Genomic DNA, 288,358 nt, shown 5'->3' with positions numbered 1-288,358 from the left:
CTCTTTTCTGAGACAAGTTTTCCTATGTGCTTATGAGAAAGATGGATAATGCATAGGATAACCTACACCTGCCATATCCAATACCAAGGTCAGAGTGCTGAGGAATTATCTCACAGCAGGAAATACTGCTCCGAGTTTTATTTACTGGAACATCTTAGATGCTGTTTTGGTTGCAGCTTGCTATACTTATTTACTATGCACTCTTTATATTGCTTTATTTAATCTTCTGCATATTGATAGGCCTTTCCATAGGTGTTAAATGTCAATATTAATTTTAAAAGTACTATTGAATAAAACCAGTGGAGTGAAATAAGAAAAACATGTTATCTGTCATCTTCAAAGCCCTGGATCTCAAACTGTTGGAAATAAACATGATTTCTTTTTCCCCCACTAAACCAGCATCTTCAGGTATACTACAGATAGCTATAGAAATCCTTATTTGTGTTGGGTTCTTTTGTTTTCTGTTGCAGCACTGACAAAACCATGGAAGAGCTTAATAATGAGAAATTCAAATTAGTGAAAATAACTCTTGCTTTTTCTCTCACACACACCTCTTTCGAAATGAGTCTGTACAGTACCATTTGCATTATCTCTCTCTCTCAGCAGCATTATACAGTTCTCTGAATACCCTGCCTTCCAGGAAGTCATTCATTTTCCTGAGCTGGCCTAAAGTGGTTGCTAAACCAACCCACCACACAATAAGCAGAAGAGGGAAAATGAAGCTGACCTAAAAAAATAAAATGGATCATAACTTTTGTATAAAGAAGACTAATTCATGACCCAAAACAATTAAAAGACAGGTTTCAATGCTGTATATATACACACATACATATACATACATACATATATCATATACATACATATATATATATCATATACATATACACACACACACACACATATATATATGGTTTGTTGGACTTTTTTCCCCCCTAAAACAGTGTCTTTAAATAACTTCTGGCATAGACTGGCAGAAGCCAAATCAATTACTACTGAGACAAGAGTCTATCTTTGGAGAAGTATGAGAAACAAATGTGGAACAACTGTGCAAGTGATGGGCAGAGAGCCAATCTGTCCTTCAAATTGCTTAATTTTGTTGCTTGGGGTTTTTTTTACAGCTAGAGATGAATGAAAATAGTCTTTGTTCGTAGATTCACTGTGAACACCATCTGGCTACTCAGATTTTTATATATAATTATCATTTAGCACCTTAGATCCATAATGTACATGTCCAGGTGAGATGCTACATTTCTAAAGGATCACAGCCAGAATTACTGAGGAAAAGGGATATTCATCCCTTTGTATTAAGTATTTCTTTTTATTTCCCAGCACAGATGCTGCTAACCAAGTAAAATGTGCTAGTCATAGTTGAAAAAATGGCTTCAGACATGAAGCCACAGACTTGAAAAATATATAGGAAATAAAACAGATTCAGGAATGCTTCATCCTTTTATCTGCATGTAAACTCTTTAGTTCCATTATCCAATATGAATAAAATATACCTCCTCTCACACTAACTAATCAATAACTAAATGACATCTAAAATTAATACTAATTTTTCAGCATACTACTGTGCAGCAGTCTGCACAGGTCATTTCCTGCACCACAACAGGTTAGCTGTGCCTTCACCTTAGGATTTCTCTCTATGACTGTGGCATCTGCCTTGTGAGAATGCAATTAAGGAAAAAAGGAAATGAACAACAATTTAGGACTATGAGCAGGGATTTCCAAAAGTGGTTAGTGCCTTTGAGGCATTTTAAAAGGAGGTCAATCTGCTGGTCGTAAGGCCTCAGAATTTTTTTGAGGCCAGATCACACTGACACATCTCAGCTGGAACACCCAAAAGTCTACACGCCACATTCAGCATAGCCACATACTGCAGAAAGTCCTGATACATCACTTGTCCAGGCTAAAACAGCCTTTGATTGACATCAGTGGGAGTAAGATCAAGCCCATTACAAAAGCAGTGAGTAAAAAATTGCATTTCTATATACAACTAAAAATCCCTGAGCTGTCAATCCAGTCTTTTCCTCAGTATTTAATTTACCAACAATTAAAAATTAAAGGAAGGAGTTGAAATTCAAAAGTAAAAAACTACTGATTTATTTCTCCCAGACACTATGATGAGGAAGTATCTAATGAAGCAGATAATATTATACAAAAAGTTTAGGGCAATAAGCTTGCTGCACTGCCAGGCACACAACATCAACTTTGCGTTGAGACACTGGTGTCCACAGAACAATTCTTCCTGAAGACAGCACATAGCCTCACCGACACGCAGACATCCCTAGGCTTTTTAGTCTCCTGGGACGCAATGCCTTGGCCTTGTGCTGACAGGTTATTATCATTAATGGCAGAGTAGGAAAAAAAAGTCCATCCTATATCAATCCTGGACTCTCTCTTTTAGGCACTTACTATAGTCCTAAGAAATTCATAACAGGACACAGGGAGACTGAAAAGTGCCTTGTTCATGAAAATGTGACAGAAATTATAGTGTCTCCACAGCAAATCTGTCAGTTCCCCACACCTGTGACAGCACATCCACATTCACAGGCATCACGCAAGACGGTAAGCTTTCTAATCCAAAATGTATCATGGGCTGTGGTAGTTTAGATAGATCAGGGTCACCAAAATCATGGGCAGAGCCCAAAAAGGAACCCTACATGAGTTCTGCCAGAAACTTGTTGGAGTTTCAGAGCAGTGAGATATTCCCCGTTCCTCAGGGAGATTTGTATTTCTTACCAGCGTTCCAGAATCTCAGGGACCACTTGGTCTACTGCAGCTAAAGCTAGCGCCCTGCTTTTCACTGACGGTGCCTTGATAAGAAAACCTGAGTGGATCTCAATAAAATCAGTTCAGTAGCTGTGGACTGCAAAAGGCAGCCGTGACTCTGCTTTGCTGGTGTCCTGAAGAGGTGCTTATAACCTTTGCTGGAGCTCCTGCTGACCTCCCTGGGATCTGGCTGACTGGAAGTGTACAGAGCCTCTCTGCGAGTGCAGCCCTGCCTTCATTACTGTCTACATCAGTGCTGCTCAAGATGCTTCTTCCAGGAGCCTCGAATGGCTGGTCTGGCTCATGAAGCCAAGGCATCCCAGCCTTGCCCCATGGAAAGGAGCAGTGGGGCTGTGGCCGCACCATCCCTCCTGTTGTTTTGCGTGCCACAGATTTGCCCAGCTTTCAAAGGGGGCACTTTGCTGAAATCTCCAGCCCCTTCATGATCTTCTGGTTCATAAGTGCATAACATACAAAATATAAAGTATAGGCAGGGAGCAATTGAGAATTCATACCTACATATTGGCTCCAGCTTGAACACCAATTTATTCATACTGCTGAGGTAGCATAGGTTAGTGCTCCTAATAGGACTATCACCAGTACAGTAAAATCCAGCCCCAAATTAGTCCTTCCTCCTAACACTTGCACAACAAAGACCTGTCATTCTTTGATCCAAATAATTCAATTTAATTTTCTCACCTGGAAAAATGCAGAAACTACCAATTCCCACACTTAGATCCTCTGGGAACTACGTCCTTCCACCATGTACCTAAAATGCAGCCCAGTGTATTTAGCAACATCATCTGAGAAATGTTAAGCTGGTTCTGGCAGGAACATCCCCCTTTCCACCTCTCCCAGTATAAACAGGTGCCAAAGAGAGGCAAATCAGAAGAAGACTGGGTGAGGAAAAGTGAAACAAAGCCTCTGTCAACAACAGCTGAGAACTTGCAAAAGCTCAGTTTGACTTTTTAGTTCTTCTTTCTTCATTCCCTAGAGATTTTCTAATATCTGTCTTTCCATTTCATGAGAGAGGGAGAGGTACTAATCTCTGTGGTATATTAACAACCACCTTCATGCTAGGCTTATTACAAATGTTTGTAAATCTTATCTGGCTTTCATGATATATATTTTTATAAAAATAAATATAATGAGCAGGCAAATTTTGTAGTAATTGGTTTGAAGATCCTAACATTTTGTTTTGGTTCTTTGCTATAAGGAGGAACATACAGCACTAAGAAAATAAACACGCCATTAAAAGCATCCTATGCATAAAAAAGCAGTGATTTTAACTCATTCTGACAATTTAAAATCCTATTAAAGCATATATAGCCAAAATGCCCATTTCAAACATTTAGTTGTTCCAAAAGTAAATAAAGCAAATCTCATTCTCCTCTCACAGGCATTTACGCAGACATAATTCTCTTTACTTAAATTAAGTCACTTCTGATTTATATTGATGTGAGTGAGTGAGGATTTGGATTCGTTATTCTTTTAACACAGATTTCGTGACTGGGTGACACTCTACTGTTCCTGCTCACGCTGGCTACAGTCTATCAGTAACCCTGTTGACTTCAGTATGATTGACTCATATTTCAAAATTAAGATTCAAGCTTTTGAATTCCAAGAACAGCAACTGAATCCTGGAACAGAAATGCTGTAATAGATGCAATACGTTTATATATTTTGTAAATACATATATGTATGTATGTATGTAAAAAAATTAATTACATGCTAAGGGACCAACAGACAGCTCTCCAAAATATTCTCCTGTGTTCTCTGCAACTCTCATATAACTTATTGTTGGCTCTGAGAAAGAGCCTCTGCATTTCCAAGTCACTGGAGACCTCTCCTGAACACAGGCGTTGACATTAACAGGACTGGAATCAAAAGTAGAAACAGAGCTACCAAACTGACCTCCCTTCACAGGTCCTGCCACCACAGGGGATTATCACAGAAAAACAGAAGACTACCTTTTTTTTTTTTTTTTTTTTTAAGGTTTATGATCGTCTACAAGAGTTTCTTTTTGAAAAAGCACATTTCCCAGTGCAGAACGGAAAGTTCTCTAAACCATGTTTTTGTTTGTTCTCTGAAGAAAAAATTAGCAAAACAAAAAGCTGATTACGCTTCTGTCATCTGCAATCAAGTAAGCAGGTCCTCTGTGTAAGAGATACCAGCTGCTTTAGATGTCTTGAACAAGAATTTCCTGAGAAGCAAAGAGGAAATAAGATAGGCACTGGCTGTGAAGGGTAATACAGGGCTCTTAGTCACAGTCTCTACTCCTAAGAGGCACAAATATTTCTGTCCATGATGCCAAGTATGAAAAAGTTGAAAAAAAATGCAAAGTCCCAAGACATCCCATTTAAGCAGTTTAAATAAATATTTGTATTAGTTTTAGATTTATCTTTTGGAATTTCAATTGCTTTTAGTTTAAGATCCTCCAAAAATTCACCTCAGGGGTCAAGAAGCTCCCAGTACGCAGGTAATGTGCATCTTACTGCTCTTCACCAGAGGAGCTGCTGCTTTAGCTCAGTTTGCAGAGATTTCTGCTGTCTGATGAGTCCAGAGCTCTAGAAACAGCCAAGACAAACAAGACCACTCCATACAAGTAATTATGAAACAGGTAGGAGCACAATATTTGGGAAACAGCTGGCTGGAGCATTATTCCATTACTCTCCCTCTTCTGGAATATTTCTATTAAGAAAGCCTCATACTGCTTTTGTGCATATGATCTTTTGTAGGCAGAAAACTGTGGACACAATTACATGCAGGTGAAAAATATACTCAGATGTATCATGCCTGATTTGTTGATGCTGTCAAGGAGTTAAATACCTGTGGTTTGCATCTGATTTTTTTGCCAAAAAATGAAGGGGCACAATTCTTTTAAAATAACTGTATTTTGCAGGAGACTGGTATGATTTTATTTTCTAAAAAAAAAACCACATTGTCACTGTAGCTATGTCTGCCTGTATTATTATGGAATTAGTAAGGATTAAAATTCTTCTATCATGCAGCCAGTGTCCCGTGAAGTCGTCAAGGGCAGAATTGTGCTCCAAGTACAGGTTGCGGTACTCCAAAAGTTCTAACTTAGAGGCTTCTGCATTTCCTTTTGTTTCTTAATCTTTAGAGGGGAGAAAAAAAAAAGAAAACTACCACAAAAGGCTGGTTGACTCACACGAGCAGAGGACTCACATGAATAACCTTAAGGTTTCTAAAGCCCCTTTTTTTTTTATTCTTCTGTAGATGAATGTGAGGTGCATTATACTTTTCCTGGCTTGTCTCCTGTCAGTAAATACATCAGTCTGGTCCCCACCAATACTCTGGCAACAGCAAAATTTCTCTTTTCACATAATCAGCTTTCATTTTCATCCCAGTCAGCCATAAAGCCTGCAACATTGTACCTTATCTCTCAAAACTACCAGGAGCTGACTCCCTGCTCCCTCTACTTGATGTGCCTGCAGCCCTTTGGAAGGGCCCTGCACAGCATAGCACTGACGTGGCTGTGATACTGTTTTCAGTGATAGCCTGAGCACTAATACATGTGTACGTGTCTTTCCCTGTAATTCATGATACACTCAGCCTAGATTTAAAAGTGTATTTCTAGTTGTAGAACAAACAGTTAGTGTACTAGCGTTTCTGTGCTTCTGAAATAAACGCATTTTGGCTGTGACCCCCCAACCTGACATTTGTTCATATCACAGAAACAGTACATATCTGTCAAGATGGGCACCAGGCTGGATTTTGATAGATACCAAGGCAGTCGATGGGCTCAGCCAAAAATATCGATCTCTGGCAGCTAGTTTCGCCTGTGTCCAATTTGTAAAAACATCAGTTAGATTTTACAAATAAATTTCAAACTTTGATAACATATTTTGGAAGCCGAAATACCAGATTTTGGTATTAGCGTATAAGCAGTTTTCTGGATTGTAAAGCAGGCACAGAGTTGCTGAACTGGAATGACCAGATGGCACTGTGATTGTTTTAATTGATGAGGTTCTCTCAGGTTGGCTATTTTTCTGTGTTGGGTTTAATGCAGGTTATCTTAAGGTATTTCCTTAACTTAATGCGTTTAACTTAAACAATAATCCAGTAAATGGATTCCAGAAGTACATAATAATGGGCTAAGATTATTGTCAAATTTTCAAAAAGAAAAATTAGACAAGAGGAAGCAGAGGTTATTGTTATAACTGGTTCTTAAAATCTTCTGCAGAGGACCAGCAAAGGTGGGAAGCTTCTGGTTAGAACTTCCGGAGTAAAGCAAAAAGTGACACAGTGCAACTTTGAGCTAAAGCTCTTTTCCTCATTAAATCACTCCAGTGATGGAAAAATAGTGATTCTTCCTGTAATTTGTTACCTTGTTCATATGACAATGGTAACCTCTTTGTCCTTATTAAATTGTATGCCAAAGGTTTACCATGACCCATCAGTTATGAAAGTGATCAATTAAAGCAAAACAAAACAAGAAAACCTTGGTTTACATTTGCATTTTGCCTTCATTCAATCTCTGTCACAGTCTGCATTATACTCCTTTATTTCCCAATGTCTTGATTGTAGAAAGAATTATACTGCGGTATTGGGGAAAAAAATCTTTCAGAAATTTAAGGAGAAAAATAATTAAAACCAAAGAGCTTGATTAAAATGGATATTCTTTCATTATTTATGATGACTAGAGATTGCATATACTCTTTCTGGATGGGATTTTAAGTGATTTAGGAGGAGAAGGCAATGTCATTTGGAAGCTAATTTTCCAAAGTGACACAAATAATGCTCCTCTTTTGTAATAGCTTTCTTGGCCTAGGAAATCCTGCATGTTTTTACACCAAAATAAAATGAAAGGAAGACTTGAAGTAATTTTATATTTCCTCCAAGTACCTGTCAGAAAGTTCAAATGGAGGCTAAAGACTTCAGGGATCCAGGAACACAGATCTACATATTTAGGAAGCTCAGTAACAGTGCACCTTTTGCAGAATGACTGAAAAAAGGATACATATAAAGTGGGGTTTATTTAAGTAGGGAGCAACAGTATGAAGCTAACCCACAGTAAGCACACCTCCCCAGTATTTCTGCAGTATCAGTTACTCTAACAAACCCATTTTGTCCACACCAGAGGACACTGACCTGTGCCTTTTGAACTGTTTGTGCCCATTAACAGCTCAAGGGCAGCTCCTATGCCAGAGCTACACCACATCATGATGGGCATCAAGGCTGGACTGATAGAGTGGCAACTGCATAATATATATTCTCAACTGGGAAGAAAATAACCCACAGGGACTTACATTACCAGGATATCTTAAGAATCAGCTTTCGTATCCTTACAACCAACCTAGCCTCATACAGAACAGCTGGAGGCCTGAGCAGCTGCCACCTTTTCCCGCCTGTAAGTGGGAAGTGGGAAGTATAAGTGACCCCTCTGTTTCTCCTTCTGCTTGCCAAGAGTTGAATATGCAAAACACAGAGATTTTGCTGTGCACTTTATAAAAGCGACCATACCCCTTTCACACCACATACCCCCTTAGCAAAGCGGCAATGCAGAAACAAAAACACCAACCGGTGCTGACTCATAACATCCAATACAAACAGAAAAAAGCCAACAAGGCAAAGCTGTATAACCCCATGTCAGCCTAGTGCTGGTAAGGCAGATAAAGCTCTTTGATTCAGTATCTCTAATTCAAGCCAGTGAATACAGATGTCGTCCACCACGTCAGTGAATGAGAATTTGCAGTTCCTTCTCCAGGAAGCTGACACATGGCACCCCAGGGAAGAGTCTAAAAGAAGTGACTGTAAACTTTAATACACTGCCACATTAAATGGCATCTGTGCTCCCTGGCTGGGCTTGTTTACTTATTTATTACACTATTCTAAAGTTTGCAGTATTATGTGTTAAAGGAAATTATTTTCTTTTAATCTAATGGAACTGAAATATCACAGCTGAAGTTGAAATTGGCAAAATTTGAGTGATTTCAACAGTAAAGCTGCCATTTGTCTGTTTTCCTATGCCCTGGTTTTCTGCCACATGTTTATCTCAGGAAATTCAGCACTCACTTTTCCCAGGATCATTTTATTTGAAGTGTCTGGCTTTGGTTGTTTTCTGTCATGGATGTAGTACAGTTTAAAACAGGATTTCAAAAGCTTTCAGCTCTCTGGAGTCAAGGATAATGGATGACACTGTAATTTAGCAGAACAGTTAGAACCACACCTACAACTTCTGGGGGGGGAAAAAAAAGTCTGACATTTTTCAGCTCTAAATGATGTATCTTTAAAGCAGAATATGTTTGCAGGCCTTTAAAGACAGCATTCAAAGAAGGAGTTTTTTAGCCAAGGCATCCTTGGGGGTACAACTGTGCAAAGTGCAATATATCTTGTAGTGTCCCATTGATCATTGTGCCTCTCTAATGGAATTTCTGAGACCAGGGATCTGCATGGAGATCGTAGCAGTGTTGCAAGGTTTTTTTTTGTTTTTTTCTTGCCAGGCAACATCTCAGATCCATTACTCTACAGTCTCTGTAAGCTGCACAGTATTTAATTAATTCTTTGTCACTTGCTATTAAACATCTTTGTGCCAGCAGTGACTTCAGTAGTACTTCAAAACTCCAGATTCAGACGCACAAGCACAAAATGGTTCTGTTTGTCTTGCCACATACTGTAAAGACCTTTGTTCAGGAAAGACATGAAGTGACTTCACTCCTTGAACTACTACTTCATGGAACGACAACTGCTCTAAATGATATCACAGCATCAATTATTTCTATAGCAGCAATATTATTTTTGTGTTTAAATTGTGTTGTGCCTTGCTTCACTAGCGCACCAAAATAGCACCTACATGCTTTCATTTTACAGAAGGGAACTTAACCTCTAAGATGCATCAAAATGCTGCAAATTAAATATAATTATTTAGACATTTGTTTTCATTATAAAACAAAACAAAAGATCATAACTTCTTGTTCAAATTTTTTAAATCGTTTCCAATCAACCAAATAATCCAAAAATCCATATGGTAAAATAAGAATATTTCATTCTGGCTTTTACGCGCTACATTTGTTTGCTCTGAAAAAACATATCTTCTAAACAGAAAGTTATGATATACCAAAAATATCATGATGAAACATTTCAACTTTATGTGAGCCTTAGAGGTATTCTTCATCTATAATTTCTAATAGGATGTTATCATTAATCCTTCTGGTTCAAAAAAGATTGCAAAAGCTTTTCAACCAGCTGTCATCAACTGGCTGTCATCAAACATATTAGTTTATTCACTGAATGTGGTAAGCATAAGCTCATCTTTAGCGGTTCAAGGCATCATGCATAAGTTTCAATCTTATGCCTTCAAAAATCATGCAAAAAATAATATGTGAAAAACTTGTCACTAAATTTGTACAACTGTTTCTGTATATTATCACATCTTAATTATTTAGTGCCAAAAGAAAAAAAATCAGTGGAATGACTCATAGTGATGTCATGAATTTTTGGATCAAGACTAGTAAAACTGCAAAACAATTAGGAAGAGGAAAAACATTCTTATTGTTCAATGTGTGTTTTTCAAAGGCACACTTCAGATAAATTCAACAGGCAATTAATTAATGAAGAAGCCATATACATGCCAGTGCTCCGGCAATCCTAGTAGTCAGCAGAACGTTGTGATTTTTTCCTTTCTCTGTCTTTTAGTTTAGTACAGCCTAGGTTGTGGTTCTACAGAGTGCTGCCTCTTGTAGCTATATTAGCTTAAGATACTGTCAGATTTCTTCTTGCCTTATGCTTATTTCTGCTCCCTTAGTGAAACTTGCTGAGCTTGTTGTGGAGCTGTAGTGTGAATAGGACGGGGACATTGATCCAACTGAAAAACATGGTAAAAAAATAAGGGTGTGTGTGTGGGGAGGTTGTTTTGTTTTGTTTTAAGAAAAGAAGGAGATTATTTCTTGGTTACCTCTCAGTCAGACCATGGACCAACAATAAGGACAAAAATGAGCTCATATTGCAATGAGGAGGAGGCAAGGAAAGAACACTTCCACTGTCACCAAGACGACTTGCATCAGAGTCTCATCCAGTTAGCCAAAGGTAGTTTTGCACCAAATTTCTTTCCTAAATAAGGTGTCTTCTTGAACTGGAGCAATATTTCAAGTACAACAGAGATGCATGAAAGAAGAGTTTTCATATCAATAGTGTCAAAAGACAGGCAAAGTCTGGGTTTACATGGGGTTTAGCTTTTTTAAAATACTTATGAAACAGTCAGTAGCTGACAATTTTTGGCTGAAAAAGCCTTAAAGATAAATCATATAATATTTTCTGCAAATGAGGAACTGACATATTGGGGAGATTGAATGATTTATCTAAGGTCATGTAAAGGAAACTTTGGCAGAGGAAAGTGACCTTTGATGTCATTTCAATGCCAAAAGGCCATTCTTACATGTTGGGCCCAGGTAGCCTTTTCCTGAACAGGTAACATTAGGAATGGAGAAATAGAGAATACTTAATACACTGCAAGAGTTAGCATTGGCTCCTGAAATCATTTTACATAAACATTAACTATATAGCTGAACATATTTCTAAGCTCACGCTAATGAAACCAGCAATATCATTCATAATTTGAGCTGTGCAAAATACCCAAAAAGTAAAAACTTTGAGAAAATTGACCTTCAGTTAATGTTGGCTTGCATGTTTCATAACAGAGACCAAAGTCTTTTTCTTTAATGGAAAAAGGCACTTCAAGTTGAGCAATGTTGCTTAGAATTTTTTTTTTTAATATTAAAGAGCAGAGAGGTTTGCAGAGTAAACTCTGTAAGTGGTTGTCAAACTAATACACAACACAAATGAATAGCTAGTACCATGGGTTTAGATTCCTGGTGTTTTCTCACTTTAGATGTGTATGTTGTAAATTATTCAACACTTCTTCAGAAATGTGTTATTCAAAGAAAAAATGGCCCTGAAATTAAGTTAGAATACTAGCCATTGCAAGCAATTAATATAAACTCTATATGACCGTGTACAAAACTGTCTGCTGTTTTCTTGTGCTCAGCGTGGTGAGTGGTTCTTTGATATGGTAATGCAGACAGCAACAAAAGCAAGCGTCAAAAACAATCTGCTTGTTGAAACTTTTCCAGGAAATCTGAAATAAAAGGTACTTTCCAACTATACGATATAAAGCAAGTTTTCTAGAATACTTTTATTACCATAGAAATGAGAGATTCTATAACCACAGTTAGTTCATCACCTTCCAGTGGGACAAATAACTAACCAAATAACTAGCACCTGCTGTCATCTTTCTCCAGGGGAAGTAACGTGCGCAACAGAGGGGTCTTTTGGATTTTTTTGTTACTGCCCACTCAAACATACTTGCACACAGACACAAATATAGAGCCACTGCTGTATGATTATCTAAACAAAGACCAGTCAAAGAGATACAATACAGTTCTGACAGTGTTTAGTTCAGATCTTCTGCAATACTCACCTCCCAAGAAGGTTCTTCTCCTCCTCAGATGGGGATGCCTGGGAAGTGAAGTGTAATCTTTAGTCCAGAATTCCTGTGGGTTTTGAAAATGAGGACAAGTGAGTATAAAAGGTAAAAAGCAGATAACTACTAAATCAATAATTACCACATGAACAGACTATTCGTTGAGACATATGCCTCGTGAAGGGGGAAATAGGAAATCTGGTGACAGAAGACATACACAATTTGAAATGTTCCTAGAAGAAAAATAAAATTGTCATTAATCCTGCCCAGTGAAATCCCACCTCCTGCACTGCACTAAGTTAGGCAAATGGCAAACAATCAGGGATGGATTTACACTGCTTAATTTAATGCACATACCAGTAAGTGTTAAAGCTAAGGAACTAGCCTCCCTAGGCTTCTCATGGAGGGAGAATGAGTGATTAAAAATGGTATGCTGACTTAGAATTCTACACCTAGGTGGTGCAATTTCAGAGCTCCTTTCCCTTTGATTGCAAAAATTTTACCTGCCAGGTGATTTCACATTCACTTTTTCACCACTTCTGTAAACCAACAGTATGCCTCAGTCTGGATGCAGACGCCTGGCTCACTAAGGAAGTTGTGTCGGCCCCTTGCTATGAACCCAGTTGTTCATTTCACCAAATCCCATAGAGGTCTCAGAGTGCTGATTTTCTACAAAGACTGTCAAAGTACATCACTAGATAGAGGAGAGAGATCCTATTAAGCTCCCATGCTGCAGCACAAGCACCAGCTTTCTTCAGCCATTAGGACATCCCTCTGGAAGGTCCACCTCCGAAACAAACCTGTAAGACATCAGCAGTCGTTTTTCACCATTTAGGAACTCCATGTAAGCAATAGAGATAGACTTTTCTTCCACAAAGACAAATTAAATCTCAAATGAAATCTGTGGAATTTGTCTGGTTTTGTCTTATACTCTCCTTTTTCTTATAAATCATGAATTTTGACTTTTAATTATCCTGGGATCATTTCTTTCAAGCGGTACTGCCTATTTCCATATTAAAATAGCAAAGTCCAATGAGAACTTCAATGCCTATTTCCAAAGAACTTCAATCTTAGTGAACATAGTCTTATATGACAATAAAATGTCTCACAGCTAACCTTAGAATTTGGAACTAGAGCTGACTAAGCAGTGGTTTATTTTATTTGTCAGTTCAACTGAAAAAGGGGGGGGGGGGAAGATTAGCTATAGGTTGAAAAGAAATCAACATTTTCCAAATTATTCAGCTAAGAAAAGGAAAAATGTTATTTGGGGCGAAAGGAAAACCATTTGTTTGACTCAGAATGAAGTGTTTCTGTTCATGTCTGCACACATACATGCGCATGTAGATGAGAGATGGGACAGAAAGTTTACAAACTTTGTTTTCATTACTTTCTCCATATTTTAATGAAAGATGCCATTTCAAAAGTGAAAGTCAAAAATGAGCTTAAAAAATATAAAAAGAAAGATATTCTTCCAGAAGGAAGATATTAGTATTCAACATTCTTGAAATGAAACATTTAAGTGACATTTGGGAAGGGGAAAAAAAACTCATTTTCATTCACCTGACACTAGTCACAGATTCACCACAAATTCACAAATAATTGTATTTAGTCCAAAACTCTACAAATAGCTAATTTTCCTCTTCATCAGTAAAGTTTTATCCAACTCAGTTTGGAACAAAACCCTCTCCTCTCTCTATCAGACTACAGAACAAGCCAACATTGTAGTAATGTAGCTGAACAAATTGAAGAAATTTTCTTGGGAGATTCAATTTTCAGTTAATATCTCTCTTCTTTGTCCAGTGTATACTCAATAAGCAGTGGAGGCCAAAAAATATAATGGCTGTGTTTAGCTTCTTTTGCCTTTGCCTTAAGCTTCATTTCACTTGCTCCCTTGGCAGTATATCTGCCTGCTTCTTTCATGAAGATATCACCTTTCTGAAAGGACACAGAAACGCCATTTGTAATCCCAGAGGGGCCTATATCTAGCACTGTTCTCTCACTGCTATTAGATCCTAGATTAAATGCAAGTTATCAGCTGCCATGGATGATTTTTTTCTTCTCAGTCAGTAAAAGGATTGTGTCTTCCCGGAGCACTGTGAAAGGACAGGACTCTTTCTGCAGCCCGTCACTCTGAGAAGCTGCAAGAGGAATTGACATCAGGATGCTCAGAGCCCTTTATGGTTGGAGGCTTCTTCAGCTCTGTAAAGCTGTAAGTGTTTTTACCCCCAGATTTCTACAGCAGCTCTTGCTCTGTTCATTCCTGTCAGTATTGCTCATTTTGTTCCTGTCTGGGGATGGGTGAGAGCAAAAGTTTTCTATTACTTTTCAAAGTTTTCCTCTTGGGTGAAAGCAGATTCCCCTGTCTTCCTTTGACATTTCAATAGCTTGAGTTGAATCTGAAAGCTTCTGAAAAATCAGTTCATTTCAACTAATGGCCCAAAAGATTGGAAACTTTAATGCTTTAGCTTTTTCTCCTCAGTCCTTGAGATATGCTCTCACTAAAAAACTCTGTTCCCCCTTCCACCTCATCTGTTTTCTTTCATCTGTGCTCTGCACCTCCAGCTTCCTTCATACTCAGGTTTCATATTCATTTCCAGAAGGAACATGGATACTCTGATGTATGTATCCAACACAACTTCACATGTTCTGCCTTGGAGTGAAATGATACTGGTAAAACCTCAAAGCTGGCTTGTTTCCATTCTTCAGTCACCACCACAAAAGCCTGGCCAAAACAGTTATCAGCCACAATAATACAAGTCACAGAAACTGAGTTAAGCATTCAGCCAAAGCTGGGCTAGCTCAGCAGAACCAGTCTTGAAAAGAACCTTGAAAAAGAGACGGGGAAAAGAGTGTCTCTTCCTCTGTCATCTGGAAACCTCCTGGGTAGGACTGGTGTCAGCAGGCACCCAGATTAACATACCTGGCCAGGAGAGTAGCAGGGTTAGCCAGGTCCTAACCCATAAGGGAGTAAATAGTGTTTTAGGCTGCATTTAACTCTATCAGGAGGCGAAGCATTTTGTGCTGCAGATGTGACAGAGACATGCAAGACTGCTAAGAAGAATCCTGTCTGCAGATGGACCTGATCAGAGCAGAGATGGGTTCAAGATCTGATTTGTGTGAACTTTCCTGTTCAGCAGGGTCCCCTCTCAACCATATCCTCTCAGATGCTCACAGCACCACAGAAAGACCTTGCTCACCATCACTGGAGGCTGAATAAAGCTAATGTTGCATGGCAGAACTTGCCCATTTCCTCTGCCTAAGGAAATGTCCACTGAAAGGCAAAACTCCTGAATGATTGCTGATAATTTTTCATTGAAAGAATCAGAGGGAAGTCTGTATTACTGTGCCCTTTAATCCATCATGAAGAATGATTATCTTCTTACATTCCAAACAGTTGGAGGCCTAATTAAATTAGCATTTCCCTTACCTGACATTCAGTGTAGAGCCCTAAAAGGGCTGGTAAAGAAAATACCTTGTCACCCTGCAAAGGTCATGCTGCTCAGCAGGGTTGTTATATGTTTTTAATCAGGAGTGGTGTCTGTTATGTCCCTTTTTATAAGAGAGTCAATGCATTAGACTGCCTGTGATTTGTGTTTTAAATGGTCTTGCCACTGCAGGATGCCAGAGGTGGCCACATATGGTGCATGTATTCAGGCAAGAACAAGAAGGGAAACAGAGAGAAAATAGATTAAATATTAAGGGACTAACATCCACCACAGTTTCTGCCTCCCTCACCTCAGAAGGGTTGTACACAGCACAGGACAGGATTAGGCCTATGGAATTAACCGTGCTAAATATCATCACTCTACTTTTTAAAAAGAAGGATGATTAGGAGTTATACAGATTAAACTAAAAAGTTTTCCATTCTATTTCATGGGCATGTGATGTAGTAGAATCTGTATTTTGCAAGAGGGCATTTCCTTTCTCCTTCCTGATCATTACGCATTTACATTAGGGGACAAAACCCTCACTGTAATAACAGAGCTACTGAACTGGTAAAATGAGTATTTCCACCAATATTCCCAAGAAGCTGGGCTGGACTGGGACACATGAACTCCACAAAAAAAGCTAAGGCTTTAAAAACCTTCAACGTTTTCTACTTGAAAGGAAGGAAGCTAGAGAGACAAAGAGTAGGATCTGGAGACAATATTCAGGGCAGGGATTTGAATAAGGCTCCCCCATATCTCCATTTGAATATCCTGGGCTCTAAGCTAGCAGCTGTTTTGCAATCCTCCTCCTATCAGCTGATACATTTCCATGCAAAGTTTTCATTTTGATGAATCTGCCAAGGGGAGAGTTCTGCTGAAAATGTCCTGACAGGGTTGTATTCAGCTCCATGGTATGTCACATGCTTCTAGTTTTCATGCTGGCATTTTTTGCGTGTCCATCACTAGTACTCAGCACTACAAAAGTGATGCCATCTGATCCGGAAATTGTGACACTCCTGAGCTACCATCTGTGCTTCAAAGGCACACTCAGAGGTTTTCTCCAGCTGAAGTCACTGTGAGGTGGTTTGGTGAAAAGCTGGAAGTCCGGTTTATGAACTACCGCTACTTTTGAGTGGATTGCTTTGAGACAGGTGCTGTGATGTGCTTTGCTTCCAGCATCTTCCTACCAAAACATTCTGTGAAGAAAAATCTGACATGTCTAGAAATTGGCAAATGCCAATGAGTAGATTGAGTAAACTGAATTATGAATCATGGAAGGAGAAATAATAGTAGCCAAAACTGTCCAGTTTTCCATCTGCTACGAGGGCCCAGACAGAAAGTTATATTGTACAAGCTGCTTGCCATTCTACAGTGAGCAAACAGCAGCTGAAGACATCATCTAAGCCAATTACGTAAGTTCAAACAGAAAAGAGCTGTCAGAAATTAGGAAGGATAATACCACTCTCTGAACAGTTATCACATTGAAAGGAAAAGAAGGGATGAGGTCCAAGAGTGACAAATATCAAAAGACAAAATATTACCAGCTAAAGGGAAGGCAATTAAAGTCCACCTCAGTTTCAGCTGACCCAGCTGCTTCACTGAGGTAGTAACAACCCTGTTTTTCCCTGTCTCTCTCCTGTGGACAATGCCTTGAGGATGTTTGCTCTTTTCTATGCCCAGGGACACAACTAAACTTCAAAGCTGCACCCAATGCAGTACATCTACCTATTACATACCTGTGCACCTCCTCTGTCAAAGAATTGAGTTCAGCTGTCGTGAGGAGCCCTCTCTTCTCCACAATTTCTGCTGCTATTCAGGGCTGAACAAACACTAATTAGGAGCTCCAGGAGCCAGACAAAGCAAATATGTCAAAGCTAAAAAGCTTTCAAATGCAATGAGAAAGTGCTAGAAAGAGTCCAGAAAAACTGTCAACTGAACAGAGCAAAGGACACTGTCCTGTCACTTCAGCTTTGCATGTTGATTCAGAAGTTCCTGGAGCCCCTCTCAGGTAAATTACACATTGTATCCAAAATTGTAATCGGAAGCTTTACCAATGGATATTAATCAACATGTCAGCTGCTAATATTGAAGTGCTGACTTCAAATAAGAAAAAGTGCTGTGCTCAGCGCTTCCAAAGCATGTTTCCTAGAGTATTAGATAGAGATAAAAAAAGATGGACTAGGTTTAACAGTAATTGTATTTTCACTACATGCCTGGAGAAGCAATGACTATGCTGAGAAACTAAACTGAAAATTATGGTGATACACTAGGAAATTAAAATAATAAAAGCCAAGAAAAATAAAAACCAGGGGAAAAGTTACCCATCTGAGAGTTCTGTCAAAATAAACTGCAAAGCTCCAAAATTCCATTAGGAAATATCCTTGCAACTAGCATAAGAAAATTATGTATCTGCATGTGAAAATTGACTTAATAGACTGAGAGAGCAAGAGATCTGTCTCTCTGGGCTTTATACCAGACTGGACAAAGATTAGAAATAAGTAGCAAGTAGCTGCATTTTTTGCTTTTAACAATCCTCTCTTCCTCCCTCCCTCCAAGCATTCCTTTTCTAAACAAAAAGCTCCAGATAACTTTGACTAGCAGATCACAGCAAGTCAATAGAAGGATTGCTTTCCTTCGTTATCTTTCCTTCTACAAAATGTAGTGCTAGGATGCTAAATTGGGTTATAAAAATAAATACACCATTCTTTAATGTGTGACTAAAGTATGAAGAAGTTTAATACCAGGCAACAGCAAAATATACAGTGAGGGTTTAGTCATGCATCTTGATACACATGAATCAAGAAGGCTTCTTCTACAGGCAATTATAACAAGCTATGCTGTTACAAGTTGTCAAGAGTTAAAACACAGAATCAAGCCCCCAAAACTAAGCAGACACAGAGAGGGTAGAAATGGAGAGTAAAGAGAAGATGCAAGATATTTGTAGTAGGATCAGACAGAAAGAGAAGTTGCACTGTGTTAGAAGGTGCTCCTGTTTCAAAAGCAATATGAAACAATACTGAAAGGAACACGAAAAGAAAGGTCTGGCTTTTCTCCAGATTCATTTTATTACAAAAGTGCCACTGATGCATGATTCAGAGAAAAGCGTAATTGGAGAAGCTTTCTAATTTTCCAGTATCCGAGTGTGAATATGGTGACAGATCTCAAGACACGTATTATAGACTAGAGAAGTACCACTCTACTGTGGAAGACAGCTGACTATTTTGAACTCTCTAGATGAAAACTGTTGAACGATTAATTCTTTTGATTTTTTTTTAACTCTTTAAATATCTGAGTATGGGTGTGCATGCTGTTCAGTACCACACTCAAGATGTTCACTTGCCTTTTAATCTCTTTTTACTATATCTGTACTTCTCCAACAAATAACACAAAGGTTTGGCATGACAGACTTGCAGGTTCATAGCTGAATCATAGCCACAATGTCATATTTTCCCCCTGCTGTCAGCTGTTTTGGGGGGATTTGCAAACAATGAATTTGAATAAAAGTCTCATGGCACTTCTCTTCAGAGAAGTCCATGCAGTGCTCAGACTTTATGTCACATGGTAGCACAATCTCCTTAGCTGATGAATTGCCATCTTTCTGGAGCCTTGGAGCAGGGGGGTTGTAAGGGTTCTTCAAGGGAACAACTCTAAAGGATACCTCTGTATACTACCAAATCCTAACTAAGGCATTCTCAAGTCCCTGAGTGTTGGTCTCTGCATGTGGACCAACAGAAAATCGAATTATGTTCCCGTAACCTGCCATGCCATGCAAAAGAACAGTTATGACTTCATGAACCTATACTTTTTTTTGAGGGGGGAGGGCAGGGGGAGAGGCTTATTCTCCTTATATTTCTGTCAGTCAGTCCTTCACACAACTTGGAAAGGTGCACCTCAAAAATTAGGAAATAATATGGGGAGATAAAAATAAAGAAAGTTCTGCATTCCAATGACAGTAGTTATTCCAGAGTGAGAGGTATCAGAAATTTCCTGAGACATTAGCCCTGCTGTTCATGTTAGATGCCTGTTTCTGCAAATTCAGACCCGTTCTAGAGATGTCAGTGAAATTGTTCCTGATTCTAAGCCTTCCAAATTTTTTGAATGAACACATAGCTTTTCTTCATTACATTGTGGTCCAGGACTCAAGTGCATTTTAAAAGACACTAATCAGATTCAAATAATCATAACATTGTTGTTCTCTAAAACAAATGTCCAAACTTTTCTGATGTTCTTTCTGGCTAAGGCCAACACTAGAAGTAAGACTACTTTGAGCAAGACGAGACAACACAACAGTACCATATCCTTGCAAAGCTAATGAGCAATAGAAATCTACAAGCTGGAACTCTATTGGTTTTAACTCTGAGAAATGTATCTGGGGGATACAGGCTGCTAAGTTAAATAAAGGAAATGGCATTCCCTTGCTGTAGATAACACTATGATGATGACTACATGCAGCATTTCTTATTTAAATTATATACAACTTGCATCTGTAAGGGATTTTGAAAGTAGGCCAGTAACAAACGTTAAAGCATTAGGCTCAGTCATTATACCTGATAACTGAACTGTCAGTAAACAGTACAGATGATTTAAAGGCATAGAGATTACAGGGACATTAGGGAGATACTGAGATTACTCTTTAATTTTATTAAAACTGTGTGAACACCAGCTTTATCAAGGCGACCAATTTTGTGCATTTCTTTTAGCATATGTCTGGACCAACTAAGGGGACAAATGTCATAATCAAAGCAAGTACAATCCAGGCTTTGTGGGAACATCTGAATTGTAATTTTCCAAAGCCATTGTATTTCATTCAGCATTAGAGTTAAGAATCACAACAGCCGCAAACAAAACACAGTGCAAAATTACTTTTCATGAGTGTAGAAGCATAAATCCCTGGGTTATTATTGCCGTGTCTGAAATCCATGATCAGTCTGATACAGTCATGATACCTCAGCTAGCAGTTACTGACCACAGCAACATACAGATATGCGCCATCACCGAGCGAGACCCACTGAGAGCCCAGTGATTTCACATATGTTGTGACCCTCCCTTTCCCTTCTTCCCCTGCGAGCAGTCCTCAAGTCAGGATTTTCACAAAACAGACATGGCAGAAATGAACAGTGCCAAGAAATCAGTGTTTCCGTCACTCCCAATGTAAGTCCTGAAAGTACTTGGTCTTTTAAATGACAGAGAGAAACAGATGGCAATCCCCATTCCCAGCATGAAAAGAAAGATGCAGGTGTCAGAATAGCTACCTGACCTGTGGGACAGCAAATGCTCTTCTGTTCATAAGCACCAACATCCCTCCATGGCCACCTGCAAGACACACAGATAAGCAAATAAAAATAAATCATTAATTAAATTAAGACACGCAGTTCAGCTGGTCAGTATGGGAAATGAAAACACAGTCGTAATTTGGTGAATTAGAAGTTTGCAGCAGTAAGTCCTTTTTAAAGATGTGTAACTGTTTCACCATCCTTAACAACAACATGCTTTTCATTTCTACATGCCGGTCTGGTGAAGGGCCCAAAGTAAAAATGCAACATTCAGGGCTACAGAAGGATATTTTGGTGTCTGAGAGGGATATTAATTTAGCATCCCCATTACTCCGATTTACCCTGCTAAATTTATCTGTGAGAAGATGTGTTCAAAGGAAGATTGCACAGGGAACTCTCCCTTGTCCCACTAAGGTAATAAAATTAGGATTATGGTTCCATGACCATATTTATTCCATTCAAAATCCTCCAGCTGTAGTGGCAAAATAATGTGACATCTTTTCTAAAAAAAAATAGCAATGATGAGAAATTAAATGACATGCTCAAAACCCCATAAAGCACCAAATATCAGAAGCCAATAAAGAATGCATAATACCTACTTCATAGTCCCACGCACTGCCTATCCCCCTTATCCTGCACTTCTCACTTCAAAGAAGCTTAAAATACCTCCCTGACTGAAAATAATTTCCAGACTTTGCACAGAGATTATTTCACCCATCAGTAAAAGACAGTCATTTCTGAAGTAGCATTTAACAGCACAGCAGCCTGGAACAAAAGGTGAAGAATAACTTATTTAAATGAACTGTGGGAGGAAATCTAGAAAGGCAGAACTTTCCTTGCAAAATTAGCTCAGGATATTGGGTTAAAAATTATCTGCACGTTGTGAAAATTTCAACAAGCCTTTGAAAGAAGAAGATCTCAGATGTTTCACTAGTTGATCAGTCCATCCCCCACACACCGTACTGACATAGTAACTGCACATTAGCTTGACTACTGAAGCGCTTTAGCTAGAAAGCCACCAACTGCAGCTCAAAAGCATTCCTTGGTGACCTCTCATCCAAAACTGACTGGACTGATCCAAATAAACGAGGAAATCAGACAAAAAGCAATGCAAAGAATAACAACAATAACTATGTATTTTTTATGGGAGTTCTTTCTACCAGGACATTAAAGGATCATCTAACAGATTTCTCCACCCAATCATAAGAATGCTGACTTGAAGCAAAACCCTATGCTTTCTTTTGGGAACACAGAAGTTATTTTTCACGTTGACGTGTGCCCTGGATTCATCCTGAGATGTCCCTGTCAGCCTAAGTGTGGGAACACACTAGGGACAGCTGTCTGAACTGGGAATCTTCCCTTAATAAACTCGCTTAATGCACATGAACAGTGATTCAGCAGCCAAAAGTCATTCCCATCTGTCTGGACAGCATTGTGCACCTGCACCCCTCTTAAGAGATTTTCACTAAGGGATACAGCTCCCAGGCCATTGAGGGGCTTTGCTAGTCATCCTCATTGAGAGGCTTTGCTAGTCATCCTGTTGACCGCAGAACACGATGTTTCTGTTAATGGCAGTCTCCCTGTGCCGGCAGTCCGGGGTTGGCATCACATCCTCTGAGACCTTCTCACACCTGCTATCTAACACAAAAAGCACTACAACCCAGCAGAGAAGGGGAAGGTACAGAGTTCATAACCACCGCAGGCTGCCAACAAGACAGCTTGCATTGTCTCACGTGACTAGAAAAGCCTTGAAGGCCAAGTCATCTGCCTGCCTGAAGACCAATGACAGGAAAGAATACAGTATAACAGGCTCAGATATAAAATTTCCTCACATATCATAAAGAAATTGAGCCCAAAAGAAACACAGCTATGAGCATTAGAGATAACTGTGCAGATCTGTTCCCACACAAGAAGCAAATGAAAGCTGCAACAAATAGATCAATCACATAACATGAAAATAATAAATAATTTTTTCCTTACAAATTCTCTGCATTCTCAGTTTTTGAACAGTAAAGCCAAAGAAGGCAAAGCTCTTCCCTGCCATGGTAGTTACTATGGTACCCAGGCAATTGTCCACACTGTTATTTTAGGAATTCTCTGTTGCATTTCTGCTACATTAAGATTTTGTGGAGCATTCCAAGTCCTGGGGAGTCACAGGATACAGCCTCCGGTAGGAGCTGTTTGACAGTTCACGGGATTCACCCTCCGAGCAGGAACAGCTGCTAGAAGTTGACCTGTTAATGCTGGCTCCTGGCTATCCGCTTGCACAGCTTCCATGCAGCCCTCAGCTACAGAGCAGGAAGGGGGTTGTTTGGGATTTAGAAGACACGTAGTCTAAAAATGTGTGATAACAGGAACCTCAGAAGAATAGATTAAAACAAGAAACAAGGCCTTGTCTAACAGCACCTCTGTCATTAAAAACCTGCTGCCCTGTCTCACTTTAGCATGCTTCTGCCATGTTACTTCTGTCCCAGGAATGCCAGAGCTGCTTCAGGAGTAATTCTAGGGCAGAGTGAAAACTGAAGTTATCAGTCTGTATTAACAGCAATAGGTGTCTTCTTAAAGAAGTTCACAGATATCTAATGCTGGAAAACATGTTTATATGAAAAAAGAAACAAAAACAATAATGGTGTGCTCACTCAAAAATTCTTTGCTTATCCTGGATATTCTCAGAGATAATTATCCTTGGAAAAAGTCATTTTTTTGAGCTTATCCCCTCCCAACTAATTTATCCTGCCTGTTCTTGCAATGAAATTAAAATTCTTTCCCTGTTTAGGCTTTAAAATAATCTATTTCCTGAAACTAACCATCAGAAATCCACATCATAGTTTTTCTTGGAGAATAAAGAGGACAAGATGGAGAGAAATAAATCCCTTCTTTGAGATACAATTATCTTTCATAACTAAAAAAAAAAAACCCAATGGTCTAAGAAATCACATATTATAAATGATTAAATATTGTAGCATTAATATCAGCATATAACAAAAATCCTCTTCAGAGAATTTTCCTGAATACCAGTATCATCACTTTCTCACATGATCCAAATTCAAGATTTGCATATCCCTCTGCATTAGGCATTAATTAGCCTAAGAAAAGCTGATACTGTTTCTGTCTTAAAGTGATGACAGGTAGATCACTCCACTGGCAGCCTGAGAAAGGAAATACATGTCTTAGTTATGATGTCCTACATTAATTTCATGACTTTCATGGCTGGAACGTAAGAATATTTTTTTCTAATTATCGATACTGTTTGCTTTCTTTAAAACCTGGGCTCTTTTCCCACAAAAATAACAAGGAGGAATGTTGTTTAAAAGATTTACTATCAGAAAAAAAATCAATTCTAGCTGTCAAAATATCATAAACCACTAACATAGCCAAAATAATTCTAATATATTTAACTGAACTGAGGAGGAAAAAAGTAAATCACAGTTTATTTTCATAAAATCCTCATCTGTGTTAGAAACCAGCTCTTCTACCTAGTCTTCCCTGACATTGTCTTTGCCTACATAAATTTCCTGGCCTCTAACAGAGCTTCTTTTTACTTAATTTAAGCTTGCCGTTAGAAGCCTCAAAATATAGACACAAAACAGTGATTTACATGATTAGATTTACTATAGGCATATATTCAATTAGATATTATTCCACAGCTTCACATAAGATAACTTCAACAGTTATGATATCAATAGGTTACTTACCACTTCAGAATCATAGAAAAATTTAAGTTTGAAGGAACCTTTAGAGGTCTCTAGTCCAGTCTCCCGAACAAAGCATCTATCAGACTGGGATGGGAAAAATCCCCTGTATCTTAAGAGTTCACCAAATATGGCTTTGGCCAACTGGGAAGGAGGAATGCCCTGTGACCTGAATTCCACCACATTTGGCTCTTTCTAACATCTAATGGATATGCCTGAAGATCTGCATCACTGTGCTATTTGTATATAACTTCAAAAAACAAGTAGCAATGAGCTTGTGTCTTTGTCTCAACAAGCTGCACAGACCCCTTAGCATTTTCACTTGATTTTCTTTCCGCTTCATATCTGGCCCTCAGCCCGTTCCATATCCAATCCTCCAATCACCCAACAGCCCTGTCGCTTCTTTCATCTTCTTGGGGCTTTGCTCAAAGGCCTATGCAAAAAGTGGCCAGTGTTTCAAAGTTACATGAACCAGAGGGAACCTCTTGTTAAGTTCATGCTAGTGTCACGCATGATTCAACTCATAGTCCAGTGATTACGTTGTCTCCTGCTTCAGACTGGAGATATGCAGGCATCTTATAAAACATTTGGGCTGCTTCCCTAGAGGGTCTCCCTCAGGAAAACTGAGGATCCAGCACGTACATAGATACAGATTGCCTCTTAGTGTTCAGTACAATGATGCAAATTTATACTAGCAAACGAACTGGTCCATCACTTCAATCAGGTCACCTGATTCAATCAGGTTCTGATTCAATCAGGACACCTCTGCTTAAAACACAGAAGCAAACTTAATAACAAATTAACTCTCTGTAACTCCCAAAGCCTTCAGCCCCTTCCAGCCATTATTCTCGTCTTTGCAACGGCACTTACTACTATTGCTTCTTAGCACTGAGGAATATTATTTGAAGATTCAAAATAATTTTGAAAAACATTTTGAAAAGGCAGCATCACTTCAAGGAAGCATTTCTTTTCTCTTTGTAAAACTGCTACTAAATATAAGCAACACTGTCTTTGAAAATGTGCAGAGAGCTAGGAAATGAGACAGGATTCCTTAAATATAGCTGCCTATTTCTGAAGCATACCTTCACCTAATACGTCCATAATGGCTAGAAAAGAATAGGACTGTGTAGGCACTTGAGCAATGCTAGAAATGGGGAGGAGGAGGTGTTGCTTGCCTAGATTATTTCTAATAATGAAAAGGTTTCCATGCAGCCTTTAACCTACTAGAAATTGTATAATATGTATTAACTCTTCTTTTTTTCAGATCTTCATAATCCATCCAATGAAAGTTATTATTCGGCTTCCATTGGAGAGTTAATGATGAATTTTATTAAATATTATGTAGTGGATGTTTTTCTAAAGATTATCCCTCATAAAGATGATCATTACTTCTTAACACTAAGAAGGAAGACTGCATTTTCACTATCCAAATCGAACACCATTTATGTTAGTTCCTTCTTTAATTTGCAAGTTCTCCCAGAAGCAGAGTTTGGTTCTGCTGACTGTGCCCCACTGCTAAGCTTTACTATCTCAGAAGTGCATGTCATGGGGCTTAGACACCAGTTCAAACCTGAAAGATTCTGATAGAAAAAGCAGTTTCAGAAGAAGGAATTTTTCATGACTAAAGCCTTTTTTGGATTTTTTTTCAAGTTTCCTGCTACAAAATATTTTACTAACAGATTCCTAAATACAATATTGCACTGTAGGTCAATTAAATTGTACTTTGTTATCATGCTACATTGCTCAGTCATTCATCTATGAGATTTGATATGCTTGCAGAATTATACTTACCATGCGCACTTCAATCTGAGCAAATTACATAGTATGGCATAACCATCAGACTGCTGAGGGTACATCAGGGGAGGGAATTTCAAGCTAGCTGACTTCTGTATAGAAGGGCAATGCCATCTCCCGCATAGAGCTCTCATGAAGCAGTTTAACACTGCAGTTAATGCTGAACTGACTTCAAAGAGAATATTTCATCATTTTTACAGCAAATTTCTTTGTGTTTCCACTCTATGAAAATAAAATAATAAATATTCTGCTTTTTAGCTCCTGTTTAGAATGAAAGCAAAGATTTAACTATTGAAATATACTGTGAGGCTGAAATTCTGATTTTCTTACCCACCCCAGTTCTTCGTACAAGCAAATGTCAGTGGAACCTCCTTGTACTTCAGTCAAGAACTAATTGACAGGTTCTCTCCTACCCGTCTCAGGGATAATTTGTCTTGGAAGGTGACCCTTGGCTGCTTCCCTCAGTGAAGATACCTTTTCTTGTGGAAGTCACAAAGGGCTCAGTAACAGAACAGGTCCTTGGTACTTGCTAGTCTGATTTGGGGGTCTGGGTTAAAAAAAAAAATACTGCAAATTCATGCTTCATTCTTAGTTCTTAATGCTGAATCAGAATAATTTTTGCTGATTTTATTTTTCTGTCAACAGGTTCAGTATCAGGATATTGGGACACTGGAAGTTTTAAAATGGTCACTATTAGCTGAATAAAAGTTCTGGCTATAAATTAGAAGCAGGTATGTTTTCTAAAGAATGCTTCTGTCTCAACAAGGTTGCATTTTGAACAGATGGGAAAGAGAAAGGAATTGAAGGGTTAAGTCCAGAGATACTGGAGACATTTTTCACCCATTTACAATGTTATGTATTTGCTTCCTGAGGATGGGGCTCATTTACCTCCAAAATTGTCAGAGAGTGGTTATTGCCAAGGAGAACTTACTGATTATGATGGGCACATTGTCAAATCTTATGTCTCAAGCCAGGCTTCAACTTCTTGTTAAATGCTGTTACCTTCACGAATGTCCAATTCATCACCAATATCTACAGTGGTTCACAGCAGACAGGATTCACCAGTAAGCTTCTCTAGGCTGCGGAGTTCATTTGCAGGCAGAGCACAACCTGTAGCCTTTGTTTCGGCTAGCCTGTGTCAGCACACTTCCACAGCAGGGAGGATGAAGGGGCAAGGTGATGATGTGGGGAACTGCTCTGAGAGCACAAAACTTCACTTAAAAAGTAGTTGCTAGGTCCAGAAAGCCAAGCATTTCATTGTTCACATCCAAATGACTTCATCAAAAGTATTTGAAATTCTAATTTGTATTCTGTCATGACCCATTTTAAACACACGGAAGTATATATTCCAAATCAGATGTGTATTCAGCATCCTAATATAAAATAAGAACTAAAAATGAGAAACTACATGGTACTTATAAAATAAATATATTGGCTGCACTCCAATGACTGAGGTGTAAAAATAGCAGTCCTGATGTGAGTTAAAGAGTTCATAATTAATAGTCTAATCAAAGTTTATAATAAAGAGATGAAGAGCTAGTAGCCCTGTTCAGTTTCTTCTTTAAGTGTAGAGGTGAGTTAAGTGCAGGAGAGCAAAATGGCAAACATATATTAATATGAGTATACAGAGTCACTTGCTGCTCTTTCTAGCAATGCCCAATCTACTATTTTAATATTTCCAAGTGATGGGGACAATTAATTTTTTTTTTTTTCTGTATGGAAATCATAGAGTTACACTGCAAAAGAAAGTGGGTGGCTCTTTTTTAATCCATTGATTAATGGACAGGGAAGGGAAAACAGAATGGGAATTTCCAACTTCAGCCCAATTTGTCAGACTCTCAAGTTCACAGACACATGTGAACATCTTTCCCCATGAAATGTGGGCACATTTGCTCTAACTGGAATCATCACTGCTGAAGGGAAGCAGGTATCATAGAGAAGAGAAGGGAAGAAGCAAAGGGAAGGAAAGAGAAAGGAAAGGGAAAAAAGATTCTAGGGAGTGGGCATATACCAGACATGCTCCATCAGGGCTTCTGTCAGTGGAGATACAATGCACTAGCACAGAACGGGAATTTGCTGTTCTTGAAACAAACCATTATAATGCTGTGCTGCTCTGACCATGCCTGTTAAATTGCTATCTCTTTGCATCATTAGTTCCAGGAATCACACAGGTAAAAATCTGATATGACCACAGTCTACAAGTATCAGGGAAGACAAAAAGAGGGAGAAGTAACATTTCTGATCATGGAGCTAACAAATATAACCAATACAAAACTAATAACCAATATAAAACAAGATTCAATGTTTGGAAGTCAAAACAGGGGAGAAGACTCGAGGTGGGAGACATACTATCAGCTATTTACTGACTAATATAGAAGATGGCCCATTTCTTGAAATTCCTCCACTCAAGGCTGAATATCTTTCTTGAAGAGACATTAATTTCAGCAAGAATTTCTGGGTGGAATTCAACAGCATGTGGGTGCAGATTGTCTGGGACGATCACAATGGTGCCTTCTGTCATTCAGACCTGTGACTCATGATGTCTTTATCAGTCTCTCTGATTTGTAATAAACCGCCTGTACCCTGAAGACAACTTTATTCATCAAATCCAAAGTCACCTCTCAGCCCCTGCACTCATCTCTTTATTCAAAAGGGCTTGGTGGATTTGAGGATTTTCCCCAAGCACAGAAGATTCCTTCCTCTCTCTCTCTCTCTCTCTCTCTCTCTCAGTTTCTCTCTCTTTCTCTCTCTCACTGTCTCCTCCTCTGACCTTAACCTGGCTACTTTCAGCACAGTGATATTTGCTTGAATTGCTGTCATATCCTACTGTTTATCCTTTCTTCCTCCTTTTTTTTTCAGCTTCCCTCACTCAGCTCTTCTCCAGAGAACAGATAAGAGAACAGGACAAGTACCACCTCATACCTTACGTACAGCATATTCACAGAAAAATGATAGACTGCAGCAAGCAGAGACTTTTTCTTTGCCTGAAGGTTCTAGGAATGCAAAGTTTGACTGCAGTCTGAATTTCAGAACTATGTGTGTATTTCAGAACTATGCTATAGCTTTTTCTCTCCTGCCTGAGTCAAACATCAAAGACCTTTGAAACATATTGTCAATTATGAAATTGCTTACCAATGTCATAATAATGTAATTTGGAGTACAATCCAAGTAATGCTTCTAGTAAATTATATAAAAGCTAGCTATAATTTTCTTGTTAGCTATACAGGTAAATTCACTTGCTGTTCCCTGTTCAGCAATGCAATTCATAGTGATAAGCAAAGAAAGACTGCCAAGTTGAACTAAGATGTGTCTCATTGCCATGGAGACAACGTGGTGGATGCTATTAGAATCTCCATTTCTACTTATAGCCAATGACTTCTGTGAAAGGAACAAAATGATGAGAAATTAAACAGCCCCTCCCCAGTCTACTGAGAAACAGTTACCAACAAGAACCAGGTGAAAAATTTAAGTAGGATTCTTCTTTTAATCAGTAAAAGACCCCAAATGGGAGCTTGCTGCCTTGCTCTGTGATGTTTTGTCACAGATGCAATCTGTTTGGATAGTGGGTACTCAGTCCAGCTGATGGTTTCTGCTCAGAGGAGTCTTGCTATACTCACAGACTTCCCATTTTAGGATTGAACTTCTATCTGGGAAGTGTTTGAATGTGGCTTTTTACACACCCCCTTTCCCAGAGTCAGGGGCTGTGCCCCACCTGGCTAGAAGACCTCGGACTCTGGGATGTCTACATGTAGCACATACTGAATGTGTCTTCTGCCATATGAATGGGGATTTTTTTCCTCAATTGACTGAGTCCAAGAATGAGAAGTCTCTAAGGAAACTTGGAACTGAATGTCCACTTTAGACCCAAAGGAAAGCTGAGCAAGGGAGAAAACATGAATCAACACTCCTAGACTTAAACAGGACTTCCTGAAGTCCCTTTCAGCCAGAATTACCCTATGATTCTCTAATGATTTCTAAATGTAAAAATCCAGGGTACAAACAGTCTTCATTATTGATTCCAATTATCACACAATGGTTGTCTTGCCGATTATACTTTTTGATGCTCATGCTTTTTAGTGATAATTCATGAACTAAAAATCAGGAAAATAATTTTCTCTTTCTTCACCACAAACTCCACCTAGCTTTCTAAACTACAGACACTGATTCATGTCTGTTTATAGGTGTCTCTGTGTTATTCCTCTGCACCTTCCAATGTGCAAAGTACAGGAGGAAAGAAAATACTAGGAGCAGAAGTGTTTAGTATTTGTTTCTCAGTACAACCTTTCCTCAAGGAAGGAGTAAGACCTTAGGCTAAAGTCTGTCATAGCTTTCCTCAGGACTGGCTTTAGTTAGAGGTGTTGTCACAATAACGTCGGATCACTGGGTTTGCACTGCATGACATGGAACTTTCTAGAATTCAGTTACTTCATTATCAAACAGCTAGTTTTCCCAATCAGCTATCCTTCATTTCAAGACTCACTTAATTTTAACCCAAGATTAACCCGTATTCCAGAATGACTTGCTATTTCTATTGCTGTACATGCTTTACAGCAATAAATTCCCAATAGGGAAGCATGGAAGGGTTGAAAGACTTGTTTCCGCCAAATAAAAACAACCCAATCCCATAAAGTACATGCACCCCTCAAAAGTAATTCTTTTTGTATCTTCTATTTAGTGCTTGTAAGACATAGATTTCCTTTTTGTAGACCTTGCCACAAAGAAGATGCCGAACTGCCTGACAGCTGCATGGTTCTCTGTCAGCACTAATCACATAACCTGCTTTAAAGACTTAAGAGGCAGTATGTCATCTTCAAACTGCAGCACCACTGTGTTACTGCTTGTGTTGCAACTGTGAGGCAGTCCCTACATTTCACACAGGAATAATCTTCCTCTTCTCTTTCACTCACTACACCTTTCCCCTTGTCCCGCTGTGACGGTGTGCCCCTTTCCCCCCCACTGATGTGCTCTTTCCCCCTCAACCTGACCTCCCTGTAAACAGCACGTATGTAGGGGCTAGTTGAGCACGCGCCAACTAAGGCCCATCTAGTATGCAAATACGACTATGAGTCAATCATCTCCCCCCCATAAATAGGGGGCAGCCCAGAGCCCATGGAGCTCTCCTGCACGGCAGCGGGCTGCACTGCAGAACCTCCTCTTGAGCAGGGACACCTCTCAAGGTTACTCCTCGAGGGTGAGAGATTCCTTACCCGCGACAGATCCTCGGTAAGTGATTAATAGCATGCTGAACTTTTGCAAACTTCGTGAAACTTTGCTGAGTTATATCTCTGGATAATTGCGCACATAATCCCTTAGACATAAACCGTTGACCAAGCCTGGAACTAGGACTGGATCCAGCTGCACCTAGGCTCCTCTCCAAAGGAGTTTAGAAAGCAAGGGGGTCCAGTTTGAACCTCGTGACTCAACGGGAGGGTCTCCGTTGCACACATATCTGACCCTGTCCTTCATGCAGTAAATAACTGAGTGAACCTTGCCAATCGAACCTCATTAAATCATTCTTATTTATGACTGAACTTTGTTAAGTTGCTGTCTTACTGCAATAAACGTAGTGCTGCTTCCCTCTTACAAGTGAAGTGCATCACTCCTTTCGCGACACCCGCTTCCCCCGCAAAGGGCCAAGCAACCTCCCTGGTCCCAGCCTTTTTCGTTCTTCACCACCACCATGGGAGGTGTCCAATGAAGCATGACATCACTTTGCCCTGCAGCAAGAGCTCAGCTGCAAAACATGACAATTCCTGAAGTCCAACGGGTCTCAGAGAGGGAAATGCCACAGTGCTAACTTGTGCGCTTCAAATCAGAATGATGAGTAACAGGTTTCTCTCTGCCACACAATAAACTAAGTCAGTCAAATCCAGACATGAGACAGGGTAAAAGTGTCAATATGTCCCCCTGAAGCATCTCTGACCTCATAGGGTAGGGCAGGATGGCACCAAGGCAGCGCTGAAGTGTGCATGGCTTGCACAGCTCTGGGGCACCCTGGGGGACACGCAGCCCCTCAGGGTACTCGCAGCCCCTGGGGATGGCGTGGGAATGACACTAGTCTCCTGGACTGCTTTTGGGTTGTTTTCCAGAGTTCCTGCATGATGGCAGTTTCATCATACATATACCATAATACAAAGCTTTTTAAGTCTCTCTGTTCTGCTCTGACCCTCTCATAATATGAACTACATGAGTACATCAAGCACACACTAAAAAGCTCCCTCCACTTAATAGGAATATTTTGAACTATTCAGTAGAGTACCCTGGGACAAAATTCTACTCAGCCTGTCTGATAAATTGTCTAGCAGGGAAAAAAATTCTTCTCACTGCTTCTCACTACTTTATTTATTTTTGTGTTTTCTGCCTTTCTTTATGTATTTTCTTTTATTTATAGGTTCTTCTTGGTGAAATATGAGTTGAAAATACATTTTCCCATTTTATGTCATAAATATTTTAGTAATATGAGTGTATATATCAGCAACATTGGTATATAATAGAAGCTGTCTTTGATGTATTTATTAACAATAACCAATGCTTTAAGAATCCATATTCAGAACATGATGAAAGGTGGATTGTTTTCCTCATCATCTGCAGTGAGATTGACTCTATATCCAACTTAAGTCTTATTTCCACTTGCATCACAGCATGATTTATTTATGATGTGTCCATTTACAGACACAGGAGAGAACTACATGCTCAATTCAAGCAAAATGCCCAGAAAACCAAAAAAATTGTTGTACTGAAAATGACAACATAAAAACTGTGCAGAAAATCACAAGACAAATAATTAATATGAAGAAAAAAGAAAAAAATACAGGTAAGCAGCAGAAGGGCTGACCAAAATACTGTATACAAATTTTGCATCAGTCACCTTGGAAAGAAGGCTTTTAGATGAACTGGCTCCATAGAAGGCTGCCATGAGCTGAGAAGACTCTTGACACATCCAAATTCAGATGGACTCCTGAGATGAAGATTAAGAATTGCCACAACCTCAGTTCCAATGAGGGTTCAAGATGATAAACGATTTGTCAATAATCTTCATTTTACAAGCAATTTCTAAAACCTAGATGAATATGCATGTTTAGATGGATTTTTCAAACTATTCAATTTAGTATTTTCAGAATCTGAAAGTGGAACCAGCTGATACTTTAATTTGCTTATGCAATTAAAATAGTATTCAGAGATATTCCATTGGCTAGATGCACATGGATATGGATATTTCAGAAGCTGAAACTGGAACTTAACTACCTCTATACAGACCTTTGGGTGGTCTTGATCAAAAGTCATTTGAAACCAGTAGGAATTAGAGATTTTAGTGTCTCCACGGAACTGTGTCTTGGCTGCTCTGTGGCTCAATTCTTCATATGTTTAAGCAAAAATAACTCCCCTAATTATAGAGTCACTGTGTGGCTAAATTTGTTAAAACTGTGATTAGCTAAAATGTTGTGATGATAATTACTAGATCTAGATTAGTTGTGTATATGCTTCTGAATGGAATGCGAGAATTCTGAATAGAAATCTGACCTTCAGCCCTTTTCCTTCACTTAATTTTAAGGTTCACAAGCCAAATTCTTTCTCACTTACTCTAAGGTGCATATGGAGCAAATCCAGAAATATTCTTTTAGTACCTGAAATGTTCTTGTACCAAGCATAGACAACCATATCCAGGAGGACCTTAGAGTGCCTATCACTGTTAAAGGAAAAACACTAAATGTTTATGACATGAAACCCCCAAAAGTTCCAAAACTGAAGCCAAGCTAAGTTTTATAGAGTCTTTCAGAAACGTTGACTCTGAAATGATAACTCTAACATTAGATGCAGGAATCTATAAAAGTTACACCAGGTTTTCTTCGATAGAGTTCATAATAAGAAAAATCTGATGAGAATGAGTCAATCCCCATTTAAAGACAACTTCTACAACCAACATAGGCTTTAAAATTCACCTGTGAAAAATGTTTCATCTGTGCCACCCTTACTCTTGAACTCAAAATCCCACCATCCCACAATTATGACATTCCCCAGATTGTTGTAGCAAGATTTTCTCTAAACACTAAGAGAGCATTGACCACATGGGCTGGCACTTCTTTTTTCTTGTCAGAGTACTTCAGGTTTGATTCTGAGCATATGCATTCAGCACAATTGAATCACAAGAATCTGCCAGCAAAGGATAACTGATGACATCTAGAAAAGGACAGATCAACACTATTTCCACATATAAGAAACTATTTCTCTCTTGTCTTTAGAGAAATGATGTCCAGCATTATTTATTATGACACATTAATTAACATTTTTCAATTTCATTACTGAGATTTTCAAATTAAAAGGCCATTTTTGGGAATGCATTTGATAATTGCTGATCTCAGATTAGAAAGAAAAGGCTCAGAACCTCTCAAGAGATATACCCTATGATTCAAACCCATAAAAGTTGATGCAAATCTCCGCTGAGTCCATCAGAGAGTGAATAGTCAGCCTAGAACTACATGAACATGATTTATCCCTGTTCCGCTCAGTCACAAACACTTCTTTCAACAGGATCCATCTGTTTTCTTAGTCTTATAAAATAATGAATCAGTTAGGATAAATCAGAAAACAATACTCTTCTAAAAATGTGTTCTAAAAATGTGTCCATAGTGCTAGATACCCTACAAATGCTCACTTACTGGGAGTGAAAAAACACTGCCCCTTTTAATCTCAGTCTCAATTCATAATATGGCTCAATACCCAAGTAGTACCAGTAAATGCCTCTTTAGTTTATGCTAGAGAGGGTGGCTACAAGTTTTGCATACTGTGTCAGCAACAAGATGTATGTTTTTGTAAACAATACATAACCACTGCATTTACATAAATATGTATCAGCTGTTTTTCTTTGCTTATTAGGAAGTCCAGTTTAAGGTCTTACATACCTGTGGTACATCCCAAATAGTTCCCTTGCTCAAACTAATAAATACTCATTAGGTAGAACTCGTAAAGTTGTCAAATGTTCTCCTTAGTACTGTTTTCAGGTTTCACACACCCCTATTGAAATGAGGAACAGTTTTTTATTTTATTTTTACGTTTCTAAAGTCAACTGCATTTTAAAATAAACTCACAGGATCAGGTTCATTTGATCTTGACATCTTTTGGGATTCTAATATTATCAATTTTAGTTTCCTAAAAAAAAAAAGAGAGAGAGAGAGAGAGAGAGAGAATACCCTGCCAATACCTATAGCAAAAAATAAAAGCAAAAAAGATCAAGAAGAAATCTGGTAGCATTGTCTGGTAAGCATAATGCCTTAATCCCCTATTGCTTATCAACAGTCTGGCTCCCTTCCCACTTAAGCATTTTCTTGTTCCACATAATCACCTGAATTATTTGATCTTGGATATTTCTGGACATCAACAAACTATGGAAGTGTATTCTGGGAACCCTGAGATGCAATAATTACTCTTTCTTTGCTAAAGGGTCCTCTCTTACCGATTACTTCAGCACATTAATACCTACTGTTTGCACTCTGCTGACATAGCAGCAAGATCAGGGTGCCATCTCACATACAGGTTGGTAGTTCAACAAAACTGAGCATTTCTTTTTTTCCAGTCCTTTCATCAATAGAAATCTCTAATTGCTAACTAACCAGCCAGCTCAGCCTAACACAACTCAACCCACTCTTGCAGTCATTTTCTCACAGCAGCTTTTATGTGCTCAAATGCAGATTTTAGCTGCTGTTCTTCTGGCAGCCATGGGGAGCTTTTCAATATTCAGCCATTGCTTGTTCTCGCTATGGATTTTTCCTTTTAAGAGCAGAATATATGTCTGTCTCATTCCTGAATATATGCTGCCACAGGCATTGCCAGTCCTCTGACCCATGACACTCTTCCCACCGAAAATTTCCATGTCTGTTGTGCATTCAATCTGTCTGTCCATTCATCTTCATGGCACTTGTTCAGTGCTCAAGGGAAAAGTGATTTTTATTTTTCACTTGATTGATGTTGCAATGTTCAGGATGACAGGACATGTTTTGAACCAATTATACACTGGACAAGGATCCTTTTTCAGTTCCTTATTTCCTCAATACAAAGGAATAGCAACATTGATATGCCTTAAAAGTGAGCTATGTCTGCACCATCCTCCACTGAAATCCACTCAGCATAATATAGGACATGTAGCACCTCAAAAATGTCTACGGTGGTATAATTTGCAAAGGCACTCTCACTTTTCAAAATGTTTAACATTGCTTGTGTGAAGAATCAGTCAGAATCTGAAGACAGATGATGAAAAGAAACCTCATCACCAGCAATCTTGAATGTGAATAATTTAGTTTGAAAAACTACATTTTTTTGAAATTTGAAAACCAGTTTTTAATTTGAAAAACTACTGATTTCAATAGTGTAAGAATTCCCCCTGACACTCCAGGAATTAAAGGTCATCTGGCCTGAAACCATTCTCTCCTCTCTTGCCTTCACAGCACAGGCAAGACTGAGCCTCACACACTTCTGTTATTACTCTGTGTTGTATTGGCTCTTCATGGACTCTGAAGATACTACACCATTTTTCTGTAAAGAAAGGGAATTGCCTTGCTATCAGGCAGTACTTTACTGACTGCAGTGGAGTACTCTGCTAGTTTGAGCTCATCACCTCAGCTACACATCCTTTTTGGGAACATACGCTTAATATACAATATCAATATATCAAATTCTTTTTACCTAGTTCATAATATCCATGTAAAGAATTGTTTTTCAAAGCTGAGACCAAACTGAAAAATTGAAGCAAAAAAACTGACTGGAGTTAACCAATGTTCTCCAATCAGTACCTCCAAACAATCCTCAGCAATTCCAAATATGTCTATCTTGACCAAAGTGATACATTCCCTCTTATATGCACTCAAAGTGAGATGGGAAAGACAGAAATGAATATTTAGCTTTCCTGATTTTTCTTTCATATGATGATCTCACAGCAGTTTGCAATAGAGAATGAACAGCACTCCCCCTTTGCAGACTCAGACAGAGAACGCCAAACTGACAGCGCTCATGGTCCCATAATGGTCAGTGATGGAGCTGAGACATCACAATTCTATTGCTTACAGCAGTCTATTTCCAGATCCAGGATTGTCTACTTGGATTCTATAGGACCAATGTTCATAAGCTAGCCAAACTCAAAAAATATATATGCAAATATTTAATATACATTAAAAATATGAACATCTTGAACAAAAAAAAAAGAGAGAGAGAGAGTCAGAGAACTTCTAAAATGCTTTTCATAAATAACTTCCCTGTAATATGGTATTTTAGGCTTAAACTCAAAAGACACAACAGATCTGAAATGGAAGTCTCACTGTACAATTCCCTTTCCTTCTTGTGTGGTGGTTGCTGCCATATTAGCATGCTCTGCCCACCCCATTCTGGACTCCACACATTTCCTGTGAAAGGTCAGTGATCATCCACTAGAGAAAAAACTACACGTCTAATCCCAGGAAGAGATTTAACACATCCAGAGACAAGATGGACTCTTTAATGGCCCTTTGAATGGCTCTTCCATCACAGAAACTCTAACCTTAATGAAGCTGGGAACATATAAATGGAGAAGCTAGTAAGAGAAGCCCAATTGCACGGTTCCCGCAGAGCTACAGCCCCTGGAAAATAGGTAAGAACAGTGATCATGAAGAGAGCACCGGATACACAGCTTTTAGGTTTTGGAAATACTATTGAACAATCCTTTGGTGTTCAAATGAAACTTCAGGTCTTTCCAGAGAGCAGCAGGGAAGGCAGACACAGACGTACATCATATCTGCTGGAACACCTACAGACAATTCTGTTCGGGAGACTTCTGAACATTTCTGCAGGGGAGGATGACTCAAGGAATTTTATCGCCCAAATAGTCTTTCATCTTCTTAGCAGGCTGTTACTGCACACAGCAATATCAGCCAGCAGCTGTGATTATATTGCTTAACGCATGTGTCCATAACCAAGCAGATCTCAGCACTTACTATTCACACGTTTTAATGTAGGACTCTAATTCACAGAAAGATACCAGCTTTTAACATGTGATAATGCCCCCCCCCCCCAGGCTGCGAATGGAACATAAGACTCAGGTTAGTTGCATTCTCAGAGTCATCCCATGTTTTTCTCCTGTACTCAAAAATTATTGCAACATCAGAAATATTGGGCCCCCAGGCTAGCACCACAAAAGTGTGATTGTTTAGTTTCAGCTTCCGGTAACAGTAACTGCCTCTGTACCATACATTTCCAGTAGACCAGCAACCCGTGAGAATTTATGACCCCTTAAGATTCTGCCTATGAGGTCATGACTTGCCTGGAAAGGCTTTTCAGTTTGCCTTTCATTATATAAATATGCTCAGCCTAGTTAAGGGACTATTTCTTCAGAAACTTGTAATATCTCTTCGCTTTTAAAATAAGTCAAGAGGTTAAAGATACTTTTAAAAAATAGGTCTGCCCAAGGAAACAAGTTAGGTATTAGCCACTCTGTCTTTTAAATTTTCTCTTAAATTCTTACAGATTTTTGTAACCTAAAACAGCATTTTATGGAGGAATCAGTAAGCTTGGAGCCAGTCCAAGTTGCACCTTTTTAACTGAAAGCTCAACTTTTTCATTGTTCTGACAGATGTAATCATGAATTTATTATCACTATTACATCACTTCTTAGAAATACTATCTATAATGGGGTTGCCAAACAGCTCACTTCATCCACCACAAAGCAAAGAATCCTCAGATCGCCAAAAGCAGAGTTATATAAATCCAACAAACCCAGAAACTGATAGTGCAGGAGGCCAAAGATGGGTCTCGTGTTTCCTAGCCTGCCCTTATATTTATCTAGGGGATAGCACAATATTATAGATAGTCTAGTCATTAAAATATCTCCCACATTTAATACTTATGCTTTTCCTCAATGTGTTAGCTAAGTACTTCCCAAAGACAACTTTTCATAGAGTATGCCTGGGAAATTGTAAAGCCCTGCTGTTCCTACAGAGATGAAAACCAGAAATGCACAGAGATGAATCCACTGCTCCAGGATTTCAAAAGCAGCATGCAGCAGAATTAAACTGCAGCCTGAGACTTCTGAGCGCTTAACGCCAACACCTTCAAACTAGCCTGCCTCCCTGCAAGTCCAAAAATTGACGTCATATCTTCAACTGTCTCAGCCCTCAAAGGAACATCTCCCACATCTCCCAGCTGAGAGGAATAAAGAGAATGTGCTTTTTGTTTAATGTGCTGTACTGTATTTAATTTTATCAGCTTTATGTCAAGTAAACAGATGACAAAAACTATTCAGGATTTTAATATAGGCAAATATAAGCATATCGTGTCAAGCCAGAGAGACAGGAACTGAAAGGGATCAAAGATGGAAATAAAGCAGATATGAGCTTAGTTTGTCTTTCTCCTTTCTCCAATGCTTTTCATGTCCAAGCAGTTGTTAAAATAGTTCATGGCCCTGTCAGCTGGGAGGCATAATCTCTTTCTCATTTTCTTAGGCCAATGGGAGACATGAGTAGTTACCTGTTTTCTACCCCACAGGAGCCTTTGCTGCTTTAGATACTCTCCAAGAGTGTGATTTGGATCCAGAGCAACACACCTGTGCACATACTGGCACCATGTCAGCAGAGATGCAAAGAATGAGGCAGGAAAACGAGAAAATAAAAAAGCAGCAACCAAGCAAATGAACTGATTAAAGTTGAGATTACTTTCTTACACTACTCTGTCTACTGGAATAAAAGTCAGATAGGAATCTATAAAGTAGAAATTCAAGTGTTCTTTTCCTTTTTGAAGAACACTATTTATAGCAACAAGAACAAGAAATGATTTTGTGCTTAAGACAAAGATTTGGCCTTGGAATTTGGTTCAGTTCCCAGTTCTGCCATAAACTTCCTCTGCGTGACATAAGCAAGTTATCTGATGGCACCTTGCCTCATTTACCCACTTATAAATGGGGTTGATATTGCAGTCACATCCACGCAAACTCTTTGAGAAACATCTTGTTCTTAGTGTGGGCTTATATAGATCAAGTACAATTGGACTTGAAAAAATATTTCAAATTACATTTAATTTCAGAAGGATATAGTGTTACATCAGCTGTAATAGGAAATTGGGGCCTCTATTACTCTGCAAAGGCAATTATTTTTCAGAGAAAATCACCCAGTTTTTTTTATTAATAAATGATATACTGCTGAACAGAAACAATTCTTGGAACATGATTTCCTCAATTCAGTTAAGGCCGACCTATAGTCAGAGAAAACTCTAAAGCTTACTCCACCCTAGTTTATAATACAAATGCAATGCTTCTTCCTGTTTTAGGGGGAGAGCTAATTTGTAAAACTGGTAAAACTAGTAACTGGTATGCTGAGGGCATATCAGGAGAGTAGTGCACCACTAGATTTTTTCAGAAGCTCTTAGCAAGCATCCACATTTGGGGCCAAATTTTCAAAAGTTTTTCACTCCTTTACATACTTAAAGTAACTAATTTTAAAGCCAGAAGAGATCAGTATCATCACCTAGTCTGATCTCTAACAAGGAACAAGCTATAAAACTTCAACTAGCAATCTTTGCAAAAGACCTATAATTTTCCTTTCAGTCACCTTATAGTCCTAATTTACATGCAGCATGTGAGAAAGAACTCACTTCCATCCTTAAATGGATCATTTAAATGGTGAATTCCCCTCCCTGTTAAATATGAAAAGATTTTCTAAAGTGTTCGGCCTTTAGTAGCAATATTTGAATACTTACCCTGTGTTTGATCATGTATGAAAAACAATCTTGAGTAGGCAAGCAACATTAAAAATAACCATGTTGACCTAGGAACACAGCACTGTAATTCACATTTGAATTCCAAGGTCTTACATAGAGTTTTACTTAATTCCAGTCACAAATTTATCAAAAAAAAAGAACTTTTCCTTTATACCTTCTGTTTTTTGGTGTTGTCATCACTAAATACTGTTATAAAAATACTTTGGTTTATATTGACAGAAATAATATTTCTATAGTAATTAAACATGTAGCATAATTAAGTTGTGAAACTCCTAGAACAATGTAGAGAAGAAAAGTATAACCGAGTCGAAAAAGGGACTAAATACCTCCACAGGGCAGCACACTATTAAACATAGTGAGTAGTCGGCATAGTGCAAACTAGCTCAGGAATTCCCTAAGCAACTCTCTGCTGGAAGCTGGGAATGGGACGTGCTGCACATGTGCTTTCTTACAAACGAGCGTCTGCTACTGCTCATTCTTGGAGACTGCCTCCAGTGCTGGATGGACATTTGGTCTGCGGCCACATTGTACGGAGAGACAAGTCACCAAGGTTTGAACTAATGCAGTGACTTCAGTGGACTTTGACTCAGATCATTGCACTGTAACCTAATAAGAAATGGTTCTTTCTTTATAACATGTTAATACAATTCATACTATCAACATTAATAAAAATTGTTATTATTAACAACGTATCTCAATACTATAATGTGTGGGCTCCCAGCTCAAAAGATCAGCTGAATAAAAGGCAACTTAATAGTACTCATAATCATTAGACAGATGCAGCTATTTAAGCAAAACCATCTGCAGCAATCTGCTCCAATGGGTTCCTCTGCTTATTAAAATACTTTTGAAAGCACTTCCACAGAGATAAGGAAAAACAAAGGCCAGATAGCATTAATGATCTGTCTCTCATTTCCAAAACGTTTGTTCATTATAAGCAGAAGCTCATCATGCAGCTTAATATGCAAAGACAGACAACAATTCAAGAGGTGCCAAGCCCACTCCTTACCAGGCTGAACAATGTTAACTCATCTGCCCTCTACTCCCTTCCCTGCCTGTTTTCTCTCCGCTTCTTCAGAGATTACAGTCTCCTGGAGGCATAGCCAGTCCTTTCATTCTGTGCTTGTATAGCACCTAGCACAACAGGGTATCTAATCTCTTCTTGGGAGGACAACCCAGGGGTGCAAAGAGACTTTGCTGAAGTAAAAATAACAAACAATAAGCCTACGCTATATATACCTACGCTAGGTAGGTATACGCTATATATACCTACGCTAGGTATATTTCCGATTCAGCATTGCAGATGAATGCCAAACTTCTTTCTATGTGAACAGATCTGCTGTGCTTAAACATACTGAAAAACTCTAAAATGTTTACTGCCTAACAATTGCAGGTAGCACAGCTGAAGTATCACTTTCAATGCTGTTTTTAGAGATGGTGAAACCACATAGTATTTTCTCACATGTTGAGCTAAGTTATCCACATTCCCCCTATTGATTCAGTCTGTCATAATGATTGGTTTCCTTCTGTTTTGCAGAATACCTGGATAGACTTCTGCTTGAAGATTAATAGCACCATGGCAATGAGGAATGGTCCAGACCTGAATTTACATCCCTGAAGAACTCGTCCCAAGTTGCTCACATGGATAACTCTGACCTCCACATCCCTGTCGCAGTAATTAAGGCAGAAGATGAATGCAGGACTCAACAGATTAACAGCTTGACACTTAAAGATAACGTGCATTTTTTACTAAACTCTGTGGGACTTGGGAGTGTGCATTCATCCCTATGAAATACTGCATACTTCTCTCAGTCTAGCCCTAATTTACCACTGGCAAAGTGAACACAGGTCTTTCATATGTCACCAAACTGTTTGCAGTAGGAAACCAATTTCATTTGCAAGGAAGTGAAATAAGAGCAGAGGCTGGCACTAGTACAGAATTCTCAGAATTCACTGAAGACATGTTATTTAATTTTATTCAGACGGGTTTCTAACTATCAAGACCTCAAGCACTATTCTGTTGGGAGAAGAAACATCTCCAACAGCCTCATTTTTTATCTCATTTCTAATACTTGTTTTCTGGTCCATGGTTATACTTTGCTGCACTTCTCTTTTCTCCATCTCTGAAACAGGAATGATACTCATTCCCATGAAGAGTTTTTGCAGTAATTTCTTCAGAGCATCCGGAAAAAAAAAAAAAGCACTGTTGTGATCATATTAGTTCAATTTCCCAGCGTTGGTAGATAACTTGAAATGTACTCACGAGTGGAGTTTTTCCTTTAATACTGTGTTCTTTTCTGTCAAATAAAAAGCCCAAGTCCATTCCAGATGATGGAAAGAGCCCTATCAAAATCAATGCAAGAATTTGTGTACACAGTGCCATGTTTTACAATTGCTTTATTTCAGCAAGGCATAGACATATTGATAGAAGATCCAGACATCCAAATTTACGTTTAGAAGAATAGTTTGATACTTTCTGAGATCTGCTATTCCAGTGGAGTATCTGCAACTGGAGTTGAAAAATGTGTTGAGTTTACATATCAAGGCCATTCCTCACTGCCAAGCTGATGATTATCTTTTGTCGGAAACTTCTCTAAGGTATTACACATCCACTCTATATTAGCCTATGTGATGAAAAAGCTAAATCAGTTGAGACACTTTTCAGCTAAAATCTATAAACAGTTATCTTAGTTAAAAAGGAAATGATCAAAACAAAAAGATAGGTATTTTAGAAGCATGTAGCTTATTCTCTTAACATTCCTCTCTTTCTTCTTTTGTCCAGATTTGTCCCTGAAAAAGCTCTGAACATCGACTTGAAGCCTAACTTTTTGTTTATCTCCATGAAAGTTAGGATTATTCTTCACTTCTTTTTCATGAGTCAGCTTGTGCAAGTTTTTTATTATTATTATTTTTCATTTTTTAGATAGGAGCATTCTGATACTATGCTGAGACCATACTGCTGCCATAAGAAAGCTTGCAAAAGAAAAATGAGAGTCATAAATTGATTCAAAAGGATTTAGCCAATGTTTCTAGGAAAAAAAAAACCCAAAACACTGATTTCCTATAACAATGAAATATTGTTAGGTATTTATGTTATGCAAGTTCAGTTTCATACTGGTGTAAGTGAACCACACACAAACAGAACAACCTAGTTATAAAAGCCCATTTCTGCCTCTGTAATTGGGTCCTTCTTAAGGGCTTCTGTTGGCAGAATGACACAACATCACACCTCTGAATAATACCACTTGCCAGCAGAAAGCTGCTGCATATGTATGGCCTTATTCAAACCTTTGCTTTACTTAAACACTAAATGAAGAGGCAGTAATTATTTTCAGTTGATCCAGGCATCCAGTCACATGATCTGAACAGAAAACACTCAGATAAGAGTGGCTTAGCAAATAGTACTTGTAAAATCTATCAAGTGAAATTGATTTGCCATCAAATAAGTATGATTAATGAATATGCTAAAGTTTATCAGGCAGTTCAGGTGCAGAGTCAGAAACATTTTCTATGGCAAATAGTGTGACCCAATCTCCCCTCCAGAAATTGTGTCTCATCCTGGTGGTAGTAGAAATTAAACAGCTACTGAGATTTGTCACAAGAATTAGCTTCTGTAGCTATCCTAAAACAGAGAGGTCAAATTTCCCTTGAAGTCAAAGTTTTAGAAACAAATTGGAGTTTTTGTCCAACAAACAGTAGCCAATTAACATCCAATGCTTCTATTTTTCACTGGCTGTCAGAGGTATAACTCTAGAATGTTTCCTGCTTGTTAATATTACGAATTAGAATATTTTTTTTAGGGAGTAGGAAGTAAAAACAGTGCTAGCTGAGAAGCAAACATCAACAGGAAAGGGAGAAAGGGCTAGAATAACACACTGAAGATTTTCTACAGGTCCAGTACTGGTGTAGGACATTTAAGGCCGTGCTGATGTAGTACAAGGTAAAGACCTAGTTTTGCAGAAAGAAAGCTCAGCTGCTTGTTGGCAATGCTAAAGAGCTGATCCAGTCTTCATGACAAAGCAGATGCACCCAATAGATATGGGTTATAGCATGATCCAGCTGCTCTTTCAGCATCCTATCAGACAGCAGCCAGGGACAGTGAAAACAGTACATGCAACACCTGCAAATTTTGATTGCATAGATATTTTGAGCATACAAAATGAGCAGCCACATCAGATTACACAAACCACAAAATAACAAGCCAAACTAAGCTCTGGTAGAACTGTGGATTTCAAGGGATTGGTGCTAAATCTGAAACACAGATACAGAGCTGGGTGATAAGGGAACTACCAGGTAAGATCTTTAGAATAGACAGCATGTTCACATTTCTTATATGCAAAGTAGAAGACACCCAGTTACACATCTGATGAACTTCTTTCCCTGAATTCTGTACCCAAGCTCTAGATCTCCTGTGACCACCAAATAGCCAGTTTAGGTACTCCTCACAGTCTGGTATTCCACACACTTCAAGTGAAGAGTGCTCATCTAAAAATCATTTATGTATGACGCACTCTGACACAGTAATCCATTACTGGTAATACAATTTCAGTGACACAGACAAATAACCCACATACAGTCATTTTTGCAATGGTGCAGGAAATTTTCACAAGCTCAATTTATCAAAAGAGATCACAAAAAATGCATACAAGTGTCACTGGGCATGATGGACACCTCATGAATACACTCCCGTGCATTAATGGCCACATGCTATCTCATTACTTCTTTTCAGAAGCAGTTTTGTTTTTTCTACAGAGAAACATTATTTTCTCAGTAGGAGAAGTAAAAATAAAGGTTTTACTAAGAACAAGTGTGCTGCAGTGGCTAGCTGAGAAAATCCTGTTCTGCATGACTGACTACCCATTATTAATTGTATCTTACATGCATACTAAATTCTGGTGACCTTAAAAAATGAGACCAGAACTTGACTGTTATCCCAGTGATTATGCTTCTTTCCTCATTAGAGACCTCTTTGTACACACTCACAGGATGGCACAACAGCCACAATGGCAAAGAATGAAACTGAGAGAGATTTCATGAGACATCTCAGAATAGCCCTTCAGAGATTTGCAGCTACATCAGGCTAACTCCTCTAGCCAAACCTGTTGTCTGTGTCACTGACTCCCCTTCCTGGAGAAACCCTGGAAGAGCTCACACTGTGAGGATTCCTAAAGTGTACGATAATGAAGTATTTTATTCAGCCACAGAAAATCATCAACTTTCTTTGATACCAGTATTTCTTAAAGGGTTCTTACTCCTCTTGGCATTTATTTGGCTTAAAAAAAAAAAAAAAGTTGGGAGGGCAAGAGTTCAGTAGAAGTCACTCAAGAGGGAACATTAAGAAAATAAGAATTGTTAAAGAGATTATTTTGCTAATGAGCTTCATCTTTGCCATGCTGTGTGAGTTCTTCCCACACATTCTCATTATAAGAAGTTTTGCATTAGCCTTTCCACATCTTCTGAAGTGACAGTGGAACATCTCTGGTGCCTGGAGAAGGTGGCAGGGCCTAGGAGGTGCCTCCCCCACAACTCCTACATGGAATCAGGTTACAACCAGGGAGCTGGGACACAGCTCATTAGTATAAGTGATTTGTTGTTATTCAAACCTAGATCATCCTTTGAACCCAGATTAAACTTAAGGACACAAGCCATGTACACATTGCTGTAGGGAGGGAAATTCTGCCTCTGCCATCAGAAGCCAGAGCTTACCATAGACCTTCTGCAAGTATTACTGCAGTAAACTGGAAATAACTAGACTTCAATATGAAGTTTCTCAAATGTTTTGCTATTGGTGGTTTGGTGTTTCTCACCCAGGGCTACAGAAGGATGCCTTGTAGAAATGCTGAGATACTTTTAAGAAGCAGCTTTGCATCTACAGCTCCATCTGTATATTCCCATCACAGCACTGCAGAGGAGAGCTCCATAATGTGCAGGAGACATGAGGCATACACACCTTGCTTCCACTTTGACCTGGTGCCACAAAACCCATGTTGACACTGTCTTGCAAAGAGAGGTATGGGTGCACAGACCAACCAAGCCCTCTCACGCATGTAACCATTACGCAAAAAAGCTTTGCACTTCTGCTGGCGTTTACCAAGTACCAGTACTGCTGACATGTCAAGAACTTCAATAACGCCCAGCAAATGAGATATAGTGCTGTTCTGTTTAACTACCTTAGCATGCAGAATCTCTTATCTGGAGAATTCCTTGATTGTTCAAAGAGTCAAATCAGGTTTCTCACCTTTTGGGGTTGGAGATATTGTAGGTTGGAGAAATCTCATGCAAATGGTTTGAAACAAAAAGCTTTGGTGGGAAAAATCAATAAACTAAGGAGTTTTCCCTTCCACAGACAAAACTAAATATATCAGAGACAACATGAAATAACTGAGAATAAAAAAATTCTTCTGAAGATATAATGAACAAAATATTTTATCCCAAAGCCAAGGTTCATCAGTTCTCAATTCAATTTATTTATGCAGCAGCACTTTGTGATATGGTAAAATTACAGAGCAACAGTCTTCTGAAATTTGACAAATTTGTCATGTTAACAGGTGGATTGTAAGAACAGAAGTGCTGATCAGTGACTAAGGTTGATTTGGTCTTGAATGATTCCATCTAACCACTAGTTACAGCTAAAACAGCTAGATATAAACTTAGATTGCTATCCATCTATTAAAAATCATTCTGTCCGTGAGGTGGCAATGTTCAGAAATGCTACATAAATCTCTCTTTGTAAACTTTCCCCCATGTTCTGATTCTTTGAAAAAATTATGCTGGACATCAGGTAGAAGAATTAATATTGGCTGACCAGAAAAATAGATTCCTCCCTACCTTGACATTTCAGCCATCATGTTGAGTTATGTTGCTTAAATCTAATCATAGCGTACTACCTTGTACCATGCTGTTATGTCTGTACCATGCTGTTATATGTGATGCAAAAAAATCATTAAATCCTGTTAGAATCAATTTATACCCAGCTGCAGTACTGCTACTGTACCCCGGGGTTTGTGTTGTGTTTAAGAGATCCAGCAGCAAACTCAGGCTGCAGCAGACTGCTACATGTCAGGAGTGCTAGCATGGTATTTAATTCAGGGACATGGATTCAGGTGATCAAGACTTCACTTTTTATTTATTTATTTATATTTTTAGGAACTAAGGTCCTTGATCACTCTAGGAAAAGTATGAAGTACTTAGGTGGACTGGGTGACCTGAGGACCCTCTCTGTCTCTCTTGTTTATGAAATTTATAGTAGATTTGACTTAAAGCTATACTTAGCCAAAGATTGTCTTCATCTACAGTCATGTAACCAAATACCCACCCCGGTCTTAGAAAATCACTCTTTGCTGCTGCTTCAACAAGCTCATAGCTACTGGTAGACAAATGCATGACGAAAGTTTCCCATATGCCACATCATTAACCTATATTTCTAGCTCCTACATCCAGATAAATACAAGTTTCCTGTACCAGTGTGAAACACACTTGTGCTTATGTAACATTTCATTGACCATTTCCCAGTTTGTCTTTCCAGAGTGTTTTTATTAGAAAGAAAATGGCCATATGTATGTGTGCATGTGCAAATGTCACTTCAAGCCTACAAATCTTCAAGTACTAAAATGATCTAGAAAAGAAAGGAATTACTTCATAGCAAGCCTAACCAATAATCATATATAACTTTGGACTGAAGCATTAAGAAATAATTCTGCTAGTCTATGGCCAAAGCTCCCATAAATAAACCTCCAAAAACAGACAAGGTAATAAAATCATCATACCAGGCATTGGGGATTAGTATTAAAAAAAAATGACTCAAATGCTAATCTGTTACAGTACTTCATTAATTAGATCTTCAACTTGTAAAGCACAATTTGCAGGAAATGCTGTGCAGTTATGTATAGTAATTTACCCAAAGACAGTCTGTCATAATCCATTTGTTTGGTTCACAATTTTTTCTCTGCTCTGTCTTCTTCACCCATTAACTGCTGCAATAATTACCAAGCATGAATCTACTGTAGCTTTCACATAGTATTTACACACCTTGAGGTACATAGACACTGCCAACTGTAGGGTCAATGCAAACCCAGTTTATCAGATGTCAAAGCAAGGGAATAAAACCTAATTCCAGTCATTTTGAGGTCTGCTATTGAGAATCTTTCTATTTATTTTAAAGACAAAAACAACAACAACAAAAACACAGCACAATAAATCCTGTTCATCTGTGAGACAAAAGTCAGATCCTTAGCTTTGGCTTACATAAAACTTAGTGGTCTAGCTGCTGAAAGGAGATAGGACAATTCACACTACCAAATGTTGACAGCATTTCCCAGAATCTCCTTCCTAGAAGTGACTTGCCAGTGTTCCTCTGGTTTTTCATTTGTTGGTTGGTTGGTTTGTAATTCCATTAATAGCAATAAACACGATAGACTGTTCCACCACCAAACTAGCATACTCCTTTCTCTGAAGAGCCATAAGCTCCATTCCTGGTCCTGCTCATGCATCATGAGACAGCGCCATCAGTCAAACAAGAATTACATATTCCTCCATCCTCCAAAGCTTGTCCCCCGCAAAGAGGATGACAGTCACTGACAACCACACCTATGGACTCTGGTTATTTAGCTCAAGTTGTAAGGAAATAAGGCTTCCTGCTCTGGCAGTTGCCAGTTGTGACCAGTATGATAACTCTCATGCTAGTGAATGTTTTGGGGTATATGCAACACTGCTGTGACTTTTTGGCAGAATTAGGAACTTATTTCAGACACTTTTCAGAAACTTTTGTTGAATAAAAAAATTCAATGAGCATGTAGTTTTCAGAGGTTTTTGTTACAGGTCTAGTAATAAAATCTAAAACACATTTTAAAGCACAGGTGAGCCTATTGATAACTGCCTGAATTTCACCAGAAGAATGCCCTTGTGGTTTGCAAAATGTTTTGCTTTACTGCCTCCTTTACCCTTTTGAAGAGTGACTTAACTGCAGATGGGAACAGACTTTTGGTTCACATTTAGGCTTGCCTAATTCTAAATCCTCCAGGGAAAAGAACAGAGTGGTGTGATCCAAATGCTATTTTCCTCTAAAGCACAGGTCCAGCCAAGATAATCAAAACATTCCTTTGACACATTTACACAAAACACACAGCAGCTTACAAACAGTCACACGTAAAGTGAGGATTCTGCATTGCATGCAACTGTTTCTCTCTGCTAAGATGTTTTCTTAGTCATATGTGGGTTTTTTAGTACTGCATAAATGACCTATTACTTCTGTAGCTGTGTGAATTTTCAAATACTACCATCTGCTTCTGTCTCCTCAGTCTAAGCAAACCTATAGCAAGTTTGCAATTAAAATAATTCACAGTAAAAATTTCTGTTTTATTATTATTACAGTACTGTGAAATTGTTCAGTTGGTTAAAATTCTATGGGCTTAAATCAAACGACTTTGCTTCTCTCAGCACTGCAGTGTGCTCATATAAACCTGAACAAGGTCTATACATACTTGGAACAAAATGCTGGGTGTGGGATGAGACACAGTTCAACTGATTTGCTGTGCCAGATTTGGCCACTGAGCCATCCAGCATGGGATTCATCTTCCCTCAATGGCCAGCACCATATGTTTCAGAGAAGACAGAAAAAAAAAAACATAGCTGTAGGGGTAAGAGGATAAACCATACATAGGCGACTAGTGTATACTGTTAAGCATGAGATTCAATTAGCTTTATCATGCTTGAGCTTACAGAGCTAAAGTTTTCATTAGCAAAAGCAATGCTTCTGCCTGGCATTGACCATCTGCCAAAGGCTGGGTTCAATTTCTAGGGGTCATTACTGGCTACACACCTAGCTTGAAACCTGGAAAACTTAAATCACACTGCCTGACTGTTCAACAGGCTGTAATTCCTCATTTACAAACAATCAATCAAACAGCTTCCCAGAACAGTGCATCACTGACAGGAGAGAACAAGAAGAGGAGGGATGGGAAACGGGGTGGCATACAGTAGCAGCTACCCCTATTCTAAAGTACGACAGCAATAATTTAAATTCACCCTCTCTGACCTCCTGAGACAACCTGACTGAACTGCCAGAGCAGCTCTATCATTCTCCTCTGCTAATGATCTCCTTAGATCCCATGACGTCTTGGGGATGTATCGTGTACTCAAACTCAGACTGGGCAACGCAACCTTATCCAAGGCACCCTATAGCCTGAAATGCCTGTGTCATTCCCCTAAAGATCTGCCTAACCACCCTCCTGGCCTAGCCATTCTTTGCTACTTGTGGGCTGACTGTCTCGCTAGCCACCAGTGTCTGAACACGAAGGTATATGATGTGTGATACCTCTGACAGGGTATTTTGTTTCCTAGTAAGACTACTACAGTACCCAGGATCCCACAAAGCCCTAGCTAACCCAAGCAGAGCTGTTTCAACATTCCCTTTTCCAGAATGTCTGCTCCCAAAGGCTGCAGATTATCTCAACAGAGCTGGGTTACTGTCATTATAGACACACATAGGAATAACTTTCCTGGGCTTTCAGATATTATTTTGAATTTTTAATTTCCTCGGCTTTATGATGCTTCTGTTTTGTTACCAGAAATGTCCTAAACAATGATAAAATCAAAAATAACAGGTCTCAATCCTGCCCATTGGGTTCCTTCAAACAAGCCCCCTTTTCTCCCCAAACCCTGCCAGAGCAGCAATTACTTCCTGGGTGCCCCCTCCAGGGCTCTCCGGAGAAACAGTCCTTTCCCATCAGGCCACAGGTCATTAGGCTTAAGCAAAGATAAAAATCTTCAACAGTCACAGATTGATCCATAACACTCATCTTGATGCAATCCTCTGTAAATGAACCTCAGAGAGGGATAAAGAGTGAAGAACAGTAAAATTTAACTTGAGGAAAGTTGCTTTCACAAGACTAGATGAAAGGAGGGCTGGGTTTTTGATGCGTTCTGGAGTGGAATGGAGAGAGTGATTGTCTTAAAAAACTATTTGATCAGCTTTGGATACTCTATCCTCAAATAGCATATTTCAGGTCCTAATTCTTGACACAAGCAAGTAAAGGTAGGTTCAACATTACTCCACTCATTAACAAGGAGATTTGTTTGAATGTAGCTAATGGAGCCACCAACAGAAGCATTAGAAACAGAAAATACTTTAAAAATGTTTTCTGTAAGACGAGTGAAAATAAAAGCTATTTCTATCCCTTATTGATCAAGCTCAGCTAGATACTGTATCTACTTTTCTAAATATTAATTGGAATGATTCAAGCTGCAGAAGTTTAGCACACCTATAGATCAGCATCATTGCAAGGACATATTTTCCTTCTTTGTCTACACATGCCACTTTTCCAACTCATAATGTTATCATCAGTGCAATGTCATTGACATCTGTAATTCTTATTTTAACTGCACAGAACCCCAAAACTGCATTAAATGTGTCACTGGAAAGAGTTGAGAGAATTTCCAATTAAACCTGAAGTTTGACAAAGACGTATATACTGCTCATTACAAAAATACATTAGTCATCTAAATCTGTTGTGGAATGATTCATGAGCAATTCATTTGTAAGCTATGCAAAGACTGTCCCTATTCAGAGTTCCTTTCTAAATTTAGATTCCACAGCAGTTCACTTTAAAAGAAATATTAAATCAGTGATGCGATATGGAACATTACTCTTTTAGATAAAAATAAGAGGTTGTCTAGGTTTTCTAATTAGTTCAGTAATCTATGAATGAGTATAGTCAACTTTAAACACTAAGAATAATTTTGGAGTCTCTGTTCCACTAGTTAATACCTGTAGTAGTAGACTAATTGAAGAGTTCTGTTAAGTGTAATAAGGCTAAGCTAGTTTTGATGACAACTGAGACTAGATAAACACATTAGAATCATTTTTCTGCCTTGGAAATGGTAAAGATTTGGCTTCACAGTCTTGCCTCAAGCAATGCTTTACATAACTGTGTGTGGAAGAATGGTTAAGTGAAAAGGGGCATGATCTCTTAGAAGTGAGCAATCCTGTCTTCACAATAGAGGGAGGATCCCACGGCTATGTGAACTGTCCTTGAGCATTCCTAGACCATTACAGAAGGGGAAGACAAGTAGTGGTAAACAAGTAAAGGAGGGGGCTGACAAGCCCCTCCACGGGAACAGCAACTTTGCACCAATCGTGTATTCGCTTTAGGCGCGTGAACAGACTGTAAACCAATCATACAGCTATTGCTAGTGCATGCTTATTGCTTGTCTATATATACTCTGTGTAAGCTCTAATAAAGGGAGAACGACCATACTCATATTGAGACTCATCGTTACTCCGGGTCCGTCTCCCACTCCGACAACTGTGTTTTATGAAATGTCATCAGCTCTTTCAGTGTCTGAGGACCTACTGTGAGGGAAAGACATGGCTCTTTACGTCACACATATTCTGACTACTTACCAAAATAATAGGAACATCATTAATTTGATTGACTGCACATGGCTCAAGAAGGGTTAAAATGTTCTTTTCACAACTTGACCTCAACAAAAAAGTTCAGAGAATAACTTCAAAATTAGATTCAAATTTCCAAAAAGACTTCAGTTTTGCCTTTGGACATGTGCTCCAGATTTTGCATAAACTTTTATTTGCTATTGAATATCAAAGAATTTGACTGTCCCTTAAAAATCAATGTATGGAGAAACATTACTGTTTACTTGTGCATACATGGACCCCAATTAAATACTCCTGTTCAACAAGGACACTGTTTAAGTTCAGCCAGCTGTGTTTGCAATAAAAGAAAATCTTAAATTACACTTTACTCTCTAGGCACTTGTAATTCTCCAAATTGGTAAGATTTCTAAGAACGAACCTGATACCATTGTGTTTTATGGGACAGATGGTCAGAAATGATGGGCTGATGATCAGAAAATCCCTTATGACACTCAATCCCACAGAGCAGCTCTAGCTTGAGACTGCAGACATTCAGCACAAAATTGTTTCTGCCCTAAGCTTCCAGGTTTCCAATTGTACATCAGGAACCTTGGCAGCACTGGAATACCCAGCTCAAAACAGAGTCTCACTACTTTCCCTTTTTTCTGTTAAGGTTAGTTTGAAAGCCCATGCTGTGTGCACGATATAGCACATTCCAAAACATCTTACTCACTCCTTCTAAAACAGCTATCAATCTGAAGAAAAAGATATTACTTTGCACATTTGGAAACCAATTTTAATAGAACATTCTGCAAATTTAAACATGAGTGCAAATCAGAGCAGAGTTTTAATTAGAAATAGGTATTTGGGGAAAATACGTATTATGATTAACTAACAAATGCACTCTGATAACACAGCGAAGAAAGCCATGTAGGTACACAGAGATATTAGGATTCCATATTGCCAGAGGAGTGCAAAGGAAGAAAAGAAAACAGGAAAATTATATCTGAGAAGGGAGCCAGAAAAGCATATTTAAGTGGCCTTTCATCTCTGGCAGAAAACATATGTGATTTGGGAATTCACCTTAGCACTCTTATCGTTAGCTCACAGCTTACCTAAAACACATAACAGACTGTGAAAAAAATGATGCATACAGCTTGCAGATAAAAACATCTTGTTTCACTAAGATCTATGTACTGCCAAAGGACAGTGACATAAAAAACAGGAAGATGGCCAACAGCAGCCCCTATAGCAAGGTTATAGTAAGAGCTTGAAAGTGTGTGAGTAGCAGAGAAATTCAGCAAGTAGCATCTGTTTCTTTGGTTTTATATTGGGCATTTCCAGTAAAAATCCAAATGAATGAGAAAGTCAATGCAAATCATATCAATCCCTTGTTTTTTTCTCTTGGAAAAAAACCCTGTACCAGATCTGATATTTCAAACAATTGAGAATAAAATTAAGAACTATGTCAGAGAAAGAAAAAATAACTTCCCTGATCCTGAATAATCCTTTCCAAATGCAGTTCTTAGAGCACAGTGGATAAAGCACATCTGCAGTCCTCTATCCAAACTGCTTTCCAAGGCAAGATGCCTCATCAGCCCAACAAGAAAATGTGCTCAGAGAGCTGTTTATTCTCACTTTACATTTTTTTCTTGCCTTTTACATGAAATAGTCAGAAATAGGCACACTGGTAGGCTGTGGAACTCAGATTGTTGCTTTTTTAAAACATTTTATTTGTGAAGCTATATAGTTCACAAAAATAAAATGTCCCAAATGGTTGACTTCTACATTTTTCCTCTGTAACTGTACTTCCTTTTTTTTTAAGCTGTATTAAGCTGTAGCTGCATAGTGCTACCACCACTCAGGAGTCAGAACTAACAGTCATCTTTTACCTGTAGGTCAAATTCTCTCCTGTTTCATGCCTCAGAGAGGCATTCAAAAATTGTGCATGAGAAAAATCTCTAAATCATTTCTTTCTTACTCAGCATCACCCCCCCACAACTAAAGATCACACAACACCCAAGACATTGGAAAATCATGTCTTGGTGATTTAGGAGTCATATATTGTAAGCTATTCGTAAGGCCTCAAACAGGAACAGCTAGTGAATATCCTGTTACTGTGCCTTTCCCCAGGGCTGAAAGGAGGACAGTAGAGGACACTTGGTCAAAAGTATCAGTGGTGGAAACTGCCTGGCATTACAGGGCAAAGAAGTCTGCACAACAGCCAAAAGGCCTTCGGCCACTCAGCTTGGACAGCCACTCTTGCTAGTCCTGCTTGGTTTCAAAACTCTAAAAAGAAATGCACACAACAACATGAAAATAAACGGAGGGACAGGGAATAAACAGCTCAAGATTATGGCCTACATATATTGCCAGAGTCCTATGTCTTTAAGCTGCAGCAAATAATATTAAAAAAAGAAATAAATAAACTGAGAGCTAAATGAACTAAAATTAGTGCCATGCCAGAGGAGAATATCTCTATTGCCAAAGGCAAAGAAAGAGTTGATGAATGATGCAATTACAGCAGCCAAAAGATAAATCTCTATTTCCCACTCTAAATCCTGCTCAACAAATAAATTAGTCATGTCATCAAAAAAAAAGAGGTACCTGCACTTCCATATTGGCTGATTTACACAGGGGTGAGAATGGATGATGTTAAATTTGACTGAGCAGGACTCCAATTGTTCATTTTGTATGGAGTCATCAGGAAGCTGAAGTGTTGCCGTTATTTCTGTACCCACTGCTTTTGCTGCTGTAACTTATAGGGTTCATTGTTGCCTATTGACTCCCTTTGCAATGAGTCCTGAGCTATTTTTACCCCTCCATTATGTTCACAATTTCCTCCTTTTCTTTTAATTCTCTATTTTGTTGCCTTAAGGGTCACAAGACAGAAGCAAAACCTCTTCATATTGGTCTCTTTTCTAGGTCCTATGAACCAAACACAGACATGAAACAATTAAACAACTGCTACATGAAACAATAAGCTGCTGCTTTCAATTCCAGTCTCTCATGGGAACAATATGCTCCTCAAAGCAAGTTAATCAGCTTTTAAGGAGCAGCCTTTTTCGTGTAAAAGAGGCAGACATAAGTTTACACTACAGCACTGGAGTTCAGTTCTTGATGCCGGTGGATCTGCAACCCTTGGTATAAGTGAAACCTGAGGGCTTAATCCTGAATAAATAGAAAGTTGGTGGCAAAAATTCCATTAATTTAAATGATACAGGCCTCCAGCTGATTTGCTCAATCCCTCCATCAATGCTCACCTTACTCTCTAATTTGTATGCTTGTAGGAGGAACCTAGTAGATTGGTTACTCTGTCAATCTTGGTATCGTAGTGCAAGGTGTAATACAGCCCGTCTTATCCAGAAGGAAGATTTGCTTAATCTGAAATTTATTCCTCAGCACATTATCCAAAGGAAAGATTATTGTAGCCATTGAAAAAAGTAAAAGAGAACATAGATGTGTTTCTAGAGGCTCCTATATCCACTGGAAGACAAAATGTTGTATATGAGTGGGCTATAGCTTCCAGGCTCTATTTACCTAATATGCTACTGGAGGTAATTCTGCATTCTCTGAATTGTTTTGCAGAAGTACAAATTTCAGTTTTCATAAAAATTCACTCTGATTGCTAAAGCCATTCAAATTGCCTATGATACCAATGCTACTAATAGCATTTCCCCTGTATGCCCCTCCTTTTTTCCCCTCTAAAATCCAGACATGCTTCTACCTCTATATTAAATGAACTTGCTGGCTGCCCAGAAGCCTAATTAAATATTTTTTATACTCAGTACTCACATAATAGGGAGAAATAAGAATAAACAAGAGCCATTAATTAAATCTCTCAGGGAAGCATATTGCTGCAAATGAAAAAGAAAACGTATTTTTCCATAACTACTATTTTATGCTAAATGCATCATAATTGCTATTCAAAACCAGATCAAGGGTTTGTTTTTCCAACATTCATTTTCTTTCTATTTGTGATCAGACTGTAAACTAAGTCTGACTCTCTCCATTCAGTCCTAAACTTTTGGGGTCATAGGTATGTCTGTAGCATAAGCGTGTTGCAGAGATTCCAGGAGTGCAGAGAGCCCAGCAGCAAGCCTGAGCAGTGCAGTGCAGTGTGAACCCACCAGCTCAGGTCTGAAGTCAAACACCTGTGTTGGTGCCATCCTGTGCTCTTAATAATAAGCTCTCCTGGTTTTGTCTCATGTCCTCCTTCCCATCCAGTCAAAATTACCAAGGGTAAAGCCAGTCTGGGTCAGCAATCTGCAGCTGCAGTGCAGATGCATCCTGTGCTTTATCTGCCTTTGGGCACATGGCTTCATAAACAGAGTCCAGCCCAATAGCTTTGCAAAAAAAAAAGTCTTTTCTAGATCGGGCCATAGAAAGACTATTTCCTTACTAATAGGCTTTCGAGTTTAAACATGGTTTTAATTCACCTAATGGCAAGGTTTCCCCATTCCTAAGAAGTTTTGGAGGTGAATTTTGTTGAAATATCAAAAATGTCAATTTTGTTTTGTCTTCATTTGAGTATCTGTCATGCACATGCATACACACACATACACACTTTCCCTTCCCCAGAGTTGCTCAGAGAGAATATTCCAAATGTTGAAATCCCACCTGTGTATAAAATAGCATTTTTTAATGAAGAAATATATCCATAAAATATTCCAAGCTTGTCTTCTTCCCTTATTTTGTTACATTACACATATATGAAAACCCTTCTGAAGCTTACAAGACTTATGACTAATGAGTTACAGCAGACCATATAAAACTGAATATAAGACATCCTGAAAAGCACTAGGAACACAAATTCTGAAGTTATAGCCTGTATTTAGAGCTAAATGGATGTTTCTCAGCACACTTTGGGGCAGTGGAACCCCTCCAGCTCCCCCTGCCAGTGGACGTTTTATAATCATTCCCCCCTCAAAGGCTTGGCATCACCGTGATCCCTCCATTCATCGGATGGGAAGTACAGCTGTGCAACCTGCACCTCCCAGCTCTGCATCACTCAGGGATTACTAACACACAGCACTTGAAAACAATCTTTCCCCCAAGGGCATGCTAAGCTCTTTTAATACTCCTAATCCCTGAAAGCTGCAAGTCAAGCTCAAATCAAATAAGAAAGGATCTTTATTAAAGGGAGGATCTGAGAGCTCCATTCTCAAATTGGAGTGGAGAAAACCAGCAGCGGCAATGCAATCCTTACACGCTTGTAATCACAGAAACAGTCTGGCAGTGCATGTGAATGTCCCAACAGCTGCACAGATGTTATTTCTAAATTGTACCTCATATCTGAGTACGTAGTTAAACAGCAGGATCCTATCCCCCAGAGCAAACAAGGTTCAAAGCCAAATTCTAACAAAACACAGCCCATATATGGCAAAGAAACATCTTGCACTGAATACACAGCAGAAAAAGACCTCAGAGTTTTACAGTGTCAATAACTGACAGGTATAAAACAGCTTGTAGCCTCTGGAAAATAATAGGCAGAAATACGTGACTAACAAAGCAAAAATATTAAATACGTGTGTTTGCCCCCAGCTATACCTATCTAAAGACAGAGAGCTCTCTTTCTGTATACATGCACAGAAAAAATAGAAAATCTTATCAGGCAGTCTAACACTGCGTGTATATGTTTGCACATACATATATGAATACTATACCTAATCTAATCCTAAGGGTTTTCCCATATCTCTATTTCTCTGTTTCTGTCCTCTCAACAAGCACAGAGCAATTCTCTTCCTGCTTCTTACTGCTTTAGGACTTTTCAGGCAGAGTTTGCTTCTAAAACTCTTATTCAACAGCCACCGATACACTTAACCCCCACCACAAACTTGTCTAATCCACTGAAAATCCATATATATTTGTCTTCACAGCACCTTCCAGTGAGTGGTTCCACAATTTATAATTTTCTTTACACGAAAAAAATACTTCCTTTTCTTTGCTTTACACCTTGTGCCTTCTTGTTCTCAAGTTCTTGTCACCACCCATGGTTTTACAGGTCACTATGATTTACACACACACACACACACACGTATACACACAGTCTTTTCAAAGCCTATTTACTCTGTCCTGAATACATTTATTTTATCCACACATGGAAGGTACTCCATATCTCTGATCCTAGATACCCTTCTCCTTCTCTTTTCTACTTCTGTCTCATGAGGTGATGAGAACCAGAATACTGTACTATATTTGGCATGTGAATGCACCATAGATTCATAAAGAGACAGAATGATGTGTTTTGTGCTTGTCTTTTCCTAATAATTTCTAAGGCTGTATTTAGTTTTTGACAACCAAGAAACTCAGGACTGATGTTTTCAAAGAATTCCAATAATTCAAGATCTTTCTTACTATTTAGTAATAACAAAATTATACCTCATCTTTATGTGGATATTGATGCACTCTTATTTTTCTACTGTGCATTCAGTCTCCATTTAACCCTATGTTTTATAACCCAGCTACTCAGAATTTTGAGATTTGCCTTATAATTAGAAAACGTGTATTCCAGTGGATGCCAAAAGGCCATTGATTGTATTAAATAGCTTTTTCCTTCTCAGAGTCCCTCTGGAATAAGGAAAGGTTAGATCAGTGAAACAGAAATGGTGTACAAGGATATAAAGCCTTCTATACCCATATTCTCTGTAGGTCCATATAGTCCTTTAAAGGACTCTGTAGGTCCTTTAAACTATGGTAAAATCATCATTTTACACAACAACAAGAATTCTGTCAGTACTTAACTGCCCAAAAATAAAATTTCATTCAAACATGGCTTGGAAAAATACAATACTATATTCCCTGAGCTCCCTTGTGACAAAATGATACCAATAATCTTTACCGAATATGCTCAAGTCTTAAAGTGCTGTATAATTTAATAAAAAATGGCAATGCCAAATAACTATGTAGAATAGTTTTTAAAAAGCATGCAGAAATATTATTCTCTATTAAATTAAATTCTAAGTAATTCCTAATAACTTACTGGTTTCAAGGTAATTTCTATTGAATCCTATTGGTTTTATCCTTAGTAATGTGATTCCAAGGGACTTTTCATCATGGGAAGCTATCTCCTTTTTTTACACCAATTCTCTCACAAATAACGATGCACACAAAAAAATTGCATTTATTAGACAGTAATCAATACTTTTTCAAACATCACTAAAAGATCACAGAAAATGCTATTGCAATACATTCAAATCTTCACAGTGAAATTGCCTTTTAAGCAGTAGTTTTATTTTCACTTCCCTTATAAAGCAGGAGAGCACACTGCAGTGCAGCTCTTTAATTGGTAGCCGTGTACTGGATTGTGCATGCTGTCATAGGAGCCAAAGATGGGCTTTTCAAGAGTTCATCACTGACCTAACCCGAAAGCAGTTTTACTATCAATTCGAATGGAAGTAGCATTAGGCCAAGAGTATCTGACACAAACTTGAGAGATATGAGCTAGCTCTAACTGAGCACATGTGAGTTCTGAAAACAGTGTGGATGAAGAAACATAGAGTCTAATTAAAGTCTAAAGTACTTCAAGTCTAACTTATTTTCCTAGAATTATTTCATTCTCATAAAAATACTCTGTATTTCTTTTATTCTTCTCATATTAAATTACATATTAAATTACTTTTTCCACACCAAGAAAACTGCCACTTGCATGTTGGAAATGTTGAAAGGAGATGTTCTCAGCAGTTGAAATCTGTTTCCTAAAACTTTTTCCACACAAAAAATCGATCCAATCCCACACAATTCTGGTTTTGACAAATTGGCATTTCTAGATGCAGTATGCTCATCTAAAACATCCTGTTCAGCTCTATTTAAATACATAACAAATGTGAGCAGTGAAACTATGTGATGCAACATATTTTGTCTGGGACCCAGATCATCATATTGAATAAGGTTCCTGTATCCATGTTCAATAACCACTCTAACACAACAGTACAGACCAAATTGTTTTTTGGAGCTGTGAAAGGAGATCAGTCAGAAAAAGTAATTGTGTTGCACCCAAAATCTTTTTCATGTCATTACATCTCTTGCAGAGGTGTTCAGAATACCCAACTGCTATGTCAAGTAAGGCGAGGAAAAATAGCGTGTTTTTAAATTGGTAGTATGAAGCTCCCTGCAGCCCGAACATAGTCAATTTAGGATGGTGTTACTTGCACACAGCCAGGACAGTATAAACAATTATATTCACTTTTTACAGATAATTAAGATCTTATTATATGTTACACAAAATAACATTCGCTATTAGCATAGGATTCACATCCAAAATTTAAGGTACAATAACCAGTCCTTTCTCTAGCAACCAGTACTGCAAACTGCCAAAAGCTAACCATATCCATGAGACTTTACAAGACTAATCAATGAACACTTCATAGGCTAAGTTTTTAATTTTCAAGCATTCCTATTCTTTCCAAATACACATAATAGAGAACATAATTCAGTTTTATAGATCTTCACTAATTTGCTACTCTCCATTTAGTTTAATAATCATTTTATGAATGATTTCATATGTTTTACAAATCTATTTAATTTTGTGCTTATCACAAAATGATATGATCAAAAATTGTAACAGGCATTTTTACATTGACAAAAAGAAAAATAAGCATATCAAGGAGACAACATGGAATGAAAAGATTAAAAAGTAAAATTAAAACATTAATTTAAATTGTCAACACTGGGTGACTAATTATGGGTCTAAAATGGTGGGAGAGAGACTGAAACATTGGGGACAACTTACTATCAAGTAACCGTATGATTCTGAACTGACTGCATCTCAGAGAACAGGCAATAGGCAGCCTTCAATATAGTCATTACAGTAATCAATATTAAAGAAAGTCCTGGTAAAATCTAAAACTGTAGCAATAGTTGACAATAGTTTGCACCAGTTTGAGACAGGTAATAAAATTTCTTAAACACAGTGTTTGAAGTTGAAAGGAAAAAACAATCAAAAGAAATATGCAAGCAACATACTGCAGCTGAGATAATATGATAATAGTCAAGGAGCTGAAATCAAGGAATAGACATCCAAATACAGAAGACATGACCCTTTTTCAAATTAATATTAAATAACAAACTTCAGTTCACCCTCCCTCTATGCAAATTGCTAAACTTCTGTACAACTATCAGGTGCCAAATCAATGCATGTTCAAACCCAAGGTATGTGAACAGCTAAGATGAACCCAGAAGCTGCATCTTCTATTTCTAGAACTTGGATTTGCCAGAATGAAAGAAACGTAGGAAGAGTCAACAGTGTAAACAGTTCTCTGAGAACGGAAAGGACAGATGGGCAAAGAAATAGTTTGGAAAAATCATAAAACCTTATTGCAACAAAACTGAAAAACTCAACTTTGCTTGTTAGTCACTTCTAGACTGCCTTTTGGGTCAGCTGATCTGCCCTGATCTCTCTCACATTAATGTTTCCCCAATTTTCTCAGAGTTTAGATAATAGGAGAAATCCCAGACACATGGAGAACAACTATTACATGTCTGAAAAATGCTACAGAAGCAATGGATTAAGGATTTGTTGTAAAAGCCACAGCAATGCTTAAATTGAGATGATGAGCAATGATATGCTGTATTGGCCCCCTGTTCAGAGGAGGAACTCACAGAAAGGGTCAGAGAGAAACAGATGACTAACATTAAGAAAAACTGGATAATCTAGTCTACTTGGGCCACTAGCAAAGATAAGAGGGTAAGAATGCTACTGTCTGTGGAGAGCAAGATAGGAATGGTCATTTGACAATTTTTTTCCCCTCTCCAAACTCACAAAATGTTTTGGGATCCATAATGACCCTGAGATTTTCCCAGAGAATCAACCAGTAAATGACGTGAACCAAGACACACAACTGGCATCAGCTGCCTTCCCTTTGGTGCCTTTTCAGGGTAGTTGTCTACAGGTCTCCCAAGACTAAGTTTGGGGCAGATGGCTCCCTGGTTATGCCAAGGTTATGCTTCCAGGACCTCCAGCTCAGGCAGGCTTTTGGCTAATGGCACAGTAATGGAAAGTACAGCATTTTTAACAGTGAAACAGCCCAGTGGAGCAACTCACTGATAAAAATAGACTAGACCAAAGATCGCCTGAAACAGTATCACATAAAACATGAAATAAACCCACTGCTGACTGACAGGTAGAAAGATTTGGAAGACAATGTTTTAAACAACTGTTAAGTGATTGGACAAGTGTATTGCAAGCAAGGCCTAAAGAACTGGTGCTTGGTACCATCAATTACTTGGGGGACTGTAAGTCAGTCACTTATTTGCCATTTGCTTCATTACCACTTTAAAAAAACAGATATAAAGTACGCAGCTAAGGCCTTATGGAACTCAGTAACACCAACAGAGTGCTGATACGCATGGGTCTATACACCACCATTTAAAGCAAAACAGCATGCTACAATAAGGGCAACTCAGACTGACAAAAATTTCGGAGTTCTCAGCAGAGTCACTGTCGTCATGGCTCTTTAGGCCCTTTTACAGTACAAATCCTTCATGCTCTGACATTCTTTAAGTTATTAGTAGAACTGGCCCACATAGCTTGAACTCACTGCTGCTGCGGAAACTGTCCACATCACAGCAATTTATAAAGTTTGGCTGCTCGCAAGGTAGCCTGCAATACAGAGGCAGGTCAGCCAAGTGGTGAGACCGGACACCCAGCCTCAGAGCAGCCCTTCTGCGCAGCTGAGCAGAAGCACCCATGCCGCCGCCAACCGCCCCATCCCGGCGGATCGTGAGGCAGGTCCTGCTGCGATTAACAAACTAATGTGGGTGTCCTTGATGTGGTAGTAAATAGCCCCTACAAGTGTATGCGTTCTCTATATATCAGCGGACAAATATATAGCTTTTGTACCTCATGCAAAGCACGATCTGAGAGAATAATGAAGCCGGCATGGATAGTGCCTGTGCTAAGCGGAGTGCCAGGAAGCAGACTGCACCGTCCTCTAACCTGATACAAAACCCATGACACGCAGTTTCAGCGTGTGCTGCTCTTTGCACTTTTTCTACTGTTAATTATAAATAGTACAAATGATATCAACTTCCTCGCGCAATGTTGTCTGATTGTGTGGTTGGTAAGATAAGTTGCATGGCATCATTTCAGTTCACTTATTGCAGTACTGAACACTTTTTCCTGCCGCATGTGTGACTGGGATTCAGATGTAATCACTGCTTAGGAATGGTAATGCATGCAACATTGAAATTCATATATAAATTATTTATACCACAACTGATTGGGAAATTCATCAGATAAACTATTCATGATTATTATTCCATAGGCTCCAAATATTTTGTAAATTATGCACCTTTGAGAACAGATTGCTTGTAGTTGGGAGAGAGATCACTGAACTGGCATAATCTTTACTTGGCATGTAAAGATTTTGCAAGAGGTTTACGCCACTTCTCGTATGACCTAGAAGTGTATATCTAAACGAGGGCCTGGGCTCAAAATTACCATTAATAAATGCTTTGTAAAATGCTTATGGGCCAGGATGAACAAAGGCACATTGTGGTCTCTTTTTCATAGAGTCGGAAGTTGGGAAACAGGCTATAAAATAAAGCAATGAAAACAATGATATTCCTGAAAGGAAATGTGTATCTGAATGTGCAATTTAGTGCTTTTATTAGTTTCCATATACCTGTAAAATAAGTTTGACCTTGTTCTAGCCCTCACATTATAGTGGCTAGTGTTTGATCAATCATCCTTTTTATATGAATAATTTAGTTCCAGTAATAGCACATTACTCTGAAAAATATAACTGTAGGGACATCACTCTGTTCTTAAGTGCTGTAATAACTAAGGTTTTAAAAGCAAGCTTATTTTCACCTGGTAATGTTTTCAGAATTATCCACAAAAACTAATAACAATATATCTAAATTCAGGTTTTTTTAATCCAAAATATTTTTTCCGTAAGGAAAAAAAAATCTGAGGTTTGAGCAATCTTTTTTAAAAGACTTACATATATAAATATTCCTGAAGATCTTGGTGAATCAGAGATTTTCCAGTTTGCTGAACAACTAGAAAACAATAAAACACAAAAACAAATTGTTTTAGATCAACCAGATTCAAACAGCATTTGACCCACAATAAAGCACTGTAAGTTGCTTCCCATCAATTTTCTTCAAAATTAAATTAAGGAAGGAGAAAAAATTACATACAAAACTCTAAGAATCAAAATATTTACAAGACTTTTTACAACTGAAAGAAAAAATCAATATGGCATGGGATGCAACAAATGGAGCTTTCTCTTAAGATTCTCCAAAAAACAACACATTTCAGTTTGCTTATTTTTCCCCCACCCTTTCAGGAACGGTGCCAAAAATCAGCAAAACAGTAAGACATTTCATCTGCCCATTGCATTAATTTCCTTTCCGTTCAACGGCTCGGTCTCCCTTTTAAAGGAACCACCTCATCGATTCTTTCAGGAACGCTGCACTGTCATTTAGCAGAGTACTTTGGCCCTGCTCCAGCTTTTGCTGCTACAGTTTCCAAAGGTGCCTAAGGGATGCGGTTCCTGTTCCTACGAATGGAGCGTCCCACGCTTTGCAGCCGGGAGCTAACGGCATCCAGGACTGCTCGCACCACGCCGAACAGCGACGGAGAGAAGAGGCGTCTACACTGCAGTCGCACAAACATTAGCGCAGTTCAAAGTCAGCTCAGGTTTCTTAGCACGCTGGAAGCAGAGGTTAAAAATCATCTGTCGAGCCTGGACTGCAACAGCAGACAGCAAGGTGGAGAGAAAATGAGCGCTTCGAATTCAGAAGGAAATAGGGAACGAAACAAAAAGTATCACAGTACACGTACAAAAACCTGCAGTACTTCTAGTGTCTGCAGAAAAACAAGGGAGTCTTTAAACGTGCTGTTGTGTCTAACCGACGCAGCCCGCAGACGCTGGGGGAAAAGCAGTGCTAAATATACTCACAGCTGGAAAAAGTAAAAGATCCTGTCAAACAAAATGTTTGTGCACAGGTTTATTTTTCAGGAACGAATGCCCAGTGTTTCTAATATTGCGTTACGAGCTGCGACACACGAAACCGGAGGAACCGCATTCGCCTGCGGCGCCGGACACCCACGTACCGAGCTGCTGGGGGCTGCACCGGCAGGTCGCTTTGCTGGCGGCTGGCAAAGGTGCTCTTCCTCCCTCTCTTCAGGCGGGCGACAACCCGCCTCGGCCTCCTCTCCAGCCTCGCAGCCCAGGCGAGGCCACCGCGGCCGCCGCAGCCCCTCGTGGGCTGGAGCCGGGGCCGCCCCGGGACCCGGGGACACAAACTGCCGCCGCTCCGGCGCCCTGGGGGCTCACGGCCGAGTGCCAGCTGAACGGGTGAGGCAGCCCAGAGCGGGGGTTTCCCCCAGGCAGCTTATCACAGCCCCGGCAAAGCCCCCTGGGCCTGCGAAGGGTCCCCACAACGCGGCCGGAGGCGACAGGCGCAGTGGTTTGTGTCTGCCATCATCCGCGTCATGGCTGCCGACACTCTGCTGAGTGCGCTTATCCCGGCCTTGGTCGCCCACAGGCCGCAGTCCCTCGGGGCGTCCCTGCCCCGCTGTGGGTCAGCCGCAGTCCCTCAGGGCGTCCCTGCCCCACTGTGGGTCACCCGCAGGCCACGGTCCCTGGGGGCGTCCCTGCCCCGCTGTGGGTCACCCACGGTCCCTGGGGGCGTCCCTGCCCCACTGTGGGTCACCCGCAGGCCGCGGTCCCTCAGGGCGTCCCTGCCCCACTGTGGGTCACCCGCAGGCCGCAGTCCCTGGGGGCGTCCCTGCCCCGCTGTGGGTCACCCACGGTCCCTGGGGGCGTCCCCGCCCCACTGTGGATCACCCGCAGGCCGCAGTCCCTCAGGGCGTCCCTGCCCCACTGTGGGTCACCCGCAGGCCGCAGTCCCTCAGGGCGTCCCCGCCCCACTGTGGATCACCCGCAGGCCGCGGTCCCTCAGGGCGTCCCTGCCCCGCTGTGGGTCAGCTGCGGTCCCTCAGGGCGTCCCTGCCCCTTTGGGCACGCAGCCCCCCCCCACACACACAACCCCGTCCGCAGCCCTGAGCAGCTGCCATTTTCTTTACTAAACACTTTTTTTCCAGAGGCGCCACACTCTTCCCTGACCAGCTAAAACACAAGCACGCAGTGGTCAGGTTTCGGGTGCGACAGCGCAGCGCGTCCGCGGTGGGCACAGCGGCCCCAGCAGCCTGTGGCAGCCTCCGCTGTGGGGCTCGCCCTGCACCGCGGCTGGGCCGGGGCTGCCTGAGGGGTTCATCCCAAGCTGCTCCCGCCAGCCGTACGTCGGGTCCGGAGGCTTTTCATCAACACAAATCCTCCTCTAAGGTCGTTTGTCTGGATCAAACGTTGCCACATCAATTTGTAAACTTAATTAACTGCGGACCCAATAAGAGCCAAGATTAGGAACATAATGATTAACTAGATCCATTTCGGTAATGCAATGGTTGAATTAGCTGAATAATAATAGTGGAGAAGCCGGCAAGGCAAGGATTGATGCAGGTTTACCCTATAAAGCAAAGCTAAGAAAGCATTGCGCATTAGCACAGTACAAATAACTACAACATTAACCATTGGAAGTATTTAAGGTATACACAGCTTCTTTTTATATAAAGCCATGCTAATGATACCTTGCACTAGGAAAAAAAAAAAGAGGCTTCAGCCTTTCAATATGATGTCAAAATCTAAAAACGATCTTAAATCTTAGCAAAGGAATCAAGGACTAGTCCTATTCACCTCTATTTCTAAGATAAGATATAACTTGGATGAAGATAATTCACAACATGTTGCTGGTATGGATGTGGTAGTAATAGGACTTTAATTGTAATACTTAAGCAATATCCCACTTACATCAATACTGATTATTGTTGGAATGTTTTAAAGCTATTTTGAGATTTTTGAGGTTTTTTTCTGAATCCTGGATCATTTTTTGCTTAAATATATATATTTGTACATGTATTTATATACATAGTTATATACAAGCACACACACACAAAACAGCAATTCAAAAACATTCTGGTCACTGGAGAGGGCCCTGGAAGTACAGTAGACACTGACCATTGCAGCAGAAACCCCACTGGGTCCTTCCTTCCAAAAGCTAAGAATTGCACCAATACAGATTTCTGTGAAGTGATATTTGGCTTGCCAGTTTCTCCCATTTTCCTTTTTAAGTTGTCCTGCATCTTTTATAAATTTCACGTTAATAAAATTTGACCATATCATCTGCTTTATTGGTAAGTTGAATGGAGAACATTCCTTTAGGTCTGCAAGTAATTGGGAGCAACCAAATGGATTTAGCACTGGTCCAGCAGTTCATTCTAGTTCTGCGAAGGCCTTCACACATCACTTTTCATTTGTCCCTGTTTTTCCTTCCACCCTCTCTTTTCTCAACTTAGTTAGCTGGGACTAAAAACTTGTTTGATACAGATAAAATCAAACTGAGTGTTTGACTAAGGTTTCAGCCTATCTTAAGTTTTCTGGATAATGAGTACAATACAAATCAGAAGATGACAATGACTGATTATCCTCTTCGTGCAGGTAAGGTGAGTTTAAGCTCCTGCAATATTTCCCTATTTTGCCCAACAGTCCTTTAAACTAAAAAGATTTGAAGGATGAGTATGTTCTCATGAGGTGGATTCAAGTCGGTAACTTCCTTACCTTTTGAAAAAAGTCATAGTGCTCACTTTTGTTCCAGCTCAACAACAGCATCATGTGAGTTACACCCAGATGAATTTGGTTGCGGATGCTGGGGTTGCTCATTGGTACAGATCACAGAATCACAGAATGGCCGAGGTTGGAAGGGACCTCTGGAGATCATCTAGTCCAACCCCCCTGCTCAAGCAGGGTCACCTAGAGCATGTGGCACAGGATTGTGTCCAGGCGGGTTTTGAATATCTCCAGAGAAGGAGACTCCACAACCTCTCTGGGCAACCTGTTCCAGTGCTCGGTCACCCTCACAGTGAAGAAGTTTTTTCTCATGTTCAGATGGAACTTCCTGATGTTGGTCTTGTTACTAGCCAGTAATGACAGTTACTATTGCCATTATTGTTGCAGCATAACTACACCAAGGAAGCTTTGCGCTTGTTTCCCACATAGATTTAAATCTGCAGCAGTAATAATAATTGTAAGAGACACGTGCTTTCAGAGATAACAACAAATAAATTGTGAGGCTGAATTTTGTAGGTAAATTCTAAAATTATTGGGGTCAAAATCTTTGAAATGGATAGAAAGACCAGAGAATCACAAACCTGAAAACATACAAAATTATGGAGATTTTTAGAAAAAAAAGGTAAAACTGTATATGCTGCCTTTTTTTATTCTCGCTACAAAAACAGAACTGCAACTGAGGAGCTGACAAACTCTATCATTTGCAATGAGTCACAATTAAATGGAGACTGCCAGACTCAATTAACGTATCAGTTTAGCGCAGATATTGTTCTGTCAAAGTGAAAGAACTGTTTTTTCAAGTCGCAGCAGTTTATTGCCTCTTGTTTGTGAAGAAATATACTTCATCGAGCGTTTCCAGCTCCTGTTGCCACTGTCTGACAGTATAGAAACAAAAGCCTAAGAAATGTATCCTATTAAGACTCCATATGTTAAAAAATATGTTGACCAAAATCCAGCACAAAAAAACACTTGAGTGTCTGTCCAAAATAAGTGATCTCAATGCATTTTCAAGTCACTGGTTGTTATAGTTTCAATTCAATTAGAGGATTTCTTTGGAGGGGCGGGCAGGGAGAGTGAGCTTTTTTTTTTTTTTTTTTAAGCAACTATAGTAAACAATGTAAGGTTTACTTGAGGTACAAGAGTAGCTCTTACAGGTGAGGCCCTGGGTGAATTTTCTTATGTCTAAGAAGTATTGAACTGTAAGAGTGAAATACACTGCAGGCATCCATAGGGTTTTCCTCCTCTACCCGGCCACCAGTTTTCACAGAACTTTGTAATCTCTCCTGACTTTGCTTCAGATTGGCTAGCGTATTCCAAAATTGCACTGAGAGGAGGGGATAGTTGTCAGGCAGGACACTATCCTATAATCCTTGTTTCCCTAAGAAACCAAGCTACAAAATAACAAGGGGGGGTAAGGGGAGACATGACTATTTAAGTGTGAGGCAACAGGAGTCAGAAGATGTCAAGCTGGTGGGTGTTACAAGCTTTCTTCCATTTAAAGGCTTGCCACGAGACTGTTTTCTACCCTGTGACCAGTTTTCAGACCTGTCCGTCTGGGCGAGACCAGTCAGCCACCCTGCTCTTTCCAAAGCAAAGGAGCCCACTGCTCCAGAAGGCTGAAAACCACGTGCTGTCCTCAGCTACAAAACACCCTATTTCCATCTTCATAAACCACTTTCACATCTGCAGTCAGTCTGAGTGTACTTATTCTCCTTAAACAGGGGAGAAAAAAATCACTTTCTTAGCCTCTCATTTTATTAGAAAAGTTTTATAGAACTAAAAGAATACTGCATAAAGAGAGGGAGAATTGCAAAACCATCAAATCCTAGCCCATTAAGAAGAGGAGCTTGCGCTCATAACTCACCCAGTCAGGCATTTGGTTCCATGCTCAGTCAGTTTTGCATCAAGGATGGTGGAAAAAATGAAGAAGGAAACATTATTTTCTCTCCTAGGAAAGGCTAAGGCAAGACTCTAAACCAGCAGCAAACACAGCTGCAGCCAGTATACATATATATATATTTTTAAACAGAGACTGAACTCCCTTTAAGGCAGCCACACACCTGCAATAGCTGATAATTCAGTCACTTAGCCACTCAATTTCAGTAAACCTGTCATAATCCCTACTCCTGAAATGCAACAACAAATAACGCAAACTTCAGGAGAAAGCTTCCTTACCAGATAACTATATATTTATATATATACACATTTATTTATTTATTTGTTTTAATGGAGAAAGAATAAGTGCTGTAGCTGATGGAGTTTTTCTGTTTGGCAAAGAAGATGCTAGCATTTCAGTGCCTCTTTACCCTGTTGCTTTTCATTCCCATTTCTCCCAGCCACGCAGGCTCCCACTGCTTTCTGCTTGCCTTGTAAATAAGTATTGTGATTCTCTGTAAATAAGTATTGTGTCTCCCAGCTAATGGTCACACTCCAAAGCTGACAGTCAGTTAACCATCTTTTGGCTGCTCTTTGAGTGTGTGCCTTCTGCCAACATCTGAACCCAATCCACGACTATCAGCTCCGGCTAAGCACAGATGTTTTCCTGATTGCTGTCTGCAAACGCAAGAGGACAATGAACCCAGTTGCCTGTGTGCAAGTACATTTCCCAAATACGCACTTGCCTCTCTACATGAACATGAACTTCATAAACAAGCAAGACCTGAATTGCAGAACTGCAGTGCTTTTGCAATCGTTACCCAAAGAAAATCCAGAAAGAAAAAAAAAAAAGGAAAAAATGTGAAAACCATTAAAATCATCCTATATTGCTATTTTATATTTTATTAAATATTAAAAACTTTCAGGACATGGACATCAAGCACATTAGCCCTGGGGAATCTCTTAATACCTATTATTACTCCTTGTTTATCATTGAGAGACAGATAAAAAATCCAGAACATTTTGATATTATCCTGCCACAGCTGGGAGAAGATTTTTACATTAACTATTTATAGTTACTGCACTGTCTGCAGTACTTTCTGCATTGCTGTAATAACAAAATTAAAGGACAAAGGAAAAATGTTTCTCTCCAACAGAGCTGAATTCAGGACCTAACTTTGAGGCTCAATGTTGCACATTCATGAAAGGATAATAAAAATTCTTAATAACTCCATGGAAATATGCCCCAAAGGAATGAAACTTAGAAGACCTGAATAGGTCATCTAAGGGAATTTCTTCGTGTTTCAAACAAGATAAATGTTGACAGCTGTAAAGGACTAGTGGCCTTGCACATTACCCAATGATGTATTCACACGAAATACAGAGACAACCCCGGGAACTGGGACTGAAAGTTGGGACTAAGCATCCTCGGGAAGCACCTTCTCATTTTCTAACTCTCTCTCTCCTAGCCAGTTACTCTTGCGCTCTTAGCTGTATGGCCTCAAAGGTACCCTCATCTCACTGCCCTTGCGTCTGCAGTCAGCAGACTCCTTTTGAAAAGCAGGAAGTCTACTGTTGGGCTTTAGCAATCCTACCTAAATCATGCCTAAGTTGCATGTTATGTACATAAATATCTTTTTTGCATCTGGCTCAGATAATACTGGAACACCAATGTACATTCACATGTACTTTTCATGTTCATTTTCTTTTCTCTCTTCTGAGAGCAGAAACAAATAGTATCACTGTTTTTACTTCTTATTTAAAATACATATGTATATAAAATGAGAACTCAGAAACTCTTTTCTTGTTAAAATGTCTTAACACTAACTAATACTAATACTTTACTAATAGTAAAGGATGGCAAGAAGACCCTGCCCATACTACCCGCATGCAATATCTGCGCATAGATTCACACATCCATGAGCACTATAAGCACAACTGGAAACTCTCCTGCTGTGGCTAGTCATAAGTGGTGATCCCATGCTGCGTTTTCCCATAACAGCTATAACCAAAATCAATGAGCTGTCCACTTTTTCTCCTGATCTCCTGTAACCACAGTATAACCACAAGGCAACACCACCACTAACCAAATGCCAATCTCTTCACACACGCTAAAGCCCTTTTCTGGTTTACAGAAATATAACAAAAAGCTCCATCTGAGAAGACTAACTGATGAACAGCAAGTGATCGAAGCAAGCTACGTAGTCAAAACCTAAGAGGAATATAAGAATATGGCACTCGTTCAGACCAGGGACCGCTTCGCGCAGGCTCCCGTCTCCAGCGGCGGCCGCAAGCAGACCTCGAAGCATTACAGCTTCAAGTGCTTCATTCACAGAGCCTGGCATTTACTGTAATAAAGCCATAACACACTAGACAGTTTATAAGAACTCAGTCTATTTCCTGGACCTTACCACAATGTGGGGCATGCTTTATAAAACACGAATGTGTTGCAGTTGGCAGGGGATCCGTCACCTTCAGACATACTCAATCTCTCTTAGGCTTTGGCTTGCATACAAGAGCCACAGCGCAAACAACTTGCATGCAGCTCAGGTGCGGGGCAGGACACTCCTGCTGTTATTGCAGGCCTCAGCAGTCACAAGTGCTGCTGCCAAGGAAACCCACTCCATTTAATTTAATTTGCCAGAAACAAGTGCTATTTATGAGAAGTTTCTCTTCCTAGAATAAAGTTAATTTATTACAGGAATGGAGGCCAAATCCTACAAGACCTTGCTATCCAGATCTTCCATCATGGTTGAAGGTACCATAGAGTAATCAGAAGCATTTCCATTTTGCAGGATTTTATGTAGGAATTGGGGGGGGGGGGGAGTTCTTGCCAGACAGTGAATAAACAAGATATCAGTCTGGGAACTTACTCAAAGTTTAAACTTTAAACAGTATCTATTATATCACTGAGATATTTATTTGGGAGCCCTGACAGGTATAAGTAATGCTGGGTACACTGTGAATTCAAAATTAAGTTTATAGTTTATTTTTTTCCTGGCAATTATTGGTATCAGAGTTTCCAAGAGCTTGCTAGTTAAAATTAAATTGAATGTTGCTCATATTTAAATGCTAGCACTACTGGTTTTGAATGCACATATTGACAGATGTCACTGAATGACCGACTACTGCAGAGAAATTAATACTGCAACATTCAGAACAGGCGCTCTGGTTCAGTTTGTCTATAATGGTTTTCACAGAGTAAAAAGCAGAAGCTTCAAGTAAAAAGAAAAGGCACATTTTGAAATGCAGATCACTATTACATGTCAGATTCATAAGGGAACCAAATGAACAGATACAGTTCATTGAATCAATAGAGTTCATTAGTGAAATTGTCAGAATATATTCTCAAATACCATTAAAAGGCATTTGCAAGTGCATCCAACAGCACAAACAGTTATTTGCCTTTTCACTAATTTTTCAGATTTGTCCCGCTACATTTGGCAAACAACGAAATTCAAACAGGGGCCTGTCTTCCCATTTCGCATTCCTTTACATTAGCATTTGCCTGGGATGCCGTGAAGACCTGGTTATGTTGTTTCTCAGACATGCACCTAAGCATTTAGAATGATCAACATTTTATCATGGTATTTTTCACTTTTAATTTGAAATCAGTTCTATTTTTCATTGACAAACTCTTGACACTTTTGTGTTCAAATAGAAGCGCTTTGAGTTTATTTCTTATGAAGTGCACAAGCACGGCATATAACCACACATATATTCTTAGTAAATACATAGTCAGAGGGCTCCTTGGAGGTGTAAGGCATGTCAAGTTCAATAGTTTGGGACACTTACAGACATAAAGTCCAAATGAACAAAGACTATAGATGTTTCCTTTATTTCACACTGTAACATTCAAAAATTCTTTAATATTTCTGAAAGAAGCAAATCTTATTTGGGGTACAACATCAGGTGTTGTTTACCTATAGTAATAATAAAACATATATTCCCCTTGAAGACAACACTCTGTCTCTCTCTGTTTCCTCCCAAGATCTAGATAGCCAAATATCAAAAAATCAAGTTTGAAAGCAAAGACAGAGAAAAGCCTGGTAAAGTGATTTAGCACAGCCAATCTATCTGTATTACTATGCCCGGGTTAGTATTCTGTTATCAGAAATAGTCACTTTTCCCCTAATCTTCACTGATTCCTAAGGCTTTTCTACTTGGCCACATCAAAGAGACTATGAACACTTAAAGACATTTCTATGATCATATTAATTCACACACAATTCACACCATCTTTTGATCAGGATTACTTTGATTAGTCTGGACAAGATAGGTTATATTAAATTTTTCACACCCTCAACATCGCATTGTGTAATTATTTGCTCCCCTAATTGCCATGAAAAATCACATCAGCTGGAAATAGCACTGGCACGAATACCTTAAATCTGATTTTTTTTAAATCTCTCTTCCTAAAAAATATGACTGAAAGTAGATAGACCAAGATAAACCAAGTACATTCATAAATAATTCCACTAATAACACAAAATGCTGTGGACTTTTCCTGGCCTGTGCCAAGCTGTTAGATTACAGTGAATGGTCTGTAGACACTACAACCTCATAAAACACTATTCTTACAAACTAGAACTTCACCATTTCTTTGGTATATCACTGAAGCATATGTTTTGTATGCCAGTGGAGCAGTGTAGCCTACTGAACACAGCATAGCACTGGGACTTAGAATTACAGATCTCATTCTGCTCTTTTGTGCACTTGATGAGTGACCTTAAGAAAAATCTTTTCAGTCACTTTGCAACATGGAGACAGTAATAATACCTCTTTTATAAATGACTTTGAGATCCATGGGGCTTGGAGATACCATGCTGTCTAAGGTACAGCGCAACAAATTGTGAACTTCTGACTGGAGGCAGACTGGGAACAGAGAGGCTCCAGCTGTCCCTTCTCTTGCCGTAGGGTATAGCATAAAGCTTTGACAACTCTCTGCCAAGGGGTCCGGGACAAAAGCTGGAGACTGCGGCTTTTAATGCTTTCCTCGGGCAAGCCCTGCCCTGTAAGGGGAGGTGCAAAGGGCAGGTGGCCAAGCACAGTGTGTGGGATCTGTAACTGTGCTTACAGGACCTCCTCAGACAAGCTAATCAGAAATAAGGTGCACATCCAATTAAACAGGTCATTCTCCATCTCTGCACACTCATGTTCTCATAATCTGGGAGCACAGGGAAATAAACGGCCTGAACAAATGCTTTTGGGTGTTGATTTTACTGCGATGCAGCTCTCAGGTTCCTGGATTTGGAAGGCTCATGCTCCAGACCAGGCTTCTGGCCAGTGCTGGTTGTGGACATCACTGCCCATAGCTACATCTGTAAAAGACTGTCTGTCCACAGACTAACCATCCGAGAGGGGAGATTCCTCTCCCCGAACGCCACAGCCAGGTGGCATCTCAGCAGGCCACCTCCTTGTCCTTTGAGAGGAGGAAGGCCAGAGGTACTGCGGGTTAGTCTTGCACGCCACTGCCCTTAGCAAAATCCTGGTGAACCTAACCTCTGCAGTACAACTCATCCTCAGAGATTTCAGGCCTAACCTCAATAGCAGGCGTACAGGCATATGCTTATATGTAAAATCACAGAGCCACTTTCACATGCCAACATCAAAAGCAGCAGTAGCTCCCAGCAGCTTCACTGGGTGCAGCGTGCCAATGAGCAGAAAACAGCCAGCAGACGATCCACCTCAAGGCCTTTCTCTGAATCAGAGCTAGCACATCGCCAAGAGCTGCCTTCACTTGGATCGGCAAGCACACAGCTCCATTATGGAGCAACCCAAACTACTGTACAAGTGCCAAGAAGAAATCCCACGGGAGCAGATGGAGCAATGCTCATGCACAAGTCTCAAAGGTTATGGAAAGACCTGGGGCACGTAGCATCCCATGGAAAGGGGAACACCCTTCCTATCCCTTCCCAGCATCACGTGCGGACAGTTACCCAACTCTGGAGTCTGACACGATCTGTGAGAGTTCTCTGGAGGCAGCATGGATGCACCGTTGTTATTAAACAAATTAAGTAACAGACATATTTAAGACTCTCCTTTAATTTTTCCTCTTAAAATCCAAAATAAACTCACAAAAAATTAAGATTAGGTGATTAGCACCTGAATAATAACAAGTAATTATTTTTGAGCCAAACAAGGATACAGTATCCTGGGTAATTTATACTGGGTAATTAAGGTAATGAATACTTGAGACTCTATCAATTAAATAGTCCCTAAAAGTGTCGTTTTAATAGGGGCATGATTATAGGCAGCACTAAAGAGGATTGAAACAGGTACAACGTACCTGTTTCAGACACCTAGAAAAAAAGGCATAAATCTCATCACTTTAGCCTTAGTCTAAATGCATCATTGAATATGGCCCTCTCCTCTAAGCTTGTTTACATGGGCAAATCTCCCTTCAAATTAACTGGTACAATTATACCAATACCACTGTCTGTGTGAACACACTTATTTTAGAATAAAAATGCTTTTTTTGTTCAGTCTAGCTCGTACCAATTGGTAAGTGATGTAATTGGACCAAGAATAGACCCCTGAACAGCTTCCACCTCTAGACAAGCGAGCAGAGCAGGGAGTCCAGCACAACAGTCTGTCTGGGTTGCAGTCCCCACCGGGAAGCTAAAACACTATTCTACCTTTCCATACGGTGAACCTAAAAGAGAGCAAGCATGGCCTACATCTTTAATTGGTGTGTTTCCAACACCACACCTCAGCAGGATAATAAAACCGGTAAAGACTATTACAAAACATGTTTCCTGCCACAGAGCTGTTGTGTACTGAACCTAGCACTGAATCAGCCCAGTTGCATTTCCTATGTCCTCCAGATCAGTAGAAGTTGCTTAGGCAGCACTTCTCTAATGCTCTAACAGACATTATGGGTTTTGAGTCATATTTCTGAACCCATCTAGGTGCCTTGGCCAAAGAACCGGGCTGTGGTAGAGGAGCTCTGGTGCTGAGCAGCCCAGCACACCAGAGCACCACAGTGTTTCACAGCTCTCCTTGGCCACATTATGACCACCTTGGAGCAATGCCTTGAAAACAGAGTCCATCCACCTCACCACAAAATGGGGGGTCTCAGAGTACAGCTATGGAGTAGCAAGGAGCCAACTTACATGGCCAGGAGCCTTGCACCAGGGCAAGGACTGATGCGTCCCCTAGCTGCTGTGGTCCGGGAACAGAACGAATCACAGCATCTGCCGCAGGGAAACAGCCATCATCAGTCCACTGGGCTTTACAAAGATGCCATGTGTTCCTTGTGGTAGGTCTCTATTTATAGCTTTGAAGTAGATTATATTTTAGAGGTGACAGGATGGTGGATTTAATGCTTTCCTCCTGGCAAACTACGTTATAAAGTTGAAAGGACAGACTATATTGAAATTTCCTTAAGGAAAAGCTAACTGTTCATAATATGCTTCACCACAAGATTCTTATGTACTAATTAATGAGAAATTGTAGTTGGCTTTCACAGGTAAGGCGAACATTTAATATATAATAAAAAATCTAACGAACATTAGAAGAAAAGTCTAAGGATGGAAAGAATCTCTTCTTGAACATTTGAATGCTAGTGTATCTCTAGTTAGCCAGTTTGGATAGGTTGCCCCATGCTAGCAACAGGCTTACGGATAGCGGGGGGTGATTGTTGGGTTTTTACATGTTTTAGAATCTCTTTTTTGGATTAACAATAGTTTTATGCAGTTTTGTTTCATTTCTTCCTTCATCTTTGTGCCTCAGTTTTATATGAGCTCTTGGTATGATGTCCAACTTGGAGGTTGGCTTTGACTGAATGGTTTGGAAGGTTTTGTACTTGTACTTCCATCTGTGCTTTAAGAAAATGCTGAGTTTGATGGAAAGCAAATTCACTAAGCCTCTTCCATCTTTCCTCAAAGACAACATAATTATCTTCTGTACTGCAGTTTGTTGATTGACCAGTAAATTGGTGCTCTCCAGAAAATTTCTCGCTGTACGTTGCATATTTTGCTGATTTGAAGGGCTTGGTTCAACTCCCTGCATGCCTGTTTGAAAGCATAATGAAGTAGAAGATTACCTATTTTCTTCCAGGTTTGAAGAGTTGATGAATTCTGACTATTACTTTCCATAGAAATACAGGAGAAAATAATTCTACAGCTTAGAAAATACCATATTTTTTCTTCTATAGCACCATCTGTAACACTTAAAATAAGTTATTTCTGTGAAAAAAAGCATATGCTAGGAAAATAATTTAATAAGTTAAACAATTCTTCACTACAACAACCTCACCAATATTCTCTCCTAACTGGTAATGAATATATTGCTGAACATTTTCCCATTTGTCTGCAGCAACAGTCCCCCAGGCTCTGCTATTTGCAGTCAACAGCAGCACTATCCTACAAGTGTTAATCTCACCGTGATCAGGGGAAATGCGCTGCTGCTTCTCTTCATCTCCTCTCTGGGCACAGCGCTGTGCAGCACTTGCCATGCCACTTGCTGGGAGCTGGACTCCCCGCACTGTCTGGTCAGGCGCTAAAATCCTCAGGTCAAGCCACAGGTGAAGCTGGCAAACATACATCATCCTAAGAAAAAAAAAAAGGAAGATGGTATTTTATTTTTTTCTTTAAAGGAAAGTATAAAGTAGTTTAAAAGAAGGAAATATTCCTATAATTTGTTGTTACGCTTTATGTAAAAAGTAACTGTAGCTTTGGCAAAATGATAAAATAAAATGAACTATACCTAAAAGCCCCTCTTAGGTTAAATGGCTCTAATCCACTATGAGCAAGCAGAAACTGGCAGTTTTCTTTTGGAAAAGAAAGCACAAGAGCTCATCTGATAGTGGTATTCCAACAACTTCATCATGAATTGTTCCAGTGCTAAATATTAGCCCTTTTCACAGCAAAATGTGGAAAGTGTTCCTTAGTTAAACGGCAGACTTTTTGTTTCTTAGTTTAACAACAAATAAATTAGAAAGAAGCTTTTGTTTTTCATCAGCTTGACAATTTTATCAATGTTTTGCTGGAAATTAGAGCAGTTGGCATTTTCTTCATGCCAGCATTTGCATGTGTGAGTTGAATCGTCTCTGAACAACATGCAATAACAAGATGCTCCTTCTGCCAGAAAGCAATTAATTATTGCACTGCAGCCAGGTTAATTTAGCGGGTAGAGCCCCTATCGCAGAGATGTATGGCGCCGCCAGCCTCTGGACACAGCAAATTAGTTTCCCAGGTGAACTGCTTAATCACCTTCAGGAGTAGGGATGCTCTCTCTTGGCAATACACCATGCAATTTTAATGAAAAGAGCCATCTTTCTAAAAAGTTTTACAGTCTTTTCCACTGTATGGAAAAATGTTGAAATAAAGGGTGCAATCAGAAGACTGTAAGCAGAGGATCTGATTTTCCTAACATTTAAAAGGATTTAAGGGCTAAGGCAACCTTCCACTCTCATACAGATGACTTTTTGGCAGCTTTTTCTGTCTGCTAGAGACTCCAACATCCACTGTCCATTGGGACTTACATGACAGACACAAAACAAACTTTTCCTAGAAGGGCAAAACCTACCGAGGTATCAGAAAAAAACTTTTCAGAGACTTTAAATGACTAGGTAGGAAACTCCCAGATCTGGCTCCTGCAGAAAAATTGCTCTGAGTATACAGTCTGCTTAGCCAGGTGGGGGGTGTTCAGTGGGACCCTAAAAGAAAGCTTCCACTAACAGAGTATCAAAGGCTGATAAACTGTCCAATTAACTACAAGTGTGACAGCTTTTTTTTTGAAGCCTGCTAGCAAAAAAGCCCTCCATAAATGCACCAGAATGTACAACTATCATCTCCTGCTGCCTCCCTAGCAATATAACCCTGATTACATAAACATGCAATGCACACTGGATTTCACATCACTGATTCTACTTGAAATATGCCGTAACATTTCCCAGCCAAATTTATGTACCACTCCAACTAATATACATATATCTCCAGTATGCTGCTAATGAGATGCAATTATTCACAGCTGATAACACTCTTGTCCTAAAACCCTCTACATGAAAGCAAGAAAATTTTGAGTTGCAGAGAGACTTTTCCCTTTCATCAATTCTGTCAATTATAATTCCAACATTACGTAAGAAACAGGAGAAATTGTCTCTGATCTGGCTAAAGGTTAATAAATGCAGTGGTTCAGGGAAATGGAGCAGAAGAATACTAATGGCTCCTGCACCTGGAATGCAGCTTTCCTCCTTATTTTAATGAGCTTCTCCCACATCACTGCATTTACAATACATTTGTACCAAATACATTTATGAAATAATTCAGGTCTTTGGCTTCAGCAAGTCAAGTTCAAGTCAAAGAGAAGAAAGAGGGGGTTAACAAAAGACCGATCCTGTTATCCCTACTTAGATAATATAAAATAATATTTGAAAGCTCCTCTGCTCCCCAGTCCCCAATTTAAAAATAAATAGTCTTTGTGCCTGGATTGTATTTATTTCTTCTTACTGTGTTTATTTTCCTATGTTAATATTTTTAGTTTTCTCTGTAAATGCTCTAATTCTTCTCATCCATTGACTGGTGATAAAGTTTTGCAGTGACGCTGCAAAAAGCTGCATCTGTTGTGGAATCATATTCACATCAGAACAGGCAAAAAATGAAACTCAATCAAAATGCTACTGCAAGAGATTTCCCAGCATTGCAGTGGTTGAGACTGCACACAAAACATTAAGTTAACGTCCGAGGACAAGTCAAGGGAGAGACCAGAGGAGCACTGAGTCGCTTATCCCTCACTGTGCCACCAGCAAGTGCAACAAGATGAACGTCTTGCAGGCGCAGCATGGACAGGATGAGCCACAGCTTCGTCTCCCCATCAACGCATCCTCCCTGGAGGTGACCCTAGGTGACGGTCCCGTGGCACCGCCAAGTCGACCGGGTCCTCACACCCATTGCAGTCACGGGCTGAACTACCTTTCCCAGGCGCTGGTCCTTAGCCAACCACTGCTTTTGGTCAAGTTGGAAGCACTTGAGACAGAGGCGAGGTAGACTGGTCAGGGGTATGCAGACCACGTTTTAGCCATGAAATGTCCCACATCATTTCTAAGTTTTTGTGCCGAGACACTAGCTCTATAAACAACCATCCCCTGGAGCGGGCAGCCAAGCCTACTCCTCCTGGCTGACCACCAGCCACCGGAGACACGGCCCCCTGGCCTGCCGAATATTTTGTTATTCCTGTGAACGGGAACATGTTCAATGAGAGGGACGCTACTGATATAATCAGAAGTAGTTAAGGTTACAGATGACATATTAACTAGGTATCAAAGGGGAAGTTGGGGGAGAGAGTTTGGGTTTAGTAAACTGCTTACCTGCAGCTCTGTCCATATGCACGAGATGGTACCCGTCACCCCAGGTAATCCTGGGAGGTGGGACACCTTCCCTGCCGCCTCGCGAGAGCCCATGCCCTGATCACGGCAGAGCTGCCAGCTCCATCCAGTCCTCCACACCCCACACAGAAATGCCTTCAATATAGGTAGGACTGTTATTTTCTTGATCCACTTTCTTTTTTCAGGGTGGGGAATTCATTCATTCAGCAGCAGTCACTGAAGCCAAGGCAGGGAGTCTGCAGCAGGGTATTAAATAGGATCACTGCTGAGGGAAACGCAGACCTCCAGCCAACTGCCAAAGGTGGGCTTGAGTCTGCTGAGCAAACACACAGTTACCTGTGCTGTAATTGCTTACCTGTTGCAGCTGTAACCAATATGCGAGTGTGCACCCCAGGGCAGGGGCGGGTCTGGGAGGAGGGTGCGAGTGCCTCGAGCTCAGCAGAGGCACCTGCGCCCTGAAGCTGGACCTGCTACAGCTCTGGAAGGGCCAGTTTTGGCAAGGCCTAAGAAGCAAAGCCAAAGCTTTAGCTCTAGGCACCTGGTGTGCCTGAGGCAGGTGGCCAAGGGCTTCCGGAGGGGTTGCACGCTTGCGGCCGGTGGCACATATAACAAAGTTTTATCCGTGACTGAGCCCCCAGTCTGAACCAATGACAAACCATCGATAGCATCCAGCTGTGTTTTGGACATGCACTAAAACACATATTCCTCTTCCTCTTGACTGAAACAGAGAACCATCTCTTGCGTGTATTGACCCGGTGGTGTGGCCAGCTGAGCCGCACGCTGCCAGGCCGCTGGCGCCTGCCGCCTCCGAAGCGGGGGGTCCCCGGGCCGCGGTGCCTCCTCCCGGGCGCTGGGTAAGGTGCAGTCCCACACCAACGCTCACCCTCGCTACAGCCATCAGTGCTGTCCTTGACACAGTCGTTCCTGGGCTGCAGTGTTTCTATACCAAGAAAAGATTAATTAAAGCTTGTGGAACTGCAGCCCAGGTAGCTCATTAGGGATCTGGTGTGCTGCTTTTTATTTAAATTTTCATCCATTCACATTAAGTTACATTACAGGTTGTAGTCGCTCTGCCCTTCTTGGACTCAGCAAACCAGCTTGGATGCTTCTGGGGCTGTAAATGATGCGAGGAAATTATCCCAAATACCTCTCCCTCCCTCCAGGAGTGACATCTCCTCCTGCCAAGGGAAACCCGGCAGCACTGGGAGCTCCAAGGAGGAAGGCTAAGCTGTGAAATTCCCCTCGGGGTCTCGTATCCACACAATACAGTCAATGCAAAAGGCAGCCCTTTGCGTGAGAAATCCCACCTTTTCCACTGGGATAGATAGTGAAATCACGATTTAAACGCCACCCACTGCACCCCAGCGCTCCCAGTTGGTCAGTCACACGTGCTTGTGCAGCCGAGCACTGACCTGCGTGAACACAACAGGCTGGGCTGAGAAATAGCCCAGGAAAAAGTTAATGTAAGGAAGTACTTTTTTCTTTTAGCCTGAGTACTGCCTGATCTGGCTCCTACCAGAGCACATGGAGAGGTTAGACAAAAAAAGACCTGGAAATCCTCGCAGCCAGCACACTGCAGAAAGACAACCATTGCTATTAGGAATAGTCATCAACGTGGCAGATTTTAGTTATATTATTCTTACAAACTTGATGGCAATTCCCCAAATGCCTCCTGCTGTTTCCACAACTTGAAGTCTCAGTGGCAGATGCTTTTCCCATCCGGTGGCCCAGCCGACAGACCGTGGTCCCAGACATGCCCTTTGCATAAACAGGCCTCCACCTTGTAAGTGCGGCATGAACCAGCGCAGGGGGAAAGCTCCCTCAAAGAAACAAGCATTTTTATTTAGTTTTGGGGTTCTTACTGAACCCAATCAGCTGCATATCTAGTTCTCTGTTCACCTGCATGAACATTTGTGCCAGCAGAGCAGGAGGCAAACCTCCCTGGTTCCTGGGAGGGCCTTTACTAATGCTGCTCTTGCTCCTCAGGGTCACCTGAAGCAACGCTGCATTTCCCCACAGGCTGACCAGCATCATCTGTGGTAGTTTCCCCACTTTCTCCAAGTGCTCTCCTCCCAGATTACCCCATGGCTCCTGTTTCGGACACGACAACAGTGCTTACCACTGCGCCAACTGCACAACTGCAAAAGGTGCATCCTAAGCCCCAGCTGTGCCCAGAAGGATTTTGTCTGAACAGGCCTGTCGGTGGGGCAAGTGTTGGAGACGATGATCAAAATGAGCGCTTTGATTAAGCAGCAGGAATTTCTATTAAGTTGCAATTGGTTCGATGGGTTTATGATGTCTAAAATAACTGAGCAGACAATTTTCAATATGAGATATCCATCAAAACTACCTTATGAAAAAACAGGGAGTGCAGATGAATGAGAACAAAAACATTATTTAGAAAAGCAAAAACAAAGTCCATAATGCCACAGAGCAAAGGAGGAATGTGTTTTCAGGACAGAATGTTAATGGAAAGTTGCTATGAACATGATTAAAAGCTGGTGGAAAATACAGGCTATGCAAAACTGATGTTATCAGGTTCAATTTCATTTTAGTCATTCAAAGTACTGAATCAGAGTTATTACAACAACTAGTCAATGCTCTCACAAAAGTTTTGCCTGTCTGCATGTTTATTATCAAGTTTTTCAGACTAAGGCAAGAATAGCAAGCAGCTCCTGTTAAAATACAAGGTTATGAGCACATTCTTCACAGGTTATAAAAACTCTATTTGCCAAGCGTCAAGTTGGCGCATGGTAGGGGAAGGAAATTAGAGAATGTAAAGCCTTTTGCAGCTGCACTTTATTCAAACCTAATCATGTGGGGAAATACAAGGATTTTAAAACACTGACTATATGGTGTGCTCAACAGACAAGACGGCCACACTGGGAAAAAACAGTGTTTCAAAGCTTTTCTGTCTGACATGAAGTCAAGGGAGTCAACACCCTTGCCCCACACCTGCCTGTGAAAGACATCCGCTCAACACAGCATACCCGACGACAACGTTGCCAGCATCCATTGCATATATAAGGCCCCTAATAACTTACAGCACTACTGTGTCTGTTTGCCAAGATACATCACAGGGCATATTCCCAAGAGCAGGTAACATATCACAGGAGAAAGGGTACATGTGAAAATGAAGAAAAGAAGAACCAAGAAAAAAATTAGTTTTTCTTTCTTCTAAAAGCTTGGTTGCTCAAAAGAAAAATATTTAATTTTGCTGAGGACTGATCAAGAAATCTGTCATATGTGTCTTTTCCTCTCCCTCTATACATCTAAGTGGAGTAGAGTGCCATGTGTCAAAATAACTACTGCAGACCTTACTGTATTTTACTTTAAATTACCTTTTATGGAGCTGGAAAGCTTGAGGAGAATCTCCAAAGTCAGTTAGGCTGCACTAAACAAGCTGCATTAATGTAATAAAACTTCAAAGTAGAGAATTTATTCCATCTCCAGCAATCAAAATGTAAATAAATACAAGAATTCAAATAAGCGCTCTAAATATTTGGGGGTATTATATCACTTTGGGGAAGTGTAACACTTACACTGACACACAGGGGAACAGAAAACTGGCTCACTCGCACTCGGGAGATTTAGCTCAGAGAGCAACATTATTGAATTAGATGGTGCGTACCGGAACGCGTCTCGTCCTACTGCACTACACCTCACAGCAGTTAGACCCTAAATCAATATTGCTCTTATACAACATGTTGTGTAACATCTCTTATTCATAATACACTATTTTTACTCTGCAGTTTGAAAAACTTACCCGTATAAGGAGGGCCTTCTTCTGCGACCTATATGGCCTGAATACGGACTGTTTTACTGATTGAACTGAGAAATTTGAGTGAAGGGCTGCCAGGTTAGCTGCTATAGTAGCAGCAGCAACCAGTGTGTAGCTGTCCCATCTCATCCCCGACACTGTCACACTCCCAACACTCCTCTTTATGGACCAGGAAACAAGTTGCAGCAGCAAATGTAACTCCTGACTTATCTCTTCTCCTTGCCACTTCAGTATTCTGGATCAGAGCTTCTGTTTGGGGATTTCCTTTTTTTACTATGAAACATCCATTAAATACTTTATTTTGTGCCAAGAAATGGACAGCTCATGTCAAACTATTCAGTTACCTAGTGACACTCTTTCCTCCTGCTCCTCCATCTCACCTGCTAGTTCAAGTAAGGGCTCTATGAAAAACATGCATTTGGGGTGGGTTTTTTTGGCACAGCAGTGCACTGAAGGCAATTAAAAGACATCACAGTGTTGAAATAGGACTGATGCCATTGTGCTCCTATAGAGAGATCTTTAGTTTGCTTGGGTGACCATTAAAATGCAGGCCCTTAATGAAGATGTAACTCGAGCACAAAGATCATTTTTGAAATATGAAGCTACTCTTTTAATTAAATCTCTGAAACCATTATTACAAGGCTTTTCTTTTTATAACCCATCTCATTAAAAAAAATATTTGGATCCTTCGTGTTATAGTTAACTCGAATTCTCTCATTAAGTCCTCTTTTATGATCATTTTTCTCATGCTGAAGCTCTTCAGGGGAAACAAAGCTGTTTCCTCCAAAGGGCTTTGCCTTTGTGCCTACTGTAAGGAGGACAGCGCGATAACATTCAGTACAGCTGCTGTGCGCTATATACAATCAACCAGCCAGCAAAACCAACGAAAAACGAAGCCAAAAAAGGAAACTCTTTCATATTCATGGGCCCCTGAGGACACTTCGGCAAGTTCACCAGCCTCTAATGCATATTAAATACCGCAAGCATGAGCCATTGAAAAAAACATGCGGAAAAGTCTTTAAATAAAAATGATCTAGCAACGTAACTTACGCATGGTTTAAAGAAAATTAAGTTTCTGTGCAATGTCTGGCAAAGCATACAGTCCAACAAAAGGTAAAATGTCTGTTGTTCTCCATGCTTTGTTGTTAGTTTAAAGTCCGCAGTTTTAAAAAAGGTAGTTCCTCCATGTACTCACGCTGCAAACAGACCCTGTCAGTACGAAGAATAACAGGACGTCCCTCCTGTCCAGGCTTTGCGGTTGGTCCTGCAGTCATTGTGGAACAACACCGATTCAGAGGTGTATCTCCACTGTCGCATCTCCTCCCAGGTGCTGGTGCTCCAGAGGTGGGCTCAGTTCAGGTGCACCTCTCTGTGCATTAGGGGTCTGCTGGCAGATACTGTGAAGTTATCCCAATAGCCTTCAGGGTAGAAGAAAAGTGAGCATTTGACTATTTGAGTATTTCTTACAGTTTTATCACTGCAAAGCCAATGGGCCTCTGCAAAGACTGGGAACTCCTTACTTTAGTCTCTTCTCCATGTAGGAAAGTGGCAAGAGACATTTCCTCCAGCAAAGACCTTGCATTCAAACTCATCAGGAGTTGGAAGGAAGCAGAAGGGACCTTCGCAAGACGGCCCAGCACTGGGGCTCTGAATTGTTTTTTTCCCACCGAGAATAAAGCGAGACTCTTGTAAAAATACTACTTTCGGAATAGCACAAGATTTTATAACATCTTCATCCAACTGTCAGGCCATACTGGCACCAGACGGGCTGGCTAACCATCTGTGGCACCTGACGCTGAGGTCTGTTGGACACCCAGGTGCAACGTGCCTCTGCCCTTACTGGCCACTGAGCCGTCAGGTCCCCACAAGCCCCTCACGGGGCTGCGGCTAAAGTCAGCAAACAGGCGTCCGGTCCTGGGGCGGCACGCACCGCGCAGCCCGCGGGAACGCTCTGCAGGCCGGAGGAGCTGAGCGCGCCCAGGTGGCCGCGGGTTCGCACGTGTCCCTGCAGCCCTCGGTGCCAAGGCGCCAAGCCGGAGCAACGCTACACCCCCCCAGGGCAGCAGGCTGCCGCTCAGTCCGAGTTAATTTGGACTTAACCCATGGTGGGTTGCCCGTGTGTAAATAACTGCATCTTGCCATCTTATCTCAAATCACGGGATTTTGTTTTTACAGCAGTGAAGCAGATACGGTTCAGGATTGTAACGTGAGCCAGCGGCCCGCAGGAGGGTGGGCTGTCACCCCGGGGACCTCCCGTCCCGCGCGCCCTCGCAGCCGCCGCTTAAATGCCTGTTTCCCGCTGCCCCAGGAGCAGGCAGGAGCAGGCAGGAGCAGCCGGGGACTGCACGGATGCGAGCAGTGAGCTGCCAGCTCGGGTCCGTATCCCCCCCAGTCTGCCCACACGCTGTGCTGAGCCCTGAAAAACGCGCGAAAACGCTGTGACCACGTTGGGCCGGTTTCCCCATTGGCTCAATTTCTCCCTAAAAGCCTGATTCTCCTCGCTGTGCACAGCTTCCTCCAGAACTAAACCTGCACTTGTTTTCAACCACGGTGGGAAAGAAGTAAAGACAAGTGTGCCATTTCCTCAAGACATCAATATTTAATACTTTTCTTGATAATCTGAACTGCGGATTTCTCATTCTCTTACTTCAAAGCATTTAGTGGTCTAGCCTGGTACGTCATGTTACATAATCGAGCTTCTTTTGGTGCTGAACATTAACTCAGAAAGTCCTCAGTACATGCAGTGTAATACCAAAACACATAAGCATTCAGGTCATAAATGCATATAAATCCATCCAGCGTGCCTTAACACAGGGAACAACTAGTCCTTGCCTATAGATGACCTAACATTTCTTTGCTATTCCAAGCTAGATTACTTTGAAAGAGATCTAAATTGACCTATCAAACTCCAATATTAAGAAACACAAATGTTAGCATTTAGAAATGCCCGAAAATAAAAATACACAAGGAGAAATAATCTGAGCTATCCAGATGTTTTGAGCACAAAAATAACACCTGGGGGAAAAAAAAAAAAGGTGATGGATGTCATTATGCTCTGAATACTGAAATCATCTGCTCATTGCAGAGTGGCAGTGCAGAAACAAACAAAATGTTAGTTTTTATTGAGACAAATAGAAAGGAACAATTTTTATAATTACAATTTTTTTTTAACTAATACATGGAAATGTGCTCACCCTGCAGGCCTGGTTCAAGGTGCAGCTTACACCCCCAACGTTCGAGCAGGACAGAAACGGAGAAAACTATTAGGAGTAGAGAGAGAGAAGGGGAAACAGGAAAGAAAGTGATGAGAGCAGGGCTGCTTAGTCCAGAGAAGAGATATCCAGAGCAAACTAAGTACACTGCGTACTGGCGTGACTGCCAGTACGCTGCCGTCTTTGAAAAGCTTCAATAGTCTCACCAGATGAAAAAACACCTAACGAGCAGGCTGAAATCCACTCTCTTAAGAAAAGAGAAAGAAAACAAGAAACCTTGTGCTTCTGCAACACAAATATTTTAAGGGTCCTGGATTATAGCTGTTAAATTATACCTGGAACTGCATGGAGATCACTGGAAAAATGTCTTTCACCTTGAAGTCACCCTGTATAAATGACATTAATCATGATTTCCTTCCACATTCCTGTCCCCTGTTTCCTATTGCAATGCTAAGAAACTTCAGTTCATTGTAATTGTTATTAACGTAGTTCAGGATTTATCATCACTTACATTATAAACACAGATTACTTTTAATAAGTAACATTTGTGCATACTGATTTGAGGAGAACATAGTCAACTTCTGTAAAGATCATCCTCTGTAAGCTAACTGGAGGAAAATAAATAAATAATCAGGAAATTACCCCCACGTAAAACCTTTTGGGGAACTTCCTGGAAAGGAAAAATGGAAAACAATTCAAAGACCGCCGCTGCATGGAGGTTTCCTTCTCTCTTTAGTGAAAAGAAATAGGCACTCGCAAGCTGTGCTGTGAGCGGGGAGGCGCCTGCTGAACCGGGCTGCCCAGGGGAGAACCACCACAGTGGGGCAGGATCACGCAGCCGGTCTGATTCAGTCCGTGGACTCCAGGATTTGCTTTTGCACCACCACAAGTCTGCAAGAGGGAGCTAATGCTGCTCCTAAACCCTTGAGAGAAGCAGGGAGACAAGTGGCTAGTGTGATCAACAGGAAAAAATCAGGGCCACAGGTAGGGTGGTTGGTATTTCTATGTAAAGAGAAAAGCAAACTTTATCAAATGACCTTAAAACAGGTGGTTTTGTGTCCAAATCACAGTAACACACTTGTGTTCATACCAAGTTAATTACTCAGTTTGCTATGAACACTGCTGGCAGTACAATATGTCAGATTAAAAAAGCTTCAGTTTCCTAGTTGCCACTTAAAAAAATTTTTTTTTAAATAAGCAAAGTCTTAGAGGACTGACAGTTGCCATAGACACATCAGCAAAGGATTCAAAAGAACGATCTGGGGGAACATGAATACGTTTGAACCAGATCCCAAACGGAATCAAAGCTACAGTGTAGGTGACTCATAAAGGCACAGCTAGAAATAAAACATGGTGACGGCGAGAGATTGGAGGAGTAGTCTGCATACAAAACCCAGCCTAGGTCTTCAGCCAGAACTAAGACTGGAGTCAAAACTGTTTTTCCAAATCAGAATCATGTAGGCTGTCTCCTACAGGCGCCAGTTCCTGTATAAACGCCTGTTGTTTCTAAATGATTGAAGGGACTTCAGTTGGGCCTTTGGTAGACAACGCTGCAGGGGAACCAAAGCTGTTCAGATCTCCATATGCTATTCTGCAAAATGGAATAGTTTATCCATGGGATAGGAAATGCTCGGATAAAGATTCAGTAGCCTGGGCACAGTTCATCTGATCTCATGAAATGGGTATGTTTAGATACAAATAGAGTGGAGTCCCTTTAAAACTGCTCCAGAGCAGAGGAGAGCAAGCCCAGCAGTCTTTACTCATTAAAAACCTCATTAAGGACAGAATTCCAGTTTTATATCTTTCATAATATCTGTGCAGTCATGTTTACCTTGGGAACAAATAAATGGGACAGTTCTGTTGTGTGATATCTGTGAGCAAGCTTCACCTCCTGTCTGCTACTTTTATATTCAAGATGAAGCACATGTATCAAAACCATGCTTTGAATTTATATAATAGCTTTCATCCCACTGCACAAAGATCATTATTCAAATTGCCAAAGCATGGTTTCTGCCCATTTTATGGATTAAAGGAAGATTTTCATTAGCTGATGATACATTCTGGAAAACTGAGTTATTATTTAGGAGCACTGAGGAGCACCACGTGAGCCTTGCTGCTTCTTTCAGTAGAGCCAGCACGTACTCTTGGAGGAACCGGAAGCTGTGCAGGCCCCATCTGTGGTGGATTCAGGAGCTGTGTGGGCCCCATTTGTGGTTTCCACCACTCCTCACTTTATAATTGGCCTTTGATTACTACCACCAGTGTCACAGCTTTAATGGCCAACCTTACACCCTCAGTCATTGTCACTGACTTTCCAGCTGATAGCTTCTCTAGGATATTTTGCAATTTGTTCAAGCCCAATTTGAAAATCTCTTTCCTGTCAGTCATGCATGCTCACCCCGTTCTCCATCACTGATTCCACAAAGCAAGCACTTCCAACAAACTACCACTTTTTGACACCATCTTTTGGCCTGCTCATTGAAACGGTCTCCAAATTTTTTCATTCCCTCCTGAAAAACATCTCTAACATTCTCTATCCCAACAGCTAACTCCAATATTTGGCTACCACCTAATCTCCCACTCCCTCCATCCCTGCAAATGTTTTCTCCCAGACCATCATCCTGCCTCATAACCTCCAGCTCCCTCAAGCACCTCTCATCTTTTCATAGTTGTTTCTTTAAGCTCATGTTCCAGGTGCTACACAGCCTGCACAACTGAATGGCAAGTACAGAATATTGTCCCTGAGCCCACTCACCCACTAGCTTGTTCTGGGTTTGCCCTGCGTCACAGCCCTTCATTCATATTCACCCTTTACACCATTTCCATCAAATATCCCCACTTTGAGACTTTTCTGTCACAGAGAAAACTGCAGGACTGAGCCCTCTGGAACAAGGAGTCCCTGTAACTCCCAGCCCCCAGTGAAACCATTGCCTTCTCTCAGCTGCACATGAAACTGCCAGATCCCCTTTCCAGTCTTATGCACTTCCATATGAGTTCAAGAGGTGCAGCTGAAGGCTGCAAAACTCTTCACATGCTTTCTTCCAAACAGACTTACTATCCGTCCAGCCAAAGAGCCACCGCAAAGAGCAAGCAACAGGTTCGAGCCACACAAAGCCTCCATACCTGAAACCTGTTTCCTTTCTCAAAACGTAAACAAGTTCAGGTGTCTCAAAGCCACCTTGCTCAATTCCCCTCTATAACTGTGGGGCAGAGTCTCATATCCAAGCCTGTTCCTCGGTCCTCAGCTTTCCTCTGATTTCCTTCCATGACACAATTTTTAAATTGGTATTCCTTAGTCTTCATCTCTGCTGTCGTCCCTTGAGACTTAGGCCTATCTCCCATCTTTTAACAGTGCCTACTGAAGGAACCTTGAGAGTAATGTATTCTTGGTATCTTTTCTCTGCCGTTGTTTCATTGCTTGATTGCTCCACCAAAACCTCTATTTTGATTTAACTCTTGAATATCCAGAACATTAAAAAAGTTTGCTGCATCAAATATCAAAATCACATAACACATCTGTCCATTTTCTCAGTCCCCTGATCTGCTCTCTCCCATCCTCCCTCAACTGATCTCCAAGAGCGCTGGCAGGGAAGGAGAGCTCCACACCTCCTGGCCTCCAGGATCTTCTCAGGATTAGTGTCTTTCTGGGCAGACACCACTTTCTCCCTGGTCTGGCCACCAGCTCCACATTGCCCAAAGAGCCTCTGCATTTCTGCAGCTGAGATCACCTCTTCTGTGCGGACAGACCCACCGTATTTTGTATGCCTGACATACTTCAGAATATATGAAAATGGGGCCACATGCAATGGGGCATCCTTAACGTAGTTCCTGATGCTCCCTCTACTGAGGAACATCATTCAAGCTAGACTTCTCACACTGAATTAATTTTTCATAAGTTAATTGTCTCTGTCCTTTTCATGCATTAAATTAAAATGGGAACATCAAGTATATACTGTCAGCATTAGCTTCAGGCTTCTTCACCTTTTGATAATTTCTAACAGCAAAGGATGACTCAAAACATGAGGCTGTTAACACCTTTCAGATCAAATCAGCTACTAACAAAAAAAACAAAGATAAGCTTTATTCATAGATGACACTTCATCTTGTACCATTTAACAAGGAACACAGACACGAATTATTCCATCATTCATTTTCATATCAATTGGCAGAAATTATCTTTATTAGAAAAATGAATTTTTCATATATTTACATTTTTTACATCGTTATACTTGGCACATGTGTTTTCTCCAAATAGTTATATACACTTCGTTACACAGACATTCAAGTCTCCCATTCCCTTAATGTTTTTCTACATATTTAACAAAAATGAAGAACACAATACAATTTGTAAGACAACCATAATAATTATATTTTCTCTATCATAAAAAGTTAGAAGCAAACATTTTATTTAGATATGTCTCAAAATATTTATACAGTATTAGCACTCAGTCATGCACTGGGTTAAAATATAGGGGTGAACTGCTGTGAGATGGTATGCATAACACAGTAAATAAAATGGATATGACTCCCAACTCCTCTAAGTTGCAACATGTGCTATGGGGTAGATCCAACTGTCACCAGGATTTTACAGGCCCGGACAGATGTATGTCGGGGTAGCCAGGTGTATATGCATCTTTGCAGCATGGCAGTTAAAATGCATAAGTGTGTGTGCACACACGCTTGTGTGTTAAAATTCATTTCAGTTTGCTAAACCTATCTGATAAAAGAGGCGGTAACTGGAATGTTAAAACTAGTTTTTGATTATTCTCTTTTTCCCCAAACCTTTTCTTTTGAAAAATCCACTAGACTATTAATTTTATCATGAAATCTTGATATCTCTTATAAATGAATAATTTATGCTTTATTCCGTTTCGCCAATATACTTTTACTTCTACTCTAATATCCTGATTTATTTCCCCAGGTGTTAAGGGGTCTTCAAACCTCTACTATTCCTTGCTAGCAGTTAGAAATTTATGACTTACTCTTTGGTTCAAAATATTACTCTCTTGAGAACGTTACAGTAAATTGCACTAGCAAATAACAGAAGTGATAGGCTTTATAATTTACTGTGTGTGGAATTAAATGGTTTCAAAATTTCTGGTAAAACTGTATTTACTGAGCACAAATATTTTCTACTGCAATGGAGATTAGTGCTTCGTGTAATGAGTACAAATTAGTACAACTGGTGGTTTTATCCCATTGGAATAAGTGTACTAACCATTCCAAGTGTACTAACAGTTAATTTTCTTTTTGAGCAAAATGCTCAGCTAATATTGTGAATTCTTATTTTCTCAAGATATAAATGAAAATAAACTGAAGTCTTAGAATGACAACAGAAGACTCAATACTAATTCTCAGTTATATCTCCTTTTTCAGGATACAACTGTAAATAACTTAAAATTGGACTCAAAATGGCAATATGTTATTTGAAAATGTTAATAAGTGTTTCATAGAATTCTTGTCACAATACTGAATTCTTCTCTTCCCCCTCCTTCCCACAGAAAACTTTATATATATATATATATATATAAAACATATATATAAAGTTTTTAAATATATGTATGTATGTATGTATGTATTTAAAGAGTAATCAGGACAACACATTAAATTTACATTATTCAAGTAAACAGGCAAAAATATTTTTTAAAACTGCAATCTGAGTTTGTTTGTTTTTTTAGCATAGAGAAATATTAGTGCATTAGTGCATCTAAGTCAGCAAAAATCTTTAAACAGGATGAAAGGAAGAATGAAATGCCCTTCAGGTTTAGTGTAAATTTGAATCTGATGAATTAAAAGTAACATTATTAACGCACAGGTCAAGTACTTCTGGAAGAACTTGAAATGTATGCACGCAAATTTTGCATAAAAACAGGATACTTAGCTACAAATCAGGTAGGAGTCTGCCTAAAACATAAATGAATTCTGCTTGTACCATCTGATTCGAACAGGGAAGACACAAGATACAATGTGCAAGTGCACGTGGGCGTGAGGTGTGAAGACCAAGAGATCAAGCTGTTCTTCCATAAGTGCAAAACCATCTTCTGAAATGAAAACGACTATTTCAAAAGCTTACATTTGATTTCACCTAAGGGTGCCCACAAAAGAGAGTAAACGCTGATATAACATGTAAATTGTAAACAGTTCTTATTAAAAATTGCACAAGTTTCCCTTCTAGCTGCACACAATTTTCCATGATGCAACTCCCGTACCTTCACAATGCACAGCTTGGTTTTGGTATTTTTAGTTTTAGGCATAAACTGCACTAAGGACCTGCTCTCCCCTCCTGCCCTCGCCCCCCGAGGAAGTCGAAAGGCCTCTCGCCTAAGGCTGCGCCAAGCAAAAACAAGCTAACCAAAAATTTTCCTGGAAGCAAGAATTTTCTTAGAAGCAAGAAGCAAAAAACTTGGAAGCAAGTTCTTCTCCAAGACATACATGCAACGAACTGTAGACAAAATTGGGACTTACGGAATTTTTCTGGAGAATTTTTGGTTTTTAAATATCCTTCCTTAGCTACCTTAAGGATTAGTATTTAATGATCAGGTCTGGGGTCATGCAAGCCAACACAGACTTTTAAAGTCTGAATATTTAGGCCAATAGACTCTCTCTGGCTGTGAATGTTTTAAACAATATGAGAAGACATCCTTTTCCTATGGCTTTATTATTTATATTAAATATAATTTCCAGCTCTTTCAGACAGGAACTCTCCTCTTATGTGTTTTCACATGTCCTAGCTCAGCAGACTCCTGATCCTCAAACACTAAAATAAATGCTGCTGGAGTATTGGTGGATGTAGGAAATTTGGAATGGAGAGGACAGAACCATTTAAAATAAAGCACCGCTGAAACATGTCCCACGGCCTTGGGAAACTACTCACACGTGACTAGGTTGGAAAGTATGCTCGCATGCGTGTGTATACTGTATATATATTTAGGTTAACAAGTTTAAACTGTTTATAAACAGCTTCTTATGGTATTTGGTAATTAAAATATCAGGCTTGTATCATTCAAAATAGTGCAACCTACAGAGCAATATACAGGAAAATTAAACACATTGCTCCTATTACCATTAATATGCTTGTGCATATCAAGATGACAGGATATCCTTTTCCGTAGGATTAACCTTTTGCATATTTAATCATATTCTTTGGCCCATTTTCCTGTGAAATCTTGCATGACAACATAAAGACTTTGGCTTAAAAAAAAAAAAAACTCCCATTTTTTTCAGGATTTACAAACTCAGGTAGAATTCAAATCACCTCAGTTAACAATAAGCATTTGCTCTGGAAACCATATGCCTCAGTGACCGTCACAGACCATCCGCCAATATGTGTACCTGGGAACCTCCTATTTTGTTTCTTTTTTTCACATTTGAAGATCATTTACACTTCAAATGTTGCACAATACCTCCGCCAAAAATTTTCTCAAAACTCCTCTAATCTTGTCCCAACAGTGAGCAAGAAAAGTCTCCTTCCCAGGTGACACAGGAGGGCACGGGACCCTAATGAGGGCCATCACCAGCATAAATACAATTCCATGTACAAGTTTTGCAATTTGTCTTAGAAACAGAAACCAAAGTATATTTCCAAAATGCTTTTGCCATTAAACATCATTTTTAAACAGGTTCAGTAAAAATTATCAAACTAAAGAATCCTGTAAGTGATGATGTAACACAAATCTCTTTAAAAGGCTTTTCTTATGTACTGCAATGTACAATACTTAAATTAAAAAAAGAATTTTCATAAAGCATTTGCTGAGAAAAACATATCATTTCTTCTAATAGTCCCAGAAGTGCAAAGCAAGACAGTCTCCATTAAAATTTCATGTCACTGTAAATAATATCATTTGCCCACATTAAAGCTTAGTACCATTTATTAGAAGTGAGGAAACCTTCAGCAATTCCCAAGGAAAGTATAATCTCGCTCGGAACTTTACAGTGCACTGTATTAGTATCACAATATTTATTGGTATTTATTTTCACAGTTTTATAACGTGCACATAGAAATATAATTTTTGAAATATATTAGTGAAAACAAATACTAATACAAAAGGGAAAGGACAAAACATCTAGGAGTATAACTGCTTATCACCACTACTTTTTTAAGAGTTGGAGAGTCAAAACCATCTCTCTTTTTAAATATGTAATACTATATTTAGTGTGGTTATCTACTAATAAAGGTATTGCATGACAATGTTACAGCATGGTTATATTCTCTATTAATTTAGCCTTGTTTTCAATACAGGTAAAGAACTAAGCAAAAGGAGTAAAAAGTGTTGTTCAGATGCGGAACAACAACAAAAATCTGGTAAACAGTGAGCTAACTTAATATTACTTATATTATTTCTGGCTCTTAAATTATAGATATGACAAGATTGGCAGTGGATTCTTATAGCTGCTCAGACTGGCATTCATTTTAAAAACAACTTAAACCCCTGCAGATACATCCTACGGCACGTAACAAACCAAGCTGCTGAACCCGCAAGACCAGCCGAGCGAGCGCCTCTGCACGGCGCTGCGGGGCGATGCCCACCGTCACCGGGCCTTGCGCGCGGCCGCGCACGGCCGGAGCGCCGCTTCGTAGAGAGCGTGCTCTGTGCGCCGCTCCGGGGAAGCAGGGCAGGGCGGAAACAGTAAAAGCTTCTTTGAGGTGAAATATCTGAGGATTTTATTTACAAGCAGCACAGCATCCCCCGCGGCAGAGCAGAGAGAAGGGAGGCAGCATCTCTGCTCCCGTTTGCCCGGGGGACCACGGACACCAGCGAACGAAATCGCCGCCGCCTCAGCCCGCAGACCTTGCTGCCGCTACACTGCAATGACGGTGAACGGGTGAATATGGGATTAACTCCGCAGTGGAGGCCACACGCCAACAGCAACTTCACACTATGTACAAAATGCCCACACCAGACAGAAAAGTCTGCATGACCGAAGCGATGCAAGAGACATGAGGGCCTTGAGGCTACTGCCGTCGGCCCCGGCCGCAGCGTTGCCGGTCGCGGGCCGAGCCTTGCCCGCATCCCGCTGTGCCGCCAGCCGGACGTGCATTTCTCTCCATTAATGAACACACAGCTCTGATTACCTTGTGCTCCCTCCTAGTGACAAGAAATACTAATATTTTGCTAATATATTTAAAGAAGACAGTAGAGGCTGACTTGACCATGGCTCCTATTATAAAATTTGTACTTTAGAGGGCTTTTATGCGCTTTCAGAAGTTCCTTCAGCACTGTTATGCTTTGAGGCTCAGCTCTCAGTAGAAAGGAAGTTTAAATTAGAAAATTAATATCAGCAAACCAACACCATAATTAAGTATATCACCAGGAAATTGTTTTTACATTGCAAATCAGATTGCCCTATACAGGAAAGGCATCTACTTTAAAAAGACTTTTGCGCTAAGACAGGACTAGAGCTGGGAAAGGGAAGGTTTAGCAGGGAATACATGACACTCCTCATCCTGAAAGGAGCACATGATGATCAACACTTAACACAGTCTACTCAAGCCACAGGTTGCTGTTCTATATTAACTAATAGAGGACTTTTCCATAAAAAGTTCTGTGTTCTGCAAGTTCTACATATCAAATATAGTAAATGTAAAACAACAAAAAGATTCACCTCTTCAGTGCTTCCTAAATCTTAGCTGACTCTTAGCCCCTTGGCTTCACATGACAGTCCCTGCTCTATGCTGATGAACCCAGCAAGAGCCGGAACACCACCAAAATCTTCCGCGTCACCGTACTGTAAGAGGCGTACGCTGCCTTGTCATTATACGATAATAGGAAGTTGTTTTGCACGCAACAGATTGACACCTGTATTTCATGCTGAACAGTCCCACGAAACAAAGAAAGCAATGGGAAACAATGGGAAACACGGAGACCGCCCAGGCGGGTGGGACTGCCGCCGCGGCAGTGGACAGGCGCCGCCGCAGCAGCTGCTGCCCTCAGCGCAGGGCCGACAGGCACTCACCTGCAGGCTCAACTAGCACAGGTAGGGGCTGGGCATAAAAAGACCATTTCTTTACTAAGCCAACCTGAGATGTCTAAGTTGGGAGGAGCCCACGCTTTCTAAAACATCAGCAGAGGGGCAAATGTTTTCAGGACACATTAGAAATTTAACTACTTCCCAGCCGTGGGTGCTCTGAACTGCCATCAGGAGGTGGCTTTCTCTCTCTCTCTCTCTCCATTGGCAACAGAAAGATCCTTATCTTCCAGCATCAAAACCCAAAGCTACACAGCTCTAGCTTTTACTACCTTTAAAAATATTTAAAAAGATTCATTTCACCAGGAAAAAAGCACTCCTGATTTCCCTCAGCTTTGTTCTGAGCCTTATTGCACCTCAAAGGTCTTCCTGAAAGATCACAGAGAAAGAGACACGTATTTATGAGATGATATCAAAACATGGTGAGCTGGAGGTGACTTGGTTTCAGTTTGTCCAAAGCACTCTTTTTCCTTACAAATCTTCTTAAATAGGAGAATAATGAATTCTGAGCAAAAGCTGTCAAAACATTAAATGAAAATTTCCAGAAATACAAAAAAATCTTATTTTCCTTAATTTTATCTTATATATTAAACTATCTTATTTCCATGCGTTTAAGTTAGTGGGTGGCTACACTGCTCTAAGAAACACAAGCAGAACACAAACTCCATTTGAAAGGAAAAAGGAAAATTTGCTGTGGCAAAAAGGGAAAGACAAAAACACAAAGAAATTCTACAATGTCTTTAAAAGAGGAAAAAAAGCAAGAGGCAGGTATGTCTACGTAGCTGTTTTTACCTCCGCGTACCTATTCCATTCCTCAGCCATTCAATATCCTGCCTCCACAAAAGGTGTCATCCGGGAGCAGTGCAACACTGCGGGACATGCTAGCAACACTGGCCCATATCATTTACAGCCTGATCCAGTTCCAGCTGGAGTCACGGGAAATCCTGGTGATAGGAATGACCACCAAACTGCTAGAGCTGTAATCAGGAAAATGTAACAAGTCCCCAGCACCATCCAGAAAGGTACAGAAAGGATGGACACTTAGGCAGGAAGATTCTTTTCTCCTCTTCAAGAATAGCAGCAGCTAGAGTGAGAGAGAGGGAAATACAGAAAGTCTTGATCTCGGTTTCATTGAAAGTCATTGCAAATACATCAACAGTGCTCAGGCAATACTCTGAACTCCATACGCTCTATGGCTGAGCATCACAAGCTGTGGCTTGCAGCTCTACTGTTGAAGATTTTTCTTCAACTTCTCAGCTTCTTCTTCTTTACATGTATCAGCAACCACATCATCTACAACCCTACATTTTAGCCTTTTCTTTCCCCTTTATTCAGTCATATCGTATGCCAAGATCAAAACCACAAATGCATGCAGATTCTTATCCCTTCTACCTTCAGTCTCTGTGTTTTTTTCCTTTAAGGCAGTATTTTTCATTCCCATGTGAACAATTGCTATGCAATATTACTGAGTCTTCCCTCTGTCTCTTTAATTTGTTTTGGTTTGGGTTTGTGGGTTTTTTTTGTATTGCACATTTGCATCTAATGATGAATCTCTATAGTGACCAGAAATCTGCTCAAATCAGAAAGAGCAAACACTGAAATGTATTTCTTTATAAGGTAATTTGCTTGTCTAGTTCACAGAAGGATAAATCCACCTGGTTTTAGAATATTTAGATCTCAGCAGTTTACTTAGAAAACGTTGTAAATGGGAATTTTTGTTTCCCACATTTTGTATACAGTATTTGTGATGTATGTGTGCCAAGTTGCTGATAGCATTGATGATACAAAAGACTTGGAGTGACCAGATGATATTTTGGGAGCTTTAAAACCATGTGTAAGACAAGAGCCACAGTTGACTTTTATGATTCACTTGGTAGTAAAATTCTCAGTGACTTGCATGTCAGCTCTTGGTATGATATCAGCAGATACCATATCTGCTGAAACACACCAGCTTGTTCATAATACTTAGATTTTACTTAATATATTGTGGTTTGTATTGGAAACGAAATTTGCCTCAAATATATTTATTGAACTCATTACAACAGTATTTATGCCTTAGTGCATTTGCCTTCCTGTAAACCTAAGACAAGTAATTCACACCTATCTTTGGGAAAGGGTTTTTGCTCATGAAGAGTAGCCTTCATCCAGCCATTTATTGCCCTGACTCTGTGTGCTGGGAGTGAAGGTCCTGGAAGGCTTCAGGAGAGAAGTGAATTTAGGCAGAGTTTTAAAGACCCTCCTGAACAGTCACAGGAGCAGCAGTCCAGATGGTGCAGGGACACCACCAAGGACGCTCAAAAAGCAGAATGGTTCTTTCACCAGATACCCTCAACTCCCCAGCCCTGGAGCAGGCAGACGAATGTCTGAACTGTGCCGAGAAATTAAGGCTCAGTGATCCGTGAACGTCTGACATGCTGCAAGTGCTCTAAATGTGGTTTCGCTACCATATTGCTAACCAGAATGTCCATCATGAACAGCATCTATGAAAAGAAGTGAATTAAATTTGCTGCCTTCTTGAAGAGAAAACAAAGTCAGCAAGCAACTGAGGCAGTCTAACAGATCAGAAAAGCTGGCAATGGCTGGAAGCAGATGAGCATAAACATCCTGGTCCTGCTTAGCTCATGCAACTATTGCTGAGAGATGGGGATCTCTGCAAGGGCAGGCAGTATCTGCTGTCCATAAGGATGAGCTCCAGCAAGGGCACAGAAAGCATACCGTGTGAATCAGGGCCAAAAAGAGAGGCCAAAGACTGAATAAAGAATAAGCAAAAGATACTTGCTCTGGACAGCCTGCAGATGCCCACGGATATGCTTTCTGAACATACGTGATTATTATAAAGTATAATGAGATTTTTTGGAAGCTGAAAAGGGACTGGAAGGCCCAAATTCCTTTACATTTCATTTCTTAGAAAACATCATCTTTCACCATTATGGTGAATGCACAAATACATCTGTAAATAGCAAGAACTCATTATGGACAGTTCAGTACTTAAAGTCAGCTCAAATCTGTCAATAAAAGAATTGTAAACAAAAATTCAAGAAGCTATATTTTGTCTGTCCCTATCTATCACCTATATTATCTTCCATTCACAACTCTCCTCTGAAGTATGTTATCCCAAACCATAAAAAATTTGCACATTGTACCTCTGTCATGCAGATGCTATGATTACAGCTGACATATTGAAGAGAGTTTTAGTTTAAAAAAAGTTAGGGTAACATTTACATTTTTCAAACCACAGTGGTAGTGGTTTTCCTGTGAAAGCCCTCAACTCTTCAGTGAAATTTAAGGAAATAAGGCTTGAAAAATCTAAACTTCCCCTTCACAAAAAATACTAGAGCAATTCTCAGAATAGCAGGAGAATGGGAGAGCATGACCTGTTGAATGCTTTCAGTATTTAAATACATTAGAAATTATATTTACTACTTTAAATTAAATTACAGTTGTACACTCTATTTATGAAAGAGTTTCTCTTTTCCCTTCCACCCTAGCTTATGGTTAAAATCTAGTGAGGGTTGGAGGTTTTGGCAGGAAGAGGGGAGGGTGCTAAGGGGGGGAAGATTGTAGCATAGATTTTATTTGTGAAATCATCTGATTGGTCTTTATTAGAATTAAAGCTTGTATAAGAATGCATCCCTGTTATGTAACATCTTTGTGCACTAGTGCTTTATGAATGATGATAGAGATACTGTACCTCAGTTTCTCTATACCTCACTATGTGTGCATATATTCAATTTATATGACAGATTTAATTAGAAAGTTTAAAAAAACTAGCCTGATGTTCAACAAATATGCATGATATTTGAGAAGGAAGAAGTCCCTCAAAAGGTGTTAATCCTTCACTGTGTATGCAAATAAATGGTATTGCATTCCTTACTGATTACATTGAACATATGGCTGTTGCTGTTTGATGCCATATTAACAACTTCAATATTATTAAACATACAATTAATTAGATGTCACCACTAATGCAATATGAACAAAGGACTACAGGAGGTTGGGATTTGGTTTTGGAAGTGAAGGAATAAAAGAAATACTATACAGCCCTGAGTAATCACCAGTAAGGGGCAAATGCAAGCTTACATATATATTAGGCCTCAAGGTTACTAATGAATCCACAGCTCCATAGATTTAAGTGCCATATATTGATAGCTAAAAATATATACTCTGGATTAGGTAGCTGTGAAATTTTTAACAAGATGACTGCAGACTTTTCAATGAATTTAGTTTGTAATGGTAAGTGCATGTGAAAGATAATGAAAGCATTTGTACATCAACATTAACCAATACCCAGGGGGCTTCCTTTTAGTATACAAAAGTTCACATTTTGGGGCCTATAGTCTTCCCATTTATTTTCTGTCAGTCTAGAATAAGCATTCTGTTTTTGTGCTAACACACTGTTTTTTATTTCTTAGGGCCCTGGGGTTTGGGGGTCTTGTAGTTGTTCTGACTGTTTGAAAATCGTTATGAAGCTAAAATATATTTTTGAAAATCTAGATGTCTGTTCTCTTTTAGAGTCTTACTTTTGTATCTGTGCAAATGCATTCCTAATTCTTTTTGTCTGTGTCATAATACATGCATACCATATTGCTTATCCAGTATTAGAAAACCACTAAACATTTCTAAGGACAAAAATACATCGAATGATACTTAGCAACATAAATTAGAATAACCAAAATAGTAAAATAATTAGATACAAAACAACATAGTTGCCAACATATATTGGGGCTATTTCAATATAGCTTGCCATTTATATATAAAGCATACATAAATGGCTATTTTTTTTTCCTTTTTAACAAGACATATTTTAAAAGGATGGTTAAGAGCATACTAGTTTAGCTATTCATGTACAAAAGTACACTGGGAAAGGGAGAGGTTTACATATCATTTACCATAGCAGGATACTGTTAAAGGATAAATTCTCCCTCTAAGATGGTGGCAACTATTTTTCCCTATAGATAAAGTATTCATGGAAAATTTAAACATCTGATTCAATGCTAAGCATTTTCTTATGCACACGTCTATTGCTACAGGAATTTAAAACCCTTGGAGTTGAGTACACGCTATTCTTATCTGCAACATAAGGCAAAACATGCTCTGAAATGTACATGTCATTATGGATCCGACCATCTCTGGAACAATATGATGCTGTAGATTTTATAGAGGACCTTAAATAATTATCGTTTCTTCCTCTTGATGGCAAAGAGTGTTTATAAAGATCAACTGGACTTCGCCTAAGAGATAAGTGCTGGTCATCACGATACAAGTGCAGGAAGGGATTATCTGCGGCGTGATCAGGATACAGAGACTTGCTTCGCTTACTGTCCTCTAGAGCACGAGATAAAAATGGGGCTGTGTTGCTAAACAGTTTGCTTGGGGGAACACTAAACGTGTTTGCATATGCACTGCTTTCTAGAAACTTCTCTTTTTCTTTCAAGCTTATACTACGAGCGGGTCTTCCCATATCAATTTCCCTGGACTTATCGAGGACATTATCGAAAGAATGTTGCCTGCTAATCCTCAGCTTATTTTTTTTATGATATTGCAGAGCATTATTCTGTGCCCAACCATGTTCATATATTTCTTCGGGAAGTGATAAGTTCGTTGTGTCCTGCAGCATTTGATCTTCATCAATATCATAGAGGTTCCCCGTCCGCAAGCATGCATCACATTTAAAGGGAGATCTGCTTGTATAGTGTCCCGCGTAAGTGGGCATATTGGAAAGGCAGCTCCTACAGTGGGTGGAATTCTGCCTGTATCTATCATTCATATCAACTAGGGAAGCATTTTTATCTTTTAAGGTGTAGTGCTTTGAATAAAGTTTATACTGGTCATTATTTGGAAGACTGTCCTCATTATGCAAGGGAGTCCTGTTAACATGTTCTGCTTTCCTGTAGTTGTCATTGTGATCTTGGTAAACATCAGGAAACTCGATAGCTTCAGGAAGGACGATGTTTTCAATGTACGGGGGGGTGTCCAAGTGGAATCCTGGCTCCTTGTCAGCATCAATTGTGTAGATTTTATCTCGTGGAGAGCTTTGCTTGGTTTTCAGATATGTCAGTTCCACTTCACTACAGTCTTTTGGGTATTTTGATGCCACTGTCCTTTTTTTAAAGTTGTCCTTCGTTTTGTGGTGCTTGTTGTTGTTTTCGGGTTCCATATGGCAAGTGGCTCGACTTGATGTCTCTGATGCATCTGAATGGACAATCTCTTCAGGAAGGTATCTTTGGCTTTTCACCGAAAGCTGCCTGTTTTCCTCTGACCCATCTTCTCTCTGGGAACCTTGGCTCTGACGTACAGATTCTTGACGTAAAGATTCAACAGATTTCTTCCAAAGCTGCCTGGGTCTGGAGTTCCCTTTTGCTTCTGTTGTTACCGCAACTTCTACTGTATTTGGATTTGACTCATTCAGTGTGAGAGGATGCTGACCTTGGAAAACATAGTTGTTAAGATTGTCCTTGTGTCGATTGCCAGAAAGTGTCTGCAGTTCACTCATGTTATCACCAAAGAAGTTGTCCTTTGTTTGAAAGGATCTGTTATCTGCAAATACCAGGTTTCCTTTATCCATGACCATGTCCATAATCAAGGAACCCCTCTGAATAAAATCAGCTGTTCTTTTGGGGGAGTTGATTCTTGAAGGATTAATATTGGTCATATTTTTTGCTGTTCGTAGTAGTTTTAGCATGTTTGTTTGGGAATTGGTCAAAGTAAAGTCAGGAGACTTCTTTTTTTCTTCGATGTGTACTCCATGAATGCAGCTATAAATACCCTGTAATAGGAATAATATAAAATAAATTAAATCACCAGCTGTAAGTTTTAAATACTTCCAATCTATTTTATTATTAGCAACAAAGAAAAATTAAACATCGCTTATCTAATGAATGGAAAGATTAAAAGTACATATCTGTCCTTTTAAAATTTTCTTCTGTATAGGTATAAGGAAAAAGTCTACCATATCTCTTGGCACTGTAAAGAGGAAGAGTTCCCAGTATTTCACAAAACAGTGGTTTGTGTTGGACTGCCATGCTTATTCCAGAAAACAAGATTAGAAGGGACCTCAAAAGGTTCCCTCATCCCATCACAAAAAGTAACTAACTTTCAGTAATGGAAACTATTAGTCTAGACCAGTACTTAAATTATCTTTCTAAACAAGCCTGCAGTCAGGATATTTGCTTGGAAGTTATGGTACTCTTCACTTCCACTGAAATAAAAAAAGCTTCTTGTCATGGCATTTCAGCTTTCCTGTCATAATATATATTAAAAAAATCCCAGCTCTTTCTAAAACCTGAAATTCAGTTCATTTTGAGCAAAAGGCTGAAGTCCATCTTGTAACTCCAGCCTCTTTAGTCAATCCTGTGAGCTCAACTAACACTTCAGATCCTGTGATTTTGTATTTCTCAGAAATTTGAGTTTGAAATACATACTTTTTTCCCACAGTGGTTAGGAGAATTTCACATGTGAAAACCCAAAAGCATAAAGTTCAAATGCAAAATGCAGAGGTTAGAGAATATATCCTTTTGTAGAGATTCCCCAACAGTATAGGGCAGAGTATTTTTAATGCAGTTCCAATATAGTCCAATTTACTCAAGAGGGTAATTTCAGTATATTTTAAAGCAGTTATACATTTTAGTATTATTTTCAATTCTCCTCAGCTATATAAAAAATCCCACAAAGTCAATTAGCTAATGAAAGTGCTATGCATTAAAAAAAGGGAAAAAAAACTCATTTATCAAAAATATACGCGTAAGCAGCTACTTCCCTGATTCTACTACAAGTATCAGTTACTTGAGTATGTAAAGGCACTTTGGATTTGGTAAAGTTATCATTAAAAAACATCTTAGTCTCTAACCAAACATATAAATGACACTTGTGGTTGGTGTTTTTTCATATGGTTTATTGAAGTTTGCTGTCAGGAAAAACTTATGTCAAAAATATTCCAATATACTTTTATCACTTAAAATCTACTTGCTTAAGAAATATACAAAACTGAGAGCTAATGCTTGTCATCAATTCAGTGCTTAAATTTTCTTTTTTTTTTAAATGGTTACATATATTTAATCCATTTCCCATATCTGAGCAACTCTAACATTCCTTCATCAAAATTTTCCCCTAAACATATTAGATTTCAGTATTTGATTACTTATTATCCTGTCATATGCTATTTCATACCCTAGAATGACCCAGTGGAGAAAGGACTTCCCAAGGAGCGCATGCACATCCTAAATGCCTCGACCACTTTGTCACAGTTAAAAACGTGCGTTTTAAATGTCTACCATAGGGATAAAAGGAAAGACAGAAGGTTTTAGGGACGCAGTGGTTATATTTTCTGTTGCCTGAAGGGGGTGAATGAAAGTAATACTAACCCTGCTGATCGAGAACAACAATCCTGGCCTATCTGAGCAGACTCCAGTGAAGCAGAATCTAAGTTTCCAGTAAAATAAGTGCTCCCAGACAAAGGTTATTAGACTGAGGGCCATGGCTGCTGCAAGCATGTAAAACACTCCTGCCATGTTGTCTATGTCCAGCTGGCTGCTCATGACCTCGTTCTTCTCATTGTGGCAAATACCGGTTAGCCACAGCGTTTCCAACTCTTCCATTTCCCCTAGGGACAGCAAGTAATCAAAAGAGTTAGAATCCAGAAATTAGCGATCACAGTATAAGGTAAACTATAAAAGTCCATGGTATTAGAAAGTCATAGCTGGTTTAAAAACACAGCACCATTTAATGCATCATTTGTGAAGCATTTTAGTCTCACCTACTAAGAAGTTGCAGATATAGCAGATTTTGACTCACAGCACCCTAGTTTTGGATGTCCTCAGATTTTAGGACTTTGATTTAGGAGTAACTTTCTTCTGTTATCATTAGTACCACTTGCTACAGAGAGCGTAGCCTGGTATGCTTCCATCCCAGGGGATTCCTCCTTTTCGATCCATCAGACTGAATCTAATGCATGCTTGGACCCAGGAGGTTCCTCCCATCCCAGTCCAATAGACACCACTGCTGCTGCTCCCATCCACACATCTGGCAAGCAGTGAGCCTGAGCACGTGCACCAAAGGCGCATACCCACACAGATACGCACACAGAGCCAGCCACACAGCCAGTATGTACAGATCCCTCAAAGAGCATGGGCTTTAAATCGGATATCTATGCCCGGACCTTAGGCCCCTTATGCAGTCACTGGCTCAGACCTCAGGTCCTTCCAGATGTTCCCTAGAAAAACATGGTGAAATATATGAGAATATATGGCTTCGGTTTGGGGAAAGAATTCCCATGCTACAGATCCCTAATACCTACCAGTGACCTCTGTAATAAGGAACACGTTTTCAGTATTTATGGTCCATACATCATTAGAGTAAAGATCAGCAGAATGTGGATAGAAGATATATTGACTTTTCAACTACTTGAAAGCTAGACTACAAAAACCACTAAGCTGCTGTGCAATAGGAATTTACAGGATAAAGTGCCGGGGCAATAGGAAAGCTGCAGTCCACAGACAACCTGGATGCGTGAGCTGGAAGTGAAGCACAAGACTGGGATGGTGAAATTGGTTCTCAGAGAATGCAAAGAAAATGAAGTAGAAAGGACAGATATGAATGCACTTCAGCAAAGGACATTTTGCAAATTTGCAAGAGATATTATTTAGTTCTTAGTTAATTCTGAATTTAATTTTGTGCTTCAAACATGAAATGAACTTCTATGTCTGAAAAACACAGTGCATCTTCACCAAAATTACATTGCTCAGTCTTCAAAACCCCTTAGAACATCTCCCAAGAAGGAGGTCAACCCTAATGAATCTTTAAAAGTCATGTAATCCAGGATATAGGCACAACAACGCATTAATTGCAACAGTATGGTTACTGCACATTGTCACTACTGACAGATATTTTGGGTTCATTATTGCATTTCCATATCTTAGAATATTTGGATTTCTTTTGTTTGGTATGTATGCAAACAACATGTTAAACCTCAGTGGGCTGTTCACCTCATCTCTCTTTCACATCTTCCCTAAGGTCTATAAATAAAACTCACACAGACTATAGAAAAGTAAAAAAATTAAAGTCCTAAGAGAAAGCAATATTTCTGGTATGTGCACCAGTATCCGAAGTTCTGACAATCAGCCCTCATTCCTTCCCACAGGAAAATTCACATCTCCCAAGACTGTCAAACATCAATTTGATTTGACTACTGCGCCCTTTTACAATTCATAACAAAATTCACAGAGGAATTCAACTCCCTTTTTTATTACTGTTTCCTGTGCATTTCTTTTCCTTTGGCATGTACCTCTAAAGCAACTATTGATAATCCACTAACCTTTCCAAAAACATAACTACAGAAACAAACTATGCTTGTTTGAGTTGAGATAAATAACAGTGACCTAGCAAGCTGTGAAGAACAACGCATTTCCAGAACCTCGCAAATACTGCTGTTGTAATATCCCTTCCCTTAGAGCTGACAGTGAGAGAAATCACTGATAAGTAATATCCCACAGTAACCCAACACAATTTTATAGATTTCCCAGCACTGCAAATCATTAAGGTATCATATTTATGAAATGATATTATCTTGCAATGAACAGATTAGGCTGGTAACTTTGGTCTATATATATAAATCAGTTTACTCATTTACAGCATTATGTGTATGTGTGTGTATATACATATATACATGTATATATTTATAAAACAGTTACTCATTTAATTTTAATAACACTTCAAAAACAGCTGATCCTATAAAACTGGCAGAAATGCCAGAACTTATTGTCCTTCCTGTCCATTATTTTCTTACCCAAGATATTTAACAAATGTGTAACATTTCATGTTTAATCCTTTGTTATAATTTGCATTTAAAATTAAAACATATGTGGTTTATAAAGCACATTACGATATGATTTTGATTTACAAAAACCTCAGACACAAGGAATTTCTGAACAGGGGTGTGGATTGATTCCTTATAAAAATCGGCCACTTCCAAAACTGGCCTGGAGTTGGAATTCAAAGCATTGAACTCTGGGAATAGTTGAATTTTCATTCAGAAAAAATATTTAAAAGAATCAAGTCTCTTCAGAGGAAAATTGTGTCTTTCAAGTCATTTGGGTAGTCTAACTTTTGATGTGACTGTATAGGGTGATGACACCTATAGCAATATACTAGACCAGAAGTGTGGATTATTGGGCACTGGAGAGTTCAGTAGTATCCATGTGTGCATAACTCTAATTAGCAAGTAAAAGCTTCAAATATTCCATAAGATCAACCTTGGAAATGTAAGGCAACAACCTCAATATATATAAATGCCAAGCCTCAGTGAACCATGTGTTAATGGAATTCAAGTCTGCATCTCATGGGGGTTCTCAAGATACTTATAAATATTAATCAAACTTATTTTAAGGCTTTTATGTTCATTTCAGACACTTATTAGCAGAAATGTCATACCACAATCAATTTCTACATCCATCCATGTGTGGATGACATTAAAGATTAAATGAATAGTTCCAGATTTCAGTAACAAAGTATACCATGACACTAGCACAACACTAGAAAATGAATGCTTCTGAATATATTTGACAAAAGGAAGAAGTTTTTATTTTCTGTTTAATATGTTCACAGTATGTTTAATCTGCAAAATTCATGAATAAATCTATGGTGCCTACAGTAAGATAAGTGCACCACTGCATCATAAAAACCTGCCTCATTCATATCAGAAGCAGTGCAGGCATACCTCAGAGATATTGCAGGTTCAGTTCCAGACCACCTCAATAAAGCGAATATCACAATAAAGTGAGTCACATGAATTTTTTGGTTTCCCAGTGCATATAAAAGTTATGTTTACACTCTGCTGTAGTCTATTAAGTGTGCAATAGCATTATGTCTAAAAAAAACATTGTACATACCTTAATTAAAAAATACTTTATTGCTAAAAAATGCTAACCATCATCTGAGCCTTCAGCAAGTTGTAATCTTTTTGCTGATGCAGGGTCTTGCCTCGATGTTGATGGCTGCTGGCTGATCAGGGTGGTGGTTGCTGAAGGCTAGGGTGGCTGTGGCACTTTCTTAAAATAAGACAGCAATGAAGTTTGCCACATCAATTGGCTCTTCCTTTCACGAAGGATTTCTCTGGAGCATGAGGTGCTGTTTGATAGCATTTTACCCACAATAGAACTTCTTTCAAAATTGGAGTCAATCCTCTCAAACTCTGCCGCTGCTTTATCAACTAAGTTTCTGTAATATTCTAAATCCTTTGTTGTCATTTCAACAACATTCACAGCATCTTCACCAGGAGTAGATTCTATCTCAAGAAACCACTTTCTTTGCTCATCCATAAAAAGCAACTCCTCATCCATTAAAGTTTTATCATGAGATTGCAGCAATTCAGTCACATCTTCAGGCTCCACTTCTAATTTTAGTTCTCTTGCTGTTTCCACCACATCTGCAGTTACTTCCCCCACCGAAGTCTTGAGCCCCTCAGTGTCATCCATGAGGGTTGGAATCAACTTCTTCCAAACTCCTGTGAATGTTGATATTTTGACCTCCTCCTGTGAATCACGAATGTTCTTAACGGCATCTAGAATGGTGAATCCTTTCCAGAAGGTTTTCAATTTACTTTACCCAGATCCATCAGAGGAATCACTATCCATGGCAGCTATAGACTTAAGAAATTTATTTCTCAAATAATAAGACTTGAAAGTCGAAATTATTCCTTGATCCATGGGCTGCAGAATGGATGTTGTGTTTGCAGGCATGAAAACTACATGAATCTCATTGTATATCTCCATTAGAGCTCTTGGGTGACCAGGTGCATTGTCAATGAGCAGTAATATTGTGAAAGAAATCTTTTTTACTGAGCAGTAGGTCTTAAAACTAATCAGTAAACCATGCTGTAAACAGATGTGCTGTCATCCAGGCTTTGTTGTTCCATTTATAGAGGCAGAGTAGATTTAGCATAATTCTTAAGGGCCCTAGGATTTTCAGAATGGTAAATGAGCACTGGCTTCAACTTAAAGTCACCAGCTGCAACAGCCCCTAACAAGAGAGTCAGCCTGTCCTTTGAAGCTTTGAAGCCAGGCATTGACTTCTTTCTATCTATGAAAGTCCTAGATGACATCTTCTCCCAATATAAGGCTGTTTCGTCTACACTGAAAATCTGCTGTTTAGTATAGCCACCTTCATCAATGATCTTAGCTAGATCTTCTGGATAACTTGCTGCAGCTTCTACATCAGCACTTGCTGCTTCACCTTGCACTTTTATGTTATGGAGACGACTTCTTTCCTTAAACCTCATGAACCAACCTCTGCTAGCTTCTGGGTTTTCTTCTGCAGCTTCCTCACCTCTCTCAGCCTTCACAGAATTGAAGAGAGTTCAGGCCTTGCTCTGGATTAGGCTCTGGCTTAAGGGAATGTTGTGGCTGGTTTGATCTTCTATCCAGACCACTCAAACTTTCTCCATATCAGCAGTAAGGCTGTTTCGCTTTCTTATCATTCGTGTGTTCACTGGAGTAGCACTTTGAATTTCCTTCAAGACCTTTTCCTTTGCCTTCACAGCTTGGCTAACTGTTTGGTGCAAGAGGCCAAACCTTCAGCCTATCTCAGCTTTCGGCATGCCTTCTGCACTAAGCTAAATCATTTCTAGCTTTTGATTTAAAGTGAGAAACATGCGACTCTTCCTTTCACTTGAACACTTAGAGGCCACTGTAGGGTTATTAATTGCCCTAATTTCAATATTGTTGTGTCCCAGGAATAGGGAGACCCGAGGAGAGGGAGAGAGATGGGGAATGGCTGGTCGGTGGAGCAGTCAGAACACACACATTTATCAGTTAAGTTTGCCATCTTATATGGGCATGGTTCGTGGCACCCCAAAACAACTACAACAGTAACATCCAAGATCACTGATCACAGATCACTATAACAGATATAATAATAATGAAAAAGTTTGAAATATTGCGAGAATTACCAAAATGTGACACAGAGACACAAAGTGAGCACGTGCTGTTGGAAAAACAGCACTGACAGACTTGCTCGACGCAGGGTTGCCACAAACTTTCAATTTGTAAAAAACACAATATCTGTGAAGCGCAATAAAGCAATGCACAATAAAACAAGGTATGCCTGTATAAGCAGCTATTTTAAAGAATCATATTTCAGCAGTGAGCTGAGCCTCTGCACTATTCACTGAAAACACAATATGGTCTTCTTTCTAATAAACAGCAAAATTCTAGCTCTCTCGGTGGTAATTCAAGACTATTTACAATGTTTTTAGATTACAGGGTAAACAGTACTTAGATCTCTCGGAATTTCTCTTGGGTTTGATCCTATGTATATGCTGGTCACTGCTTTCACCGCTGTTTGCACAGAACCATGCAGTTTGAGCATTCTGCCTTTGAATACCCCAGAAACACCTTTATTTCTCAAGCATTTTAGTGCAACACCACTAACATATTTGACACTAATCTCTGGAAATGAGTGATAAATAAACTGTCCAATGCGTCCTCAGAAAGAGTTCTTCACAATAAAAACATCATTATCCAGATGTAGGAAAGATATAGTTCAAAGGGTAGAATTGCATGTGTTTCCTTATCATAGCCCTTAACCCTTTTACAAGATTTGTAATTGGTAAATCCAAAACCAAAATAAATTGCTGAATATTTTTCTTTAATATTTTTATAAGCACTGAAGTTAAAGTCTGTAATTCACTGCATTCTTATTTTTCTTCTTTTAAAAATGACAAATATTTTTCTGCTCTATTTTAGCCATCTAGGATTTTACCCATCCTCCCTGGGTTCTTGGAAATAATGGTTACTAATGGTTCACAGACTGCCTCAACCACTTTCTTAAGTACTCTGGGGGGAATTTTCAAAAAACCTCTTATCTTAATTTTAATCTATTTAATTATTCTCATATATTAAGAGAGAAGAAATATGTTTTATGTCCCTTCTGAATCCAAAAAAAGATTTTTAACATTTGATGTGCTGTTCACAAAGGATGGCTCTGTGATTCTTCAGAGTGCCAGTCTTTACCTTCACTGCTATCTCAAAACAGAAACGGCATAGAGGTGCCAACGGCGCAGAATAGAAAAAGCAAACCCAAAGCAAACTGAGAAAGAAATAATCTAGTGGAGGGTTCTCTGACGGTGACGCTTCTGAAACAGACTACTGTTCTCGTGAGCATGGATGAAAGACTGTATTTACATGGTGAGATCCATCACACAAGGGCACTTGCAGCTACTGGAGCTGTGGAAACAGGTGGTCCCTGCACCAAGCCCAGGCCGTGCCGCAAGCCTCCCAGGTAACCGTAACTGCAGTGGAAAGACACGCTCCTCTCTGACACCAAAAAACATTGCCATGCATGAACGGGAGTTGCCTGGAAATATTAATTCTCCTCTATAGTGCTACTTTGTGCACTGCAACCATCGTGTAGTCTGCAGCATTGGCAGGAGTCTGTGAAGGGCAAGCAAGGAAAGGACCAACTCCTGAATTTCCATCTCGTCTACGTTTACCTCAGTGTATTACCAGTATCCTGAAGGTGCAAAGAAAGATGAGATTTGGCTGTGTTCAGGCTTTGTTTTATGGCTGAAGGAGGGCAGACCTTTGGCTCCAGCACGTGCCCTCGGCCCACAGGAGGCCCAGCTGGGGGAAGGCTGCGGTGCGTGCAGCAGAGCAGACAGCGTGAAGAGGACCAGGCTGTTAGCGATGCTGCCACGGGGGGCAACGCTAACCTGAGGTTCAGCTTGAGGAGACAGCATACATGAAAACCAACACATGATTATGAATCTTGAGTAAAGGGGTTAAATACATACTTTTCCATCAATCAAACTTGTGACGGGGGCATAATTTTCAAGAGTGTGGCTGCACCAGCAGGCTCATCCGCTTATTTATACAATACAAACCGCACAGCTTTCAAATTTAGGGACAGACTGTTTCACACTTGCTTTGGTGATAACTTCCCCTAAGTGACAGAGGAGGAAGGTAGTACCCGGCCATCTGAGAATCCTAACATAGGAGACTTTGCCCTGAGCAGACGAGTCAGAAGCCAAACGGGTTGAAGTGTGTTTGGTTCAACAAGCTCATCAATTCCAATGTGACCTAGTTGTATGAACCATACAGTATGCTGCATGTAATATATTATATAAAAGCGCAGTGACCTTTAGAATTCATTTTTTCCCTGGAACCCCAAAAACATTATTTCTTACAGTGTGAAATTTTTGAGTTAATTCCCTTGTAAAAATCATAAAAGGAACACAGATGACTAATAGCAATAAACTTATTGTGAGCTAATGACTATGGTCTGCATGACCCCATTACTGAAGGATGAATTAAAGCAGAACTGTTAAGCACGACTTCCAATATTACAATCCCTCCCACTCTTGTTCAGCTACACAAACACCCCCCACTTATGCACTCACACTCTCCAGTCACATTTGTTCCACCCAGTGCTTAAGGAGGACACTAAATATATAAACAGAAAATCACTGGAATTGTGGGTGTATTCTGCCTAAGCAGCACACACTGAAAATATGTCCTTATAATCACATACGTATTTCCTTCTTGGTCTTTAACAGCTAGCGTGAGTCACACTGCTACACTTTCTTATAATCTAGACAGCAATTTGGACGGCTTATGCTAAAACATGAAAAAAATGCAAAGAACTTTCCTCTGCCAGATTTAAGGGGGCAAATCTTATTTCCACAGTTACCTATTACCCCTAAGGAGTGGGAAGCAATTATCCACCCAGTAAAATAATCTTTAGCCAGTGAATTAAACCATCCTAAAAGCACATAAAGATTAACCAGAATTGAAAGGTGTTAGGAAGAGGATAACAGACTCTCTGTGGAAACTCCAACCAAAACACCAGTGTTTTTCTTCACATCTTTGTGTCTCTAATTGCTTTAAAGATTGCAGCTTTAAGGGTTAAGTGCTTAATACAGCTACACCAGCTGCCCCTCTTTTCCTGGAGATCTCCTCCCAGCCCTTCTTCTGAACCCAGTCCTTAACCTGCAGGTAGCACCATGACTTTCAAATACCTGACACGCAACAGATGCTCTACCTGGCCAGCTGACTGATACTCTCCCACTCCTTTCCATGCTTGCCTTCTTTACCCAGCATTTTCCTGTTCCTCATTTCCATTCTTTCATGCTGTCATGTGTCTTTTGTCCCTCTATTTCTGCAGCATCCCACATAGCTAAGGGCTGTCTCTCTTTGCAAGCTCTGTCCCACGCACACTCTGAAGCCACACGAAGCCACGCTGCCCTTTGCAGTTCAACAACCTCATTAGCTCACAAATCAAAAAGAAATAAATTAGAAATACCACTCTGTTATAAATGCCAACACACACCCTAAGCCAGAGGAGTATTAGGAACATCGGGGCCTTCGGCCAGCTGGTGGGGAGCTTGCAAGGTGGCAGTGGAGGGGGACAGGCACCTGCCCAAATGCTGCAGGCCAGCAGCACCGACCGGTGAAGGCACGCAGTCTACGGGCCAGAGCCTTTACCAAACTGATCAAACTGCAAGCTAACACAAAAAAACCAGGTCCCCAGCTGCTGGGGTAACATGCCGCATTCTGGGTATGTCAGCCAGCCCAACTGCTCTTTACAAAGGTTTATAAAAGAAACCAAAGCATATATCATATAATTCTTGAGCGCACAGTATTTCTGTGCTGACAGATCCCTGTTGTTGTGGGCGGAAGATCCAAACAAAGTGATTGGTGCTGTTTCTTAGCAGCCGTATCATTTTAGGTGCTTATGAACAACTTGGTGCTTCTATTTCTCAATAGAGGATTAAGAAATATTCTTCTGTTTCTCAATAGAAATACTTTTATTTCTCAGTTAAAAAAAATTCCTCTTGTGACTACAGCAAGCCCCATATAAGCACAACCACCACTGCATTTTAGAGAATTACCTTGATGAGCAACTATTTTAAATAAAACTGCAGATGCTAATTGTCAGCTGGAAGTCTGTACAGATAATGAAATGTGATATGCAGACAGTGAGATGTACAAAACCAGAAATTCACTTAGAAATATACTTCACTCATGCATCCTTTATACAAGAAAGAACAACTCCTACCTCAGTGTATTAAAAAAGATTCAGTGGTCCAAAGCAATTAATGTGATTACTAACAAATGCATATTCACCTCAACTTTCTAGAAATTGGGCTACATATATGAACCTGCACAGCCCAAGTGATGAAACATTTGGGGGATAATTTTATTTGTGAGACAACTAAGTAGCTATTCTTTAAATTCCTGAACAACTCTTCCCCATCTTCCTTCCCTCTGTCTCCCTTTTTCTCATTGTCAGAGGAGCAAATGTGTCATCTTGTAGCCTGCCTCCTTCCACTGAGACTTTAGAGTTGGATTCCCAATATGATCGTTAATTCGCAGTATAATTTGTCCAGTCAGAGAAACTATACCTGGGATCAGAACACTAGCCATGTACCTACATATATCCACATATAGTTCACCCAGTCTAAGCCTAAAGCTGTCCCCGACACAAAACCACATCCCTCTGTATCTACTTTAATTTTTTTTTCCAGTGTCAACAAGACACAAATGAGGGTTAAAAACCATTCACATTAGTGCAGAAAAAAGTACTGTGTTCTGGAAAGTATGAAAAGATGCTCTGGCATGAACAAGTCAGTAATACTTGAGTTTCATGTTTTACATCAGTGAGGAAGAGGAAAAAGGTTCATATGCACCGGGCAAACATTTCATTCAAATGTGTTACTGAACTGGCTTGGCTATGAGAACGATACGGAAGAAACAAGGAAAAATCAGCCCTATGCAATGCATGAAGATGCAGAAAGAGACAGACACATGCAAAGGAAATTTAAAGCTTGAAAAGACATTTCAAGAATCTATCTCAGCACAGTGTAAATGTAAAAGAGAGGAAATCATGATTTTTGTATGCCCAATCTGATATACTTTTAAATAAATTACTTGGTCCTATCCAAATATCTAGCAAGTATCATCCAAAAGGTTCTCTCCTTCTCTCATTAACATAACATTCATAGCAAGAAACTGTGTTTGCACAACTCACTAGGAATTTTTTCTTACATTTATGACACTCATTAGATTTATAATCATTCATTGAAACTATTCCATAATGAGATGAATTTTCTATTACATATACTGAATAATAATTCAGTACTGCTAGGTTTTGCTGTTTTATAGGCTTAGTTTTAAAGAATAATTAATCCTGCAGAGGCTGTACATGTGAGAGAAGTATTTATACATTCATTTGTATATGCCTAATTACTTAAACAACCTCTAAACAACCTCATTCAGAGTCCAGTGTAGCTTTCCTTGGACTTGCATCTTAAGACTCTCCTTTCCCTGCAACCATATTTACTTTCAGTCTCACTTGATAATTTCAAAGAGATGTTTAGTGATACAGCAAAGTGATGCTGGCCTAAACTCTGGGTTCATCCCTTCTGAGTCATCAAAACAGTTATACAAGGTCATAGCTAAAAAGATTACTCCTAAAACTACTGAAATTAGATCTATGTTACAAAGATCAGGTCGTGCTAGTCCCAGGAAATCATTCTTTACATTTCATTTCCTGGTGTTTAGTTTCAGTTAACATGCAGAAGAATTTCAGCCTTAAGATTATTCTTAGTATTCATTGTAAATTTTGCTTATCCAGAAAATTATCATTTAGATCTGTGATACAACTAGGTGAGACAAGGTGGCACGCATTTCTGGGATTGAAGGAAATGTACCTACAATCCTTCTTACCCATTGTATATGTCCAACTGCTGTTTTCTTACATTGTGCCCGCACCATTTTTTGAAGAACTTTAGAGATTCTTTATAAGAGGAAATGTACATTTTGGCATTCATGGGTTGTTCAGAACACCTTCTAAATGGTGCTACAAAAATGCCACAGCCATATTCATAATTCCCACGGTTCATGCATTCAAGACTTATTCTTGTCTTCTGAAGTAATATCTGAGCAATGATGAACATGAGAGCCAGCAGATATTTCAGGACAAGCCTTCGTTCAAACTGGATGCCATTTGTATCCATTGTTATTCTGTAAATTATTCATGTGTAAGTTTTAATGTTGAGTTTTGTAGACAATTATTTATTTTATTTTCAGCTACTAAAAATAGGTTAGAAACATAAATATTCACAGCCTATATAAATCCACAGGTCAAAGTGTAGGTACATTATAAGATAGTCCCTTCTTCCCTCCAAGCCTTTTTGTTTTCTCCCTGAAATCTGGAGACACAGTGATACATATAGATGCAGTCAGTACCCTTGGTATTTTGAGGAATTTTCTCCTTGAACTGCTTCAAATACTTTATCTTCTATTTTGTTTATTTTCTTTACCTGTGATTTCATTTCTTTTCTCGGATGAGAAAGTACCAAAAGTGACAAAAGAGTAAGCATGAAGAAAATGCAAGTTGAAAAGAATAAAAACTTCAGTGATGCCCTGGCAACATCTAGAGGGGGGAGCCCACAATTGTAAAGACACCTCAGATCCTCTTTCAGGCTCTACCAGTGTTTTCTCCTATAGTTTAGGACAAATAATTCAACTTTTCTGGTTCAAGTTCCCATCTATAAATGGGTCAGGATTTCAGCATCTAACACTTCTTAATACTATAGCTCATTATTCACAAATAGAAAAATAAAGCAAATATTTTAGCCAATTTAATCCAACTGTTTAAAACAAGATTATGTAATTGCTTGAAACTTAGTTTTATGGGTCACATATACATTACTTAGCAGAAGTAAACACTGTTTCTTTCATACATAAGCCTCTCTAAACCCAACAGACCAATAATGATGACACTGGTATCTCTCCCTGTACACCAGATAAAATCCATCAGTCATGATGATTACATCTCTTCCAGTCCTCTACCTACAAGACAGCCATAGATCAGCTATTTAACCATGCTGAAAGACTACACGTCTACCAAGCAAAAACTCCTTAGCAATTGCTCAAAGGCAATAAAAAAATCTAAAATGCTAACATTGAGGTCAACACTATTTTGTTATATTTTGGGTTTTTTTATATATATATATATATTTGCATATGTATATGAAAGCATTAACCATTGCTGAAAATAGATGCAAACATTCCCAGAGAGTGAAGTGAGAATGGAGTGGAAGAGAATTCCCTTCTTAGCATCTAGAAATTGCTTTACTCATTTGTTTTGTTTGTTTGTTTTTAAAGACTCTCTGAGAGACCAGCAGTAAAAGGCTCAGAGCTACTAAAACTAAAATGTCTGTGCATACACAGAGGGGAAAAAAAGAAGGAAAAAAGACCAGCCCCTACCATCTCCAACAAATTGAAGGAGGGCTAGATCAATCTGTCTCTTCCAAGGTGATCCTTTCTGAAGTGCTATTCCATAGCCTGTAGTGGCAAAGATGTATCCACTTCCTATTGTGACAAGTTTGCAGCCTTCATCTCTTCCAGCTTTGTAATTCAGCACCGCTGCATCATAGATGAAAGCATCCAGCTTCCTGAAATAAAAGAAAACATTTTACAAACCAAATCATTAGGGACAGCAGTTGTCAGACTTCTTTTGCCCTTGATGTTAGGACCCCGTTGAATATCATATGGATTCTTTGATATCATTAATTACATATGCAACTCAACTGTATCTAAAATTAACAAAAGGCATCTATTTTTAGTGAGGGGAAAGTAGGGCACATCAGTTTTGCACTTCTATTTTAAGAGATGTCGTTAACGAAAATACTGAAACCAAGCTACAGAATGTCTTGCCCCGTTATCTGTGTATCTTTGCTCTCAAAATGGATAGTAAGTATCTTGAGAGTCAAAATGATATCAAAAGACTACAGAAATGACAATAGAGAATTTAGAATTGAAATAAAATGAACCACATAGCTTATTTAAAATACTGAATGAGACTGAAAACATGATTTAACATTTTCTCTATACACCTCTTTTTGTCTTTTTCCAAAATTAAACAATTAAGATGGAAGTAAAGTCTTTGCTAAGACAGAGGAAGGTAATAACATATATCTGATATAGCTACCTACAGTTCTGTTTAAAAAATACAGAAAATATTTCTTTACAATTCATTGTTCCAAACATGTTATTTGTGTACCTGGAGCACAGCAGGAATAAAGGAACTTGCTGTGGAAAATTTCAAACCTTTCACCCCATCTACCTAAACTGCAAGAATGGGAGAATCCCATTCTCTAAGGTATATGCTGAACACAATGAAACAGAAAAAAAAAAAAGCAGTAAGGAAGGTAAAAAAGGGCAGCATCCTACAGGGATAATTTTTAAGGACCACTGTAAAGCTGAAGTTAGAAGAGGTAGATGCATGGATGTTTTACAGCCAAAGCCAGTGAATGTGCACACACATGAAGAGAAGGTCATTTGGAAGAACAAATCACTTGGCACCAGCAGACCTGCATCCAGGAAATAACATTCTTATTCCTAAAGAAATTCATATGCATTCTTTAAAGGGAAAAAGATTTTTTTTAAAAAAAAGTACATTTTGTATAGGTGCCTTCAACTGCAGCCAAAACCTTTAATACTGCAATATAGATTGCTACCATTTGCACAACAGGACGAGCAGAATACAGTGGCAATAGAAAAGTCTGTCATCCAGCCCATTCAAGGACTGCCTAAACGATGCCCTACATCAAAGTTACTACCTACCCCCGAAAACACAGTCTCCCTTTTCAACGTCTTTGCCCATCCCATTGGAGTCAGGGGAAGGGGGAGGACGCAGCCACACAGCGGGGGGCAGGCGTCGTCCCCACCCCGGCCCTGCGGCTCAGCGCTGCCGCTCGGCACCTTGGAAGAGCCACGGCGCATTAGTGCTGAGCCGCTGAAATTTTCTGAAGGAATGCAAATGACAGGGGCTGGGAAAATGCTGTTTATAAACAGTTGGGACCTGTCTACATGGAAAGGGAATTATAAAAATATATTCACTGTGGCACAGACAGGTACCAGGGCATCAATTTCAATTATATTGTATCACTATGCAGTATGTACCAGTTGTGAATTCAGCTGCTGTTGAAGGTTTGAAATCACACTTGCCAGTAGCATAAATCAGTGTATGTTGATAAAGCTCTTCATTTATATCTACAGAACAGAGCAAGATCTAGGCATATCAGACTTTGGCTACTGACATAGTTAAAAAAAATTAGTTCCATGCATGCCATACTCCAATGCTTGTTCTTAAATATTTAATCAACAGATTTATACACAACCCTGAACTTTTGCAGAACTCCAGATCAGATAGCAAAAATTAGGTGCTAAAGAAAAAAATGCTATCCTTCTCATGCTAGACTGAAATAACAGAACAGAGCAAAGTTTTTGCATTTTGCCTGTTGCTATGAAAAAGTACAGAGTGAAGTTTCTCCCATTTTCTTCCATTACTCCCATTACTCCCATCTCCCATTACTGTAAATTATTGCTTCCCTTCAAGAATATTTACCCCAACAGTCACCCTCCAAGTTGTCATATTGCAACTCAGTGTAGTTAATTATGAGAAACTGAAGGTGGCTCAGGCAACCATTAAAAGTAATAAAGGTCAGCTAGGCCATCATTTCCCTTCTTTTTCCACTCTTCCCTCAAACTCAGTTGCAACAGGGTGGCAGTTAATGCTCTTCTCTGTAGACACTGACCACCACTGCAAAAAATCAACCTAAGTTAAGATACACTGTGGAAACTGCCATCTGTTTTGTTCTAGGATTTATTGTTTTTTGCAATGTAAGCATATAAAACACATGCTGGTAAACACAGAGAAAAACCAGAGCGTCAGCTCTTGTTCTGTCAAAACAGTCACTCAGGAATACAAAGGAAAAAGACATCTTTGCTAAAAGACTCCAGGCCAAAAGCCTTGTGCTACCTTTGAAATCGCACTGTTTATAGGATACTTGCCTCCTTAGTTATTCAGCAGATCACTAAAATTTTGGGAGAGAAAGGCAAGGCACAACAGCAGTTTCACTCACCCGCTGTGGATCCCTCCCCAGCTTCCCTGCAGCAGCTTTGGCAGCCGCTCCAGTGAGTGTGCAGCAAGGAACACCAGTTCTCAGAACACCAAAGGCGTTACTTTCTGGGGTTTTTGCTATGCTACTTCAAGAAGGTCACAATAAATCTCATTACACAAACAGATTTAAAAACATGAGGCACTTTCTTGACAAGTGCTGAGCACTGAAAGGTTCTGCTATCAATTCTTGCCCAGTGCCTCTACTGTAAATCACAATGTTGATTGCCCTGAAAAAGACCTGCATTTTACAAATACAAACTCATACTCAGAATACATTTCTCCATTAACAACATAAATCTTATAACCTCTCAGGGCTTAATTATCCCTTCAATATGCTCTGATTACAGCAGCACCATTCCCCACAGACCAAAGCTTCAGAACGCAGTGTGCCCTGGTGCGTGGGCAAGGAGACACGAATCACAGAACTTCCAGCCAGCAGGGCAGCTTCCTAGGAAACCCTGTAAAGTAGGTGAATTTCCTGACACTCTACATTTTGAAGAGCTTTAAGCCTTCCTCAGGAAGAGTTTCTCAACACTAAGAGCAAAATGTAGGCAAGTCTGAGAAGTTGGCCCTATTACAACTGCTTGTGAAGATGGCCAGGAGTCAGCTCTAGGAGAGGACAAGGTGGGCACTTATGCCGACCAGCAGACTGCCACAGCAGCAGTTTGCTCCCTGCTTTGTCTATGTCAGGAATGCCCCAACCATGGTTTGTCTTGACACTGGTGCCGGGTGGGCTGCATGTGCGGCCGGAGCAGCCAGCCTCATCTCTGCTCCAGCCCACCCTTTTCTGCCTTCTCTCCTCCTTTTTCTGCAGAAGGACTGGCAAGCCCCAGGATCCTCATTCTTGTGGCAGAAAAATTCAGAAAATTCAGAAAAATTGTGCTATACAGGTGAGAGGCTTTGACTTGGCTCGAGTAGCAACCTCTCTGCTCTCTGAGTTACAAACGTGTTTATAACAGCTTACATGTACTGAGTACAGCACCCCACATCAAGAAATGCTCAGAGCCTTTTGCAAGCTTTAGTCACATTAAAATGAATCAATTAACTTCTCATTTCAGGGCAGCCACTTCAGGAGTGAAGAACTGTGTCACATTGTGTAGGTTTACAAAAACTGTAAATTATTAAAAAGATGAAAGAGAACTATAGAGCCTGGAATGAGCAGGCTACAAGATTTCAACTGTCATGGACCGGCCAAATGTGCCAGGCATCTTTCATGAACGTATGGGAACAGGACTTCATTGTGATGACTCATCTGAGAAACTGTCAGGTTTGTAAGCAGCCTCTGAACTACTGCAATAACCCCAGGTAGAAGATAAAATAAACATTTTGAATATTTATATAAGAGACTACAAAGTCAAGTGTCCTTCATTACTTAGCAAACAAAGAGGAAAGGGCAGTGGGGAAAATTTTAGCTCACACAGCCTAGGAGAACATCAGGGGTTATAAAATTATGAATTGGAATAAGTCTAAAATAACCCCAAAGAGCATTTTTGATTGTAATGATTTTAAGTGGGAGATTTGTGAAAAACAAATGTGGACAGTCTTGTACCTAAACATTTATGAGTCACTAAAAAGTACAAGAGCTGAAGAATGAGAATAGCTATCACAAACCCATTCTCCAAAGTGTTGCTGCACACAATCAAAAAATGACTGCATAAAGAAATTGAAAGTTAGAGGAAAAGGTACAGCAAAGTCATTTTTGAAAAGCTGAAAACACTTCACAAGGTAATAGTCATTTTCCTTATCTTCATTATTGGCCAATACTTTTCACCAAAATCATAAAATGAAAATTAAGGCATTGAAAGGTGAAGTAGAGAAAATGCCCTTTTATTAGTGACAGCTTCTTCCTCAGGAGCAGAAGTACAGTTCATTTGAAAAATATTATTTTGCTTCCTTAACCAACTACATGATTCTTGAGAGATTTTGTTTTCTTGGGAAAAGGGAGACGAGTGAATAACCTAAAATGGCATTCTGCTCAGTACTTCTGCAGACACATAGCAGTAATCCAGCATACTAGAAATCAACCCCTCCCAATTACTTGGTGTCTTAATATGAGGTATATTGCAGGTTTCCTAAAATGGAGGAGACGCTTTTATGCAGTCCTGTTTATTCACATTATTCTTCTTTATTGTCAAGCAATGAACTCTATGGAACAAATAACACTGTGTTTCCTTTGAGGATCAAAGAAATTGGAGCATGACTGAAGTCACTTTCCCATTTTCAACTAGCACCGTAAATCCAAACATACAATAGCTACTGTAGAATTAATTTCCTGCTAAACGGGTACCATTAAGTGCAGTGTTCATCTGTCAGATCCAGGACATTAACTTCAGAGTCAATTTTTTCTCTTATTTCTTTATGTTTTCTAATACTCCAAATACATTCATTTCATGGCCACACAGGAACTGTGTATTATTACTAATGCAGGTCTGACATGCACAAAAATAGAATGCATGCGATATATGGGGTGCACCATCATATCAATTTGCATGCATTGTATTTTACTGTGAACAGTTGTATCTCATGAATTTGCTGTGTTTGAGGAAGAGTATTTTTTAACCCAAATATGAATCTTCTGGGGTTTGTTCTGCATAGTTAAAGGTCAATTATATATTTAAGAATAAGGGTCTTAAATTTCAGAATTTCATTACAAATGAAATAAATTTCATTCTAAGGAAAGTTAGTTAATGAAATCAAATCTTTTTATTTTTGAAATTTGCCTAGGTGGCTTCAAAAATTAACAGATGTTAATCCTCAAAATCTCCTGTAGATGAATGCCAAAGTGACCACACAAAAAAATTACAATGATTATTATATGATCAGTGTGACAGCTATTTACTAGGGCTCTAGTCATGTACCTTTCAAAGGAGTATGTGTGAAATTACTGTCTTATTACAAGTATCAGAACACAAGTCAGTGAATCCTCAACAAATACTTTTAACAACCTCTTCAATCCCCTCAGCATCAAGAACACTTTTACTAATTAAAGCTTTGTCCCCTTAACATAATTTTGGAGATATGCAGCTCATAAGAGTTCTTAAAAAATCTGCAGAAATCACCTCTTTTCACCCCTTTTGCTTTTAAAAACAAATTCTATAGATCCCTTAAATGACCCTTAAAGTAGCCTTTTTAAATTTGACATTAGGCAAAATCTGGAATCTGCTTAAAGCTGGATTAAACATGAGCATATACTTTAGAGATCATAAATACTATTGTAGGGAAGGAGGCAGGCACATTTTGCAGGTGCAAAAATGCTGGTTGTAAAATATGATGGATTTGCAGTCTTTTTTTTAATCCACAGAAGGGATAAAAATATATATATATGTCAGGTGTGCACAATGAGACATATAGCTCATTTGTGCATCTCTAAAACTATGTCCAGGAGCCTAATGCTAAAAGTTCAATATGGAATAATGCTGCAATCAAAGAAGGAAAGGATCAGTACTGTAAAGATGAGCCTTCAACACAGAAGTGCTCTAAAGTGATACTTTGATATTGCCATAGCAAGAGAAGCAGGTATTTAACCTATAACCTGAGGGACTGATGATTTCTTCAATCCAGTATTTCACAAAAATGCATTTCAGGTTATCTGATTGCACTTCATCCCCAGCAGTGACTCTATCTTCCAGCATGTATTGAAGTAGCTCCACACAGATCTAAGCTCACATACACTGGATAGATTCCTTGACATTTTGATATTACCCATTCATTAGGGTGAAATTTAGCAACCATCTCCTTGCAAAAACCCAGGTTAACAGAGTTTAACCCACACAAACGATAAACTCCTTAGCAGGGAATGGATCTCCTCCCTTTCAACTTTTCTCCCAGCTCAAACCATCCTTACTTCCATCCTCACACAGAAAACGCAGATGCAGAACTAGAAAGAGCAGCTCTGGCAGACGTTAACACCATCCTGCAAACCGCGACTGGGGAGGCTTCACCTCACCCGTCAGGGCAGCCGGCGGCGGCCACGAAAGCTGCTGGCCACCTCTCGGCACCACGGGGCTGCTGTCACCTACAGGGGCGCCATCCTCACACCACGTCCTCCCCGGCATCCCGGCCACCCACCGCCCCATCCCTCAAACATTTCTCTTGGCAACAAAATGATGGAAAATTAAACAGGGCTTTATAATTATTTTATGCCATGGAATAGTGTCTCATTTCAAGTCTCCAAAGCCAAGTAATGAAGTACTTGCAAAGCATCAGTGTATCAAAATGTGAAATTTGAAAAGAAAGTCGGGTAGGGGGAATATATTTTTAGATTAAAGGTTTTGTCCCAGTCACAATAGCATAATGAAGGATAAATTCAGCACATTTCACCAAGCATTGGATCTCATCCCCAAATCAAATGAATACTGAAACTTGGAATAGCTACTTCTCAAAAGAAGCAAGGTTAGATGGGACCTGGCTACTTTCACCTGCTCATTTTATTTCCAGGTTCCTTTTAATTTTTAAAAACATTAGATAGATAACTGCATTACTAAATAAAAAGTAATAATATAGACATGTAGAATAATATTTTTTTTTAAATCCAAAGAGCATTCAGATACTAATGCAATTAAGAATAAATCAATATAAACCAGCTTTTTCTGGGAGGCAAACTGTTTTGGATCAGCTGAACAGGAGAGACAGACTTTCTTAAATAAAAAAAAAAACACAAAAACAAACAAAACCCATTTATTTTATGGCTGTGAACAGAGTTCTGAAAATGTGATCCAGCTTTAAATGACATGATGTCTGCTTCTGTTAATAGATAACTTGAAACTACTGAGGCATGAGTCTCCCTAGACATTTCATTGAGTGCCTTAGATCCCAATAAGCCTCTAAATATCAACATTATTATTTTCCTGTTCTTCAAAGCAAGAACCAATCCCATAAGTCCTCAGAAATAACACATTAAGTTTTACCCAGACCATTATCTATTTAGACTTTTCAGCACATATGGAAAAACTACAAGGGTCTGAGAACTACTGCATGTCCTGAAAGGTGAGCAAGTGATGGGAAACAGGGATCAACCATCAGATATCCAGAAAATACTGTCCAGAAATTCAGTGGCACTTTATACCCCCAAGCCACGGCTGCACTCTGCTCATTTTGGCAATAATACTAGCAGTAGAAGCGGGAAAGCTAAGCTGATTCAGGCACATGTCTCTTTTAAACTATCAGATTTCAGAGCTGGTATTTTAGTGAACAGACCTCTGAAAAACACACCTTAATGGAACAGCAAATTTCTTGGTAATGTCCTCACACCTCCACACTATCTCAGCACAAATAGCAGTTTCCCTTTCACTGTAAAGCAGCCTTCCAGTTCCTAGCTTGGATGAATTCAGCTATAACATCAATTGAGCATCATTCCACTGAAATGAATATTAGAAGGAAGTCCAAAAGAAAGCACCATAATGTAAATTGAAATTAAGCTAACACAGCCATCCGATGCCAAACTAAATGAAGCTATTGATTGCAGAAGTTGACTAGGCTCAGCCAACCAGAAGAGAAAATGCTGAATGGGCTGACCTGTTTAGCAGAGATTCTTCTACAGAATGACAGGGAGAAAAATCATTATTCACATATTAGCTTCCTTAGATCATTTTAAGGAAAATATATTTGTATATGTACAATAATTTAGTACCTACTGTCAGAATTGATAGGGATAAATAGGCCTTCTGGAGCATGGCAAACATCTCATTACCCCAGGTAGTTTGGGAACTTTGTTCAGCACTGTTTGACTTACAAGTTTCCGAGGAGGTACATATGGTTAGGAAAACCTGTGCATGGCCAGTAAATCCTCACCGGCTTAGACATTAGGCCCCAATAATATATGATACCAGCAAACAATGGATACTTCAGGAGGAATATAAGAAACAAGGCAAGTATAAATGGCATTTTCCCTGAACATTTTCCCTTCTTGGCTTTAGACGAATGGAAATTTCCTGAGCTAGAGGTTGTATTAAGCCCCCAGGATGTTTTATACACACTAGTAAATGAATCTCCTTCCACAGATTTGTTTAATTTCATTCTGGACTTGTTTGTAATTTTGGTCTTTGCAACGTCTGAGCTCCAGAATGTAATCATGCAATTTAACTCCACCAATACAGTATTCTGTCAACCGCTGCTGAACTTTAAAAGTCTGGGGCCAGTCCAGGAAGAGGGAAGAGACTGAAAAGAGAGAGAGAAGAGGAGAGAGAAAGGAGAGCGAGAGACCTACTACTGCTAACTTTTGCCTAAAATCAAAAAAACTTAAGTGCTCAATAGTTGTGATTATTTCAACTTGCTAGCACTAAAGAGTACTACAGAAATACATTTTCTGAAATATTCTACATTTCTGTTTCCAGTCCAGATAGGAGGCAGAAAGCATACAGGTATAAAATATGATGCTCTGTATATGACTAAAGACAAAAGTTGCCTGAACTTTTCAGCGCTCAGTTTCAGATTTCATTTGACTGAGAAAATTAAAGTTCAAATCAGTTATTTTCTTAGAAATATTTCACATATTCCTGTCTCACAGCTCTACTGAATTTTTTATTTTGTCTTTCAGATCAGCTCCAGAAATGGATAGTTCTAAGTGTCAGCCTCCAAAATTGTCCAAAATTTAGAGCCATAAAAATGGGCTAACAGGTGCTTTTGCATGGAAGTAGAGTCATCCAGCAGCTAGTTAAATCAGTCCTGCAACTTATCTTACATTCCTGGCCATTAGTTACAAATACCATTGAGAGTCCATTATCTGAAATATTAATTTCTTATTTCATACGTTCACATTTGGGATTTAGCATCCCCTTAAAGGAGTGATCACCCAGCACAATAAACTGACTTTTTAGGACAAAATTTTCTTACTAAATGTCCTATCTAAATATCCATTATCTGATGTAAACACGGACAGTAATTTTCTTAAACATTTCTCCTTAATGAAATAACACTTTAGGGAACTGACAGAAAGCTATAATAAAGTAGCACATACCATGCAGCTCTCAGTATTTCTCATGGTATTTTAAAGTTACTGTCATGCATCAGAAAACAAGCTACGCTGTATGCCAGTGCTTCCACTGTACACTGATTTCTGTACTTTCTAAGAAAAAACAGGTGGTTAGTAATGTTGGCACAAGATTATGGACACCAGTAACTGGATTTCTATCAAGTAGACCATAACCATGACATCGTTTTCCTCATGAATTGGACAACTGATTGTAAAGATAATGAACAGCAAAATTAAAACATTTTTACTTCATCACTTAAAGTTTTGCTGGAAATGATTGCCTCTCTGGAAAAAAAAAGTCTATTATTTGAATGGACTTGCTTTTCTTTTATGGAAAACACTTTAACACCAAGCCTCCAAACTACTGAAATCCACAACTGTGCTGTGGCAATGCAATGCATCACTGCAGATAGGAAGCAAGAAAATTAAACCCCAAATTAACAAAATTACAAGAGACAAATTCATACTGGAAGCTCTCTATCACTCAGTACATTCCTTTAGAAGGAAAAGAAAGGCTAATTCCTATCTTAGGTCTTATCTTTGATTGTGATAAGAGTAGATGCTGACTGAAGAAAATATTTTTCCAAATCACATGTGAATGAATGAGTTTCAGATTCATTAGCTTAAAACTGGTGAAAAAAATAATATTCCCTAAGGCTTTCAGCCTTGACTATGGAAGACAGTTTGAAAGAGGAGAACGTCATTCCCTCTTCATTAAGAGGGAATTAATTACAGGCTGCTGTTTCAGTGACATTAAAATGTTTAAAAAATATGACGTGGGCAAAGATCACCCATTTAAAAACTGGTTATTTCATTTGATGTATTTTATTTTTTAATCCAATTTTGAAGCTTTTGAAAAGCACAAAAACCAAGCAGGCTCAGAATACAGAGATTATAAGAGTAGGTCATGAGAAAGCAGGAAAACATCACGTTTTTTGAAAGATAACTGGGCATTAAAGATTTAATACATTATTTAAAAATACATTTGCATAAACTTTTGTCTGTTGTAAAACTATCTGCAGCAGAGTTGCTCACTTCATGTATCATAACAGGCATCCAGGAGAGTTGCAAGTAGTAAATTATTACAGACTACAGAAACCTCATCTGGCCCCACTGCCCTTTCCTTTCTCCCTCACAGAACACACTTCAAAGTCAACCATTTTTGTCAATTCCTTAAAAACTGTGTAAAAGAATTTTTATATTTACTGTAACATTACCAGTTTAAGAAAAGAGCGAATCTTCTTTATCATAAATACTGCAAGGTGTTGTCAATCAGAAATGGTCAGAAAGTACTGAGCCACAAGATTAAAAGATTAAAAATTTATGTCTGCTGAACATTTTCTTGTGTTCCCGTCGCAGCTGTCATTACCTGCCCACAAGAATGATCCAGAACTTGTGCTTTTTATGAAAAATTAAAATACATAATTTTCCTCTTAAATACCTTATTTCTCTCACATCTTCTCTCCTCTTTTTAGGTGAAAAGGTATGAAGCACCCAAAGACTAAAAACTAATGTTTTTTCCTTCAATGAGCATTTTGTTGACAATCTTGCTGTAAAAATCTGAGCATAAATGGAAAATATTTGAATAAATATGAAGGTTGTTTTTCAATCCAAGTATGGAGATGTCAGCTGGCTCCCTAAAAGACAAGGGGTTTTTTTAATTTTATTTTTATTTTAGGCACAGCATCACTTTAATTGACAGACCTAATTAACAGAAGGACCTGCTGGGCACAATCTGAATTATGTTCCAGCTCACAGAAATGGAGATGTTTGCCTCCTAGTTATGCCCGTAACATATTGCAGAAGCTGCCAACACAGCCTCTGACCCACCCTGTATCTGTTCAGCAAACAACAGTGTACAAAGCTTTGAATTGGACACAATTTATAAGCACTATAAACACAACAAAAATCCAATTCAGGGCAATAAGCTTAGAGTCTGAGGGCTAAAAGGGCGTCAGAGCCTTTTGGGGTTTTCTCCCACACTTTCTGTACCTAATATCATGGGATTCTAATACATACAGTTGTTTCCACAATGAGAGTGTGTGTTGGGGGAGGAATCATTTCTCATGTCACTCATACTGTTCAGTTAGCTGTTGTCAGGTGGTTTCTCTAGCATCACTATATGTTATTAAAGTTTTTTGAAGACTAGAATAGTCATATGCAGCTATCAAAGCAACTAGCAGCTCAGGATGTGTCTGCAGGCCAGCAGCATCTTCTTGGGAGACAGTTCAGATCTGATAATCCTCTGTATGTGAGACCATACCTGTCTAAGGTCCTGCAGTGAACCAGAGCTGTCATCCCGGCATTCTTCCCAAGCTGCTGCTTATTTCTGCCAACATGCCACAGACAACTAGGGAATAAGGCATTAAACTTGATGTGGATAAAATACAAAACATTGCAATCATTAGCAGGAAGGCAGATGGAGTCCCAAGCAAACTTCACCATCAAATTCTTGAATAGATAGTCACAGCTGTGACTGCAAATAAAAACTGAAAAAGGTTCATGATAGTGAGGGCATCTGCAGCTGTATAACAGGGCACTGCTTGCCCATGGAATACAAGGGACTCGTTACTGCAGCTTCCTTGAAACAAGTTACATTGACAGCTTATTACAGTGAAACGGAAATAAAGTCCTCACATCAATGTGCTCCACAACACAGCATCAGTTAAAGATGCCATCTTTTTTCTTGAAACAAGATATACAGCGTGAGATATTCAGCTGCAGCCCTCAGGTCTAAGAAAACTGAGGAAGTGAAGAAAAAATTAGATAGACTCATCAGTGACAGGAAATATGCAAGTGAAAGAAGTTTCTCATTTTGTTTCTACCCTAAGAAAAGAATTTCCCTATGAAATTTTCTAATTTCAGGCATTAGCACTTAAAGCCCAGGCAATACACAAGTGTAGATATGCTGAGGCAAAGGTGAGAACATTAAACATTTCCAATTTATTATCATTGCATCTTCTCCTCTTGACAGTTTTACATGCCTATCTCAGCAGAACACTCATATACAGAGAAACACTACATGCAGACCTCAAAAACTACAACCTGATGCCCAGATGAAAGAATTTCAAACAGGAAAGGTTGTTTTTCTAGCAAAAAGATAGCATCCTTTAACTATAAACTCCTCTGGAAAAAAATAGCAGGGGACACAGAAGCAAACCCAAACAGCCACTGTAAGCATAACACAACAATTAACTAATTCCTAACTAATTCAAAAACTTATTTCCCTCTTCAAGAAGCAAAATCAATAGGATCTATCTTTCCGGTACAGAGGACAACCTTATTTTATCAATAAATATCTAAAGAACAGAGGACCCACCATGGCTCTACTAGACCTTGACTCCTCTCACAAAGGAGAAAATATTAGCTAACATACTGGTCTCTTACACGCCTTATTCTTTCAGATAATGCTCAGGAAAATAAATACGCCATTTTTATCTTCACTGAGGAAAAGAAACAAACCAGCTCTGGAAAATTCCTGAACTCCCTAGTCCTGCCTGAAGAGCCAGATGAAGCTCTACATGGTTCAGCTGATCCTCTACACGCATGAAGTTTGGAGAAAAACATCAGTATATTTTTTGACTAGCTTGCAAGACTGTGACTTTCAATACTAAGTTTGTTTGAATGTGTGACAGTATTTTGCCATTTTGAAAGGTACTAAATAGTGCTTCAATAACAAGATGCATGAATTTAGCTCCTTTTTTATAGGCATGGTTGCAAACTGATACCTTCAATTAATAAATGGAATACAGAAAGTTCTGCCGCTCATTAAAAAGATGTTTCAGCAGCCTTCCAAGAACTATATCTGTGGCCTTACATCTTCAATTAAGCAAAAGTAGTTTTGAAAGTGATATTGCAAATACATACAGGTTAGACAAACAACCTGCAGGAATAATACAGGTATTATTTATTTTGACTTGCAGCAACAATATCAGCTAGACAATCTTTGCAAGTCCTTCCCATGTCTATAATTCTATGACTCTATAATTACCAGGTAGTTCATCTTCAAAAAACTGTCAAGAAGCAGCAGGCTTTAAGATATGTAAGACAAATTGCTTGTTGGATGCTACTGATGACGATGATGAAAAGGCAAAAAAGATAAAAGTATAGGAATAGCTCCAACAAGAGATAAAGATGAAAACAGAAGAAACAGCAGTAATAAGGTAATCAGAACACATACATACTGAAGAAAAAAATAGAAATATTATATTTGCTAGGAAACAAGAAGGAGTTTGAGGAGAGAAAGACAGGTCATCATCAAAAGAGGACATAGATTCCATGGCACAAGACACATTAAAGTCATGTGATCAAGGGGAAGCAGGGAAGGTGACAGCTTGATCAAGTCTAGAAAAGGATGAAAGGGTGAATGTTAAATGAAAGAGTGAAACAATTAATCTTGTCAAATAATTCATACAGGAGAGGCTATAGAGGGTGAGTCACAAAGATGAGGAAACTTTCATGTATTTTGAGAAAAAGAACAGAAAATTTGGTAGAAAAAGTGAAAAATAACATTTTTTTGTAGCATATAAGTCTGGATAGACAGAGGAGAGGCAGGTAACTGTAATACACTTACAAATAAGTATTCATGCTTTTTGCTGTCATCCCTGCAGAGATTGCAGTCCTGCATTACACAGTCTCATCTCTTTCATCCAAGCTGTAAAAACACACACATTTAGCTCTACAGATCCCTGGTTTGATCCCTGACGTGTCCGCCATGGAAACTGCCATCACAGCATTACCAACAAGAAAAAGGTAGGTACATTAAAGGTGGAAGTGACAGATGAGGATGACAGAGCTCAATAGGTTTGGTCACCTAAAGGAAATTATCTTTCTAAAGAGAAACTACTCTGTGAGGCAAAAAGAAGGTGCAGTCATGCTGTAAGTGGGTTTATGTGCTCACATTTACCACATTAATGGGGTCTTTGTACAGTTCTTGCTTTGCAGAAACTGAAGGGAGAAAATACGTAAGCCCACTTGACACTACCTTTCTGCTGGAATACCCCAAACTGTGATACAATCAAACACAAAGTGACACTTCTGTCGCATGAAACTTCAGTAGCTGATGGTGTGCCATTTAATCCTTCTTTAGGTGCCATCAGATAAAATACTAAGGAACACAGCAGTATGTAACAGTTACTTACATTGATCTGGAAATCACTGCACATGGTAGCTTATTTGCACCATCTGCTACAGAAATGTCAATCAAGGGAATCAAGGTAGACACCTAGGGGTGTCCACATTGAGAAATCACTTAGAAGAAGAAAGAAATTCCAGTGGAAAAAAAATCTATAAAAATGAATAGTTTATGCTGCCAAAAGGACTAAAGCTTTTGAGGAAGAGCAGCAGCTGGCACAAGAGCAGCCAATCTTAGTTTCAGTAAATGTCCTGAATTCCCCTGCAGCCAGGCAGCCCCCTCTTTTCAAGCTCAAGTGTCTGACAGGTGGCCTTATTTTAAATCTAACAGCAATTTCTTAGGGTTTTCAATAGCACAAATGGCTGGTAAAAAGGACAAGAAATATCCCTTAAATAAATTATCCATCCAACTAAACAGCCTTAGCAATAGCTGAAATTAAGGACGGCTACCTCCTTAAAAATTCACAGCCTGAATGGTAGCATTCAGCTGACTATCTATAATGCACAATTTAGCTGTCACCCAGGAAATGCAGCTTGCACAGGCTTGGCATGAGCTGCAACTCTGCCTCCGGTTCGGAAGACCTTGGATGAGGTTCATCTCACCTTATGGTATGTGTCTATCTTAGGAAGGGACAAACTGTGCTTGAGAAATGCCAGTTGAGAATGCCTTGAGAAATGATGATAGAGGGAGTCCAGAAAGCTAGATGGAGACAGTGGAGAAGAAAATAATAGAAAGGATAAGGTTTTAAAGAAGGGAACCTGGACTCCAGAGAAAGGTTTTGATAGTTTAATCTTTTCACGTAAGAAATACCTTATAAACCCCTACACATTTTGGGAAGGGAGAGTATAAATTAAAAGGACAGGCAGCTTAATTTAGTATAGAAAGCTTAATAAGCTTAATTTAAAAGCTTAATTTAGTATAGAAAAAAAATGTCTCCTGTGCTCACTGTAAACAATATCGAGCAAAATGTGCCATGAGACAGCCACTGGAGCAAATGCACTTAATTCACTTTGGATAACTTAACCTTCTCACTTAAAAAGCATCATGCCTATCTTGATAAATTCTGATTGTTTTAATCCAATATTACTAACAAAAATACGCATACTATTATCAAGCCTATATGTTCAGAAAAGATTACTAGAGCTAACACAGGCCTCTCACACTGATGTGTACTGACACAAGCAGTGATTCATATTCACACCTTTTGAGGATTAAGACTGGAATTGAGTCTTTCAGTCCAACCATGTAGAACAGGCTGGTTCAGAAAGGGAAAAAGATAGATAGCACTTAAGTCTAAATCTCAGAGCTGGAGGAGGCAGAACAATGATATTTTCAAAGTGCTAGAAGCAGAATTAGGTAGTACATTTGAGACTATCTCATATCAACAGGTACTAAGAAGCTCAGAGTCAATACTTCAGATACGACAGCCAATATGCAAGGCCATGCTAATTACAGGAGGGAAGAAAATCTAAGAGTAGACCCAAAAGAATGCCAAAAGGATGGGAGGGTGAAAAGCAGGTACAAGTAGTTGCACACTGGCCAGGTTTGTTAAACACACTTTGTCAGAAATGCACCCTGTGACACACCTTCCTGCAAGAGAGTCCTGCAAAGATAAGCAGGGAGTACATGCATCATCATGTTCTGTGTCAAACCCACACCCATATCCAGGCCCATTTGACTCCCGGTCTTTTAATTTGAGAAATACCAATTCTGCCCTTTGAACCTACTGTACATTGCACATCAAATCCTCCATGAGAGTTTAGAAAAGGCATACAAATCACAGGCAATCATTTTCCTTCCCAATAGCTGTACAATTCAGTAGGGGGAAAAAAAAAAAAAAAGAGCCAAGTACCACACACCGTGTGTGACATCAGTCTGTCCAGTATCGTGGTAGGTTCAGTTTCTGCAAAGTCTGGAGCATTCTTTAAAACCCACAGAATAAGCTTACCCAGTTTTCAGGCTGACCAAGGCATCTTCAACTCCTTTCTGATTATACTTCGTCATGTAAAGGTGCATATCTGGGTAGTTGTTTCTGATGTTCCTCTCTGTGCTTCCATTTGGAACAGTTCCAAATCGAAAAGGAGGTGAATAATCATGCGGCCTTTGAAACTAGAGACAAAAGGGAAAAACAAAGTGTATCAGGCATTCAAAATGGATGGCTGTGAAGATGTCCCTTAAGCAAGGAAAGCCTAACAGGGCAATTTCAGGTTGAAAAAAACATGAGTTGTGTAAGTTGCCTCAAATTTCTTCCAGGCAAACACTGTGGGTTAATTCTGCTACACCAGAAACTGTGTCTTCACACTGGCTTAACTATACAGAAATATCTACATCCAAAGTAAAATCAGCTCAGTTTTGCCACTCCAATGCAACTTTCTCCTGGGCACTGTAATATGGCATGAGATACTGGAAGATATTCCTCATCTGCCAACATCTGCCTAGAAAACCAAAAATACAAGCAGATGTGCTGGTATTTAAAGAGTAAACCCCCAGCATTTTAGCTGATATTCATTTCACACCTCTGCCAGTCTGAGCGGAGAGGCTTTGCGTCCCCACAGATGGGGAAGGCCAAAGGAAGCCCTTCACTGCTACTGGACAGGGAGGGTAATGGTGGCTCCAGAGGATCCCTGTGGAAAGCTTGTGCCGGGGCACGAAGGGTGAGCTTGGGGGCTGCTCTACATCCACTGCAGAGAGATTCAGGGGGAATTACAGTCTCCCTGCATCTTCCCACATAGTGTGGCAGCTATATCTCTTGACATAAAAAGAGCTTCTGCAGCTTCCACACCTCCAGTCCTGGTCCCTATTTACTTCTACAGTTTAAAACTGCAAGCTATTTGCTTGTGCTCACATAGATTTATTCTACAATTTTACCCTCTGCATCTCTATTACATCAGCACAAACAAGCCAGGGACTATCTCCAAAGGATTAGCAAGAGCTCGGGGCACGTTCAGGTTTCAGACTTGGAAATCATTCTGATAATCTCACATAAACAGACCTGAAAATTTTGTATGTCCCTTTTCAAAATCTCCCTCTAACTATTAAGTGACACTTTAGGACTAAGTTAAAATGTTTCTTTAAGAGTTAAATTAAAAGGCCACTCAAATTAGAGGAGCTATTGGCTAATGAGGAAATTCAGCTGAGCATTAATAAAAGCAGGCACCCATGACTTCAATGGTAAAACACAGTCTGCTATTACTGCTGAAGTGAGAACAGCAATCTAGATACCCCGTGCTGCAAGAGACAGCTAATATTTACATGGCTGCTGCTTCCTTTGGGCTACATATGTAATAGTCCTCTTTTTAAAGTTTGGTCTCAGGGCATTAAGAATTCCCATTATCCAGTGCCAATTTTGAAATAGAATACAAATAGGCTTATACGAAAAGTGGGAGTATTTTCAATTCCATCAAACCTTGACTGTGGTATTACTGCCGCAACAATATTTTCATGTTACAGAACTACAATTAAATGCTTCATTTTAATTAAACATATTTTGACAAAGCATAAAGGAATGAATTTTATTTTTGTCTACTCTTTTAGATAACAGACTTCTTACTTTTCTCATTTTCTCTTTTCACAGCTTTACTATTTAAATGACTATTTTGCTACTACCTTACACATTCTAATTGACCCAAACACTAAAATTACACTGCATACTAGTCATGGTTTTTAGTCTATCTTTGCTCTCTCCTTTCTGTGTTTCCTATGCAACACCTTGCAAGGCAAACCTTGCTCTTAAATATATGCCCAGAGATTCTATTGATGTAGATGTAGCTTGCTATTAACTTCATTTAAATATACAGTTAATTAATTCCTTAGTAGTGAGATGGCTTCCAGGAACTCCTAATGTCTGTTTCAAATTTTCCTATAGGCTGAACTGTAGAAAAATTTTTTAAAAATTAACACCAAATTCAAGACCTGTAGAAACTGCTGTTGTTCACGTGGTTGACATTTTTTGGAAATTCAACTAAGGTGAGCCATCTGCAAGCTCAGCTCATAATACTGGGGCGTGACAGGAGAATTGGAGGAACAGGAAGATCACGGTGGAGTATGTTGGCAATTTATAAATTAAGTTTTTGTCTGAATAGTCTCACTTTTCAAGTACATTCACACAGGTGAAAGTTGTTGGTGGGGAAGAAGGAATCCTCACAGGCTGAAGGAATTGAGGTATCAGTTCTAAACTGAACATTCGTGTAACACAAAAATATTTCTGCAGGAGAGCAGAGATTAATAAAATGGACTTGTTCATTCAAAGACCATAGGGGATAACAAGCAATTTAAGCAAGCAAATAACTCTTAAAAGGATTTCAAATACTGACAATTCAAAGAGACAAATAGTTCCAAACACCATCCATTAACGGGAATTTCTTGGCACCACACATTCAACCCACAAATTTTAGCAGTCACACTGAGATTAATTTTTGGAAATCATTATCTGTTACTACTGCCTGCTCATTGACAACTTGCAAATGCAAAAAAAAAAAAAGACAGGAGTTTAATTTTTTTTTTTTTTTTTAGCAACAGTGCACTCGTGTGTATAAAGTTCTCATCAGTAGTTTTAAATTTATCTTCTAAGAACTGACATGTCTTGGAGAAGCATATAAGCTCTATGACTGCAGCAAAGATCTATGTGGCAGGCATGAGAGAAGAAAGAAAGAAGCATCAAGTCTGTACATGCACTCATTTTCCCTGAAGCCCCATGATGGGAATTAAAATATATCATGTCTGCTAGGAGGCAATTTTCTTCCTAGACGCTTTGTGAAACGTTGAAAAAAAATTTTTTATTGTTAATAAAATCCTTAAATTTAACGCAGAAGCCCCCTGTTTGAATCATAACTGCAAAGAGATCTGCTGTTATTCAGAAGACTAAACAATTCATTCTTGTTTCCCCCAGTTCTGCCTGCTGCTAGATCTGTGGCGCACACAGTAACAAAACTCCAATCCCAGAGATCTAGGATTCCCATAATAGATGTCTCAGCTGAGAAAACAGTCCTATTACTTTTAGTTTGTTTTACCTGTATGTCTATATGCCTTAATAAAACTGATAATTTCATTAAAGTCACTAATGTGATCTTTCACAAACTTTAACTACTGAGTTAATGTGATGATTTGCATGCTTGCCTAAAAAGGTTGGTATTCAAAGCAGTTGTTAGTTATTGTTCTAGGGTATTTTAAGGAATCATGGAAAAATTATTAAAATAGTAGAAAATAGCAAATATTCTCCCTCTACTAACACAAATTTTAATGGGAATTATGGCTGGATTGGGGTGACAGAAAAACACCCACATTTGAACTCTATGCCTTCTTCTTTTACCAGATGGAAAGTGCTGACATTCTGATTTTGGGTGGTTTTTGAAAAATGTGACTCCTCAGTAATTCCAAGACTATTATTATAATTGTCAGTAACTGAAAAGCAATCAATATCTATGTCTGACAACTCTGAAAAAGCACTGTGAGGGTCTAATATTGAAATGGAGAGATGGACTGGGGTAAGAGGGTCACCCTAAATAATCCATCATCCCTACTGCCTTTTGACCTCACTCTGCTCGAATATGACACAGACATATCTGTAAGCAATTACAGAGCATGTGCCACATATCTTATTGCAGATAAAAATAAAAACAGTGCTACAAGAATACTGTGAACCTTGCAAAACTAAGGAATCTGTAAAAGACATAATTCAGGCTGCCTATTAACCTTGGAACTAAACCCTAGTCCACATGCACATGGGGCCATTCTCAAATGAGACTGTGTAGAGGAAGCGGGCAGACAACAGCTCTGCAAGGCAACTCAGTTCACTGCTTTCTACTCTCCTTTAGTAATCTTATCTCTATTTCTTTCCATGAAAAAGGCATAATACTGTCTCAAAAGTAACAGCTTCTATGAATACCTGCTTTGCTGTATACTTTTGGACTCATTTTCTGTACCTTTTTCATGAACACAAAGCTTTCAAAAATCACAAGCGTGTCAAAATATAATTTTCTTCTTGTCTTCTGAATCATTCGAGTTTATGAACACCCACCCCTAGTAACTCCAGTACATGCTGTGCCATGTATTTCTGGGTGACACATAGATGGCATGGCATTCAAAAAATTCATTGGCAACATGATGAAGGAAGAGGAAACTCTCAAGAGGTCTCAAAGTCAAGAAGGGTAAATATCATGTCATTTTATGTTCAGCAAAACAGAGAGGTGATGCTAGAGTGTTACACATTTCCTGAATGGAAGTCATGGAATGCTGAGGGTCAGGGATGACTGCTCAGAGAAGGGTTTTTTCCTGGCTTCTCTTTTCCTCTGTAATCTATCATGTATGGAGTTGGATTGAGAAACCCCAATATCTCTACCTAGGAACATTTTATTGCATAGTAGCATTGACAAAAGAACTTGGCTTTTCAGTCGTGACAGTAGGAAAGAGTGGGGGGATAGAGAATAATGAACTGATTTACCAACTAAGCATTAGTTAGTGTAGGCCAAATTAACTAATATAGATAGTAAAGTAATCTTCAAGTTTATGGACTGAAATTATGCTCAGCTATTATAATTTTTTTAATTAACCAGAAGGATACCTTTATTAAGTCTCTAGTTATTTCCCTGTTTAAAAAATTGTCAACTTCTCAAGAAATTCTTGAACTTGTAGATATTATTTCTTTAAAATTAATTTTATTCATACCCACTTCTGTCTTCTTGCAGGCCCCTGCCCATGAGTGCTTTGCCTGCAGCAAGGATCAGAGTTCTCCACAAAAACAACTGTACTGAAAATTCCTGAACTGTTTGACTACTAACAGAGTGCTGAAGCAACACAGCAAAGAGGGGAGAAAAATAATTCAACATGAATCATATTACATTCCCATCAATTGTCCCTAATTATTGGAAATGTTAAAAATCTGAACAAGCTCAGAATTGTAGAGGAGGCAAAAACTGTGTATAAATAGAAGAATATTTTGAAAAAGATTATTGTTTTTCAGGTTGTCCTGATTTATCTCTATATGCTTCAGACAAAACTCTGAACAACTTAAAATAAAAATAAAGGTAGTAGATCAAATAAATGATCAGAAGATTGCACAAGAGCAGGAGCTATTTTCCGATCCAAGTTTTTTTTCTATTTTTATTCCACTTATTGTGAAAATTGAATTCTCATTAGCTTAGAGTACAGAAAAATCACAAAAATAAGGAAGTCATTAGCCAATGGCTACTGATCAAGTACTGAAAATTTTCCCAGCCCACATGATCTGCAGCAGGGGCGGAGAGGTGGATGGGTGCACCAGCAGAACCGAAAGCCAGGGCTGGGTCAGGCGCAAGCCAAGTCCTGACAAAAGGATCTCTCAGGAAAACGTTCAGTGCTTTGGCACAAATAGGAGAAAGGCATTTTTCAGTTCCTTTCCTTTTTTTTTTTCTTTTTTTTTTAAATCCTCAAGAGAAGAATACCTTTTATCTGCTCTTACTAAGTATATTATTTTAAAATACAGGTATTTTTTTTAAACAAACTTTATACTCTTCCAAAGGTTTTCTCAACAACATAACTTCATAAAAACAAAACTACTATCATTTTGTTTTCTTTTTATCTGTCTTTCTTCTAGCCATGCTTGCAATTCATGCTATGATAATTCAAGAGTACGCTCAAAAGCTAGTCATAAAAAACAGTTAAAACAAAAAACAGACACAAGGCTATTTGAGTTGTTGCTCTCTTTTGAATAACAGCTTCCTTTATTTTCTGTCTTTTGAGATAAAGCCCTTAAGAAGTTTTCCCTTGTGCTATATTCTATTTAAATATTACTTCTGAATGTCAATATTTAGTTTCATTTTAAAATAACTGGGCACAAACTTGAAAACAGAGTGCCCTTTATGTGCTTTGTGCACATCTATCAGAACAATAATTTTGCAAATGGACTTTACCTACTCTGTGCAATATCACCATAGCAAAGCGGTTACACAAATGAAATAAAAATTAATTAATTGTATGGGTTCTGATTTATAAACCTATTGATTAAAAGTCACAAGAAAGTACAAAGATCTGGGAAGCACACTCCCACCAGAAGAAAGCTAAAACAATATGCAAAATCAGCCTATTTATTATGATTGTGAAGAATGGGAAAATGGAGACTGACCTTTTTGAGCTAGATGACCTACCTTTTTATCACTCAGTCCAGTCACTTGGTCAACAAATTCCTCTTGAATCATAAATGCAGCTAGGTTGGCAGTATAACTAGCCAGGAAAATGACAGCAAAGAAGGCCCAAACTGACACCATGATTTTACTAGTTGTCCCTTTGGGGTTTTGCACAGGCACAGAATTATTGAACACCAAGCCCCAGAGTAACCAAATAGCCTTTCCAATGGTAAAGGATGGTCCATGGGGATCTGTAATTGCAAAGAGCAGTTATTTTAGGTGCAGATACCCTACATAATAACAACAAAGTACTTACAAAGACATGGTAAAAAATATTTAAATACTTATTTATTGTACTCCCAATGGAATCACAGGATTTATCATAGGTACTCTCTATTGTAATGACATTTCACTATTTGTTAAAAAATTATTTTAACAGTTTTCTAAGGGGAATTATCTTCAAAAGTTTTAAAATGAAAACTGAGAGCATGCACCAGATTTAGGTTTGGAAAAGATACAAACTGTGTTATCTCTCTTGCAGTAAGGTATGTGCCACAGTATTGCCCCTTTCAGTCTCCTATTCCAGCTGACATGTAAAATGGAAAACTGTGGAGTTAATACTCAAGAATTCAGTTCAAGTATTTTTTGTAATCTCTAGTCTTCCAACATTATGCTTTTTTAATACTGTATACCCTCAGATAAGGATATTTAAGATCAAAATGGATTAATATTTCACCCACATTTAAGTAACTTCCCACCCAGAAAAATCAATCAGTAAGTCAACACAGAGGAGCTAACCACATAGATAACTGATTTTCAGTGAATTGGACTAAGGCTACCTCACATATACAGAGTTAGTTGCACTGGCTTCAGTTGCTATTACAGGCAAAAACCTGGCCCAGGTAATCCATGTAGTTCCTCAATAGTTGTTATTGCTGTTACCAGTCAGCTTTGAATTCATTCAAAAGCAAGAACAAGTAGTCAGCATATTGCCCTCATTCCCATGTAGTGGCACAAATGGATTAGCAAAGACATTATGCACCTAAAAAGGCTTATTTGTACAGCCTTCCGAGAATAATGGCAAGACTATCCTTACCCAACTGGAGGCAACTACAGTGCAGACATCACATATAGCTAGTCATCTAGACTCCCTTTATACTCAATGGAGAGAGATAGGCCTCTTCTGAATCTGAATCATCTGACCTTTTTATAAGTATCTATTTTTCAATTAAATGGCAATTTAGAAAATAAGTTCAGATGCAGGCACCTGCAATACTACCCCCTTCCTCTCTTCTTACACCCCAGGGACATACACTAAAAATCAGATTTAATTATACTTCCTTAACTCATTCTCTATTCCTGTGATTTACAAGAACTTACATCAATGTAATAGAGGATTTGATATTACTAGACAAAGCAATAAACAGAAATACTCATAATGGAAGAAATAAATGGACTTAAATGGAATGTTCTGAAAGAATAAACCCAGAGTGGGCATACTTAGTGCATGTTCTCATTTCAGTAGAAATGTTCACTAATATAATGCAATATTTTCACGATGCAATCAAGCACAACAGCTTAGATTATCTTCTTTCTTTTTTGCAGCAGTGCTGCATAATGGAGCTGGCTCTTGGTTTATGAAACTACATTTCAGGGCCATTTAAGATTGAGCTGATACATGGCTAATGTGTATTTTCTGAGCAGCAATGATAAGAAAAGTATATGCCAAGGAAACAGAGTATAAAGTTCTGCTTATGTCACTGGAGATAGTAGTAGTAGCAGTAGTACCGCTGAGCTCCATCCTACCAAAAATGCCTAGGGAAAGTAGAAAGCTACATAAAGACTCCCATTTATTTTAAACTTCCCATGTTTTAAAAGAATGGCAACTGGATTTGTGACAAGTTTCTAGAGATAGGTTAGGACAGTGCAGTGCCATAATATGCCTTTGTAGCTGTAAGTACACTACATAATCAATTCCAGCACATGAAGTGGCACAGGAAAGGAGAACAGCTTAGCCCCCAAACCCCCAATATGCACATGCACCTCTGATTTCTCCTTCCTAATTATAGTGTTTGTCATTATTCATAGATTAGCACTAAGAAATACTTTGCTTTTCATAAGTTAACAGTATTTATTATTGGAAACAGTGACTGGAAGCTCTTCTATGCACTTACTGATGTGTGTTTTTAACTGTACATTCCTGATTTTCAAAGGTGTCAAGCCAGGACTCAGCCAACAGAAATCATAGGCTCTCAACATTAAAAGAAGTAAAACCAATCTTATTTTGATGCTATTTTAAGACAGAAGAATTTTGGCCGTGAGCAGATTCATGACTTTTCCATAACAGTATTGCGGGTTTTTTTCCCCTCTGAACATAGTTAACCTACCTAAACGTAAGTAGCTGATGGATATTAAAGTCTATTGAGGTTCTTCTAGACTTTACAAAGTGAAACTAAAATATCAAAGACATGGCAGGAAACTGAGTGAAATGAGTGTAAATACTGCCCCTAAATGACTGTTTTTTCCTTGTGATTATCATACGGATTCTCTGAAGTAATATTAAATACATCTTTTCTCGAGAAAGACAGTCTATTCCTACAGAATAATTTTATTTTGGACAGTGGTTACAAATTTACCAGCTTATTCAAATTGTAAGATCCTCCGATCATTATGATAATTTCCTTTTTCAGGCAACAAACCAAACACACGAACTAGAACAAACCATTAGCCTGTAATAGTCTCCAGGACTGCTTTCACCAAGTTGGAAGATCTCTTGATATGAAATGAGGCAAGTATGATTTAGAAATTAAAAACAGTCAGCATACTGAACTGAATGTAAAATAAGGAAAGGATGAGGGCACCACAGTAGATGAAACCCTCATTCTCAGGTCAAAATGCTAATAATTGTAGCTGTCACTGAGAAAGGCAAGTTCTGTATTAATTTTGTTGTGCTGGTATATTCTGGAAACGAAGGGAAGTTTCTATAGTCACGGATGCTAAACAGTACAAAGTGATGCCCTTCTGCCACTGCCCCCATTTCAAGGCTGAATTCATCACAAGAGAACCATATGTTTTTATAGGGACTATATAAAACTATATACAGCTTAACAGCTGTTTTTCACAGATTACTACTAAACCACACCAGTTTAGATCATCATCTTTCAGCTACCTGTGCAGTCACAAGAGTCAGGAGTCTGCAGAACTTATTCCAGTGCTTTTTCAAGCTGACACTCTCCAGCTGATAGGAGTATACTAACCAAACACTGCTTGAACATGACTCTCTGTAATACCACCCTTCTATCTCTTCATCGCAATGAATTAGAATACAAACATGAGTACATAAGCTCTCAAGAAAACACATTTTAAATTAAGTGCAACACAGTTTCATAGCTGCTCATACTGTTTTATTCCTATGTCATGTTTAGTTTAAAAGATGGAGGGTAAAGCATGGAAAATACATGATTTTTTTATAGCTTTAGGGCTGTGTAAAATGCAAAGCTTACCTCTCCCTTGTGCTAAATTCCTGTTATATCCTACAGGACTAAAGTACTCAAATATAAAGACAGCCATGGCAGATACAATGAGAAGCATCACAAACATCATCACCCACACAGAAGCACTAAAGGGCTCTGCAGCAAAACAGACAAGAGAAACAGAAACACAGTTCATTAAACCAGTCTCAGCACAACCAGAATTCTAATGCCTTAGGCCAGGCAAGCCCAGCGGCTTTCTGTAAATTAGCTTTTAACAACCAAAATGCTAGAAAACAGCCAAGTATCAATATTATAAAGAAATCAGTTTTCCTGAAATACTAAAAGAAAGCAGGAAAACCTACAACCAGCTGCTGTTACTATACACAAACTTAGTACAGTTAAAATCTTAAATGTGAGTTGTGATTCAAAAACAATGGCTGCACACTTTTCTACTTTATTTGAGAAAGCTTTAACTGACACTGAGTGGCAAATATTGATTTGACCCACTGTTTATTCAGTTCACAAGTACATAAAGTATCCTGTTTCTATACATCCTGCGGTATGCGCATTTATCAACATAATGGTCCAGCTGTTATGACTGTGTTTCAGCAAAGCAAGAGCAATTAGGCATATGTTTAAGACTTTTAGTAAATCAGCAAAGTACATCTCTCTCTAGGTTTTTATCCAGCAGAAAGTGGTAGGAAAAAAGTCAAAAGCTTGCATTCACAGCAAATTTTATATTTCAGAAATTTTTTCTCTGTGTTCTTTTCCATCTACCTCCAGTGAAGGTGGTCATTTCTACAAATTACAAACACATCCTTTTGCAAGTCTCACTCTCAGCTGTGAGCAAATTTCTGAAATCAAGGCCCCCCAGTAAGAGGTTTTTATGGAAAACTGAATGTCAGTTTGAAAGACAGAAAAAACACGATTAAGTAAAAGTGGTAAGTTGGAAGAGAAAACTAGAAAGCCGTTTCTAATACCAGAACAAGCAGTAATTATTGAAAGAATTGGCTATGGTAATAGTATGTGATAATAGAAATAGGGAACAAGTTCTTAAGTGTCATCTTTGTTCAATCACAAATTCTCATTTCAGGAAACACTGTTGTAGCTGTTATGGCATAAAGGATGTGGAAAAAAGTGTTTGTATGGCAAGGCAACATCCCTCCCTTTGTTAGGCTAGCTTATTTGGGGGAATTTTATATCCTAACTCTGATAGATACTGGAAGTGCTCTAAAGTGTGAGAAAAATATTTTATCATGCTATTTCAAGTTAAAAAAGAAACAAGAAGCACTGGGAGTGACATGACATGAGCTCATTCCTATGCTTTGTTTTTGAAAGGCCAAGAGGTTCCTCCATTTTAACTTCTTCATTTTTTGGATTGAGATTAAGACTGGAAACCACTAAAAATTCTTCTATCATTGCAGGAAATGATTATGAGTGAGAGTTGAGATAAAATGAGAAAAATGTAACCCAATCTGAACTTTGCCAGAGTTAACATGAATGCATCACCCAGAAGTAGGATGTAGCATAACAATTTGGGCCCAAGTGTATAAATCTCATGAGAGCAGTTGCCTTTGCTAGAATTTCTCCAGAAATTTGGAACCAGGAAGAGCCAAGTTCCAAACAGTACCACTTGTGATTTTGGATGTCTAAAGAGACAAAGCAGGGAATTTTTAAGCCAAACTGTTTTATTTCTGTTTTTAAGAGAAGGTTAAGGAGAGATTTCTTATTTTTAAGAGAGGCTATAGAGATATTTCAATTAATACAAATATTTGCTTGGAAGGGTATGGTAAGCAAGCAAGCAAGCAATAGAAAATTCTTAAAAAGTAGGGATAGAGCAGTTCAGAAGCAGACAGAGGTAAAGAACATTTTCCAGCTAAATACAGCTCAATACAAACATGCAGTACAAAGTATTCAGTACAAAGTTAACTCACATATTACCTGGAATCATAGTAAATTGAAAAATAGAAAGAAATAGAATAGAGAAAGAATAGAAAATGAAAATTAAAGGGATTTGAATATGTTACTAAATGAAGAACAAAAACCCTAGAAATAAGAGAAAAGATTTTACCAAAAAAAAAAAATTTGATGAACCAGTTGGAATGGGAAAACATAGTGATGATATGAATGCATTTCCAGGAAGATGAGACACAGCACTATCATAGAAATTTTTACAGCATTCTCATAGAAAAAAGAAACACTCCAAAAAGTCTTTTAGCAAAAGCATCAGTGTAGAAATGCCAATAGTAATCTGTCAAACTCCAAATAAGGCAAAGGGAAAAATAAGACAATGCAAAAAAGCTGAGCTATAAGCAACAGTTTAAGCAGAACATTCTTTAATAATTTAAGCAGTCCGGTAAGGAGGTGGAGAATTAAAAGAAGCAAAAGCAAAATAAAAAGCTATTTAGAATAGAAAGTACTAAAATTGAACAAGTACAGGAACAACTGAATAATTAAGGTGATTTTCCTGTCATAGCATAGATCAATACATGGGTTCAGCATTGTCGTTTGATTTGCAAAGAAAATTTCCCCCAGACAAACACCAGGTTTTATAAGAATTTTCAGTACAGAGTTATAATACGACAGAAAAATACTAGTATATGAGTTGTTAGTGTACATTTCAAATGACTGGCAATGGAGAATACTGATCACTGAACAAGAGGTCTTACTCCACAAACTTTGAGTTTTATCCCCCTCAAAAAACTTATAAAATTAATATAGATGCATAGTTTTCCTATTCTGCCCATGCTTCCAAAGACAAAAACTGACCTTACCACCTATGAACTCTCTTGCTCTCAAACACATAGAAATTTGGATTTGGGTTTGTTTCATTTTGTTTGTTTGTTTGTTTCTAAATAAAGCTGAATGAAATATCTACAGAATCTTTAAAAATGTATTTGTGGATCTGGTATATATGAATTTTGGTAAGATATGAAAATGTTTTAACACAGAAAAATTATCATTTATAGGAGACACCCAATACAGTATCTCAGTTAACGAGCAGTGAAACCTACCCAACTCTATAGAATGCAATTAAATAATCTGAAAGGGTTGGACAGTCATACCTAGAAAAGCAGATGGTGAAACTGTGCCATTGCTCCGTGACACCATGACACTAATCCCTGTCTCAACAAACGGCACTGAAAAGTCGACCACTTCGGAGCGCTCTTCATTAATAGTGAGAGACCCCACAGCCATGACTGCACGATGATATACCACCTAATCCACAAAAAAAAGACACCACCAGTATTACTCAGTAGGGAATACCACATCTCCAAATGAATTAAAAACAAACATTGCTAAGTTTTTACTTAAGAGCCTTTTTTACCTAACAGAACTTACTTCACCAATCATTCCATTCCACACATTATTGACCTTTTTGCCATGTTTCCCATTAGTCACCAAATACAGGTCGTATGTGAACTTGACAGTTTTAGACAATTTCTTCAAGATATCAATGCAGAATCCTTTGCAGCACTTCTTTACATTAGTTCCTTCATTAGTTGAGTTGCTGCCAACAGACAAGAAACACAAACATATCAGCCGTGAAAAATGGAATAACAACAGCAATTTTCAGCATATTGTACACAACTTTCTGTAATTAGTTTTCCAAGATGAAGACAGTTACTTGCATATGAAGTCTAGTTTTTTTGTGTTTTTTTTTTTAAGAGATGGCATTCTCTATACTATTCCATACTTGTGAGGGACCACGTTTTTCTGAATCAATGTAGAAATAATCCCCAGGATGCTTTATATGGTGTTTGTAGTTCTCACTAATTATATTCTGATTTTTTTTTTTAATGACTCAGTAATACAATTGAGTCCTAAAATATTTCTCATCTAAACAATTGCTGCATAAAATGAAGCATAAGGCTCCTTTCTATTATTAAAATAATAATGTGGATTTACATAAAGCTTTTCAGACAGTTTTCAGGGCAAAATAATGTTAAGTGTCTTTAGCTCACTTTTACAGATAATGTGACAGAGATAAAATATTGCAGTGGCTTGACCAGAGATGAACAGAAGACATGGTAGACCTTGTAAGACATGCTTTCTGTCATAGCATCTGGCCTACGGAAACACTTCATTAACATGCCATAAAAACATACAGTCTCCACTTACTGATCCAAATATCTGTTTCAAACTCAGATTTTATGCTTAAATTTAACATTTATTACTTTCACTCTTAAGACATAAGATTACATGTCATTTAGTAATTACAGAACTTTCCAACACGTAAGCTGTGAAAGGCACAGCAGGCTGCAGTACTGGAAACAGATGTTGCACCTTTTCTTGCAGTTTGAAAAGGTGACTTTCAGCCCAAGTACTGCACTCCTTTTGAGTACGCAGACCACTCTGCAACCACAGAAAAGCACCGAAAAGAGAAACCAAAGTCCCAAACTGTAACCAGTCATGTGGATCCAGGATGAGGACTTTCCTTTTACTTTTTTCTTAAATGCCCATTTTATGACCTCTAGAAATTTTCCATATAAGTGTCTTGAGAGGCCAAAGCAATATTTTAAGGGCTTTGAAGGAATTCAAAATTGAAATAAAAAAATAGTTTAGAACTTGATCAAAAAGTCCAGCTATGTCAATCAAAATGTTTCTCTGGACTTCAGCAAGTACATGTAATACCATTCAGCAGTCTCTGGAAATCTTTGCTTACGTGGATTAAATCCCCTAACACCTGCTCAATTAAAGAAATGCAATTATTATATCCATTTCAGAAATATGTAGACATATTTCTGCACAGAATGGGTGCAACAATATTGATAAATGCACATTGAGAAATTTTCCACTGATTTCTAATGATTACTCCAAAACTATAGAGCAATTACCAGTGAACTTTTCTCTAGCCAGTATGTCACAGTGGTATTTTGGGCTGGTGTGGTTTATCCTGTACCAAACTTAAGCATAAATATATTTTTCAATAGGAGGCATTCTCAAACTGTTAAACACGAATTACAACAGGCACATTTCTACATACCTGGAAACAATTCAAAGAGGACTCATTAAAACAGAACCTGATTTTAGAATATACAGTCTTCTTTCATCTGACTGGAAAAGGCTAACTCTAGTTGATTTTGAATTTACTATAAACTTACTATCTTGTTATTAATTCACCGTGATTTACATGTATTTAACCAGAAATGGAATCGATTCCCCTTTCAACTTATTAAAAGGAAAAAACTGTGCAAAGAAAGGCATACTGTGTGGGAACGGGAGAAAGGAAGAGCAAGAAAGATACTGAAGGAAAAGTGAAAAAAGCAAGATGCAGAAAAAATTCATACAGTGAAAGAAATAGGAATTAATGAGAAAATAGGGAAATAAAGGGAATTTTTTTTTGCACTCAAAAAAAAGGAGGAATATTGTGTATTTACTTACTTAATTTTGACAAATTTACGACATGGCACAGTGTTTTTTTGGCAAGTTTCCATCAAAGGATCCACATCCTCAACAATGACAAAGGGAGCCTCCTCCAGGGTGACAATGCTCAAATGGTTATCGTCTGGGTCACTGTCTGCAAAAGAGCTATACCTTGGCCAGACAGAGTACTTCAGACTCAGTGAGTTGTTATCCCATTTTCCCACCTGAAATGCGAAGACATACATGCTGCTGATACCTTCTTGTTTGTTTTCGACCAATGAGATCTAACATTAAATTTGCTGAGATACAGTTATGGGAAATTGTATTACAAAGACAGTTGTCTTAGATTTTCATTATCAAAACTTCCTTAGAACTCTTTAGTAATTGCATTAAGTGAGAAAATGCATTGCAGTAAAGACAAATAAGACTGCTATTTTAAGAGGTAACAACTTTATAAAGACTGGATGACATCAGTTATCGCTCTCTAACACATGGCTACAAATGCACGAAAATTTGACATGTATCATTTGCACTGGAACCAGAACAGCAAGCAGATACTCCATCTGCAATGGGGATGAGTTTGCAGTAGTCAGCAAACAAGCCTCAGTGGGGGAGAGAGGGATAAACCCCTCAAAAACCCCTCAGACTGATGACCAAGCTATCAGAACATTATTTTTGTATCTTGTCAAAAGACAAATCTCTTCCATTTATTACAGCTGTCTTTAGAGATGTTAGTATTTTACCTAGTACTGGGGTTCCATTACACCTGGCCCAGACCAAATTACATTTTTAGTAAACACAAATTCCAATTGTGCACGATTTAGTTCAATAATGTATTTTATTCTGTCTTAGTTAATGCCAAATAATCTTAAAGGTACAACAAGTAATCAAGTAAATCTCAACCCTTAAAGTAAATATGTACTTTTATCACTTAGAGGGAATGCAAGAAAGCATACTCCATTTTAATTTAAACTTTTCTATGTATTTACTATTATAAATTTTCCTTCTAAACTAGCCCACATTTTTTTCAGCTGCCAGAACACCAGCAAGTAGCAAATGATTCATAAATTATTTAAATATCTTGAAAACCTTAGCATTTTCTTTTTCATATTGTGCTTAACTACTTTGCATCTATAAATCTAATTGCATGTTTTATCTGACTAGTGATGACAGACAACATAAATGAGCTAACAATCAACAAAATTTATAACACAAGGCCTTTTAATAATCCTTCAGTTACTTAAGCTAAACAAATTATAACATAATCATGAGATTGACAAAATATTTGTTTTGCAAGGAAAACAGGCTGAAATTAACAGTACAGTATTCCACAGTCAGGTTCAGAAAAGCATAAGAAACTGTCACCCCCTTCTGTTTTCTAAAGACTTAAAAATGAATCACAAAAGCACTTGAGGAATATGATTTATATACATTCCTATTGAGGGAAACACATAAGCACATACCCTTTGCAGTTTGCTTTCCATCCTGTTTATAAGGCATGATGTTTTACTAAGCTTTAAGATAAGATACAAAAATGCCAAATCTCTGTACTTTGAATTTCCTAACTTAAATGTATCTCAAGGGAATTAGGAATTCAAATCTAAATGAGTGGGAGCTGGGCACCGGATTTCTGAATACCACTTAGACAGTTCGAGTACGAAATTGAACCAAACTCAACAGATGAAGCTTTTGCAAGAAAACCAATTTCACGCACATGGAAACAAACCTATTTAACTCTGTATGAGACAGCTGCATCATAAAAATGGGTTGATTGTCAAGTTATAGTATATACTCTCATTCGCAGCAGAGTCTGTGCCTGCGTACGCTCGCTTACAGAGTGCTCTTTATGCCTGCACCCTAAGCGTTCCTTGAAGTTGGCCCACAGGAACGGGGAAAATTCCAGCCAGAGTAGTACTTCAGCCTAACAAAGTGCAAACGTGCCAAGTGAAACATCAATTTCAACAGTGGGGAAAAAAGTGGAACCACGTGCCATACCACCTGCCTATCCCAACCAGCAAAAATAAAAGAAATGTGACAGGGATTCAGTTGCGTTTGTGTGCTCGGGAGCATGGCCGTGGCAGCACCTGCCTTTCCAAATCACTAGATACCGGATGATGGGAGGAGGCAGGCAGCTCTGCATAATTCAGAAGTGTTTCTCCCTGCAAACCACCCCCTTGCGGTTGCATCAGTTCATATGGAACAACAGGAACATGAGCGGCTCGCAAGAATATGAGCTCACCTGATCCTGTCAAAAATACAACTGTTTTGTTGTTTTTAAACAAAGAATCATGATCCTCTTTCAATGTTTATAATTGGATTAACTGCCATTTTACTGTTCTGAGGAGGACATAAATGGTGATATTTTTAAACAGCTGAATTTGGGAAAATGTTAATTTCCTTTAACAGTTGCATCTCTATGGAAAAATGTTTTGTGGTGAGCAAGTCTCAAAAGTTAGGTCCAAAATTTGTATCTGTGGCATTCAATGGATTTATCTCAACATTCACTCGTTGTTACCTTATTTAAAAAATAATTAAAAACTAAGACCTTGCCTTCCTATTTTGCTGTCCAAATAGGTCTACTGCTGCAGTCCCAGGGTGTCAGACTGACTTCGTCTGGGCTTTAGGCGGTGCACAAAGCACACGCCCGTTGCTGATTGTCCCCTCTATCACCAATACTGTGAGTAATCCACAGTGTCAGGAAGCACAATGAAAGAAAAGTACAAGAGGAAGATTTCAACGTCATGAAGGGTGGTAGAAAAAAAATGGCAGAACAGTTTGGAGGGAACCTTGCTGGTGGGCTAAGAACGGCAAATGAGGAAGGATATTAATTAGAAAATGCCTGCAGGTCATTCTTCTTGTTTGGGAAATGTTTGTGCTAGATTTTATCTATTCTAATTAAGAAATGGTTAGCACAGATGTTGTATTTACTCTGTTGCAAAGGCTGGACTCATAAGTGAAGAGTTTCCATCTTTACTTGCTATTTTGATTTCTAAATAGCTGTACTGTTGAAGAAGAGATGTTGCACTTCCTTCTATCTTTCAGCAATAGTTTTGAATGGTGACATCACTTTTTTCATATTCATTTATGGAGGATAAGACTTTAGACCATTTAAGATAAGACCATTTAATGGAGGATAAGACTTTAGTTTTATGCAAATATGGAAGGGAGAGCCTTGTTCCCTCCTTTCAGGATGCTGAACTGCACCATCTCACGGTCAGTGCAGCCAAGGCTGTCCCTGACCTTCACAACCCCAACCAGGTCTTCCTTGTTTGTAAGTATAAGGTCCAGCAGAGCCATCTCCCCTCATCAGCTTCTTAATCACCTGTTTCAGGAAGCTGTCATCAATACAGTCCAGAAACCTCCTGGATTGCTTGTGCCCTGCTGCGTTGTCCCTCCAACCAGCTATCAGGGTGGTTAACGTTCCCCACAAGGACCAGAGCCTGTGAACACGAGGCTTCTTCCTGTTATCTGAAGAAGACCTCATCAACTACTTCTTCTTGATCTGACAGTCGGTGGCAGACACCCATCATGACATCACCGACATTGGTCTGCCCCCTAATCCTCACCCATAAGCTCTCAGCTGGCTCATCACCCGTCCCCAGGCAGAGCTGCAGGCACTCCCACTGCTCTCTCCCATACAGGGCAATTTCCTCTCTCATGATAGAGTCGACGGTGCTTTCCATTAGCAGAGTTGACAAAAGTATCACTTGAAGCTAACATTTTGTCCTTCTGCATGAACATTCACTAATATTAAATATAATTAATAAAACTGAAACCATGACACATTAAACCAAAGTATCTAAGTTCCTTTGGGGTTTTAATAAAACTCAGGCTCTTAATTCATTTAAAGGAATTAATTTCACCTTAACTTCCAATTTTATCCACTACTTCTGAAAAAGCAGCATGCACTTTCAACCAAAAATAATCATGATCATTTTCATATTTACCATAAGGCTCTGAGCATAGACTGAATTTTATTCACTGTGAAGCAGTCATTCAACAGCTTGGTTACATTCTCTTAAGTGAGATAAGAAAAGGATATTTTCAGACTCTGATGTCAATTTTTTAAAAAAGCAGAAAAGATTACTGGTTATTTGAAGAAGAATCTTCTCAGAAAGATTTTTATATGGGCAACCAATACACTTGTTTAGATTAAAAAATATATTTTGCAATGGTTTGGAGATAACTATCCTGAAGAGGGAAAAATGTACTTACAGACAAGATGGGATCATAGTCAATGACTGCAGTTGAGTCACTTAAAATTCCTATTACCTGCTGAAGCTTAGCACATTATAAAAAAAAACACACGGGACTGACAATCTTGCCAGATCGTTAGCAATACCATCAACTCCTCATTGCTCTTAGAATGATTCATACTGAAAGAACTAAAGTAACTAAACCTCCCCTGCAAGCTGGATAGCTAACTGAAACTCCATTTTCCAGGTACATAAATTAGGGCATATGCTGGCTATTGTAGAGACTAGTAAAAGCTGGCATGCCAAAAAAACCTGCACACTGCTTAGGAAAAAATCCCAAGTTATAACAACATTCATAGTCATTTTATCACAGAGTTTGTTTATGAATATAATATAGAAGATGATTGCTTACAAAGCGTAAAAACTTGTGATTACACTGCAAACTCAAATGTTAAGTTCTCATTCAACACTGGTTGTTAAAGTGACTTACCTATGATAACAAAGCAAAATATCTGAGGAGTTAAAAATAAAATGCAAATCCTGGCTTCTCCTATAAAGGCCACTATAAATACTATAGAATATGAATAAGTTCATATACAGAACATGAAAAGCAGAATATGAAAAGTTCAGTTGCTGTTCTCGGTAGAAGACAGCAGTGATATTTGAATAAACCATTTTACAGTGAAATAGCTTACCAACGTGGACAGTTTCAAAACGCAGTTGTCTCTGGTGTTTTGCAGCACTCACTGTGAGTATACGTGCATGCCTGACTTTCTACAGCAAATTTTCAGAGCGTGCTACTTAGTGATCATGATAACTACGGACAAAATGAGCTGAAAAAGGGCATCCTCCGAGCAAGTCCAAACATCTAGATTTGAGATAGAATGGGTTTGTCTTTAAACTACCATGATTACTACTATTGGTATCACAGATATAGCCTTTATGCAATGTTTTATAATGTTAATGACAAACAATTTGAATGCTAGAACACATTTGATATGTATGCTTTTGGTGAAAAACTCTAAGTGAGAGGAATAATTCTCAACTAATTAATGAATGAAATTTTAAGTTTTTGAAATTTAGATGTGCAAGTATACTACCTGGGGGGGGGGGGGATAAGAAGAAAAGCTAGTCATAGTCTGAAACCCTGCGGAGGACCCTGGAGAAAAATATCAAATAAAAAAACAGCTTTTGCCTGTTTAAACATTGTTTAGCTACAAATACTTGAGCACAACACAAAACTGAAACACTAAGCAGACTGTTCACCAAGTATACAAAATTCAAATTTGCAATTTAAACTACCAGCCTCAAGTATGGAAAATAGGCTACTTTTGCATTTGGTCTAGGTTCTTTGCATATAACTGCAAAAAATGCCTTTAAAGCCTAAATTACTCTTTAAAATGTCACAGGTTATCTTTCTGCAATGCAAAGTTATATTTGTGTGGTATGCACCACAGGAATTTAAATTGAAAGAAAAATATGCACCCAGAATTGTCTCACAACAACTAAGATTTAATGACTTTTTATAGCAAGCGGTATAAAAAAAGTCATGAAATCCGAAGTCGCTGGTCTGATGCAGGCTATGCTAAACTGTTAATAATAGAAAGACAACACTATCAAACAGAAGCCAAAGATACTGCTGTTATGCATCAATGAGCTGCAACTTGGTCCTCCTAGATTTCCTCTAAGGATGTTAAAGGTATAATATTGTGATTCATTGTGGTTTAATTTTGAAAAATTCAGATATCTGATGGATTTGAATCATACTGCAAAACCGAAGGAGCCTACATACCTAAAAAGAGCAAAGGAGAGAACTGTGAACAATATAAACAATATAAAACAATATAAAAGCTTAATATCTACACTGTTTCTTGTTAGCTACCACATAATAATACTAAAGTTGAAGAAAAACTGAAGGACTTATTAGAGATTTTATATTTTAAAAGCAAATGTCAGGAGAATACTCATTCCAAAATCAAGAGAAAGAAACAAGTGGAATGTAGGGATCACTTGCCCAAGTCTGTTTAAACATTTGTTCAAATAACTATTATGTAAAGGAATAATTTAATTTTGATGAAGATGTCATACCTATAGTTGTAGAATTGCTATCTAGAAATACATTCTAACTTATTACAATAGCGTAGAGATAAATTTGAGGAGAAAGAGTTTCAACATTTTCAACTGTTTGGGTTGCAGATTGATGGGAATTTGAAATTAACTTTTTTTCTCTGAAACAGAACACAAACATTTTTAATATCTCAAAACTTTTTGGGTGGTCAGAAAAATGAATTCCTCGAGTGCCACTGGAAGCAAGACTCCTGCCCTGCAGCACAGGCCTGAAAGCACAGCACCATGCTGGTGCGCAGCCAGACACACTCCGTTCTGCTTCATGGAGAATCTGATGTATCTGAGCTCATGTGGCAGGCCCAGACATCTTGAATTTAAAATAAAGCCAATATATGATGTAACATTTATCCTTGGTGTGGCCTCTCCCCAGTGACAGCAAATTTAGCTGTAGACAAATCAGGGCAGTTTTCTCAATATCTCTTGCCTCCGTTTCAGCACATAACATATTCCTTTCCTCTTCCCTAGGAAGCTAAGAATATTTAAGATCATTCCCCACCTAAGTGTAACACAGTTATTCACACCTGCACCCATGTGCTGGTAAGAAATCTCATGCGCTCAGGAATCATTTCCTTAGCACCTCTAGGCACAGGTAGTACACAGGAAAAATCTACCTATTTTTCTAAAGTATGCTCTTTTAACATCTCTTTTTCATTGAAGTAACATGACTTTTTTTAGAATGACACCCATTTACTTGAACATTAAATACAGTAGAGAAGGAACATTTGGACTTCTGGATTATGCAAGCTGAAAGATGGAATTACTGAGTAGTTCAAAGACAGGTCTGAAAATTAGATTTATGCTCCAACCTTAAACCCAATTAACTACATTTAGTTACAGTGTGCGGCAAATAGAGCTACAGAGAATAGAATAGCATGCTTAGAGTGCAAAGAGCATAAAAGCGGGTCTAGAAAGAGAGCTTTCTTTCTGCTTAAACTTCCTAAGAATTCAATTAACATTACTAGAGAAATTAAAAGGGAAAACGAGCTTATTCTCAGCAGACACTACAGTATATCTGTGTTGCTAGATTAAAAAGGGGCGGGGGGAAGAACGCAAAACTACCTTAAGGTGGAGTTGAAAGTAATAAACACATTAGTGTGTGTTTGTAAAGCAAACACATTTCAAACAGAAAATTCAAGCTAAGAATAATGTTCAAAAAAATACAGACATGCTCTGGTATGGAACTGTCAAAAAACAGATCCAAATAACCTTTATTCTCCCGTGTTGAAATGCCACAAAATATCCAGAGGTTTTTGATTCCTGATTAGATTGATAATGATGTGGCTTCAGTCTCAGAGAAATAAGGAAGATGGTATTCATTTGAAAAAAGGGCAATGGAATTGTCTTCAGGAAAGGTCCTGCCCCAAACTATACGAATCTTTTGTTTATGGCCAAAAGACTGGGACTCAAACTGGGACTCACACACAAAGGGTTTGATTCACTATTGTAAGTGCAAAACAGCTTCAGGCATGGAGTTGCAACCACTGCTTTCGTTATACAAATACGTGTATGTATGCAATCGTGTACTTTTTGAACATTCCCTTGACTATTTCTTCCATCTTCATTTGCACTCTGGAATTTTCCCTTTGGTTTAATCTCTGCAGGATACAGGAACACAGAGTAGCTGAGAGCATGGAAGAGCTCCTTTGATGTCAGCCTGAATTAGCAGCTATGAGATCCTCCTCTCGTTCACGCTGGACTAAATGCCCTACAAACAGACCGTATTACATGGAGTGATCCCCCTCATCTCTGCATGTTCATCTTCTGAAGATTGCAGCTGAGGAGGGTGATAATGAACCATTTGTGGCATTGCTGTATAACAGTTAGACAAACATGGCTAGTCTAAGCAAGAAAGAAAAAAGAAAACTAGCAAAGTTATTCATTATGGTACCTCACAGAGTCCCCTCCCCAGCTGCGGTAGCTGGTACAATCTCTAAATAAGACAGCAATGGTTGACACAACCCTAGCGACCCATGGGCACAGAGACCAACGTGTCAGAGAAACAGAGCAAACAGAGGCGAGCAGGACCTTCCCTGCGTGCCAGCGCGGGCACGTGAAGGAAGTCTGTCACACCGGCACACCTCGCAGACAGCAAACAAATCCACCCTGTCATATCACCCTCTTCCCAGCAGATGGGAACGGTGCACAAGACACAGTCATTATCCTTGTGCAAGCAAAACGTTACATGATGAAATGGACACTATATGCGCCCCCAGCACTGTCCAAGTCACTAAACCTTGCTAAGGTTCTTGCTGTGCTAGATATATGCATCTACTGCAAACATATTTTTGAACTGCCTCACTTTTGTGAAGAAAATAATGCTGAGCAATTGCATAATCTAACCTGTCTTGCTTTGTAGAAAAGCTGTTATCTTTATTCCATCACACTTTTCCACTTCCAAGGAATTAAGGGGTGGTTTTAAGTCAATAACTGGAGAGCATAAACTAACTTTGTTAGGTTAGCAGTAACAAGCAACTGCAGGGCGAGGCACGAGCAAAACCCTTTCCTCCAGAAACAGCATCTGTTGTACACCTTCTGCTGCAAACCTTTGTGTCGCTTCATATTTTTGAATGTCCATATTTCACAACAACATTCTAAGTCTAAAAGAAAAAATACTGTATAAGCACTTTCATGTCTTACTAATAGGGAATTGTAATAGGGAATTGTCAAACCTAGGTGGTTTGAAGACATCCATTTTAAGACTCTGAAGTATTCAAAATTTGCTGCAAAATCTCATATGGGGTATGCAAATGTACTGCTCTTTCCTCATGGGCGCTCCTTATGCTGATAGCAAAGCACCAATACTGTGATCGCCAGGGCTCAAAGGAAAACAAAATGCCCAGAGAGTTTATAGAAAAACAGGGAGAGAAAAAAGCTACCAGCTCCTGTAGCCTCATCGTTTAGTACAGAATTAATAATGAGCACTCACCAAATCCTCAGTGGTTGGTATAGTCTTGGCTTTAGGAAACGTCCCAACTATTTTTATGTAGCACAAGAACTCAGACTCATGCCAGAGAAACCATTTTAGAAGTTGATTATGTCATTAAAGAGGAAAGGAGCTAAACATACTGGCAGCCCCCTACCTCTCCCACCCGGCGCTGGAAGCCTTTTTGTCCTTCTCCGCACTCAGTTAAGATCTGGCTCTCCGGAGGTCTCCAGACGGCCACCTTCGCTTCGGGAGAGGAACAGCTGCACTGAAAGTCCTCCTACTCCTTTTCTCTCCTCTCCAGCACTAGCTGCAAAGCACAGGAGCAAAGCACACTTCACTGCTCCTTTGCATGACAGCTATGATTCCTTCTCAGCAACAGAGAGAACCACCATCCCTTTTTAGGATTACAGCATTTAAGAAATGCTGCAGAACAATTGCAGCAATTCGGACTGCATTCAGCACAGTAAAGGTCAAAGGAAGCGCCTTTAAGCCAAACAAAAGCTCACTGGTACAGAAACAACATACTCAACAATAAGTGTCAGGATAGGCATATTTACAGTAAGACTAATAGACTAAGCAACAAGGATGGAACAAAGAAAATAACAAAATAGCAAATGTTAAAGAGGTATTGCTGTATCTGCTATGCAAGATGCAAAGTTCTGCTTAAAAACCTTTCCGTATCATACTAGGCCACAGAACTACAGTATGTCCCAGGCACAATATATAGCAGTAAATGGATCACACAATTTCAGCTGTCCTAGTTAAAGTATATACATTTCTTCACAACCTGTAGTGAATGTCTATCATGAGGCATCATGATTTTTCAGCTGTCACGACACCAGCTCTGGATGCAACTGAGTTTTCCTGGGAAATCGCCCTGAAGTATCTCAGTGATGTTTTATCATCATAATACTCTGACACAAAGCACTGTAAGAAATCTGACCTAGCGTTATGCTTTCCAGTTCTTGTCCGGTGAAGTTTCACCTATAACGTTGTATCCGAGAGTTGTCTTCTCTCAGCTACGTGGACTGGATGTTATGAGGCAGACGGAGCTCTCCGTGAAGAACGCGGTTCATTTACCCCAGGCAGGGATCACACACCCCCTGCCCACTCATTGCTGCTGCGGTACAAGTGCGTACCACCTGACACAGAGCTCGCAAACCTGGCATATGCAAGTTAATCAGAACAAAATCTAGTTCCACATTGCATGTTGCATTAATACAAAGTTAAAGATGACTGGTTATAATTATAATAAATCTGAATATAAGAAGTAATGATTCTTGCAACGACATTTAACTAGCAACTGCTAGCTATGTAATATCTGTTACTCTTGCTTCTTGTAAAATTTCATTGGCTACAAAAATATTGGACTTTCACATCTCACAAATTCTCCCAACACTTAGAAACACTTCTTTGCACAGGAGAGGGCAGGTGCTCACTTCCTTCCCTACATCAACAGGTTTTTCCATAATCCAAACGCAGCCAGTAACGTCACGCAGACTGTACCTTCCAGGAAGCACTCACACGCACCAATGTAAGGAAGAAATCAAAATTTAAACTACAACTTTAGCCATATTAGTGCAACAATTAGACTTTTCAAAAAAGAGAAGGAAATGCAGACAATAGTGGTAATTTTATCTATACCTATCTGGGAGCACTAGTGAAAATTGTTTCTATTCTGGTACTCATCTTTACAGGTGTAAAACACTCTTCTTTAATTGCAATACAGTGTTCCCAACCTTGTTGAACATATATGATATACACAGCTAATTAAAGTGCCTGTGTTGACCTAATTTAGCCACTGTTAATTATATTCCAGTGTGCAAATTTAATATTGGATGGAGATGTTTTATTTCCAATTAATCTTCCAAGCTTTAAAAAAAAAAGGGACTCTGAAGTTTGAAACTGAGTGAAGTTAGGGGGCTGGGCGAGAGTCACCCCACGCGGAGATGGACCCCGCGAGGCCGCTGCCGCCGGCACCGCTGCCCTGCGCTGCCGAGGTTTGCCGCAGAGCTCGCAGCGTTCCTTTAGCACTTTGGTGGTGTTTGGCCAACACTGTTACTTCTGGCAAATTTATGGAGTTTCATTGAAACACACACATTAAACTTGTCTTATTAAAAATCTCTTGCCTGAGAACAGCAGCCCCTTTGCCTGTCAAGATTAGCAGAAAGAATATGAATGTTGATGTCAGAAGTTTGAGCAGCTGCTTGTCAAAATATCTTGCTGGATGCCTGCTGAACATGCCCAAAAGTGATCTGCAGTCTCCAAACTATTATCAGCCAACCAGCTTTTTTCAGAATGGGACAAATCTCTCAGTCAACCCCATTTATGTGGGAAGTTTCCATTTCAAAGTTTTGATGTTGGGTCATTTGTACAGGAAAAAGGAACTTACTTTCCTAGGGTAAGATGTATGCTCTTCGACTATGGTTTAATGGATTTTCTATAACCTCAAGCCTTGAGACAAGTATGTCAATTTTGAGACCAAGGAAAAATTGTATTTAAGTAAAAGCAGATTATTATACTAAAGCCAAAGGAAACTGAATTGAGTTTTCATATTAAATCTTGTATTTTCAAGAGAAGATTGGGTAAATAAATAATAACTACTTGCAATTTCTATGTACATTAGTTACAAGGATTAGCAGACTGTTGCATTATCAGTTTTTCACACAAGTGAATCATTTTACTAGATTTTACTAGACTTGATGTTTTCCATATAGGATTGAGGCTATTTAATAAAACTTCAATAGAACAAATCTGTGAAACTCATTGAAATAATGTAATTGGAAGTAAAAGCATGCACCTGTCTGAAAACTCAAAGCAGGAAACATTGGATCTCAGACAATCTCCAACCTAGACAGTTTTAAAATTGAGCAGAGCAGCTACCACAAGGAGAAAGAAACAAAGAGAAGAAAGAAATTTGCTAAGAGATGTGGAGTGAGAAAAGAGACTTGAAAAAACACATAAAGATGGCATTACAGATAGGTTTGAAAAAACTGCTGGGTTGGGCAAGGACCTTTCTATGTCTCTAAGTCAGAGGAACTTTTCTATTATTTCTAAAGTGCATAATGAAACTCTGCTGCTATAAATCTGGGGTGCACAAGTATGGCCAAGAGCAGCTTGCCAGGATAATTTGTCTATCTGTCTTCCCCCATACAGGCAAGGATCAGCTTGTGGTCACAAGAATAATTCCAGCGATGACAGCCCGTTCTGGCCACCTTTCTCCTCTCCCCTGCGACGTAGTTAAACCTGGCCTCCGTCGCACAGCCCTACGCTGGGGAAGCAGACACGAAGCTGCAGCTGGGGCGGGCTGCCTCTGCCAGAGCGACTCGCCTGACCTGCTACCAACAGGGCTCGAAAGCCAGCGAGGGGGCCGCCAGAAGTAGGTGCGTAAATTATTCTGGGCAGCAGCCGCCCTTCAGTCACTCTTTTTTCCCCCCCAGAAAGGCTGCAAAAAGAGCACTGAGCAGGAAGGGATTTACCAGACCAAAAACTGCCCAGAGGAGGGGCGCAAGAGGCTCCGCAGAGCCCGGTGGCCCAGCGCAGTGGACGGGCCGTGCGCGGCTGCCGCTGCCGCCCCTCGCCCGGAGCAGAACCCGCACCACATCCACCCTTCTCCTGTGGGAGTCACTTGAAGGTTAAAACAGGCCTCAGCTATTTCTTTGAAATATTGTGTGTTCATATAGCCAGGATTTCTATGCTGTTATTAGCTCATTTTTCAAAAACATCAAACCAATTTCCCCTTGTCCTTTGAATGGTCTCTTAAGAGAAGTTTCAAGATATAAAACGTATGAAATTATGATTCCATAAGGATGTTGACTCTGTCTTTAACCATTTTGTCCCTTTGGTGCCTCATACTAATATTCCCCATGTAGTATAATATTTTTCTCCAGAACTTTATATATGATATGCATAACTTTAAAATAGGATAAAAAATTTTCATAATGGTTACTGAGCAAATGGTTACCCTCCAAAGATTCAGACTGACACATCTGGATAGGATTAAACTTATCGAGAGAATTAAATTTGCATCAAATGAATGTCCAGGAGTGCATAGCATAATCTAGCACTACTTCTTATGTTTTTGTATCACTAGCATATTTACTTAGATATCCTACAGTAATTCATATTTTATCATTAATATTCAATGTCATTAAAAGTCTGGCAGTCTTACAAAGTGAAATTTAACATTTTATGGGATTCTAAAAAAAAAGAGTTTATACAGAGACAAAAGAGTTTATAGATTTCAGCAGCAAATGTGATAATGCAGGATCACATTTTATGAACTTAAAATAAATTGGGGGGCTATATACAGGTGGTTCTCAAACTGTAAATATTTTCCAAGGTTACCTGTTCTTAAAACATAAGACCTCAGATAACCTGCAAAACATCAGAGCCAAAGGAATCACGAGCTGAGGTGGCAGTATTAAAAAAGAAAAAATGCTCAGGACAAACTTCCTCTTTTATTGCTTGTATATATGACTAACCCTCCTATTAAGACCCAGAGGATTTAAAATATACATCTCTTCAGACTATATACACAAAAGTATGATGCTTCCATTCTTTTCAAATACATAAAAATGGGTAGCAGAACCTGGCTGCAGTAAATACATTTTCTATAGGGAAGATCTGGAGTGGAGGCTCAGTCCCACACTATGCTTAGATTCTAGGTCACTGCACTCTGCCTCTTTAATACACATCTAAGAAAATAATATTATTTTCTCTCCACAGTACATTTTCCTTTTAGTCTATATAAAGATTTATGGAGATCACCTGCCTACCAGAAGAACACAAGTCAAGATTCTGAATTTGTAGGCATACTTTATATGGATTATCCTCCAATTCAAAAAGAATTTCATGGTTTGCAAAAAATATACTTTTATTATAAGAACTATTGAAAAATATGAAAACAAAAGAAATATTTGAAGGGCTCCTGGACTGTGTTCATATATGCAAATCATACAAATTTAAGTAACTAAGGCCCAAGTTTCAGGAGATTTTTGTCATCCATTTTATTTCACTAAATTGTGAGAAGAAATGCAAGATGTGATTCAAAAAACCTGTCTGAAATCTACATGGCATATCTTCACTGATACACTGCTTTCTCTGTTAGAACTCTTTAGACCTACATAGAATAGGTAAATAGAATAAGGTAAAATTATCTTTTCTGAACTGTTGTGACAAATCTGTTACAGCAGAATATCATTATTGACATCTGTGACGTTAATCTGTCTATTTGCCATTAATAGGGTTGTAGCAACTCTCTCCTGTCTCCTCTCATCTCTTTTACCAACAGATAATACTCGCCTTTTCCCACTCACGATCGTTGTTCAGTACTATTACCACCAGCCGGGGATGTGCCTGATAGCCATCTGCTGTGAAGGACAAATCTTTACCTTCCCAAGTCACATTCATCATAAACCTAGAAGGAAAAAAAAAAAAGTTCAGTGAAAAATTAATGAGCTGTCCAGCAGTTAACGAGCAAGCTAATTCAGTCATCAGAGTCACTGACGAAATACATGTAATAAATCCCATTAATGCTGTGAAAAGCCTAGGTTTGCAGTGTGGAGAATCTGTGCATTTTTATGCATTCCTTATAGATGAAAAAGCAAAATATTATTTATGTATGATTTTTAATGCAGACATTTTTAAAGAAATAGTTTCCATGTTGTATACAATTCGCTGTGTACTCCATGCATTATCTTTTCACACTTTGCACAACCTCATCGGTTTTTCAGCACCTTTGAAACATGTCTATATCAGACGCGTACGCAATGTATACTATTGCCTCACCACTGTAATACCCAGAGGTAAGTGTATCTACTCTGGTTTCACCTACTTGCACCTCCAAGAATCCCACCAGCCCCTCTGATACTGCAGCTTTGAACGGTATCTTTGCAATGCTTGGATAATTTCCCCTACTAGCTTCAGCCAAAAACATACAGAAAAACTTTGAAAGAGTCAATGATATTTCACTTCAACATTTTCAGTTATAAACAACTGATGGTGGGGTGCTTTTTTTTTAAATTAACCCACATATGAAAAGTCTAAGTGCCACCGTATTTATTGCTTGCTTAGTTTCCCTAACAACCCTTTCTCCTCCTGTATTGCTATGCTAACCCGAATGTTCTGAGGATAGAAAAATACTTAGCAGCAATATGGTGATTATTAATGATTATACCATATCTACCAAGTCATCGCTCTGACCTGGGCTATGTCATCGAGGCACACGTATGAACTCTGGCTAACAAGACTGCAGGCAGCTCCACGAAAGCTAGTCCAGGGCTGGAACCGTTGGGAGCACGGCCCTCCGAGACAAAGGTGGATCGGACCTGACCTGCCTTCAGGGAGGGACCTCTGTACTCCATGTGGAAACATCCTTCAACTCCATTGAGTCCTGGAGCTTTTCTAGCCATGGATTTGTCCCGGAAGGTCTTGACTGAGTTTATACTAATTTTACAGTATTCTAATACTACCTAGTTTTTCCATTTCTTGTTTTGTATATATTGGTTTTTAATTTCTAACTGTTGTTTTCCCTTCCTCATTGAACTAAGTAGCCTGTTTTCCAAAACAAAGGCCTTTTGTTGATTCAGAAATGCTAGCATTGCGGCCATCTCTTCTTTTGGTCTAGACTTTCCTCCCAGTTAATTTTCTCTCATAATCTTTCACAGATTTATAACATATAACTGTATTTATATTTGTTCCAGTTCCACACAGCTTCAGTGTTTCACAGTGAGAACAGATTGTTTTCACTGCTTCAGGGTCAGAAAGAGCAATGAGAAATAGCAGCTTTTATTTAAAGCACAAATATGGGGAACTTGCTGCCAAGAGTCTGAACTACTACAGTATGCAGACCAACCTCCCCACACTGTGATACTGCAAAAATCTATCATTTTGCACATTATTTGGAACTCCCTCACCTAAGAAAATTAGGCATGGAAGGAAAGAGAGTAAAATGCTGGTACTGGCATTGGTGCTCTTCAGTCATGTTGAAAAAAAATCAACCCCCCAGATGGTCAATATGAACCTGACAGCACTATTTTGCAGGTGAGAGGTAAGACAGCAGTCCCATCTTGCAGATCCCATAGCACTTTGAAAAGATAACATGCTCTCCATGATAGCTATATTGACCATCCAAGTGATTTCCATTGTATACTTAGCATATCCCATCAATGAAATTTAGTCCAAGTTTTCAGCTACGTGTTCTACTTGCACCAAACCCTTTTGGCTTTCCAGCCCATCCTTAAAACAGATGCTTTTCAGAGAGTATTAAAGAAGTTCTTATAAGTATTCTCCATAAATTGCTCTGGAACGTTTATGCCAAGATGCTGATATTGTTTCACATGCTATTTTATGTAGCGGTCTGGTCTCCTGCTGAATCTGACAAAAAATTATTCAGTTCCCTGTTCAAAGGAGAAGGTTTCATACAGACATAGCTGCCTGAAAATCCCAGTAGTAGAAGCACTTTAAATAAAAGTATATAGAAAAAGAAATAATGGCATTGTATCATGACAGTTAATAATTAAATGTGCACTGCCCTAAACAACCATATTAACACCATTCAGTACCAGTCTGGCAGCAATTTGTAAATTTAGCCATAATAACAACTCATATTTTGTGGCAGACTTTTGGTGTGAAAATTTTCCCCTTGGCACAGCTTTCCTTTTCAATTGAACTAATTTCCCATATATTACATTTCTCATCAAGCACTGAAAGAGCTTGCTTAGGAATAAAAAGCTTGTTTGTCACCCTGAGAGCACGTGGTAAACCACTAAATAGAATTTGATTGTGTATACATAGAAGAAACCAGCACACAGCTCATTCACTGCTGAAAATGAAATGCACTGGAATCTTTGGAATAAAATCTCTAAAAAGACACTAAAGGGTAAAGCACTGACATACTGCTAAAACATGCACTACTTGTATTTTTTTCTCACCCTCTCTCAGGAAGTCTCTCCCTCATGGACGTACCGTCTCTTACAGACCTTCAGATTAACACACTGAAATAACCCGCACACAACAAACATAATGTCTTATGGGGCCAAATCCAAATCATTTCAATCTGTAAAACTCAAAGCTGAGAACTTTGTCTCTTCTTAAAAGCTGGGCAACAAATATTGCGCACTGCATTACATAAGGCTTTTGTGTCCAGTCAGATTCTTAATTACACAGCCATCAGTGATTATGCTTGCGTTGATCATTTCTTTTATTTAATCTGGTAGGATCGCTACCCCAGATTTCAAATACCACTCATCATATTTGGGAATTGATATGCAAATCCTCTAGACCAGAAGCTATTCAGGGACCATCACAAGATGCTGTGCTGCAGTTGCAGTAATGCTCACTGCACTCCAACAAGAAAGATGAACTGCAAATCTAAAATTAAAAAAAATGAATTCAGTGTGTATTTTTAAACTGTGTGAATTTACCAGGCATTAAGTAGTGAAATGCATCTTATGAGTTAAAAAAAAAAAAAAAACTCATCTGCCAAAATTCTCTTAAAATTGTATTGTCTGAGTCATATACAAAGGTATCAGTGAATGACGCATTCTGAGCTACCCCAGTTTCTCAATTGTGTAGCAATAAAAAAAGAACATCAAAGACATTCTTGTTTTTCCAAGTACACTCTTCTGTATGAAATTCATCGACAGCCTATGTTCTTGAGACCAGGAACACAGCAACCAATCCCTAAAATCTACATTCACTTCTGAGTTGCCATTTTTCCTCCAAGAAGGACTGAAGTCCCATCCTGTTTTTACTGGCAAAGATCCTAAAACCCTTGCCTCAATGAAGAACTTTTGTGCTTTTGCACATAGTCTATTCCTGGTTAAGAAGAGTGAGGAAAAGGTATTTATATTACATGTTATTCTTGAAGAGTTTAAAATTTGCCCAAGACTAATTCTCTTCAAGATATCTTCGGTTTCTGAATTAGTCAAAATATACTTCTGAGATAGCTTTGGAATTGCATATTCCTGTTCCTAAGTTAATGAAGTGCTTGAGTATTTGAGTTCCTTATTTTAAGGGAGGAATTTAGCATACACCTTGGATTAGCAGTTAATTTGCTTTCATACCTCATTAATGCTGCAACCTTTGCACAGGCATGATAGCAGGAGGCCTTGTGATAGCATGGCACTGAAGTTTTAACTGACTTTTGTAAGCTGGAGTTTGTGAGCAACATGCCCCAGGGCCTTTTTGCTGAACCTCTGCTGTGTTGAATAAGCATGGTACCTGTATGAAAAACAGGAATTTTGGCAGAAGTTAAGCTATTCTCAAAATTGAAGTCAAAACAGGTTTTTATCGCACTATGAACCAAGCCTATACTATATTTCAAAGACATTTTTAAATGTTTGTACAATTCTTTTTTGGTTGCCACTTTTCCCAACAAACCTGAAAAAAGAGGCATTGAAAAGCCATGGCAGAACACTGTCCTGGTTGTATTTATAGCATGCCTTTGAACCACCAAGGTTACAAACTGCTCTCAATATTTCCAACTTAATTTTTATAGACACAGAAGTAGTCCAGATAAAGTTTCAGATTAATGCCAAAACTGTGCAATATTTATCTGAGTCAAAATTCTTACTATCCAGAGAGACAGAACACATTTAAGCAAGGTGGGTTTTCTGATCCTTTAAATGTTATCCTACAACTTCATTGACACCATTTTCCACTAACAAATGAGGGAAATACTTTGCCAAAGGGTCAGAGTACTACCTCAGTTTTTAGAAGACCATTTGGTAGGGCACTATGGGGAACACAAGCACCTTTCTGGCTCATCTCCTTACAGAAGACATGGGCCTTCCTTGCCCCAAAGAGGTTTAGTAAGGACTTGCTACACTGGGTAAAAACAGTTAAAACATCAGAAATGCTCTGACCACTCCTGAAGTAGAATCTTTGTGACTTTTTGCTTCCAAGTTACACAACAGAAAACATGTTTCCAACCTATAGAATTTCTTTTGATGTTTAATGTATATTCTGTATGCAAGATGCACAAGTGTTTCCCTTACATACATATATGTATATGCAAGATGCACAACAGATGCAAGGATTTGAGAGCAAAAGAAAGACAATGTAGTGGATTTTTTTTTTTAAGGAAATACCAACTGTAAGTTATAAAGCTCACTTTCTTTCAAAACGAAGAGTAATCCTCCCCCCAGCTTCCTAAACTTCTCTGGGGGATGTGAGCACTGTAACAAAAAACAAGCAGTGACAGAATGGAAGCACAACATATTGCACAGCATTTCAATGCTATAAAAAGCAAATTATGTCTCAATGTTGTCCTCCGGACCCTTGCTAGCAACGGTGCTCAGGGAAGTCATAACATGGTAGCACTGTCCTGCACGCTGTATTTCTGGGATGCCGTGACAGGGAACATCCTCCAAACACTCCCATCCTTGTCCTCGCCATGGACATGATCATGCCCAACCGCCCACCCATCCACCTGGGTCCCAGAAGACCCTGAAGCACTACTACACTTTCACAGTTTCTTTCTCCTTTAGAGCAAGCTGATCTTACTGCTGGTCATCCACAAACAGTAGCAAACCACAAGACTTATCTCTTCAGTTCTCCTTTTCACGGTAACTTTCTCTCCAGTAAACAGCATTTGAACCAGCTGCTCAATCAACTGGCTTTTCAAAGGGAAATTCAAGCTGCAAAACCTGGCCAGAAGGCAAAGAGACTGCACATTTTTGAGATACATGGGACTGAAAATAAGTCAAAATTATGGAATGTGTTCTGGAGTCACCCCTCAAAAGTATTCCACAGCCATGAGGAAATGCTACTGTAGACCCAGGATGAAACTAGTCTAAGCACTGAAGCAGTGTCATTCTGCACTTGCTGAGGCCAGACAGGTCTACTTATGCATAAAATAAAACTGAAATACCATTCTAAAAAGATGCAAGGGTCACAGCATTAAAAAGATGTCATATTTAAGAAAATACTTTTACAAATATGTAAACATTTGTATTGCTGTTGTGCCACCATAATTAGGTCATCTACAAAAGACCTGGATTTCAAAAGCTGGCAAGTGTGTGTGTACGTGTGTGGGTGTACATGCATGTGTACATGCACATGTGTGTGTGTATATGTGTGTGTACATGCATATGTGTGCACATACACAGGAAGTCCTTGGAGCAATGCAGGGAATTAGAACTCTAATTCTTTGATCCCTTAAAAATAAATGCACATAATTTAGTTAATATAATTCCTTTAAATAAAGATAATTCATATGATGAAAAATGCTTTCACAAAAAAAATTTTAAATATCTCTTCTTTCCCTCCCTTTTTCATGTTTGCTTTGATGTTTCCTCCATTTTTATCTATTTCATGTTTCCTTATTTTCTTTCAATCCATCCAAACTGGCATATGAATTAGAAAATGTCTGTGCTAGGGTCAAATAGAGTAACTGAGCCCAAGATTAGTAACAGTAACACCTTTTCCTACGAAAAAAGATGCTTTGGTTTCTCTGCTGCCAAGTTTTAAGCCCCCACCTTCACCAATCTCCTCTTGCAACGAAACAGCAGCAGGCAGCTGAACATACAGGGGACCAGCGTCCTGGGGCGACCTGCCAGGGCTGCCACTTCACAGCGTCGCGCTCGGAGGGCCGGGCAGCGACTGCGGGAGGCACCGGCTCTGCCCCGAGCTGCAAAACCCGGGCACTTGGCGGCCGCCGGGCTCGGGCTCAGGCTTGGTCTCGGGCTCGCACCACCCCGGGCCCCCGCAGGGCTTCGCTCCTCTGCAGCTCCGCGGGGCAGCGACCCACAGCAGAGACTTGACGTAGGTGCTAACGATGGAGAGGCTGTACACGACGTGGAGGCTACTCCTTCAGAAACAAAACAGGTCCATACAAGCTCACAGCACACACGTGTTTTTAAAAGCAAGTTTAAACATAGGAAGTGCAAATTGTCCTGCTGGGTAATCAGTGGTCCCTTCTTCCGGCTGCTCCGAGGCTCACGTTTGCTCCTTCGTTTTCTGTTTTATAATGCTAGCTCAGACCTTTCCAAGTAGGAACGCAGGACTCGCAGGGCTCAGGAACAGAGCCGCCGCTGGGATAACAACCCAAAGCACGCCTGGGTTATAACCGGGGCGCAGCCTCCCCGGGACCCAGCTCCCAAACAGGCCACTGCCTGGGGCAAACGTCGTAGGTAAGGGAAGGCATTAATGAAAACGCAGTACTGCTAAGCTGCCCCCAAACACCACAGCGCAGTTATTAGACCTGTGAAATAAAGCACAGGATCTGATTGCTTCAATGAGCAAAAGCTCTCTGGATTCGTTACTCACCAAAGCTCAGACTCAATCCCTTCCTTGCCCTGCGGCCCCGACCTGATCATCAAACCTGATAAACTTCTCAGGGGCCGTCGCTGGGGACTATCATTTTTTATTTGGCGCCTCCCTCACCACGAGGCAGTGTTTCAAACCCGTGACAACTGCAGGCAGTGAAGAGAAACAGTGGAGACTTTGGGAAATAGAGGTTTCATAAAAGAAACTCTCCCCCTCTTTTCCCAGAGAAAGGATTTCCAAAACAAGATTTAAAGCAGCTGAAATACCTCACAATCAAGACATCATCTGATGATATTTCACTTTTCTCCAAACAGTATGAACCAACCATTTTAATAATCTAGTCAGTCAGCCTGTTTGGGCTTGGCATTTATCCAGTAGTGTACCTAAAAAAAGCAGGAGTGAATCCAGGTTTTATCTTTTTTTTCTTTCTCTTGTTGAGGCTATGAATTGCTGAACTTCCTTATTACAGTCTTATCGTGGAAATTTGGAAGATACTTACTCATAATACCAAAAAAAATCTTATCATTAAGAAACAGACCTCCTAAAGACATCTTTAAGATTAACTCAAGAAACTCTGAATGTAGAGGATATAATGTGTGGTAAGTACATATAAGACAAAAAAATCCTGTAACCTGATTCTTTAATAATTCTTTTTGTGTTATCTTGGAATAGATTAGTACTAAACAAGGTAGTGATGCATATTTCAAACTGAAGCTTTGTTTGAACACAATTTTATATTTTAGACTTTGTAGGATGTTTTTTTACTTCAAATCTTTCCCAGTGATGCAAAGAGTGAGCCTCTTCTTCCTCTTCTTGTCCCCTCCTCCTCCACTTTCCCTGGCCATCACTCTCCTGACTATAACTCAGCTGTAATACCCTGCTCCTGGAGCTGTGCATTCCTAGGCCTTGAGCCAGCATGCATGAATAAAATTTTGGGAACAATATGCTCAGTGACTGTGAAAAAGGAATGACATGCCAACTACTTGTACCTCCTGCCAGCTGCGCCTTAAAGCATTAGTTGCCACCAGGTCTGGAAGAGTCATTTTGCCCCAATTCTGCCAGATCAGCAGCAAAACCCTTGAAGAACCATACTAAAAAAAAAAAAAGAAGAAGAAGAAGAAGAAGAAGAGAAAAGAAAAGAAAAGAAAAGAAAAGAAAAGAAAAGAAAAAAGAAAAAAGAAAAAAGTGGGAAGGAGAGGCCAAAATTAGAAAGGGCCCTGCTGCCTGAGAGGTTGCCACAGACTAGCATAACTTTAACCAGCAGAAGGTTTAGTGAGCTGATGATATTATTATTATCATCATCATCATCACATCTCACAAAAAGATCCAATGTTTTTAAATTTTGGTTCACCACCTAAGAAACAGTTGGAACTGTCTTCTGTATGAAGCCTGACGGGTCTTCTGCAAGGGGAAGGTATCTGCAGCAACACCATCTCCAAGACCATTCACTTTTATAATTTGAATTTCAAGGACAGCTTTCAGCCCTGAAAGCCCTGCTGCGCTCAGCTTCCAGAAAAGAGGCTATGTTTGCTCTTTCCTTTTTTATGGTATCACAAAATGAGGAAAGTGTTCTAAGAGACCCTACTACAGTAACTGCTTGGTACCTTCTACTTCCTAAACTGACCTAAGCTGGGAGAAAATTGTGATATATATTTTCTATAATTTCTTGAATGATTTTATTAGTAAACCAGCATCATGTCTCTTGAGTGGAGAGGGGGTTTTTTTATATTTCCTATTTTGTAGCTGGCGAAGTTTAGTTTTACTTTCAGAGGAACATGACAACAGTTTCATTAATTGAATTCTAGCTGATTAATGCAACTATACAGAAAATGCCCTCATACTACAGAAGAGGGCAATTGCAGCACATAAATTAATAGAAGTGCAAATATCTAGTTTTTAGTGTTTAAAATACACTCCTCAGCAGTAAGTTACACTTAGCATATCATTGTCTACCGATCACATCACTAAAATACTTTACTGTGTCTCCTGACCAGAAGTTATCCCCACACAAACAAATTGGGGTGAGTTCCTGCCACTGACAAAGATTTTTCTTGATTATCTTACTCATTTATTCATGTTGATCATAATAAATGCTTGTCATACAGGATGTCTGAAATCAGCTGCTAACATTACAGCTTGGTAGGACTGATAGTTTGGTGCTCAACTTAAGACCCTCACCTCAATATACTGTTCTCACTGAAAATCTGCTGCTCTTCACATCTGTATATCCTCAGTGCTCAGCTAGTGGCCTACAGCTTTAGTCATGCATTTAACCATTTAGGTAAGTCATCCTTGTTTGGATTTCTGTTTCCAAAAAGCCCAGTCTTGCAGCATATGCAGTAGCAAAGAACAGGGAAAAAGAAATTTAATAGCGTTCAAAAACTGAAACTTATTCAACATTAGAGTTACCAGAAATTAAATCCTAAATTGAAAATATAACCAAATTAGCTGGTTGCCTCCATAACATGTAAGCAGTGTATGTGATTTCTAAAACTAGGGTGACAGTCTCCGACCATCACCCTACATGCAACATGCTCCTATGGACACTCAACAAGTCCCATTAAAGCACAGCGGAATCACAAAAATGGGAAATAACAACAGAAGAACCTGGAGAGTGTTAGGTGAATGTAAATAGTATTTGTTTTTCTGCAGAGCAAGCATGTTATCAGTGAAAAAGCATTTTGCTTCATATATAATTAGTTAAATAATGATGCATCTTCAATCATACAAAAAAGCAGATGATACTTGCTTTTCCTAAGCCTTTGACAGGACTTAATGAAATGAACAAATATGCTGTAAATTGGCTGTTGATCTGTATGCATGAAAACATTCAACAGATTTGCTGGATTATTCATCAAACCATTGTGTCCATGTGATACTCGATCTTACTCAAAAGAAAAAGAGGAAAATTTATCCGTCAGTGCTAAAAACTGGAATCAAAATATTGAACTAGATGAATGAATATCAGGCCTTGACAGGCAGCATATCCTCGCCATGGGAGGAAAGGGTTGCTTCATAGCCACCACACAAGCTAACAGCAGCACAACAGCAAGGACGAGAAAACAGCCGTGGAGAGACAGCAACAGCAGCTTGCACCTTTCGAACACGGCTCCCACTGGGCTCAGCTTCCCAAAGGAATTCTTAAAACAGGGTCATTCTGGGAAGGATCAGCTAATACGATCGTATCTGGCCCTGAGCTCAAAGGATCCGGACTCAAGAGAGTCGCCTTTGTGCAAGAAAAACCTGCTTTGGCCTTCCCGTCTCCGACTCCCTGGGTGGTGATGAGTAAAGGAGCCCACGGCTGGGAAGAATATGAAACTACAGCCTGCCCAGAGCACGAGCACACTTTGGGGACCTTCCTAGCCTACAGCTTCACTACCAAAAGTAACATGAGCATCCAAATCCTGCATGTTATTTCCTTGTAGTCGTAAATCAAATGAGACTAAAGGTAACCACAGCGGAGTCAACAAATGGCTGCACCTATGGACAGACGTGCCTCTTTGCTTTTCAGGAGGACAACGGGACAACAGCTTTGTCATCCTGACCCCTGAGGCTGAAAACTTGGAAGCGTGTTTGTGAAATGGTTCTCCCAGGGTTACGACTTTCATACACAACATGAGGACTGAACTAGACAAAGTAGAAGCATTTTTATTCATGAAGGAGCAGAATTTTCCATGACGACTGGCAGCATTATTTTGTTTTGCTGTTTGTTTGCTTAGATGTTTTCCTTTTTTGATAGAGAGACAGAGTGTGTTTGTTCAACAGATATTGCATTAATGAACTGCTAATTCTATCTATTCTGCTGCATTAGTGCCAGTATTTCACACAATGATCGTTTTCTGTCTTGGGATCCGGGTGTTACACAGATGGGAAAAGAAGATGCTAGCAAATTAGTGGGCTCAGCAAATGCAGACTGTTGATGCAACCCTCAGCTACTTATTAGGTCAGGTAAAATCTAGATCTGAACCTATATATGTGTATATATACACACACACACACACACACACACACACACACTTTTTTTTTTATTTATTTGTTGAAAACAAACACTAGATTTTACTTTTAATCCTTTATTCATGGGGAAACACTCTAGTCTTCCCACGTGTATCAGAAATGAAGATTGATCAGATCTTTCCAATAAACTAAAGGAAATTTGCATTTTTGCTGAGTCTAGAAAGTCAATAAAAGCATTTTAGAATTGCAGTGGCAGGTGAAGGATAATATATGTATTTTTTGAAGCACACAATTTGAAGCCAATTCAATACTCAAAGGATCTGATATAGAAAGAGGGACAAGGAGCTTTTCATTCATAGCTTTCTTTACGTAGTGGAATTTCTTCATAAATAGAGAATTCATAAAATTAACAATTTTTTTCATAAATAGAGTCACTATCTAAGTGCGGGAAGCAGCATGTAAAGTGTTACCTCCCTTCATTTATGAGCAAATCAGCTACTATGGAGTATGCTTAGAACACTATTCTGGGTTTAAAGCTGAATAAGACTGTCAAAATAATATATGGAGCCTAAAATCCTCTCACTTTTCTGCTCCATTCTTGACCTTGGTTTTGCAGCATCCGTCGTGCAATCTCATTCTCTGGCATTGATCCCCAGCCCTGACAGCAAGGCACGCTACAGCAGATCTTAGGCCCATCATCTATTTACAATTATTTTAGCCCCAAAATCCTTTGCTCAAGTTTGCTTCTTAATACAATTTCTGTGGCCTGAAACTGAAGATTACATTTCAGTACAAAATCCCAGTTTAGCCTTTGATTTGTAGTGGAGATTTAGACTGTCATGTAAGAAAGAAACCCATATTTTAGCGGTGAGGGAAGGGAATATTCACCTAGGCATGGAGAGACTGGTCAGCTCCCAGAGATTACTTAACAGTGCCAAATGCTTGTATATACTTGCTTTTCTTACAGATTATATGTGACAAGAATAGTCTTGGGGAGTTATATAAGAAGGACTATTTAAAGTTTATTCATTTTAGTGTAATTCTGACATTTCTAAATTAAAAACAGCCTGTTTCTTGTTCTTGTGGTGTTGGAGAAGCTTACAGAATCTCCTGCACAGGAACAGTATGCCCACTTCACAGCTCAGCGGGTCTTGCATGGCAAAGTGATTTTATTAACACAGCGCACTATACTACGACTTCTTTTGTTAATAATAACTTCCACACGCCTCATCCGCTGCACACTGCAGAATCTCCTGCTGAAGTCTAATCTCACTGCCCTGACACTCACAAGCCCTGTTCTTCATTTCTAACTGACAACAGAATACAATTCAGCATTCACAGAAACTGGAGTTCAGACATTAATACTAGACTACTTCTCTGTTTGTATAGATTCCACTCTTAAGGCACAGCATTTTAGTTAATGGGATGCTATGGCTTTTACTTTCATTTTTCTGTCGTTTTCATCACTTGCATTGAGAAAAAAAGAACTATTTAAGCATCACAGAGTCATTGCAGATCCTGGCACTGCCTCTCAAGTGCTCTGCCCTGAGACAAACGAGCCTTGCCCGGAGCTATGTGGGAGCGGAGCCCCCCAGAGCTGCAGCCCCTCGCTGCCCGCGGCAGGTGGCCAGCAAGGGAAGAAGCGCAGATTTTCTGCTGCTCCGCTGGTGATTTTCTACAGCTGCAGAAGCAAAGGCTTAGAAATAGGAAAGGGGAAACAAAAACAACCAAACAAACAAAAAATAGAGTGGAAACATCATACTAAAGACAAGTCCTCTCTAAGGAGGACTCTGCAAGTCTCCCAAAAGTTTAGTCACACTATTTATGAAATACATGTATGAAATATTAAAATCCATTCACTTAGCAGTACTTGGTACTGAAGAGAGCATATGAAGAATGCTATACATAAAGATGCCATTTTCATGGAAAAAAATTACTCGTTTAGGACATCATATAGCAGTCAACTCCTAATCTAAGTATGCGCATACTCCTACATGAAATCAGCACCGAGTTTCCTCGTGTCAATTCCATCCTACTTTTCTATAGGAAAAGTTTCATCTGCAATATTCAGTTCAAATAGATTGCATAAATACTGCTCAGTATCTTCCATACAAGATATTGTAAAGAGCTATACCACAAACGTGCAAGATTCCCTTTACTCTCTCTCACAAACCAGATAAACAAATATCTTATTGCACAGCATGTATTCTGCAACATTTTAAATACAAGTAATGAGGAGTACCACATCAAAGGGCTAATTTAAAAAGAAAAAAAAAAAAGAGCAAAGAATCCTGATTTAAACCTTGGTTGTTCCCATATGAAGTGTTTTGAGAAAACATCCATATCAACTTGAATTAATGCAGATTAATTTTTACAGTTATTCTAGTAGAGGTGACAAAAATGAAATCCTCACAAGCAGAAGTGACAGATTTCAGCTCTTAGGTGATAAAAGCTGCCTAACTAATCTCATACTTCTATAATTTCCAGGGAGACCTTTAAAAAAACATTGCACATCTCTTTTCTTCTAAAATATTACCAGGTTCCTCAGATGCAAGTGGGAGTTGCACAGATACAGGCAAGACCTCCACAGCATTTTGGCAATTTTACCTCACAGTTGAGATAAACAATGGCATGATTTTATTAACTCAGTTTCGTACCCTCTAGGACTGACTGATTTCTGCCATCTTCTCCATCAGACCAAGTAGTATTTGTTCTCCACAGAACATAAACACATTTCTGTGCGCACAGTAAGCAATGCAACAAGCCTTATTGCACATTCCTTTGGAGCATCTGAAAATCATTGCTTAAAAAGGGCATGATGGGATTAACAAAAAACATTATTCTCCTTCAAGGAAAAATATAGAGGCACTAAAATGAAAAACTACCAAGGTTACGTAGGGGAGAAAAAAACAAAACAGAACAGCAATACAAGCCTTACTTGTGCAATGTGTGAGACGGCCGGTCATTTTTCTCCGGTTGTCCGTAACAGCTAGTCTTTGCTTCAGGAATGAAGGAGTATTTTTCCAACATGGCTGATGCAGCCGCGGCAATAATCCCAAGGCCATCCCGCACCCGAGCTTCTAAACTGTAGTCCCATTCGTCATAAGATGCTGAAATGAGTCCCGAAGGAAATTCCTTAGGGATAATTTCTGTGTTACCACTAACCAGACTGGGAACTATCCAAAAGAAATCATAGCCAGTAAGGCCCAGAGAACGAGCCTCATCCAGTATGTAGACAGCCTCATCCTTGGAACAGTATAGCAGGATGACGGATGAATGAATTTTCTTCAGCTGGATTTGGGTCTTGGCATCTCCAAAGGCAGTATCAAGTACAATGATGTTCTGCATGTCCCAGCCCACAAAACTATTTTCCACTGTGGTCTTAATGAAACTGATGAAGTCTCGATAGCCAGGGAAGGTAGTGGTCACCAGAGAAAACACGTGCCAGTCATAATCCTGCATGATCTTCAGCATGACAATGGCTTCCTGCTGGATGGAAGCCCCAAACTGGAAGAACGTGGACATCACATCCTGGAATATCAAAGACAGTGAAAGATTACTATTTCTGGACTAGTCTGAAAAAGATACTCTCTAGTTCTTCTGCTATCTCAGGTCCACTGTGGTTACCAAACTTTCACTGCATTCAAGGAACCTTCTTAGCCTCATTTTATTCATATCATGAATAAACAACACTGACTATCAGTAAGTACCACAGATAATTAAAATAGTTGCCAAAAAAATGACACATATATTTATGTAGGAAATTTCTGACTGTTTGGTCACTTGAATAAGACAACAATAAGTCAAATCACTACTTTCCGATGAAGCACAAGCTCCCTAGAGATAGCTGCCCACTGATAAGCAACTCATCTCCAGCATGTCATTTTAGATTCATCAAAACTTTAGTGTGAACCAGTAAATTCATAGCAATTTTTAAAGTTACAGTGAAAATAAATTGCAATGCACATGCTGTGTATATAAATAAATAAGAAGCACTATATTTCCAGACCTTATTTCTGAGAGATATTTAGCTTCCACATGTTCATCTGACTTTGGTGGAAGCTGTCAAACTCTGGAAGACCAGATTTATTGTACCCATACATTGAGTTCACTACTATTCATGCAACATTCAGATCACAGTCCATTGATGCCCGATGTAGAATTAACGGAACGATACTCCAGGGACCACTAGCAAGCTGCTTGTGTCCTCATTAAAGGAGTTAAATGGAAGTAAATTCAAACAATGGCCTCAAATTCCTTAACTGGTAGCTACATGGCCTTCCTGAGGGACACAGACTTATTTCTAATATTTGTCTTGGGCTTTTATCGTATTCATAACATTTTATATAACATAAATGCAGTTGCCTATTATTTTAATAACAACTATCAAAAACAGGCAACACATTAATATATTTTGTTGGCACAAACAGAAGGTCTCCATAGGTTTATTTTTGCCATGTTGAAGTAAGAGCTAAATTTATTTTTGAGTGCTATATTCTAGATTTGCATCACATTTATTTGAGTATCAAAGTACATACAGTCAGCTATATAATTCTTTATTTTCATTTTACTTCACTATTTATTCCTGATGAGTAGTGACAACAGGACTTATGTACATCAGGCACAGAATGCACAAATTCCTGCTGACAGAAAAGCTTATGATTTTAAAAATAAGATATTGATCATGCAAGATTTCTTCCATATTCTTTACAGGAATGACGAATATTTTCCTAAGTACTCTATTACTAACACACATGGTGCTTTTAATATAAAGAGTTTTATGAATGTGGTTATGAGCTACTATCCTATTTTACAGTTGAGGGGAACAGAAACAGATTAATTGACTTAAGTTTCACGGCAGAGTGGTGTTAACATACAATTATTACTGAGGATGGTAACTCAGCTCTCCAAGTTCTGTATTTTATCTACTGAAATCTATTCACAGAAAACTCTGAGTGCCTGTATATTCTTCATAAAGCAGATGAGGAGTGTTATTACTTTCAGAGCCTTATGAACCTGACACCAGGATTTTCTACAGCTTAACAGCGATACCAGTCTTATGACTGGTGTCAGACCATGAAGACTGACATCTAAGGTAACAAAGTGCACAGCCCTGGTGCTAATGAAATCATCTGCTTTGGTATATTTGTCACATCAAAGAAAGCACTCTGAATGTCAGTGCCAGGTTTCCAGTGTATTTGGGTTAAATCCAGAGAGGTGAGTTATGGATATTATAAAACATATTTGGGAAGAGAATTGAAATAGCAAGATTTTATTGCTAAATGCTTCTAGGAGCAATTTCCTACACTGTATACTTAAAAACAAACAAACCAACCAACCAACAATTTTCCTTTGCGGACACTTACAGCTAAAGAAACCCAGCACACAGGAAATCTGCTCAGAGTCAGCATTTAATGGTTTATTTACAAACTTACTATTACAAAATAAATTAGATATCGAGAGACAATACCATGAATCCAACTTTGCTATAACTTCCCAATTGACCATAGAGAAATACTATCAAGCAAAGCCAAATTTAAACACTTTAGTTTTCCTCTCTAGCTATTATCTTATCCTGGTTTTTACCTGTAATATACATACACAGATTACACTAAAAACAGTAAAATAAATAAAATCCTTTAGAATAAAGTAAAATTATTTATCTCCATCATATCCATTCTCTCTAGCCCACTTATATGTATGGTTTATGGCTACTAATGCAGTGGAACAATTCTTTCAAAAAAAAAAAAAAAAAAAGATATAGACCCTGGTCTTTGGGTAGGGCATCACAGAGAACTTCACCAACAAGGCAGCTGAAAAGGCAGAGCCTTTCAAGGCAAAAGACATTGTACACGGGCAACACCAAGTTTGACCTTTCTAATCAGTAAGTACAGACACAAGATTTATTTATAGCCCTGATTTTGACCTACAGCACTCCCTGTCATACATCTTTCCTTGGCAATGAGCAAAGATCTCACGTACAATGGACTCTGTCACAATTAAAGGAATCTGGCAAGATGAGTAAAATATTAAAAATAAAGCCTTTCTTTTTGTAATCTTATTGCTAGAGAAGTATCTTAAAAATGGAGTTTTGATTAAACATTTTTGTAAAGTTCACACCCATATTGCATGCATGCTTTTTTACATAACTGTGAACATGAACTTCAGCCAAAATTAGGCAATTAATATCAACATGCAATCAGAATGATGAAAAATAGCAATTACATAGTGAAAACATGATTTGAGGTTCAGGAAAATTTCAGATACAACTATCACAAGTCAGATTCTCATCTGAATAAAGTCTATACAGCTCCACTGACTTCATGTGATACTTTTATAACAGCTCACAATCGGATGGTATGTGTTTACAATGATTTTGAAACAGATGGAAGATTACAAGCAAATTGTAGCTTCAGGAACTTTAGCAGATATTTAAATGTCTATCAGGAAAAAAATTGAGGACATAGTATCCACTTAGTTTAGTCAACAAAAGTAATTTTAGTGAAGAAACAACAAATAAATAAGTAAAACTTTAAAGAATCCAACTATTGTCTCCTTAAACATCTAAAAATCTCTTCATTTGGGGGTTTTTACAGCTTCTCGTTCTTCCCAAAGAGCACTACTATTGTTTTACTTTATACAGGCTTAGTATTTTATTACACATACAGAATTTAAGTTCTACTTTTCTGCATTCAAAAGCAAACTGAAGTAATTTAAAAAAGATTTATTCGGTTATTTTCATTTAGATGTTATCTTGTTATCTACCCAAGTCATTGCTGAATTAGGAATATAGATGTAATACAGGAGGCAGTGTAAATGCACATCAAGAATGTGTTCTTTTTCTTTTCTGATGGCCCTCACCTTTTGACATTATTGTCTGAGGACATAAGAAAGCTATGTAACTTATCCAATGCAAAAGCATTTATATGAAGAAAATTCTATTCTACAGATAAGTCTCAAAGCATGAAAATCCCAAGACATTACATCGATTTGAGAAAAAAATTTAGTTAGGAGAAATTCTAGAAAAGTTGAAGTAATTTTCTGCTCATATTCAAACCGATTTGATTTTTCTGTTGTAGTTTCTTAGATGGGTTCTAACACAGCCATCTAAACAAAAAAAAGCAATGAAAAGAAAAAGGAAAGAACAAATTAAAACTTTTTGTTTCCTTCTGTCTTGCACCTGAACCTACAGTTTATAGCAGAATATCTCCCAGGATGTTTCATGCCATAAAAAAATAATCCTTCATTTGCTTCTTGATTAAACTTATTCTTGACTTTTGTATATTTGTAGAATTTTGTATGCTGTATATATAAAATTCTGCCATTATCTGAGAACAGGACTCCAGCATTCCCAGGCTCATGTACAAAACAGTTCTTTCTAGTGTTGTCATTTCAGGGATTAATGCCTTTTAATTAGTGTACTGAGTCTACAAATCAGTCACTATCTTCAGAACTGCACATTTCACTTCCCCAATTCCAACAAATTATAGAAATATTTATCTTTAAACCTCATCCTCAGCTATTTTCATGACATGTTAGTCTCCTATCCAGCTTTTCCATGAGATCAGTGGGGCATATTCACAGCTGCTACACCACCTGAGGTAAGCCCTGACAGAAGTTTTTGCCTACTAGGGGAAAAAAAAACCACAATAGTTAGTTATGGAAAAAAACACTTGTGTGTGATTTTTAATTAAAATGCAAAGATAGGGATCAACATAAGATGAAATCAATCTTCCACTTGGTGGACTTTTCGAGCATATTTGTTTAGAAGGTAAGACCACATTATTGCAGAAAGCCAGAAATGATATGAAATATGGTTTAAAAAGAAATCTAGAGGATCATTTTAATCAGTTAGGAAGGTTATGATGATGATACTATAAGTAGGACTTCAAAGTTATCTTAATTATTTCTTACTCTATCTTACATAGCGATCCTGCAAACAGTGATTTTTCTCCTATCTTGTGCCACTGTAGCTTAAATATTACATTTTTATAACAGTTTTAAAGCATGCGATGGTAGGTCTGTATTTACAATGCAAACTGTTTCCTGTTTAGTGAATTGCAGTAGTTATTTGGCATGCTTAGGAAGAATGAAAAACTGAAAACCAGAGATTAGTCATAAGTTTAAGCTGAATATTTTATCATCACATAAAAAATACAGAAGGAAATTATTTGTACCAATATCAAATATAAATAAATAATGTATTTTGCAGTACCAAGTTACCTTGGTACCAGTTTTCTTGGATTACTTGAAATGTAACCCGTAACGATCCTCAGGTAAAAGCGTAGTAAGTCATGTTTAGCTGCCATTAATATCTAGGTTTCAGGCGTATCGTTCCTCTGTTGTGGCACTGTACAGATCCATGGAAAACTTTCAGTAAATGCAAACACTGAAGTGGAGGAGCTGAAAGGAAAACCTTTCCTCCTAAGACACCCTGCACATTTCTAACGTCTTAAGTTATTAAATTACCGCCTCTATTCATTTACATTATAGAACATGCTACTCCCAATGCAAACATCTCACAGAGGCGCCCAGGGAGAGCACTCCCCCGTCATCACCATGGGAGCAATTTGGGGGGAAATTATACAAAGTGATGTGCTTTCAGGCAAAGCAGAGCAACATGCAAGCGCGGGAATAATTTACTAATCTAATTGCCAAATACCAGAAGAAACTTGCTCCCCTAGAACCTATCACTTCTCCAGTCTTACACGTGGTAAAAAACACACAAGATCCCGGCCGGCAGGGATCGCCTGCCTGTCCACTGCCACCCCAATGGGCTCCCTGGACTCCCTGGGTGGACCCGGGCCCTGACTCATCCCCTGAGATGCTGAGGTGCCGCTGCAGAGCCGGCGGCAGGGCAGGGGCCTGCAGCAAGCGCGGCCAGCCCGTGGATGCAGCAAGCAGTCCTCCCCATCCTGGCAGATGGCAAAGATTTTATCATGTTCACCAAATCTGCCTACATATACCTTAAAGACTCTTTGTGCTTCATCCTTTGTTACCAGGAAGATCAAGACCATCTGAAAATTTCTTACTTTGTAATTTAACCGGTGAAAATGTGCAGCCCACAAAATGCATAAAGGTCCACTGAAAGGATGAAGGGAGAGTTGACTTTTTTTTTTTTTAATTAAAATTTGCAAAGTCTGAGGCAAACTCAGGTTAGAAAAAGGAAGTATCATGAAAGGGAGTATATTACAGCTTTCCAACATCTGACATTTTATTATTTCAAGCAATAGAGACAGAAGTGGGATTTTGAAAGGTTAGCAGCAGCTTAATCAAGCATGTTCTCTCCCATTTCTAAAGGGAGCCTGTAGGGATTGGTCTTTTAGCAGATTCTGTATTTTCAGAACATGGTTTTGCCCGAGGAATTTTGCTAGTTAACAGAATTTTATATATATATATATTTCATTTTATACTACCTTTTGGCCTATCTGAGCCTGCTATGACAGCTGAAGTTTGTTATTAGTTTTACCCTTATCAAAACTGTTTTTAGATCCTTTGCATTCTTCAAATGACATAGTGTCATGTCTAATGAATCAAAGTAACACAACATGTCACCACATTGAAACAATGTAATTTAATTATGGACGGAAACTAATTTTGCACAGTGATCATGAAACCAACCAGTCCTGGAGCTGGAGCACACCACCTGGGTTTTCCACACCAAGCATTCACAGGTTGGTCAAACACTGGAAATTGTGGAGTCTCAATCTGAGCTCCTGTTCAACCAGGACATGTAAGTAAAAAATGCTTTGAAAATTTGAAATGATATCAACAAGCCTGTGATTGAACCTGGTAAATAAGACACAAAGATTCATGCAAACCCAGCAGGGATTTTCGTGTGGTCATTCAATGAAATGTTTATTCACAACATGCATTCTTTCTAGATAATTTTCAGCTTCTGCTGTTACAGACTAACAGAACGCCTTTGCTGGGAACATGCTACATGCTCACGTGGTTCGTTTCCTCTCCAGGTACTTAAGAACTGGGAATATCCCACTGAAGGGGAGCAAAACTGGCTCGTGTGGGCCTACAAAAAGGCCACGTGGAGCCGGCTGCACCATAACAACATGGATGAGTAAAGGCTGTTGAACAGCCTTTGGGGTGAAAGTGAATCCCAGCACCTAAGAAGCAGCAGAACACTGATGCCTGCAGGGAAGAGAGGGGAAACTAAATAGGATTTTCAGGCAAATGATATTTGCTTTGTAGGTTCACAAAATCAGATCACCCTAACTCACACAGGACCTGGAAATGGTGCTGAGCATCAGTGTAAATTGTTAGCACTATCCTAAAATATTTTTCCCTACAGAGAGGGGGAGTTTCCTACAAGAGTTGCTCATTTCCTATAAGTATTTCACCATGAAAACAAATATTGAAAAATGCAGGTGACCTAGTGCATGAACTAGTTAGCAAGTAGGATAATTTTTATTGCATAGATGACAGCTTAATATTATTGCTCTTATGTTCTGTGTCATGACCGCAGATAAATGTTTCACAATATTCATATTTAAGTGTCCAGTTTTCTCATGGTTTATACAACCAGTGTCCTTCAGCTTTCATGTAATTAGTCAGGTTAGCAGTAAAAATGATGCAAGTAAATAGTCTTCTGAAGAGGCCAGAAAGAGCCAGTTTTCCATGGAAACTGACTTTAAATTAATCATTCAGTACATCTGACACCTCAGGGAACACCTGACTTCACTTAGAGTGCTCTTGAGTGTCTGTCCTTTCACTGACAACTCTTCAACCAGTTGTTACAAACAACTGGAAGGCAACCAGGAAAGTTAATGACTTTTCAAAGACCGAGAAGGCAATTGTTATGAAGACACTACAGCAATACTGCTAAAAGTAATTGGCTTTCTGCTGCATGCAAACAGTAATCTGCCGGCAATTCACATTTGGTACATCTCAACAAAGTCGTGGTGAGAGAATTAGAAGAAAATGGGTCCTGTTCCTGTTTTCAGCACAGAAACTTGAGAAAGTTCAGAACAAACTGATGATGATCTGTCCTGTAGAGGTTACCCATCTGGATACGAAAAATAATTCACACAAAATGATGCTATAAAATGAGGCAGACAGAAACCCCAAACCAAAACTGGAAAAGTTTTAAAGTGTTGTCACCTATCATGATTTTACCACAATCCAGTTTACCTTTTGGAGGGCAGGAAGGGGAATGCAGGGCCCTCTCTAGAGTCAGGTTATTGTAAAAAATAAAAATCATAAGTATAGTGCTTTTAGTGCTTTTTTTTTTTTTTAAAGCAGCTTTCTAGTTTTCATGGTTGTAGGGAAAAGAATCAAAGCGTAACTCCAGAGAACACTGGCATGTGATAAACTCAGTAGCAGAAAACTTCACTCCCAAATTCCTTTACTTTTCAGGCTCAATTGATGATTTTTTTAAGATTGATGGTACAGTAGGTCAGAATTACACTGCTTCTATTTTCTTTTGTTGAAAAAAATAATAAAAGCCATAACTTTTTTCAGAAACACAAAACCTAATTTTGGCAGAACCATAGAAAGCATTTCACTTGGGAATAGAAATAAAAAACACTAAGAGAGGACCTCAGTGAGCCTGTGAACTAGCCTGGCAGAAGGACAAAGTGCATGGAAATCCAGCAGGAATGGATGCGGGCATCTGAGGAAAGGGTATTCCAGAACCACAATGAACACGAAGTGCACATGCCAGATAACTTTCCTCTCCTAGTACTCTTAGCTCCTTGGAACGCATAATTCACCTCCTCTGGAAATAAAACGCCCTAATAACATAGGATGAATGAAAGATCCCAGCCAGCTGAGTCACCTAGGCCTCTGAAAAGAAATAAAAATCTTGGGATATAGCCTATGCAGCTCCACCACTCTGCTCTCTTAGATTCATACTAGGGCTTTATTTGCCACTGTTTACACTGTTTCTTATTAATATTGAGCAACTGCGTATTTTACTACCAAAACAACATGCCAGGCTATGTGGATTTTCACACCTTCCTCAAGAGCTATAAAGAATTATCTATCAAATGAATTCGTTCATTTAGTTTGAACCACATCTCCTCCCTTAAGGCCATCAGAGGTGAGCTTCTACTGATTCATGGGCAATTTGGGGAGCTGTAATGGATATAAAATCAAAGCATTTAATTTAGTTACTTGTATTATTTTTTGGAGTAGCTTGTTAGTTCTAATTATAAATCTTTAAAGCAATCCTGCTGTTAACAGGCACGCTTACTGGAAGCAATGTTGTACATGGAGTTTAACTGTCTGGTATCAAAAGAAAACACTAACAGCTAAGTTACAGTATAGATAGATACCTCTCTGACACAAGGAAAGAATGTAAATCTCTAAGGAACTCCAAAAAAGGAAACAAATGAAAAAGCAGTATTTTATCTTCCTTTTTCAATGAAAACTGAAGCATACTAATCTTTATTTTTTTAAATTTTCAACACATACAGATTTATTCTAAGTGTTTAGCCTTATAGAATTTAATGCCTGAAAGGGTTATGTAATAAGTCTTTAAAAAGTGTAATGATCACATTTTGTCTGATTAAGAGCATGATTCAATTTTTTTTCCAAAATCAGTCACCCAAATCTCTCTTGCTCTAACCCATCCATAACTTTAAACATATGCACAGAAAATAGCATTCCATGCACAGAACTCACTAGGATAGAGTCCAATTCACTTGACATCATTTTAGGTACCTGCTAAATTAAAATGAGTAGATTTGGTAATATTTTTTTTGGTAATATTTAAATATTTAATGGTAATATCTTAGCTAAGCAAAATTTCATGCATTTACATGACTATTGCTGTGGAATCAAAAAATATAAGTTGCTTGAATAGATTATGCAAATCTTCAGTGATCAATGCTTTGCAGTAATTCATCCCCTGGGAACAACTGTTCATTCTAGCTATTTGCTATCAAAGGCAATACCTCATTTCAGTGAACTACAAGGTGATATCAGATAGGATAATTTAGATATGTATCTGATACCACTAGCCTATGGAAAGAGTGGTTCTGAACAAGTAGTTTAGAGTGGTTGAGAACAAGTACAATTCTCTGCTTGAATTTTACATCTCATCTAGTACAAAAACTGTGCAGGAAAATCCTGTATAACACACTGCTCACACCCAGCTCATAAATCAGACACATTTATGGAAAGGTTTTTCATACACTTGCTGCCACTGGAGGTTTAAAACCAACACCATCCAAACTTTGTTAGTCGGGTAAACAGGATCAAAACTTTACTGACCTACATTCACATTTAAAAACACTACAGCCAAGAATCCAGTCTTATATTCAGAATAAGTAACAATTTACCACTGATTTCAGTGGCACCTGAATCAGGCCAAAGAGTCCGATTACTTACAGTGTGTACTGTAAATTTGTGCACAAATGCCACACATTATATAAAAAGATATGCATCATTAAATATCAACAGAAATGCCTTAGACATCACCTCCTTATCTGAAAACATTTGGTCTAAATTGAATGCTAAAATACTTCTCACTTGTGTTGGGATGAGATGCCAGCAAACCATTAATTAAGACATTTCTATACATCTACACCTAACAAGTAAAAAGGAAGGCAACAAACAACCTCCCCCACCACCCCCTTTCACCAAATGGTGAATATAAAATAATAAGCAAATAAAAGAAATATAAAGCTGGTTTAACTTTTTATTGTCTGCTTGTAACTGTGTGATTTCCTTTATGAGCCAGGGCTCTCGGACTGGCCATCTCTGTGCACCTTGTCTACTCTAGCGGCATTGCACTGAAGAGAGGAGTACAGCAGTAAGAGGCCAGCGAGGGAGGACCAACAGACAGGCTGCTCCCATGGGAAAGAAATGTTAAGAGAAAGGATAAATGGAGTTCAAGGAGCATTCAGATCAGCTTTCCATGGCAGAGATTTGTAGGAGATATGCAAGTAACAGAGGAAGATGATGGTAAGGCATGTGAGAATAAGTCTTCAAAAAGAGATAACCATTTTGATTCCCCAAGTAGGCTGGGTGCTAAACGAGACGAGGTGAGAACTTAACTCTCCTGCCTTTGGAAGGCAAAGTCACAAATGCATCATAACTTATCCAAAGCATGTATGCTGCTTTTAAATTCTTCTAGAAGGCAGTGCTTCAAAATACTCAGCGTGCTCTGCTGCTCTTATGCACAATGAGCTGACCTGAAGAAGGGAGGGTACTCAAGGGAAACACCATATATAATTGTCCTTTTTATATTCTCCTGTCTAGGCATCATCTTTGGCCTCTGGGCAAAGATGCAGGATACCGTATCAGACAGTTCCTTCGCATGACACAGAACAGACGCTCTTCTGTTATGCTAACAGAAATCATATATTTTCTGAAAGTGAGTGATCAGCCTATCAGTCTAGCAATGGATATCTTTTTCCATTTTACAGTCAATAAGAGCAGATCAGAAGCAATTTCAGTTACAAAATTTCTGAGATGTATCATCTGTATCAATACTTACACATCCCCCTAGCTCAAGCCAAGACGGTAACCAACTGTTTTTCTTAGAATGAGTCTTACTGCTAACCAGAAGCACATCAGCAACAGATGGTGTTTCACTCTGACATCCTTTGCAGTCTTTGAATAATCATGGCCCAAACCACAACTGTTAAACAAACAAACAAAAAACCCATACTTTGCATTAAAGTAGCTGGAAAGTGTCCACTACTCAGAGCTACCACGTCCACATCAGAAGGAACATGGGACGGTGAGGAAGGATGTGAACTCAGCTGTAGGCAGATACAACAGTTTTACAATGTAAGTGTGCGGAAGAGATAAGCACATGAGCATTTTATATTGCATTCTATGGTGGATGGTAGGTAACATAATATAACATAGAGACACGCAGACAAAAAAATGTGTTTTAGATACTTCTGACTCCCCCACATGGCCCCACAATTTGTACTTAAATCTGTATTTTCAGTTTGGCTTTTTGCTTAAGGATGAATCAACTTATTTAGTTGTGAGAATATCGCACATCAAGAGATTTGTCAAGCATTATTCCCATGAGCAAATAATTTTCTGGGCAGAAAAGGTTTACCTACATATAGTTAAATTACTGAGCTTTTTATATGAACAGTAAAACTGTTTCATCTATGAAAGAGCCTAGTTCAAGTTACTATTCCTTATTTAAGCACCAAGCAAAAGCAAAGCAAATTTAGAGTATGGTTTGGATTTACAGTCAATATCAGAGGGAAAACATAACTTCAAGAGAAATGTTCAAAATGCTAAGTTCAGGCCCTTACAGGGCATTGTAATTCTCTCTAGAAGTGATTACAGATTTTGCACTCATACTAGATACAGTAAATACTGCACTGCTGTAGCAATTTGAGGATCTCATTTCCAGCTATAAAAAAGCATAAATATGTTTGCACAATGTTTAAAACAGTGTGAAGAGGACTGAAGCCATCTTCCTGAACCTGCACCATACCTTTACACTTTGAAGTGAAAGACATAGTAACCCTTGTACTGGATATGAATAACTAACAAAATATATTATTCATGTTGATTTTTTAATGTCATAAATTTTGCTTATTCGCATTTTACAACACTCTGCATACAGCTATTACCTAAAAAGCTACAACACCACACAAATCAATGACTTCTATATATTCATATCAAAAAGCATAATAAACTTCAAAATTGTTCTAAAATATGTAAGAAACATGAAACCTTTTAAACTAGTTTCAGTATAGACTGCAATAGTTGATAGATATTTTCAAATACTCGTGGCACAAGTAAATGGTAAGTCCCCTCACGTCCAGAGGGGATGGGAGTCAGGGCATTCAGCAGCCTGCAGCCCTAGGACGAGCTGGGTACAGTCACGCAGAAAAGAGCGTCTGCACGGATGTCGCAGCGTTCTGTAGTGCCAGCTTTATTTACACCACTGTGCGAGTCCTGAAGAAGGTATTTAAGTACTCAGTTAACTGAAATAGATAGTACCGATACGAAGTGTGGATACTTGCTCATTTTCATTAAGGGAACTGTATGTCAAAGGGATTTAGATGCCAACCTTTCAGAAACCGTTTTTTGCATTAGAATGGCTAACAAACAAAACACCTCTTCTTACAAGTTGTTAAGTGCCTTCAGTTCCACACACAAAAGATGAGTGCTCATTCCATTTCAGGTAGCTTATGTAACAAAGCTTGTTAAGAAACTTGCAATTACAACTTAGATTTCAGTATAAAAGGCACAAGGGAGTGTGCTTTGCCTTAAATTAGTGTATCTTGATTTCTCTCAGTTTGTGTCTCCTGGTATCATACCTTGGCATAACAAATTTAAGCTTACAGACTATAGGATTGCTTATCTTTCCCAGGTCCTTTAGAAATTGCCCATGGATCTTCTAGTGTCCAACATCCACAATCTGAAAACCACCGGGATTTGAAAGCAGCATCCTAGCCCTTTCTATCTAATACTTGCTATTCACAGCAAACTTGTGTAACATTTCCACTATGATTAAATGCCTTATTAATATAAAGACTTTAAGATTTGTCCTAAAACTTGCCATGACTTACTGTCACATGTTTAACTACTGAAAAGGAAGAGAAAATAAAGCATCAATGTGAATCTTAGCAAAATACTTCACCAAAGGAAACCTCAGGGAAAACAGTTGAAATGCAAAACAGAGGAAAGCTGCACTCTTTGCTCCCACTAGGTAGTTCTGGTATTCCTTTCCATGAATGATAATTCTCTCTTTAAAAAGAATGTGACTTTGAGTTCACCAGGTGATGATATTTCATGTTATGTTAACAGATAATTAAATGAAGATGAATAATGAAGCTGAACTGGATCTCCCTCTTTTGTGCAAAGAAAATGGACCACTGGAACAAGTATCATCCTGTATTCAGGAGAAGACACAGCTTGTTTTAGATTTTTTTAAATCCCTACTAAACGTGGTGGCCTTCCACACAGTATATTGACAGATTGGGAAAGAAAAGTGAGATGTAAAAATAATGCCTTACTAGCTTGCTGCATACTATTCCCCACAAAACAGAATCATTCCCCACACGAAGCTCTTCAGGAAACAGCTACCTGACTGGATAAAAGTTAATGAGATCTGTGATTCTTCTCAGTGGACAGACATTTTTTGCCGCAATTGCAACAGTATGTCAGTTCAGTAGAAATCTCAGAGAAATAAGCAGAAACAAGCTCATGTAGAGGAAGCTCCATTCTGATCCTTAATGATTTCTGTGGGAGTAAATCTGGTTGCTCAAGATCAGGACAGGAGCATGTACTGGGAACAAAAATGTCACCGAAGGACATGCAAAGAACAAGTGTCCATGTTTGTATTACCAAGCACATACTGCAGGGGATGGCACAGAGTCCCACAGCATGCAGAGGTTATTCTCATCTGTGCTTCCACAGGGCAACCTGCCAAGGACTTCAAAATCACTGAGCTACTGCAAAGGACCTTAGATAATAGTAGTGGGGGAAAGGAGCAAACAGCTACTGGAAAGTGAACAGATTCATATCTGTTCATCAACACGAGGCTGGTCAAGAAAGGTAGACATCAGAAAGCATCACATGAGAGGAGTGGTGGGGTGTTCAAGTACCTACTGATCCATGGGTTGAGCTTCCTGCACCCTACAAACCACTTGCTAAGCATTGCACAAGTATAACTTTCCTCCACAACACCTCCTCTGAAAGGCATTTCTGCTGACAGGTCAGCTATTTCTAACACATCCTGAATCAGTTCTGCAGTCCAGAGCTGACGTAGATTTAGAGACGTCATTCAGCATGCTGGAGACATCATTAGAAATAAATGAAAAACAAAAAACAAATCATGTCCTTCCTGGGTGACAACAGATATTTTGTTTCACTATTTGTGGATTGTGTATTATTAATTAGTATGTGAACAGTCACTGATTCTTGATAAATCACAGAATGGCTGAGGTTGGGAGGGACCTCTGGAGATCATCTAGTCCAAGCCCCCTGCTCAAGCAGGGTCACCTAGAGCAGGCTGCCCAGGACTGTGTCCAGATGGCTTCTGAATATCTCCAGGGATGGAGACTCCACAACCTCTCTGGACAACCTGCTCCAGTGCTCTGTTACACTTCACAGTAAAGAAGTTTTTCCTTATGTTGAGATGAACCTTCCTGTGTTTCAGTTTGTGCCCGTTGCCTCTCGTCCTATCACTGGACACCACTGAGAAAAGTCTGGCCCCATCCTCTCTGCACCCTTCCTTCAGATATTTATATACATTGGTAAGATCCCCCCTGAACCTTCTCTTCTCCAGGCTGAACAGTCCCAGCTCTCTCAGCCTTTCCTCACATGAGAGATGCTCCAATACCTTAATCATCTTAGTAGACCTTCACTGTACTTGCTCCAGTAACTATATATAAAATATTAAATATGAAATTTTTACCAATTTTAAACCAAACACCCTTCACTTGAAGACACAAACACAAAATCAACTGTCACTGAATTGATACTCACCTTCAAAAAATACTGAAAAAAACCTAAAAAGTCAGCCAGTAAGCAGAAGTAATACATTGTGATAGATGACCAGACACAAATCACAAACAGTTAAGGAAAGCCTTTTACAATAGCCCACTTTCAGAAAGTTAATCATCTTTATTATTAAACTAAGAATAACATGATTTCAGATAGCATCAGTGAGGGTCAGTAAAAGTTTAATTCACTAAATTACAGCAGTAATTAACCATTATTCTTAGTAATGTAGCTTAGCCAGCAATAATCATCTCTCTGCTGCTTCAGATTGTATTTGCACAATGACTGTTTTATAAAAATGTGTGTTCATAAAAGGCAGTGTTCAACAGCTATCAATTTTCAAATATATAATAAGTTTCCTTTGTAATAAAGAATACAGGCTTAGAATAAGCAAGCATAACTAATTTCTTTGTAAAATATGAACATCTTCCTTTCTGGAAGATTTATTCATCCCCAATGATATGTAGAATAATTTAACACAGCTCATGCTAGAATACCACACTTCATGGAAATGCCTTCAAACCTTCTGAACAGAAATAGTTTCTAGTCTCCTCTTGCAAGTCACCAGAAGTCTGGTGCAAAGGTTGTTCTACTCCTACATATGAACAATAATACATTGTTATACATGTTCACATATACATATGCTGTGACTGTACTCATTCTATCTCAGTGCATCGAATGATAACATATGATCTGATTGTGGAACCAAAATTAGATAGATTTGAAAGCTAGCCCATTTAGAGCAATGAGATCAACTACAACTTACCTCTGCCCAGAAAAGGTTTTCCAGAGCTGAAAAATTTATAGCTTTTAGTGGAGTCCAATAAAAAAAAATTCAAACCAGTAAAATACAATACATATAGAATTCTGAAAGAAATCTGTTTCATCCCCATGAAGATAAGTAATAATATTCCCTCTAAGAGATTAAAAGCACATTTTCCTTTGATTTGTGCTCAACCAATCTCATAAAGAAATTAAGTTTATTATTATACAGTCACTCCATAGAAACAAAATACTCTATACTAGCATTTTCATGCTTGCTATGAAAATATCAAACCACTTGTGGTGATTAGTTAAAATATTCTATTTGCTTGTTCTATGAAGAATTGTTTTTCTTATGGCCTCATCTAAACTTTCAAGAACGAATAGATTTTATGCGGTATTCATGAGCAAAATTCAACACAACGCATAGGCTGAAGTATAAATAAAAATAGCATCATTAAAGCAATATACAGATGCTTGGTTATATGGTAGGAATAAGCATAAAGTGAAAAGTATTGTCTGCTTGACAGGAAGGACTCAAATTATTACTCGAAAATGAGACAACTAAATCAAAACGAGAGCCTGACTGAGCAATTATGCTAGTACATATATTGGTGCATTTGGAGATTAAATGGATGCATGAGAGATTCTCATTAACTCATTCATATAAATTAAGATACAATGAGCAGAAGAATTTGAGGAGCCAGAACGGTAAAAATGGTTGTAGTTTCTTCTGCAAAGAAGCAGAAGAGACATAAAGGGGCCTAACTGCTAATATCGCTACATGAAAGACTTGGTCATCCATTCATTTTCTTTCAGATAGCTAGTTAAATACACGCCAGTGCAATCACGAAGCCTGCGACTAGGTGCACAGAGTCCCTTATGAATATTCCTATTGATGGATGTGAGGTAGTTTCCAAACTATTCTAACACACTCGCAGTTTCCTAACAACATCTTTAGCACACACCTCCTCCCCCCACACACCCTGCTGCACCAGCTGCAGAAGATGTTATTATGAAAATAGGAGTACCTTTATTTACTGTGAAGCTGAAAGATTAGGACTAATTCTCAACCAATTCAAAAAGATGAGACCCATGCACTTAAAACTCTTCAGAATATCCAGAGAGGCTCCAGATATTCAATGACCAGCTTTAGGATTGCACTGCAGGTAGTGAATACGTTCAAAGCTTTAAATGTCACAACTGCCTCACATGCGAAGAATTAGTAGAATTGGATCCAAAACACACTATATTCTGGAAATACTGATCTATGTGTATGTATGAGAGGGGAGCAAATTGAATAAATAAATAAATAAGAGAGAAGAAAGTAGATCTGCAGAACAGAAGGTGGGTTGTCTGCATGAAGAAGCTGAGCAACCCTAGAGGAGTGGATCCACAGAGGGAACTGCATTACAGGTGACTCCCATCCGTGCCTGCAGACTGCACGCTCGTCAGTGCCTGGAGTGCACTAGGAGAGCTCATGGAACACAAATTCCCATGTAGTTTTCTACAAAACGAATCCACTTGGAGCACTCTACAACCACTCCACGATGCCACCCAAAGCATGGGTAAGTTAGGACAACGGGGAGACTTGCCACAGAAGTAGTGCTCCTGATCCAAACTAAAAGCTCATGTAGGTTCATCTGCTCTAGTATGAAAAACTTCCATTGGCAATTCTTGAGAGTAAATTCAAAATAAGAAAGGAGAAAAAGAAGCAAAAGTTTGGTTAGAGAACGTGATTCAGTTGGCTGTATACTCATGAACCAGTTTCCGTTTTTCCCTTCACTACACAAATCACAGAACTCCACCTCTTTTATGCTCATCACCTGCTTGTCAGAGGCCTGTCTCTACAGACTCATATCATGATCTCATATCCACCAAGATCTTAAGGTATGTTTTTGCAAGGCTGTGTTGACTAATTTCTATTTGGCCTGTACTAGTTTAAAAAAAAGGGGGGGGGGGGCAGGGGGACACAAATCTAAACCTTTACATGTAAGCCATGACATTTAAATAACCACTGGGAGGAAGGCACAGCAATCACACTACCAATTTATAGCTAACTGCAAAACATCTCATTTGAATGGAACTTTCTACAAATTATGTTAGTCTTTGTATTACTATTTGAACTACCTTTATTTTCTTGGCAAGGTTGGTGATTCAATCACTAGAACTCAGAACTAACATTTTAGCTGCTAATCGAAGTTTGGGAGAGCACACTGCCCTAAGGCCTCCTGCTTAACTCATTTTGCCATTGCTCATACTCTATACTACAAAATCTACCAACTGGGAAATCTTGTAAATCATGAGAATAGATAGCTTGGCAGACTTTGCTCAGAATTCTCAGGCCAATGAACGATGGTTAGCGTTAAAAACAGCTGTGTTTAAAATAATTTAACCCATTTTTCCCATTCTCCTTCTCCTCTTTCCACCCAAGTTTGTTACTCGTGTTGGCAGCTGCCACCCTCATGGTGCAGTGGGGGGAATGATTCATGGGAATACTCTTTGGCTGCTTCAGTACAAAATCAATCAGGTTGGCTTAAACAGGCTTCTGGGCCTCGTTCATCTTTAACAGCCAGCTCTGCACTGGAGTAGATGAAGAGTTCAATGATCATCAGCTCTGCCAGGGCTGGAGCCCCTACGAGGGGCGGCATCAAACACTGCTGGGATTGGAGCAAGGCAAGCAGGCTAGAGTGAAGCAACTGTTTCTGCATTGATTATTTGACTGTAGACCTAGTCTCCTACTACTGAAATTTATTAAGCTAGTCTACAGCTTTTGCAAAGTTTAGATTAGACTTAGAGATTGGAATGACACAAATAAAAATTCACTAGTGCTTAGAATCTCGCACACATTTATAATGATACAAATTACTAAACACAAAGCAAAGCACAAATTTTATCTCATTCCGATCCAAAAAGCAAATCAGGCAGACTATCTCAAAACGACACATCTTCCTACATAAACTGATGCTAAGTATTGATATTCTCTGTCTCTGAGCTGTAGAATTAAAGGACTGTTTGGAAATATTAAATGTATGGTAACACTTAAAAGTTATGCAAGTTTTCCATTTTTCCTGAACGCAGTTTTTGCAGGTAATATATTACACATCATCTGTTCAGCCTCATCCTGCTTTACACTCTCATTGAGTAACACCTTGGCATCAACAAATAATTATTTCATTTTGTGTTTCCTGACCAGCACGTAGATATGACATCATTTTTTCATATTCTGAACAGATAGTCCAAGCAACACTGTTGCACTAGAAGACAGCACAGATCTCTTTCACTGCCCTTTGAGGCTTCTAATTTTCTCCATGCACTCACATAAAAAGTGCCATTTAATTCTTAATATCTTTGCAGAAAATAAAGAAAACCTGGAATGTTAAGAACAAAGACTGATGATGCAATCAAAGAGTCAATGCAACCAACTGAACATGCTCAGTGAACTACATCCACTTAGAAGTACATCAAGAAAATAAGCCAAAAGAATAACAAATACCACTTCCACCAAAACAGATCACAAAATGCCTACCAGCTTCCGGACAAGCACTGGTGATGGCTGTGACATAAAGTCCTGACAGCTCATCAGGCATCATTATCTTATTTCCCTCTTGCCTAATATAATGCTCACCAGTATCCAATTAATTTGAGTTATAAATAAGTGTTATCAGCTGACTGGAACTATAGGACTAAAAGTAAAGACTGTACAAGTACAAGAACCTCTTGAGTAATCTGTTCCTTGACCAAATTCTCCTCCCCTAAAGTTCCCTGACCAAGTTCTGCCTTCTAAATGTTCATAAAATTGTTCAGGTCCCTGCAGTACTCTTTCACTCTTTTCCAAATGACATCATTACACATATTTAGGTACAGTTGCATCCAATACCTAGAGACCATATAATAAAAAGCTCTGTTCGAGAACAAAGTTATGGATTTTAATTCTTATAATAACAACTAAATATAAACAATACAAATAGTAACATGTATAATATAAACAATGCACATATATACAAATACCCTTATGTTTATATACATATACTCATATACATATGTCAACAAAATATTCCTTATGCCATACTTACTCCATTATAGTAAGTGATGCCTTAATAGTTGATGAGTAATTTGGAGAAACTAAGAGACCACAGCAGAGCCGAAGACATTTACTTCTGCAGTCATTAAAAGCTTAAATATCAGACTTTATTTTAATCAAGCAAGTTTTTATAATACCAAAACTATTTCAATTATTCTCCACTAGAGGACAGGGATAGTGATTTCTGGTTCACTTACTACCATAAGAACATTATGAGTAATTTATCCATCAGCCGAATTAAGCACTACAAGAACGATACTAAACTAAATTGATGTTCTGAAGACTTCTGATGAAGGTAGCAGCGATAAAGCATTTTATTTTGTTTTGTTTTCCTCAGAACCCAGCTCATGTTCTGGGTTCAGCATCCATTCCCTCTCCAACATGGACCACAAATCCTCCTCCTATCCCTGTTCCCTTTCCACAACCCTGCTGCCTTCCAAATTTCTTTTCAGATTACACCTCAGACTTGCCAAGGCCATTTAAAATTAATGAAGGTGGACTGGCTGAAATTTTCTTCAGGCTACAATTCTTCCACAGTGCTTTCATCCCTGTCTCTCATGTCAGTAATGCCCTATGTACTGATAGAAGTTTAACTTAGCTTTACTACACTTGCACATAGGCAAATTGATGAAATACCACAGAAAGAAGTAGCAAATTTCATAACGAATCCTATAGATCAAGAATACAAATGCACGCATAAGATTCCAAGGATGTTCCTTCCCTTAGTGCTGTTTAAGAAATTAAAGATTTCAATTTCCAGAATAATATTTCTAGCAGCTTTCTAGAAGTAAACTCTTAAAACAGTCAAGGCCTGATCCAAAATCCCAAGCAATTCTAACACTGGTCAACTTCCATGACTGTAAAACACCCACTTCTGATAACAGAAGGAAAGCCAATACTCATCTTTTTATGCTACATAAGTTATGAAAACCCCTTCCTTCCATAAGACTTTAAACTAAATGATTTGTTAAATTCTAGATCTATGATGGATCCCATCAGGGTTATCATCACATTAGGAGCATCTTTCTCCAAAATACAGACACCTTTTTCTTACAATCATACATCACATTCACCACCACTAATGATCTGAAAAAAGTTCACCTATTCAAACTTTTCTCAGGAAAAACAACCCAAAAGATCAGATACTGTCACCAGAAAAGGGCACGTGGAGGAAGTGTTACTAGAGTTTAACAGACGAAGGACAATCCCAGAGCCAGCATATGTTCACGGGTACTTCCAAATCTAACTCAAATATGTTCTGAAGTTTATTAACCAAGTACTGATACATTCTGTTTTATTGAATTAAACTACAGATCATTCCAACTTTTGTCAGCTTTTATAAATGCATATGAAAACTTGCAGATTGGTATATATGAACAATAAGTGGAAAAAAAAATCATTTTTTTCTTCATTTGACACACCATTTTCAAAACATGACAAATCCACACTTTAAGAATCTGAGATTCCAAATTTAAGTTTAAATTTATAGCTTCACAGTAAACACTTGAGTGTTTAGCTGGTTGACAACCAGCACTAGAAAGCATCCACTTCTGATAATGGAAGGAAGGCAAGTGCTCATCTGTTATCTTTGACAGAAAGGGTGCAAACCTCTTCATAAGACTATAAACAAAGTGATCCTTAATTTCTAGACCCGTGAGGGACCCAATTAGAATCTCCTGGCACGATGCTTCCTTGGGTGAGAAATGACCTAGTCAGACTCAACATTATCTGGAAAATTACCTTTATATTAGTAAAAACAGTTTCTCTCACATCGTGCTGATTTGCAGGATGCATTTTCTTCTGTCATTAAAAGGCTATGATAGAAATCACTTTTGGGCTTTTTAGAAATAATGGAGAGAAAATTAAATTTCTACTCTTTTAAATGAGTTGTTTTAATTAGAAGTGGAAGAGAGACATAGCTCCCAAATGACATGTGCATGGATCCAGTCCTCATTTGAGACGAACAAAAATGTTCTTTCCAGCAAAAAAAGCCTGTTGCGGATGTCTGTGGGCACCACTTTCTTTTGAACCCCATGTGCACTGAGCTATAACAGTGATTTCTGGAGTGCTCAAAGCTTATTTACAGGCTTTCCATAAACCCAGCATTACATTGCTTGAATGCTTCCTAGACATAGAGTTTATCCCAAATACATCTGTCTGTAACTATCCTGTTTTGGAAAACAAAGTGGAGTAACGGAATCTTAGAGAAGTGATTTGTGGACAACTGTGTCAAACTAGGACTAGATCAGCTACTTCAGCAATGAGATCAACCACAAGATCAACCAATGATAACATCTTCCTTTTTGATCTCCCTCTTTCTCCATTTAACTCCATAGTTGCCACTATAGATCATACTGACCACAGTCATGCTCACCCTGATGAGGCTGCTTTATGGAGTAAGGGATTTGATGATGCCGCACACCTTATGATAGAAAAATCCTGACTTTTTCATTCCAGCTCTACTTGCTAAGCCCTTTAACAGGGGCATGGGGGCATGGACTACCAGGACAGACAGTATCCATTTGGTTTGTTTTCATCTTTGTGCATCCTCAGTTATTTATGATGTTCCACTTAGAAATGGTTGGGCAGGATGAATAACCTGGAAAGGACAGGAGATTGTGTCTACTTTTGGGAAGCAACTGAGCAGCAACAAAGGACAAAAGTTTGAGACACCACAGGGGGCAATAACAAGAAAGTCACAGCAAAGAGCTGAAAGGCAACAGCTTGGAGAAGCACAGACAAGAGTGTACACGCACCCAGGGTATAGAAGGGATGGAAAAAACTTTCTAAGGACCAGAAAGGACTGGCTAGAGCTCACTGCAATTCAGAAAGTCTTTGAGCTGAGCTAACTAGCATGAAACATGGTAGCTAGGACACAGAACCATACAGCAGTACAGGTAGGAAGAAATGTCTGGAGATCATCTAGTCAAACCATCTGCTCAAACCAGGTCCAACTAAAGCAATTTGCTCAAGGCCTTGAACAGTCAGTTCTGAATATCTCCAGGGATGGAGAATCCATGCCCTCTCTGAGCCACTCTTCCACTTGCCTGCAAAAACAGAGCAGGCATGGGAGAATGGTGTATAAACCTTTTTTATTTCTGTTCTCTCTTACCCAGCCCTTTCAAGTTTCTGCTACTTAGCAAGTTAAAAAAAAAAAAAAAAAGACTCTACTTATTACAATAAATCTTCGCTTTATGTTTAAAACCACTTGGGTCTTCTCTGGGAATTTCACTGCATAGGGAAAGTTCTAGCTAGGAACATCCATCTTAAAGGTCTGCCTTGAATATCAACCTGCATATCACGCACAGTAACTTCCATGATCACTTTTGTTTGATGAAAAAATGGCACATGCCAAGTTATCTGTCCCTTGTAGATTAAGATAAATTGTCTAACTGGAATTGCAATTTCTTTAGCAAACAAGAACATTTAATTTTCAGATTCAAAAAGTATCACTGATTAGATGATCATGATCGTAGAGTGAGTTAACACGCAGTATTTGTTGCAGATACATGGAAAATTCTTGGCACAGAACTCTATTACACTGGCCTGTACAGGTCAGGATGCTTCCAGGATAGCCAAATTTTGTAATGGATCAAGAAAAAGACAAAGCAGGTTCTCAATTAAAGATGAAAGTGCCCTAAGTCACTCCCATCTTTGTCCTGCTCTTCACTAACCAGATACTTTAAACTCAGAATCCAAACATCTAAACAGCACTAGGCAGTGCCCTGGCTGAAGGTTAGGCACTAGATAAACTTCACCCAGGCTCAAGAAGCTGCCTCTCAGCCTGCTTCTTCCTCCTGAGAGGGCTTGAGAGCATGACTCACTGACATGGCACGTAATCTCCCACCTTCATAGATAATCAAATTTTGCTTGCTACCACACCTCTCTGCGCAGCACCAGCCTCAGTACTTCTTCAGCAGAGACAGACCTGAGAACTGCAGCCCTAATTTCATGCATTTATTTCCTTTAAAATGTAAACTAGAGAAGCAAAGAGATTATTTAGAACCTCTCTCCTCCTTTTGGCTCACCACCAATTCTGGCTAATTTCAAGTCACAAAAATAAATGCGTTAGAGAATCAAAATCACCTACTGAAAGAATTTCCCTCAGCCTTTACAAGAACTAAATATTAAAAAGCCAGGTTTCAACTCAGGTCCTATGTAAATTCAAGAAGTTTTCAGCAACTTCAGTGACAGTCAGATTTGCTTCTGATTTACCACCAGGGAAAACTAACATTCTTTCCAGGAGCCTGCAGTTTTTTAATTTAATTTAATGTTACCTAAGTTATTTATTACTATTTATCTCATATATATAACTACTATAATGTAGTAACAAGTAATATTAAATAAAATAAAAAGTAATAATATCATGTTTTTTATAGATTTACTACTATTAATAGAAGCAATTAGTGCAATTTAATACGCTTGCTATGCACTAAGTTTTAATTATAGCATTACAGTATCATTACACCTTTGATTTGGCTGCCCAACAATTCAATATAACCAAAGTTCAAGATGACGCTGCAAGCCAAAAGAAATCCAGACACACAAAATTTAAGAAGTCACCAGATCTGCAGCAGGAATGCAATCTCTTGCTAAGAAAGCCTTGCAATTCTGTTCTCTTGCTGGCATCTTAGTCTTGGATCATTGTCCTTTTAGTACTTCGTTCCCTGTTATTTTCCATTATAGTGGATAATATATATGTACAAAAAAAAAAAGGTTTTTTTTTTTCCCTCCCTGAAGTCTTCCATGTATTTGTACCCCCATCAGGTTATCCAAATCAATAAGCAAATGTTGCCACTTAGCAACGTACACTGAACAAGGAAATCACGATTTTAAGAATGTACCTGTCTCTTCCCGACGGTGAACAATGAATTGCTCTCTCCATTTAACACTCCAGATTCTTTACATTCTGCTTGAAAAATTAGGTGGAAATGTGCACACAAGAACAATTAGGTTTCATCTAACTTTCATTATGAGAACATGTATAGATAAATCTTTATTCAACTCAGCTATTTAAAACTCATTTGGAGAGTTATTGATTTGCCATATTTTCACATGTGGAAAAGTGGAAAACAACTATTCTTCAATACTCTCTATATTTCTCTCCCAGGATCCCAATCATGGTACTCAACCATAGTCCACCAGCTAAAATTGCCAATCTCAAAGCATACCTGCTGATTTACATACATAATCCTGTCTACACACATTCTTAGTGGAAAAAAAAAAATCATAAAGGATAAATTTTAAATACAAGTAGTAAGTGCCCATGACAGGTAGTAACCTCCATGATAGTCTTAAAAAATAGTGCCTCTGCAATCCTTTTTAATGGCTGCATAAGTTATTTTGGCTAGGTTTGTAAAACAGTCAGAATATTCTGTCAGAATTTCAGAAGACACCTTCATATTTATCTGTGCTTTTACAAAAAACACTACATTAATGCTGAACAGTGCAAGAATTTAATATGATATTAGCTTAACTTAGCTTTGCTTCAATCAATAAATAAAATTAGAATAATTTACTCTCCCATGACTAAATGCTGAATGTAGCAGTTTTTTCCAGATACACAGCCAGCTGAGACTAGAGATTTAATTTCATTAGGAGTGCTTTTTGCTGTTCTCTTCTAATATTAAATCTAACTTTTCCATGAATAATGGCTTTGAAATTTTAGAGAGCGGTGTTAGAGCCAAACCGTCCATCATAACCAGGTTAACAGTAAATAGATCACATTCACTTTTTGTTCCACAAAAGACCATTCAAATAATTAACATTCAAGTAAATAATTCAAAGTATTATTTAGAGTATTAAAGAAAATCTCACATTGGTCCCAGTGTCACTTGGCTATTGAATGAATCCCATTATCTTTGGATCTACAGTATTTTAAACGGCCCTCAGCATGAAGCAGCATCAGGATCAGCTATGGTTTAGCTCAGGCCAAATGAGAGAATTTCCATGCCACCATTTCCAGTGTGGAAAGCCTTCCTCTAATATAAGACATTGGCTGTCACTTGGCACAGCAGGGAGACAAAACTGTCAAAGAAACCATCTATCCTCATCTTTTTCCTTTGATACTTCTAACTCAATGCTTTGCACTGCTAAGAGCTTATAATTCTTTCTCCTATAGGAAGAAAGTGCCTTACAAGAATAAAATATTTGGTTTAATTCACTCTACAGAAGAATAGTTCCTACAAAAGCTGAATGGTGTTTCCATGGCTATATGCACAGCAGGAGTAAAATGTCCCAAGAGCACCAGACCCAAATTCTCAAAGATATTTCAGTACCCAGTTCCGTTAAATCAAAGAGAGATAGGAGCCCAAATTCCTTTGAGATCCAGGCCTTTGTACATTCCTAACATATATGGTATTTTCACAAAGCACTCTATGTTTAATAATTAAGTGTCAGTATTCCTCTGAGAAAAATACTACGCACAACTAACTTTACCTACATGCATCATTTCAACAGATCCAACAAATACAATAAATGTGAAAGCATGCACACAGAGTACATTCTGACACGCAGGGAATTAAGCACATAAAGGCTACAGAGAGAAGATGAATCCCACACATAGTTGCCTTTGTTGTCAAAACAGCATTTGTGAAAGATGCCAAATTGCAACCGCAGAGCCTCAAGCTCTTTATACACCCCCAGAAGTGGGACGGTACAATCAAAGCCAATATCCCTAGACTTTGCTTTGGAAAGTCCCCCTCATTCTTCGCTCTCACCCTCTGATGAGTTCAGCTTCAGAGATCATAAAGTCCCTATGACTGTCAATTGATACCCACTATTACCATTTATTTTATACCTAAGGTATGCTAGATGCTTGACGCAATTAATTATAGGTGTTCTTTGAACCACTGCAAGGAGCTTTGAAGTTAATTGTAGATAATGACAAAATGGGACTACAAGATAAGAAAGCATGAGCCTCAGAATTACAAAAATCAAAATGATGTAATTATTATGTGTACGTTGAGCACACAACACTCTTGAGATGTGCATGTACCTCCAAGCACCATTAAAACTCAGATCATCTTAGTTCATCATTGCCAACTTGGCTGAAAGTCAGACAACCTGTCTGCAGAGAGGGATGGTTGTAAAAGACAGCAGACAACTGGTATCCCAAGACCACCTCTCTCCAGCAAGGAAATTGATAGTATGATCTTTTGATGTAAAGAGTAAATTCATATTAAATCTACTTTCATTACTAAAACAAATGAAAATATTCAAACTATTAAAACAAATAGCATTTCTTGCTCTCATGGGAACAGAAAAATCATAAGAGCCATTCACAGGAAGAAATGTTTCAGCAGAAGGTTGGATTTAAGCCAGAGGCAGGGCATAGCCTCCTCCCAGCAGTCAGCAAAGCTCCTACTGAATAAAAGATTGAGTCATGGTAGTATCGGCCAAATCCATATCTTTTTCTTGTGCTGCAGGACTGAAGAGAGAGAGAGAGAGTAGAAATCCAGCACGCCACACATTAATGAAGGAACAATCACCAGCTCCTTTGATTTCATTGTAATCAGAAGGCTCACTTTATTTATATTATTATTCAACTGGAAATGTATCTTAGTATTTAGAAGAACTATCTTTGCCATTAGATCATGTGTTAAGGTGAATCCCTACATAAGTTTTTTTGTTGTTGTTGTTGTTGTTTTATAACTAGCATATAAGTCTTAAGAAATAAAAGTCAGAATTCTATATCTTTCCAGGACATAGGGTCTCTTTCATACATTATTATATAAATTTTAAAGCCCAGAATTGTAGTATGCAAAATCCTCACAAATGAGAATTAATAGTTACCAAGCAACTTTCAAAAGAACACTGTAAGACTGTATAGAAAAATAATTAATGCATGGAAAAAAAAAAACCCACAGGTGTTTGTGGGGGAGGAGAGAAACAAAAGGGAGAGGAGGGTGACCAGGAACACAAATCTTTAAATCTTAAGTTTACCTTAAGTATTTGCTGTCACTAAATACATTTCTGTAGTCAAACCACAGCTCCCTATGCTTCTAAGTACTTTGAAATTTTGCCAACAAACAGGATTCACAGATTCCTAAACCCTCAGCAGTTCGTGCTTTGGGAAAACAGTTGCGTGGTCTCCTCAGCTACTGGTGTCACAAATCTGTACCTTATACACACACCAAGATCTAACACTTACAGCACATCTCAACCAGTCCTTAACACCTATATTTATAGCCCCATCCTCCTTCCCCCACCCTCTGTGCTGACTAAACCCGAGGGACGACCTGGAATACACCTAAACAGAAATTCCTTACGTAACTTCAGATATGGCTAAATCAGTAACTACATCACCTTCTTATGAAGGTTTCTACAGCCTTCTTGTGGGCTACTCAGGTTTGAATTATGCATATATGCACAGCAAATTCTTCTCAGCTTTTCTTCAGATCAAAGTCTCCTGGCGCAATGCAATGCTCAGGGGCTGTATTTCAATCTTTAAACAGAAAGGCACAGCCCAAAAGGGCAAGTGTTGAAAAGACAGCTCTGAATCTGTTTCTTCTTGAGTTCTTTCAGTTGATTGTTTCACACTTATCCAGTAAGACACAAGCAGTTTTTGAGCTGGATTAAGATTGGTCAAGAACTGGACAAGTAAACAGTGATGAGCAATTTAAATGAAGAGCTGGAGACCTGCCACACTGCAGCTTAAACTCTCCATAAAATTCCATTTCTTACCCTCAGCAAAATCCGCCACTGTTGCCACTATATAACCTCACCATTACTGCCACTAGAGGAACAAATTTAAATACATTACAATATGTAATCTCTTCATCACTATGTTAAAATAGTTTTGGAATAAAAGACACCGTTGCATAAAACAAGTCAAAGGAAAATGGACTTCAAAATATTAAGAACTGAGTTGAGTTCTTACTAAGCTCAGAAGTTATTTCCAATAAACAACGAGTTCTCTCTCAAAAAGAGCTTCAGTTTGTTGTGGAATAGTCTCAAATATAATTTGATATTTGGACATTAATTATCTATATTGCCAGGTTACTTTTGAATTCAAAGGTGAATCAGGTCACTAGATGCATGCATTTCTGAGCATGTTCAAAGACTCATTAGAAGACAGAGAAAATACAGACTTCTGTTTAAACAGCTAGGACAGCAAAGTGGCCCTTAAAAAATATACCCTTTCCAGACACGCAAAACAATTCATATGGAAGTAATATAAACAGCTTAAAGCTTTTATTAGCTACTTCCAAGTAACTCCCTGGAGCCTTAAAGAAGAAAGAGATACCAAACAGTGCATCATCTATAGGTACCATTTCCTGGATTTTCTGATTCTTTTTTTTTTTAAGCACATTGTGAAGCAAAAGACCAGAGTCCATAACACACACAAATAATGCATTTTTTCACACTGCAACAGAGGCATATTTCCTAACTCCCACTTGTCACCATTAAAATAGCATATGGTTGAGGGGGAAATGACTTTGAACCTGCCACTTAAGAATTTCTGCCCTAAGCAGGAGATAATGTATGTCTAAAAATAGTCAGATGCAAAAATGCTCAAAAGCCACGTGGCAAAAGAACAATACCTGAACAAACACAGTAGTCACAGTCACCACATCCTCATTTGCTTGTTAACTTTTATGAGTACTGGAATTGAACAGGTTCTGAGGTTGTATGGCTACATTAATATAGATAATAGGCATTTTCACAAGCAGGCACACAAGTGGGGTGTTATCTCATGATACTTACAGGAAGACCAAATGTTAAAATCACACATTTCTAGACTTTTGTGGCTGTGGCAGTTCCCAGGCTGCAGCATATAAAACAAAAGGAGATTCTGCATCCTCAGCAGATATTGGAGAACTTAAATCAAAACAGTACAAATCAAATACAGCTTATTTCTTTTCCCCAGCAATAACTAAAGAATCAAGTCAGTACATTTCCAGCTACCTAGGTCTAAAAGACTGTGCTTGCTGCCAGCATTTCCTGACCTGTTTCTTCATGGCTTGCCAGAAAAGGAGAAACAGTATGATGCATCTGATTTACTGTAACACAGGTTCCAAATGTTTGCTGACTGCACAAGTTATAAATTTTCCCTCTATTTTTCATATATATTTCAAGTTGTTAAACTGAATTATCCTCAGTAAAATAAATTATACAAAAATAGAGCATCTGTGATTATAAATGGTCTTAAAGAGGCCACTTTGCAGCAGAAGTTGATCTAGAAGTTTCACAAAAGCAACTTCATTTGCTGAATGTCCATCTTTCTAACAGCTGGATGTTTAGAGCAGAAGTTTTTCTGCTTTTTCTGCTAAACTTTCAGTGAACTGTTTAATCTCTGACTTTTTTTTTTTTTTTTTAAGAAAGAAGGAAAAGTGTTGTCATAATACTGACTTGTGACTTCATTGCAGCCAGAGCTACAGAGAGATAGCAAGGAATTGTATCTTTAAAGGAAATTACAGCCTTGCTAGCTACCTTGATGGAGAAGATGAAAGAGAACTGCTGAAACAGTAAAGCCATATAAGGCTGCAAGCAACCTGACCTGTCTCCAAAGTTAGTATTGCTCTGGGTAGTTGACTGGACCAGATGACCTCCAGAGGTCCTTTTGAACCTCAATTTTTCTTTGATTCTATAATATATATAATTAAACTCTCCAACAATTAAGGAACCCTTTGTGATCAATAAATTTTTGTTGATATTAGAGCTCTGTTGAACTTAGAGATCAGCAAACACATTCCTCTATTTTAGATAGAGTAGCTCCAAACCTGTTCCATAAACCAAAGGAAACAAGAAGTGTGTAAGTAGCTTTTAAACCCTTTGCAGAATCTCTGCAAATGGAAGAAAGTCAAGAGACATGAGGGCTACCATGACTATCCCTCGCTACTTGCCCTTGCAGAAGTTCTTCATATCCTGAGCCATCCTGAGACTCTGTTTCAAAACATTACCATACTGCCTGGTTTGATACCTTCTGCAGTTTTATGTTTACCTTCTGGAAGGAGGACTAGCTAAATGCACAGTGTGCTTACACAGAACTGTTCAGAGGACAGCAAAATACATATTAGTTTTTGTTCAGCTTGGGAAATACTTCCAATGTGGTCATTGTCATATCAGAATTTCAAATTATTTATTGATATATGCCCCCTTTGTTATAAAAAGTGGTGCATCATTCGTAACTTCTATTACTTGAGTCTGTTTGTCAACTTATATTTGTGGAATACTTTTCAAGGCACAGAAGTTTAAATTATAAGCATAGAAGCATGCAAGCTCAGGAAGATAAGAAGTTCCTATCACTGAGGTCACGCATGACTCTCTACAACACTGACAGGGCTGGTGATCCTGTCTCATTTCCCTGTGAAGCAGACGACCATCTGAATGCCAACAGAATGAAGTCCCAAAGATGACTAGTCCCTATGGACTAAAGCTACTCGGCTCAAAAATACTAGATTTCCCCATGCAAGTCTGCAAGTTTTATAGCTATGTTCCTCTACTACTTGCAGGGTCATACACCTGTAGCAGCAGGGCTTACCCCATGAGAGCTAAGTGAGCAGTCTAATGACTTAAAGAGCTGTTCAGTGGAAAGAAACCCATAGAAATTATTTGCATTATTAGTGCTACAAGACATTTTTAAAAAGCCAAAATAGTTAATGCTCAATCCTCCAATATGTTTGCTGGAATAAACGACACATTGCTCAGAAGCTATGTGAGACTTTTGAAAACACAATTAAGCCACCTCCATGCTACAATGAAAATTCATTCATCCTAATATTTTTCATTGGTTAATTCTGCATACTCAACACAAAAAATGTGTACAGCACAGCATGGTAATATTAATTATATCTTTTCCATCTATGAACAAGTGTAAAGAAACTTTTTGCTCCTGCATCAACAGAACATTTTTTAAATAGATAGATTCCTACACTACAACAACCAAACAACACAGGGTAGGCACGCAAGAACCAACTCCAAACAATTGCTAAAGGCAGCTTTTCCTCAGTAAAAAGTTATATATTTGAAAAATACAGGATGGATACGTTAGGGAATGGCACTGGTTCAAATCTTCTCTTTACAGTAAAGTTCAACCTCTACATAAATGATCACCAGACTAAAAGGCATTCTTAGGTGACTGTCCCTTATACCCTGGGGTTGAAGTCATTGCAGATTCATGAAAAACTTAAGCGTTCCCTGAGTCAAGGCACCACAGAATAAGAACGGTTTAATGCTCAGCAGTCAGGACTCACCTCTTGGAAGCCAGAGGCCTCTTCTGAATTCTACGTCACGATTTAGCAAACATTTAATTATTTATTCAAATAGGAATAATGTCAGCAAGAGAGCAAAAGCCTCTACTATGGACAAGTCTACCCCTTCAGGTATTCAGGAAAAGGGAAATGAAGTTCAAAAATAGGCTGCAAGAGAGTACTTAGCCACACAGCTGGGACAGGGCAACGACTCCACGCCATTACTGTGCAACTAGCACAGTTCTAGCAACTCATTTCCTTCCCAGATCCCCAAACTGAAACTTTTCTCTCAGGTTAAGTGTGCTGATTAAATAAGTAGCAGCAAAAACAAACTGGGGAGAAGAAAGCAGAAATATCTGGATTCAGTTTGAACACAGTTTCAGTCTTGAGGGATAGAGTTTTGAGTTTTTATGCTGCTGTTCTCACAAGTTTCTTCCAGTTCAGCAGCCAAAAGCACTTCATTCTTCCAGCCTTGGTCCCAGCTAGTTTTGAAGTGTAATCAGGAGAATTAGTTAAAGAGTCTAGTAATAATAATAAAAGGAGTTGCTGAACTTCACTGCACAGCAATGAAATAAAGAATATACTTCCTAATTATAGGAGAGTGGTATCGAGTCTACAGTATTCCACTCATCAGCAGATGATACAAATGGCTTAACGTACAATGAAAATTCACTCAAAGGAAAAATTCAGCTCTACCTGGGAGGGGTATCATAAGAGAAAACAGAAAAAAACCTCCTCAGTTGTGAATGCAAAATGGATTGAAACACTGGTCTTGCACAGATCTGCAAGGAGACCCCATAACTGGCAAATATCAATATAAATGAATTCTGTTGAAAAAGAACTACATTCCCTTAAAATATTCATACACACACAGACACACATATCAAGGAAACAAAAAGCCTGATGCACTTAGGATCCTCTCATGCAGTATTTTACCCACACACCTTGCACTTGAGTGAATGCTTCAGTGACAGATCCCTTCCAGCTCAAAGGACTAACCAGTTCTAGTGGAACGAACCTGGGAAGCAAAGAGGCTGGCCAAAGGCTGTTCCTTTGATTGGTGTCAACCTAAAATAACCATTTAAAAACAAGACTGAAACAGCTGCTTTTTATCACCCTTTCAGCCACGAGCTAGAATAGTTGTGGACTGAGAAGCAGACTCAGAAGCCTGACTAATTTGAGGGGTCCAAACAACAGCATTTTGGGTACAGAAGGAGACAATCTCTGGTAAAAAGCTACAAGAGAACAGTATGTTTATTAGTACTGAGGAGAGTCAATGGCAGAAAAAGAAATGGAAGGAAAACAGCATTTTTAAACCAAGTACAATGCAGACTGGTTCAAACACCCAGTAAATTTGACTTGTGACAATATCAACCCACTACGAAGAAACAGACGTCTGGCATGCAGGCATCAGCTCCCTCAGGACCTTCGGATTCTATCAGACACAGTAAGGAGAAAATTACCATTAGCAAAGTAGCATTATTTTTAATTGACCCAAAAAGCCAGCTGTCAAGGTGTTTACAGTCTGCCAAATGAGATTTTAGGTGTGTGGGAGGACACCTAAGGACTTTAATATGTTTCTTATAAAGAAAATATCCATTACAGTGGAAAATGGAGTGAAAACATAATCAAATAGATGATAACAGTAAAGGAAAGCCTCCAGCATGTTCTGATCAATTAAGGGCTATATTCACAAGAGTATTACACTGGGTTTATGATCAATTCTCATATTAGCAATACATTAAAAAGTGTTTTGTTTTGTTTTAAAGAATCTATGACTGTGCCATATCCCCAACAAAGTTACACAAACTAAGAACCACCAACAGTTACTTGGTCTGTAATGTTGTCAGCTAAGAAACTGAAATCAGCTGAGGGGTTGGTTTTAGGTTTTTTTTGTTTTTTTGTGTTTTTTTGTCAAAATTCCCTGACATTCTAAGTCTAAAATTAAACTATTTCCTGCACAGACATAATTCAGGAACTGGCACTACCCTGCAACATCAGTGATTTTGGTAGCATTACAAGCTATCTATTTTTGTGAGCATGAAATGTTCCAAGAGATTTTCTCAAAATGACGGGGTCATTCTTGCCGCTTTCATCTCAAAATCATCTAGCCTTGTCCTGTAAAAGCAATGGATGAATTCACTGACAGTTGTGTCCTCATCCAACATTAACCAGCACTCCCAACAGGTTAGGGCGGAGGTCTGAAATGCTTCCGGGAAAAAAACAACTTGTGGTTTCATTTTCATCATAAAGCAAGTTTATGGCCCGTTCAGGAAATACCAATACCAGCACATTTTTCTACATTCATTGCATTTTGAAGTTCATTCACACTTTGGAAAGAAGCCAAAATACCATCTAGTCTTTACAAGGTTGTTTTAAAAGCTAGATCAGTTCCTTGATCTGGTTCACGGCACAGCCGTACAAACATTGTGCTGGCACAACAGATGTCTGGGGGAAGGCGAGGAAACAGGCATGCTTTATGTCATATTGCTACCAAAAACAACTTAGCATGAAGCCATAGCCTCCGTATACAGACACTGTATGAGTGAAGGGAAGATGAAGTCGTTTGAAAAGAAAAATTTACAACACTTTATACACACAAGGAAGCAAGAGGTCTCTAATATCTTCCATTTTCAATGAAGTCTTTATTGTTCAACCATAGTAACCTGACAACAATTAAGAAGATTCCAAATATTAGCTTAAATGAAAAGAAGCTACAAAAAAAAAAAAAAAAAAAAAAAAAAAAAAAAAAAAACAGGAATCCAGATCTCTCCTATCATTATAATCAAGAGGAAAGCCACTGCCCTAGGCATGGCACCAAAAAATACAAGAACACTGCATATCAAAAGTTATTTAACTACACATCTATTACGTAACACTGATACTAAACAGGGTTACTTGAAACCTCTGATTGAACCAACAAATATGCTATTTTTGTTTTATAAAAAACATTTCTAGCTATAGCCCAGAAAAGGCCACTGTTACCTAGCAGGCCTTCTCTGGAAGGCATAGTCCTTCCTTGAATTAATTCCTACTGGGACTACAGTACATGTTTTGGAAGACGACCAACCTAGCTTTTCACATTTTTAGTAAAGGAGTATCCATCTCTGTCCATCTATCACACTAGTAAAATCATCCAGTAATTACTCTCAGAGTTAAAAACTGTGCCATGTCTTCTGTGACTTTCTTTAGGTTCAAATCCCTTTCCTCCCAAACGGCTGTTATTCAGCTGAATAGTCTCTGTAGTCCATTTAATTACTTACTCTGGTCAAGTCACCAGTTCACTTTATCTTGGTAAATCAATACCCTAGTACTTCTGAATCTCTCACTGAAGCAATGCTTCCAATTTTTGTTCCATTTCCTCATGGTCGTCCCCACCACACACTCCCCCAAGAGATATCTTCATTACAGTCACCAGAACGGGACAGCCAGTTCTTACAGCAGGTTCCTTGGCCAGGAATAACTTCCCCATTCCTGCTCAGAAATCCCCCACTGTTAAACGCATTGTATTTGCTCTTTCGCCCATAACATTGGAGGTCCTGGTGGATAATCAGCAAACATCAAACTGTCTTTAGAGTCAACAGAGTATTCATTCTGAAAGGGCACCTGTAATTTTTGTTCTAGATGTCCAACTTCATATTTGGTTGTTGGCCTGCTGAAAGTACATCCACCGAACAGTGATTTCCATTTGGAATTATATTTTGGATTGGAGGGCTACTGGAGGCCAATGTTTTTCGTCAACTGAATGTATGACTTCTGGACACTGCGTAACTCTTCTCAAAAAAATATAATTCATAACCAAGTTAAAGGTCTTACAGAAAGATATTTAATCAATACTGTTACTTTTAATCTCATTACAAATTAAAAGTAGCTTATTTTTCACTTTAATTGACATTAATTATGTTACTCACCTAATTCTCTATTAATCGAGTCACATATCAGCTGTTCCGCTGTTTTTACCTGGAACTGATGCAAGGCTGAGGCCAGAAATCCCCAGAGCACTCCATTTGCCCTCTTTGGTACATATTTAGTGTTCCAAGACTTATTACTAAAAAACAAAACAAAACAAACCTGCACACCACCACCACCACTGCTCAGCTTTAGCAGTCCAGAGAGCTCCTTGCCCAGCTCTTCACATTCCTGGGTGTCAGCTACTTGGAGCTACTGATTCTTAAACGTCTTTCAAGTAGCTATGCAGCTTGTGAATTGCTGTAGAAAAGGCAAGTATTTCACAATCATTATATGAATGAGTTCACCTGACTGATTTTCAGAATTAGAACAGAAATATTTTCTGAATATTCCTGCCATTTCTCACTAAGCCTGTATGTCCCCAGGTGTAGATAAGGGAATGCCCCTCAAATACTGCAGTTGTATGCATATTTGCATTATACTGAGATTGATTTAGGTAAGAGACACATTCTTATCAGTCTTTTATGCAGCTACTCAAAATGTAGGGCTAACCACAACATATAATCATCTCAGATGCAATTTCAGTGGATAAAAGCTGTGGAAAAGCATCTATCTTCTTGCTGTCAACATGCCACAGTTCACAGGGTGCAGAAGCACCTCAGGGAACAGATTAGCCATAAAGTCTTTGCTGTGGATTTTCACAGCATCAAAACATACTACTGACATAGTTCGTTTCCTCACAGGTATATAAATATAATGGTAAATATAATGGTAATCAGCTACTGCTTAAAACTGCTTTTTACTGATATCCAGGCTGCTGACTAGAAAAGAGAAAAAAATCTGCTGGAGAGCAACAAAGAAACACATCCCACTTATCCATGCTGCCTACAATTAGAAGCTAAAATAATATTTTAAAAAATCTACAAAGGCATCAGCTCAAGTAGAAGGTTCAGTAAAAATGACTTGCTCCTTAATTTAAAGTTTTGTATTTTTCTTTAGACTTCTGTAAAGTGTTTAAAGGCCTGAAGCGGGATGAAATACAAATGAGTATCTTGGGAGCAAAAGCCGCCAACTTCTCTCTTTTATCCAGAAGAAACTGATTGCAGTCAACACATGCATTGGTCATAAGAAAAACTGAGAAAGATCATTTAATGTACTTTATACACAATATCAACATTCTTATTGCTATGTTCCTACTTCCTATGGAGACTTCGCTGCAGAGCAATAATGCTGTGTTTAGGCAAATATGACACGGGATTTTTGGACTATCACATGGCAAGAAGTTTTCAGTGTTCTGCTTTGCTTCAGCTGCTAGTTAGATATAATTGAACCTCTGGCAGACTGAGACAGCAACAACATTTTTCAGTTATGAAGTTTCATGTCTTTATTTAATTATTTTGAACCCTCAAGCATAAAATGCATTATTTACATGTGGTGCTTAGTGATGATTTTCTATTGACTGACTACAACGTTGCACCAGGAAAGCTTCTGCTTTAAATTTCTCATCTACATCCTGCAAAATAGATGTAAATTACAAGTAGCCACTAAGAGAATAAACAGTTCTTGAAAACTGTGTGCGTTTGACTCCTAATGATAAATGAGTCTACAAATATTTAGTACCTCCTACTTAACTGCGATTACTGCAGCAATTCTCAGGTAAATCAAAATCAGCTACTGAAGGCAGGGGGAATAAATACAGTCAGAGACCCTTCCTGAAAGACCTTATCAAGGAGGGACAGGAAAAAGTTTTTAAAGTAGCTTTACTCATCTGATGCCCACATTTGTTTGAGTATCTCTTTATGGTACAGCATTGCACTATGCAGGTGCGCCCAGGCTCAAAGAAAACAGTATTTGGTCCTATGATGAATAAAATAGATGCTGAAAACAGATGAGTGGGAAACAGTTTTCTCACTCAAACAAAATCTGAGAGGAAGAAAAATCCAAATTTAAATCAAGATGAAAAAGTAATCTCAAAATTCTACTGCATCCCAATCTAAAATTAGAGCATTTATACAAAAAATGTTCTATTTTCATAATTTTAATATGTTTCATTTTCATATTCTTCTATAAAATAACTATTTATAGAAGTTATTTAACTAAAAAATCTTTATTTAGACAGTGCAAAAATGGTATCTCTGAATAATTCTGAAATTAAAAAAAAAATTGTCTCAGGAAATCTGTTGAAAAAAAGAATTTTACATTAATATGGTTTCCAGTATTTCCACACCAACTTTACAGAGCAATGACTTTGCCTTTTTCTGTCTCAATTCTTGGCAGATGGAAGGAGGGGAAAAGTTGCTATCACTTCTCTCCTTTACATGATTTTTCATAGTCTCTATCTGTATCTGTCGTACTTTGTTTGCTGGTACTTTCTCATCTTTAAGACAGACAATTCCTCTAAAGCACTGATTACAACAAAAAGCAAATACCTATTTTATTTCACTCAAATAGATTTTTATTTGTTTTTGAGCATTACTTTATTCAGAGCAGGAAGTTTCCCACTTCTTCAGGAAGTGCCTTGAATTTCAATCTTATTTTTCTTTTCCTCCTGTCCTTGCAACCTTTATACAGTGCATAGAGTGTTTAATTTTTTATGATTGCAGGAGTTGCAAGTGTGGTTCATTCAGATACGAACTGAGGAGTCACACTGCTCTAACACTGTGTGGTGCATCAAGAATATAAACCTGTATCTTGTTGTTTGGGGTTTTCCACCTTCAGCTACTGCTACTCACTTGTAGCTGAAATTCCCCAAAATAGCATAGCACTTCTTTTTCATTCTTACTAAAAAAAATAGGCCAAAAGTCCTAATCTTAACAAGTCACATCAGTGCAGAGTACTGCACAGGCTTTTTATTGTAGCCTGCAAGCCAAGCTCTGCTAATTACACATTTAATTGTCTCCAGAAAGACTGATAGCAATTTCTTCACAAAAAAGTTGGCTGCATGTTACAATAGAAGAAATCTGAAAGTGTTACCAAATTAATTAAAAACAAAACAAAAAAAGTCTTGGAGATGCTGAAGTTACTGTGTTGTGGCAAATATCCAGTTTACAAGAAACCAGACACTGATTTTGAAGCTCCTTAAAACATAAAAAAACAGGAAATGAATGAAAGAGGAAGAAAACAACTTCTAAGGAATAAGCACTCTGCAGCCCATTATCTTCTATCCATGGAAACTTTTAAAGAAGAGTATTTTTTTAAAAAAAATGATGCTCCAAAAAGAAATACCAAAGTGAATAAGAAATGGCGAACAGCCTTCTCTACCCTCCCTGCTGCTGTGCCTCAGAGTCAAGCACATAAAAGAAGAATAATGGGATTGAAAGAGAAGAGAAATTACATCCAAACTCATTCAAGCCTACAGTGAAAAAAATCTGTTAGTCAATTTGTAAGCTACTAACAAGGTCTCACAAAGACACCCACCCCAACACTCAAAAACATCACAAGCTTTGGTTATAAAGACAGGTGAAAAACAGACATGATTTCTTTGACAAATGATCAAAACTGGCCTTTTATGTTCATCTGACATTTTTGTCTTTCCTACCATGCCCGTTTGGCACTCCCATGCCCAGCTCCAATCTCCCCATGCTTCTAGTCGATGCAGAGGTCGGTGACTTTATGGGGCTACGCGAGCCTGGGCTAGGCAGGCCACCACGCTCAGTCTTCGGGCTCCGCCCTGGGGTCTGATACAACAGCAGGAAAGTCACGGCAGTACGTCCAGGTAAAAGCAGCCTATTAAAATAGGCTTTCATCCTTGCCACTCAGCATCTTCAGTCAGCAAATATTGTTCACTTCATAAAATTTGATAAGAATATTTCTGGGCATTCATTATCCGTATTATTTGTCTCTCCTTACCAGCAAATGCCAGTTTATTTATACGGAGACCCTGATAAAATTTGTCCAACACCTGTCATGTTGGAGACTTCTCCAACTTCGTATGAGCAACAGAGTTTGATACAACTCGATACTATACAAATCTCACTTTCTACTCTGCTATTAAAAACAACCATTCTAGCTAGAGGATTGTCTAGCCAACTGCAAAGATTGCTTGCAGAGTTGTGGCTCCCCAGTGTTGTGGCCCCATTTTTTGAGCATTCAGTGCCCCACTCTGGATGGCTCCTTACAGCCGTCCCTGCCAAACCTGCCACCGGCAGAGGCAAGCACCCCCCTGTTGTACAAGCTGCCCTTTCATTAAAGCTTTCAGTTTGAAAGTCCATGCTAAACACAGGTGTACCAGGCCTGCAGCACACTTAGCTGTCACCACGTCAATCATTTGCAAGTTTTATTTGTAACACCTATTTTATCTTCAAGCTTCTGAAATTCAACAGTTTTATGGAAATGTTAGTAACATTCCTTAGACTGTTTTAACAAAATGACTCTACAGCATTTTTCAGCAGAAAATGGAATAAAGGAAGCAAAGAAGTGAGCTTCAGAGAATGCCTTTCATCATTGTACATAAAACACAAAGGAAATAAAGATGAATCATAACAGTCAGGCAGGAAAAGTGAGCATCAATCTGAACCACAGAGGGTTAAAATAAATGACAAAGATGAACTTACAAAATTTCATAGTCACAACTGTACCAGGAGCCTAGCACTTCTCATTTTCTATGCACTGTTCTGTCTCCTTGAGAAAACATCCACTTTGCAATATTTAAATTATTTCTAATAAATCAAGATTTCTTTTTCCTAAGCTCATGGCTTTTCGGCTCATATTCCTGCTCAGACCCCAGGAGAAATATAATTTAGAGAGAGGATCTCAAACAAATGGAGCAATATGCTAAGAACGTAAGAGAGAGTTATGCCTAAAAGAGAAAAGTACTTTAATGACTGTTGCACTGTCCTGAGCCCCAGCAGGTCTGCTTCTTCTCCCATTTCCCTATGCAATCACATTAATAAATGTGCATTAACAGCTTTTACAGAAGTAACTTCTCAGAGCCAGGCTTGCCTCAATGTTTCCAGCTGAGAACTCCACCCACAAACCCTTCGGGCGCAGCTGACTGGCACCAGAGGACCATCCCAGGGAAGTTTTGGCAGCTCCATAGCAAACTGGACTATGCCATTTTCTCAAAACCAAAGGCATTTCATGCAATTTTGTTCTTCCAAAACAGAAATGTTTCCAGTAATATTCAAACATCCTATTTGGGCATTTTCAGAAGCATGGACCACGTTCAGCGTGAACTGTGGCAGCACAACAGGCAACAGCTACCACCACTTTTTGCTCAGTATTCCTTCAACTTAAGTTTTTTGACCACCAGCATCATTTGTTTATGAAAATTATAAACCTAAGCTGCTGAATAGTAAGGCATACTCCTCAAAGCGGGTTTAGACCATTTCTTTGTTTATTCTTTCTTTTCTCAAAAGGGGGCAATGCTGAGATTTTTGGTTTATTATATTCACAATTATTATCAGCATGGTCACATGAAATGTCATTTCTCATTTTCAGCAGGAAATTCTGTGATAGGCTAGTCTAAAATAAGAGACACATCATTCCAAATAAAAATATCTACAGAGGATAAAAGGACCAAATTACTTTGTCAGTTCTACAAAACTATGCCTCACTGTGTATTTAATAAAGCTTTTGAAGAAAAAAAAGGCACACTAGGACCTACGTCTTTCCATTCAAAATTCATGAGCTCTATTAATCTATCAAATATGTATTTTTATTGAATCTTGCATAGCTCCCTTAAGGCAAGGACATTTTAAAGCGGATTAAATATAAGCCACCACATTCACTATAGTCAGCGCTCAGCTGAGGATACTGCTCTCATGCTTAGTAAGAGTCTTTTCTATTAACTTGTTACCAAACTTTTTCAAAATGCACATAAGTATACAAGCTCGTACACATTAACAAAGCAGCAGTTACTCCTTGATCTTTATACATGCCTATAAAAATATTATATTACTGATTGAGCTTATGACCAGAAAGTTTCCAATATTTAAACCACATTTCCTCAGACATGCACACCCTTCTAAGAATAAGCATAAAAACTCCTTTCTAGGGCTGACATTTCACGTGCAACTTCTGCTCTATGTGTAAGTTTACCTGAACTTTTGAGCAAAACTCCAGCATCATTTTGGTTCAGAAGATAATACTGTCAAACATGTTCCCAGGTAGTTGAGTCAAACAGGTGAACTTTTGAACTTGCCATGTTAATAATACTTGCATTAAAAAAAAAAAAATTTACATTAAAGATATGGACTAGCTGCTAGCCATTAAGCGTGGAAAATGCAAAAGTAACTATTCATTCTTTGATAGGGGCAGCATTGCAGATATGCATTCGGGGCTGTTTCAGTTTTTGAATGTACTTGTTTTGGAATTTAAGTTAGTTTCTTTTCTTTAGCTAGGGGATGTGCGTCAATGTATCAGTCTTGCTTCAGACAGTAGGCTTTCAAAATATGATATACGTATTATTTTCCTAGATTTATTCTAAGTGGTCATATGTGAATGGACAGGTCCTTGGCAGTAATCTTATTTTGATCAGGCCAAACAATAGTACTTTAAAGTTGACAGAACAGCCATATAAGCACTTAGTCATTTATTTGCTTTAAAACTCTGCACCACGTAAAGATTTCAACCAGTTTAAGTGTTTAAGTTCACTGAGGCTACTTAAGCACTCGTGATATAAATATTTAAGGCACTTCCCATATTTTTTCAGTAGGGAACAACATCTTAAGTGCTAGTGCCAACATCAAGATATCCAACATCTTTATAGAAGAATGAATATATGCGAAAAATGTATGTAGAAGAATTAATGTCATATTGAGCTTGCATTGTTAAAAGAACAGGAAATGTGTAATGAAAACAGCAAGGCAGCAATCATTTTCTTAATTCAGCTATGTTGCATGCTGAGTTCTATATTTTTTTTCCAGTTTAAAGACATTAGTGTTTGGTAACAATTTCATAAAGAATTTTCAATTGTTAAATTAGCATTACAATGGAAATTAACTGAACTTTAAATAGAACAGCATAAAGTAGCAATACAACAGACTAACTGCAAATGCTGAGCAGACGTAACACGGAAATTTCTGACCCACTCTCCTATGCCGGGTTACGTGACAAGATCTGGTAAACACTGTGCTTGTGCTTATCAATTGTCATTGATACCAATACATCCAGTTCCTTTTGATTCCATCTACATGGAAATGAATAGGAATTTCTGATGCTTATTTTTCACATTGCTTTATAAAATGTAATTCAGCTGATTATTTTGCTATGCATCTAGAAACTAGTGTATTCATTCCGATACAAACACACACGTATTTGTAGCCTACTTCCAGAGGAAGTTCCCAGGTGTCCAGTTCCTTGGTTCACTTGTATTGTTTTTGCTTCTTGGTTTGCGTAGCTTAAGTTTGATTTATATGGAGAGACTGTTTATTGGTTGCCTTGTCTGTCTGTTGTCTTGTCTGTCAGGCTTCTTTTGAGCTGATCTAGTAACAATAAGCTCTTAAACAGAAGTCAGAGATAGGATCTATGATTAAATTTGTTAGGTCCGGGCTAGCCCATTTCTGTCAAATAAGAGATTTCAAAGAAGGCAATGTGTAAAAAGAACATGAACTGCCTGCTCTCATTGACATTCCCTCATGACATTTCCACCAGTACTTTTGGGTGGTCATTTTGCTCATATCAGAAAAGGTTTGATGATGCAAGACTTCAGTTGCTAAAAGGATAGCAGAGGACAGAACTTTAAAACAGCTTTCAAAAAAGTTTGATTCGGTAGAATGCTTGATCCTTATGAACGGACTGCTTGGGGCTTGCCTTTTCTCTAATGGCCAAAGCTAAGCAAAAGTGGTGCCATATATGGAGTGTTGATGAGCATAATAGGAGTTTACCTCAATCTGTAAAACAAAAACTGCACCATAAAAGTATTTTCTGCTATCCTCTTTCAGCTAACCAGCATGACCTGGAGATACAATGGAAAGCATAGCTCTCTCTGGAAGGCTCAAGGGTGGCTGTGAATAGATATGGCAACTCATTAGCTATGATCTTTATGGGATGGAAGACATTTCCAGGCAGACTATCCTATGGAGTGATATATAATCTCTGATATTTCCTAAAACCTCTCACCTCATCTTTCTTCACTCGCACAGATGAATGACAATGATAAAGCTAAATGCCATGTTGGTGGTTTCTCCGGAGACAGTCCTTTCTGCAGTCTTTGGCCTGAGATCACTGACAAGAAACATGCTGAAGCAACAAAGGACCTGGATACTGCAATCAGTAGCATGGTATTAACACCGCAAACAAGCTGCTAGGCATCTGGCATGGAATCCGACTGGCATCATTATGGTAGGCAGTATCCCAACAAGGAATCTAATAAACAAGCACTAAGATGTAAAATGGGATAAAATTACGAATCCAAAACTCATAGACAGACAGGTAACCAAGTATTCGGTAAGGATGCTAGATGAATGCACAGAAGCTCAAGAAAGTCTGCGCTCACTGACGTCAAGAGATCTGACCACAAAACACCGGGGAGCAGTCCTTACAGCTGCTGAGATAGCGGAGCCCACTCAGAGCTCTGAGCTCACCAGCTTTAGTGCAGGAAGCCAGGTAACTAAGGATTCAACAGATTCATCTTCTCCAAAATCTGTGCATGAGAAATTGTCTCACAAATTGCATGGAAAGCATTAAGATATAAGTTACGAGCAGCTTGAAGATAGTTTAACATATTGCTAGAAGTCAAGGCTTGTATTGTGAGGATAAGCAGACAACACCATGAGAACAGGATAGGAAATTTCTCAATTTACAGAGTGACCCTTTTCACCTAAAACCTCAAAGTTTGCTGCAACCTTCCTTTCTGAAAATGATCATATGACAAAGTACCACTTGCATGTGATATAGAGATTTTCTGCCTTGCATATGGAATATTTCTGAGAAAGCTTTGTAAGCTAAGGTGTAGATTTGATGCCATTCTTAGGAGGTTTACAGTAGTGTTTCTTTAATTCAGCTCACTTAGATTAGAACCAAGGGACTGTTTTGCTATGGATCCAAGAGCTTTACAAACAAAGCATCCAATGAGGATAAATTTTGCCTGTGTGAAATCAGTCCTCAGCCAATCGGACTAAATCTCCAGGCAGTCTTACAACTTCCAGAAACTCATTGGCTCACTCAGAGGAAAAAGTCACAGCTTCCTAGCACATATTATAGGTGAGATAGAAGTGCTAAACAGCTTACCAAGCAGCATCAGGCTAATTATCATCATATCAGCTCTAATTGGAAGTGATTCAGCAGTCTTAGCCTTGTAGTAAGAATCTTTTCAGGACTCACTGATGTGAAAGGCTAATACTGACATCAAGAAGTGTACAGTTATCAAGCTCTCAAATCCCACAAGAAAGCTGTAGAGTAATTGTTTGCTGGAGAGTGATCTAGAGTCACCAGCAAGAGAAAAAACACTGTGTTGCTTTCCTTCACGTTACTTTATTCAAACATGCTGTAGCAAGCATACAAAACTACGTGTTGGCTAAAACATCACTTTCTTATTAGGGGGATCCAGAATGGGGAACAAGCCCTGAACCTCAACTCCCTCAATGCTCAGATGTCCATTGTTCTATCCAAGTTCTGCCATGCAATCTGCAGTCTAAGAGACCTATATTGCAACGCAGCTGTCAAGTCCTTGTAGAGCAATACCCATCAAATTGTTAATGGTTTAACGGTTTTAATGAAGATATAATTTATGCTTGCCTTCTTCAGGTCACGCAGACCCTGACCTACTTCTCTGCACTGCTATGAGTAGTGAGACCCTGATCAGTGGGGCAAACTAAAGATAAGTTTTGTTTGGATAGTCTTTGTCTTGAGTGTTGATATAGAGGATGCAGCCAGAACAGCCAAAGAAAAACAAGACACCTTTAAAACCTAATGAGCTTCAGCAGTCTCTTACTGCTTACCTCTTACTGGTTACTGCTGTGCAGCTAAATAGAAAAGGATGTGGAAAACTGACATAATTTAAAATATGTTCACCTTGATCAATTTATTAAATCATATTGAAGCATCCCTTCCTTGCTATCAGATATGATTTTTAGAGGATTTGTTCTAAAAGACACATGAAAGATTAAGACCTTCGCATCAACCATACAAAATGCTTCAGCTTATTCTAACATGGTATAAACATGGCTGTTCCTGCTTTCCTAAATTAAATATTCCAACAGCAGAGCAAGCAATCAAGTTGTTTTCCAGAGTCGCCAATAGGCAATGCTCAGCACAACTATTCAGCTGGATGTAAAATAACTTCATAAACCCAAAACGTCTTCTAAACTCAAGAGTCAGTCTCCTAAGTGATAAGCACGTACTTTAAAAGTGAAGATACCCCACACCCCTTTCACCCCACAGAACTAGTGCTTAATATACAACAAAAATCATTCCAGAAGAGAAGGTCCAGAAGCATCAATGGAAGCCTGAGCTGTGTTTGCGAGCTGCTCCCTTGGTTTTAGTACTTACTTTTACAAAAAGACATCTTACATGGAAAGACTAGAGCGCTACAAAAAGTGAGCTCCAAGGACACATTTTACATTTAAGCATAGTCTATTATCAAGATACAAGATTTTCATGCATCATTTTATACTGAGAGATGATGTGTAGTCTGGGAAATGGCAGTGCCTGGCATAAAAGTCCTTTCATCCATGCTATGAAAAAGGAAGAGCAATATGAGGCACAGCTGAAAATTTAGCTTCTCTCTCATACCTATATTCCTACCAAGTGTAAAAGTCTATAATTTTCCAACATATTTCAGAGACAGCAACAAACAGATGGACAAAACCTTTGCTTCTGTCGTGGCAGTCACATGCACTAAGACAACCTAGTCTCCACTGAAGCCTCAGAACACCCTCACTGTCACCCTTACTAGGCGGGAATGGGTCACACCACTTGATGTGCCGTAACCGAGCCCCAATTTCCACTTTCCCCATCTCCATTGCTCCAGAGAGCCTTAAATATCTATGTAATTGTCTTGTTTCCTATTTGATAGCCCTTCTAAGCCCTATTTCAAGATGAAGCAGTGACTTAACAGAGTGAGATTTGATCTAAAAGTCTGAATCTAAATTCTAATGCTCTGTCAATTAAAGTAATTCCTCTTTGTCCTGGTCTTTAATGCAGTCCATTAAATCACTGTGCTGGTAAAATGTCTGAAGTAACAAGAAAGCACAGGGTCAAAGTGGAGAGATTAGAAAGAAAATATGAAAAAAAAAAAAAAAGTAAGTCCATCTCAGGAGAGGCAAAAGCATAAAATATTTCAGGGTCAACAGCCAGAGCTCACGAAGGAAACAGGGATGCAGCTAGTCCTATCAAACTGTGAAAACCAAACTGCCTCAGGGAACAAGGGTGTCTCAAATCTGCTACCTGTGTTCCTTACCTAACAGTGTGCAAACATCACCTCGGTATGAAGCCTTTGGGTTTCACACATATTACTGGTATGGCACTGAGGGAACAATGGCAGAAATCTATTTGTGCCTAAATGACTTAGCACTAACCACACAGAAATTAATTTGCCATTTTAAGAAATCCCACCTGAACTGATTTAATCAATTAGCTCTGCGAATATTAGGGAGTTCTTCTTTGGCCTTAAAAATTCTGCAAGGCATGGAGAGATAGTATCATGCACTTGAGAAAGGCCAATGCTATCTACAATTAATCTACGATTCTCTTCTTCCTCCTTCTTCGAGAGATGTAAACCTTGTTGTTTGCATCCTATGACCATACCTAAAATACTGGGGCCACACTATAAAAGCTGTCTTAGAAACAGACAATCACTAGCCCATTGGAAGAAAAACAAAACATTTTTGATATCCAGTTAAAACAGAACTTTCTACTGGAAAGATCTGGAGGTATCAATGCACTTCCAAGCACCAAAACCCCTCTGCTGAACGACTCTTGCTAGGAGACAAATGACCATAAGATTGAATGACCCCAGAGGTACTATCTTCTCAGAAATTTTAGAACAGGCCCCTGCAGGTCAAACTTCAGGACCATACATAGGGTTGGGTGGGAAAATACAGCCTGTTTTTGCTTATTCTGTATCTGCTGTATAAACCAAGAGGACTTCAGGATGCAGAGTGTATGATGGTAGATCATTTTTAAGCTGACAAATGCAGCACCTAACATAAGCACTAAGACTTACCCAGGGAAGCATGCACTCTCAGAGGAAAAGGCCAGGAGTGCAAATGTTCTGCACCATCTTACGTGCAATCTACAACAAAATCTTTCCTCCCCAAGCCAGGAAGGTGCATGCAAACTAAAATGAACACAACAGACTAACAAAAAATAAGGCTTATATTAATGAATAAAACATTTCAGAACTCAACATGAAAAAGTTAAAAAATTAACATGACAATAGACAACTAAAGTTCATTTATTTTTGGATTGTGCATTTGTGTCACTTCAACTGTGCTTAAAAGACTCTTCCCTAATTCATATGGCTTTTTAGCAGTTTGCATAATGCAGAAAGTAATAGCAGAAACTAAGCAGAGTCTATAATATGACTTCATTGCAGTTGATAGAAATGGAACAGTGAATGAAATATCCATCCAGTATCTGCTATGAACTGGAAGATATTATGACTTACCAAATTATATTAAATCTAATTTGGCAAAAAAAAAAGTCACTGTATGTTAAATCTTTCCTCAAAATTACTGTCAGAAAGTCCATGCAGGCATCAAAGCAGTACTAGGATGAAACTTGTAAGTCCTGTTTTATTATTAATACAACTTCATTAACACCTTTTTTTGTAGTGATTTCTTCATAGTTTATGAACAGGCTTTTCATTTTTAATCTCTGTACATCACTACTACTCAGTCCATTCTGTGGCAGTGTGACAGAAGCAGCTGCTACTATATTGATTCTACCCTCATATCTATATTTTGTCTCATTGATTGAACACTTGTCAGAACAAGTTTATGCTTATTTCAAGTTAGTATCTAGGCTGCCTCACTTGTAAATGAAGGTATAAACAGACAGCTTAGCATGTTAATATGCTAGCAAGCTAAGAACATCCCTACTTCATTCTCTGGGAGTCTCATGCTCTAAGCATTTTCATCAGTGATTAAGTATTAAAGCTTATATTGCAACAACAATTAATACCTTTCAGTCTTCTGACAGTCTTCTGACTCTTCTGCCTAGGATTTCAAAGCAGTTTACCAATGTGAATTAATTAATTCTCAATACCCACAAGGTAAGAACTATCTTTATTTTCCAGAGGGGAAAGTGATGTACCGAGTAACATGCAGTCACAGGCCAAAGTGGCCTCAAGTCCAGACTATGTAGCTGAAAAAGTGACAAAATACTTGGAAGTGCTCATCATGCTGCTATTCCAGTTAAGGTTTTAGGATTTGCCTTTGCACTATACACTTCTGAGTATCGAGACCTATATTTCTCAATTCAAGCACTCAAAATCAGACACAACTGAGAAAGACAAACAGCCAAATGAATTACAAAAGCATTTAAGATTTTACAGCTAAATTACAGTCTTTTTTTTAATCATAAAATTCTGATTGCTTTCCTACCTCTAACCCCATTAAGTGTTATTTCATTTCATTTGCATTCTCAGCTTAGATACTCTGGAGCAAGTATAACTGCCATAGCACAATAATTAAGACTCTCCCTCAAAAATAAAATTGTGTGAATATGAGCAGTTGCAAATTCTGAAGCTTGAACCCAGGACAAAAAATTAGCTTCATCTTTTCAGTGTTTGTATTTTTTCCAATGCACATTTAAGGATGCAACTTGTTGGAGATAAGAGCATACAGAAGAACATAAATAGCTATAGTTTTTGATATCCCCTCTATGTTTAGAAGCCTTGCTCAGAAATAATATTAGAAACACTGTAGTGCTGAGATGACCCAAACCATATCAAACGTTTTATCATCATGGATCCCCATCCTATAGGTAGGAACAGATGACACGAAAATTGCCTAACCTCACTCTGCTGTTCATCGCAGTCATCGCTAAATGGCGGGTTCCTCACTGGCATTATAGCTGAGTCGAGTTCCAAGTATAAATTTCAAGACCAATGAAGAGGCCAAAATGAGTGATATGAAGAAGACATCTTGCATGTATGTAATCAGGAATTGGAGATGTTTATGCAACAAAGTGAGAGATACAGAGTTAAGATTTTCACCAACAAGCCAAAGTAGGTAAGAGTCCAGTAGGGAGTAAAATAGACAGCATAAAACTAAATTAAATAACAGCAGTGAAAAGTGTTCATTAAAACTTACAATGTCATGCACTATTTTATTTAATTACTCAATACATTTTAAGTAACTGCTATCACTTCCTTTAAAAACTCACTTTCCTTGTGCCCTTACAAAGCACAGTGGTGCCTTCATGAAAGACCAGTGCAGTTGGAAGCTAAAGTTCAGCACAGATGGACAAGGAACAAGGAAACTAGGAGTATTTCAAGGGCCTATAATTTCAATGCACGTTATCTGCGGCTACATGATTTCTCTTTCTGAGTCAGTATGACACGTTATATCATGAGCATTCTCTCTTCTCCTAATAAAGCTTATTTGATCCTTAGCAAGAACAACCAAGGCAGGGGAACAGCATCCTGAAAGTCTTGGCTTTTAGAATGACTTTCACTATTTCTCAGCAAAAAATAGAATGTGTAAATGCCTGCAAACTCTAGGTATAAAAGAGTTCAGCAGGAGTGAGCAGAACAATAATTCTGCCTGTGATCATACAGCATGTAGACCTAGTTGAGGAGTATAAGTCAGAAAAGCTTTCATAATATAGCTAACCAAATAAGATGACCAATAACTCATCTTGCTGACTTGTTTCCAGTCTCACAAATAAAATGATCATGTGCAGTTTGAAAAAAGATGCCCTCTGCTAAAGTGAAAGTTGCAAATTATCAAAAAATGCTACCTACCCTATCTACAATTTTTAAATGAACCTTAAGTCACCGGACTATGAAGCAACTTCAATTTATTACATAAGCAAAATGCCAAGTGCTTCTTCTACATTTGTTTAAAAAGCTGCAAATAAAACGCCTTCAGTTAACCAGTCTGCTGCTGCTTTTCGTACAGCAGGGACAGCAATGGAGGCCTCATCAATGCTGCCACCTACAGAGCACTTCTCCATTTCAAAAGGATTTTTTTTTTTTTTCATTAAAACCTTGAGCTTTTGCCTTGCCTGGAAATAAACTGCTTTGGAACCAAATGCACACAAGCCCAATCTCCACATGCAACAATCCCAAATAGACCTATATCCTACACAGCTTTTCCAGGGCAAAAAAGGGGGGGAAAGCCAAGGGATAACAATGATTTCCAAACAATTTCAGTGAGTCACATCCTCACACTCCGGTGGCTGCTGCTACCTGCAGTGATAATGCATCACTCACCTCAGCAACTTACAGGGAATATAAAAGTCAAGGAAGAGCAATGAAAGACCTGCACACAACCATCTGAGCTAAAACCAAGAAAGTCTTCAGTGTACCCCGAAAAACGTTCACCTTTCCTTCACTTCTCCACAGAAATAGATAAGGAAATAAATATGCAAGTAAAATATATAATATATTCTGACAAATTCGTTCTACCTAAAAATATCACTTTTTCTCTGTTTCAGTTGCCACTACAGCTACTTCATGTCACAATTTCCAACTTTCAAAAGCTACAGACCAACAAATCTCTATATAAGAAAGAGCTAAGTGAAAAGTATAACAAAAATTAATATATAAATACAAATACAAAAAGTAAATAAACTGATTTCTACAATGGCATTTTCACTTAGTTTACAATGAGAATATAGACAACTACCTATACAATTTGAAAAGGTGTTTTGAATCACATACACTACAAATTTAGACAGCTTGCTTTAACATAGATAAACCTCACTCTATGAGGTACTATCATGGTGAAAACTTGCCTTTGCCTTGTGTTCAGTCAGTTCTTCTGTAAACAGCAGGTTTCACTGTGCAAAACCATGTTTCAGCCCCAGCTGCGCTACATCCCCCGGGTGCGCTCGCGCCTGCCTACGCAGACGACACACTCCCCCGAGGAGATCACACCGTCGTCGTCCACGCAGCACCAGGGCAAAACCTTGACCGACCATGGCAACGTGCAGGGCCAGCACAACGCCACAGGCCCAGAAAGGCCCTTTGCTCTCGCTGGGAGAACTGGCCCTGCTCCAGCCTCTCACCAGGCCATTCCTGACACGTTACCTGAGTGCAGAAAGCACTCATTTTGTTCTACGTATGAGATTCATGACATGCATCATGCCTGCTCCTCAACCATGTTAGATTTTTAGATTCCAGCAGATCCAAACTCTTCAGCTGGCATCTTAACCAGACAGTAATCTGATGGCTAATAATGATGATCACTTGTAAGTGCACCTGTAGGATTCACTGTGTAAGTGATAAAACCCCCAAGTTTTCACACAAAGCACCAATCCATCCTGAGAGAGGAGCCAGCAAGGTGCTTCAGTGAGCTTGCATCTCTTAGGAACAAACATATTTTTATGAAAATGTTCATGGAGCATCAACAATACACAGTATGGGTAAATCCAGCACGCAGATGCATGATCTCCACAGTGCATTTTGCAGGCACACAAACATCCTATGCACAGTGGCAAGGATTTCCAGTACATGACATTTCAAAGCAGAACTTGTCAATATATGTGTGGGATTAACAGATATATACTTTCAAAGTTCATGTTCATTAATTCACAAAATTCAGCCACTGGAAAGTAATGTGCCAGCCCCGGAGCGTATCAGTGAGATTTCAGCCCAGATTGGAGTACTGAGGTACACGCAGCCATGAAAATACAGTGCCACTGCCACACACGCTGAGCCACCAAACATCAATATCTTCCCTTTGTCGCTGGCAAAAACAAAATCCACCACATCTACCAGGTGTTTTTTCTGCTGTTTAGCCGGTAGCGCTGCATACCTGCGGCTGTGGGGAGGAGGGCTCTGCGGAGTACCGTGCAGGTGCAAACACCCGGCTACCCAGTTCATGTGCGGGGACGTATTTCCCATTTACTGCAATATTGAATAGGGTCAGAACAGAAATTACCAACCTGCCCCTTTTATAGAAAACTCAAAGAAAGAAATCAAGAAAAGTGAAAAGATAATGAAGGCCCTTTTGACCTCCTGTTCTAACTCTCATCGCTGCATTCATGATACGCCATGTCACGAAAAGGCTTAAGAACAGCAGCAACACAAAGGAACGCAAGCAATGCTCTCCCTTGACACGACACCCACGGACCAGTCACCGTGTGGAAAAAAATGTAACCAAGCTCAAATAAACAAGCCCTCATTTCCTTTAATTTAATATACATAGCTTTGTACAAATCATATTTTGGAAAAAAGTTGCTTCTAGTTTAAATTCATATGAATTTCAATTACTTAGTTTTATTTTTAAAAAGCTGGTTATCTAGAAGCCAAAAATTTAGGCAGCATATCTGAAGCCTGAAGATACAAAATCTGTTGAAAGCAAAACTGGTGAGGCCAGATCTGGAATCACCAGGCGCAGAGGATACACTTTAATTAGAAGATTTTCACCAGCAGGTTCTTGTAGACAGCAAATACATGCCTAAAAAATATGACATAAGAGGAAAAGCTGTCAAAACTTCTCAATTGACACGTAGACATCACATGGATGAAAGGGGCAAATGCTTTAAAAAGTAGTGGCAAAGAATCGTTTGCTGCTAATTGTGCAACCAAAAATAGTTACATACAGAAGAGTCATTTCTAGATAAACCTCTAGGTAAAAATTTACTCCACCTTCACTTACTGGCCTTCATTCAACTTTTCTGTGTGTCTTTATATATTTCCCTCCCTGCATGGGGGAAAGTAGAATGTCTAACGAAAGCCATTCAGGCACTATTTTACACATCCTGCCTGATAAGCTGCAACCGTTCTCTTTTCCTGTATTCTCCAACTATGATCGAACAAGCAAATGATAAATCTCACTAAACAAACACCTAGTAAAAGTATGCCAGCCCTTCATCATATTCGTATGTTCACTTTAACTACAAAGAATACCTTTTGGCTATTTGTCCCTCAGAGCAAACACCAACTCCTCTACACAAGTACATGTGCAATGTTTCTTAACCTCTAAGAAGCTTTGAACGCAATAATTTAAATAGCTGCTAACAGTGTTACAACACAATGTCAAACTATTTTGCTCTATCCGTACACCAGGCTATAATTCTGAAGGAAGCTGCATAAGTAGATCTTTGGGCAGAAGGTCTGGAACAGAAGGAAAACCAAAACGTGAGGAATACCTATGTCAGTATTGAATGCTACTTTGATCCACTTTATTGAGCCTTAACTTTAATTCTAATGCAATTTTGGTTGCACTAGTCAATTCAGGATCCAGCAGCAACAGATTTTATCAGCTGTAATTAAAACGTACTACTAAATCTTTTCAAAATCCCTAAATGGTATGAAATATATATAGCATCAAACAGCCTAACTCTTAGTCAGTTAGCAAAAACCTGGATGTAACTCTTTACAAAAATAAATTAAAAAGCTCATTTTTATAGGAAACTAAGTATCAGCAGCAAGCAAGGAGTGAATTCTCTGACACTGCTGAATTACCACCTGCCTGCGGAGACGAAGTCTACACAGAAACGGCTAACGCACTGGTGCGCAATGAGGTGAGCATGCAGCACTGCAAGGCGCTCGCTCCCTCGGCACGCATGGGATGCCAGGCGCAGAGCAGCCACCGCGCTTCCCTGGGTAACATCACGACTGTTCATTTGAGCAGGATAGTTGAAGCTGGCTACTTACTGTCAGTTGAGGCTGACTGCTGGATTCAATGTGACATCCCGTGTAGAACTTGAAATTTGCTCAGGCATAACCAAAGATCTGTAACATCATCACTGCATTGCAGTGACTTCTCTCTTCTGATATTCACTGAAGCTTTCTTGTGGAGTTGGCCATCTCTCTGTTCTCCATCTGACTGTAGGATCACTGCCCACCAGGTCAGTATGACCGCATCCTCCTTACTCCTTTGTATATTGTTTCAAGGTCCCGACATAAAAAGGCAGAGAACCACTTTACGATCGTTGTCCTCATGGAAAGAAGCCGACCTATTTGTTTCACAAGTGAGTAAACAGCCATTGCATCCTCAAAATCTATTCACTAAAATCTGTGTCAGAAAATCTGATCCCACTAGCAATCTCTGAACCGTCATTTCTTCAAGTCATTGTCACATTCATGTCACCTGCTTCCCCCAAAAAACAAGAAAAATACATTTGCCAGTAGCAAGTCACGTTTCAACAAATCTTATCTAAGTGAGATAGTATCAATGCACAAGCCTTTTATTTATTTAACTAGAAGGGGTATTAATAGGATTTCTAGTCAGGAAATAAAGTTTGAGAGTTTTTATGTGACACTTTAACATAAATTTGACTATTTGATCTAGTTTGCAATTCCTCAAATACTGTGAGAATTCATTTTAAGAGCTAAAGGAAGTAGCCAAATCAAATATGTGACATCATCTATAAGCAGCCTTTAATTTTTTTTTGCCTTGTAAAGTGATCCCTGTATAACATTAAAACTAACATAAGCTCAGGCTGTCGCTAGTGAGCAGTCTGTTTGCTTTCATTTCCCAGAGTTATCAAACTCAATTATCTTAATAATTGTATATATTTCCATCCTTATGCTATAATAAAATTCATTTGATTTTTTGCAGTATTTATAGGCTTTGGCAAGTTTAGAAGTAAATCACAGTTTGCATCTAAAGCAACATTTAAGTATTTTAGTGTGAAGCTGCACCTGTAGAAGACTTGGACTTTAAAGTTTGAAACGTGTCTTTCCTTTGCCTCTCGGGTGTCTTTACTTCCACAAGGTTGCACTTCATTGCAGGGTTGACTGAGCAAAGGCTTGTGAAGTTGTCCCTTGGGTGCTTCCTCATCTCTGATCATGCCTGTCTAATCATTTCTTTTTTCTGAGATAACCATGTTCTCTATCTTTCTGTCATAAGAGGAGGGGGAAAGAAAAAAAAAAAAAGCTTTCAAGGTTATTAGAAGTGCTTTTTAATTAATAAGCGTGGGTTCTCTCCCCAGCATTTGCTTGCTTAATAAAAACTCACCCTCATTTTTTGCTTGGATTTTTAAGAAACTTCTGACACTCCACCTTTGTGCGAATTTGTTGAAAATAAAAGATTTCATGGCATCCTTTTTTACATAATGGTAATACGCATACAGCTATAGCACATTCCGTTTGTGTAACACCTCTTCTGCATTTTATCTGCACAGTTGTTTGAACAGATCTTGAATGCATCTCAGAAAATGAAAATGAACTGAAAGCAGGCAGCAAAAACGACTCCTATATAATGCTGGCTTTGAAACTAGGGACCTCTTCTTCTCTCAGTTTGCCAAAAAAGATAGTAATACTCAGTAGACTTTATAAAGTGGTTTTTTTCCAATATAGAGCCCATATTATTTTCTAGAAATTCCCAGACAAATAGGCACATGTGTTACACAGGTTACGCATCTGGAAAGGAAATCTAGCACATCAGAACATGATGAATTTACTGTATATGAACAAGTCATCTACACAGCTCAGTGGATATACCAAGGATTTCCAGGTGGCCTGGGCAAACATCCAAGATACTCCAATTTTAGCCAGATAAGATTTCTGGACTAAAAGAGATATATTTGTTGAAAAACTGTATGCACAGTAGCGCTAATTATGGGTATTTTAAAGAGTCACTATTAAAGCAGAGATTTGACTAATGCTAAATGTCTAATCATGAATTTATTCCTGCTACAAATTTGCAAGTTTGCTTTACAAATGTGTCCTGGATTTTAGGGGGAGAAGCTGTTTAAACTCTTCTTACTACTTTAAAACTACTGTTCTACTACTTTCATTACATTTTTTCAATGTATTTTGATTTTTGGCCATGGTATTTTTGCTTCATATCAGAATCATACTTCCAATTTCAAAATTTTGAGTAACACTAAGAGGCAATCAATAATCTGCACAAAGTTGGCAAACTACAAAAAGTTATTAATCCACAAATCTATATTCAGTATTTGTGCTTTATAAGCCTTTTCTAAAGCAAGAAGAAGAGTGCGTCCTGGCAGAGGATGCTCTCCTGAACCAGCCGGAACTGGCTGGTATGTCATACAGAGGCTCAGGATCTGCAATATTGATCTGCGAGAAGCAGACAGTAGATGAAGCAGACTTCTTTTGCTTCCTTGGCTCTGAACGATTACTGAGCAACAGATCCAGCAAGCAACAATCTGTTGCAGAAGCTGGGAAGAATTTAGACTCTTATAAGCACAGTTATACAGAACAGTGAAACTACTTGCTGATGTTCACATGCAGAGAAAACTGCATCAGCAAAGCTCTGCTCTAGAGTCAGTGAATGCTCTGCCTTCTCCTTACCTTCCCCAACCTCATCCTCTTTGCCTTCCCCAAAATGCACAAGCTGATACATCAATGAGCGTGCCCCTCTCACCTCTGTCAGGTGACAACACTCAGCACAAACCCTGATGTCTTCTCTGAGGACATGACATCTCCGAAGACAAGATATGATGTCTCCGAAGACATCAGGATTTTAAAAATCTGGATTCACAACACAAAACAGTAATGCATGTGACAACAACCCGTTTTCATTAAGTAAGAAATTGTACAGTTGTAATCATGTCACTATGTTTGCAGTGAACCAAATGCAGCGTGACTTGTCTTGGTCTTCCCCTAACAGAGGTGACACCAGAAAATAACATTAAAAAAATTACAACAGTAGTTCCACTGAGAGTATATCATATCATTACCCTTAACGGGAAAGCCCTACTGTAACCCTGCAAGGAAACCTACATTTCAGAACAGAAACTGTTTCCAAGAGGAAAGCACCAATATAAATGACCAGCTACTTAAAGAATCCTTGATTAAATCAAGTCTTTTAGTTGTATTTTGCCACAAGCTGGTTCTGGCAGGGTTACTAATATCCACAGAAGTAGGATAATACTGTATTTAAAGAAAATGATTTTTTGCTATCACTGATATGTATGTATCAAAGCCATAGGAATTAGCACAGCAAGTTATGACATTAAAAACTAATTCATGTTATTATTAAATTCTTATTTTTAAATGCTTTTATAAGGTCTTGATAGCAAGACATAAAATAATAACTATGATGACTTTGGACTGGGAGTCTCTTGATAATTACCTTTTTAGTAGATTCTGTAGGTCAGACCAGCGACTAATAACTAGTATTTTAGTGAAGTACTTAAGAGGTTTATCCAGAGCACCTCTTGTGGGTATTAATGTATTCAACACTCCTCTCAACAGTTTTTCTCCATTTTTTCCCCCTTCACCAGAAATTAAGCTCCCAAACAGCAGTACAACACTAAATGGTGACCACCAAAAAATTATTACTGAAATCACATATATTCTGTACTACTTTCTTTTAAAAAAAAAATTGTTTTTATTGAAACTGAAAAACTGTATGACCTGCAATGCCAGTAAACAAGTACTGTGCGTCTGCGGTTGGTACCCACTGCAGGCACTACCAGCTAGAAATGGTTGATGCAGAAGATTGGCTCATTCCCTGGTAAGGGGGACTGCAGTTAAGACCCATTTAACCTAATATCTACAAAGCTTTCAAATTAGCTAGCATATGTTAAAAAAGAAAATAAATCTTGCTCTTCAGTTGCTCCTTGTTCTTAAGTGTGCACACTTGAATAATTTACTGAATTTTACCTTGCATTCTCCCTTAGAAAAGTACTATTTACCCCATTATAATCCAAATCTCATACAGAAGTCAGTAATTTATTAAGTCTCTTACTTCTTTGCAAGGCACTAACATTATTGCAGTCAGTATTATTTGTCACCAATTAATAGTCACCATTCTCACTGGAACAGATGACACCAGTTTAGGATCCCACTTCTATAATAAAGTCCTTATTGCAATGTCTCCAATTTTGTGCTCCCTTCTCAAGGCTGTCAGTGGGGTAAGCTCTCTGGGATCTCTGCTGAAGGACCTTAAAAATTGAGGAGACACCTCAATAGCTCAGGATTTACAACTGCCATGGACTAGTCTTTCCAAATGGAAACAGCAGCAATCTAACTTCCCCCATGAGAGTCTCTTGTTCAATTTTTTAAATTATTCCTACATACTAGGCTGCAGATTTTGTTTATGCCCACACGCTCCCCTCCCACACTGCCCATTTCCCTCAGTAATGAGCTGGGCCAGAGACAGGTGCTGGACTCCTTCGCTGCAGTGACAACCGTGAAGTGCTCCCCAGGGACCTCCCTGGTGCAGCCTGCTTCCCATGCTGCGCCCACTCACTGGTCTCACCTCTGAAAGCTTTCTACAAACTCAAGCTCCTGGGCAAATCATCCTTTTTATTAAAAAGTTTTATCACATAGGACCAAAACCATATAGCTGATATTAGCATAAGCATATAACATCAGATAGGTTTTTCACTTAAGCTCTTGCATCCTCTGTATTTTACCGAAGAATAAATAGAGGTATCTGAAGGAGCCCACCACATTCATACTCATATTTGTATTATTTGTGCAACATTTTATACAGTACAGTGCTATTTAGGCAGTTCTCATCTATTTGTATAAGACAGGTACACTGCAGCTATTAAATAATTTGAGCCTATTATTAATTCAGTGCAGAGAATATAAATACAGAACAAAAAAATGACTTTAAACAGAATTCAAAATGACAAAGACCTGGTGAGGTTACTACGGTTTGCACTGAAGCAGCATCTGCCTGTGGTCAAGTACACAGATGAAAAGGTTGCGCATTCCCTCTCAAAACTGTTCACGATAACAGCAGAAGCACAATTCTTGTTCAAGGTCAAGAAACACAGGCGAAACAATCCACAGGCAAACGAAGCTGCAAATAACACACAGGGTGAGTGGCCATGCCCAGACAAATTGAAAAAGCCATTTCTCAGCAGAACAGTCAGAAACATTAACCGTATGCTTTGACTAACGTTAGACAACCTAAAGCAAAACTGGCACAGCCTGACCAATGCACTCCAGGGTTTTGTGCTACACACATACACAGCAGAAAAATAAAAGTCTAATTTCTGGACTTGTATTTGTGCCATTTCTTGTCTTTTATCTGAGTGTGCAAGCCATTGTTGGAGTTACAAAATGAACTATACCACACCTCCATCTGTATTGCAGCAAGATACTCTTTCCCCTGCAACTAGGAACCATGATAGAAACCACAAGTCACCCCACAGAGGGGATCAAAGTGCAGGGGGAGACTGTTCTTAGCAGGCTTCAAAGTAATGACTTAGAAATTAATGGTTCCAAATTCACTTTTCCCCTACATCAAGAAGTCCCTTTCCTTTGTACCACAAGCAAATGTTTTAAAAAATTAAATTAAAAACAGCTACTAATGAAATTGTTGCGTATGGCTCTTTGATCGTTCACAGGAGGCTTAGGCAATACTTTTGAAAAATGTGAAAATAAATTATTTCCTGCGTAAAAGAAGCAATTAAGTAGTCTACATGGAAGTAGACTTGAAGATCAGTCTGTATCATATCTGATTTTACTAGGATATCAAAACTAAGTAAATGGAAAGTTTGCATACTAACTCTGCCTTTCCATCTGCAGGGTTCACAGGTGGCCTTGCTGTAACAAGTGATTTACAATATACATGGTAGAAAACTGATCTTGCTATTGCTTCAATATTACTTGGCATTGTAGATGCTGTAAAAGTCTGTTCAGGGTAGTTCATCACTCCTTCGCCATCCATCATTCATTCATGGGATGGATTTAGTTATCTATGGCTCAATCACAGTCCTTATTTTAACATTTTGAAAAGGTTTATAGAAGGTGATTTTCCCCTAGTGTTCTAATATATCAGCATTACTTGGGTGTGTGTACTTCAGTTTTGTGTAGAATTCAGACACCTCCAAGACTAACATTATAGGGGGGAAAAAAGAACAAAAAAAGCAAAGAGTTCGGAAGTTTTTGTTCATAATTTTTGTGGCAAACAAACTATACACAGGTTGTATTCAAGATACGATCAGTCCTACAAGGCATGCTTTGCTATAAAAGCACATGCTTAACTATGTTACTTATTTTATAAACACAAGGAATTGTATTTTTTTTTAAGGAATTATTCACTCACTAATGATGTTTAGCTTTCTTCTCTTTCTTGTTCTGGTGAAGAATTGCACAAGAGATGAAGGATGACTGTAAAAAGTATTTTGGCCAATTACGCACCCAGATAAATATCCTCAACAGCCTATGGCACATAGGTGTAATTAGACAGCGTACTACTTCTAAGGCTGTTTAGAAACACGGTTGAATAAGCACACCAAAATATGAAGTCTCTCAACAGCTGATCTGGAAAGGTCAGGAGAGAACTAGTAAAATCTGTGAGTTTTCTCTTTGCAAACCATGGAGAAGAAAGGGGTGAAGAGGAGAAGGAGAGGAAGAAACTTACTATTGTAGAAATGGTAGTTTCATTAGCCAGAAGCAGAAACTGAACAAGAATGTTTCCGAAATATAACATAAATTCGACCATTTGTACTAATTTATCCTCCACTTGTCAGCGCCCTGCATGCACCGACAGACTCTGCAACCTCTCCACCTTCTCCTGGGGGTCTGGCTGCCAGTACAGCCTTGTGTCAGGCAACTGGGAAAAGAGCAAAGTGAAAAAGCATGGAAAGAAGCCTTCTTGGAACATCCTTCCTTCACCCTGGAGCTGCGTTTAAGCTCAGCTCTTGGCCCTTGTTAGTGTCTAGACAGTGGTATCTCCCTGTAGCTGAAAATCTCCCTGTCGCCAGCACAGAATCTGCCACCAAAGCCTTGACACAAGGAAAATAGTTTAGTATTTCTTGGATTCCATAAAGTCTTCAGAGGAGAGACTGATTACATTTGCATACTTCTTGATGTAATCAAGACTTGGATTAGGGGAAGATTATGGCAACGTCTAGTTGCAGTTGTAATAAAATGGCCCTGCCAGGCATTGCTGCACAGAAGAAAGATTCCATGGACGTCAAATTACACAAAGGCCATGAGGAATAGAAGCCATATGTACATATACACGAGATGCTCATAAGACTAGTATCAAGCATGCGTGAAAGCCATTATTTAAACGTAAATCCTAGGTTCAGGCATGCACTTTTGAACGGGCTGAAGATGTCTAGAGAACTGTAGAGCAAGTGCATTGCTGCAAAAGCTTGTTCCACATTCATGTAAACTTAGTTTCACTATTCTGCAAATTAGAAAGTCTTATTTAAAAGTTATTTACACACAATTGGTATTTGTGTTGATAAAGTATGGCCAACTTTTTTTCAAACTGTTAAACAGAAAAGCTTTTTTGACATGGGCATTTGCATCCATTTTTTGCTTAATATTATTTCCCAATTCTTTAAGCTACATAAAGAAACTCCTGTAAAAAAGTCATGTGCTCATATTCCATACCATATTTCAGAGTAGCTGGTGTGCTATGATGACCATCCTGTACTACCACAGAGGAAAGTGAACCTTCCCTCCACAGCCTAACATGTTTGCTATGACAGCTTGAGCTCAAAAGGCTGGATTCATAAACAAATACCAGGCCAAGTGTGCAGGATGATACACTACCTGGTAGATTGCATAGATACCTCTTGACATACTAAATATACTAGATAAACGGCACTATGAGGTGACTGCTTGAAAACACTTATAAGCAAATATGATTAGAAAAATAAAACCAGAAAAGACTAGCGTGGATAATTAACAATTCCATTGACGCCTAAGAGAGGAATCGCATGTGGATGGTTTGTTGGTTAGGTAAGAAAATACATACTGTGGAGCATTTTGTATTCTGCTAAGATGCCTATGTTCTTTCAGACATTTCTCTTTGACAGCCATTTCTTTTTCAGATCACCAGTGTATAAAAAGAGAGAACTAATGTATACTAACATAAGGCAGTAACAGAGCTAGTATCTATATAAATATCTTTCAAATGATGATTGCCCACTCCCTATCATCTCATGAGGAGATGGGAAGATAGGACACATGGGAAGATAGGAGTTAGCAGGAAACCTGTTTCAGCACAACATTCTGCTTCAGTTCTTCCAGAGGAGAAATCTTTCGGGAGTAGGTAGGAGGACAGAGGTACAAACATGAGAGAAAGTCACACTTCTCCATCCAGCTTATTTGCTGGTGGTGTGGCCCAGCAAAATGCACTATGTCTTTGGCTATTCCTCTGTATCTATGTCCAGCTTCTTGTAACCTCTGCACCATTTTCAAATCTCTGGATTACCCAAGAGTATGCTGGAGAGCACCCACTTCACATGTCCACCTCACAACACTCACCTTAACAGATTTGTTCCGACAGAGTTAAGAGCAATATACCAGTTAAGCCAAGGCATCATGGAAGCAATGTTGAAAATAACATGAATGCCTCAAACTAAAGTCATTTACGCAGTTGCAGTTTTGGTGTACTCTCAGTTTTCTCCATAGTGCTAGACAGTTTTTTCCTGGGGCACAGAATGGTTTTTTCCCTCTGAAAGAGTACTTTATCAAGGCAATTCTCAATAGTGCTGAATTCTGGTACAGCCATGCAGATTGCCAACTAAGTGAACAGAGAGAAGGGTGCCAGCACAATATGGAATCAGTCATGACTAAGAAATTTTGCTTTAAATACTTTGAAATTTAATGAAATTTAAATATAATTTAATGAATTTCATTCATCAATTTAAATGAAATTTAAACCAATGGTTTGTATGAAACTAAATAAAATCTGAAATCAATAAAAAGAAAAAAAAAGAAAAAGAAAAAGAAAAAAAGGACCTTCAGGTTCCAGACCATGAAAGTAGTTACAAAGATAGCTACATCACTGGAATGAGGCTAACTCCTGGAAAGGTATTTTCTGTGACATCTGCTGCCCAACAGTATTTACAAATTCCGCACTATTGAAATGGATGAGTGCACTACAAAGAGTTAACTACAAAAACTGTAAGGCAAAGAAGAGATCATTCTTCTCAAGTTATGAATTCCAAGTTTTTACCGCCATTGTACTATTTGAAACAATATTGTTAAATGTGCTGCAGAGCTCTTCTGCTCAGCTAAGATATTGTTTTATTGCTTGAGATAAACTGTATCCTGGTCACATCAAGAGATTTCTTAAACGGCTGTCTAGCTGCTAACCTCTGTGTGCTTTTTACCTATCTTGTCTAATAAGGGTCTTTTCTGGAGAATGCTGAAGACAGAGGGAGCTTCACTAATAGCTATAATTACATGCTTGGGGTAATTTAGTTGCAAATGAGCTGCAGAATGTTTTCATGTGGCTCTAATATTGATATTTCTCCCAGGTAGGGGAGAAGCAGTAAATCACGGGGAACCTACAAATTAAATAAACTGGATCAAAGCTAAGAAAAGTATCTTCAGATTTACCTGCGACAACCTGTTTGCCCAACAACACAGGCAGCGATGAAGCAAACTCAGGCAAGCAAAGCACTAGCATATGCTGCTCAAGAGACAGCAGTAAACCACAGTGGAAAGCTAATTTTATTGCTATGTCCTGTTTCCTAAGTACCATTAAAATATTTTCATATTTCATTGCTGAGAGGTGCACTGTGTATTAACCCAGAATGGCACAGCACCGCAAGCTTGCATGACTGGTAAGGCCTAACCACCCACCTCTACTGCCCAACCAGGCAACAGATTCAGAGTAATATGTCTGTTCCTACTTTTCAGTCTTAAAGCATGGAAATATATCACTGAATTCCTGAATCGCATTGAAGATCTGCATGACTTTTCAGTCTTAAACATCTCTTACTTCTCAGCTAGTCAAATGCTAACCCTTCAGTTGATGATTACTTAGAAATCAAATCATACTGGACACTCAAGAGCATGAGGGACAAGGGAGGGGGGAGCAGTGTCAAATACAAAAGAAAAGAGCTGAAAGCAGCAAAGCCTTTCCAAACAAGACTTCTTTATAGGCAGTGATGGCTGCCTGATGTCTCGCCTGACTCTAAAGAAGGAAAAAGATGTTGCTTTCCCTTCTTTGCACCATAGAGGCTTCATTTGTTTGTTGGTTTTGTTTTGTTTTGTTTTACAGAGGAATGGTGCAGCAGATCATTGCTGCAACATGAACACTTGATGCAGAATCCAAGAGAGCCTGCACTCAGCTGCTTGCACACGTGTGAAGGCTGCCCTTTTTGTAAGAGAAAAAATAATACCTCTGTACATTTAGATTTTTTTGCCAATTTCTAATATAATCATTGACAGATGTGGTTACCTTTGGTGCAGAGAGATTAGTCTTTGACAGGTTGCAAACTTGTAAGTTAAATGAGAAGCATAAGAATAAATAAGAATAGCTCAAGTAGTCTGAACACTGAAGAATCATGGGAATATGAGCACTGGGAGGCCAACTTCCATAAATTCTCTAAAATGAATTGTAAACTTTTTGAAGAATGACTAGAAATGGGGCTTTTGACAGCTGCTTATAAGTTCTCATGTTGAACAGTGTCCTGTAAGACCTTTTATAGCTCTGGCTTCTGCAAGCTTTGCTTTTACGTACAGCCAGTATTTCTGCAATTCATGACAAAAACAAATTCACTATCTAATATGATCATTCAAATCTGTTTTGCCAGTGCTAGAAAAAGCCCTTCACACTAACCTTAATTTTTTTTTTAATTTGCTTTTTGAGGGCTTAAAGGTGGTTTGTAAAGAACAGTAATTGAACCAGCAACAGAAACAAAGATACTGAACTTGGATTGTCATAATAAGAAGCTGCAAGGAATTTTGATGGGTGGCCCATCAGAAAGCCATCACTGAATGTGTCAGAAAATGAATCATCTGAACATCAATGACATTCAGAGAAAAGTCTTCACCTAAACATCTTCCTGTTTTTCAACCAGCTATAAAAGAATGTACCACAGCTTGTAGAAAGTTATTATCGTTTTTTGCCACATTTAAAGGCATGGCACAGATCAAGAAAATCTCTGTAAGGCACTGCCAAGATTTCACCTATAAAATTGTCTGCTGCTTCAGGACTCCATGCTAGAAGCATCAGACAAAGCAAGGACACTTAAAGAACAGAAAATTACTTAAATAGCTAAAGAAATTGAATTATGAAGAATATATTCAAGAAACACATCTATAGTACTATAGTTAATAAAAAGGCTAAAGGGGGAACTAAAATTTGATTAACTGTTTAGATTGCAATATGCCTCATGCAGTACATTAAAGAACTGAATGCAGCTGCTCTGAATGTCTGCGTTTTGATCATTACCCTTACTGCAAAAACACATCCTTCTGTCAAGAAAAAAAATCCCAGAAAGTAGATTTCATACAGTGTTCCCACTGATGAAAAGAAGAAACAAAGTATTTGCTTGATAAAGAGTGAAATAAAAAATAGAAATTCACTACTATTTAATTAAAATCATATTAGAACTAGCAGATAATAAAACATTAGAACACTGAATTAGACTCTGGTAAACTATTAGATTTTCTTTGTGTTTTAGTAATCAGATACACACATACACAATTGAGTCACTGAATTCCTATTATACCATGCATTTCTTTCAAAATTTTAGTCTTCTGTTTGTGATTTGGATTATTTCCGCATAACTCTTCAACCGTTCCAACAGAGGAGCCAGTATTTCATTTAATATTTCTGTTAACAAGTACTCTCATATGCAGACCATCTCTACCAGATATATCCTTCATAGCTGGCTGGAAGGCTGAGGTGACCTGAGTGGAATTTGATCATTCAAGTTGTCTTTAAAAAGTTGTTATAAAACTTTCATTTTTCACAGAGGAGCTATCATCACCCCAAACTTTTCTAGCACTTTTATGTTTTCTGTTTAAAATACATGTAGATTAAGTTATTGGTAAAATATCAGATCTGTGGCATATTTTTGTTTTTTCAACCTTTTCAGTTTCACTCTCCAGAGCGATCAAATGCAGATGTTTATTCCAGGCATGGTGGGCTTGTTTCTTGGTTAATATTGCATTCTATTGAGTGATTTTTCTGTTTTGTCAAAAGATTTGCAGCATTCACTATATTTCAATCCTCACTTTGGTTTGCTGTCTCTCACTGAAAGCACATCATCCTTGAAAACGCTCAGTAACTAACTCAGACAAGAAAACAAGGACAACTGTAGCACTTGATCATTCCCATATTGTAATCTTAACCTAGTAAAAGGATAAAAATACATTCACTACTTTTGTTAAAATCTAAGGAAAGTGTTGCCATCTGTACATATCAAATACCAAATACTGAGATAAATCCAGAGTAAGACCTCAAGTAAGCAATGTTTTATAACACTCAAAAGACTGGAAGCTTTCCTACACCAATTCTGAACCGACTTCAAGGGGTATGATAGCACAACCCAACTTCCTATATTCTTTCACTTTTGTTTCAAACTGCTTCACTGATCCCGCAAATCCGCCGAACACCCGTGCACATCTCCACAAAAACTCTGTGGTTAATGGGGCAGCAGTATTGAAATAAGGAAACTATGACTGATGAAAGCCACATAAGAGAACAGAACGAGCAACCATCAGTCCTCTGCATAGCAATCGCAGCCCACAGGCAACTTACTATTAGGGCAAATTAGGCTGACAGCTGAACTGCAGAACATACTGATTTATACAGGGCCGCTAGTCTGTCAATAATACGGTAAAATACATTTGTTCTGAGGTGTATATGTCAGAGGCTATTTCTTCAAAGTAGCTAACGAATAAAAGTGTAGGACAGTGCTGTCATTTCAACTTGGATCAAAACTTGCATTTTATATACCTTACAGGACTCTCTATAAATGTAACTAACAATATTTTGTTATCTAATAAATTAGTATGTGCATTCATTTAACTTAATAGTGCAGAAGGCTAAATAAAAAGCTTGTGCATTCATAGATGGGATAATCTTTTCCAAAAGTATCTTATATGTTCTAATGCTTGGGCTCTTGCAATGTGTGAAGCTATGCAAATGTGCATGCTGTAAACTAAATCTCTTATTTGCCATCTAAGTCAGCTCCTAATTAATCAGATCAGCCAGATTATTTTTATAATAAGAGTGACCACAGAATAAATACAACCATTGAAAAACTGACTCTGTAAGTAAGCTGCAGCCAAGAGAGAAGACTGATGTAATGTGCCTGGAGTACTCCTCATTTACACACCTGAATTATAAGGAAATGTTCTACATTTCCCCTTGGGGAGGAGGTGAAATATGCTCCACTGAGCTGGAAACTCACTGTTCTTCAGTTTTCTGCCTCAGGTTGACTTGAATATTCCCTCCATAAAGCTGGCAGAGTTGTAATAGGAAGTTCCAAAGGAAACAGTTACATTTCCTCTTGTCATGTCATCAAGTCATACTATACATGTGCATGTGTGTGTGAGCATATATATATACACAACTGCTGCAGGTGCTTCTCCTTAAATATAGCTTTGCCTGTGGCCTTTTATGGAGACCAGTTTTTCAGTCCTTTACTCTTGGATCTCTCTGGCACTTTGATAGTGCTGATTTAGGTGCAGACCTGCATGACAGGTCTATCACAGACCAAGAAGCACACTACTCCAGGACTTGCTCCAGCTTGCACCAAATGGTTCAGACTTGTTCAATACTTTGACCACTTCTCTTTGACACACATGCCAGACTTCCAAACACCGTCACTACTCACCATCACACATCCATATGAACAGATGCAAAAAAATAGTCACCAATACAGTCTGGAAGAAAGAGACAGGATGGTGCCAAGCCCCTTCTACTACTTCAGGACATCCTTCAACCTGTGGACATGAGTTCATCAAAGCAGCGCACAGCTTCAACGTAATAAACTGGTGAATTCTTTTTCCAGGAAACTGTCAAATTCTTCAACAGATGATTCTACCTGTGATTTCAATTTTTATTATTGCTAGATTAGACTACAATGCCTCTGTTTTAGCTAGGAGATTTTGCAATACAGAGGTACTGTAGTCTCAACTAAATCCATTACCTGTTATTCCTCTAATGAAACAGCTCTGCACTGAGGGGAAGAAAAAACACAAATCAATCTTGCATCTGAAAGCTTAAAAGTTACAGCATAGTTCTCTATCGCAAGGTTCTGTTATTCTTTCTAAACCACTTTGTATTCTAGACAGTCTGGCTGTATTGCTAACACATCAAGTATACTTAGCATGGTGTGATTGCTGGGTTTATTAAATTCAATAAAATCAAGTGTGAACCTTTTAATCTGAAGCCCCCATATGCCATAAGTACAGGAACAAATACATCTGAAACTTTTAAAAGTTAACCATTAGTAAAACAAATGTATAATTTTAGATCTATAAAACAGATATACGGAGCAGGCTACATTTAACCTTACGGGAGCACAATGGGCCATGAAGTACAAAGCAAATATCAGTCTTCCATGAATTGATAAATGAGGATAAAATACAGACAGACATACCAACTCCTGAAAGATCCAAATTTAGTCCATTACAAATCATGAATAGACTAGAATAGTAACTCATTTTTCTGACAGAAATAGCTAATTACAAATTCAGAACAAAGTTCAACAAGTTGTGCAATTACCAAAATACAGACAAATTGAATGACAGGTATAATTTCAGTTGTTATGCAACTGGCAGTGTGCAGGAAAGACCCAAGCTCATCTTGGCACTTGCAAAACTATTCTAAGATAGCCCCATTTTTGGTAAAGTCATCAGTATTATTCTGATTGCCAATGGTGAAGAGTTTGACTAAATGAGATACTAATATAAAGCATAATTTGGTGTTAATGACTGTTTAATTTCACAGAGCTTGGCAGTATCAGAATATGAATGCTAGCTTATTAAAGCAGCTATTTCTATGCTTTATTGTTTCTTCCTTGTAGCCTTTAAATTGTTCTAGAAGTTTCTGCTATGCAGGAAATCTTGCAAAAGAAGAAAACGCTCCATTGAAAAAGTCATAAAATAAGTTGTTTTGAAAAACTAATGGGGAAAGTTAGCAATGTTGTTGTAATCGGTGCTGTCACCACTGTGCCTTCAAAGAAATTCATGTTTTGCCCCTTTCAGTTGTATTTATTATCATTGCTATGTCAGCATGTTAGAAACAAACTGGTCGGCATAAGTCCCTTTTAATACTTCACATTTTACCTCAGTGCACAATCTGTTGACTGATAAGTATAGAGTTTAAATGATTTTTCAGGCACTCTACAGAACAGTTTGATATTTTTCTAATGAAAAAAAATGGTCTGTTTTCTGATACATGCTATCTGTAATTATCAATAACATGAATTTACCTGTATGATCCAGAGAGACACAGAGAGGACAGCAAGAATGCTGCTAATTGTACAATCCTGACGAATCCTACATAAGCAAGCCAACATACTTCTAGGGAAAATAATACATCCCAGAAATTTCTCAGAAATGCTAATGAGAAACAAACCCCCAAAAAATAACTAAATAAAAGAACTTTCACTACTATTAAACCTTTTGGTTTTCTTAAATGTCTGTATTTTTCTAGCTGCTCAGATGGGTACCGTGATGCTACAGTATTTTCACTGGGGAAGACAGGCTACCTTTCTGTTTGCCAGTGAGTCATCAGGATACTGTTCTCAACATATGGAAAAGTGATATGTTGGCTTTTGCAAGTTAAGAATGGGAACAACACTGACTTAAACAAAGAGGAGGACAACTTGAAGCAGAAAAAAAGTTCCTATTTTGCTCTCTATAAATAAAAGAAACCACAGCCTCTTACTATGAATATTTTCCTGTATAGTATATTAAATTCAGAGGAGATCTCTAAATACTATCTAAGTTTTAAAATCAAGCTTTTTTAAGAAGTAAAAAAAGTTACTCTTGGTAAATAACATTTATTACAAAAATAAATATGGTATGTTTACATTTGTAGACAAGGAAAACAATATTAAGATGCATAACATCTCATGCTACTGAAATAGTGTACTATTTTATTCCCAAAATGTAAAGCCCAGTATGAATATCATCATCATTGATCATGATGTAACACAGCCCTGGAAAAGAAAAGTTCCTCCCAGGATGTATCAGTCACAGTCTCTCCAGCAGAGCTACAGAACTATTTGTGCTACTCTACAAAGCACTGGTGAAAATCATCTGAACTCTTGTTTTGTACAATTCTAGTTACCCACGTTCAGGAAAAATACCTGAGACTGGACAAGTGTAGAGAAAGGTTATGAGAATAAGAGGGGGAAAAAAAACCCAACAACAACAAAGAAAGAGGGCAGCCAGTTGAGCCTAACAAACCGAAGACTGAAGGAGAGACACTTGTCTACTGCATGAATGGGAGGAAAGATCAGAGCATTAGGAAGGCATAAGTGCTGTCAGCATTTAACAATGATGCTTACACAAAGGCAGTGCACATGAGGTAACCCTGAATAAATTTAGGTTCAAAAATAGAGTTGTCTAACTATGAAAAGAAAGAGGCTATCAAATGTCAGCCTTCTAAAAGAAATATAGCGTGCAACAAGCAAGCTTTAATATGACATTGGAGCCGTTTACGAGAGGGATATTGTGATGCAGTTCTTGAGATAGCAGCCAAATGGAGTTGATGAGCAGGAGGTGAAATTTCCTCATAAAAACTAGTAAGGCCAAAGTGTAAAGACCTGACTTTGCAAAGAGGTTCCTTGACCGTAAGTCACAGCCAACTTGGAAACAAGCTCATAGTTGGCCCTGAGTGAATGGCCATAGTGCAAAAGCTTTCCAGACAAATCAAGATACTCCTTTCTCTTCTGGAGAGGAAAACTAAAAAGATGCTGGCAGCTTCTCTGAACATTCAGCAGCAGGCAGCATTGCAGGGCAAGTGATAGTCTAGCACCACTCTATGCTATCATATTTAGATCTCAAACCAGATGGACACTAATATTTACATATTAGAATTTTCTCCTTGAATTTTAAATAGAGTATCTGAGTTCTGACTCAATATCAGACCAGTGGTGACAGTGACATTAAAATTTACAGAAAAATAAAACCAAAACGAATTGTAAGTTCAGGTGAGAGCAAGACCCAATAAAAACAGGATCGAAACTGAAAAATTTGGCATAACAGCCTGAAGCACAATCAAAAGGCAGAGATCAACCAGAGACAATATTTCAAGGCAATAAAAGAATAGTTAGTAAAGTAGGAAACATTTTCTTGACAAAAGCAAAACTGAGTTAAAGGTGGACAGAAACAGGTGACGAAAGAAGATCCTCTTCTGTTCTATTCCATGAGGGCAGTAGTTTTCAGACAGAGTTGCAGAGAAAAATCAAGACACAAGCCTTTTGCTTGCATCTTATACATTTCATATTTGTTTCCCTCCATCTTCAAAGTAAACTGACCTTTAGCTGAAAGCATGCACAGATATATTTGCAAATAAATTGACTACTCTGTAGAATTCTGTCCTAGGTAAGTTCTGGCAGAAGCCTGATGATTGCCATCTCTAAAATTCATATTTCACAAATGGTCTTGATTTTAAGCAGCCAAGACATCTGCTTGTTTCAAAGCAGTACAGTACAAAATGACTCAACTAGCATACTTTTGCAAGCATCCTTTCTCAAACAGCTTTATTGTTTTTCTTTGCATTTAACATAATGTTAAGAAACACAAGATTTTTTATGAAATTGTTAAACACATTTGAACAAGTTTATGCTTGAATAAGATGCTTCCTACGGCAACACTAACAGTCACTCAGTTTCCACAGTAACTTCTGGCATTTACACTAGGAAATATATGCAGTGCAAATGGTTTAAATGCTGTACTTTAACAACTATTGGTACACAAGGCCACAGCTTTGACACTCAATATGTGTCCTAACAGAAATGTAAGGGGTGAGGAAAGAGGAGAAGCAGTAATCAAAAGAAGCTTGCCAAACTTGCTTACGATGATCAAGCAAAATCATCTCTTATAACAGTGCATTGTCTTTTGAGAACTGTAGTTTTATGAGTAAAAAAGCCCTTATTTTTCCTATATGCCAAAGTCAATAGCTAAATTAGATTTTCAACAATCAAAAGCTGACTGTCCTCCAACTGGTAGGAGATACCACATTAACTTTTCTTTTTACTCAGGTTTCTGTGGCCTACATCAGTGCCATGGCAAAGCTGGAGACAAAACTAACATCAGCCATTGCTGAAAAATCCTTTAGCATTTTTAAAAAAATAAAAATAATTAATTAATCAATTTAGTTCACCCTCTTCTAAAGTAATTACGCAACACAATATAAATGTGAGTGGTACCATCTGGAAGGAAGATGTACATTGCACATGCATCCATTACTTGCACATTTTCACACTGTACCAAGCCTCTAGGGAATGTATTTTATCATGATATTTGAATAGGAAAAACATCACTTAAGGAATAAAATTTGAAAGGAAATGGTCTATATTTAAATGCAGTTACAGAATTAAAAACCGCGTTCAAAATATGAAGTGTAAATTATATGCCTATTTTCTAATTAAAAAATTTAAAAAAAAGAAAGGTTATTAACATTGCCATTTTAAGCATCTACTTTAGGTAGCTACATTTCCCACATGGACATTGCAGAAAATCTGACTTAAGCACAACAAATCACCTACTAGCCTTTATTATCTGCTTGGGGAGCATAAATTCCTAACTAAAACACAAACACAATGACTAGAGGAACTGTGAATGCTGTATATTAATTAGATACTCATTTCATAGTACTGAAGGCTTACTTGATTTCAAGATCTCTTCCCTTCGCTGTGCACAAATCTGAATGGGGAGCACAAAGCCAGTTTAGGGAATAAAAACTAGAAAAAATTATAAGCATGTCTATTTGTAACTACACTACAAAAGAGAAGCAAAAAAAAGGCTTCTGAGAAGCCTGAAAGGATAATTCCTTCATATTGGATTTATCACAAACATGGTTGATATTTTAAGCATCAAAATGAAACACTGGGCAATTCTTTCTCTGGATACAACCAGGTTCCCTGGAATTACACAGGATGAACATGACTTATCCACCACATTCCAAAATACATTTGTATCTGCACACATTTTGATACAGGAACCAGAAACTTTCTGTCTGAAGACAGCTTCCCTACTTCACTAACTAAACTGTGTCCTAGAGATTCAGTTGAGGATCATTGATGAGGTTTGTAGATAGGAGCTACATCTGTAGGTGCTCCAGCTGGTCTAATAATATAAACTACTTTTAGCAACAGATCTAGTAGGAATATAAATGTTCTTCCATGCACTCATATACTATCCCCCACTCTTGTATCTTCAGAACTCTGAAGCAGAAGTGGATTAATTGTTGACTCAAGAGCAGAGAGTAGTAGACAGCAACAAACAAAACTCCATTCAAAAAAATAGCTTCTATTTGCAGGCAATTTCTAAAACAATTTCATACACAGACTTTCACAAGTTCCTTTGCTACAAATACCTGAGCCTTTCCTTATCAGCATTTTTTTCCCCTCAGTCATCACATGAGTATAGTAGTCCAACACTCTCTTCAAAGGATGACACTGAAATTCTACACTGAAAACTAAAACATAGGAAATTTGGGTCCAGATTAAAATTACGTGGTTCATTTTCCCATATGTTTTTAGGTAGCAGTTCAGAAAAAAATGGAAACATACTATTCAAGGAACTCCATCAAAGAATTACATATGGCATATATTTGCAGCTATTTTCTATCCTGCTAATTGTCTTAAGAAGCTAGCAATTAAAAGGAATTTAAAGTTTCTGTTGAGGTAATACAGCTCTTCCTCCCTGAACATTTCTGCTTTGATTAGTGTCCAGTTTATACTGCAGAATCCTATAAAACAATTGTAAAGACCTAAAGAACAAATAATTAGAATAGCAATGGATTCAATGTTTAATGTAGCAGCCTGAAGGCTAGCAGAGACTAAACATGTTTTTTTCCCCATATACATTAAGAAACTAGGTTGGCTCAGGTGGCAATTTTGACAGATGCTCAGATAGCATTTTGTTATACTTATGAGGTTGGCAGTGTATTTCATCTACAGACAACCATTACTTCAATTTAAAATGTATAGACTTTACTTATTAAAATAGGCATCAGATGCAAGTTCTTGTCGTAGAGTCATGAAAATTCAGAACAAGATAAGAATGTGTCAGGAGAACCTCTAGTAACTCTGGCCTATTTCTTCATAGAAGGCTTCTTCACACTTCTGCATGGAGGAAAGCAAACACTATAAAACTCATCTGTTCAAGAAGGTGTAAGATACGTTACAGAACTGTGAGAGGAACCAGTAAAAGAACTGTTGGGATTTTCTCACTGGATGCATTTATTTGAATGTCAGTGGCTTTAACTAGATCATTCATTATACAAGAGGGCTCTACATGTTCAGTGATATTATCAGAAGTGGACATCTTCACCCTGGTTGTGTTGCTTCTCTGTTGGCTCTCAACAAACCTTGCGAAGCCAACCATCTTTATAAAACTCAGTTACCATAACTCACAAAAATTAATGAGTTTTATCATTAAATATCCTTTTAGAATATCACTCAAGCTCATGGCTATGACATGAACCATTTCCCTGCAATGGAATTTGTTATTGTGTTACTTGTTTGCATAAACATATTTAGCCTGTAATCTCACTCATAGTACAGTGAACTTTATTAAATCAACTCCGGTTTAACTGCAGGCTTATTTTTTCCTCCCTCTTTCCCTATTAATGCTTTATGACAAAATCACTGCATATTAATTTTCATTACTCGTTTCCTCATGCAAACTGGGTCATTATTTCTCAATTTCAGTAAGTTTTCAGAAGAAACTAGTTTCTGGAAAGTTGTTTAGCAAAAACTGCTACAAAGTCCCCAGTTCAGATGGGCGCGGGTGTTTGCAGTAAAGCAACTGGGGCATTACCCGAGTAGGTTAACATAGATCAAACTATTTTCAGGTATAGCTGATACATTTACAGGCTTGCCAAGCACAGATGAAGAGTCAAACAGATCAGTGTATAAAACAGCATGTTTTCTTTACCATGATATCCCTTGAAAAATGTACCTACAAGTACCTATTACAAGTAATAGAGAGAAGACTGCATTTTCTCAAACCCTGTTCATTTGAGCCCTGCAAGTAGAACAGAAGAGACAGAGTGATACAACTGCATAACCACTAAGTGATAGGGAAAATACAGCCAAAAATAGCCCAGTGAAACATTTTATCAGAAAAGATGATACACTGAAGCCTTTTTCTTGTTGCTTCTTCAGCCCAGGTGAAATTCCTGGAATTAGATGTGGTTTCTCTATCCTACCAGGACTTAGTTCCTACTTGATCTTAGACATGGGCCTTCCCACTTTTCACAGGCTTTTTCTCTCCAGGCAGGCTCAAACTTTCTAGTCAATGATGCCAAGCAGAACAGCTTACTCGTAGGAAGCAAAACAGCTCTACAGTGAGCCAGGCAATCCCATCCACCACCCACCCAAACCTGGAGGTGATGTCCCTTCCTGGGATGCAAATGACTGGGTTAGTCCCCAATTCACTTTCCTGCATCCCAGGCAAGTGTCACAGTCCCCTGGTTATTGGTGAGAATCTTGGCTTTTAAAGACTACAGGAAAGCTTCATAAGATAGGGGTACCTGAGGGGAATCAGGGAGAATTCTTATGCATGATAAAGGCACTTCTGATTCCTGTCCATGCTGTTTCTTCATCTTTAACATTTCATGATTAGAGTGCAGACAGAGCACTTAGAGTTGAAAGCAAAGAGTTCTTGTTCTGTGATGCAGTAGCTCCGTGACATGTGATACTGATTTGGAGTTTGTAAAACTTGAAAATTTCACGAAAAACTGCATGGTCAGTAAGTCTTTTACAGCTGTGAACCCTCTTCACCTACAATCTAAATTACGCATGGAAAGCACATCTGTGGCCAGGGAATTGGTGTCTGCATATTTGCTTGGCAGCTGAAAGGTTGAAGAGCTAGGGTCCTAGACGGGAAAGATGAGTTTGCACTGGTTCCATTCTCTCGGCCAAGACAGACAGTTACTTAGATGTTCTTAAAAGAATCATTCTTAATTTAAGCTTCAAAATAAAACTTCTTCAGTGATCCATTTCATAAACAGCACATTTGAATAGCTTCAGACTTGAACTATTTGCCTTCTGGTTCAGAAATATAAGGGCAAAGAAGCTTTCAGTGAGGTACTTAAGAAACACAAATAATTTATACTCAAAACAAGGTGCAAACTATTTCTGATATAGTTGTCCACAAAACTGCAGTTTTTCTTCTTCTGCAAAATTCAGGTTGCATATAGGATTAAAGTATCAACCAAGTAATTATAAAAAGTTTTGCTTTCAAGTAACTTTTCTTCAGCCATTGTAACAGGCTGAATTCAAACCAAGCAAACCTAAGCTTTTGTCTTTCTATGAAAAATGAAAACATTCTTCCTATGGGAAATGCTCAATCTAAATTGATTGTTGATCACAAGAGTTATTCTTTAAGGTTAATACTAACTCTTTGACAGTCTTTATTTTATCATTTAAATGCTGCATTAAAGCATAAGGTAACCCTTGGGATACCTACAGAGCCTATAGGTAATTGTTTGTTATGTGAACTGCAAGTTAAGTTTATTTTTATATATGAAAACTTGCTCTAAGGAGACAGATGGGAGCTTCTGTGGGAAATATGCACATAAATTTTAGGTTTCATGTGAGCTGTGGTTGAAAACAGGAGTACTGCCTCAGGTTGAAATCTCCCAACTGTACTGATTTTTAGAACGGACTGTGACTCAAAGTTATTCACAACAGCTCTCTGCTCTTGCAGCAGCAAGCTGCTTACCCTCCTCTGATGGGAAAGGGGACACTGAGGAGAAGAACCACTGCTGCAGCTGGGAAAAGAACTCCAGGTGTGAACTGCAGTGGATCTGAATGAAGAGAGAGGAGGAGGAGAAAAGAAAAGCATTGTGCAGTGGTGCAGCAGTTTGTAAACTTTTCCAGCTGGGCCTTCCTTTCTCTATCAATTTCATTCCTCCTCTCTTCACCCATCCCACTCCCTTCATCATATATGCACACACAACCTCACTAACTGGCCTGTCCCAAAGGCTTCTCCTCATACACAGCAATCCTATCTCCTCTGTCTCTGCCACCCCAAACTTTCAGGAGACGTTTCCTTCATCCCTTTTCACTGTCTAGTCATAGGCAACCCTCCCAAAAGCCTCGCAACGAGGCTTTCTCCTCCCTGTCCCCATCCCTGCTTGGCTTACTGCAGCTTGCACAGGGCATCCCCTGCCTGAGCTCAATAGCACACAGGGCAGAGGAAGGATGAGGACGTAGGGTTATCTGCCTTTAGGCTGTCAGTCCACACCAAAACAGCTCACAGAAGAAATCCAGTCCAAAACCCCAACAGCTCCCTTCAGGTTGTTTTGTTCCCCATCTCCTTGGGCTTTAAGTAATATGTTATGCTTCTCACATGGTTGCCAGAGAACTTTAAGAAGGGACCGTGCAGACAGGCATGCATGGTAGGAAACGTTACCGAAATAGTACCGAAGAATCACACACATCCCAGCTTTGGTAGGCTTAAGGAGAGAGAATCTAGCTTAGATTCATGGTACTAGTGACTTACCCTGAGCTGTACACAGCTGACTTTTTTGGTTTGTTTTGTTTAGACCCATGACCTAACCTGGCAAGCATCCCAGCAACTAAACTAGTACAGGTGCATAATCAGCTATTTAATCCCTTCTAAGCAATAACCTCTACTCACCATATCCTCAGTCATCACTCATTAATGTTACTCCACTACAGCATGTTCTGCAAAAGTGGGATGTCCACACATACTCTACACAAACCACATGTTGTAACAGCCTGCACTCATGATCTCAGTCAGGATAAAAGGACATTCATGGAAACAAATTCTAAGCAGAAATGTTTGATACAATTATGACACACTGCCAAGGCAGATTTTTTTCAGTACTGAGGCATAAGGCTGCATCTTCTGAGCGTCTGTCTCCCAGAGTTTCAGAGTCTATAGCACCTTCACAAGCTCCAAGTTTACTCAATTAAAAGAACTAAAACCAAACATTAATGATCTGACATATTGGCAGTCATAGATGCCAAAATCCAATGCACATCAGTGTTGACAACCAACACTACAAGGGAACAACCAACACTACAAGGGAATGCATTTCATTTCACAACCCATAGCTTGTTCTCTACAATACTGGGGCACCTTCCTGGTCATAGCTTACACAGAAAATCAGCAATTGTAACTGCTATCACAATTACAACTCATTTCTCCTACTCCAGTCCTCACAGCAGACATGACTGGGAAGTCCCTGTAATTGTGTAGGTTATCCTACACACTCTCACACAGGAGAGTTCCCAGTCCTACAGGTATGGATCCTGTGAGTCATATGATCTCAGAAAAGACCAGGAGACACTCAGAATTGGTACACACTGACCAACACCAATTTGCCTCTCAATTCTACTTGCCAGGGATGGAGTTTCTCCCCACAATGCACACTTTTAGTATATTATCAAAACTATGATGGTGGGACCAGTCCACACGACACCAAAGCCTGGTGTCCATGCCCCCAGTAGCAGAAGGGGTCCCATACCTGGAGATGACCATCCTGATGCTACACACAGCAGCATGAGGCCCACATACCAGACCAGCCAAAACAACAGCACCCAGTGGCTGCTGAGACTACACAACAGCTACTATGGCAGTAGCAACAGCTCCTTAGACAGATTCAGATGCCCCAACTGGATCATATTTTCATTTTTCCATGAGATAAGCAATTTTGCCAGACCCCGAAATTTTTGTAGCTGAAAGCCTCATACAGGCAACACCTAAAGCTTCAGCAAAGCAATGTTAACTGCTAAGTACACATCTTCAGAAGCAGGAACCATAGATGTAGCATGACTACAACGTTGTTCAGAGGCCCATGAGCTCTTCTCCTTCAGTGTACAAAAGGATGAAAATGAGGTAGAATGCTAAGGAAACTCTTATGCCTGAAAAATTCATTTTCTGCTGCAAAATATTGAAGACAAGTCACAGATTTCAATTTTTTTTTTTAAAGGAAGTTTTATGACTAGCTTCATACTGAGGAAGACATCCTCAAATACATCAAACAGATGTAAAATGATATAGTAATATCTTCCTGAATATTCAGAAGACCAGTTAATCAAAACTGTTCACCTCAGAGGGTTCATTAAAAAGTGCAGTTCTCATTTCTAGACTGTAACTTTCCAATCACTACTGTTCATTCTAGCAAACATACCCAACATTTATGCTTATCCCTCATCTTAAGTCATTTCCCAGATGGCTGTTGCAACCTCCAATTTCACTTTTTACTTCCTCAGTGGTGCAGTTATGCATGAACATAAATAATTATGGCACAATGAAAAACCAAAGTTATGAAGTACACCAAATAAAGGGGATATATTCATACCAAAATAGATTGCATGAGGTAAGGCATAAAGTTATGTCAATAAGTATAAAGTCACATCAATTTTCTATATCCATCTTCAATTTAAAAGCTCCTATTTTAAAATAACATAAAATTGCTCCATAATGTTTAGCCTTTCTTAATGTTAGTTTTCACAACCTCAATTTCCGTTTCAATTAAAGAAGATCTAAGTTAAATCTATTAAAAGAAAGATGCTTATGAAATCAAAAATATTTCCTCTGAAGTGAAGCATTTATAAATACAACCTGATTAGGTCCAATTAAATTTATTTTTCACAATCATACAAAATACATGATTTTATACAGCTTTAAATGAATACTGAATTGGTCAAATTGAGCTCTCTTCACAAATGTGAAGCAAAAATTATGGTGGCAATGGTCAGGACCTTCCAGTGCTTCAGAGAGCTCATCAGCATGTGGCTTTGTTTTGGTTTGAATCCCTGATATCTGAAGAGGCTTGATCTGTGTTTCCCAAGAATCTACTTATCATTTCAAAGTGGCAGTCTATAACACAAACCTTAGTTTCACATAACTCCTGTGTGCAAACATTTGAGCTCAAGTTTGATAAAACATGAATGCAAAGGGAATTGTAGAAGGTTACTTTTGTTCAGAAATCTGCTCTACACTCCTGAGTGCAATCCTTAGTACACCTTCACGTACTCTCCAAAAACGTGGAACCTTTTCATGAAGGAACTGGCCTACTTTATAACGAGCCTCCTTCCACTCACGCAGCCTTGACTGCATGGGCTTACAGGCTTATTTCATACTGTCACTTAACTACACTTGACAAACGGGCCAGAAAACCGTAGGGAAAATGGGCTTGTTACCTCAAGTCCGGTATAGCTAGGAAAATGGATAGGGTGGACTAGGAGAAAACAAACAAACCAACCAAGCTACCTTTACATAATTTATATTAAAAGGAAAAGTGAAACACTGCACTTGCCACTGAAAGACTTTGGCTTATATCTTCAGGGTGGCTGAATATAAAAAAGGAAGATTCATTTACATAACAGAAACCAGAGGGCCCAGGTAAATTCTGTCCTGTATATCATAGACAAGTTGTCCCAAAACGAGGTTGTGGAAAAAAAATTTTTTGAAATTCCCAAGAAATATGAAGCAGAAAAAGCTACAACCAAAAGTTTTACTTTCCAGGTGCTTCTGTATCCTCCCTCCTATAATTATGTAAGATGTTTGAATATAATATGCTTAAAGCTATCTCATTCGGTAATCTCTAGCAGTGATCTACAGGAGACACAAATTTTTTAATAAAATGTGTCTTCAAGCCATAAGCTAAATATTCTACAAGCCATGGGTAACTACCTGAAATGAAACAGCATGTTATATTCTGGATCTGGGAGTCTGAAGCTTTAACCAATTATTTACATAGTCATGAAGATTAGCCAGAATCTGGGAGATGTTGCTGCAGAACACCTACCCCCAAGACAGTTGTCATTACACACTCTGGGGAGAAGGGAGCAAGAAGGTAAAAAACTGATGTTGTGAGAGTCAGCTGCAAAAAGCTAATGCTAGATAATGAACAGGAATGCCTTGCCCAGATAACTTCCTCAGGTGCAGTCTTCTGATGCAGCTAGGAGGTAGGTCACAACCAGGACTGATAGCAACCAAAAATACTGGAATCAGAGATACAGGCAGAATCTAACTGCAAGGATATAATATCCAAAATTTCACCAGCTTTGAAGAGCCTCAGCAGAGAAATCCTTTGGAATACAAGGCCCTGAGGCTCTCCATATCGCAGGGGAAAAACTTCTAAGGCTACAAGCAGAAGAAGTATTTAAAGGAAAGTCAGTCTAACACAAATAAGTAAAAAGAAAAGCAATCATCCCACATTGTCATGCCCCCTTCTATACATTCTATCTGAAAAGCTATCTCCCACACACAAAACAGAAGGAGGAGGGTCTCACGTACTACATTTTACAAGTTAAATTAAGAATTTAATCTAACAAAAGTGAGGATTATATTTTAAATAATTAAAGCAATGGAATTTACTGGACCTCAAGATACCCATTCAAAGTATAAAGAAGCAGCTTTTGCACAGCTGTAACCTCCAAGGCAAGTCCTAAATAGGCAAATCCTGTCTATGTTCTTTATTGAAATAAGCCAATCACTCTTAAGGAACTGTCACCGTTAATGTAGCTGTAACATGCACTTTTGAAGTGTCATTGATTTGAGTCACTAAAAATGAAAGTTAAAGAAAGCAAACTTCGCTATGTATACAGAGAGGAAATACACTGCTACAAACTCTTCAATACTAAACATTGAAATAAATAACCACTGGCCAGTTTGTATTTAGTTCCTAATCATGTCTATTCAAGAAAGCATTCAAATATCTATTCATTTGTCATTTTAATACTTGCTACTTTCCCTACAATGAGCTACGGATGTGCAAACTGACAAATGTCAAGTGCTTCTACTTTTTTCAATTTATACACAGTGTATGAATCATCATGTCATCATGCTCATGCAAACCCAAAGCCAAACAGAGTTTATTGTTTCAGATCTCTCCCTAAAATTTATCTTTGATAAATCATTCTGGAAGTCTTTCCAAAGACATAGCCGCATCTCAGCTGCCTCCCTCTGATGCATACCTTGTTACAAATGGCGAACAACAGAAGATCTGAGATTCTGCCCATCTCAAAGACTGCACAATTTGTCTAATTTTCAAGAGTGTTGGGTCCTGCTTGTCAATAGGCAAGCTATAAATCCAGGAACAGCATGATAAGGTTTGTAGGTCACCTGCTCTGGCTGGCAAGGACTTGAAACTTGCTACCAGAAGCTAACAGAGCTCAATAGTAGGTGTTTACCCTCTATTCACATTTTGACTGACAGCCATGCCAAGAGGGAATCGCTCTCACTAAACTGAACTGGTTTCCTGAAATGCTGCCAAACAAACACCCCCATTATGCCCCTGGTGTGCCAGGGGATTTATAGCTCTTATTTGAACCTTCCTGAAAAAAGCACAGTAGTGCATGCCAAGATGGGGATCCTGACATTATTCACAGTTTGAAGGAGGAAAGCAAGCATTTATCTTTAAACAGAATGGTATTCCTTTCTTTTAAGAATTTAATGATTACATATTCCAAGAGAGTGGCAGTTAATTGCAATTACCACTTTAGTGGCATTCTGGACAAGAATAATGTTTTGTAAAGCACTAAATTACTTGCCAATACATAAATGGGAAGGGCCAGTTAAGTACTATGTTAGGAACCTTTTCTGGTACACAGTTGTTCCTTTACGTATATACAATTCATTTTCACCTTCTTTTAACGTGACACAGAGAAAAATACCTTTAAAATGGCAAGCACTGCTTATGTTACAATGCATAGTCTTTGCAGTCAAGTTAAATAATGCATTTCATAGCATAAACCATATAAAACATTTATCTCTTAGCAATTATAACACTTACTATTTGCGTGGTCAGCAGAAAATGTATTTATGCACATGACAATGTCAGTTGTTCTTCTCCCTCTACGGCAACACTTTACATACCTATTTTTTCCATAATCAAGCTTTTTCCCATAGTCCTGTCAGTGGAACCATTCTGACTTGGATTTGATAGGCTAAACTGAGGACACTAATAATAATGACTAACAAATTTAAGGGAAAAGTGTAACATAGATAATAAAAGGAAACAACAAGATATCTATTTCTGAACTAAGAACATCTCATTCTAATAGTATAGCAGCTGCATGACTTATTTTGCACTCTGCCACACTGCGAAAACTCTCAGCTTTGTCTATTTTCTACATACATACTTTGGTAATATTCACAGACTGTTCGCAAACTCTCTCCATGAGGGAGGTGGCCACCGCACAAGCAGCTGCGCTTGCTTTTCAGTTCTGCCCACTTTCACTCTCACGTCAGCCGACTTCGGCTTGTTACGCCTCCTCTTAAGGCGCTTTCCCTTGTTTCAGAGTTCAAAGCACCGTGATCTTCCTCGTTTTATATTTTGCCCAGGTGGTCTCCTGTACAGTGCTCTAGCCCCCTCAAAAAGTACACAGTAGAAAGAGATACAACAATATAATGCAAAATCTGATTATTGTGGTAGCATAAATGCATTGGAGTTTTTGATGAAATTTTCTGATTAATCCATTAAGTAGTGTTACACACGATGTTTTGAACTTTCCCCAAACAATTCAGTAAGTCATCAGACGTATATAATGCAAGAAAAGGAATAATTTAGATTCAGGAACAGGATTTACTTCTTGTCTTTCATAGGCCCGTGGCACAGAGATAAATACTCTTACAATGCAAGATGAAGAAATGCTTTGTGTGGAAATCATTCACAACTCCCGGTACTACTCTGCTTTCCATATATGACACATATCTGCAATTTAACTGCCAGTGAATTAATTCAGCCTCACCTCAGCGTAAGAGTATTTCCACAGAAGAACATGCTAACACTGGCTTAATAGCTTACAGTGTCACTATTGGTATAACATTTCAATGAGCTTCAGCACACACCTCTGACTAGATTTTTCTGTCCCTGTAAGGTGTGTCTCAGTGGAAAAAACAGGTTTTCTAGGTTTCTTCACGACTGTATACACAACTGTGAAAATGCTACAAAGTTAAGCTAAGAAGAATTAAACAGTAGTTTGGTTAGGCTTTTTGTTCTGTCTTCTCCAGGAACCAAAAGTTGTGTTCTTCACAATAAAAGGGTGTATGTTATAGAAGGGAAGTATTTCATTACCCATAAGTTATTTCATAGATACTTGTTGCAATAATGGATTGTTCAGACAGGAAAGGTTATTTGGTAAGACCTAGGACTATGAACAGCTAATGCATTAAGTATCTACTGGTGTATACTTGGTAATGCAAAATTAATGTTCATATTCAGTATCTTATTAGGGGTCTTGTTCCCAGTTGGGATTTCCAGCTTGGTTACCTGATGCCCTGTTTGGAACAGCAGGCAGCTCTTAGTTCATCACTCAAAACTTTAGTAAGGCAGTTCCCAAAGAGAAATACATCAGTGGGATCTTAATCAGCATGGCAGATATTATAAACGCCAGAGAACAACAGTTTTTCATATACCCGGTAGGGTCAGCAGAGGACTGTGCTTACTGGAAGAGCTTGGACAAGATGGGAAAAGTTAGAACAGTAACTGCCAGAGTGGGAAAATTTGTTAGTTTAGTGATGTCTTTTCCTGAAGAGTAAGTACAATTGGCAGAAAATATCTTTTTGACAGCATGACTAATAGGATCCTACGCTACGTTCTGCCATAGTGGTTTGGCTAGTCATTTCTTCCAAATCTCTGAGCCTGCTAATGTCTGTTGCTTCAGCCCTAAAATATTACAGGGGCCCAGAAATTCTCCATTAGCAGAGCGTACACAGGAGAAGGTAACACTGCAGCATGATCCAACAGTCCAAGTCTGAAACAGCAAGGAAGTCAAAATTCCTAGTATTCCCAAACCACAGATCAATTTTGGGAAAGCGTATTTCCTGTCCCTCAGACGAGGTGCCAGCCTGCCCTGTGGAGCTCTCGGTACACATGCGTTCAGGAAACTGGCCCACCGTGCGCTTTCCTGCAGGGCATAGCTGCAACCTTTAAAATTCCTCACGCTTTATAGAAACACCTCAGCATTAGCAACACTAGTTTTTGAGCAAATCTACTACTTACCAGGACTGGCTAAACAGATCTTACAGACAAGGAAAAAATATATCAGTAGAAGACATCACAGAGTGCAATTTGTGAATCAGTTGTTCACATGTGAGCAACTAACATATCATTAATTATTTACACACAAGTAGCTACATTTGCATTATACTTAAGTACTTTGAGGACTGAAGATTTTCCTGAATGCCTAACTTAGGCACTTAGGTACTTACAAGCTTAGATTGATGCTTACCCTTGAAACAGCCAAGTCTGAAAATCAGAATCCAATTCTGAGAGCATTTTTCACTAAAAATAGAAATTATCAATGTCTCTTTTTTTTTTCTTTTTTTTTTCTTTTTTTTTCTTTTTTTTTCTTTTTTTTTCTTTTTTTTTCAAAAATGCCATGGAACAAAATACAGACTAGACAGTAATTTGCTGACATTTGCCAAATGTTTCTTACTGTTTTGCTCCTTTGGCAGCATGTTGAACCTCACTGTAGAAAGAGCACATGGTGAATTCTGTAAATGCTATCCAAACTACAGCACAAAGCACAGCTGCCATTCAAAGGCATTTACAACGAAACTGAGGCAGGAGGCTGACGCTCGCTTTTAGCCTAGGCTGACCGTGGGCTAAGTCAGCTGATGTCCCAAGGGCTTCTGTGTGCCAGTCAGATTCGATCAGATGTGTATCTATGAGCAGGAGAATCTAAAAGACAACTGAAGCTTAAAAATATCTTTCCAAAGCTCTCCATGTATCAGACGCTGAAGTTAGACTAGAACACAAAGACAGCGGCAGCATGGGGGAGAAAGAGGGGAACTGAGGGAAAAGAAAGTCCTAATATGAAGAATGCAAAACTAAAAGCAGATGGGCATTGCCCCAAAGTCAAAAACTTAAGCCTAAATTGGTAAATGAATCAGAAAAATAAAAATATTCAAAATGGTGCAGGCATTTCCAATAGCATGTTTATAAGAATCAGAGGAACTATAACATTACATGGGGAGAGAGAATTACTACCATGCAATTAGAATTACATTTATAAGGAAAATCATGGCTGGGCTCAAGTTTGCGAAACTGATGCTTTGGTGGGGAGGAGATACAAACTGCAGTGCAGAGCCAGGGATGAAGAGAAGCCGGCACGGCGTGCTCCAAGGACTAGCTTCACTGGTACATAGGAAGGTGGTTCCTCAAGTTTCAGCTATGTTGGCAACGCTTCACTTTGTTTCAAGACTCCACACTCTCCTTTCAGCTTTGATATACAGTAAGAAATGATACATGATCGTTAGCTAAATCAGTGAAAACAGAAATGCTAAATGATACTGGCTTTGCTAATTCAGAGATTAAGATACGTCCCCCCTCTACCCTCCCAAAAAAAGGAACAGGAATTTGCAAAACTACACTAACATTTTCTAACTCTTCATACTGCCCTATTTAACAATAGGAGTACATGCACACAAAGCACAAATCAATTTTGCTGTTCAAGATGAGATGCATCCTACCTTTTACACCTTCAATCCATTCCTTTTACCCCACTTCCACTGCAAGAAAGCAAGGGTCATCACACAAATGACCAAACCATACTAAAAACGAAGAAGCTGCTTTGAATTGTTTTCTTCTCTCTCTCAAAAGCATACCTAGGACTGACTTAAAAGGCTTTCTGAAGCACTTTTGCACCTGCATGGGCCTTTTCTTTATGTACAGCCACATATTTTCATTAATAAGCACTTTATCACAAATAATTGGCTTCTGCAGGTCCCTGAAAAAGAAACAGCTGTAAGAGCCAAATAGATTATGCTAATTCCAGTATTAACGAAGTCTGGAAGAAACCTGAATTGCTTCAGGGAAGAAACAGGCATGGTCACTTTGAAGGAGAATTTTATCTGATTTGCTATCCAGTCATTTCTAAAGCAAAAAATAATTTATAAACAGTACTACCCATGTGCTGCAGACCATATGTAGCATCCATTAGCACATCACTTCAACCCTACTCTCCAACCACAGTAAATCATCAGTAAAGATTTAGACCATTTTATTAAAGTCTATTTTAAGAAGAATATTCCATTCCCATAAGAACACCATTTCAGTTCTTTAAACAGCCACTGCACAGAAAGACCAACAAATCATGCGGCATAACTAATGTTTTTATAGTCTTCCCTTGCTAGCGTTCTGCTGTACATCATCTGTCCTGCACTTGAAGCAGAGCCTTGCAGCTACCGACAATACATTCTGCCCCAGCTTGCATCTGCACAGCATTTATGGATTTTGAAATGCGTCACCTTCTGTAGCCTTTTTTAAGCTCTATTCAATAATAAAATCAAATTCTCAGTGATAGGAATGCTTACTTCCAATTGATCAACAAGACCTGAGGTGAAATATGTTGTCTCTGAGGAACCCTTCACAGCTGAAGACTGAGCAAGGTTTGTGAGCGTGCAACAGAAATCATCAGCTCCCAGGGAGTGCAGTGTGGAAAAACACTGCAGCCCGAGGGACATGGCCAAGGGAGAGAGCTTTTCAAAGTTTAAAAGGATATTTAGGAACACCTCGCTGTCTTTCTCTCCCTCACACTGAGCCTTTGAAACTCTTTGTCACAGCTGCAGGCAGGCAGGCAGGCAGGGACAGAAGTGGGCACAGGCAGTGCCTTTGTGGCTGCGCCGCAGGGCGACTGTGGGTGCCAGGGCAGCCGCGGGGCTCCACACAGCACCCCCGGAGAGGACGTCCCCGCGAGGAGCGTACCCGGCAGCGAGCGAGCCCCTGCTTCCACTCAGGTTTCCACGGGTTTGCTCCAAGCACAACCCCAGGGACTGAACTAACATCTACATGGCCAGAAAAGGGACTGGGACCAGGACCAGGACCCTGGAAGGAAATGAGAAGCGTTTACCGGCGAGCTTCTGCTACTGATTCCCACTGCCAACTCTCATCAGCGCTGTGGATCAGCTCCTGACTTCGGTCGTGGCGGTTCTGTTCCCCTCTGGACAACAACTGTTCTTACTAAAGCAGGATATAATCAGTGAATATAGAACTTTGGGGATAAAATGCCTAACATCCAGAAAAAAACCACATCTCTAGACATATCTAACTTTTTTTTTTTTAAGCAAACCCTTTCCCAGACCTGAAGAAGCCCAGTTCTTCTACATCTCTTATACAGACAAACTTCCATCAGTTTTTCTCCCTAAATACAAAAAAAATCACTGTATTTATATGGTAATTTCTACCTCCTTGACCTGGGCACTTATAATAATCATACTATCATTACCAAACAGGCAGAAGTACCCAAAGAATACTCATAAATTCTCCTACCTTAAAAAAAAATTTTTTTTTTAATTCGCATTTTCCCAGGAAATTATAATTATGCCTTTTGCTAAAAAGGGAGGTTTTAGAAATTCTTGGAACAGTCTGCTGTATTCCTACAAGAATTCCATGGCCAGTCCATCTTTCCAAAGCTGATCAGCACAGTCCTTAACTATACGGTCAACTGCCTATTGAGATTCTACTCAACACACTTCACTTTTACCAAATCTGGCATTTATATAAACCTGGCTAGATTTAGAGAAAATTCTATTATGATTTTGCATGGTTATCTCAAAGCTTTTTGAAAATGCAGATAAGAACGTAGGATTGGAAAGAACCTCATGCTTCAAGTCCTCTTCCTTCTTCATTCATTTACGAGTTCCCTTCTAGTTGGCTTTTTATCATTCCAGAACTTCTTTGTTTCCCTTCTAACTACTATTTTCTATTTCTAATTTCCCACCTAAATGATGCCCATCTTAGTTTCAGTCCTCCTGCCAATATATGTTGGGTAACCAGCTTTTCTCCATCCTGTACACACCCAGCTGTCATATTTCCCTCAGGCTTATTTCTCTAGATCAAGCAAAACCAGCTCGCCTAGTCTCCTCCTGTGGGCAAGTCTTTCCATTCCCCAGTTATTGAAGGAACCAATTTCTCAACCTATGACAAAATTAGCCAGGGCTTTTCAGGATGTGGGGGGACTAATTACAGACACTGTTCCAAAAGTTTCCCCATTTCCTGTACCATGAAGTGAAATTATTTCTATTTCTAATGGAGACACTAGCAGAAAAACTTCAGGAACACACGTGCCTAGTTCTGGACCTCATTGACACAGAAAAGCTTACTACATGCAACCAGTTATCAGCAAGATGTTCCAACTTGGTACTATTAAGCTTAATCTCAATCTTATTTTACTAATCTAGATTTTTCTAAAATATCCATGTCTTTTACAATGTTTTCTAGCTGGTAAATTTACTAAAACTGCAAACTGCAAAATTAATCAGGAATATGATAAATTCTACGTCTTATGTTCCTGTAAACAGGTGAAACTTTTTTATTGAAATACATCATACCCAGTGAATTCAATATGCTGCTCTTTCGCTGTGCTTTTAACCTCAGAAAAGTTTCTTAATTTTCAGTCATGGTCAACAGACATAACTTAAATATTTTAAAACTGAAATCAACAGCCACAATGAGCATCACAGAGATTTTAATCCTATCTACCCAGTTATGGAGGGAACTACTAAAATCTAGGTTAATCCTTCCAATCCTTAGGCAGAAATGAAAGTCTGTGCAATTGAAATAGTATGCCAGAATTAGACTTGCTTGTGGTAAGGATTCAATTAAGCCAAAAATTAAGATCTTGCCCACAGTCAGAAATAGTTTAATTTAAAATCAAAGTAGTGCATTTCTACAGACAAATATTACAATCCAGAAGAGTCATTATACTGAGACCAAATTCATAGCCCTTCTCCTCACAGGAAATTAATCTGGGACAAATCCCAGATGCCAATGACAACTGCTGGATGGGAGTGCTGGGACTAACTGAAGACTAACTTCAGTTAGGAAGATCACAGAAATACAGTTCTTACATTGCAACTTGATGAAGCATATTTGCACAGACAAATTAATGGAAGTTTTAACTACTTTATATTTGTCACTGTACTCAAAAACATGATGTACACATTAGATACAAAATATCTATTTCAATTTATCTGTATTGGATAGGGGGTTGTTTTTATTTTTAGTAAGCAGATTACAAATGCCAGCACAGAAATTGTAAAAAGTGAACGAGGGAAGATATCACTCCCCCAGGATCCATTTTACCTGAAGCTTCCTCATACATTTGATTGAAGTCTGCACAGATCAGGCTGGATTACATTTAAATTAAAACAAGTGTCCTGAATTTGCTGATACAAGCTTTCATCGGACAACTTGTATCAAGGCTGAAGTTTATATTTCTTTTCCCTGAGGAAATATAACTGTGATCACCTGAAGAGCCAGGACACACATGCTGCCCCGGAGCCTACCGCTGGCACATCTGCTCCGAGTGGCACAGCACGCCGCATACAATCGCCGGAGGAGGTAAAAGTGGCAGAAAATTTTTCAGATATGAGCCTTTGAATAACAGAACCAGATATTCAGCTTTAACCTCCATGCCAAGATAGCCAGAGGTTTCAAACTATTGCATAAGCATATTTCTGTAATCTTTGTTGCTCCAAATCTGGAAGCTTTTACTCAGGCAAGGCTCTTTGAAGTTACTTTAGGAACGGGCTCTCTGCAGATGGAAAAACAAATGATTAAACCAGCTCAATAGGGAGTCAGAATTCCTGTACATAGTTGATTTAAAAAGAAGCTAAGGGAGTGAGAATTTTTTTTATTATTACAACATTAGAATGCTTAATAAGAGGGAAACATACCACCATCTGAGACGACACAGAAGAACTGGTTAGTAAGACAGCATTTTTGATTGGGTCAAATATGCAAATGAAACTTTAAAGTGATCTGAGGGAGACAAAAATCTAGTTGCCCCAAACAAGTGTTAAAAGGAATATTAGGTTATACTTACATAAAGCCAGTTAGCATGTCAACAAGAAATTCAACCAACCATATGTTAAGTCATTTGAAAGAGAGAACCCCAGGTAGCATTACAGCCTCCCACATACTGAATCATTCCTTTAACTAGTGGCTGTTCTTCTAAACAGGATATGCCTTAAGTCTAATATGTTGCTGGAACTGCTTGGACTTTCCACTTCAGATATTAAGAGATGTTGTCTGCATCTTTACACCTTTTATATAAAGAACATACTGAGCCCCTTATTAGACAGGCAAAAAAAACAAAAAACCCACACTCCTGTCTTCTCCTTATGTTGCACCATTCAAATCTTCAGGAAAAGCATTCAAATAGGCATTAAAATACTAAATGCTTGAAGCATTTCCTTACTCTGCACTGGCTCCTACTTCTTTCCTCCATCGCGAAGTCAGCGAGCCCACAGCGGGGAGCCCACGAGCAGCATGTTGCTGCCCATGCAGAAGTGGGACGTGGCCTGGCACCTGGAGAGCGTGGCTGCTGCCTGGACAGACATGACCTCCTGGGCATTTAGAAATGCCTTTGCTGACCTATAGATTTGTTCCCATGGGCTGTTTAGAAAGAAGCTTTGCATGCCTATGATTTGCTTATCAGCCACAGTAAAGAACTGAGTTCAGGGTGGGAAATGAGCAAAGTTCATTCCTATTGTAGTTTAAGTTTTCCACTACTTTCAGGCACTGTCCACTAAGATGCCCACTGCAACTCAACAAATCAATAGGACTTGCACAGGAATAAGGATTACTGAGCTGCATCTCATTATAGGATGAAATAACTCATATTTTAAGATCTCAACCTCTTACTGTGAACAGGATAAATCAGAAAACAGCTCCACTCAAGTCAGTCATCTCATACAAGGAAAAGGAGAACTAGTCCACACTTAAGCAAACACACTGTGGAAAAGACTGGTGAGGCTTTTGGTCAACATCAAGGGCACGCATGCTGCAGGTGACAGCTGGCTCCTGTATAAACAATCCACATGTTCATTTAAATTTTAACTCAGAGACCATAGGATGTGTTTTTAATCACTAATGAGGAATGCAAAAATATTTGTATATATTGAGAAGCTACTGACCAACTGCTCAGTATATTTTAAGCAAAAAGATTTTTTATCCTTTACATATGTCCTATGTCATCTGTTTAGTGTAATATCACTTATTCACTGATCACTGGAAATATCCCCAAAATTCCTATGCTTCAAAATGGTGGTAGATAGTAAAGAACAATAATGGCAAAGCAGAAGAGATTGTAGTCAGAAGCCTGTATCCTGGGGTGAAAAAGGTTAAAAACAAGAAAAGGAAAGTGTGTGTGACATGACCTTAATGTTGTTATGCCTGGGGAAAAAAAAATTGCCATAACATCTGGCAAATATTATGAAGAACATTTGTTGACTTCGGCCAACTGGGGAAAAAAAAAACTTATACAAACTTGTATTTTTCCATTTGCAAGTGAGCTTATCCTGCAAGAAGAGCCAAAACAAAATCTTCCTCATTTGACAGTTTCCTGCATTTCATTATCTGAATACGTTGCTTGTTTTCAACTTCATGACATAATCAAAGTCACTTAAACCACACCGTATTTTGTAATTCATGATGCATAGCTTTGTTTGGTGCACATAACCACAGTTCAAGTGATAAGTACCAGTAAACGTGCAGCTTGAAATAATATTTTGAAGAAATTGCAAAACACGCTTGCATACACAGTATAGGAGAGAAAGTGCAGAATCAACAAGCCACCTAACACCATGAATAGCAATTTATTTTCATACATTTTAATGTCAGTCTGTCCTGTCCTCGAGCATTCTGAAGCCCCTAATGGGAAACCTGAAATTCAGATTAATTAAATTGAGAATCAGTTAGAGAAGGGAATCTTAAATATATTTTCACATGCCAGCTCCTAAAATCCAAGGTAATTGGCACTCCTCTAAAGCACCTGATCAAAGTGAGCATATTTAGTATTAACATAGATAGATAGAAAGAAAGAAAAAAGTACATTCACTACTACAAATCAGAGAATTGCTCCAAAATCTTTGTTTTCTATAGAAGCGGAGGTTTGCCTAGACGTAGATCAATGCTGGATGCACTAGCCAGCAGGGAGCACAGCAGAAATTGGGGGGGGGACAGTACACATTCAGGGGCCTCTAGACTGGCCCTGTCCCAGAGTTCAGGGACTACAAAAAACTAAGAAAGGCAGCAGGGAAATTTAAAATGTCATTAGTAGAGTAACACGCAGACTCTTCTACACCAGCTTCCAGATGCTTAACTACAGTCTTGCCTCCCTGCATTGCATTGGGAAAAGCACTTTTCCAGAAGTCCATCTGTAGCAGAACGCAAAGCTGGCCTATGAGCATGCAAGGGAGCACTTGCAAAAGGCGCAGCATTCCCCAGAATCCCAAGCCAGGAATCACAGAATCACAGAATCACAGAATCACTGAGGTTGGAAGGGACCTCTGGAGATCATCTAGTCCAACCCCCCTGCTCAAGCAGGGTCACCTAGAGCACATTGCACAGGATTGCATCCAGGCGCGTTTTGAATATCTCCAGAGAAGGAGACTCCACCACCTCTCTGGGCAACCTGTTCCAGTGCTCTGTCACCCTCACAGTGAAAAAGTTTTTCCTCATGTTAAGATGGAAGTGTCTGTGTTTCAGTTTGTGCCCATTGCCTCGCGTCCTGTCGCTCGGCACCACTGAAAAGAGTCTAGTCCCATCTTCTCGACACCCTCCCTTCACATACTTGTACACATTGATAAGATMTCCTCTCAGCCTTCTCTTCTCCAAGCTAAACAGGCCAAGCTCTCTCAGCCTTTCCTCATAAGAGAGATGCTCCAGCCCCCTAATCATCTTAGTAGCCCTTCGCTGGACTTGCTCCAGTAGTGCCACATCCCTCTTGTACTGGGGAGCCCAGAACTGGATGCAATACTCCAGATGTGGCCTCACCAGGGCTGAGTAGAGGGGGAGAATCACCTCCCTCGACCTGCTGGCAACACTCTTCCTGATGCACCCCAGGATACCATTGGCCTTCTTGGCCACAAGGGCACATTGCTGCTCTGGAATCCAGAGGAAATACTGAGAGGGAAACTTCGCTTAGAGTTATGTATCCTTTTGGTTTTCTGATACTTTTTTCTTATACAAATAGACCACTTTCATTACAGATGAGCGATTTCTGTTGCTACTTTATCACCACCTCAGTTCTCCACCAAGGTTGTCCTAGCTCACCTGGTTTAGTTTCTCAACCTTTCTCTATTTTTCTGCTTATTAACTATAAATAGGCTTGGCTTAAAGCCATAACAGTTCCTACTTTCTCCTCGTGATTCCAGAGGAATCTTATTTGCTCCTTATTTTAGCACAACTATCATCTCTGCTCTACACATACACTGAAAGCGTCCCGGTACCCCTATGTTAAGGGATACATAATTTGAAGCCAAGAGGCGTATTCTCCCGCAGACAACACTGCTTCTGCTAGAAGCTTTCCAATGCACTAAGTTTGGGGTGGAGGAAGTAACTCTAAGGCTAGCGTCATGGCCAAGTATGAAGTAGGAATAGCAAATAGATGGGACAAAGAGGAAGACACCAAGAGGACGGGGTTTGGAAGCAGCTGTCTGGTGGAAGGAGATTTGCATATAGAAAGGCCTGGATAAGAAAAACAGTCTAAGAGCAAGCAAACTAAGCAAATGTTTCTTTTTACAACTTCTGTACCAATTCAATTTGCTGTTACGTAGTTAAGTGTTACAGCTTCATGTTTTGCATACTAAGCATTACAGCCATCCATAACATCTTTTGCTAGAAACCAGATTTCACAATAGGAAATTTCAGCCATTTTGCAGATAAAAATAGTTAAAATACATACAGACAGAGGAGGGGATGGCCCTTGGATCAAAGCAAAACAAAAAGGACACGGTTAGTTTAATTACTACAAAGATAATGGTGACTATCTAAAATAAAACAGACCATCCTAACTGATACTTGACTAGAACACAGGCGGTTTCCAGAGTTTTTGCATCTGTTTTCTTATGACGAATTCACAAGCCTTATCTCTTCCCAATTAGGTACTTCATATAGCTGTGGTGCTTCTGCCAACACAATTTACCCAGAACTCTTAATTAGCCTCACACACAAAAAATAACATGTAATTTGTTTGGTAATTATATGTTTCTGCAATTCCTAAAAGCAACTCATTATAGGAATGTTGTGCACTTAAAACAGATTACCTTAATTCTATTTTCTGTTTATCCAATTATAACTGTCGTTCCTAATTGTATTGTAAATTGTGTTGAGCTGGAAGGTGGCTATAAAATCCTTGCTCCTTCCTCTTTCATAGTGGCTTTACACTTGCAAGGGGTTTCCACTAGACACAAAATCAATGTAGTGAAAACCATGTTAATTCTAGTTATATGGAAAAGGAAGTTGGTAAATACAAACGGTCAAAACTTTACATCACCAAAATTACTGGCAGAGAATCCTGAAACAAACGTTAGGACACTAAAAGAAATAAACACTGTCAAAAAAAGGAAACAAAATGAAAAGATAAGCAGCTTCCCACCCAGCAGTCCCTTGAATGAAACATGTTTATAGAAATACCCTGCCCTGCAAGGCCCACAAAAGGCAGGCTATAGGGAGGCTCCACTGGCCGTGGAGCAAGACCAGCAGCGGTCTTCTCAGTCGCGTCGCAGCAGGTGACTGTCGATGACAAGGAAACAGGCCAGCCTATCTGCATTAAAAGCCAAAAATGAAATTACTTTCCCAAAACTACAATGGAGATAGCCTAAAACACTGACTTCAAGAGTCATCTTGTAATGAAATAGCTCTACATGGGAGCTTACTCTTAAAATCCCACATTAAAGGACACACAGTTTTAAAGCTGAAAGGTGTACGCTCCCCTAGCCAACTTTCACTTCTCCATTTCAATGTGAAAAGTCTGCTTTATCGGGCTACTCAAAGATGGGCATATAGGATCCTACTGGGAAACTGCACTCAGCCATGCAATGCACTGAACCACTCTTACTGTACACTCCCCCCGGAGGAGCTGGGCCAGTCTGCAAAAAAGGGTAGCAATTGCAGGCATGAACAGAGTCCTTGAGAATAGAAGTGAACCCCCAAATTTGTCATGACAGATGAACTTATTGTTCCCATTCCAGTAGACCCCCAAAAGAGTGTCTGTGTCTTTCAAAAGGAAATAGAGAGTTTCCCCAAATTTCAGTAAATCAACTTACCTCCTCATGCTTTCAAAATTTTTCTCAGAACACAAGCATTTTACTCTCACATTCTCTCTCCCTGATTTCAGTAAGGGAATCAGGAAGAAAGAAAGGAGGAGAACCAGAATATATATCAAAAAAAAAAAAATGAAAACAAAACACACACACACACACACACACACACAGAGTTAGCTTTCTGAAACCAGATTGTGCTTAAACATGAAGCAAAAGATGACTTTTAAAAGTCACAGAAGTCACTCTGGAGTTGTTTGCAGAATATTATTACCATATTTTAACCAAATCCCATCTACAGCCATCCAATATACTTCTTAGCACACGGTAGTCAGAGACTGAAATCAGAAAAGGAAAAAAAAAATTGAGAGAGACAACTGCAGCACTGTATTTTTCCTATAGGTCAATCTTGCTAAACCTTCTCCATTCTGTAAACATATAATTAAATGTCAGTGTTCGCCACTGCCCAAGCCTAGAAGTTTATGACCTCAGGTACGTTGCTGGGTTTTCTAGGTCAGTTTTAGTTCAGCCTCTGTGGCTATTAAGCAGACTAGGGAAGGAGGAATGGCTTTGATTGCATAAGTTGTCTAGATATATACATTTATGAATGACTTCTTTAATCCATGTGTGACATTTAAATAGTCAATACTCAAACAAAATGTTAGTCACAAATTTGGAAGAGAAACTTGCTTTTTCAAGAAGTTACAAAGGCTGGTGAGGTAGCCCTACGTAAAGGCTTCTCAACCCACCTTGCTAGGGAACAACGGACCCAGAGTCGCAGGAGCTACAGACTTTCCCCCAGAAGAATTTAGCTCTTCCCTGAATAAGAAATCACTTCTACATCTGGGATCTCCTCCTCTCTCTGGAGGCTCAGGTTTTTTGATCACTTAATTTCCACGTATGTGTAAAGCACAGAGGAAAACAGAGGTGCGGCACTAACCGTGTCACACACACAAGTCACAGCTGTTCAACACCAAGAACGTGACACTTGCAACTTGGGATATTGTGCTTGCGTGGCAGGAAGCAGGCTAGTTTTCCTAGTAGTTCAGCTTTTACCTAACATTTCTTCCACACACTTGCATTTAATTTCTCTCTGAAACACTCCCCCATCTAACCAAGCTTATTTCCAGCCCTGGCTTTTGCCCACAGCCTGGAGGTCTCAGCTTTCCTCTGACCCAGCATATGAAGCCTCGTGACAGCAGATGATGCATCACTGTGTGCCTTCTAGCAGGGCTTCTCTGAGTGCAGATACTCAGAGGAAGGCTTGCTGGCCACTGGTTGTTGGCACAAGTGAGCAAAGCCGTTACGCGGAGTTGCAGGGGTGGCCCGGCCCAGCTGTGCTCCACGAGAGGCTCTGCCTCTCCGGGCCACGAGCCCCACCATGACGTCCGCGGCCGGCGGTGGCAGAGGGACTCTCGCCTGAGAGAATTAAACCACATCCATTTTTACAAACTGTGCATCTAGCTTGCGCATCTCAATTGCGAGCACAGGGTTTCTCTCCTAAGGATGTTAAGTCTAAATCTAATATAAATGGCCAATGATGCTGATCCATTTTTATTTATTTATTTCAGTAAAAGTACTGAAGAAAATATCCCAAGGATTTAAACAAACAATATGGTGACAGATGGTTTGGAGATGATCCAGGCTGGGCTCCCTCAATAAAATCCACACAACTTCATAGCTCCAGGAAGGAGGGGCGGCAGAGGAGGAGGGAAAAAAAGAAAGAAAAAAGGTGCACACAAAGCTGGCCCAGCTGATCACATATTTTTAACAGAAAGAAAACAGCTGGGGACTGCAAGGATTCTCTTTTCATCTATACAAAGCTCTTTGCACTTCACCGACGTAGTCAGATCAATCCAGGACATATTCCAAGCAGCCAAAATTGTATAATCAAAGAAATAAATGCGAAAGAATTTCTTAAAATTAAATTGTTAGTTCAGATAAGTGACAAATACAAAATACATTATTAAATTGCCCATTCAGATAATGTAAGCATGCTCTCAAGAACAATTAATAGATGAGACATTATAAAATGAAAATGTTTGACATATAATACCAACGCCCTTCTGTTCTGCACACTGCATACTTTTATTAGAATGAATATTTTCAGGTATGATATTCTCTAGATATATTCTGACTGCCTGAAATGCCTTCTTTGCTTTATGCTAGTCCTATTATTATTTTGTAGCTTAAAGGAAATCATCTTGGATTTTACATCCGAGAATATCCGTGGGAAAAAATTAAAAGATTAAAAAAAAAAAAAAAAAAACTTTCCAAAGATGCCACCAGGAATGTCTGCAAGCAGCAAGTTACGCTGAAGGTCCGAGGTCCTACTTTTACAGCTCAGGAGTCTGCTGTGTTATACTTACCTACAGGCAGGCAATAATTTGGATAGATTGCATGGATGGTCCACAACAGGAACTTACTAGCAGTTCTGAAGTGTTACTGCTCAAAACAATCTGAGGCACTTATGGGTTTCTATTTTCAAGAACTATCAGAACAGACAGTTTGAAGAGAAAGCAAATGGTATCTTTCAGATGCAAATACGTTGGCCTTACTGCAAGTGACTTCTAATGAAGCCAAGTGCTCCACTCTCCTAAGTGTGGTTTATAGGATCACCTCCTGTACCCTAGGCTCAGCTGCAACTGTCAGGCAGGCTGTCAACTGTCAACTCAGGCAAGCTAAAAATGGGAATTGTGAGCTTACCTATACCTGAGCTACTTCAAAAACCAAGTAAACTCTAGAACAGGGTATTACATCTCAATTAATCATGCAGAAGATTTCTGTTTCCCTTATCAGTTACAGAAATTCCCAAGCTCTTCAAAACTATCTTCCTTCCACTTGATAAATTAAACTGATTATGCCTCCCTTCAACTCCATGAGAGTGACAGTTGAAGACCACTTTCACAGCATCCCAGAAAATCACCCATGTTCTCCCTTGCCCAATAAAGAGGGAAACTTTTATGAGGACAACAAGAATGAGGGAAAATGTCATTATTTCAGAAATAAGCAGGAAAATCCTTTACAAAAAAGAAAAAAAAAAGCAGTAGAGAGGGGGAGACAGAAAGCTCGGCTCATGTCATGACTATGACGTTCCTTCAAGTTCTCTAAGACAGCTTTGTTGAAGCAGCAAACACTGCAGCTCCCACTGGCCAAGCTCACTTTCTTATAGTGCTAACGGTACAAGCGTAGTAACATAATCCAGTACGCTGCACCATAACCACCTCAGTCTCACAGAGCACTGGCTCCAGTTAAAGAACAGCAGAAGAAATTGCATAAACTCACTTCATTCATCCCAGAAAGACATAGATTTTGAACATAACTGTAACCATTTAATATCAACAATGATTATGGTATATGGGCACAGAAGATAGTACTGCAGATAATGAAAGTCTTCACTGATGTGCAAGAGAACTTTTTTTTTAAATACATTATCGATTTTTGTGGATGTGGTCAAGTAAATACAGATTTGCAAGAAGAGGTCTACGCAACATTTTTGAATTAAATTAAATTATTAAATTAAATTTCTGAAAGTTACGCTTCCCATAGCAGCGGAAGGAAGGAAGGAAGGAAGGAAATAAATCATGCTTAGCTGCTCCTTTTAAAAGAGGCAGAAGCTGGAAATATTACTTACATGCAATGGAACCAAGTTGGGGAAAGTGCAAGACATTATTTCTAGATGTGAAATACCAATTAAATAAATATAGCTATTTTTTAATCTACACTTTAGCCTTTTAATCTTTTGTAGAACCAACCAAAACCAAAGTTAATATAATGCTCAGGAGTGTAGTACCATATTCATGTTAATGGCAGTTATCAGTAAGGGTAGATTATAAAATTTAAATTTAAGATTTTCTGTAAAAATCCAAGACATCTTTTCTGGATCAACCCCATTAGCTGGACAGAGTTTCCAGAAGCGCACTTTGTAACTCACAATGGAGATATGCTGATAGACAAGCACGTTCCCTGAACTAGGATCTCCAGCAGGGATTCCGCAATAAAAAAGAAACCCAAATTCCACCTCCATTCACTACAAAAATTTTTAAAGCATAAGAATTGAAACACTCTTAAGAATGTAAACAAAGTAGTGTGGAGGCTTTTGATTTTTTTTTTTTTTTTTAAACATTGCTTTGATGTGGACACCACAACATGAAGACACATTGCAAAAAAGTTGCAAGACACATAGAGGAACCTTCAGAGCAGAGCACAAAGTTATATACTAATAAGGGAATGTAAATTCTCAGTACTAGAGCCAGGAGTCGGGATGTGCACTACTCATATTCACAAGGTTGGGCATCCAAGTGCAGTATGATTTTTGTATCTCAGAAACAAGGGAAAACAAAGCAATCCTAGATAGATCTCTCATGAAAGTGACAGGTAATGCAAACATCTGCAAGTACTTCCAGTGAAATACCTGAAAAATATCCACACACAAAGTACAAGAATTTCACTTGCTACTTATTCACCATTAGATGTCTTAATTAATATCCCTGCAGTATTATCGAACATGGGGGGCCTAGGTGGACAAGTTGAACATGTCAGCAGTGCACCCTTCCGGTGGCAAAGTCTCACCATATACTGGGCTGCATAAGCAAGAGCACAGCCAGCTGGCCAGGGAAGTGCCTGTTCCCCTCTCTTTGGTACTCATGGGGCCACCTCTGGAATACTGTGTCCAGTTTGGATTCCCCAGTACAAGACACTGACACACCTAAATGGGCCCAGGTGTGCAGCCTGCAGCTATACAGAAGACAGCAAGACTCTTCTGAGGGATTCACAGCTAAAGGACAAGAGGCAGCGGCCATCGCACAGAGGGAAATTCAAATGAGATGTAACAACACTTTCCTCCACAGCGAGAGGGGTTAAGCACTGGAACAGACTGCCCAGGCAAGCTGGGGAATCCAGCCCGTGGAGATGCTCACACCCTGCCTGGACCAGCCCTGAACGGTCTGATTCGACTTAGCTCATCTTTGAGCCAGGGTTGGATTAGATAACCTCCAGAGATCCCTTCTAACCTAAATTATTCTGTGATTCTCTGCTTACTGTTGAGGGGAGAAGGAGGATAAAAAGGGAAATCTGAAGATGGTGGTAGTTGTAAAATGGATTTCGTACTAAACTAAGAAAAGTCTTTATTATGAATAAAAACTTGTCAGCAGAAAGAATATACTTAGTAGCAATAATTCAATCATACATAATATTTATTTTGGGGAAAAGCAAAAATCTTTTTTGCTTAACATTTCTAGAGCTGTTTCCAGAAGCAACACTTTGTGTGAGCCCTACTGGAAAACTACCCCCACCTTTAACGCTATTTAGCATTAATGCATTATGACTGTCAGTACTTCTACTATACTAAGACGCTTCCTCAAGTTTTTGTGTCTTTCAGGAAGGTTTCTAATGAGAAATTAAGAAAGACTCAATTTTTGCAACATGCAAAAGCAGTATGGTTCAAAGATGCTAAGTACTCCCAAATGCGCTTACAATATATAGGAGTTTTTCCCCACCACTTGTGAAGGAAACTAATTTGTACAGCCTTTCATTAGTCTCACAGAACTAACCATGATGCTCTATTTTAGAAAGGTATCATAAATATTATCATTATAATGATTGCATGGGGCAAAACAAATGTAACTAGCTTTAAAACCAAATGCTCAAGTCAGGGAAAAGTTCCTAAGCAGCGTTTTTTGTTTGAGATCTCTAAAATTTCAACACAGAAGACAAACAAACAGCCAGTCTCTTCTCAGCACCCTCCAAGGCACTGCTCGTGCACAGCAAGTTGGCACAGATGCCCTGGACACAATCTTGTTCCAGCAGACTGTCCCACACCTGACTATGTTTTGAGTCCATGAGAATTGGGGACCAAAGCCAAGGAGCAGTCCACTGGCAGGAGAGCTGCTGACAACAGTGGGTCACAAAATCAGCATGAGGCAGAGTGGGAGGCACTGTCCAGAGGGTATGTCGAGAGTGCAGTTGGCTTCAGGTAGATCCCATATGTCCTGGAAGTGTTACATTGGTTTATTGGTAGGGTCCTGACTGCAGATGTTAGGTGAAGACAGGTCAAATAGGTTCAGAAATGGCATCAGTTTTGTTGCCTTCACACGCCTGTCATGATTTTCATAGTCTGTATCAAGCAACATATCTCCTTGCGGCCAAACTTCTACCGAACTGAGGCAGAGTACAGCCAAGTGGGCAAGAGAGGAGGTGTTCAAAACTGTGCACCATGCATAACTGTGGTGCTCAGAACAGATGTTTGTGTGGGGACTGAGCACTTCCAAAGTTCTGTGCCCTGCAAAAAACATTGCCTCCTTTGAATATGTGTATACATCATATTTAGGAACCTTTAGGAACTTCCTATTTTATTAAAGAGATGGATCTTCAAATGAAGTTCACATCAATGCAGTACTTCTTAACAATATAGAATATGGTAAGCTTATTTCCTTAGGGTCATTCCCACGAAGTCTTCAGAAGTAATAGAACATGATAGATGACGACCTTCACTCCTGTATCTCCAGTGAGGTTCACATTTAGGACAGTTAAGAAGCATGATATAACGACTATCTGGCCTTTGCGTCCACAGTGCTTGGCAGACCACAAACATGCAGGTACTACCTACACACATGCACATATTTTGAAGTAAATGTCATCTATAAGAGTACCAGCATAATGCCACACAGGAGGAAAATACCTATTACAGCCACACAATCAGGACATAAACGAAATGGCCTCGCTAGAAAGCTAGAGGTGAGGATTAAACTAGCTTCAGCTACATCCACAAGCAGCAGTAGGATCGAGCATTTTTTAAGCATATCCAGGGATTTCAGTGTATGAGACAAAAGAGTAGACTCTAAACACTGATCAACTTTATAATTTAGCAAGCATCCATGTGTTTGAACTGAAATCCTAACACTGACTTGGGAGACACATTTTTACATTTGCAGTCCTACTCTTCTCCCTCAGATTTCATCTCCTCTGCTTTTATGAGAGCCCTGTAAATTTTACCTTCAGCTACCAGGGATTCATTCCCAAATGAATGGTTAATTGAGACACATGCAAGCCTCATTACTGTGATCTTCCACATCCAGTTGCAAAACACACTACTCATTACAAAAGCCAAGTTAAAAATTAAGGCAATTTTGGTTACACGAACAAACACTTCCTTCAGCCAATTCAAGCTACTGAAGACAGCTCTGTTAGATTGTCTTAACACACAACAGAACAATTTTGATTTCCCAAGAGGAATCTTGGAAGCCAAGTTTCAGCCAGAAAGCATTTTATTAGCTAACTGCAATAACCCTTAAAAGCAAAGGCAGTGGTATAATAACGACAATATTAATGAATAGCGGAAATAATATTAATATACTGAGACAGGAAAAATACAACCTATTTCACTTTCTAGAGTCCCCTGCATAAGCATAAAAAAGACCTGTATCAGTAACATCCTGCATCAGCTACTGAGCATGAAGCCGAATCCATAAGAATTTTTCCCCAGTGTTCCATCACTCCCTGTGGCTGGGATCTTCAGTTTCAAATATTTTTACACCAGTAGGGAAAGTTAAGTAAATTAGGTATTAAATAAAATGCCTAAATATACATATAATACAGCTTGAAAAAGATAGGTCTATCTGTACAGTAATTAAAAGCATATGAATTAACTGTTGCTGTAACTTGGTCATTGCACTTACATTTAAGTTAGCAGCATTGACTGTAATGATCTCTCAGTATTAATCGAGTTGTCAAGGCTGTTGTAGACTCTCCTCAATAATTCAGTACTTATTACTTTGACCTCATACAACGTAAGTTTTAAAGGTAGGTTGTTCAAAATACTAAGAAATGGGATCACTTTAATCCCACTTAATAAAGAGAGAAAAAGTTTTGAAAGTGCAACACTGAATTCTCCACTGTAACTAATCATTGCGTCTCCCCTGCAGCCTTTTCCCCCAGCTTAGGGAACAACATATCCGGACCACTTTCTCAGATGGATTCAGAGAACTCTTCAAGTCCTATACAAAAGCCACCTATAGTGAATATAATGAATAAGAAACCCTAAAAGTATCAAGAAATGAGTTATCATTAACATTGAAAAGCCTGGTGTGCTACAAAGCCAATAAACAGCTTCCCACACACCACGCCGGGGTCGGCTATCCTCTTTTACGCAGCCAGCACTCCTCAGCCTCCACCGGGCTCCTCGCAGCGCCAGGCCATGCAGCAGCCCCTGCCACAGAGCTTAGTTCTCAGAAGTGCTAAGCACCTGCCGTTTCCACAGCCAGAGCACGGATCACTTTACAGATCAAACGTGCAGTGACAGTAGAGAATTAAAAGAATTGTTACACTGTTAAGGAAGATAAGCTGGATACATGAGTCATTTATGTCTGTCATTCCACAGCCTTACAACAGATTATATAAGGAAGTGTTTTCCAACAAAACAAATTTGTCATTATCTCCAGAGTTCAGCAACCACACTGTAGATTTTTTCATGAAGTACAGTATGAAGTTAAAAGTATCCAGAGAGTAAAACTCCAACTTAGTGAATACAGCGAATATAAGGGGTGGTTCAAGTTTGCAAGACTACTTAATTTATGGGCTACAGTGGATCACAAACCACCAGTCTAACATGAATGTCCTATTACTACTACTACTACTCTTATGAGCACTGCAGAATAGTATTTGTTTATTATTTTTAATATTCTCCATATAATCATTTTATTGGCCTATTTTGTTGTTGTTCTTAAAGCAATATGTCATATTTGCTAACAAGGTTTCTAAGCTAACCAGCATTCAGTTTGGTGGAGAGTAAAATTTCATTAGGGCCACTTTTACAATGGAAGAAAGTTGAGTTTCAGACATGAACCCTGAAATATTTCAGAATATTTGATAAGTAGTCAAGAAGCACACTGCTCTTTTTTAAAGTGTAAAGGGGACCATTAGAGACATCCTTTTCTGAACTGCATGCAGTGATTATTCACTATAGAGACTAACAGAGTGAAGTACATTAGACTACCAAAAGCTTTGAATAAGTTTTCCTACCTTATCTGCCATTATCATGGAGGCCCCGCCGTGAATTCCAAGAATTGGAATAAAAGTCTGAGATGAAATAAAATCCAAAATCTGAGCTACTGCCTCCTGATCAGTATCATCTCCAAAAACCACTCCATGGATCTTGGTGCCTGACATCAAGTCACAAACATGTGTTATGATGCTTTTAGGGTCAGTCTGGTTCACCAGAAGGGTCACTACATTCACATCAACAGTCAGGTCTGCTGACATTTCCCTGGTCCAGAGAGCTCTGATATCTCTCTCTGTGATATACTTGGTCCTTCCCAAAATCACTGCAATGTTAAGGATGGGATAACTTTTCTCTGCTCCATGAACAAGATCCAAAGGTGCCAGAAGAGCTTGGAGTACCAGGAGAGCACAGCCAATTTTCCTCATCTTTGCCAGCTTTGTACCCTGTAAAAGTGATCACATTGCATAAGAGAAGAAGAAGAAAAAAAAAAAAAGCATAGAGAGGAGGAAAAAATATATACTGTATATCTCCAATGAAGTTTTTAAACACAAAGCATCTGGACACAATGCAGACTTTAGCAGCTTCTCACAATGCATTCTTCACCTTAGTTTCAATTCAAGCCTCTTACCTCCCACCAAAAAGTTGCCTTGCCAATGACAGACAATATTATAATTGGTCTCCCACAAGCAAGGCAAAAAACGTAGCACAAGTTCAGAGGAAAGAACCATTAAAATGCTTCTTGGATGGCTAAAAAAATTAAAATGAATGAAACCATTAAAAAAAGACATCCTTCTCTTTAACCTTGTCCTCCTAAAAAAGGTAATACACAAATCTGAATTCCTTTGTCTTGAATAGCTATTCAAAATTTAGACTAACAGGAAGATGTGCTTTCCCTTAAAACGATAGAAGTGAGCCAGAGGTCTGCTGGAAACCCCAGTCCGCATACTCCATACATCTCACAGCATCCCAAAAACATGCTGTTTTAATTCCAAAGATCTCTCCTAGAGAGCTGCTGCTTGTGCAGAATCCACTGCGTTTCTGGAACAGGTTCAGAAGCACAATATTCTATCTTATCTTCTCCCTCCTCTTACATGGCATTCACTTGAGCATCTCAGAAGTCCTGATCTCAGGCTCAAAGTTGTCACTGGTGTTGAAGGGGAGGGTGTTCCACAAATGAGCATCACTGCATTGATTTACTTCATGCCTTCACTGAATCTCTGTAGGGGGCTGAATATAGAGAGAGTAGGACGGGGAGAGAGATGA

General features: G+C 38.9%; 1 protein-coding gene across 1 annotated transcript; it reads right to left on the bottom strand.

Moving 5' to 3' along the window:
• Positions 1-104,257: 104,257 nt before the first annotated feature.
• GRIN2A (glutamate ionotropic receptor NMDA type subunit 2A) lies at positions 104,258-287,538 on the bottom strand. Its single transcript, XM_026068603.1, has 12 exons — positions 287,116-287,538; positions 180,715-181,307; positions 166,854-166,968; positions 152,319-152,524; positions 150,276-150,444; positions 149,999-150,152; positions 146,964-147,089; positions 143,482-143,711; positions 137,310-137,470; positions 120,560-120,747; positions 107,660-107,898; positions 104,258-106,065 (listed from the first exon to the last, which is right to left on the bottom strand). Exons 1-12 carry the CDS (start codon positions 287,518-287,520, stop codon positions 104,275-104,277), a joined length of 4,377 nt encoding a protein of 1,458 aa, XP_025924388.1. The 5' UTR covers positions 287,521-287,538; the 3' UTR covers positions 104,258-104,274.
• Between the last annotated feature and the right edge of the window lie 820 nt (positions 287,539-288,358).

The sequence above is a fragment of the Apteryx rowi genome, unplaced genomic scaffold (genome assembly GCF_003343035.1).
Source record: "Apteryx rowi isolate R43461 unplaced genomic scaffold, aptRow1 scaffold_105, whole genome shotgun sequence".
In the NCBI taxonomy this organism is placed as follows: Eukaryota; Metazoa; Chordata; class Aves; order Apterygiformes; family Apterygidae; genus Apteryx; species Apteryx rowi.
This window is presented reverse-complemented; position numbering and strand designations above follow the sequence as displayed.

Bases quoted from the DNA above. Each gene is read 5' to 3' on its own strand.
- GRIN2A (XM_026068603.1), bottom strand. From the start codon at position 287,520: ATGAGGAAAATTGGCTGTGCTCTCCTGGTACTCCAAGCTCTTCTGGCA. The intron at 143,712-146,963 runs GTAAGCTTTGCA...TTGCAATTACAG, and splicing joins GAATTTAGCACAAGGGAGAG to ATCCCCATGGACCATCCTTT. The intron at 107,899-120,559 runs GTAGGGGCTGGT...TGCTGTCCCTAG, and splicing joins CCTTCAATTTGTTGGAGATG to GGGAAATGGAAGAGTTGGAA.